Source organism: Equus caballus, chromosome 5 (assembly GCF_041296265.1).
Source record: "Equus caballus isolate H_3958 breed thoroughbred chromosome 5, TB-T2T, whole genome shotgun sequence".
In the NCBI taxonomy this organism is placed as follows: domain Eukaryota; kingdom Metazoa; phylum Chordata; class Mammalia; order Perissodactyla; family Equidae; genus Equus; species Equus caballus.
In genome coordinates this window covers 78,185,916-78,474,273 of record NC_091688.1, presented here as the reverse complement: position 1 = coordinate 78,474,273, position 288,358 = coordinate 78,185,916, and the positions used below count along the sequence as shown (strand labels likewise).

General features: G+C 42.7%; 1 protein-coding gene and 3 long non-coding RNA genes across 12 annotated transcripts; 1 reads left to right on the top strand and 3 right to left on the bottom strand.

Annotated features, from left to right (window-relative positions):
* Window positions 1-17,374: 17,374 nt before the first annotated feature.
* On the top strand, window positions 17,375-29,479 carry LOC106783211 (uncharacterized). The gene is made up of 3 exons (XR_011438817.1): window positions 17,375-17,484; window positions 26,124-26,229; window positions 28,168-29,479. It is a non-coding gene; the product is annotated as an uncharacterized lncRNA (long non-coding RNA).
* LOC138924124 (uncharacterized) lies at window positions 22,914-30,880 on the bottom strand. Of its 2 annotated transcripts, XR_011438815.1 has the most exons (3): window positions 30,594-30,880; window positions 26,448-26,617; window positions 22,914-24,090 (listed from the first exon to the last, which is right to left on the bottom strand). It is a non-coding gene; the product is annotated as an uncharacterized lncRNA (long non-coding RNA). The 2 variants fall into 2 exon arrangements; XR_011438816.1 differs by lacking the exon at window positions 30,594-30,880 and having other exon boundaries at window positions 23,406-24,090; window positions 26,448-27,581.
* Window positions 30,881-84,604: 53,724 nt separating this feature from the next.
* TGFBR3 (transforming growth factor beta receptor 3) lies at window positions 84,605-271,987 on the bottom strand. Of its 8 annotated transcripts, none has more exons than XM_070267306.1 (17): window positions 271,865-271,987; window positions 250,260-250,436; window positions 197,599-197,783; window positions 158,572-158,709; window positions 135,477-135,660; window positions 130,872-131,040; window positions 129,049-129,196; window positions 123,558-123,747; window positions 121,222-121,556; window positions 120,654-120,806; window positions 117,483-117,623; window positions 117,187-117,345; window positions 112,751-113,050; window positions 108,851-108,971; window positions 100,046-100,087; window positions 97,109-97,216; window positions 84,605-88,053 (listed from the first exon to the last, which is right to left on the bottom strand). In XM_070267306.1, exons 2-17 carry the CDS (start codon window positions 250,318-250,320, stop codon window positions 87,935-87,937), a joined length of 2,553 nt encoding a protein of 850 aa, XP_070123407.1. In that variant the 5' UTR covers window positions 250,321-250,436; window positions 271,865-271,987; the 3' UTR covers window positions 84,605-87,934. The 8 variants fall into 8 exon arrangements, with proteins under 8 accessions (XP_070123407.1, XP_023497438.1, XP_023497439.1 ...); XM_023641670.2 differs by lacking the exon at window positions 271,865-271,987 and adding an exon at window positions 271,040-271,428; XM_023641671.2 differs by lacking the exon at window positions 271,865-271,987 and adding an exon at window positions 271,040-271,178 and having other exon boundaries at window positions 100,046-100,081.
* LOC138924125 (uncharacterized) lies at window positions 170,068-172,630 on the bottom strand. The gene is made up of 2 exons (XR_011438818.1): window positions 172,548-172,630; window positions 170,068-170,325 (listed from the first exon to the last, which is right to left on the bottom strand). It is a non-coding gene; the product is annotated as an uncharacterized lncRNA (long non-coding RNA).
* Window positions 271,988-288,358: the final 16,371 nt, after the last annotated feature.

The window sequence follows — 288,358 nt, the reverse complement described above, 5'->3', positions numbered from 1 at the left end:
CATAAACGTCGAAACTGATTGATAGGTACCTTTTTATATGCCTGAAATCTTGTACATGCTGTCTATCTTTGTACATGCTTTGAATTTCCCATAATACAAAGTTAGAAAATAACACCTACTATGTACTAGGAACTAGGCTGGCATTGACACACCTAAGCCATGAATTGGCATGACAGAAAAACACAGTCAGAACTTTTCCTTCATGACTTGCACATATGGGAAGGGAGAAGAATTTGGTGGCAACGCCCTTAACTCTCCCCTTACTTGATGAGATGAATATGCAGTTTCCTTTGCCAAAGTGGAAATTGAGAGCAGAATGCAACCCTGTCTAAACTGCTCCTCCGCGGAGCTTGTTGAAGGCCGGAACCATTACTCAGGGTCCAGCTGCACAGCATTCTCATCCACCCAGAAACACATGCAGATATGTGGGAGATCAAAATACGTCCACATGTGGGTTTTAACAAAGAACAACCAGACAAAAGCCCCACAGATGCATCTGACCTCTCCCTTGGCCTCTGATCCTTCCATGGAAATGTGAACTTTCCTTTGACACTCATAGGACACCCTTTGGCCATTAACAACAGTCCTATGGAGAGTGGGCAGTGCCCTTTGGCTGCATCAGGGGCAGGGGCCCAACGCTCTAAATTGCTGGCATTCACACCACAGTCTTCTCTCATTACTGGGCCCCACCCTATGTGGAGTTTAGCTGCATGGTCCTTGAGGGTAAAAACATAAATTCAGCTGGGACATTCCCCTGGTCAGAGTGGTGACCGTTATTGTACATGCCTGGGATGTTTTCCCAAGGAATCTGAGAAAAAATGGCTTCATCGGAGAGAGACACATGGTATCACAGAAGTGCCTGAAAGAGGGCTGGGCCGGGCAGAGGTCTCCTTGGTCTTGTCCTTGACTTGCATTTGGCATGCAGTGAGGGAGCACTCCTGTCAGGATCCATATGGCTGTCTATTCATTCAAGCACTTACTGAGCCTGAACATTAGAAACTCTGGAAGATGTAAGGAAAAAAAAGACAGAAGAGCTGTCAAACAACTTCAATTCAGGCCAGGGTGTGATCAGACTGTGACCGAGGAGTTCAGAGCAGAGAGACAATTTCCAACTGCATTGGTGAAGTTGGAGGAGGTAAACTGGGAAGCAGACCTTAAAAGACAATAAAATTTCAATTTCAATAGTCAAGAGTCTGGAGGAGGAGGGTGGCACAGGTGCGCAATGCAAGGAAAACAGAGAATTCCAGGTGGAGGGACTGTCTTGAACAAAGTTATGCAAATAAGATTTGCTAAAATCTCCTGCGGGTGTAATGAGTTAAAACAATTGGCGGAAGGGGACCTCCATAAATGTAAGGAGTTCTGCAAACCTCCAGAACCAATACGGCCCGTGTCACTTCCTTTTGTTCTTCACTAGTCTTTCAGAATGCAGGTTATCTTCTCTGCAAAGAAAGAGAAAAAGCACAGGGGTCAAAGTTGTCAACTATTGCTTGATAATACATGCACAGATTAACCAATCCTGAAAGCAGAATTTGAGAATTGGTCAAATGATGGGGAGGGCAGCCCCACTTATCCATACCAAAGAGGTTGTTTGCTAACCTCTTGAATCCAGCTATTTCCAAACTCATGTTGAATCAATTATCTCACCAACTTCTTGGTAAACAATGGACGATCCACATGGTTTGGTTTTTATGAACCTTGGCACTGTTAACATTTTGAGCTGGGTGAGTCTTTTTTGCAGGGGGCTGTCCCGTGCTTTGTAGGATGTTTAGCAGCATCCCTGGCCTCTACCAACCACATGCCAGTAGCACTCGTCCCCCAGCTGTGACAACCAAAATTGTCTCCGGACATTTCCAAATGTCCAGTTGAGAACCACTATACTATATGAGGAAACCAAAATCATGTTAAAAGCTTACATTTATTGGGTATTTATTATGTGCTAGGCTCTCTATTAAGTGTTTCCATACGTTAACTCATTTAATCCTAATACTCTGATGAAGCATAGGTACATTTATTATTCACATTTGACAGATAAAAAATTGAGGATCAGAAGGGTTTATCAACTTACCCAAACTCACACTCCTCATGAGTAGCAGATTCAGGATCTGAACCAAGTACTCCAACATTGGCACCCCTCTCTTACCCCCAAGCTATATTACACTATACCCTGGAGTCCCCGGGCCTTTCTCCCCTGCTTGGGTAAACCAAATGGTGTGGGCACCACCAATATAGGAGCCCCTGCCAGCAGTCCTATCTTAATTGCTGGAAATCAGACTCAGCAGACCCCCAGGATGGCACACAGATTGCCTGGATAACTCTGGGAGCCCTCTTCACAGCCACGTGTCTTTACTCTCCTCCCTGCCATTCCCTGAGGACCAAGTGGCTTGCCTGTATCCCATATTGACACATCCTTTCTGGAACAGCTGCTACCCCTGTTTATGCCCCATGATCATATCCCTTTGCTTATCATCATGTTGACCTCTTCTTGATGGAGTACTAATTACCCTTCAGCTTCAACATGGAGATGGGGGAAATTCACCCAGAAGGGATAAAAAAATGTCCTTTAAGGCACAGGACATGAAGGTTGGTTACAGAGTCTGCTGTGGCCATCATGCTTGCCCCACTGACATCAGTTCCCCCTCCATTAGTAAGGACACTGGTTGTCATTCAGCATCCACACCATCCCCTTGCAGCCTTGGTTTTAGGCAATATGTAGGTGAATATTCCAAAAATATTCACAGACAAATCTGAGTTCGAATCCTGGTTCTACCATGCGCTAGAGTGTGACCTTGCCAACATTAATTGCCTGTTTGAGCCTGAATTTCCTTACCTATACAATAGTATAAAGAAAAAAACAACCATGCAGAATTATCACATGGATTAGAAATAATATATTCTGTAGAGTTCCTGGTACACAATAAGTCTTTTTAGTGTGAATACTCTTATTATCAGTCATTAATCCCTTCACAGGGATTGGTTTGCCAGGTTGCTTCTTAGTGTCATTTACAGTCAGCTGAGAGAAAATGGAATGCAGAGACGAACATTCTGATGGTAGATGAGGCTGGGGAAAGACACAGAGCACAAGTGCTGAGGGCAGCCGGGACTCAAGGGAGGCAAGTACCAAAACTTCAGGTGCTGATCATTTCACAATACACACAAATATTAAATCATTATGTTGTACACCTGAAACAAATACAAAGGTATGTGGCAATTATATCTCAACTAAAAAACAACTTTAGAGGGACTAAAAGGGTGCCTAGAAGTTTCTTGTTCAACATTTCTGAAGACATGGTGCCATGATCATGATGTAAGTACCTACTCCTGGAGAAATACTTTAGGGCAGGATAGGATTTTTAGTGTCCCTTAGGTTATATTGTACATACTCCAGTGACAGAACAATCTGGAACCCTGCTCCTGTACACTCAGCACCCACAAACCCAGAGGAGAATGAGACTCAGCTATCTGCGAGCCCAACCATTTCCTACTTCAATCCCAGTTAATTAATTTGACTCCCAATGAATGGCCTTCAGTGGGTTAGTCTTCAGTGGGTTGTAAGCCAAGAGCAGTCCAAAGTGGTCTCTGAGTTGAATCTCCCGTTACTTTGTGCCAATTTCTGAAATCCTGATTCACCTATTTCATACCATTCTGTATCCATCAGAAACCCAGATGTTATAACTCATTTCTGGGTATTTCCTTCTTAAAGCCTACAAGAATTATTGCGAACAGTTGTCCAAATCATACAAATAACAATGTGTACCACTTAGTGGGCACCTATTATGTAGCTTTGAATTCTTATATTGTCCTTGCAAGTTTCTCATCCCTATTATGCACCTGAGGAAGGAACAGAAGCTCAGAGAGGTTGAGTGACCTGCCCAAGGTCTCCCACCTAGTAAGTATCTAGGCCAGAATTCAAAGCTAGGACTGTCTGACTTCTTTTCTATGATTCTAAGCTACCTCCCCCTCCTTTACTCCTTTGGTATGTGTGTATGTGTGTGGAGGTGGGTGGTCCTCTGGGCCTGGAACAGCTGTCAGAATCCCCTTTGACTTTACATAGTGCTCATGGAGCCAATTAATGACTGAATGAGCAAAGTCAAGAGTAGGAAATGGGAGTAGACACTCAGAAAGGAGAGCCACAGGAAGGAAGGAAGGAAGGAAGGTGAGAAGGGAGGGAGAGAGAGAGGAAGAAAAAAAGAGAAGGAGGGAGGAAGGAAAGGAGAAAGCTGCTTTCTCCTGTCTTGGTAATAATGACTCAGAGGCATATTTCCAGCTGGCTTGTCCGGGAAGGGGGTGGAGACCATGAAGGCGGGTGGAGCTCATCACTATCACTCAGAAAGCATGTGCCTTCTAAGGAGGGGTGTTGACAGCACCATTTTCACCTCAGAGGGAGGGGCATTTCCTGCTCACATGGAAGGGCACATGTGAGGGGTATTTGACAAGGCATGAATTACAGACTCAATGAAGAAGCTGCATGCCCCACGAGAAGAGTCACTCCAAAGTGCTGTGGAGAAAATGGGATCAAGATGTTGTCTCAGACGCTCACAGGAGGCTGCCAGAGATGTCCCTGAGTCCCCAGTTCTGAATCACCCTCTGTGTGCCCCCAAGCTCTGCATCAGAAAGGCTGTATTTAGAAAGCAGAGAAGTTTTACAATTGGCACATTTCTGTAAACACGTAGATTTAATTCCAATTTTACAGCTCAGCTACTCCCTGTAACACACAGTCCATAAAGCATTTACAATGTTGTTCAAAATCTATTACTACTTACATTCCCTGCCTCCACACAGGTGAGATGGACCTCGGAACTTGGCCCGAGTCCCAGGGAAACAGCTAGGATTAAATAGAAACCACAAAAACTATAGCAGTAACAAGAATCCTGAATGGGACATGAAGAGAACAGGAAACCCCAAAGACAAGTCCCCCCGAGTGAAGAGGATCCACGTCACATGGAGGCAAGCTCAGAGAGACAGGAAGCCTTGGGAGACACCTTTAGGTGACCAGATGGAAGTTTAGTCCTACCTCAGAGCCAACATTTTATATAAATCTGTTTTTCCAACCCTCCATTCAAAAACACCTCCATTTGGTACAGCAATGGATGTAAATGTTCACTGCCTTTTGTCATACAAATTTCTCCAGCAGTCACCTGCACCCTGGGACCTTTCTCCCAACTCTGCCTTTGGTCAGTGCCCTGGGTTCTGTTGACTTGGAGACTGCATCCCACATGGTTTCACAGCTCAGCCCCTCTGACCTTTCAGGGCAGGCTGCCCAGAGGGAGCCCAGACATGACGGGATCCCTTGGCTGGCCCCAGAGTGAGCTCACTCCCCCCAAGGAGAGATTCAGGTTTGGTGAGGCCTCAAGCTCCTATAATTTCTTGCCCTCTAAAAGAAAAAGAATACAAAATTACAAATACAAAATCAGGTACAGAGCCTTGGGAGGGGCCCGTACAAGAAAAAGTCGCCAAAGCTTAAACCTACCTTTGCAGTAAACCCACTTCTGCCCCTCCCCGTGCTCTGACCGCCTGAGAAAATGGCTCCCGTCTCGTGGGAGGAATCAAGGCTTAACCTAATTTCTTTGCACACAGAGATGCCTAATTGTTGATTTTCAAGCTCTGGATAGGAATTAGAAAGACCAGAGTAAGAAGTAAAAAGAAACTCAGCAAGGCTGAGGACTATTAATAGATTGAAGCAATGGGTTAATCAATTCAAAAGTAATCATTTTAAAAGACTATTTTAGAAACTGTTACTATACAGAATATTTACTGTTTTAAATAAATTTACAAGATATTGCTTACCAGCATACAGCATTTTCCATTTATAGATTTTTGTTGTTGCTCCTATTATTCTTCAATCTCATAAATCCCTGGAGACACAGATCACCCATTGCCTTGGGACCCAATACCAAAGAAATTGATGTGTTACTGAGCTACATACCGAGCAATGTACTGAGTTCTGCCTTTTGCCTTTAGAGCTGGCCTGGCTGCCAATAGGGCAGGAAGTCTAAGGCAGGCAGCACATCCCATCTCCTGCTTAGATTTCATCCTTTGCTACTGAAGCTGCCACCATATGATGAGGAAAAGAAGGAAACATTTCAGGATCCATAATGAATTAGACCAATGAGCCAACTAGCCGTATCCAGCAGGGACAAATAGCCCCATGCCATCATAGCAGATGGACTCTATGCCTGCAAAAGTACAGGCAGCACCTCAGACCAGAGTAGGCCATGCAAACAAGGGCTTCAGCTCAGGTCCTCAAACAATGTTCATTTGAACTCAGCATCTCCAGGCCAAGTGGCTGTACTTCAGGCTCAGCTGGAAGGACCCCAACCCAGTAGCAAGACCAGGATCAAAGAGCATGTCCTCTGGATGCCATGGTCTTTGTTATTGGAAACCCCAGGCCAGAAAGGGAACTGAAACTGCTAATTAGGGACACAGCAGTATGTTAGGAAACCAAGTGTGACCCTGGGCGGGGTAGAGTAAGGTTCTGGTTGGGAGGAGACTCAGGCTGGTAGGGGAGGGCACTGGGGAAGGTGGACACACTCAAGAGAAGGAAGGGACCAAGATAGGGCCAGCCAGCTGCCCTTGGCTCCAGGTCTTGAGGAGTCGGTGTCTCTTCGGTGGCCAGAAACAGCTCTGCAAGGGCAGGAGCTGGGCTGCCATCCAGCTTCAACTGCCCAGGAGAGCAGGAGAGGCTGAGCCCATCCTTCTGACTCCTGTTGATGGGAAGGGAACAAAAGTGTTCTAAGGAGGTCTCTGCTCATATCAGATCTTCCCACTTTGGAAATGTCTTGCTGGCATTTCCTGGTTGTGTGTCTCCTCTCACCAGATTGGAAGGTCTCTAGGAGACAATGCCTTGTCTAAGTAATAATAGCATCCTCTTGTTGAGTTCTTAATGTGTGCTAGGAATTATTCCAGGTATTTTACCTTAATCTGTCTCACTTAACCTTCCCCACGCCATTTATACCTCAGGAACCCAAGGCTCAGACAATCAATCATTTGCTTTAAGATTGCTCATGTAGTTAGCATACAAGCTCAGGATGTCTGAGTCTAAAGCCACTTACCAAATGATTGTCAAATTCATTGAACTAGTTCCTACTGGATATGAAACTATGAATATAGTTGACTCCTGATTTTCATGATTAAAAACAACCATTTTTAATCCTAAAGCAATTAATCCAAAATTCACCAACATGTGAACCTAGAATATAGTTTTGTCCGTATGTTTGAACTGTTTAATTTAATATGGGTATGTTTGCTATTCTAGGAATTTACAACTCTAAACAAAGTAATAAAGATACTCAAAATTATGAGTTGTCCAACTCTGATTTTCCTACTGTAACTTCTCCCTATACGAGATCAGTCCTGGCCAAGCCTGCTTCTTCTCCTCTTCTTTCGAATCCTCTCCACTTCTTACTTCCAGCCCTGAGCTCCCTTGAGCTTCCAGATTCAAATATTCAACTGCGTATTTGACATCTCCACTTGGATGGTTAACAGGCATCTCAGACATCATCCACAGCAGAACCCTGCGTCCTACCACCTTCACAACCTCCTCTTCCAGTCTTCACCATCTCAGGAAGTGACATCACCACCCAACAAACTGCTCAAATCAAAAACTTAGAGGTCATCCCTGATTCCTTTTTCTCTCCCTCCACATCCCATCCATCGCCAATTTTTGTTAGTCCCTCCTCCAACATACATTCGGGGTCTCATCTAAGCTATTATCTGCTTAGTGGGTTCACAGAAGAAGCCTCACTTCTCCTACCCACAAAATGGCTAGCCAGGTTAGTTTACTTTGTTAATTTCTATTTTGGTTGTCAAACTAACAGAAATGCTAATGTTTTTCAGGGATAGCCCTTCTCAGAAGAGGAGGATGACCCTTTCCAGGTCTGTGATTCTGATATAAAATTTAAGATGCCGTACATTCCATTACCAAAATGTTTCCTGGTCTATCCACCAATTCAGTATGATAAAATTCCCGTCTCAGGAAAATCATTTACCTATTTTTAAGTGAGGGTTTTTTTGTTTTTTGTTTTGCCTGTCTGATGCCAAGTGTTTAAAAAAATAATAAAACTTTAAGAAGATTATATAGGTATATCATCTTTACATAAAAACAAAAGCTAAAGGTTAACTCATTTGACAAGAATGTATTTTTTTTTTTAACGACAAAGATGGTCTCAAAGTAAACTGGGCAATCACTAACTCCCTTAGCAGCATTAAATAAATTCCTCTTCTGTGAAGTATCAGGAACTGTTTATTTCTCCATGCCCTCAAAGGCAATCTGGATTTTCAGTTAGCCATCACAGAGGTGGACTGAAATGGGACCTGTAGTCGCTGGTAGATTAATTATAATTTTTTTCAAATATTTTTAGCACACTCTTCCAGTTGTGCAATCAACCTTAAAAAGTAGATCTTAAAATCTTGGAGTCTACAACACTTTGGGTCAGTTTATATGAGTGTGTGTGTGTGTGTGTGTGTGTGTGTGTGTGTGTTTAATCTTGCCCAGGATTCCTTAGCGATCTGCTGCTGGTCTGTGTGAACTGACAGGCCCCAAGCAATACTGCAGAAATATAGATAGCACTGCTGCAAGGCTGTGGGCTCCCATGTACATTCCTGGGAAATGTAATCCTTGTGGTTTCCAATCTCTTCTCTCTTAGAATACAGATAGGGGTGAGTTTTATTTTGGAAAGAACTCATGCACTTTGGTTTACATTAAGATTAATTTGAGACATGTAAAGAAAGTAGAGCCATTTGGGATCAATATTTACTAAATCTAAATCTCCATTATACTGCATCAGACTTAATTAGCACTTAAATTCTAACTTAACTGTGACAGGCTTCCTTCTGTTTACATTTCTGAGATTAAACAGACCATCACCTCCTCAGTGGTCCCTCTTGAAGAAGAAACACAGCTGGCTTGAAGTTAGTTTTGGTCCTTACTCCCTCCTTCCTCACCTTTTTTCCCCTCATAGACTAAACAAACAAACAAACAAACATAGTTCTGCTCCCAGCCCAGCTGTTAGGGAAATATAAACTCTTATCAACAACTAAATTAAACATATAAATATCTAAAATTAAATTTGATTCAAAATTTTCAGGAGTAGACTAGGGTCATAGAACAACTGATAATTTAATTTTACTGCATTAGCAATGGAGAATGCCTCCTGGTTGTTTTTCTCTCAGTTACACAAGAAGCTACCAATTAATAATTTAAGCTTTAAAATCAGCAGCGACTATTAACTCACGTTCTGTGCCTTTCCATTAGACAGCTCTTGGCTAACTAAGGCTACCTACAAAAATACTATAGAAAAAGTCCACCTCTTACTGGATGCTGGCCCGTCATTTGATATGTTAATGAGGCAGCATCTTCTTAGATTAGTGGGGTGCCCTGGTTTAGGGCTCTAATCAACTTCCTGCATAAGTGAGAAGGGTAATTCTGAGTAGAGAATTTAATTTCAGATCTCAGTGTGCTAAGTATGGGGATAATTCCCTAAAAAGAAAGACCCGTTTGAGTCGTGCTTAATAGAACAGGATGCAGCTGTGGTCAGATACAGCTAAGACGGGGAGAGAAGGCGGTCTGACATTGGAGGTGTAAATTGAATTCCCTGAGGTTAGGTAGCTTTTCAGGGCTGTGACTTTGGGTTTACATGACTCACCGTGAAATATGGAAGAAGGAGCTGACTAAATCACAAACTGGAGGTAATGAGGCTGAAATTTCAAGGTTCCCATATGTATGTGTTTGCTTCAGCTTTCCTCCACAGACCATGAATCCAGATGCCTTTTACTCTCTTTATTAAATCTTTGCTATTTTCACACTCAGTTTTACCGACAGAGGTGCTGTGAAGCTTAGTGGTTCCATCAGGGGAGGCAGTGGGGCATGTTGGTTAAAATCAGAAACCTAAGTTTGAAAACCTGTTTTCATCACTTTCCAAGCTGTATAAACTTTCTGAGCTTCGATTTCCTCATCTATAAAATAGAGGTGATGACCCTGCGCTTTAAAGCCTGACACATAGAAGACTCACGAATGACAGCTGTACAAGTGTGACTTGAAGGTGCTCTTGCTCCCTTCCATCGGCTCTTCATCTAACAGCCAGAGAACTGGCTGAGAACACCCACAGGGAAGATCGAGACAGAGGGAGAAGCGGCAGCGAGAAGAGCTCATTCAAACCGAGAAGCAGAGCCCGTCGCGTCCTGTTCAGACCCTCGGCGGCTTCCATTATACCCAGAGTAAATGCAAAGTCCTCAAAGGCCCTTCATGATCTGCACCCCTCCCCCGATCTCTCTGATCTCCTGTCTCCCCCACCCCACCCCCTGTCCCCCCGACTCCTTCTGCTCCAGCTACATTTTTCTCCTGACTGTTCCTCAAACATGCCAAGCATCCGTTCTGTCTTGAGGCCTTTGCACCTGCTGTTCCCTTTGCCTGGAACATCCTTCAGATATCTGCTGGCTTGCACCCTCACTGCCTTCAGGTCTCTGCTTAAATGCCCTTCCAGAAAGGGCTTCCCCTACCACCTTAGCTAAAAATAGCACCCTGTTTTCTTTTTCCCATAATGCTTATTATACCTGATATTAACATGTGCTTAAGTATTCATTTGTCTCCTCCTCTAGAAGTTAAGCTTCAATGGGCCAGTGTCTATTGTGTTTGCTGCTCTATCCCTGAGCCTAGAATCAAGCACGACACTAGTAGGTGCTCAATAAATATTTGTGACTCGACTGAGTGAAGACCAGACAAGGCAAATTCTCATCGCTCAGTCTAAGCTTTGGTGTGCACCAGTCAGCGTCACTTGGGATGCCCATTTCTGGGCCCATTCCAGAAACTTTGATTCACTGGGTCAGAGATGGGCCAGGGATCTGCATCTTAACAAGCATCTCAGGTGATTCTGAAGCAAACAGACCAGATTTTCAGAAACATTTCTGGAGACATAGAGTCTATTAAGTCCTACTAATGAAACACCATATCATAAGTATCCATTATTTTTAAATCACTCGAGTGGTCACTGGTCCCTCTTCCTTAAGTTTCTTAAGGCCTGCAGGCACTCGTTGCCCCGGGTGGCGGGAGGTAACAGAAATACTTTTTGAGGCTTGAAAGATGCTGCCCTCCCATGGGTGTGTCATGCAGACTTTCATGCTATGAGAGTTTCTCTGAGGGTAGAGGGTCCAAACCAAGGTCTCTTTTGGAAAAGGACACCATGGGGCTCCATGTGCAAACTCACAGGGAAGAAAGGGGGAGTCACATGGGGTTCTAGAACCCATCCCAGAGCCTGAGCTATCAAAGTGGGCACGGTAGATGTAGAGAGGGAAGACTTGACGTGAAGGCCCAAACAGTACCTCTCTACCCATCCCTCAGCCATGTTGGGTCCTTGGGAGCAACTAAGCATTGACTATGAAGAGTCAGAACTTTGGGAGCCTGAGTTGCGGCCCCCTAAGGAGTGTTGTCCTTCTTCAAGAATCACTTTTACCCTGTGCAGGAATTTGTGCTCATCCTTGTTTGTTTTCTTTTTTTTTTTGCAGAGAAGATTTCCTCTGAGCTAACATCTGCTGCCAATCTTCCTCTTTTTTTTTCCCCCCAAAGCCCCAGTGCATAGTTGTATATCCTAGTTACAAGTCCTTCTAGTTCTTCTATGTGAGCCGCTGCCACAGCATGACTACTGACAGATGGGTGGTGTGGTTCTGTGACCCAGAAGCAAACCCAGGCTGCTGAAGTTGTCAGAGCACCAAACTTTTAACCACTAGGCCATCAGGGCTGGCTCTCTTGTTTATTTTCTTTTTGTGTGGCACATCCTAGCAATTAGTTGCTCAATTTACCTTTAAAAAGGTTGGAGAGAGGACTCTGAATCTCTGAACTGCCCCCACCCACTGGGCCTTGGTTGGAGTGTTTATATGGCACATAGTAAACCATTCCTGAGTGAAATGTGCAGTTCATTGAACATGGTAATAAGAAAGTCTCCTCTGTGCTGGCTTTCTCATCTTGTTATCATTCCTGCCAAGGGATGTGAATATTGTAGTTCACTCTACTTTTTTGTGTCTTGTAGTATTTTTAAAAAGATGTAAATTTAAGAAATCTAACTACCAAATCATGTTGATGCCATCCTAGAATAATTAAGTATTTGAAATCAATAGTAGCCTTGTCTGTGTGTTGGTGTGTATTTTTCAAGAAAGCTGTGGCAGTTTCCAAATGTCACCACTTCCCTTTGCATTTTAATCTCCTTGGCTGGATGCTGGGTGAGTGTTAACCTGAAGGAAAAGCTGGCAAATTATACGAAAGTCCTTCACTCTCTTCTTCCTCCTTCCCCCCCCCCCCCCACACACATGTAGGGTACACACACACACACACACACACACACTGGAGAGCCCTGTGTTAAAACCAGAGGGCAGATAGGGTGGTTTTTCTGGGTTTTTGTGTCAAGCCCCCGTTGCCTTCATTTGGTGGGACAGGAAACTGGAGCTCACAGGACATCTTTGACTAACACAGTCAATAACAGATTGAAAAGCCACAGAAATGGAATTTGCACTCAAAGTTCTCAACCAAGGCTAGTTTTCCCTTTGTTTTTTAATAGCTATTATTCATTGAGGACTTGCTAAGTACTGTGCTTTGTGCTCTTCATGCATCAGTGCTTTCAGCCCCCAAGCCCCATGATGTATGTACTGTTATTTCTATTTTATAGATGGGAAAACCAAAGCAGAGCCCTGAGGCTTAGGAACTTTCTCAAGTTCAGGGAGTCAATAAGTAGCAGAGTTGGAATTTGAACCCAGATCTAATGTGCTCTTCACCATCATGTAATACTCCCCATGTGCTACCTCCTTCAAGACAAACGGTTTGATGGAGGAAGCACTGGATTTGGAGTAAGAAAGCTTTGCTCAAGTGCCAGCTCCGCCTCCAAATGTGAATTTGGACAAGTAATTTGAGCCTTCTGATTTCATCTCTGTTTTTCCCGTCTATAAAATCCCACTAGGATCATTGTGAGGTTCACATAAGATAACGTATGGAAAACCATTTTGTAAAGGGAGAGATGTGTTCTAGAAGCCATGATCATTCTCATCGAAGCCGACTGTCTCGGGATACTATGGCACTGTGTTACTTTCTCTTTGCTTGAATTGTAACAAATGCAGTGGATAAAGGCCTGTGTTAACATAATTCATGAGCCTTGTGGTTGGATTTCACATCAAAGGGAAAAGTCCCAAAGGTTGCGAATCTGGGATCGGCTGTTCATGTTACAAGGTGTAGTTTTTGAGTCTGTGCATCATACTGCCCAGAGTAATGTCCGCGAGGAAGGCACTGTACCTTTCCAGGAAGGAGGAGAAATAAAGACTCTCAGTGCCTCTATAACTTTACAGAGTAGTAATTCTTTCTAAACAGAGCTCACACCACACTGTTTATAGTCTTTGAAGAAAGTGGTGATGTGTGCCAAAATGTCAGCACAACCAGAGATATCCTTGCTGTTGTAAGGTTGCATCAACATAGAATTATAACCAACATTTGGTTTATGATTTATGAATTTTGTTCTTCAGCCAATAGATTCTCACAACCTCCACCCCAGTCGCCCACAAAACGTAGCCTCTATTTTATTTCTCTATTTCAATTATAATTTTGAGTGAATATAGGAGCAAAGGTCAGCATTCTAACATCTAGTGAAAAATATTTTCAAACTGAGTTTTGGTTGGGAATTACCCACCGTTTCTGCAACTTGTAACCTAAGTGCCAGGAGCCTGCGGAGTTAAGTCTTGCGCCTTTCCCTGTGAGAACTGGTAGCGCATTCGGTAACTACCTCCTGCAAGGGATTTGATGGAGAGTGATCACCCAGGTCTTTGTAGACGTAAGGAAACAGAAGACTGAGGCAATAAACCAAATAATTAAAGGTGAAAAATCCAACCTTTTCTTTCATCAGATAAGGGCAGAGAATGCATTTAGAATTCCCCTTGACTCTCTTTACGGCATTGTTTTGTTTTGGAATATTTGTATAAAGCCCTCTAATGAAGGTAATAAAGAGGAAAAAAAGGGAGAAAAAGAAATTCTGAGTATAAAATACAGAATATGTCTGGTATTTGTTATGTTAACCCCGACTCCATGCAGAAGATCAAATTTATGTTTGGTATAATGGGAAACCTGTCATTGGGATACATGCAAACAAAGCCAGAAACACTACCAGACCATACTCGAGAATTCTTAATTTTTACTTTTCACATGGGGCAAAGGAGTTTTCTCTACAACTTGAGCTTGAGATCCCAAATGGGAATTAGGACAATAGTCCTACGTATATATCTGTAGCTCAAGCTGCTCCTGAACCCTTGGCCAGAGGTTTGACTCCCAGGTGAACCAGTAAGATTTGCTGTTCCAGGCCTTTCACCGTCAGCTCTGACCTGCATCAGCTGTGTTGACATTCCCAGGGATTCATTACAAAGGGTATACATGAGGCAGGGTGAATGGATCCACTCAACCAGCCCTGGAAACACACTTACTATTGACTCAATCTTATCTTTATTGCAGAAAGCATCATTTAGGTTACCACTCGAGTCTGCCTATCTTGAGAACTGAAAATGAAATAAATTGCAATCAGTAGAGAATCACCATTAAGACTTATTATTTAACGTGAAACTTTATGTTACAGCATTTGGAGAAATTTTAAACTTTCAGAAGACTTTTGGCCACACGATGGGTCAGTCAGGTGAAGTTTTCAGGACAATGTAATGGAAAAGAGATAGCTGGTCTGCGTGTTGATTTGAAAGCTGTGGTAGATGGGTTTGGATGCTCTGGGTAGCAAATACTGCAAACACCAACCCAAACTGACTTAAACAATAAGGACGTTTATTATCTCTCACCACATAACGGCAAGTGGGTTCCAGATGGGACGTGTAAGGGCTCTGTTCCTTGTCTCACTGACTCTCTTTGCCTTGCCCAACCCCTATGTCAGCTTTACCCTTGCCCAAGAGCAAGACGGCTGCCACTTTGCAAGTACCACATCCAGACATGACAACATCCACAGGAAGGAGAATCTGTCTCTTCTTGCTTCTCTTTCTCGGGAGCAAGGAAATCTTTCCCCAAACCCCCTCGGCAGACTTCCCACCTTTCACTGGACAGAATTGGATGAGATGCCTGTTCCTAAACCAATCAATGGGACTTTCATGGTTGGCTTAAGCAGAATTTGCCCATGGAGCCCATCCCTTGAATCACATAAGGGACAGATGGATAACTGAGCAAAATCAGCATTCTATCAGGAAAAAGGGAGAAAGAAGGAGGGATGGGTTTTGAGTAAGCAGCCAAGTGAGTCTGCTGTAGAAACCTTGGTCTTCACTAACTCTGAGGACAGCATTACCACATGCTTTATCCTCTCAAGATAACATTACTCACAGTTTACTCTGCAGAGTTTTCTATCAGATTTTTATGTGAAACATCATTTTTCTCAGACCTTGTGCTGCAATCTTGTTCCTTTTTTCCTGAGCAAAGACCACAATGGAAATCCTACTATAAAAACACTCGAGTGCTATCAAAGGATCGGACCATATAAGGTGCTAGGGACCTTTTTATTTTAAATAAGAAACACAACTATTTATACTTTTACAAGGAGTCTGCCCTATTTTAGTAAATATTTGGCAAAGCTTCTTGATTAAAAGAGCAAACTGACCCTTGTTCTGCAGGGTTGTTTTGCCATAACTGAAATCGTTCATTAATTTTCTGAAAATAGAAGCAGCAAGTGTGTGTTCTTTTGCACTGTGACTAAAGTAGTCCTTACTTGTGATTTAAGCTGTATTTACTTAGGCATAATTGGTCAGGTGTCTTTCAAACCTTGGTCCTAATCAGACTCTGCTCTGAATCACAATCACCAAATGGTACAATTGGAAAATACTCTCCTATGGATGGAGCAATGATGCTTTAATCCCATCCTGGAGAGTATGGTGTGTTTGACAATACATTTCAAACTGGATTTCAGAGGTCCTGGATTTGGTAACAAGCCCCAACTGTTTTGAGAAACAGTGATTCTCTAGGCCATTAAACAGCACACATTCTGAGAGAAGCCTGTTGAGTACCATATGTTTCTGATTCATTGGCAGTTAACTGTGATATGGGGTTTGTAGGAAAAACTCCAGGCCCAACCAGCTTCGCATCTTTAAAGGTATCCTTTAAAGGGGTGCCGTTGCAAGAAGTGTTTTTAAGTCACTCTCAGAATCTTTTGTAGGACACCCATATTGAAATTACCCCAAGATGCCACACAGCAGATTGCAGGCTTGCCAACAGGCTGGGTGCAAAATTTGGACACAGGGCTTGCCATCTGTCCCTGTCACAGTAAAATGTGCCTCTGCCTCCTACCCCTGTCCCCATCCTCTGCTCTGGGCTGACAGTTTTTGATCCTAAATCAAAGCTGTTCGGAAGAAAAGTTATCAGTAGATACCCAGGAAAGGATTTAGAATCCTAAAACCTGAGGACTGGAAATTGCCTCAAAGATCATCTAGTCTAGCCTCATTTATTAGAAGAGCAATGTGAGGTGAGGTGACTCGTCCAGTGTCACACAGCTAGCTTCCTGTTTGTGTCTCATTCCCTTGTTTCTTGCTGCTTCCAGTGGCTACTGAGAAATCCAAAATCCAGCTTCCAGGTGGGTAACTCCAGCAGAGGCTGGAATACACTAGCTGCCTCTGGGGCTCCACCACTGAAGGAGCTGAGAAATGGAAAAATGAAGGTCCCCGTCTCATAGGTCCAGTGCGATTGAATAACTTCTCTCACTTAGAACAGTGCTTGGCATGTGGGGAGAGCTCAGGAAGAGTATCCATTGCTGCTATTAATCTCCCTTGACTGTTGCCAGAAGGCAAGTGATACATGGAAAGAGCTCTGAACTAGTAGAAGTTAAGAAATTTCTAGTTCCCGCCATGTGACTTGTGATAAGTCATTCACCTCAAATCCTCAGTTTCCTCAGATGAGGATTTTATGCAGCAGTGCTGGCTTAGCCATAAAACTACAGGAGAGCTTCTCAAAGAGTAATGTGCACACAAATCACCTGGGGATCTTGTCAAACTGCACAGACTCTTTCTGCAAATCAGGTGTGGAACCCGAGATCCGGCATTTCTAACACGCTCCCAGGTGATGCCAGTGCTGTTGGTCCAGGGCACCCCCAGCCCTTCTGATGTGCCATACAACGTAAGGAGAGCATTCTGGTCATCAGGCCGACAGCAGCCTCCAAGACCCTTAGGTTGTCTTCTTGACGCCAGCGGCAGCTTTCATAAGGCAGTGCGGAGAAGTGACATCTGCTCCTAAAGTTTCTGCAGAAAGGGGGTCTCTCTTCGTACCTAGTTTCAAGGTCTTACATGTTCATTAAGTTTAGCCTTCAGCCTCAGAGTAATCTCACACTTTGCTCAATACCGTTTTGCAGATCTGGTGACTGCGATGTCAGCATTCTAAAGCCCCTCCCCTAACAGCTGGTTCCACTTCCTGGGCAGTTACGCCATCAGGCTACGGTTGGGCCAGGTACCAGACGTTCCTCTTGGGAAGACAGGTGTGATATCAGGGGACAGGTGAGTGATAAATTCAGCTCTCAGGCTGGGAGCCAAATCATGTTTGAAACAGTTTCTGTCCACCTTACAAGCTTTGGTGTGGATGGGGCATGAGTGAAAGTAAGGGCAACAGCAAAATCTAGCATCACAGCCAGGAAAACCGTGAATAACAGGAAAGAGACTTGAAAGTGAAGTGTGTTTGTGTTCTAAGAGAATTGCAGAAACCTTAACAGGCCAACACAGCTGAGAGGACTTAACCGGCTCTAACTAAAAGTGGGCAGGTGATTGGGTGTTTGATACATTCCTTTGGGAATTTCTGGAGAGTCGGGAACTTAGAAGAGTTTGGTGTTTGAAAATGTTTCTTTACCCGGAGGTGGGGTCCAGGGATGGCCGTTAGGAAGCGTGACTTCAAGGTTTACTACCGGCTGCCGGGCTCCTCCTTTCTTCAGTCCAGTAGTGGGCAAAGGGTACAAAAAAAGGATGTTTGGGCAGAGAAATGAGAATTGAAAACAAAGGAGACCACCAGGTAACTCCTGCTTTCAAGACTCAGCTCACCTGACATCTCCCCACGCCCTGTGTCTGCCCCGCCGGACAGTGTTGTACTTATTGATTTGTCCCCTGAGGGCAGAGGCTCTGACTCCCAGGTACTCCCAGATCCCATCACAGGCCTGATCCCAGTAAATACTTGGTTAGGTGTTTGTGGAATGAGAAAGATGGACAGAAAAAGGAAAAGGCGGACGAAGGAAGAGGAAACCGAGGAGGAGGAAAGAAAAAGAAGGGATTGAGCGAAGCTTTGGGAAGCCAGCTTTTCACAGTTCCAAGAACAGTTTCCAAAATCCTTCTAACTCAGGTCCTATTAAGCAGTCCGGCTTTCCAGCTTCCTTGATTGCACATGTGTAGCAAAACTCAATGACATCTGAGTCTGACTAAAATGTAACCCTTTCCCGGGCATCGGCTGTGGCCACTGGAGCTTAAATACAGAAGACATAGCTGTCTAGTCTCTAGCTTGGCATTGATTCCTTTCGTGTTTGAAGCCAGCTGAAAGACGAAGCAGGCAGGGCACATGTCAGAACAGACGTTGTCCCCCCTCGCTCAGAACCAAGAGGCTGATTCCTCAGCTGGCCACCTCCGAGGAGAGGAACGGAAGCCACAGGGCGGGGGGCTGGCTGACGCTGCATTCCTCAAACCTACAGCCAGGGGATTGTGTTATTTCAGCCATGCTTCGTTAGATGGCAAATATGTGAGCGGCTTTATGAGGATCTGGGACATTGTCGAGTCTTCGAGTTCACAGCTGAGCTGCTCCCACCCGAATTAACCACTCCCGCCAGGCGCTGTTTGGGGTGCAGGCCGTGGGGGCACTCTGATCCCTCAGCACCGCTAGGTTCCGAGGGTTGTCGAGACAAGAAAAATCTCACTAAAGGCTACGCTTCTAAAAACCCTGGGCCAACTCTTACCCCAAACTTCTGGCTGCAATGACAGTTATACAACAGTTGCGCCAGGAGTGGCCTTGCCCCTCTGCCACCGCCAGCGGAGAGAGGGCGTCTCAGGTCTCACTCTCATGGAGGACCAAAAACCGAAGTTTTGAATGTCACTTTGCCAGTGGGAACACAAAATGCGACTTCGGTCCAAATAGTAACCTTTGGGCTAGCGTTTCTGCTCTTATAAATCTCAAACGTTGCTTGCTGTCTGCTTCGTGTCCCAGATTCCTGCATAAGTCTGTGGACTGCATCAAAACACTTTTGAACATAGAGACCGGGTGTGGTGACTTTGTAGGTTGTCTACTCAGCTGCATTGAACTAAGTTTCCCAGAATTCCCTTCCCTCCGTGGTTCCGGATGACATTTGGGAGGCCACTGTGAGGCAGCTGCTACTTTTATGCTCTGAAGGTCTTGTGTAGGCACCAGGCACCCTGGCAGCTCTCATCTCCTGTTAAGCAGCTGCTGGCCTACCTCTTGGCGTGGGGCTACAGCTCCTCCAGAACCTGGCACAGGTATATGGGCAACTCTGACAAAGGGCCCCAGCTGCTTCTGCAGGTCACTCACATCCTGAAGGCTGGAGACGGCGAGACATACAGGTACCAGTTGTCCTCATGAGTTCCAGTTTGTCTTTGCTCTCCCTCATTGCACATCCAGTTTTCAGTCCCTGCTGATCTATGTGACTTCAGTCCCGACACCAGCCGTGGAGGCAACAGCCTTGCACAGACTTCTTCACCAGGTCCCACAACTGCTTCAGCTCTAATCCACATTTTAAGTCTCATTATAAATCACACATAGTGGCTGGCTTTTCTGACTGAAACCTGGCTGATACAATGTATAGAGCCAGCTCATTGGCACAAACTTGAAAGGTTAATGTGCATAAATGACAGCTAATAAAGTCCAACCCTAATTTTAGTGGTTAGTGTTCCCCTTTCTCAGTGGGGACTTGCATTAAGAGGGTTGTTGACCAGTGGACCAAGCTGGCTGCTTTAAGTACACATCCCTTTTTCCCCCTCTTGTCCCTTTATAGTAGTTGTTCACATGGTTTCCACTGTCCTGACCCCACTCCCAGGAGCTGACCTGCTCCACTGAAAAGATCAGGGCCAGCCAATGCATCTCGAACACCTCGAACATTCCTTCACTTTCACCCATTCCCTCCCTCACATCTCTCTGAGCAGTTCTCCCTTGCCCATGCTGACCTTTCTTCCTGGGCGGTTGGCCCCATCCTCTCCCTCATCCTTGCTTGCTTCCTCTTTCTTTCTCTCGGTCTCTTACACCCTTCTCCCCCTTCCCGTGGAATCCCCACCCCCCCCCGCCTTCAAACATAACACGGTTCATCTACCCCATGGTTAAAAGCACCTTTCTTCGACCCTGCTGTCGAACTGCCTTCATATTTCTTTGCCTTCCATCAAATTCCCTAAAAGGGAAACTGTTGCCTCCACCTCCCCAACGTGCCTTTTTTTATTTGGCCCTCTAAAACAGACTTGGATCCCCACCTTCTATACCAGCGGTTCTCAGCCTCGGCTGCTGGTAGGAATCACTTGCGGCCCAGGATGCCCTTGAAGGAGGAAGGGGACAACCTTCTAAGTTTAAAGCAACTTAAGAAAACAGAGGAAGACGGACGTATTTGCTACCTAAAAATGTTAAAGCTTCCGAAAATTATTTTGCTATTTAATTAAGCAAGTTTTATGTTTTAATACCCAAAGCTGGTGAGAACATGCTTCTCGTTCTTCCTAATGACTGGGTAACTAGGTATAATCTCTTGGAAAAAATGATCTAGTCAACTGTATCCAGAGGCATAAAGATGTACATACTATTATATTGTATCTACTTCTAGAAATCTATCCTAAGGAAGTAACTCAAATACTGAAATAAGCTGAGGTCCTCAAAATGTTCTCTGGAGTATTATTTATAACAGAAATTAGAAATAACCTAAATAACCAAAAGGAGAATAAAGAATGTATTTATGGTGCATTCAGTGGTTGGAATATTAATATATAAATTAAGTGATAAGACTATGACATGGAAAAAATGCTTATGATATAATAAGTGGGGAAAAAACAGAAGATGTAAATATAATGTAGTGGGAAAGTCAGTAAAGTCGTATGAATCAAGCCTGGTTTAAATTAACGATGTGGCTTTTCAAATGTCAATTTCATATTTTAATAATTCTAACTATTGGAAATTTGAGCAAATAAGCTTTAAAACACTCTTTAAAAAAAAAAAACACTCTTTCTACTAGCTCTCTGTAAATGTTTAGTTCTGCTTTAGTTAACTTTTTCAAATGCATTTCGAAACAAGGCTAGCAAGCTGGTTTTGTCCCGATAAAATTGCGCTCGCCCTAAACTTGTCTTGTAAACATGGCTCAGGATGATAACACAATTCCCTTCAGCCTCATCCCTTTTTAGGGAAGCTGTCCTCATTTCCCCAGCTGGAAGATTTATGGGGGACATTTGACTTCATGCTCTTGCTTCAGTTTCATTGGCAACACGATTTCTCCAGTGAATTATTTTTCTCTTGTGGCAAAAGGAAGAAATATTCAGGCTTGTGGTTAAATGCTGATTCTAAAAAGTGATCCTAAGGGACATTATTCTCAGCTTTTCCTGAATTCCCTGGGATAGTTATTGACAATAATTGTGTTTTGGGGTCCCCATTTAGCCTGGGGGGGGGGACTTGGGGTAAAAGAGAAAAATAACAATTTCATACCTTCACTATTAATTTAGTCATAGAAATACATCCCACAGTGACACAGAACACATTAAGTGACTGATTGGAAATGCAAAGATGGCCTCTGAGGCTTTAAAGTCAAGATAAGGGGGAGGCTTATTGTACAACATGGGCTGGACCGCTCAGACTTCTGAAAGGCACACACGAGGGTGTTTCTCCCAGCTGGATTTCTGCCAGCTGTGGTCACCATTTGCCACCCTTACCCATGGACTGAGCTGATTGTGAGTTCTCTTGTAAGCACAGCCTTGTTCCAGGCTAGGTTTCATTTAGAGAGAAGGGGGATGTTGAGCTTGGAGAATAGGGGCCAGTTGGTGTCACGATGAAATACAGCACCGGCTGCACTGTTCAGGGCTTCATTCAGACCAAGGCAAATGTTGTATCCTGTTGCCTGTTGGGACAACACTCAGTTCACTAAGGGAAAATACAGGGACTGCCACCTCCCCCGACTCCTGTCTCTGCTTTCTGGCGAGGATGTTTTATGAGCCTGTCTCTGCAAACAGGTTTAAACATGCTTTTACTAACCTAACTGAAAATAGCTTACTCGTTGATGCTCCAAAAGTACAAACAGATTTCTATTTTCTATTTTTTTTGGAAAAGTCCTAACTTGCCTGCAGCTTGGTTCCTTTCAAGTCTGCTGTACTTTTCCCTGGATGCCTAGGGTTGCAGTAAAAGGCACTGTTCATTCCTCTTAGCCCAAAGTCCAATTTGAATCCAACAACATCCTGTTTAAAAAAGCTCAAACTTTGTTTACTTGTGTGACCTCAGGGTTTTCACCTGGGTTGTTGTGATTTTCCTCAGAGGACTAAAGGGTAGGTACACGAGAGATGGGCTAGAAGCAAAGGACTCGACTGCATGATGGAAAGAGCAAAGCCAGACAGAAACATGTGTGTGTCACTGGACAGTTTGGAAGCCTTTTGTATGAAGGACATTTATGTTGCCTTTGGGAATAGCATAGCTTGAGATCAATTAATTAAAGGGCTATATGGTATATCATTCTCTACTTCAAATGACAGAAATATTTACATGAAATCTGCAGTACACTATAAATGCAGCCTCATGAACATCCTGAACACACAGGTTCTTCCTGCCGGGCATGCTCTGGGGATAGAGGGCAGTGGGGCGGACCATGAAGCAGCCATCACAGCTCTGAGCCAGTTAGGACACTGCTGACATCCTCCTGGGTCTGAAGCCAATTCTCATAGTAAAGGAAGAGGTACACGGGAGATGTCAGAAGAGAAGGCAGTCAACATTGACTTCTCTATTCAACATTTGTTTACTCCTCACAGTTCCTAAGGAAGGTTTCTTTGGGGCCTCAGAGTCATGCTGGGCTCAAGGTCAACTTTGGTGGTGTTTACATTTATAATGCAGTGAAGGCACTGATGGGAAACTCACTGAGAAACATTGCCAATGCAAGACGGGTGACACAGAAGGAAACTGAGGCAGCGATCAGCAAAAGTCGAACGTGGGACCTCGACTCAGAGCCAAGTTTCCAAAGCTTGGGCATAATCTCTCTTCTTCTCAGTTGAAAGTGACTTTTTAGGAGGTAAGTGTGAGTGTGGGTGACTCGCAGCAGGATCCAGTTAGAGCACAATTCTGAGAATCCAGACCGTGAAATCCTCCCTGGTTGTGCCAAGAACCCACTGCACGAACTTGGGAAAGTTGCCTTACTCCTCCGTGCTCTGCTTCACATGGCGGGGAGAGGACAAATCAGGGCCTCATCAAAGGCTTAAGATAATAAAAGTTTTCCTTAACCTTTTATAGAGATCAAATCAAACATACACGGAGAAAAGCAAAGTCAGTGATTTAGGCTTGACTTGGAAAATATAGTACATTTAAGAAGAAAATTAGCCCATGTTTCCTTTATCTTAGCAAGGAGCTTATCCTCCACACAGCTGTGAAAGAAGTGTCTGAAACACCCATCATATCATTCCGCTTTCCTGCCTCAAGCCCGTGGCTGGCTGCCTGTTGCCTACAGGACGTAAGTCAGATTCCTGGGCTGTGCAGCCAAGATGCTCTGTGATCCCGGCCTGCCCACCTCTCTGGAGTCAGCTCCCACCCCCTAGTCCATGCACTCCTTCTCAGGGGCTCCCGAAGGCTGTACCCAGAGGCGTGGAAGGGGCCCCACTGCTGTGGTCATGGTGGAGATGCATCCGAAGACCAAGGTGATAAAAAGCCTCATCAGGCCATCCACTCAAGGCCAACTGCACAGAAACCCCGCAGACAGTGTCCTTGGCCACCCTGTGTCATATTTCCACCAAGAGCCTGAGTTTCTCCACTGATCTTCTGCAGCTGTTTGCTTCTTATCTCCTCCTCGTCCTTGTTCTTGCCCCACTTTGCTGGAAGCACTCTGATTTTGCACGTTGTCTGTCAGGTTTGCTGAGCACTCCAGTCCCAGCAGGAGCAAAGGGCTCTTGTCTGCACAGAGCCTGAAATACCGAGAGACAGGTAGTGAGCTACTGAGCTGTGACGGAGACCAGGCTCCCAGTCAACTGCCAAGGGCAGAGATGCACAGAGGCTCTGGGTAACCATGGCTTGGGGAGACCCAGCGTCCACCTGGTCCTCCCTCCCTCCTTTGCGGCCTTGCAGCTTCCGGTTTCCTGCTGTTTCCTTTCTGGGGTAGGGGTCGTTTTGCTATGGTCAGTCTGGCCTCCCCCTGAATTGGTCTGGTTAGTTCTGCCCTAGCAGTGCTAGGTTCTTTCTAGACAGCCCAGCTGCCCGGTTGCCCTCGACCTCCAATTGCTTCACCATTCTATCCTGGTTGGGGTGGAAGGCACCTTACCAGAGAACAGCCACGTCTCCCTACCCTCAGATCACGTGGACAAGTGAATCAAGAAACCAGGTGATTACAGCAGTCTTCCTTGGGGTAGGCGGTGGGCCAGCCCTTTACTGCTTTTAATCCTCTCCCTCATCCTCCGATGAAGGTATTATCATCCCCATTTGTCAGAAATGGGAGCTGTAATACAGGCTCACTAATTTGCTTGAGGTTATAGCTAGAAAGGGATGGAGCTGAGATTTCAACCCAGGTCTAATTCTAAAGACCGCTCCCTCCCATTATGCTTATTATCTCGTGCTTACTATGGGCTAGATACTTTTCTAGGCAGTTTACTTGTAACAACTCATTTAAACCTCACATCTCTAGGAGGGAGACTAGTATCTCAGTCTTACAGAGGAAAAACTAAGGCCCAGAGACATTAAGTTTCTTGCCTGATCTTACACAGCTAGGAAGTGGCAGAGACAGAAGTCAGCCTGGCAGCCTGGCTCCAGAGTCTGTGCCCCTCACTCCTATGAGCCACAGCCTCTCCGAGCTCCAGCCTCTTAGGGTTGTCAGCACAACCAACACTGCCCGAACACCTGTCTTGGGCCAGCACAACATGATGGCACCAAGAGGAGTGTAGAGATGTGTGTCCTTGCACTCAAGGAGTTTACAAGGTCCAACTAACAGGTCAAGGGGGCATGAGGCCTTTGCAAGGATATGCTGAGGGTCATGTCTACCCTGCATCTCCAGGTTTACTTTTAAAACTATAACAGAGTTCCTTTTTGGAAATCTTTACAATGCACAGATCTCTATGCTGTCAGGGGAGGCTGAGAAATAGCAAAAGCCTGTCTTTGGCTTTATCTCCTTAGATAGGGGAGAAATCCACAGTTATGTGGGATCCAAGGAGAGCCAAGCTTTTGATACTGTTCAGCTCTGCCTGCAGAGAAAGGCAGCAGCTGGAGCAGAGGATGACCATGGAAGCTTGACCAAGGGCAGCTCAGCAGCAAACAAGAAAGCCGGGTGTCTCCTGCCTGTGCCCGTCTCCCATAGGTGCTAGAAGGCTTTGTCTCGGCCACTGTTTAATGTCTTCAGTCCCTCTGGGCAAAGTTGGGGCTGGGGCAAGAGACTGCTGGGAGCTGCGTGGGCCAGGGGCGCTGGTTTCTGCATCTGTCCTCCCTAGGGTTCTTCTGGACAGCCCCTGGCTCACAGCACATGGTCAATTAAAAAGACAAACTTTGGAGCCAGACAGAGTGGGAATCAAGCTGTGAGACCTGGGGCAAGTTCCTGAATCCCCTGTGCCCATGGATCCATAAAATGGGGCTACCTCATAGCACCGTGAGGGTTAAACACAATAATCGTATGAAATACAGGGTCTGGCACATAGTCAGCGTTCTGTAAATGTTAGCTATTAATAATAAAATTCTAAAATCCAAGTCAGTTAACTCTTTTCTGAAGCCTCCTGCCCTTTCCCTACTTCGCCCACCTCACCCTCTGCCTTCTCTGGGCTTGTACAGTACTTTATGGATCTCTCTGCTACGACTCTTATGCTGAATGGCAAGCGTGTCTGTCTGTCTCCTTGACTAGACCATGTACTTTCATCTGAGGGCTGAGCCTTATCTCCGTGCCCACACACAGCACTGGCAGTCCTGGCTGCAGTAACTGATGAAACAGAATCCTATCCTGTTCTGCTTTGCTGACCTACAGGGTGTGACTGGAGGCCTGAACAGATGTGTCTGCTGTTCCAGGGGATGGTTTCCCCTGAAGACCCTCTCTGCTAACACACGAGCCTTCCTCCAGCAGTGGGCCCCAGGTAAGGAAGCAGACAGGAACTCCCACCCTGAGCCAGGTTTCCAGATCGGGGCGGCAGGAGATGTGTGGTCTTCCTTCCTTGGCCTTCTGACTGCTCAGCCTCTCTGAGTCCTCCCTGTTGCAACAGTTTCCTAAGTTAGCCCCTACGGGGTTTTTTTCTCTCCTCCCATTTTTCCAGTATACCAGAGCTTCTCAAAGTTTAACTTGCATATACAGTACCTGGAGATCTTGTTGGGATAAGGCCACGGTGCTGCATTTCTGAGAAGTTCCTGGGAGATGCAGGGGCTGCTGGTCTTCCTTCAACACCCTGAGCAGCCAGGCCATGCTCTGCTGCCAGGAAGATCTTCCTAAATGCATTCCTAAATGCATTTCAGTGGATCTGAAAAGATCTTTCACCCAAAGATGTATGAGAACAGCAAGTGAACACACCAAAAGGTGCTCAACAGCATTAGTCATCGGGGAAACACAGATTAAAACCACAATGAGATTCCACAACACACCTATTAGGACAGCTAAAAATAAAAAATATGATACCAAGTGCTGGTGAGGATGTGGAATAAGCAGAAGTTCCCTGGAAGTTCCCTATACTGCTGGGGAGAACGCAAAACACCACAGCTGCTTTAGAAAACAGTTTGGCAGGGTTTTTTAATTTTTATTTTTTTAATAAAGCTAAAATTTGACCTAGCAATCTTACTCTTATATGCTTAGATATTTGCCCAAGTGAATTGAAAACTTACGTTCACACACAAAACTGTACATGAAGGTAGTTAGTGGGTTTATTCATAATCACCAAAAACTGGAAATAACCCAAACGCCCTTCAGCCGATGACTGGATAAAGATCCACACAATAGAGTACCACTGAGCGAGAAAGGGACGGACTATTGACACTCACAGACACACGGATGAATCTCAAACATGTTGTGCTAAGTGGAAGAAATCAGACTCTAGAAGCTACTTGCCGTATGATTCCATTTTATAGAACATTCTGGAAAAGGCAAAACGATAGCGATAGAGAACAGTTATGAGGGGCTACTGTGGGGAAGGGCTGACTGCGAGGAGACGTAAGGAACTCGGTGGCGCGATGGGAACATTCTACACCTTGAGGTGGGGGTGTTTACACGTCTATATACATTTGCAAAACTCAGAATACTAAAAAGGATGGATTTTACTGCATGTCAATAATATCTCAAAAACAACGATGACAGCAACAAAAAATCTTCAGTGGCTTCCATTTGCCCAAGGAATTAAAATAGAATCCAAGCTCCAGACCCCCTACCCTTTCTAACTATTTCTACTATTCATTTTCTCCAAACACCAGCTAAACTTTGCTGTCACCAAAACACACTCTGGTTTTTCTTAGTCTGTCTCATCTCCTGGAATACCTTCTTCTTTTACAAAATAGGTGAATAATAAACACGAAATGAATGAATGAATTTTCCCGGTAATATGCCTTGATTCCCCATTGACCAAAAATGGTGCCATGGAGATAGAACCCTGCAGCCCTGCCCCTTTTCCTGAATAGGGAGCTCAGTCATTTGTAGGGGTTTTGTTTTACTCTGGTTGATACTTTGGACACGGGCGAATCTACTTAAACAAGCCCCGAGTGTGCTGGAGAGGCAGCAGGGCGAGATTGCAGCCTTGGCGAGGCACTGCCCTGGCACTCACCCCACCCGCCCAGGCCACGTCCGGACTTCCCTCTCCCGGCATAGGTGAGGAGAGGCCAGCCCCGCTGACAGGAGGAGCTGTGGTGGTGTCACCAGGCTGGCAGTGATTGATTCCCCTGTCCTCACTCGCTGCCTCGCTGGCAGAAGCGCTCCTCACGTCCCCGCATCCGCTGCCTGCCTCTGGGGGAGGTGGCCTCCCCCGCGGTCTGCTCTCCCAGCGCTCCTTCGCAGGGGCCTCTCACCAGTCCGTCAGTCCTCACCTCTCTCTCCGCAGCCCTGGCGCGTTGACAGACTCCAGGAGGGAGACGCACCGGGATGGATGCGGAGAGCTGACTCCGTCGTTGTTCACGCTGAGATCATACTTGGGGGTCCCAACCAAGAACCCCAAATCTTTGAGCAAGCCCCTACTATGAAGATAAACCCTGAGGGAGATGCACATAGATATACATGCAGGGGAATAAATTATACTCCTAATTGGGTCTTTGGCCGCAAGCCCCCGAATCGTCTTCTAGGAGGAGCCAGGTTTTTTACAGGCTATAGAAAGGTCTAGAGCCTTAGTGAAAACCTGGCTGAGGGTGGCCTGCACCTTCGTCTGAGCCCTCTAGACTTTATGATTCTTGAGGAGAGGAAAGATAAATCAAAGAAACAAAGGAGGGAGGCCGTTTGCCCCATTCAAGCTCCCTCTGACAACTTCGTCCTGCTGCATCTTTGCTCAGTCCACAGTCCAGGCATCTCCTTCTCACGATGGGGAGGTGGGCAGGGGTCCCAAGGCTCTCCTGGGGTCCAAGGATGGTGACATGGAAAAACTGTGAAAACCTACAACATGTACATAAACTCCCTGCCAGGGCCGGTTACATAATTTGTGGGGCCCTGTACAAAATGAAAATATGGAGTCTGCTGTTCAAACGCAGGGGGAAGAATATCTTTAAAAGTACTAAAATATAAAGCTTTTTCACTTCATCCATGGGCTCTCTCTATTTGCCATGGTGGTTGTTATTTGCTATATAATGTTCTAAGTAGAGAAAAATTAACATTTTAAATTATTAACATGAATTTTACCATTCATCTCTATATCACACAATACTTGTTTTAAATGCAAACATAAGAGCATTTAACTCATATGTAGAGTCACTGAAATTATGTAGTTCATATTTCATAGCTTGTACATGCCTGTGTATTTCATCCTTACCACACCCGAGGAGACACTGCACAGAACTTGTGCAATTGTTTTTATTTCGCATCTTGCTGTGCACACGTTCTACCGATACTCTCTGCCTTCAGCTTACTGAGGAATAGGAAGGACTGAAAGGAAAAGGAGCTATGATTTGACCTCTTTCCCTGTCCTTCTACGTCTTCCTCTCTCCTTCTTCCTTCCTTCTGGTAAGGACACTGTCTGGACCTTGGCTGCCCTCCTGGCTCTTCGGGTGGCTGTCCTGGGAGAAGGCTGATGTCTGCAGGCTCCAGACACTGCCCGTGCTGCAGGCCTTACAGATGCCCAGGAACCTCAGCCCTGAGCCATGTCTCTGTGGAATGTTCCCCCTTCCCAATTCTGTCTCCTGTTTTGTCATTAAAATAGTGGTAAAGTAGTTAGCGTGATGGAGCATTTATTACACTAGACACGTACATAACCGTGCACAGTTAGGACTGCTCACAGCCCTGTGTCTCTCGGAGTTCTCAGTGACAGAAGTTTCTCCTGCTTTGGTCTGCAGCCCCTCTCTCCAGAAAGCTCAAATGTGAGATCATCAGGCTGGGCTCTGAGGCAGGGGACAGGGAACCCCGGAGATTTCAAGTCAGATCCCTGTTATCTTCACCATCTACAGGGGACCCCGGTGCTTCTTTGAACTCCTTCCATTCTCTGACAGATCCACACGTAAATCAACCCCCCCGGGGCCTCCATACCATTCAGTGAGACAAGGCTCAGGAGGAGAAACAACTTAGGTTAACAGGGAGGGCCCCGGTACATGCACACATACACACACACACACAAAGGGGGCACACACGCGCGCACACACAAACAGGGCAGCCTAACTTGAATTTTAACACCCTTGACAGAGGGGCCCCTCATCCTTGACTGGGAATCATGCCCCTCCCCCTCATGGGCCCCTGCTGGACACCGTGGGCATTACGCAGGACCCAAGTACCCTGCACAATGCCCATGGCGTCTAGCGGGTACTCTCAGTACCTCAGGAGATTATAGTTTCACCATAACTCTTATCATTATCATCTAGTATTTGCCTCCTTATCAGGTCTCTCCCATCACCCTGGAACATCAGCCTTATGAGAAGAGGGTCCTTATCTGTCGTGTTCCCTGCTGTAACCCCAGAGCACAGGGTAAGCACTGAAAATGCATTAGGTGAGCAAATGAATGAATAAGTGATAGTTTTGTTGCTTTCAGTACCCTTACTTAGCACCTGCACTGCCCATGTGCCCTCTAGACTCTCCAAAGCCAAATTCCATACATCACCCTAAGAGTCAAATCGAGACCAGCATAGCCGGAAGGATTGGGCCCCGTGCTTTGTCTCTTTGGGAGGGCACAGGAGGAGGGTTTCCCTTTGGCCAACATCTGGGCAAGGGGTCAGAGGGGATTTTGGCTGATATGAGAGGTGCCTGGGACCCCATTAGTATAGCCAGTTGGAGCCCCTCTTGTCCCTACTACCACCAAGGCAAAGCCAGCTCCTTGCCATCCAACCTTTTCCATACCTTTCAGGCTGAGGGACGCCATCTTGTGACTCCTTTTCCCCTTCCAGCTCACCCTTGGGTCTATTTGGTTCGGGCATTAGGGTGAGGGTAAACAGGGCCCTTTTCCTCTAAGGGTATTAACGTGGGCAAGCAGACCCCGGCCACCGGCAGGTCTTGGCCCTCCTTAGCAGGTGCTGCCTGCTTGCCCCTGAAGGTGGACCAGCTGCAGCCCAGAGGGGCAGTGGGGCAGACCCTCGCAGGCCCGGATGCCCCATGGCGGGGATTAAGAATGTGAGTTATGCTGCCCTTATGAACAAAGTGTGTTGTTTTACTTTATCAGTTGATTCGAGGACTAACCAGCTCAGGGATATGAAGGGGAGGGTTGCAGCCGTGACCCTGGCAATTGTTGGCCTGCGCTCCCTGGGCCCAACCCACGTCATCAGCACTTGACTTCAGTGCACAGTTTGCGTATGTTGCTGGAAGGTCCAGGGTCTTAAGCCATGAGTTTCCAAAATAAACAATTTCTAAGTGTCCTTTTTAAAAAAACAATAATATTTTTTAAATTATAAAAGTAATTTATAGCCACTGTAGGAAGTCACAAAAAGGAAAGATAAATACATAAATATCAATATATATCAGTTTAGTATTTTTTCAATATATATACATATACATATAAATATATAAAACATTGCTTTTTCTTGGTTTTATAGGGGAAGGGGTTCAAAATTCAGTTCATATAAAATTTTAGTCTGCTTTGTTTCATTTTGGCTTTTTTTTTTTGGGTGAGGAAGATTGGCTCTGAGCTAACATCTATGCCAATCTTTCTCCACTTTATGCGGGAAGCCGCCACAACATGGCTGACGAGTGGTGCTAGGTCCATGCCTGGGAACTGAACCTGTGAACCCAGGGCCGCTGAAGCAGAGTGCACAGACTTAAACACCACACCACCAGGCTGGCCCCTAGTCTGCTTCTTTTACTTAGCAAAATATCATAAGTACTTCTCTATGTCATTAGTCTGATTTTTAATGACTACAGATTATCCTTTGTGGGTATACCACAGTTTACTTAATCATTCCCCTGTAAATTGACATTTACATTAACTGATGATTTATTAATATAAAAATACAAGGGCCAGCCCGGTGGTGCAGCAGTTAAGTGCACACGTTCTGCTTTGGTGGCCTGGGGTTCACCGGTTTGGATCCCGGGTGCGGACATGGCACTGCTTGGCAAGCCATGCTGTGGCAGGTGTCCCACATATAAAGTAGAGGAAGAAGATGGGCACGGATGTTAGCTCAGGGCCAGTCTTCCTCAGCAAAAAGAGAAGGATTGGCAGCAGATGTTAGCTCAGGGCTAATCTTCCTCAAAAAAATAAATAAATAAAAATACAGCAGTAAATATATATTGTGAGTCAAAGTAGGCACATGTATATGAAAGGTGAGACACTGCTTAAAAACTGTGTTTCCAAAACTTGTGCCCTGCAGGGTCTACCTCAGAACCTGCAGAATTTATAGGTAACTTATATATAAACATATATACAAGTAATGATAACTGTGGAAATCATCAAACTGTGGGGTCCTGCCAGGACTCAGCCTTTGCTCTTCCACTTGAGAAGGTCCAGCAGGACATGTCTGTGAATTTCTGTGTGTCCTCAGAACAGAGGGTCTTCCCGTGTCTGCATAACACTCTGGTTCTCAGAACACACAGCCTTTTCTCAGCTGAATCTAGAAGCAGGTCTTCCAAGACGCCGGTGGCTGAGGCTCTGAGTAGACTTTTGACTCAGGGCTTCAGAAGATCGTTGGTGCTAAATGCCCCTCCCTGAGCAGAGCTGTTTCACACTCAGGGGCTGTGTCACCTGTGGGCTGGAATAGGACTCAGCTACTCAGCCCAAAGGTCCGGAACTCAGTTGTATCAGAGCACAAGGGAGTGAGATCAGGAAAGACCCTCCACTGAGGATCAGCCAAGTGCACACACCTACAGCATGTGACAGAGCCGTGTCCACAGTCTCCTGCAGGTCAGCCTCCAGCTGTGTAGACACCATCCTCTACTCCAAATCCCGTGAACACCTCTACCCTTCTTCTCTCTATTTTGGTCAATAAATGAAAAATCAGCTCGGGGAGAGGGTGGTCAAGGACACCATGACCCACTGAGGAGTCTCCGCGGAACATGGCAACGTCACTATATTCTGGCTAAAACAGGGTAGCACAATGCCAGCTCCCGTCTCTAACCCCAGGATGAAAGTGAAAGCTGGTGTGGAAAGACCGAGAACTTGTTTCTGGCCCACAGGTGACACAGCCCTTAATATGAAACACCCTTTCCTCAGCGGGGTGAGTTAGCACTGAGGTATCTTCTGAAACCCTGAGTCACTCAGCTCTGGGAATTATGGGTGTGGACCAGACTGGGAACTTGCTGAATCCTTTTCAGTGTAATTTGGACCCACCCTAAGCATCTGGGGGACCTGGAAGAGGCCCATGTTATCTGGACTTAGCCCCAGTTGTAGGCAAATGGTAGACCAGCTTTAGACTCTCTGGGCTTGCTCAGCTCCTGAGGCCACAGGGGAATCCCAGCGACCCGAGAGATTCCAGCGTGACCCTGGACTTGCCCCACTTTCTGGCTCTGCCAAATAGGCGAGAAATCAGGATGAGGGAAGGAGCACACGAGCAAGTAAATCGCAGCCTCCCTTCCCCTACAAAAGCAGAACTTGGCCTGTCCCTCTGCCAGGGCAAGGGACAGCCTGAGGAGTTAGAGCGAGGGCCGAGGTGTCCCAGAGTCCTGAGGCCCTGCACAAGAGGGAGAGGATGGCCTGCCATCGGCATCCCAAACCAGGATTCGGGAGACGTGCTGGAGCTTGGACAAGCCACACCTCTGCTCCTCAGTTTCCCTATCTCTAGTGTGGGGAGAAAAGCCACAGCTTCCATACTGCATTTACAAGATAAGGAAGACTCCAACGATTTCACCGAACCCCATCACGTGTGCCCACACCTCGGGCCCTCCCTGCTGACGCTGGGGCTGGTGAGCGGCCTTTCCTGATGCAACTGTGGTTCTGGAATGTGGTTTGATTCATGTGATAAGAAAACCATATAATAAAACAAATGTTAAATGGAAATCCCATTTTAGTATTTTCGTGCAGGAGCTCAGGAGGAAGTCAAGGTGGGAAATGCGAGGAGTATGTTGACAGAAGAAAAGGAGAGAGCGGAGATCTTGAATGAGTCACGAGCCCTGGGCTCTTGCAGGAAGCACGGCAAGTATCGTAGATAAAACATCTGCAGGGGCTCTTAACAGAAATGGTTTGCCTCTGCTCTCATTAATTGCTGGGCTCACCATAAGTGTATTTAATATGCAGACGCTGCTGCTCTTGCTCGAGTGCTGGGAGAAGAGAAGCACAAAGCAGTGTTTTGGAGGACTTGGCCGTGGCCTTGAAGGCCTTACGTTAGAGAGGCAGAGAACCTGGTAAATGAGACAGTGCACAGAGGTGCCTGACCTCCTGGGCCCAAATCTGCCATTTACTAGCTCAGTGACACTGGGCAAGTTATTTACATCTCTGTGCTTTAGTTTTCTCATTTATAAAGTGGGAATAATGATAGCAATTCTTTCATTAGGCTGTTGTGGGGAATAAATGATTTAATGCATGAAAAGTACATAGAGCCTGACACATAGTCAGTGCTTAAGAATGTTAGCAATTATTATTTCCTAGAAAGGGAGTTTACAAGGAGGATGGGTGGTGTCATCATCCAATATTAGCAGACTATTCCATGCAGCACAAAGACATACTTAACCTTTTGCTTTTTCTTAACATACATAATGATGTTACTTGCTCCATGTCTAACATTTGTCACTTTCAGCCTCCTCTGCACCTGCAAACATGGACCCTGGCTTTCAGCTCTCTGGCCTTAAGATCTTCACCAACAAACAAAATTCTTCTGAAAAAAGGACAAAAAGGCAAGACTTTAAAATCTGACCCTAGAGCGACCTCCTCCCAGGCTCCAGGTTCCAGCGGATTAGGGCAGGAGGCTTGGCATTCCTGTCGTGTTTGGTGAAGGTGGATGGCAGGATGCGGGAGCATCTGTTGTGGGATTCCAGGGCCTCAGGAGTCACTCGGCTCTGACTCCCTGGGGCTTTGCTAGTGAGCTGGAGTGGTCCCCTACCTCACGGTCACTGCACATTACAAGACACCCCATCCCCCAGGGCAACCGCAGTCTCTTCCAAGGACGGTCATGTTGCCAGATTCTGGGAGTGTCTATGTTGGATCTGAAGAGACAAAGCAGATGAGTTTGGTTCAGGGTTCTGCCCAATGTCTCAGCATGCTGTTAGGGACCACTCATGTAGGGCGACCATTTCCCTGGGGGCTGCCTAGAAAGGCTCATAGACACAGCAGCCCAGGAGCTCTTGAAGTGAAGCTCCTCGTAAAGGCATTATCCTACATGGATGGGGGCAAGAAAGGGAGAGGATAAATGGAGCCAACGAAACTCCTTCCTTTGGAGATAAGTGAGGGCCTCTGTGTCAAGCTCCCCTCCTGCCCTCCTGGGCGTGCATCTCCTCCTCAATCCGAATCCCCATCCTCTCACTCTGCAGAAATGAAGATGAAGGTCACAGAGGAAAAGTGGAACAGTCAGACTCCCTCCGGAGCCCCAAGTAGCTGTTCCACAGGGTTCACAAAAGGGGCCAAGTTGACGTTCCTTTGGCTTGAGGGGCTGATCAGTAGCAACTAAGATGTCCCAACCTTGTGGTCCATGGTCAATGAATCAGATCATAGAGACATCCAGGCCGACTCTTCACAGAGCCAAACCTGTCTGGTGATGGCATCCCAGACCCAGTCTGAAGAAAAGATAAGCTTGAGTAAGAAGGGGTCTGAGTGCTTAAGAGAAGCCCAGCACTGTCAACCAGGCTCGCATGCAGACACCTCACAGGTAGGGCTCAACTCCGTCATGCGAGACCACCTGGGGGATGTTCCCACTCGAGCAACCTGGCCTGAAGCAAAGTCACCAAGACGGTGGAGGAAAACTTCCCTTATTTGAAAAACTCACAAATATTAAGACCCAGTCAGCTCATGCTCATGTTTTAGAACAATAATAAGAGCTATCATTTATGGAGGGCTTACTATCTGTCAGATACTAGCCATTTCACATGCATTGTCTCATTTAATCCTCACAAAAATTTTGAGATTTTTTAAAATCCTATTTTTGTCCCTTTTTTCAGATGACAAAATTGAGGATTCAAGAAATTAAGTAACTTGTCCAAGTTTACGTGTCTAGTAAATGGCACAGATAGGATTTTAAACCAGGTGTGCTTGATTCCAAAACTCACGCTGTCTGCTGCCCCCCTCCCCCCCAAACCCCGCATGCGCTGCACAGTGACCACGTTATTATCTTCTGATAAGGACTGAATTCTGGGAACAAAAAGGAAACAAGGAGAGGACCTGGATTCCTAAGATCTTGACTCAGTGACTCTAGTTCCCTTGTGGAAAGTTGAGGTAGGGAGGCCCAGTTGCCAAGACCTGGGTCTAAAATCTGTCCTTCTAAACACCACGGGCCTTCAGTCTGGTGCTGGTGAAAACGTGGGCCCTCAGATATAGATACAATGTAAAGTCTTTCATCCTCTCGCCTGGGTTTGGAGCCCCCTGCTGCTCTGTGGCCCTGAGACCAGCTTTCCAAGATGGGCAGCCATTGTTTAGAATGTGCCCCTCCTCTGGGGGTAGCTCGGTTCCCAAAGTCTCAGCAAAGACAGTGACCGCTGAGAGAAAACACGGCAATCACCTCTGTGGTGACTTCAACTCTCGCTCTCAGATGCTGGCTTCCCCTGCCTTGGAGGATTTGACTAAGCTGAGTGGAAAGAATAACAAATATTTTTAGAGTACTTTATTCAGTTTACAAAGGAAATTGCTGTTTTTTTGAAGGTCAAAAGCAGTCAAATATCAGCAACTTCACTTGGTCCAATCTTAGGCAAAACTTGTTGGCTGAACCAAACAATCTTCAATTAATCCAGCCAGCCAGGCAGTTCACTGGAGGAACAACACTAACCCGTGAAGCAATTACAGGAGTAAATTATGTAGTGATGGTATTTTACAAAGCAACGTTTACACGTGTTCCTGAGGTCCCTGAGCTCCCAAGTGGCAGAGCCAGGTGGGGGGCAATGTCCTTCTAAATGCCTTAAATCCTCCCAGGCTGGCTCCTGACGTACCTGGAGAGTTGGGGGGACATAGATGGGCGGAGAGGAGTGGGAGGGGGTTCTGGACAGGGGAGAGCATGGCACAGACACTGGGTGGGACTGCATTCGGCACATCTGGGACAGAGAGAAGACAACTTGAGGGAGCAGAGGAAGCATTTAGGAGGGTGTGGGTGACGAGGCTGGAGAGAGAGAGTGGGCTCAAATTATGGAGGGTCTTAAAAAATTAGACAGGGGAATTTGCACTTTTAAAATCATCAATCCTAGTGCTGGAAGGAACCCAAAGAGATAATCTGTCCTACTTCACAGATGTCAGATGGGAAAGATGCTATCTTCCTAATTGTACAAAACAAGAAACAGGCTCAGCGATTTGGTTAGAGATGGGGGTAAGCCAGAATTATGATTTCTTGCATCCTCCTCTGTTGCTTGTTATACCCCATCACACTGAACTCGACTTGCCCCTCAGATTAAAAAATAACTATTTTGCCTAACAAGCTGTCTTATTTATAGGCTGTTACTATTTAAAACTGTTTCACATTTCTGAAGTGGCGACAAGGAATCATAGGTTCTTAAGGAGAATTTCTTGGCAGGGGCATAAAATAAGTGTTTCAGAAAGATTAGCCTGTCAAAAGCATTCAAAATAGATCAGAAAAAAAGGGAGACTGGACTCAGGAAAAGGGACAAATCAGTGAGGCCTCAGAGATGCATTGGATCTGGGGCCCGGACGAGAGGCAAGAATTCCAGATGATGCCAGAAGAATGGTGATCCAATGACAGAACTGGGAGGGCCGGAACACGAGCCAGCTCTGGATGGGGAGAGATGTTAGGGTTAAGGGAGGGTGGCTGATGTTTAAGAGAAAGTTAGAGATACAAGACTAGACATCTAGGTGACGTTGATACTGGAAACAGAGATTTAGGAGTCATTAATGCTGAGGTAAAATGGAAAGTACAAGAATGGAGGAGTTCACCAAGGATGACAGTCTTGGGAGAAAACTTGAGGGCTGTGGCAGACATGGCTGATTGTATACCAAATCCATTTCCCCTGCCATAGAACAGAATTGCTTCCCAGCTTGGGGCCAGCCAGGTGGTACAGTGGTTAACTTGGCACACACTGCTTCGTCGGCCCGGGGTTCACGGGTTCAAATCCTGGACATGGACCTAGCACCACTTACCAAGCCATGCTGTGGCAGGCGTCCCACATATAAAGCAGAGGAAGATAGGCACGAATGTTAGCTCAGGGCCAATCTTCCTCAGCCAAAAAAGAGGAGGATTGGCAGTGGATCTTAGCTCACTAATCGTCCTCAAAAAAAAAAAAAAAAAAAGAATTGCTTCCCAGCCAAGAATTATATCTTCCCACTCCCTTGCATCTGGAGATGGCTGTGTGACTAGGCAGTTCCTATAGAGAATGAGCAGAGGTGATGAGAGTCACTTTCAGGCAAAAGTCTTAAAGCAGCTGTGCTTCCTCCATTCTCTTTTTCCCCTTTGGTTGGCTGGATACGGGTCACAGGTACGCCCTAGAGTCTAGGGGATGGTGGAGCCAGAGAATGGAAAGAGCCTGGGTTCCTGGGTAAAGGAAATCCACCTGCCAACAGGAAAAGCCACTGTGGACTAACACATGAGTGAGAAATCAACTTCTTCTGTGATTGGGCCATTATAATTTTTTGAATTATTTGTTATTGAAGTTTGGCCTAAAACAAGGGATCTGAAGGGATGCTAAGGTGAAGGTAAGTGGCAGGGCAAAGGGGATAGAGAAGCAGAATACTCCGCTAAGGGAAGCAGAGAGATGGTTAGAGAAATAGAAGGAGAACTCCGTAAGTGCAGCGTTACAGAAAGCAAGCGAGGGGCAGCCTCAAGCAGAAGAGACGTGGTCAGTGGTGGTAAATGTTCAAAGACAAGAGAGGAAGACTGATATGATGGGGAAACATTAGACCTAGCGTTAAGATCGTTCACAACCTTCAGACAGAAAATACAGATACGGGCAGGCATTTCGGAGAAGACCCAAGGCCACGTGGCCAGTGTTCTCTTTCTTTCCACTTGTTTTGCTGTTGGGCTTTCTCTCCTGGCTCTGAAGGAGCCTGAACTTCAGAACATCCCCAAAGGACTCTGCAGCAGAGTCCAAACCCAATGGAAAAGTGACGTGAACCCTGCCATTATGTAATGCAGTGGAAGAGCCCCTTGGTTGGGCTCCTTTACAGGAACCGACTCCTGACACATCTGGGACTACAAGCCCAATAGGACAAACAGGGAAGGCATTTTTGTTTGTAAGAGGAAAGGAAAAAAAAAGAGTTCTATACTTGACCCAGACTGACTGCGCGTCCCCCTGGGAAGCAGCAGGTGGGGATCCTCCGGCCTGTGTTGCAAGAAGCGGCAGCACCTGCGGGTCGGAGGAAGGGGCCAGCAAAGGGGCTGGAGCCAGGACGGAGCAGGAGCGAAGACGGGCCAGCCTCCAGGCCAGCCTTCTGTATTTGGGGAGTCTTCAGTAAAACAGGCTCAATCATGCAGTCTGCTTTCTCCTGCCTTATTTAGTTATATTAGTTTAAATTAAGTACCAAAACAAAACAAATCCCAGCAACATTTGAAGAGGTCTTTCCGCTCGCTATGAGGTCAGCCTGAATTTTGGAATTAGACCAGAGTCCAAACCTTGACTCGTCCCACATGATGCAAGGAGTGGCTGAGGGTGAGATGAAGGAGCTCTATGATCCCCATCTCCATCTGCCCCTCAAGCCACTCCCAAAACAAAATAAAAACAGCACGATTTATATAGGCAATGTGACTTAATGCATGGTTAGGAAATGCAAATGAAGCAGATGCAGCTTCGTGATGGTCTCCAGGTGCTCATTCCAACCCAACTGTTGCCCCTGAGCCCCTCTTCCATGGAAACTCTGGGGCCCCTGCTGGCTCCATGAAGGAAGGTCTTCTTGTTCTTGGCAAGCCCCCTGTGTCTCGGGTTCTCTGTCTGGGAAGCCGCCTCCCAGGGCTGTGTGAGGACTATGGGAGATGACGTGTAAACCCCCGTTTGCTCCTACCCCCTACTTTTCCTGACAGAAGCTTGGTCATGGGCTGCTTCTGAAGTAGCCTTTGCTTCCGTGTGAGTTGAGAAGTGAGAGCATAAGAGAAAGTAGAATTTGCCTCTCCTAGGTCCTCATTTGACTGGATGGAGCCTAACATTTGGAGCAGATGAGCTCTCACAGTTCCACGCTTTCCTTGCAGGGGAAGCCGAGTCACTCGGACAACCCAAAAGGCAGAATCCTTAAGGGCAAAACTCAAAACTGAGATCATTAAAATATGGATCAGTGGATCACCCAGCTTCCCACCCAATATCAGAATTTTTTCCATAGCTTCCTCGATGAGTGATCAGCCAGGATCTTCTTGACCAGGATTTTCTAGAAAGAGCCAGGCGGTTCATTGCCTTCTTTATGAGATGTCCACTCCATCGTTAATCAATCTATATTGAGCCAAATCCACCCATTTGTAACTTCCTCCAAGCATTCCTTCTTCTGCTCTCTGGAGCAAACCAGGATAAATAGAATCCCTTTCCACATGACCACTATTTGAATATTTTACCACGGTGATCAAGGTTCCCCCATTCCCTATCCTTGTCATCTTTCTTTCAAAGTTAACCACCTCCACTCCCTCAACATGATATATGGGCTTTTCGCATCCTGTTTATCTACCTTCGAACTTGTTCTTATTCATCAAAGAACCTTTTGAAATTTTGTTCATAATAGGGGCCCCAAAGTTCCCAGCTGTAGCTTAAACAAGGCAGAGTACAAGGAGAATACAGCCAAGCTTGATTTGTACATCAAGATCGCCTCTCTTTCTTTTTCTTTCTTTCTTTCTTTCTTTTTTTTTTTTTTCTTTGTTTTTTTGCAGCTGAGTGCATTATTGGCTCATATGCAGTTTGGTCAACTAAAACTATTGGTTTTTATCACAGCACCAGACTAACCGCCCAGGTAGAAATTTGCCTAAATTTCTTCTCAAGTACCTATGAAGCCACAGAAAGATAAAAAACCCACTTACCACCCAAAGCAAAACCAACAGAAAACCACTGCCAAAATCTAGACGGAATTGACACTTAAAATTTAAAAATGAGCAGGGAAAAACAACTGGCTATTGGTCTGGCCTTTTCCGCAAGAAACAGAGGATCTCTGACCACCTAAAGGGAGGCAGGAAGAGGTTTTGTTCCTCCTGGCTGCTCTATTCCCCTACTTAGAGACCTGGGGTCTATACCACAAGAAAGCTGATAGCTATCCCTTTACCATGCGGGTGTTACATTTTGAGTAAGATACATCTCTATCTTTCAACGTTCATTTAGAGACTAATTCTAGGAAGTGTATGAGACTGGGGATGTTGGATGCATTGCATTCTCAAAGGAATAATCACCAGAAATAAAATGCTATAGTTGGGGAATAAAAAAGAAGTGTCCTGGTAGCAATGCACAGTGAGGAGGGTCTCAGAGAACCAGACGTGGGGGTAGGAACACAGCAGAGCAGAGCCAACCCCTGGCAATGCTAGCTAAGTTATCAGAACCGGGCAGACACCCCTTCTTACTGGCCCATCAATCTGAGAAGATGCCATCATTAGCCACATGTCCAATCAGCAGAACCAGATAAAGTCTACACAGCCTGCATGTGAGCAAAGCTGAAACCGGCTCCTTCTCTTTTCATTCAAAAGTGAGCAATCAGAAAAAGAAAAACTGTCCTTGGAAACAAGAAAAACAATATGTGGAAGAAGACCAGATGAAGAATATTCTTCTGAAAATGACCTCCTGCAGGGGAACCAGAAAACACTTTTAGAATACTACAATATCCTCAGATAGATACAAGAAAACGTGGCTTCTAGGAAAGACGTGCAGACAGTCACAAAGAGAAGAGGACGGGATACAAAGACAACAGAGTGCGGTGAACAGCAATGAGAGATAGGTGAGGTAAACAAGAATATTAACAATACCAAAAATATAATGTTTTGTATTAAATAGCATAGCATGAAAGTATACATTCGAATGAATAAAGACCAGCACTGGCTCTGCGGAAAAGAAAGTTAGTATTCTGGAGCTCACGCTTGAGATATTCTATAAAACTGAGAAAATAAAAATGGTGGGTGAGGAGATGGTAGACACAGAGGACAGAAAACGTGATTCAACCAAATATGCGTGATAGGAACAAGAACAGGAGAAACTGAGACAAATCAAAGACATGATTGAAAATTACTTTCCTGTGATGAAAAATATTTGAGTATGCAGACTGATGAGACTCATTACGTTCTAGGTAAAATTAAAGAAAAATGACCCATATCCAGATGCATCGTGAGCACATTTTTAAATTGAAGGAATAAAAGAAAATCAGACACTTCAGTGACCTTCAGTCACTCAGGTTAAAAAATAATAATAACCTACTTACAAAAGAGCAGAAACTAGTCTAATCTCTGACTTCTCTGCAATGCTAACTGCCAGAAAACAATGCAACCACACCTACAAACTTTTGATGGAAAAGGATTGTGATCTATGAGTTTTCTGTCTGACCACGTTGTCATCGATTAATGATGGCAACAGCAAGACATGTTCAGATAGTCAAGGACTCAGAAAATAGATCAGCCCATGGTCTTTTCTTGGACGCTATTTGAAGACATACACTGAGCAACTAGTAAAAGAACCAAAATTAACAACACGCACACACACAACGGAGCAGGACTGCCCTTACACAGTATGGAACCATCTTCAGGAATTCAGTAGATTGTGTATGTTGTCCAGGACATTGTGTAGCTCAGAGACCACTTAGCCTATGTGAGAGACATTGTTGGTTGCTACCCAACATCCTTCTTCCTTCCTCCTTTCCAACACCACCCCAATTTTGTTCATATCCATCTCCTTACATAGCCATGACCTTTGGAGAAAGCTAGCCTCATACAAAGATGCAGGGTGTGGACTGTGATTGGGCTACCTCCAGTCTGTGATTGGTTTAGCTATGAACATGTGACATAATCCTGGCCAATCAGATATGAAGGAAGTCTGTAGGTGAAGACGTCCAGGAAAATCTTCCCCACCCTTAAACAGAGACACCTTGCAGAGGACAGGCCTGTCTTCTCTGGTCATTGCCGTATCTGGATGTGCCGTGCCTGGGAACTGCAGCAGTCACCTCACAGTCATGAGAGGAGCTGGCCTGAGGACCACACCAGTATGCCTAGGACTGCAAAGCGGGAAAATGAAAAGAACCTAGGTCCTTGCTGACATTATTGATTAGCTGAATGACCCAAACCTAGGCTGCAGTGCAATACTAGATGTATTTATTATTTAATACAAATGAGTCAGAATTTTCTGTCACTTATAGTCGAAATAGCATCCTAAGTGACACAGCCCTGAAGTGTTAACTTAGCTATTCTTCTGCTGTTTCCACTCTTCTCAGTAACAAAAGACATATTGCTTGAGCCATATCCTTTAACCTACAGTTCATATGGAATCACTTGCCTTATTTGATGATCACTTGTAACAATAACTGGTGCTGTTCTTGTCCAGATTTCTCTAACAATGGCTAAGCTTATTACATAGTGAAGACCCTGTGCCAAGAAAATTACTAAACAAAAGCTCTTTTCTCTCCCTCTTTACAAAAGCAGTATTGCATGGAATGACATAATAAAGTTTTTCATTGCTCAAGAACTTGAGAAATGATTTTTATGCAACTTTAAGCCTTGTGTTAAATGACTTAACTCATTGGAATTTTTTTTTTAAATGAGGAAAGACAATAAATCATCCAGAGACAGACATTATATATCATTAAATGCCTCTTCCTAAATTATATGATTTGTGAATATTCCTGAATTAAATGGCACTTAAAAATCAGCGTATATTACTATCTCAACTCTGTAAATGGATAGGAAAAAACTAAGAAAATAAACTAAATTGTTTATGGTGATTCTTTCTGCTTGGTGGGGCATGGTTGATACTTTCTTCTTTAAACTTATAGGTAACGTATATTCACTTTTGTCCTGTCTCTTCCTTGTTTTATGAGTACATGACCTTCTTTGACCTGGGAAGTACATGGCACAACCTCACTTTCCTGGAAGGAGCAAAGTGGGCCATTCTCCTTCCTTTCGGCTCTGAAGGGAAAATGTGTTTTCTTTCCCAATTCAGATTTCCGTGAATTAGATTTACCTCTTCTAGCTCTAGTAAAATCTCCCACACTGAGCCTGCAGAGTTGGCCCCTCTCCCTTTGGTGCCCTTGATGCATTCAGATAATCTCCACTTGTTGCCCAGAGGATCATCCTACCACAGGCACCAAGTACTGCCTATTCCACCTCTGCTCTAACTTCCTTCAATAGCTAGTCTCTTGATTCTCCCCTTTGGAATCCTTTTCCTGGCTCCTTTCCTGAATTCTTTCATTCTGCCTAGAAACCCTTTATTCTCTGTGGTAAATGGAAGGACAAAGGGGTAGTCCTCCAAGCCTTTCATCTTTATCCAAATGGGAGATTAACTTGCATTTGTAGCACTAAAACGGAAGACCCCTCAGGCAAGAAGATTGGCCTAGCACACAGAGCCTGTAGGTCAACTTGACTGTTCAGTGACCATATTGACTTCTTAGATAAACATGGTCCCCAGGAGACTGCAATGGCAAACTGCCTAGTAGTTCTGCCTGTTTACTATCAAGATCTCTTAGGAAAACTGCTTTTAATTCTCTCCTGGTGCCTTTCTACCTGGAGGGCAGGTTGAATTGGCTTTGATCACCTGACATTCTGGACAGGGTCTCTCCTAACCCTCCTCCATGAGGTGCTGAAAACCATTTGACCCCAAGATTGGTAGGGCCGCTCCACTTGGGCAGATCTGTCTGTAATAGATGCAAATAATTATTTATTTTGAAGATGACTATTTTTATGTGGCGGAACAGAGACTTGACTCAAGCTCACTCAAGAAAAGGGAATCAATTTTAACAGATAAACATGAGACCAAAAGCAATCAGGAACGGCGTAGGAACTCAAGGGCAGAAACTATAGTACAGCTGGGCCCCCTGAGAAAAGGAACCAGGAACTGGAAATCTAGAAGGTGCAGAGGCCAGAGTCCTTGGGCATCTACCTCTCTCTGGAAGACTGCTCCATCCTCCTAAGCTCCTCCTCCTAAGCTGACTAGCTTCCTCTGCTTACCCACACTTTCAAATCCCCCATAACTTTGGATACCTATAGCTTATCATGGCCACTCAGGACCTACTTAACGGCAACTCTTGATATAGATATTTGGTTTTTGCTTTCGCTGTTCATTAGCTTAGTTTTATACCAGCTACAATTTAAATAGCTAAGAACAGAGAGAGAATAGGTAGTGAAACCTCAAAAACCCACCATCCAGCTTTCGATTATGAACATTTTGCTAAACTTCTGTCTCTTTTTTTTGAGTGTTTTGAAGCAAATCTCAGAAACCATTCCATTTCTCTCCTAAATACTTTTATTGACTTTCCATATTTTAAGATCATAGGATCTTTTCCATCAAAAAGAAATCTAATTGGCCTATCTCATCATTTCAAATCTAGCCAAAGAAATGGTTACTGGACTGTCCATGCATTGGATGTCTTTGGGTCAGGTGACCAACCCAGTCCAATCACGAGTGACTAGGAAGAACTGTGGTCATTGACACAAAACAACTCTAATGACATTGCTTCCCCTCAAGGTCAAAAGTGGGACAGTTTTTTGTATAAGGGGATCAGGCATGATACACACTGTAAAATCTGATCCAGTCACCCCTGCATCATGGAGTTGCCCACCAGGGCCAGGATAGGGTGCAGCAAGTGAGCCACAAAATTTGGAGAGAGCTAAAACACTTGGTAATCAAGATAAATGATATTTTAACGCAATGTTTTGTTTTGTTTTGTTTTGTTTTGAGGAAGATTCGCCCTGAGCTAACATCTCCTCCCAATCCTCCTCTTTTTGCTGAGGAAGACTGGCCCTGAGCTAACATCCGTGCCCATCTTCCTCTACTTTATATGTGGGATGCCTACCACAGCATGGCTTGCCAAGTGGTGACATGTCTGCATCCGCAATCTGAACCGGGAAACCCGGGGCCGCTGAAGTGGAACATGTGCACTTAACTGCTGAGCCACTGGACCAGCCCCTGATGCAATGTTTTAAAGAATCAAAATTACTTCTAGAAAATCCATGATGAACAAAATATCAAAATGCTAAATAAGGACAGGATACAACCACAAGAAGAGTAATAAACTGCCAACATTGAATGATTGTCTTGCATATTTCAGATACTTTCAGATACTTTCATATCAGAGAATTTACTCCTCATAATAATCCCATGAAGAAAATATGATTAAATATCTTATTAAATTTATTGATATCAAATTATATATTAATCTACTTTTAATAAAAAGCTTTTATTCATAAAATCGAATGTAAGGCATCAGAAACTCAGTCAAGACACATTCAAAAAAGTGACCAGAGTTTCTGTTTTTAAAATGTCTTCTTTAATTTTCCTTTTCCCGGTATGCCCAGTTCAATGACCTAAGTTGCTTAGAAAAATAACAAGCCCTTTCCAAGAGAAACAACATTTAAATCAAAGAAAATCCTTACAACAACAGTGTTTTTAAACGTGATTGTTTTAAGACTCTGATATTTCCGACAGGCTGAGTTTTTGGAACCTTGAATTGGGGTGCTTCATCACTCAGGGGACTAATCCTTTAGGGGAGTTTTATAACTGCATTTTGGAAGTTGCTAAGAGGGTATTTTGCCTTTCAACTATGGTACCTCTTCAACAAAAACGAGGTTTCCATTATTATTATTTACACTGGAGCCTTAGTGACAGGCAGCTACTATTAATCATTTACTTATTCAACAACTATTCACTGGGCGCGTGTATGGTCCAAAGCAGTATGCTTGAGACACAACTATGAAATAAGACACCAAAATCCCTGCCCTCGTGGGACTAATTTTGATGTTCAGTACTCTGGCAGAGCTTGGAGTGGCATGTCTGATTTAGGACCTGCTTTTACTGTGTTTAAAAGAAATAGATAATTTTAATTTGTGCAATTATAAGAAAAATAGGAAAAACATTCAACCTCAACTGCGCTGGAATACCCCTAATCGGTAACAATGCTTACACCTATATTACCATTCTCCTAAATATTCCAGCTCACTTCCAAATAATGGCTTATTAATCCCTCAGCTAAACATTTAATAATTAACAGAATTGCTTCTGCTCTGTGGTTTGTGTGAACTGGGAAATCTTATGATCTTCCTTCTCTTCTGCTAAACTGTCTTTCTGAAAACAATTCAAGACAGCAATAAAGAGCTAGTGAATTCTGCCCTATATGACTTTATCATGGAAATGAATGGGTGGTTAATTTCATGACAATTTTAACCTCCTTTTCAAATTATTTCTGCTTGTAAAATGTTTCCATATGTTATCAGATAACTCCCAGCTGTTCTATGTGCTGAGACATGCCTTTTCTGGTAACACCATGAGACTCCAATGGTGGCAATCCGAAAATACAGAGATGCTCTCTCTGACTTTCCAGGTCTGCAAGACAATTCTTAGAAACTGAGGCCAGCAGTGCTGGAACAAATCTTCATTAAAGTAGGTGATCTTACTGGTTCCATATTTAAATTATTCACTTTGAAATCTTATTAATTTCCAAAGACACTTTTTTTCTTGAATAAAATTGTCTCAAGGCTCCATAATTATACAGTATCTTTGCATTAAAATGCAATTGCAACTACAATCAGAAATGAAAGCAGGGAAATCATCACTGATCTTAGAGAAACAAAAAGGATTCTAAAGGAATACTATGAATAGTTATATGACATACAGCTGTATGTCAACAAATTAGACAACTTAGAAGAAATAGACAAATTCCAAGAAAGACACAAACTATAGAAACTGACTCAAGAAGAAGATAAAATCTGAACAGACCTATAACAAGTAAAGAGATTAAATTAGTAATTTTAAAACTCCTAGGATGCTGGCCCTGAGGCCGAGTGGTTAAGTTCGCATGCCCTGCTTTGGTAGCCCAGGGTTTTACCAGTTCAGATCCTGGGTGCAGACCTAGCACAGCTCGTCAAGCCGTGCTAAGGCAGTGTCCCACAGAGGCCAACTAGGAGGACCTACAGTTAGAATATATGACTACATACTGGGGGACTCTGGGGAGAAGAAAAAAAATAAGAGGAAGATTGGTAACAGATGTTAGCTCAGGGCCAATCTTTAAAAACTAAAACAAAAACAAAAAACTTCTAAAGAAATGCCAGGCTTAGAAGATGAGAGAGAAAGGAATCAAAGCATACCACTACAAAAAATCATCAAATCACAAAGGAAGACAGCAAGAGAGGAAAAAAGGAACGAAAGAACTACAAAATGGCCAGAAAACAATTAACAAAATTGGCAATGGTAAATCCTTACCTTTCAATAATTACTTTAAGTGTAAATGGACTAAATTCTCCAGTCAAAAGACACAGAGAGCCAGAATGAATTAAAAAACAAGATCCAACAATATGCTGCCTACAATAGACTCACTTTAGCATTAAGAACACACGCAGACTGAGAGTGAAGAGATGGTAAAAGATATTCCATGCAAATGGTAACTAAAAGAGAGCAAGGGTGGCAATACTTAGAAAAATAGACTTTAAGTCAAAAACTGTCAAAAGAGAAGAAGGTGACTATCTGATAATAAAAGGGTCAGTCAATTCATCAAGCGGATATAACCACTGTAAATATATATGCACCCAACATCAGAGCACCTAAGTATATAAAGCAAATATTAACAGATCTGAAAGGAGAAATAGATAGCAACACAGTAATAGTAGGGGACTTCAATATCCCACTTTCAACTATGGATAGATCATCCAGACAGGAAATAAACAAGGAAATGTTGGACCCGAACTATACTTTAGACCAACTGGACCTAACAGGCATAACAGAACATTCCATCCAACATATTGTTTTCAAATGCACATGAAACATTCTCCAGGATAGATCACATGTTAGGCCACAAAACAAGTCTTAGAAAATTTAAGAAGATTGAAATTATACCAAGTATCTTCTCTGACCACAATGGTAGGAAACTAGAAGTCAAGAACAAAAAAAAATTGGAAAATTCATAATGATGTGGAAATTAAACAATACACCTCTGAACAACCAATGGATCAAAGAAGAAATCAAAAGAGAAATTTAAAAAATATCTCGAGAAAAATGAAAATGGAAAACAACATACCAAAACTTATGGGACGCAGCACAGTTCTAAGAGGAAAGTTTATAGTGATGAAAGTTTACATTAGGGGGAAAAAGATCTTAAATAAACAACCTAACTTCACACCTCAAGGAACTAGAAAAAGAAGAACAAACTAAACCTAAAGTTAGCATACAAAAGTAAATAATAAAGATCAGGGCCGAAATAAATGAGATAGAGACTAGAAAAACAATAGAAAAGATCAGTGAAACTAAGAGTTGGTTTTTTGAAAAGATAAAATAAGCAAACCGTTAGCTAGACTAACGAAGAAAAAAAATAGAGAAGACGTAAATGAATAAAACTATAAATGAAAGAGGAGACATTACAACCAATATCATCAAAATACAGAGGCTCATAAGAGACTATGATGAACATTTATACACCAAAAAATTGGACAACCTAGAAGAAATGGATAAATTTCTATAGTAGAATCATACAACTTCTCATTGAGGTTATGAAGAAACTGAATTATGAAGAAACAGAAAATCTGAGCAAACCAATAACTGGGAAGGAGATTGAATCAATAATCAAAAACCTCCCAACAAATAAAAGCCCAGGACCTGAAGGCTTCACTGGTGAATTCTACCAAACTTGTAAAGAAGTATTTACACCAATCCTTTTCAAACTCTTTAAAAAGATTGAAGAGGAGGGAATACTTCCAAACTCATTTTATGAGGCCAGCATACCCTGATACTAAAGCCAGTTAAGGTCACTACAAGAAAAGAAAACTACAGGCCAACATCCCTAATGAACATAGATGCAAAAGTCCTCAACAAAATCCTAGCAAACCAAATTCAACAGCACATTAAAAGGATCAGACGCCATGATCAAGTGGGATTTATCCCTGGTATGCAGATGGTTCAACATATGCAAAACAATAAATGTGATACACCACGTTAACAGAACGAAGGTTAAGAATCATATGATCATCTTTGGTGCAGAAAAAGCATTTGACAAAGTTCAACAACTTTTCAGGATAAAAACTCTCAACAAATTAGGTATAGAAGGAATGTACCTCAACATAGTAAAAGCCATATATGACAAGCCCACAGCCAAAATCATTCTCAATGGTGAAAAGCTGAAAGCTTTTCCTTTAAGGTCAGGAATAAGACAAGGATGCCCACTCTGGCCGCTTTTATTCAACATACTATTGGAAGTCCAAGTCTGAGCAATTAGGCAAGAAAGAGAAATAAAAGGCATACAAATCGGAAAGGAAGCAGTAAAATTGTCTCTGTTTGCAGATGATACAATTTTATTCATAGAAAATCCAAAAGACTCCACCAAAAAAACGGTTAGAACTAATAAATGAATTCAGTAAAGCTGCAGGATACAAAATCAATATACACAAATCAGTTGCATTTTTATACACTAACAGCAAACTATCAGAAAGAGAATTAAGAAACCAACGCCATTTACAATACCAGCAAAAAGAATAAAATACTTAGGAATAAATTTAACCACGGTGGTAAAAGATCTGTACACCAAAAACTAAAACACTGATGGAAGAAATTGAAGAAGGCACAAACAAATGGAAAGAGATACATCATGTTCGTGGATTGGAAGAATTAATATTGTTAAATGTCTATACCACTCAGAACTACCTACAGATTCAATGCAATCCCTATCAAAATCCCAATGGCATCTTTCACAGAAACAGAAAAACAATCCTAAAATTCATGTGGAACCACAAAGACCATGAATAGCCAAAGCAATCTTGAGCAAAAAGAACAAAGTTGGAGGCATCACACTACCTGATATCAAAATATACTACAAAGCTATAGTAATCAAAACTGCATGGTACCGGCGTTAAGACAGACATATAGATCAATGGAGCAGAATAGAGAGCCCAGAAATAAAGCCATGCATTTATGGCCAATTGATCTTTGACAAATGTACCAAGAACACACATGGGGAAAGGACAGTCTCTTCAATAAATGGGGTTGGGAAAACTGGCAGAGGAATGAAATTGGACCCTTATTTCACTCCACATATAAAAACTAACTCAAAATGGATTAAAGACTTAAATGTAAGGCCTAAAACCATAAAACTATTAGAGGAAAACACAGGGAAAAGTCTTGACATTGATCTGTGCAATGATGTTTTTGGATATGACAACAACAGCAAAAAACAGACAAATGGGATTGTATCCACCTAAAAAGCTTCTGCACAGCAAAGGAAACAATTAACAGTGTGAAGAAACAACCTACAGAATGGGAGCAAATATTTGCAAACCATATATCTGATAAAGGGTTAATATCCAAGATATATAAGGAATTAAAAAAAAAACCAATAGCAAGAAAACAACCCAATTAAAAAATGCGTAAATGACCTGAATAGACATTTTTCCAAAGAAGACATACAAATGGCCAACAGGTATATGAAAAAGTGTTCAACATCAATAATCATCAGGAAATTGCAAATCAAACCCACAATGAGATATCACCTCACACTTGTTAGAATGGCTATTATCAAAAGGACAAAAGAGGGCCAGCCCGGTGGTGTAGTGGTTAAGTTCATGCGCTCCCCTTCAGCAGGCCAGGGTTCACGGGTTCAGATCCCGGATGCAGACCTACTCACTGCTCATCAAGCCATGCTGTGGCAGTGTCCCACAAACAAAATAGAGGAATATTAGTAACAGATGTTAGCTCAGAGCCAATCTTCCTCACCAAAAAAAAAGGACAAAAGATAAAAAGTGTTGGTGAGGATGTGGAGAAAAAGGAACACTTGTACAAAGTTAGTAGAAATGTAAATTGGTGTGGCCATTATGGAAAACAGTATAAAGATTCTTCAAAAAATTCAAAATAGAACTACCATATGATTCAGCAATCCCACTTCTGGGTATATAGCCAAAAGAAGTGAAATCAGGATCTTGAAGAGATATCTATACTCCCGTGTTCATTGCAGCATTATTCACAGTAGCCAAGACTTGGAAACAACCCAAGTGTCCTTCAATGGAAGAATGAATAAAGAAGACACACACACACATACACACACACACACACACAATGAAATATTATTCAGCTCTGAGAAAGGAGGAAATGCTGCCATTTACAATAACACGGATGAACCTGGAGGATATTATGCTCAGTGAAATAAGCCAAACAGAGAAAGACAAATGCTGCATGATCTCATTATATATATGAAATCTTAAGGGAAAAAAATGAACTCATAGAAGCAGAGTAGAAAAATGGCTACCAGGGGCTGGAGGAGGGGCAAATGGGGAGGTGCTGGTGAAAGGGTACAGAGTTGCAATTATGTGGGGATGAATAAATCTAGAGATCTAATGTACAGGCATGAGAATACTTAACAATACTGTGTTGAACACGGGAAATACGCCAAGAGAGTACATTTCAGGAGTACTCATCACACAACCAAAAAATGTCAACTTTGTGAGGAGACGATATGTTAATTAGCTCGCCTGTAGTAATCATCTCACCGTGGCTCAGAGCATAAGGGGTTTTAGTGGGGTGCAAAGGAAGAGTGGGGCAGATCATGTAGAGCCTTATAGCTTGTTATAAGGAATTTGGCTTTTCTTTTGAGCAGGAAGGGGGGTCATAAGAAGGTTTTGAGCAGATTAGTAAAATTGTCTGATTTACATTTTAACACTCTGCTCTGTAGAAAAGAGACTGCAGGGGGACAGCAGCAGGAAGATCAATCGGGAGGCTGTTGCAGGGGCCCAGGCTCGAGAGAGGAAGGTGGCTTAGAGTGGAGGTGGAGGAGGAGGTGAGGAATGATTAGCATCTGAATATATCACGAAGGAGGAACTGACAGGATTTGCTGACAGATCCATTGGGACATGTGAGAGAAAGAGAGAAGTCAATATAGGAGAAATAAAGATGAGTTAATATATGTAAAATGCGTAACATGGTAGATAGAAACCAGTGAATCAGTTTCAGCTGTTATTATCCTTATTATTACTACTTCCTGTTATGAGAGTCATGGAAGGTAATGTACAGGATATGTAAGTAGCACCTACAATAAGGTGTTTATAAAACTACTAAACTCTGAGAGAGAGGTCCCCACAGGAGTTTGTGGCCTCTCCCCAAGGCTGGGTGATGGGCAGGTGAAGAAGCTTCAAGCCTCAGGGATGAAATAAATGACTTACCCAGGTCCTTGCTAGGGCTGTTGAATAAGACCAGCAAGTGGCCACACTCTTTCTCTCCCCCTACTTAGAACCTTAGTTACCTTCTTGAGTATTGTTTTTGTTACATTTACTGTGTGTGTATTTTTACTAAAAACAAATGCATATTCAATGCAGAGAATCTAGAAAACATAAAGAAATTTTAAACTACTCAGAAATAGTGTCACTTTAATATTTTTCTGAGACATATACATTTTTTTAATTAAAACTGGGGTTATACGACACATACTGTCTTGAAGCCTGCCTTATTCATTTAACGATACATTGTTTCTTGGACAACACTCTTTTACAACATTATTTTCAATGGTAAATAGTAGATGGATCACAATTATGTATTCCCTGTTGTTCAACATTTAGGCCATTTCTGATTTTTTTTACATGATAAGCCACCTTGTGATGAACATCATTAACTACATCTTTGCACAGCTCTAATGAATTTTCCAGAAGAGCTTCGTAGAAGTGGAGCTGCTGGGTCCAATTGCATTCTTAAAGCTTTTGTTACATGTTGCCACCGACCTAATATTGATAGTCTGGGACACACGTTTTATAATTGAAGACCCCTCAGGTCCCCAGGCCTCCTCCTTAAGGAACGTGGTGGGACAGAATTATAAACTTTGAAGAACTTCAAGTCCAATCTTTATTTCCTATTTGAAGCTGGGAAATGACTTTACGTCTATTTTTCAATGCTTCCATTTGCCAAATGAAGCTACAGCACTTTCCTCGATGCAGTGAAAAACCCCTTGAAAAGATTATGACTTCCCAAGGCACATATTACTTAAACCAAAGAATCCTTAGAGACCAGGCTCTCTCCTTAAAATTATCCTTCATCTGGAGAAGGGGGAACAAACCTCCTTTGTCTTCCAAACCATTTTCTCCTGTTGTATTTTTAATCACATCTGGAGCTTTACTGAATTGAGAACTGGGAACAAGGAACCAAAGGGCTCAAGAGCAAATTGTCGGGAACTGCAAACTTCACCCGCTGTCTGGTGCGAGTGGGCCTTTTCAGCCAGGAGGCCGTGGGCGGAGGCAGAGCGCCCTTTCCTCTCAGCTGGAGAACTCAGCCTGCTGTGGGTAACCCACGTGTTGAACCTGGGGATGGTAGGCTGGGCTGAGCCGGCTGACCCAGAGAGGACGCCCTCACCCGGGCAGGGCGAGGTGGTGTTGGGCTGCCTCCAAAGGGGTGCTAGGAGACAGGGGGGCCAGCAAAGGAGGAGAGCAGGGGCGGGGGTGCTCTCCCTAACTGTGGGAACAGCCCGTCCTCAGATCCTACTCCCTGGCCACTTTGGGCCTTAGACCTCAGTGAGTTGACGTCATTGGGCATCCAACTTTTCTGCATCTGGCGGATGGAGCAGTCTGTGCAGAGAAAGCAGAATTTCCTCATCATGGTTGAATTGAAGCCATTCACTTGGATGAAGCTGAATTGGAGTCCAGCACTGGACTTTTTCCTTGCCCAGGTCACAAGACCTCCAAGGACTTGCTGGATGGCAGTACTTTCCCAATAAACAGAGTCGCCCCAGGGCTCCTAGGCCATGAACTTGGCAAAACTCTGAGTGGATTATCTGAGGCACAGAAAGAAGGCTCCCTGACCACAACTCAGAGCTCTCCAGGAAATCTCAGCGCCCTTGGTCCATAAATTTGGGTTCCCCTAGAAAACCTCTAAGCTCCCGCAATGCGCATGGCTTTCACGGTTGCTTTTTTCTGGGGAGGCCATAAAGGCACCCGCTTGTAGGAGATCACCTCTCCCGAGGGAGGCAGCTGATTGGCTCCCTTGACTGCACAGGCACCATCCTTTCCTCAAAAGTGCCCACTGCCCTCCCTCTCAGGGTCTCACATGGACCGTGTTCCAAGATGGCGCTCCTCAAAGTGCAGCCAGTGGCCGGGCATGTGACCCAAGGTCCCGTGGAAGCCGCAGGGACTGCAGAGATCTGAGGAGCCGCAGGAATATGTGTCATCATGATCTCAGAGATCCGCCCCTCAGGCAGACTGGCTGGATGTCACAAAAATGAATTAAGTAATTTAAATTGACTGTCGGGGTGTTAACCCAGAGCAGGCACTGACATCCCTCAGGCTTTGCAGGGCAGCGAGAGCCAATCTGAGTCATTTTACCACGGGTCCCAGCGGAATCCAATTGTAAACAGGGAGGCGCAGGTCTGGCCCACTCCCCGCTGAGTCAGAGCAGGCCTCTCTCTGGGGGTCCCCCGGACCTGGACTGCCCCTGCTCCCCTGTGGGGGCTCACTCTCTGCAGCAGCTCACCCTCCTGCAGGAGAGGACAGAGTGATGCCAGCTCGAGAATCAGGGAGCTGGAGCGGGGGACAACAGGTTGGTCGTCCTTTGGCAGTTTTAATCCCACACATCCAGTTCTGAGTAGATGCACTTTTCTTCCTCCTTCTCCTTTCTCTCCTCTTTTCTTTGCTTTCTCTTTTCCCACATCCAACTTGGGAAGTAGGAGGTGGCAATACTCACTTACCCAGTAAGCAGATAAGCACGTGCTCACAGCCCAGCAAGGTCGGAACAACCCAAGAATTGTTCCAAAACATCTGCGATTATAGCATATATACAATCACATACATAGGTAGACACATCAGAAAAATCATACCTTTTTTTAACTGGCTGACACTTCTTTGTGGTTGAGTTTAGTTTTTCTTTTGAATTACAGGGGGATCCGTGGGAACAAACACTATCATCTTTTCATCTTTTCTGAGCTTAGACCTGCTGAAGTTCAGCGGGCAAGGGTGGTGAGTTCTGAGACGCTGTGGTCGGGTTAGGGTGCATGGGAGGGAGACAGGCTCTCCCACCTAAGGCCGCATCCAATCCCGCAATAATATTAGGGATTGTGGGTAGATGGTGAGTGATGTCGGCCACTTCGGGAGGCAGCAGTGTAGTGAGGGGTCAACGCACACACTTTGTGGTCACACAGGCTGAGAGCTCCAAACCCAGCGCTGACACTGACATCTGGAGTGATCTCAGTGAGTTATTCAACCTCTCTGAGGATCAGTTTTGTCATTCATGAAATAGGTGTTCCTGAGGACTGAGTGAGCTAACGTGAGTAAACCACTTGATACACATAGTAAGTATTCAGTAAATGATAGCTATTATTTTGCAACCTAAGTTTTAAAAGCAACTCTGCTGTTTGTATTGTTAAGACTTGCAACATGATCAATTACGTCTCCTTTAAAATGTTTTCCTGTAAGTAAACTATTAGGTTGTTTTTTTAAAAAAAAACTTTTGTTTTTGAACATAGAAAGGTCCTCTATGGAGGACTGTTAAATAAGCCAAAGAAGTTCTTTGATTAAGAACTTAAACTCCAATACAGGTATAATTTATTAATTTGCTCAGTTGATGGAATTATCACCATCATGGAAGCTAATTAAGTTAAGACATCGATTTCAGCTGTAATTGAAAAAAGAAAAAAGATCTAGAAAGAGCAGAAACACTTTCTTTATCTGGGCTCTGTTCATTATCAATTTAAGTTGACTTAGACCCAAGTTGGAAAGGATGGCGAGTGAAAGGTAGCTGACCCAAGGTGACAGAGGGGTAGGAAGCTGGGGGAAGGGTTTCCGTCTTGGAAAAGACCAAAACAAGAGCTTCCACGGAACTAAAGATTCACACAGGAAAGGCCTGGAAAACCGACAGCTAAGTGGAGGGCTACCGCCATGGTCCCGATCCCCCGATGGTGACTGATAATCCCCATTGTGTCCAGGCCTAGTGCTTCCGGGCAGGAAATCCCAGCCCCCAGCCCTGGGATAAGGCCAGCCTGGGAGCAGGTCCTGTGAGGGCATCTCACTGCCACTTCCCACTCTCCTGAGTGGCGTCAGGTTCAGGCTCCCTTTCCCAGGACCTCAGAGGTCTGGGAGGTCAGGGCTGGTGCAGGCTGATGTGAAACCCAGCCCCTTTAGTGTGGAGCCCAGTGGTTAAAGCCAGGCCGGGGGTGGGAGTGGGGTGCTGGCTGAGGGGAGGGGAGTGAGGAGGATGAGGGCTGAGGAATGAGAGAGAAGAAAATACAAACTTGAAGCTTCACAAGGTGGATTATGTTTGGAAGACACAGTGAGGTCAAAGGTCAGGGTAGAAGATTTGATTTGAGGGTTAAGATAGGAAGAATTCTCTCTCCCCTATATTTTAATTTTTTTTCTTTTAGTTTTTTCCCCTGGTTTTAACTTTATACTTTGGCTAATTTGCCTAATAAGTGAGGCCAAAATAAATCTGAGTTTTCACAAAATCTACTTACTTCAGGGATGGTGTTTTGACCCTGGGAGGCCCAGCTGGGGCTCTTCCTGGGGTCCTGCTGGCTTCTCCTCGTCACACATTTGGCCTAGAAGAGTCCCAAATATGTGGGCATTAAAATATCTGGCCTGGGTTTGCCTCTACCTGTGCATTTTTTAAGATGAGATAAGAGAATTTGAGAGAATTTTTAATGATAATAATAATGACAATAATAATAGCAAACTCATACAGCACTGTTCTAAATGCTTTAGATGTAATTCATTTAATCCTCAAAACAACTCTTTGAGGTAGGAAGTAATATATATGATATATCAACAGTAATATCATATACGATATACCTAAATTATTGATACTACTCTATATAGTATAATATACAACACAATATGAGTAATACATATTATATAATATATACAAAATATATAGTAACATCTTTATTTTACAGATACAGAAACGGAATCACAGATAAGTCTAGTAATTGAATCAGGGCCGCACAGACTGCAAATGGTGGAGCCGGATTTGAACACTGGCTGCCAGGCTCCACAGCCCACACTCTCACCAGCTACACTTTGTCATCTTTCGTCAAGTTGCAAATTCATATCTTAATTTTAAACACGAATCAAAATTTGATTATAACTGCTTCTAAAAAATCACATTATTACTTTTTTCTGATTATAAAATTTAGTTATTTTAGAAAATTTGAAAAAAATTTTAAAGCATCACAAGAAAATTAAAACCTATTCCTTTGCCACACAGAAATAACTACTCAACACTTTAATGTATTTTATTTCAGACTTTTTCTATGCATAAAGACATGTTCATTATTGGGGTAATACTCTGCCTGTTATTTTATAACCTGCTTTTCCCCCTGGACAATAGATCAAGAATGTGTCTTTAGGCCATGGGATGCTCTGCGACTTGATCTTTAGTGGCTGTTGAGTATTCCATCATTGTATTTTCATAATTTATTTAACCAGCCCCCTGCTATTGGACATTAAATAACTACCCTTTTTTTTTTCCAGTCTTAAAAATAAGTCTGGGATAAAAGCAATAATCACCACTCTTAAATACCTATTTTCATTCTGCTGAAACAAAGGAGGTACATTAATGTGACAACTATCCAAGAAGTTCTAAATTCGAGCAGAAAATTCTGAGGAGTTTGAAAGGCCGTCTAAATGCGGGTTTCAGGTCTCCCTAGCTTACAGAGAGCACAGACCCGGCCCCAGGCCAAGGCAGCATGGAGTAGGTATTCATTCAGCTGGCTAATACTTTTGGGACACCTGCTGTTTACCGAGCACTATTTCAGGAGCAAAGGACACAACCTCTAGAGCATTTGTGGAGCTTTTATAGAGCGAGGTTAAGAGCCTGGGTCTTGGAGTCCAGGAAACTCCAGATCCTGGAATCAGATTGCTTGCTCTCGCCGCAAGATGTCTAGCTCTGTGACTTTGGGCCAGTAACTTTACCACTCTGAACTTCAGTCTCTTCATCTGTTGTAAGGATAGTAGTACCTACCTCATGGATTTTTGCAAGAATTAAATGAGATAATTCTGTAAAGTTTTCCTAAAATTGTCTGGTACATACTAGTGCTTTACCTATTATTATTGGCTCTAACCCTGCCCTCCTGCTTTTACTGGTGAAGATTTGTTCATCTGAAGTTCTAGTCCCATCTCTCAATAATTCTAAACCTCTCTATTAGCTACCTTTAATTTTTCTACTCTCCTCCTTCCAGCAGCTTAATTGAGGCAACTGCCTGACCTGTTATCGCTCGAGTGGTGCACGCTGTCAAGGAAAAAGGAAACACCAAGTTAACAGATAAAAACACAGCCTTCAGCAGTTAGCCTTCCAAACTACAGTAGATACTCAATTATTCTTGAAACTTGGAGTCAACAAAACACAATCGCTTTCGTTTACTCTGGACAAAGAGATTTCCTCAGCGAGGGAAACTCCTGCCCAACGCCTCATGTTCCTTAGGGTTTGGTTTACATTTTGAAACTCTAAACCCTCCAGTTACTCTTCTACAAATTACATCTGCCGTGACACACACAATGACCGTTGAACTAATGCGAAGTGAGAACAGCGGGAGGAGCACGGACTGCTTCGTTCCAATTAGGGTATTTTCAAGCTCTATTGCTGTCAGGAGCTTCAAGAGAATCCAGGATTTCAGAGCAAAAAAGCGCTGGGGCCAACATTGCCATGGATGCTCCACCGTCTTCCTTCCCTTCCCTGCAAAAACATCAGCACGTGGTCACTGCATTTCATTCTCATTTGTTGACAGGGCTACAAGAATAATCTTTTTTTTTTTTTTTTTTTTTTTTTTTTTACTGTAACTTGTGTTCTTTAAATGGCAAAATCCAGTCCAATACCGTGCCAGCTGGAGGGGAGACTCGCAAGGCGCTGACGGGGAATGCCAAGATTACAGCATGAAATCAACAAGGGGCTTCGAATTAGCTTAAAACCTTCTCAGCTATTTGTCCTGTCTTTAAAAAATGCTGCAAACTGTGGGAAAATTAAGGTGGCTCTCTGTAATTCCTGAATATGGCGATTGGGCAGGAAACGTGACTTCGGGGGAAGCAAATTTAGGAGTAATTGAAGAGGCAGCCCAGTCTAACAGATGGAGGATCAAACCGGATTTTCTGTGCTGTCCTCCATGACCAGCAGGGTTCCAGAGCTGGCTCGAGGCTCACCTCAGTGCTTTGGTTTCTTCTTGGTAAAATGAGAGTCACGCTGCTAGATAACCTCTAAAGTCCTGCGCAAGGTTCTCTGAAATATTTTTTAAAACAAGTTTTTGCATGTTTATTAGAATTGGGAAGGCTGATAAATGTATTTATTAAAAATATGGGGTGGGCAAAGAGCATGAACAGACAATTCATAATAAAAATACAAATAACTAATGAACATTTTCAGAGAAGGTCAACTTTACTAACTTCACTAACAATCACAATTTTCTATTTATCCAAACAATAAATCTTTTTTAAAAGCAGTTTATCTAAAGAGGTTTAAAAAAGAGTCCCGCAGAGAGTTAAGATAATCTTGCTTGCTTGGAAGGCCATGGAGACACAGGTAAACCTCTAAGTCAGGTGGGCTCTAAGCAGGGTGGGGACCTGATGGCTCACAACCTGCCCCTCTCGTTGTGGACTCAGTTGGTCTTGTTGGCCCTGGAGTCCTAGCCCCCTTCTACTGTCAGCACTCCTCGGGCAGCCGCTCATCCCTGACTCTTGGGCCATTTGTTGTGGGGATGCGGACCAACCCCTGGTTAGTCCAGTGGAACTCAATCCTGGGACTTGTGTCAGAATTATCAGGAAAGTGAGGTTTCTTTCTGCTGTCACTAATAGCCAAAAGAAAACAGCAGAAAGTAGAATGGTGGTTGCCAGAAGCTGTGGGGAGGGGGAAATGAAGAGCTGTTGCTTAATGGATAGAGTTTCCATTTGCAGGGTGAAAAAGTTCTGGCGATCTGTTGCACAACAATGCGAATATACTTAACACTACTAAATTGTACAATTAAAAATGGTTAAGGTGACGAATTTCATGTGTTTTGTAACCACAATTAAAAATTTTTTTAATTATGAGAGAAAGAAAAAGAAAACATAGACCAGGAGGTCCTGTGCCCCGTGAAGAGGGGGTAGCTGCCAATGAAGCCAGCGCAGAGAAAGCAAAGTCCCGATAACGTTGGATGAGTTCCTGAATCCAGTCAAGCCGAAGCTGGTCCTATCCATGGACTTTTTGTTATAATTATTATTTTTTTTAAAGATTTTATTTTTTCCTTTTTCTCCCCAAAGCCCCCCGGTACATAGTTGTGTATTCTTCGTTGTGGGTTCTTCTAGCTGTGGCATGTGAGACGCCGCCTCAGCGTGGTCTGACGAGCAGTGCCATGTCCGCGCCCAGGATTCGAACCAACGAAACACTGGGCCACCTGCTGCGGAGTGCGCGAACTTAACCACTCGGCCACGGGGCCAGCCCCTTGTTATAATTATTTTTGAAGCAATAGATATACAAGGTTTTAAAAGTCAAAAAATACACAAAGTATATAAACTACCACAAAAGTCCCCTGCCTACTCCTTCCCGTCTCCTTTATCTTCGTCTTAAGTGTTTTCTGCTACTTTGTATGGAATTTATGTCCATATTTCTAACCAATAGGGTTATATTGCTGCTTCTCAGCTCAACACTTCCACATATTATCTATTGACTTTCCATAGGAAGCTCAGGATTCGGCATTATTGCTCCTCATTGTCCCTCAGCCTACTTCAACCTTCCAAAATAGATATTTTACAATTTTTGGTTAAATCACTATTTAGTTTTTCTCTTACTATGAAATGTAATGTGATTGCATCTCCTTCTTTCACTGTTTGTTCTTTCTCGAGGTAATAATTTCCTCCCTTTTATCATTTGCTCATTTTTCATTATCATAATTTCTTCATACACTCACAGAAGTATTGTAAAACCCTCTGAATTTAACTTTCTTTTTCAGTTAACCGTCTGATATTCTTTCAGTTCCATTTTTTCCTGCGGATTCCCTCCTGGAGGCTTCCGTCCGCCTTTCAGTCTGGACTAACTTCCAGGCCTGCTGTGAGATTCCCTGCCTTTATCTTCCGACACTTCTTGCAGCAGACGCTACAGTGTGTTCACCAAAACAGATCCTTCTTCTTCCTGAGCACAAAGCTAGACTGTGTTAGTTTTAGCTGATGGAAGGTGAGCAGAAATGATGCCTGTGACTTACAGACCTGATCCATAAAACCCTCTGGAGAGATCGTCTTTCCCTTCCTCCAGTGACGTGGGAAGTGCGCCCTCGATAACGTTGTGGGTCACAGTCCCACCCTACTCTGCCGTCTCTTATTCCTGACTGGACTTAGAGGAATGAGAAATAATTTTTCTTATTGTGTAATTGCTCCTTTTATAGCATCCAGTTCTTATTCCAATAATGCAACATTGTCTGTTATCTCTTTGAGGACATTGAAGGGTTTTTGTTGTTGTTCTTTTGTTTTCAGGGGTTTTTTTGCTTCCTTGCATTGTCTCTGTTTCCCCTGAGTTCTTTTTGCCATCTATCTGCTTTTGCAACTGTCTTTCACGTTGAGTGTTTCCCCAAGTATATGAGTATCATCACTGACTCTCTGACTGTATTTGAGAGTAAGGCACTAAAAACTGATTAAAAGCTATGTGACCATGGTGAGGTTTATTGCTCAGTAATCTTCATTAGGCTGATCAGATGACTGGCTGGCTTTTTTATTTGAGAACACCCAAATCTCAGTAGGGTAGGTCTTTTCTTTTGGGCTGGCCAATCTCCCTAGAGATGCATTCTCCGTCTAGACTTCTGCCTAGTCTCTATAAGCCTGACTCTGGAGTTCTGTGAGCTGAGTGGGGAAGGGGCTGGAGGTCTCACCGCTCAGACTGTGGAACTGCCTCTGTTTTCATAAGACTATCTCCACCTCTTCCATTTTCAGGTGCCTCCTTGCACACCTCTGCCATATTTAGTGTCTCTGGGTCTGGAACCTCTGGTTCCAGTTAAAGTTCCTCACACAGTAAGCCCTCAGGCCTCTGCCAGGGCTGGAGAGAGGCGGGCACCTCCTCATATACACTTTCACACGATGTCTCGTTTCAACCCCACACCTCCCCCTTGCTCTCAGAGACTCCTGCGTTTCCAGTTCCTGAGCCTTTCCAGCATTCCACGGTGTGAACGGGCTTGCTTCTCCCTTGAATCTCTTTGTAATGAGTGTTGGGATGCACCACCCAGACTCTCCCTTTTTGATGGAGCCTCTCATTTTTCAGCTGCTGGAATTATTGGCTGATGAAAGCTTACGACTGAGTTCTTTCCTAGGAATTGGCCCTAGATGAAGGGACGTGCCTCACCCAAAGTTTTCTCCCTTCCAGGGGCAGCCATACCCAATGGCTGGTAAGTGGAGGAGTACAACGGCCTGACCCCTTGCCTCAATCTGGGACCACTCTGAAGCGCTTCCTGTGAGGTCGGTTAAGACTCCTGTGATTGCAATGCGCTTCCACTTCTCTCTCTGCCCTGTCCTGCTTCCTCCACGGCCCTGCCGTGTGGTTCCCAAGAGCTCTGCCCGATAGACTTCCCGCATCAGGTCTCCATCTCTGGGTCTGTTTCACAGGGAACTCAGTCTAAGACAGCTCCCAGCTCTCTGCTTCTTTCATCTGATTTTCATATTCTGAAAATTTGTATGCCTTTCTCATTTGCTATTGTCTCCTCTTTTTGTTCATATCTATTTTTTTTCTCCTCTACTCTTGTTTCAGTGATATTTTTGCAAGGCATTTGGGATAAAAACATGTGTTCAATCTGTTGTATTTAACAAGAAGTGTGAAAGCATATTCACAACACATGAAATGTATAATGAATCCTTCCAGCTTCATATAGGTCATGTAAATATTATTAAAATTAACTCCATTTTTTGAGCACCATTTGAGATGGAATATTAAGGAATGAGAAACCATAACACAAAAATGACAGATCTAGATTATCAGTGGAAACGCTAGGGAATAGCTTCATGTTTTTCTGGCATACCACTACCCCCACCCTAGACTGTGCTCCCCTCCCCTTCCTGGAGGAGGCCACTGAACCCACACCAAGCTCTGAGCCTGCTCTCTTTCCTCCCCCGGCCTTTGCACATGCTGCCTTCTCGGCCAGGAATGTCCTTCCCTCATTTCACCTGGCCAAGTCCTCCTAATCTTCTAGAATCCAGCATAGAACACTATCAAGCCCTCACACCCAGCATCAGGTCGGGTACCTTCCTTGAATATCCAAAGCACCCCACACCGACCCTCATAACAGCATTAAACACACCAGGATTGTAATTGTCTGTGATGTTGAGCCCCTTGAGCACAGGAACTGAATATTTTTCATCTTTTTAGACCTAGTATTTCTCACAGTACCTGACAGATAGTAAATGCTCAAAAACGTGTGTGGAATAAATGCATAAATAAACGGATCAATGGATGGTTGATTCAAACAGGCTCCCCCCTGGGGGTCAGCCACAGAGGAAGGAGGCCTCAGGCTTAGGGAGAAAAGAAGAGCCCAAGTCATGAGTGGGTCTCTCCCCTCCAGCCCTTACCCAAACTTTGGTGAACCAGACCCAGAGACACTGGAGCAAGGAATCAGTCCATCAAGGGCAATTGACCCGGGGTGGCAGAAATGGAAAAAAGATGCCAGACTAGCTATTGTGGAGTACGGATCCAGAAAAGGCAGAAAAGGGAAGGCCACACATAAAAATCATTACCAGCCTGAAGTTGCAAAAAGGAACCTCCCTAAGAGCCGGTAACGTCAACAAGAGCACTACCACTAACACTTGTATAGGAAGGATTTTTAAAAAATCTGGACATGCGTTAACTCGTTTTATCTTCACAATAGTCTTATGAGTGGGTGCTTATTTATCTTTTAGAGATGAGGAAACTGAGGTACAGAAAACTTGCCCGAGGCCATTCAGCTAGGAAGCCAGGGTGCCAGGGTTGGAATCCAGGCAGTCTCTTAACCAGGAGACAAAAAGCTTCCTCTCCTCCCATTTCCCCTTCTCACCAACTCACCGCCCACCCCAAGTTACTAAAAAGGAAATTCACCAGTTTGGAGGGAATAGCAACAGTGTTGCCTTGGCAGGATTCCCAGCTGTGCTCAGTCTCATGGCCCAGGTATAAGAAAGTTAGGTGAAGAAGGAGCCAGGAGGCAGAAGGACTGAGCAGGATGATGCTTTTATCCCCATCCCTTGACAAATAAATTCTGAGAATCAGTGTAGAGGAAAAGAGGGGAAAAAGAACCATTGAAAAGGCAGAGCCAACTGCAGAGCTGTCCCCTGCAGGCCTGGTCACAGGAACTTGGTGGTCTGATCTCAGATGATGGGCTTTGGTTTGTGGACCCAGGAGAAAGGGGCCAATATGCAACAGGGATCAAGTCAGAGCCGGTGACTCACCCCACGCAGGGGCCCAGAGGTTCGGGAACACATCACAAGATGCTGAGACACGTCTCAAACACTTGCCAGCTGAGTCCATCTGGAACATGAGTTCTGAGCATGAAAGAGCGGGAGACGAGGGGAGGAGCCCTAAATGTGCGGGTCAGGGACAGCTGACTCAGAGAGGACTTCGAAGGCCAACCCGGGATGATCCCACCACGTCTCGGGCCAGTCCCAAATGCTGTGAGAGGTCAGGAGAGTTGCAAGACTGAACCCAGAGACTCATTTCCCAAGTCGGGAGGGAAAGCAGCGCCAGGGCCTCCCCAGCTCCTCCCCAGCCTTCCCCCTTAGGTCTCCTTACTTGAGTCAGTGCTGTCTCTTTTCTCAGGATGGCCCTTCCCTAAATGTGGGAGGTGGAAGGGCCGGCCATCAGAAATCTCTGGGGCAGTCTCGTTGCTGTTCCTCTGAATCCTTTCAAAAGATTCAGAAGGGAGCTTGTAAACTAGGCCATGAAATTGTTCCCACTTGACTAAGCAGAATTTTCACACTTAGAATTACTGAATTTGTGATGTGGAATTACTTATTCCATGTCTGTCTATCCCACTGGGCAGTAAATTTCACCAGGGGCGGTTTAGACTTTTCACCAGTGCCCGGGAGAGTGCCTGGTACACAGTCGGTGCTCAATACATATTTGGTGAGTGATAAACTGGGCGTGGACTTACGCCTTATTTCAGCCTTTAGGGATTAGTGTGAACGAAACCCTCCCTCTTTACATGGACCAGCCTTCCGATGCTTCGGATGCTGTTGTCCCCCCTCCCCCACTGACCAGGCCCTCGTTTTGCATTTGCAGAGCCGGCAATTAAAGCTCCCCCAGGAAAGACTCGGAGCCAGAGGCCGGGTCACGTGGCTCGGGCCCAGCTACAGCTCAGGTGTCAGGGGCTGGGGGTGGGGGCTGGACTGGGAGGGCAGGATCTCTGAGAATTATTTGGGGACTGAATGACTCGGATGAAGAATTTGAGAAGCTGGGGAATCAGCTTTTGAAAGGAAATGTCAGTAACTCGGGGAAAAACAACAAGGACGAAGGGCGAACTCCTCGGCTATGAGGAAGTGTGCTGGCTCCCAGTCAAATTGGCTGTCTACCAGATTTTTATTTCTGGTGTTTGGTGGTTAAATAAAAAAAGCTTATAAACTTAACTCCAGCTAGAAAAAAATACAACTATTTCAAATATTGATCCTGGATAATCCCTTCAAACCTAGCGGGGGGAGACCACCCGGTGTGAAGGGAGGGAAGGGGGGCCCAGTGGGTGGGAACCAAGGCAGGGTTGGGGCCAACCGCAGCCCTGCACCGGCTGGGTTGGAGCAGCGCGATCCCTACCTGGGCACGTGTGTTATTGGTCACCTATCCGCCTCCCTCCCGTTGGGCTTTAAGGACTAAGAGACAGAAAGTCAATTTGTAGGCATGTAGCCTCCAGCCAGTAATTCTCAACCTTTCTAGACTGCTCACGTGCTGGTATTTGCATTTGACATTTAGTGACTCTGTCTCTTGGCAGAAATAATGTATAAATATTTATTTTAAAAGTGGAAATGAATTTAAAATAATTTTATAGGATCAATAAAAACATGACAAATGCCAACTAGAAAAATTGGCAAGGGACACGAACTGGCAGTTCGCTAAAGAAAATCAAATGTCCAATAAACACCTGAAAAGATGTTCGCCCCCGATAGTCGTCAAAGAAATGCAATTAACACAATGGGAAACCATGTTGTGTGTTTCAGATTGGAAAGGATTAAAAGAAGTAAGGTTATGTGCAAATTTTAACTATTAGAAAACTAGAGAGACTCAATTGGTAGACTTCAGAACTGAGACCTCAGGCAAGTAACTGGTCACAATATTCTTATTAAAATGTGTATAATGACATATATCATATACTATATATTTTATATTATATATATTTCTTCCCAAATATCCACGATAACCAGCTATAAAATGTAACGGAAAAAAGACTCCATTCATAGTAGCAACAAGAACAACAACAAAATAAAAAATGCCCAAGAATTAATATAATAAGAAATGAGGGACCTATATAAAGAAAAATATTCTGCTTTATTGAGGGACAATGAAAATAAAAGAACCAGACATCTGAAAATATCCAGATGAACTGAAGATTTAAATGTAAAATATGAAGTCATAAAACTCCTAGAAAAAAAGATAATTATGTAATTCTGAGATAGGGAAGACTTTTTATGGATGATTCCAAAGGCAGAAACTAGTGAAAAGTTGGAAAAATATGACTATTTACAAAAAAAAAGGAATTTGCTTCAGTATATGGATAAATACCATAAACCAAGCTAAACAGCAAATAAACTAATAATTATAGATATTAAGTATTTTTCTCAATGATGAAAGGAAACATTGCTCTCATTGCTTTTTGTTATGGAGTATTCATTAATATCTGTTGTAAAGGAGCATTTTTGGGGAAAGTGTCAGTAAGACCGGTAAGTCCTTATTTCTCAGCAGTAAATAACTCTATGGGCTTTCTTTCTGTTTCCCAAAAGCTATCAAGATCTTTTGGTCCTTACGTCCTTCACACTTGTTGTTTTTGCTTAGAAAGTAAATATTCCTTCTCCCACCACTGTGGGCGGCCATGTCTCATTCTTCAGGCTTGAGAATAAATGATGTCTTCCCAGAGAGGCCTACTTTAACCAGGCTAATTCAAGACTCCTTACTCTTTACCCCACTAACATGTGCATTTCCTTTATAGCATTTATCAAAACCACACCTTGTAATTATAAATATATTTGTTCATTTGTGACTCTAATAGAGAGTAAGATCATCAGGGCAGCACAGGAAGACACCTACCTTGTACACTGGCATACAGCAGCACTTGGCACGAGGTACAGCAGAAGCCAGGCAGACAGCACACTTTGCGGGGTGAGTGAATAAGCACTCATCTAAGTGTTGGAGGTGTAAAAAAAAAAAATGAGACCATCCCAGCCTCCTGGAGTTGACAGTCTAGGGATTGAGTGATTGAAGGTGTGGATAGATTGAGTGAATGAATGAATGGGCTTGGATAAACCTTCATGATAGTATTCTGTAAGGATTGCCTACCTGGTTTTTACCTCTTCCAGGGACCAGAACCTTGACTTGAATCACAAGGTAGGGTCTAAGTATCTTTTTCTACCTTAAACCCTATGCTAGTCAATACCCACAAGCCCAGCCCCAGAGCACTGCTGCATTCAAGGAAGTTCGACAAAGAAATTATTGAGAAGGACTTTCATTTGTTCCTCATGTCTTGACATTCAAGGGAGTCCAATTCATAACCCCTGCAGGACTTCTCATGTTCTCTTTTCTCTAATTCCTTCCAGCCCCACAAGAATCTAGATCAATCTAGACCTTTTCTTTACCAACTCCCTCATTCCCCTTCTTTCCCAGCAACCCCATTCCCAATCCCACCCCAACACGTCCCCGTGTCCTCTCCCACCCCTGGCCATTTATTATGACTTAGCCTCTTTTTAAATTCTCTCCCTGCACCTTTTGGTCTGTGTCTCTCATGTCTTCAGAACTTCTTTCTTTACCAAAGTCCCGGAATAAGCCTGACTGAGGCATTCTCTTGGGAAGATGAGGGTAGGTGTAGAAGAGCAATGATTAGGAAATTACTGGCGTCTCTTTGGTGGCCTGACGAGGGGGCAGAGGGAGAGAGGAGGAACCTCACTATCCATCATCAGTAAAATCCATACATCCCCAACCTCTTCTCTGGTCTGTCCCTTCATGGCTTGTTGTGTCTGAACCCTGGCTGCGCCCTGAGCCCCCAGCTTCTCCTGCCATTGTTAGTCCTGCCACAGCCAGTACCAGAGAGCATCGTCTCTCGCTATTCTTTAAAACCTCCAGCTCTGAAGCTCATCACATCAGATGATACTAACAACTAGCTTTCCTTGTTACAACTTCATCCCTCTCTCTCATTCCTGGTAGATCTTTCATTCTTTCTCTTTCTCTGTGTCTCTGTCTTTCACTCATTATTACTGTGATGGACCCTGGCTTTCTCACCTCCTGGGTCTCTAAATGTTGTAATGCTCTGGGGCTCAGTTTCTCTGCCCCCTTGATCTAGCACTCTCAGGATCCAGTCTCACCACACTTTCCAGCTTCTGTCAGTACATGCTGGCCGGGTCCTGTAGCTCCTTTCTTCCTTAGTGGACCAGCACTTCCCCAGCTGGGATATATTGTGACTTGACCCTAGTTATTGGTTTAAACAATTGACTGTTACATTTTGCCAGAGGCTATGACTACTTCACCTACCACCAGTGATGGGGTCTTCATAGCCAACCTGCCAGTGAGTTATTCAGTTCAAAATCTCATTTTAGAGCCTGCTTCCTAAGACTACTTCCTGTACCAACTGCCGTAGCTCAGGTACCTTGAGAAATAGATTACAAGACTCTGAGATTTGCAGGCAGGAGGTTAATCAAGGAGCCCTCTCTGGACAAACATTTGGGAGGAGTGAGGGAGGCAAGATTGAACAGAGGGAGAAGCTGAACTGCAAAGTTGTTGCAACAAACATTTCAAGGGCTCCTACAGGGAACCACACCCAGATGGCCCTTTAGAGTTGTCTCAGGGGGCCAAGACTTTACACCCACTCCCAAGGAGGGGGCACACCCTGGGCAGGTGACTCTTCACTGAGGGAAATTCCCTAAGAGAAATTCAGCTGACAGCACAATTGCCAATACTCCCAGGGCTGAGAGGTGGGTGCCTGGATTCAAAAGCACGTCCCAGCACCCCCTAGATTCTCCCCAGTGGTCCCCCTTAACCTACTTCTACCCCACCTCACACTTCTTCAACCATCCCATACAAATACCAGCCTCTCACACCTTTAGGACAGATCTGTTGTTGGCCCTGTGAAATCGGGCTTGGGGTGTCCCCAGGAGCTGGCAAAACAACAGTCTCCCAGGGCCTTAGCCTAATCGTCACCATCTCAGAGCAGCTTGAGAAATGGCCCCATGGGGTTCCCTGAGGTTCGGTCCAGAAAACACAGGGGAAGAATCCACTGGGGGAAGAAAAAGACCCTTTCTCCTCTCCCCGAGTGGGCTGCACACTGCCATGGCAGTACTTTATCTCATTTAACATCACAGCAACCATGAGCTGAGCATTATTATCTCTGCTTTATAAGGAAGATCCTGGGAATTGAAGACAAGCAGAAACACGAGTGTCAGTCTCTCCGTAGTAACTGCTCTGTCTCAGTCTACTTTGCTGCATCCTCCACGTCCAGACCCTAAATGCTGGGATAGCTCACTTACTGGAGAGTCTCCTCTCGTTCTATGGCTTTAAATACCATCTTTATGCTGCTGATTCTAAATTTGTAGCTCCAGCTCAGACTGCTCCTCAGAACTCCAGGCCTGGAGATTCATTTGCCTTCTCAGCATCTCCACTTGGATATCTAGGAATGAACTTGATAGTTCAAAACAGAACTATTGATTTTCTCCACCAAATCTCACCACCTCTATTCCTACCTCCAGTTTCCATTCCTACCAAGAAATGGCGCTGCCTTTCTTCCAATCGTTCAGACCAAAAATCTTATGTCATTTTTGATTTTGCATTTTGTCTTCTATCCCACATCCAATGTATTTGCATATTTTGTCAGATTTTCCTTTGAAATGTGTGCAGAATCTGATGCTTTCCTACCAGCTTTGCTGCTACCATCCTGGCCTAACACACCGTCACTTCTCATCAGTGCTATTGCATGAGCCACTTCATTGGTCTTCTCACCTCAGTTTCTTCTCTATAGCTGAGTGACCCTTCTAAAATGTGAGGTTATATCCTGCTGCAGTTCAGCACTTTCCAACGGTTTCCTATCTCATCCAGAATAAAATCCAAAGCCCTTGCCATGGTCTGCAAGACTGCCTGTTCTGGCGCTCTCCAGACTCTCTCCTCATCTCCTTCCCTCCTCTCTGACCCTGACATCGCATCCTTTCTTTATTTCACTCTGGCCATTATGGCTTCCTTGCCAGTCCCTGACACCTCAAAAACTCTGCTCCCACCTCAGGCCTTTTGCATTCCTTGTTCCCTCACAGATATTTCACAGGCTCCACCTCCCCCTACTTTCTTTCCCTCTCTGCTCAAATGTGTTCTGTTTGAGTGTCCCCTCCTGATATTGAAAGGCATTTCTTACCAGCCTGGCCTATTCTCTAACACTCTTACCCTGATCTAGTTTTCTGCATATCATTTGTTTATTTGATAATTCCCCCCTAGAATGTAAGTTCTCTGGAGGTATGTCTGCTGTTCACTGCGCTGTCCCCAGCACCTAGCATAGTACCTGACACACTGTGAGCACTCAATAAGTATTTGTTGTGTGAATAAACAAATGAGTGAGTGAACTGATGTGGCAGAGATGTGACCTGGCAGGCTTCTTTCCAGGTTCTTAGAAAGTGTTCTGTGAAAACAGAGGAAGTAACAGATAGCAGCAGAAAGTGGTACATCAGCTGCCTCTTTTTTGCAGTCTAGGGATTTCCCATCTTGTATTTGTTACTGTCTTATCATCTCATTCAAAATACAATCCTAAAACCTCATGGCTTCTACCCAGACCAATAGGGTTTATGGCATGGCACAACCAAACCCCTTCTTCTTTACCCATTTCCCAAACACACATCCACATCCACACCCACACTTAGCCTTAGCAAACAGATTCCTCACAGAACACATTAAGCCAAACAAATATATATAGATCTATATTTACAAAAAGATTAGGAAGAGTTTATGCATTTCACAAAAGGATCTTTTGCTTTGGAAAAGGATTCACCACAGGAATCCTTTAAATAACTAGTTCTCTAGATGATTTTAAAATAGGTCTTGGCTTCAAGCATCTGCCCTAGAAAAAAGAAAGAAGGTTATATTTATCAAATACTTACTTATCTTCCAGTCACTGAGGCTGTACCATTGGCCATTATTTTATTTAATCCTGATGCTTTGTGACTTAGCAAGTTACACCAGGGATTTATTAATTATTACACCAGTTTATTTGTATCTTTCGAGTTTCTTTGAACATTACAAACCATCATATTTTTTCCCAGGAAAAATATAAAAATATTTAGCACTCTAAGGTCATTTAGTTTTGGGGCAAATAAATTTTACCCACCTCAAAAGTACCCAAGGAGGCAACTTCCATTTCTCGCCGTTGTGATACTAGACTAATCTCCTGTTGTAAACAACTCTCAAACTGGCAAAAAGGCATGAAATTATTGTTTTCAGACCCTAGACAGGACTGTGATCCTTGAGAGAAGGGAAGCAAGGGAGACGAAACTCTCAGTTGCTCTAGCTTTCTGCCTCGAGGCCCTTTACCCACTGTGGTACAGGGAGGGGGCGCTCAAACAGAGCATAGCCCTCTTACTGAACCAAGAACACAGAGATCAGAGTTCAGACTACTGAGGTGGTCGGAATTTGTGGGGCAAGGCACTGGAGAGGAGAGAACTCTGCAGAGAAAAACTCTAGACATCTGCCTAGGGGTCCCCATGAATCTTTGGCTGAATATTAAGCTGTGCTTGTGTGGGGCAAGAATCCACAGGCTGGGCAAAGAACAAGTACCAGGGAAAGAACACCACTGGGTGCTGTGAACTAAACGACTACTGAAACTCATACAGGACTGGTAAACATTCGAGTTCTGACCAGTCTGATGGAGAGATCTCACTGAACTCTCCAGGCAGTCAGGAGGTACCCCAGGAAGGCCACATCTCAGGAGAAGTGTTAATCTAACCTCCGAGTAAAGGCTACTCTATACCCAAGTTGATCCACAAGTAAATTAACTGCCTGCTAAAACAAAACTCAACCCTCTATTAAAGAAGATAACAAAATCCAGAATTCAACAATGTAGCATTCATAATGTCTAGCATCAAATCAAAGATTATTAGACATCTGAAGAAGGGGAAAATGCAACCTATAATGAGGAGAAATATCAGTCAATAGAAACTGACACTGCCAATGCTTTCCTTACAACATGGTACAATATTTGCTTTTAGTAATGAGACCTCTGAGTCAATAAGAAAGTAAATGATGTCCTGGTTATTTTGTTTAAAAGCTAGAAAATTATATGATATTTTTCACAAGGATTTATATTCACCCCAAATGGAAAAAATAGGACAAGATTTTGTACTTAGAGGGTAAGCTTCACCTCTTTGAAAATCACTCCTGAATGATATGAAAAATTTACAACTTTGTAGAATTATCATGCTGTAAGGGGCCACGGAAAGCATCTATTCCCTTACTTGAGAGATGAGAAAACCGAAGCTCAGTGACTTGCTACTGTAATAGCAGCTGAGTAATCACTGAGCCAGATTAGCTTCCTAAGCCTGTTTTTTTTTTTCCATGCTGCTGCCATCTTGTTATTTTTTCAATTCCACAGTATTTATTACAGATCTGCTATGGAGAGTACTATTATAGACACTAGACATAGAACCATGAACAAGTTGGATAAGGCCTTTCTCTCACAGAGCTCACATTCTAGTGGGAAAGGCATGCAACAAGCAAAAAACCCCACAAATGATTAAGAATTCCAAATTGTTAACCAGACTTATTGTGGTGATCATTTTGCAATATGTATAAATATCGATTTATTATGTTGTACATCTGAAACTAATATAATATTATGTGTTAATAATACCTCAATAATTAAAAAAAAATCCAGATTGGGAGAAGTACTCAGAAGAAAATAAAAGCAGGAAAACAAGATAGAGAGTGATTGGGGATGAGATAGGTGCCTAATTTGGTTTGTGCGATCAGAGAAGTCTTCTCTAAAGAGGTGATATCTGCCCTGAGGCCTGACAGATGACAAAGAGCTGGCCCTGTGAAGATCTAAAAGGAAATAATTCCAGGCAGAGGAATATGTCGACGAAAATAATCCATATCCAATCTATAAATGAAAATTTGGGTGAGTTTATTCTGAGCTTAAATCTGAGGATTATAACCCGGGAGAGTCTTTCCACAAAGGAACAGAGCACTCCAAAGAAGTCGGGGTATAAGGGTGGTTATATACCCTCAAAGAGGATGTTTCACATAGGATTGAAATGTCCCTTTTACAATAGTCGCGAGACTGCTCTGTCGGCACAGCGATTGATGGAAATAGCAGGTAGGTCTGCTGTCTCGGTGAACACAGCAGGGTGGCAGTCTGTTGTCTCCAGCTGGGTGGTCACAGGTGAGCTGGGAGGTGAGTGCAGCAATCAATTCCTAGCCTAAGGAAAAATGCTTATCCCTAAGGAAATGCTAATGTGGGGGAAAGTTGCACCTTTATCTCAAGGGCCTTTGTTCTGGCCATAGGAAATGTCTAAGTAGATATGCAATGCGTGCTCAATAGCCACAGTCAGGCCCTTTTGAAAAAAAGAATCAGGCCGAATTAGTTTTATACCAAATGGCTTCCTCATATACTCCAATATATCCTAATGCTTGCCATTTTTATTTGTCAAATAGCAAGTATAAAGGTCCTGAGGTTGGAATGAGCTTGGAATGACCAAGGTAACAGGGAGTGGGGAGGAGAATAGTGATGAAGAGTTCAGGATGGCAGATTTGTACCCTGGACCTACTGCTAATTTACTGTACCTCTTAGTTAAGTCTAGGTGACTACGAAGACCCCGTGGGGCCCTGAGACAGTATGGTTCTCTGATTTACTGAGCGTGAACAATGTGCCAGTAACAAGTAGGTTCCATGCAAAGATTCAAGAAGAGGTAAGATAACATCCTAGGTGTAGTGTAATAAGAGAGAATGGGCTTTGAAATCAGCTGGCCTCATCTGGATCCACACGTATAAACCATGTGTTCTTGGGCAACTTCTCTGAGGGCTTCTTAGAGTCTCAGCTTCTTTGTTGGTAATAATGGACATAATGTTAACTAGCTCAGAGTGACCAGAAGGATTGAATTAGATGTATAGTAAAACCTCGTCCAGCATTTGGTGCATATTGGCAGCTCAAAAAAAAGTTATTTTCAATCATCTTTCTAGGAACTATGACAGGTAAGGCTCATTGTCAAGTCATGTGAAAATGCCCAAGAAAAGGATGAAAGGATTCATCAGTGAGACGATCTGTATGACATGCCAGCCACGTGCCAGGCACTGTTTTAAGCTCTGGGGATAGTGTGGTAAAAAAGACAGACCCCATTTCTCTTGGAGCTTCCATTCTGGACAGGGAGAGTCTGACACCAAACAAACTAAAACAAATAAGAAAAAATAATTAGTGAGGCATAAGTGCTACACAAAGGACTAAACCTGAAAGATATGATGGAGAGGAACAGAATGTTTTATATAGACTGGATAATCTGGGAAAACCTTTCTCATGTGATACTTAAGCTGAGATCTGAATAATAAAGAGGAGCCAGCTGAGTGATGACCTGGGGAACAGCATTCCAGGCAGAGGGACAACTAACGTAAAGGCCTCAGCAAGAAAAAGATCACAGAATGTGGTGACTGGAGCATAACAGGTGTGCAGGAGATTTATATCAGCTGAGGCCAGAGGTGAGGAGCGGTCAGATCCTTAGGGCTTTAAATGCCAAGCTAATCACAGATAAAGGGCTAGTCTCCTTAATATATAAAGCGTTCTTAGAAATTGAGACGGTAAGGACAAAAACTCAATAGAGAAACAGGCAAATGACAGAATAGACAGTTCGCAGAAAAAGAATAATAAATGATCCTTATACATATAAAAAGATGCACAACTTCATTCATCATAAGAAAAGTGCGGATTAAAGTTACATTGAGATACTATTGTAATCTAGATTAGCAAAAATACCAGAGTTGAATAATGCACTCAGTTGGTGCAGATGTGAGAAAACAGGCATTGTTGATAGGAGCGTGAAATGGTGCAACTTCAATAGGATACAATCTGGTAATATTTATTAGAAATATAAATGCATTTACTCTTTGGCCAAGTAATCCTTTTCTGGGATTTTATTCTTGAGATATGCCTGCACACAAACCGAAAAACCTACGTGTGAGGCTGCCCACTGCAGCCTGTTTGTAATAGCAAGAGACAGAAACAAACTTAAGTGTTTACTGAAAGAGGCAGGTTAATAGATGATGGTACATTCCCACAGTAGAATCCTAAACGGCTATAAAAAAGGAATGAGGAAAGGCCTTATATTCTTATATGGAAACAAAATATATTAGGTAAAAAAAGCAAAATGCGAAACATGTATAGTGTGCTACCATTGTATAATAAAGGAGATAATAAGAAGAAATTCTTATTTGCTTGCATTTACTTTAAGAAACATGACAGACTTGTAAAGTGATTACCTGTGGGGAGAATAGGATGGGTAGACGCAGGAGCAGCACAAGACTTACTAACGTATACTTTTTTATATCATTTAAGTTTTCGAATCATGTGATTGGTATTTTTATTCAAAACTTAAAAAATAAAAAAGTTAAAGACAAAAATGAATAAACAAGAAAACCTACTGATTGAGCTCAGAACAAATAAAGGTCTGATAAAGAACTTGAAATTTATTTGAAGTATGATGGGAAGATGTTGTAAGTTTTAAACAGGGGATTGACAAGATCTGTCATACTTTGAAGAGAGTGCTCCATCAGCCCAGCGGGGAACAAAGTGTAGTGGGCCAAGGAGGATGTGGAGTCTGTTAGGTGTGTTGGTTTACATTAGAGATGAGAATGGCAGACTAGGATGAGGTGCTGCAGATGGAGAGAAGCAGAGTATGTTTTGGAGGTAAAGTCAAAAGGACTTGCTGATGGATTGGCTGTGGAGGCAGGGGGAGGGGGAGAAAATAACAGTTTTGTTCCTTGAGCACTGAAGTGGATGATGCTGCAACCAGAACTTAGAAAGCGGTAAAGTAACTTACAGATGGGGTGGTTCATAAGGTTTCATGGAGAAGGTTGTGTAACAGCACAATCGTGAAGGACATTGGGATCTGAGGAGATGGCGAGAGGGTGTTGCCGATGGAGAGGAGGGAATGGAGCAGGCAGGGGGCAGCAGGCAGGAGAGGGCTCTGTCTGCGGAGTGAGTGGGTCTTTCTCCTAACAGTTGCTGCCATTTTTCTTTGTTGTAGCTCACCTCAGACCCACAGGCATGAAATGACTTGAAGTCAAATCCTCCATTTCCATTACATGCTTCTTTTAACTGCTTTCTACACTTCCTGTGACTGTTTCCTTGTAGTAACTGAAGGGTTTCTAGCACACACGTTGGCACTCTGAGAAATATACTAAAAGAAAAAAATCAACCAGTCAAAATGGGGACTGTTTGGCTGGGTTAAAGATTTGTCGCTTTTTCCTCTGCTGGCACGATAAGGGAATGACCTTCTCTTGCAACTGTAATGGAATGGCGAAGAAGGGCAAATCTCCCCAGAGTCCAGCTTGGACGCTCCAACAGATGCTTCTACTTTTACAGCTAATTTTTAGGCTAAGAAGCTTTTTGTTTTCACCTCTCCTCTCCACTTCGGAAAATGATTTGATAACTAGACTCCTCAATGGAGAGACCCCTCTGCAGATGTTGTACTTTTCTTGAAAGAGTAGTGGCCCCAGAAGTTCGTGTTTCTGATAAAGAAGATACTTGAAGCTCTGGTTTCCACTTTTGGGGTAGATTGTTACTATCTGGGTTGGGTTTTAATACAACAATCCAGTTTTCTCCCTTCCTACCCTTTCCCTCCACCAAACAGAATCCATGTGTTTTTCCCCTTTTAAAATTCAGCATTATTTCAACACTCTTGTCAAGTGCACTATGTTTTTTGCAGGAACTATGTCATAGGCAGTTTATGAACCGAGACCAGTAACAGACTAGCAAAAGCTGTTCCACCCAAGTGGCTTTTGAAGACTTTCAGCTCTGGGCTTTAGATTGGTTAAGTGGAAAAAACCAAGCTGGGTTTTAAAATTGAGAAATTCTTGTTCGCCTTGCCCATCCTTCTTATAATGATGGTGTGCCATGCTCTATAAAGGGATCATCAGTGCTGGGGCTTCTGAGCTGAAAGAAATATTGAGAACATGTTAATAAAAAGAAAGAGGAAAATAGCTGAGATGTAAGCATGTGTGTGTGTGTGCGAGCACGTGTGTGCATGCGTGTGTACACATTTCTGACCCTCATTTCCTTTAAAGTCAAGGTGGGGTTCACTTCAGTCATGTGGTTCTATCTTAAAAGTTTTTTTTTTTTAAAGAAATCTCAGAGGCAGTAAATGGAGAAGATCATTAAAAATCAATTCAAGCTGTGACCTTTTGAAGAGGGGAGGTGATGTCATATGACCTTTATTTTAAGTGTGAAATCAAATCTACATAAAGTGCGGTATTTAGTTCCTCTGAAAAAGTTGAGATTGAAATTTAGACACAATGGCAGCAAATATGCCAAAATTCAAACTTTAGATTATCAATGATGCCTATAGAATTTAAACCAGTCACTTGCCTGTTTTCAAACACATTGTATTAGGGAGGAGCAATGCTGTGGGTTTGGCTTGCTTTGAAACAAAATGATGACCTTTTTTTGGAAAATGGCACTTGGTAATATTTCTTCACTTCACAGAATTATTATAACATTCACAAGTGGCTGGAAGAAACCAACACTTTGTAAAGGATGTTTTATTAGCTAATATTAATTTTTCTATAAACATTTGTGGGGAAGGAGGAAGAGGACGAAGAGAAGCAAATCGTCACTTGTGTCTTGGTCAGCTCGGGCTGCTATAACAAATACCAGAACGAGGGGCTTAAACAACAAACTTTTATTTTTCACAGTTTTGGAGGCTAGAAGTCCAAGGTCAAGTCACTGGGAGATCTGGTGTCTGGTGAGAGTGCACTTCCTGGCTTGTAGATGATTGTCTTCTCATTACAGTGTATCCTCACGTGAGGGAGAGAAAAAGTGAGCTCTCTCCTGTCTCTTATTATAAGGGTGCTTATTCCATCATGAGGGCTCCCAAAGGCCCATCTCCAAATAGCATCACTTAAAGTGAGTCCAAAGTCTCACTTAAATGTCATCTAAATCAGCTATGACTGAGAATCGGACTAGGGACAATTCATCCTGAGGCAAAATTCCTCTCCAGCTGTGAACCTGTGAAACCAAACAAGTTAAGCACTTCCAAACACAATGGTGAGACAGACACAGGACAGATGCTCTGAAGAGGAGCAGAATGTGCCATCCCAAAATATGACTGTCGGGGTTCAGGATGTACTACCCCCCAATATGCTGCTTTGGTATATTGATTGTTTTGAGCTGTAGGCACTTGAAAAGACAGCAAATGCAGGAAGGGGCTTTCTCTGAACTTCCCTCTTATCTGCCTAAAGACAGATCCTTCAAAAGGATCTCAGTTGTCATAAATCCCCTCCCCAGGAGTTTTATTAATCAGGGAAGGTTGACTCACCACACGAGAGACACCACTCTCAATAGACACCACACTCAAACTTTGTTACAAACTACCATACCTCCTATCTATTCTTCTAAGGGCCCATTCATCTTTTCTAAAAATCATTTACTTTCCCCTAAAAGACCTATATCCCTCCTCCCCTTTGCCTATTAAGATGGTATTTAATCCTGAATTCTAAAGCCACCTCCTTGAGTTACTCATTTTTCCCTGGGTATCTACCATGTACTCATGTTAATAAACGTCTGTCTGTTTTTCTCTTGTTAATCTGTCTTTTATTGCAGGGACTTCAGCCAAGAACTCAGAAAGGTAGAGGGAAAATTATTTTCCTCTCCTGTAATTCCCATTCCAAAAGGGAGGGATTGGAAAGAAGGAAGGGGTGACGGGTCCCAAGCAAGTCCAAAACCTAGCAAAACAAACTCCATGAGATCTTAAGGCTCCAGAACAATCCTCCTTGGTTCAAGGCTCTGCCCTCCAGGTCCACTGGTGTAGCAACATCACTCCCACAGCTCAGCCATGTTGAAACATGAAAAGTTTGGGAAAGACCTAACATTACCAAATTTTTTTCAGACAATTTTTCTCTAAGTTTTTTGAAATAGCAAGGAACAAAAAAATCAGATCTGTTTTTTACAATGTAGGTCAGACAACCTATATCTCTCATTATGGGTCATGGATTTATAACCATATTTGGGTCATGAAATCCTTTAAGAATCTAAAGAAAACTATGCCTAGTTGTCGTATGTTAGGTTCCCAATGAATTAGATCTATTTTTGGTCACTCTTCCTATCTATTTGAGGAATCTATTTAACGCTTCCTATTTTAATAGCGTAGTATTTTTATTATAAAATTTTACACTAAATTTTAATCTCTGCTAAGTCCTGACCACCCTCACCATTCTTTTTAAAAATCTGAATTCGATGGGAAATAGATGAACTTTTTAATAAATGCTTCCAGTCGAGTTGAATGATCATCTGGGAGAAAAAAAAAGATCCCTACCCTCATGCCGTCACAAAAATATAGAATAAAGATCTAAATTTTTAAAAGAAATTAATAGGAGTGTTAGTCTATATTTAGAGTTAGAGAGACCCTAAGCAGGAAAGGAAACCCAGAAACCAGGGGACAAAGATAGACATATTCAACTACATAAAATTACACATTTTATCTTGGCAATATCCATTATAAACAGAATGGATGAAAAGACCATCGTGGATTAGGAAAATATTTGTCACACATGACACGTCATATCACGAATATGGAAATTATTAAGAAAAATACAACTCAATAGAAAGATGGGCAAAGGAAATGGAAATGTACAGAAGGACCTGGAAAAGACCAATAGCTATATGATAATTTAAAACTCACTGTTTATGAGGATAATACAGATTCAAATAACGAGATACAATTTTTCAACCATCAGATTGGCAAAATTTAAAACATGCAATACTGGTAAAAATAATAGTAGATGATATTCATTAAGTGAGTAGTATGTGCTAAACACTTTATATGGATTATCTTATTTAATATTCATGATAATGCTAAGAAGTAGATTTTTTTTACATTAAGGAAATAGCTCAGCTAGCAAACGCCAGACCCAAGATTCAAACCCAGGCAGTGTGACGCCTGGTGGCCAAGCTCTGATTCAAAATGCCCCGTGCCCATGAGGCGGCCTGTGGCAGTGCAATTTGCTACAACCTTTAGCGAAAGTAATATGCTAATGAGACATTAATATTAAAAAACTCATTCCCTTTGACCTTGGCATCCCCAAAATAAAAGAACCACCATGATCCTGGCGTTACCTGTTCTTTGACTACTTAGTAGAACTTACCTGTAAAACCATCTGGGCTTGGTTGTGGTTTTTCGTTTGTTTTTAAATTTTGTGTTCTGTTTTGTTGTGAGTAGATTTTAAACCACTGACTTTCTTAATGGTTAAAGATGTATTTTCAATTTTCCGTTGCTTCTTGAATTGGTTTTGGGAAATTACATTTTTTCCAGGAAATCATCTGTGCCATTTACTAAGCTTTTGTCTCTCAATCTTCCTTTCCTATCAGCCTGGTAATGCTGGGGCTAGGGCTCTGCAAACCTCCCCAAACAAGTTGGACAATCCCCAGCTCAGGGACGCCATTCTTCCTACATCTCTGAATTCCATGTTACCTCAGCATCCTCTCTTCACCTTACAGTCCTCCAACACCTGCTTAACCAAGTCCTTACATTAATTTCTCTCTGTTGAAATACCCAGTGCAGGTTCTGTTCACCCAACAGGACCCTACCTGACATGTCACCCACGTCTGTTTTCAAATTTATTAGAATAAAATTATTTATGGTGATCCCATTTATTAAAATCTCTGCAGTATCTAGTGATTTCTCGTTTTTCATTCCTAATGCATGCATTGATTTTTACTTAATTTTTGTCTATCTCTAATAGTCTTTTTAAGTAATAATTAGTTTTTGGCATTTTTCCTAACTTGCTTTGTTGGACACACTTTCACTTTCAACCTTTGTTTCCCAATATAAGCATTTTACAGCTATGAATTTCTCATAAATTACTGTTTTAGCTGTATGTTTGAATTTACTATTTTCATTATTCTTCGTCTATATATAGTCTAATTTCTATTTGAGTATTTCTTTGAACCATGAATTATTTAGAAGTATCTTAAAATTCCCAAATGTCTTGAGTATTTCTAAATTATCCTTTTCTTATTAATTTCTAAACTGTTTGCATTGTGGTTAAAGAACTTAACCAGTATGATAAGTTCTATGATATTTGCTGAGAATTCCATAACGGTCTAGTAGCGGTCAATTTTTAGAAATATTCCATATGTACAAAATCCTCAAATTTGGGGGCACAGGATTCTATGCGTGCCCAGTAGAGCAAGCTTAGTTGTATTGTTCAAATCGTCCGTATCCAAATCTTTTTGATCTATCCACTTCTGAGAGTGACATGTTGAAGGCTTCTACTGTGATGATGAATTTGTCCATTTCTCTTTGTGACTCTGTCACTTTTTTTTGCTTTAAAGCACTAGAGTGCAAGGACATAAATATAAGGATATTAACTGCAGCAGAGCATCTTGGCAAAACTCTGAAAATATCATTTCTAAATGTCCATCACTAGTGAATTGGTTGAATTCATTATATGAAATATTATATAGCCATTAAAAAGGATAAATTTGTTCTATATCTACTAACTACAGGGAGGTCCATGTTAAGGGACATAGGTAAGTTTCAGAGTATGCATATAGCAATCCCATTTTTAGTAAACAAACCAAAAATTACTCTATTTGTGAACACATGTCAATACATTTGAATTAGAAAAAAGGCCGTTAACATCAGTTCCTCTAGAGAAGTGACTGGAGAGAGTAGAAAAGAACTTTGACAAATAACTTTGTTTTACCTCCTACAATGACCATGTTTTACTCTGACAATTTAAGGAAAGTATAGTAAAAAAGAGATGATCAGCACTCATGTTATCAAGCCTGATAGGAAGGTATGCCATGTGAAAACAGCAAGTCGCAAATGTCATAATACAATCTTCTTTAGTATAGTGACATGGACATGTTGATATGAACATAAAGAAATGTCTGAGAACACATCCACTAAGTCAGTATTATCTCTAAGTGGGAGGATTGTGGGGGCCTTTTCACTGCTACATTTATCTGTTTTGTTTGCATTCATTTTATACATATATATCAATTGTGTTTTCAAAAAAATAATCGTTTTAAATTAGAAGAGGTGACTACAAAAATGCTATGGACTGTCTCTCACATACACAAAAAACCTCCAAAACAACAGAAAAAGTCCAGACACTATGCAAAATTTTACATACAATTTCAGGTAGTTAATCCACTCTCTTAAGCCCTTTTTATGGATTGCCTAGGTTTCTGCTCCAGTAGAGCGTTTAATGGCAGAAAAATTAGTTGACTTGCCAATTCCTCGGTCTATCCTCTGAGAAAGGAGCCGGCTCCAGGGCATAGTCTTGGTACTGACAAATGGCTGGACTCTCATCTGTAAGGAGGACTCCACCCTTGATAGTGAGATGCTGCTTAAGCCCCTCACACTGCTCCTGCTGTGTCAGCACCTATGTGTGAGGTGTGAGGGGTGGGCTGCTGGCCTTGACATATTCTTAGGTATGGTTTCAATCATTAAAATCACTAATTGTCAGAAGTGGAAGAGAAGGTAGGGATATGAGTGTGCAGTTTGTAAAAACATTTAATGTTATAATTTAATCTTTGATAGTAAAAGAAAACTATTGTTTTCATAATATAAATTTGTGTCTGTGTTGGGGGGGCATGCCACATACAGTTTGAGGTCTAGAGAGGAGAGAGAAGTAGCTGGGAAGGTAGGCAGATTATTCTCTTAAAACCATGCTTAGGAGGTTGAACTTTATCGTGAATGCTAATGGGGGAATTACTTAAAGGCTTTAAGTTGGGAAGTCACAGGATTTGAGTCTTTAGGATTCCTTTGGCTGCATGGTGGAGAAAGAATTAGAGAGGAGCAAACTGAGAAGTCAGCATACTACTTAAGACTGTTGTAGTAATTCAGCTCAAGAGATAATGGGCCTTGGATTCTGGGTAACAGCAGTAGGAGTGGAAATATGTCAGTGGTTTGGAGAAATATTCCAAAGATAGCATAAACTTGGATTAACTAATTTGGGGGTGTGGGAGCCAAAGAGGAGTCAAGTTGATTCGCAGGTTTCTGGCTTGGGCAACTGGAAGATGGCGGTGCCATACTGATAGAGAAAGCTGGAAGCAGCACTGGGCTATTTGGAGGGGATGAAAATAGTAGAGCCAAAATACATATTATTTCTCTTTCCTTGCCTCTAGGAGATTGAGAGAGAGCCTAGAAATGGATTCCAGGGCTGCCACCCACTTCCAGGTCTCCTACCACCCACTTCCGGGTCTCCTGCCACATTTTTCTGAGAAGAGTGACAGCTCTGCTGTGCTCTCCTCTGGTCTGTCCACCCCATCCCGCTGGTCTAGTGAACCTGGAGCATTCTCTTGGCCTTCCTCCACCCTCCTCCTCCTCCACACAGTTGTAGCAGATGATACATTTAGGAGAAAGTCACAATGAAAAAGGGTTATATCACTTAAGGGTAGAATTTAATGATGACCAAACAAGATATATATTAATAACTGATATATATCTTTTTATTATGCACAGATAAAGGACTTAAAACTGTGGATATCAAAACCATACATCTAAGCATGTTCACAAAATTGCCGACACATTGAACAGAGAAAAGAATCCAACAAGGGTGTTCAAACTGGCCACAGGGATTTTAAGGGTACTCTTTTTACCCTCGTAGATGATGAAAAACAGCAACAAAATCAGGCTCATTCAGGAAAAACCAGAAGAGAGAAGTACTGTATTTGGAAACTGATAATAGTCCTTTTCAGAAAAACATCTGTCAGTTTCATGAACAACCCCCAGCTAAAACAAACAGAAAAAAAATCACACACACAATTCACCCAACAAAATGTGCTCTGTTAACACAACCAGCAGTACAACCAGCACGCAAACCATGAGGTAGTTATAGTACAAAAACGCTGGCACGCGTGTGCGCGCCACCACACACGCTCACACTCATGCCCACAACAGAGCACACGAAGGAAATGGGTTTACAATCTCATTACAGACAAGGAAAAGACCATTTTTTTTTGTTTGTTTAGAAAATGCTATAGAAACAGCTTAGACAGGAGGAATCTCTGACTTTCAAAATAGAGTAACAGCTGGTAAACAGCACACAGAGCGAAAAAGCTATAGGATCTTCCACAATCGGCCTTGGAGTTCAGAGCATTTCAACAACGGCTTTAGCATCAAACAACAAAATAAAACGGCCTCTGCAAATTAAGGGTGTAGCCTGCAGAAGTAACAAAAGACTCTGCGGATAGAAGAGTTTATCTGGAATATAATAGTAGTTTTAAAAACTTGGAGAACGTGTTATAAAGTAGAGCTTGTACTTTGTATTAAAACTGTGAAGTATGAAGCAACTGGAAATGCTGTAAGAAGAAGCTAAGGAGACTTTTTTCTTTAAATGTTCATTTTTCAGAAACATTTCAGAAATACTTAATGACATTCACTCTCCAATTAACATGGGATCAGGTTACGTCAACATGGATTTCTTGACTCGAATAATACTTCTGACAATAAGACCCAAACAAATAAAGGTTGACTTTTTTCTTCTCTTTTAAAATCTTTTGGTTTGCATCTATAAATTTGTAAATTAACTTTAAATTATTTATAAAATCATTGGTAATGTAGCATCTCTCTCGAAAATATACATTTAAATATATTACAAAAGGTTGTAACCCTGTCCATCTATGAATTCGATCTTTTAATATCTCTTAATAGCTAATTTTCTTTTTAGCAGGATGTAAAGGGTTTTTTTTTTAAAGCAAAGAACTGATCAAAAGAATTCACAGTAACTGAAATTAAACATTTCATATGGAGTAACTTAAATTTATCTAAAACACTTAAATATATCTTATACACAAATTTTTGTAGTAAAATATAGCTATAAGTGACTTAAAGACTCTAGTCTTCTTTGAAGACATCTTTAAACATTTTTATACATAGAATATGCTAATACAATACATTCTGCTGAAGGTTAGGCAAAGCGCATTATTTTCAAACACAGGTAGCGTAATCTAGGTCCTCCACTCTGATACCTTTATGTTAAAAAAAGTTAACTGAAGGAAAAAAATTCTGTAATCTCCTATCTTCATTTGTATGTGGAAAATTATCAATGTAGATAGCCTGGAGATCTTAGCTCTCAAGCAATCTGTTTTGGTTAAAATTTATCCTGATTGAATGTCTATACCTATATAATCAATCAGAGTATTATTACTCTATGATTAGATAACAATGATCATCAGTTGCCCCCTATTTGTGTCCCTGGTTGACACGGCCCTCAGATCTTGGGTGTCATCACCATTTCCTACTTGAGGTTCTATTCACAGAGAACCAGGCATGACTTCCTTATGTTAAGGGCAGTAAGATTTGCTTATGAATATTTTGGGGTAGAATCTAGCCTATGCTATCCGTAGAATTCTAAGTCGTTTGGGGGGAATTCTGGAAAACGAGTAATTATTTATTTGCAATGAAGCTGTCCTCAGTAGTGAATGATTTGGCACACAGATTTCCCTCTGGCATTCTTCTTTAACATAGAGGTATCAGTTGAGCTTATTTTAGCTGCAGAGTGGCATCATATTATTCCATTTTAATGAAATTCACCTCAAATCCTTTTTGAGTTGGGATATATTTAAGGCAAGAGAACTAAAGCAATCATGAGTGCCCTTTTCCCTATCTCAGCACTTTCTTGGCAGAATTGGTGATACTGTTAAGACAACCAATAAATCCAACAGGATCTGCCATGCATTTGCATCTTATAAGAGCTTGGTTTTTACAAAAGGAACTATTAAAAAGGCTGATATGTTTTCAGTGGAAACACTAATTCTCCCAAATATATTTAAGAATAAGTTCCAACTCTGAAGGCACAGGACATTATTAAAAGGGGAATGAATTTTCTCTTGTTCAACAGAGAAAATGAATGTGCCAGATGACATATTATATACTTGTACTGGTAATCACCGTTCAAATTCCTCCTCAACTTTACAACTCAATTTTGCCCCAGTTTAATATTAATTTATCAGAATATGATGTCATAAATGGGCACAAATCTGCAGTCCCAGATTTTGACCATTTTCAATTTCTATACGCCTACAAAGAAATACAAAATTTGCATTAAGACATTTTTGCAGTCAGTGTGCAAGTGTGGGGAGAAGGAAGAAGCTGATAAGGTAATCAGCATTGGTTTTGGCCCAGGGCACAAGAAAGGAATGTTGCCTTGATGTGTGTCAGGATGCAGTCCCTGAGGCCAGCACCCATCAAGCTGACACATCGGCCCCCACAGGCTGTGGCAGCAAGGTGAGAAGTGTGCATCCAGAAGGTGCAAATCAGACATGGAGGAACCCACTTAGAAAGTCTTGAAGCGTTTCTTTTGTTTCACTTCTTGGTTCAGTTATGAAAGAATCTTTGGCCACATTTCCTTACTGGTTCTACTATCTGGCTGTTCTCCGTTACTAACTCCTTGAGTCTGGGTAAAACTGAGGGCCCCAAATTATGAATGTTCTTACCTGGACAAAGCAGCATTTTAAAAACTGGCATGTGTTTCACATTGAAAACCCCCAAGCCTGGGAGGGGCTGGTGGAGAAGGCCACCATCTTAGCTTTCTCACATGAATCCTAGTGTGTTACAGAAGTCCAGGGGTCACATTTATATTAACCCTGGGTGTGGGGGTGAATACAATAGGTGATCTTTACATTGAAATTCACTCTCTCTTTACAAAGGAACCACAATCAAGCCTTCCGAGTCTGGAGTCTGGACACGTGGTGTCAGCCTGGTGTCAGCCGCGAGCCGTCAGGCCCTGCCCTTGGCAGTGGCTGGGCCGGGCTAGGCTGTGCTGCTGCTGGAGCAGGGCGTGCTCTGTGTGCTGCCAATGCTGTGGGCTGCACTGCTGTTTTCCGAGGCTGGCGGGGAGGTGGGGACTTGCTGCCTTCCTGCAGTCTCCCCTGTGGGTAATAAAGAAAAAGCGCAAAGAAAGATGCATGTTAGTGTGTGCATTCTTGAAAAGACCATTTCCTCCTCTGCCATCTTATCTGATTGATGTTCTTCTCAACGATGGGCAGAAGCAACTAGACCAGAAGGCCTCATGCCATAAGGTTGTTTTATTTGCTGGTGTTTTTTGTTTTTAAAGCCTCTTGCATGGGGAAAAAAAGAACTGCTTTCAAGCTGACCGACAGGCAGTTGTAGTGGCTAAGATTCCTGACAGTTGACAAGTATCCCCAGGGCTTCAGTGTCTACAACCTTTGAAGAAACCACCAGCATCTGTACTGTGTGATGCAGCTGACCAGCACCTGTATTCAGGAAACACTGTCCAGCTCCTCTCATAAAGATGTTGTTTGGAAGGTGAGACCTTTAAACCGTAATATAAGAGAACCTAGGCAGTATGGGGGCCTTTTTATGAAGGCACTTGTTCAAAATGGGGGTGGTGAAGCCTATATTTCACCGTAGCTACAACAGAGAGAACCACGTGCCCCAAGCACACAACTTACCTGAGAAATGGAGGTGGGAGGAGCCTGCTCTCAGAAAAACCTTTTGGGGAAGGGGTTTAGCTGTTTGCACAGGGGGACTGTGGTTGCCAGGGAACACCCCCTCCACCCTGAGGTTCACTGTGGGGTGCAGCACATCTCCTAACGCACTAAGCCTCCCGCTTTTCATTACACACCCCACTGCATTTTAGCTAAACTCACTCCTCGTGCCAAATGTGCAGTGCTCTGGCGAGCGAGGAAAGCTTGGGTCACACACATGGTTTGCATTTAGCACTGCGAAAGGCTCTGGAGCTGTCTTTTCTTCAGCGAAACTGGCCTCAGGGCGGCCCTCAAAAAATGGCTCTAGGTAGGGAAAAGTGATCAAGGCTCTCAATGACAACACTGCATTTTCTTTGAAAAGTCAGAGCATAAACTTCATAAAGGTCTGGTCAGCGGTGCCCCCCTCCAATGTGGGAGGCCCTAGAGGGCCAGGTCTGTTTATGAACGAGCCTCCTCTTTCCTGTCATGCTGAAATACACAGCTATCAGCCCAAGATAAGCAACCCTCCAGCAGCTTCATTAAAACAAAACACCCGAGCAAGCGAGCTCTGCCCTCCAAGAACAGGAACTTAGCCCGTTACTTCCATTCCCTTTCTGGGGCCCCTCAAAAGCCTCTGCCAAAAAAGCAGTTCTGCAAAACGTAGCCCCGGCCCCTGCCCCTGGGTCTGGTTACAGTGTTCTCAGTCACCCATTTTGCAAGCCATGCAGCTACAACACACATTTTTGCGTCAACCTCAGGGCGTTTATATTATGCTTGTTGCATATTTGGCCCTTGCTGTATTTCCTCTGATTATCTTTTTTCTGGGATTGGTGGCATAAAGAGGGGACGGGGGTCAATATTCCTCAGAGGCACAGACACACTGTATTTTCACTCTTCTTTTTTTGGCAATCTATTTTGGACCCTTCCCAACATTGCCCTCTACCCTTCATGTGTGTATGTAATTAAAGGTGGGGAAGTTTGCCTCAATGACAATGACTTTCCGCCAGAAATTCACTTTCCCCAGAGCGGGAGCTTCATTTCTAGAAGGAAATCAAATCTCTTAGCTATTCTGATGGCCACAAAAAAAGCCTCCAAAAACCAAAAACCTCAAGAGACCTGAATAAAAATTCAGCCCCCTTACAACCCACATGTTGGTCCACACCCAGCTGGATCCTCATGTTATCAATCAGAAGGACTAACGTGGCTGTACGTGAAGCATATTTTAAAAATGCCTTTTCCCTACTTAAATAAAGGATACATCAGAAAAGCAGGAGCTAAGTCAACACTCCATCTCCCCTTTTTGGCTCACCTGGGCTTCATTTGTTCAGCGTAACGGCAGCTCACGCAAGATGGCCGTGCCTCATCTACTGACAGTGGACAAGTCTGTCTCACCCAGAATTTGACATGCACTCGGTTATTCACGTTCAAGAAAAGTGCCAGTACCACTCCCTGCCCAGGAAGTCGGAGTATTTGCTTTCCGATGTCTATTTGCCAAATATTATCTGCTGCCATGTCAGTTTATTTTAATCAGTGCTTATTAGAAACGTCTTTCAACTTCCAGAGTTTTGGAAACTCTTGTGCTGCTAATGGAAAACACTGTCCAAAATGAAACCCCGAGCAAAACAAAACAAAGAAGCCCCCTGTACTCGAGACTGCAGGAGTCATTTCACCAAGGTGGACAAGTCCACTTAACCCAATCATCTATTGACTTTAAGCCAATAACGTGCCAAGGAGAATATTTGTTTGAGAATCTGCTCAGAAATGTTGAAAGTATCTTCTTTAGACTATCCCTTCTACCTCTGTGGCTATTTTCACAAGTAAATATGAGATTTCTCAATATAACCAGGTGGTTAAAAACTTTTCTCTTTTGAGAAATTAAGAGAAAGTTTTCCTTTGTCAGATGGAAGTGGCACTGCAGAAAAATTCACCATGACAAAGAAAGTTTAATGTGCAGATGTGTCTGCTTAAAAAGCCAACAGAGTCCCCTGGGTCTTCCAAGATGGCCCCCTTGGTTTTCTGCTCTCTATCACAGTGACCTCTGATGTCTTGGAGCACTGACTTTCTCTAAAATGTCTCTTGAGTGATGAGTACAATCAGCCTACTTCTGGAGAAGATGGACAGGGAAGACCTCAGGGCTAAGCAGAGCAGGCCCCTTAGCGAATGTACGGAGCTCCAGGAAGGTTCCCTGCTTAGAAACATCACATTGGGCCATCAGAAGAAATATGTTCAGTCTTCATGCTTTGCTCCTAAAATCTCAAAACTACATCAGGGAAGAGAGATTTGGGGAGGAGAGAGAGTGAGCAGGAGAAAGAGGCATTTGGAACATGAGATACTCATGAGACGGTTTTAGAAAACAGAAAAATATATTTTTTAAGGGATAATCTCTTTTATTACTTTAGCTGGGCATGGAGTTGTCCAGATCTGATTCCCTGCCACCTCTCTGGCGGTCTGCTTTACAACTGTATTCTTATCTGTAAGTCTCTCAGAATGGCATGTCCTGGGGAAGAAATTTTATCAAAGAAAGGAGTGACATGGAGAGGCTCTATGGAGAAACAGCAACAGAAAAATGCTAAAGAAAGGTGAGAGGAATCTTGAATATTTAGCAAAAAGAAGACTGTTTGCAAATATTGCCAATAGGGGATTATTGCAAAGTCGAGCAAACAGCTGTCCTTTATTTCCCTTGAGGGCAGAACATGAGGAAATGAGTTTAAATGGCAGCAACAGGGATTTAGGTCACACAGAAAAGAACTTGCTGATTATGAAGATTGGTTAGTTATAGGGGGAATTTACAGAATCTCTTTGGCGGGAGATATTTAAGCATTGGATTGAAAACCATATGCCTGGGGGTGATTTAGATTTAATATTACTTAAGGCTGGAAAAAAACAAGGATATTTTCGTTAGGCATTGGTTGCAATTTTGTACCAATTAATGTCTCATTCTCTTGATATCCTAATTGTAATTATTTCACAAGCTCACTCCTGTTAGCAAAGTGAACTATCATTAGTTTAGGGAAGTTTTCAATCACTATTTGTCATTTTCAAAAATTGTCCCTCCCCACTCTGTGAGCTAAGACTTCCCTTTTGCGGTCAAAACTTTGCAAGAGAGTTGGCTTAGATGTTGTTATAAGTTACGGGGAAAGGGAGAAATGTTCCAAGGCAGGAATTAAAATCCCTCAAAATGTCCTGCCTACCACTTTCTTCCCACCTTCCTGAAGGGGGTCTAACCTGCTTGTACCTGCACTTTGGTTTTCCGTGGGCATCTGACTCTCACTTAACCCGAGCACTTGGCTGAATGAGTGGATCCTGCCTTCTTTACAGTCACACCAAGTTCCCCATCTGCTCTAGCTGCGTTTTTCTGATCCATGGGACTCTTGTCACACCTTAGCCCATCTTCTTGCTATTTTTCTCTTCACCTGGACTATACTTGGGACTTGAAGAAACTTCAGACCTCTAACAACACATGAAGCCTCCAGAGATGCTCCTAATCAAAAGCTCTTACCTGACTCAGGTGGACCTGGGTATGTGCTTGACTTCTGCTTTAAGAACACACGGTGTGTTCAACTGAGAATTGTCGCACAGAAGCCCGAGGGATGGGGACAGGCACAGCTCATTCAAGACTTCAGCATTTTATTTTGCTCTGTGAAACACAATGTTCCTTCCACTCTTTGATATTTTTCTGCCTACACATCTGAGCACCCTTAAATATCTTACATTTTTGTAGGACTCTGGAGTTTAGAAAGCTTTTCACATGCATTTCTTGTTTAAGAACTCTTGCCTCCAATAACCCTGTGACGTAGAGATCATTTCTGTGTTCCCTAAAGGGAAACACGGTTAATATATCTATCTTGGGTAACAAGACTAGTACTTGAACAAACTAGAGCTTCAAGTCCAATTTCTGATGATAGCCCACACCTAAGCATTGTAGAGATACACAGGGAGGGTGGCCTCCCTCTGCCTTCTCTTACTATCATCAGACTTTGAGTGCATCCTGTTCATGGGCCACAGAGTAAAATATAGCATCTAACCCTCCCCTCCTGCACAGTTTTCCCTGTAATAAGAAGGTCTTTTCGCTTGGAAATGGGGAGGGATAACTCTTGAAATTGATAAAAAGTGATTGAAAACTTCTCTAAAGATATTCTAGTTCACTCACTACAGGAGTGAGCTTGCAAAATCATTAGTTAGGATATCAAGAAATCGAGACATGCATTGATGCAATCAACTCACAGGCCAAGGGGAAAAATCTTACCAAAATGACAATTTACAGATTTTTACAAGGCATAAACCTACAAGAGGAAAGCAAGCCAGAGTGGAGACAATAGTAATAAAATATTGGAAGCTGGAGAGGAATGGGTGAGTAGTAACTGACTTAGCAGATTTAAGAGAGCCAGAACCTAAGCCAACAGTAGGAAACGCTGACAAACAACCAAGTTATAACACAGAACCAACCCAGGAAAATGGTGGCATCGGGTACCCCTAGAAGAGAGGATGAACATGGGGCAATAAGCAGTTGGCTGCACTGCTGTATAAGAAGCAATAAGATTTCTCTAAATCCCCTTCTTTACTCCACAGGGCTGGGACCCTGCCCTTCCTCATCCGGGAGGAAGACAGGAAGTTTACTCTCTAAAGAGGATGAAACTGAGGGTTCTGGGAATGACCAACACCAGGCACAGCTGAGAGTAGAGAACCACTGAAAGAGGAGGATTAAGTGAGTGTCTACATGTTGAATGTTGGGACCCCCAGAAGGTTGGCAGCGAGACCTACACCCTCCAGGAAGGAAACAGGAAAGTCTGTTTAATTGCAAAAAAAACTCAATGTTGAAGGACATGAGTCTCTAGACTGAAAGGGCTTGATTAACGGCCAGCATAATGTGTGAAAATACACTTAGATCAAGGAGAATCACCATAAAATTTCTTCCAGAAAGAAAAAAAACAGGTGAGGAATCTGACTGGCTTTGAATTTCCCAAAAGCAACCTTCAGAACTAAAAGTCAATGAGGAGTGCTTTCAAAATTCTGGAGGAAAATTATTTATAATCTAAAATTCTATACCTTGCCAAACTATCTACCAAGTGTTTGTATGACATGACAATGTTTTCAGACATGCAAGGTGTGAAAAACATTTATCTCTTAGGTCCCCTTTAAACCACGAAGGAGGAAGACATGGGATATATGACACAGGACATCCACAACTCAGAAGTGCAGGGAATCCCCAGAACGGTGAGGAAAAACAGTAATATGTGATTAGCATTTAGGTAGTCAGAATAATGTAAACAGTAAATACTGATCTAACCAAAATTTCAGCATAATTCTATTAGGAGGATGGTGGCCACAGGGGGACAAGAAGGGCTTGAACATATAACTGGGGCACAGAGGTGAAAGAGAACTAAATTTTTATTGTCTGTAGTAGGAGGGGGACAGAAAAAGCCTAAAGCTGATAAGTCAAGAATTAGCAATTTACTCACGTTATTTAGAGATATGGATTAATGTCCAAGAGAATCCGCTAAGAGTCAAAAATGGTGCTCAGAGGAGCAAGGAAAGGGAGGTGGGGCAGGAGAGGGCTCATGTTTTTCATATCAAGTCTTGTAGAACTATTTCAGCCTTTAAACTACATGCATGTACTACTGTGATAAAGCTCAAGTTTTACTAAAAAATAAAAATGCTTTTGCCCCTCTCCTCAAAAAATACAACAGATAAAATTTTGCATATGACTTTTGGGACCTTCATAGACTAGAGGTTAAGGACCCCTGAACTAAGCTAGGCTTCCAGGAGAGTGAAGATTCTATAGTTCCATTCCAGCACCATTTCCACCCCGAGTGGCCCTCTTCTCTGTGCCATCTTAGTGGGGAATGTATGTCTTAGGAATGGAGTTTTCCAAACAGAGTTAATATAGCGCTAAGGAGTCTCTCTTATTGTGTCCAAAGCTGTCATGTGATAAAGTGAGAACCCAGCTTTTTTAGACTAACACACATTCCAGGTATGTAAGTAGATATCCACAATCCAAACATGTGACTTGGTTTTGTGTTCTGTACTGCAGAAGGAATAGAAAGCATTATCAAAGGGAAGTTGTCCAAATTAAGGATTCTTTCTGACATAGAGGCAGATGCCGCCTGAACCCCAAATAGACCATATAAGGTCTGAGTTCCATGGCTTATGGTATTGTGGACACTGAGTGGGCTGAGTCAGTGTTTGTATACACACCTCTCGCCACTGGCCTCTGCATTATTATCCTCTCTTTTTATCTAACCTTGCTGCTAGCTGACCCAGGTACGAAACTGAGGGGGTTCTGGACAGGAAACTCCCACTGGGTCCTGAAGTGAGCCTTTTTCACACTTGTGTGATGCTCATATCCCTTATGAGCAGTCTTTAAAATGAACCAGAGGCTACAGCTTTTAATAAAAAGTCATTCTGAAGCTGTATCACACGCGATACTAGCAGGTTTAGAGCCCAAATGACAGTGTCTATAAACCTTTCAGCTTCCAAGTCAGCATAATTTATTTTGCTGGAAACCATCATAGGAAGAGTTTTTGGTTTTGCTTTTCTTTAATCTACTCACAAACCTATTTCTGTATTAACAAAACTTTAAAACTGCACCTTAAGTCTCCAGTTTGGGGGAAAGGGGAGCAGTAACAACAAACTTCAGAATTTAATGAGCAGTCATATATGCCATAAAACCAGGCTTGACCTTTTATCAGGTTTGTGAGCTTGGCTGGGGAGAGGAGTCTGGGCTCATGGGAGGGAGTCTGGTGGGGTGTGCCAACAGCTAGTGCCATTTGGCTGCCCTATTCTGCTTGGACCTGGCTTCCTGGCCCTACCTGGCCTAAGATTAGCTTTCAGGGTTTGAGGGTGTAGCTCTATGACCAAGGCAAGTCATGGGTCAGCAGGCACACGTTAAGTGTCTGTGGGTGACTAGCCCATAGCAAATCCTCAGGGCCATGGAGTCTTCCTGGAGGACTTTCAAGTTCATTCCCAACGTACAGCATCAGCTGCCAACAGCCCTAGAACCTCACAGCCACGCAGGAGAGGGGAAAAGTTGCAAAGAACAGTAAGTCTGTGATCTGAACACGTCAGTATTCCTGTGACAAAATTATTTACTCTAAGACACTACTCTGCTAAAAGCTGTCCCTTCTGGTACTTGTATAAACCGTTCATGAGGAAGAATGTTCCTAAACTGATTCACAGATGTTTGTATATCCTCAGAATTATTATACTTAAGAGTCTTATTTTCTCTCTCTCACATGAAATATACTTCACTCAAAGGTTAGGACAATACTTTGAGGACTCAAAGCCCCTCTACTAAACTCTCCTAAACTTTTGCTCTGGATCTTGTGACTTTTCTGTGCTGGGCACCAAAGGGTTCACTCCTCTCCTTCTGCCATTGTCTAAAAGAACTCAGGCAGAGGATGCAGTATTTGAAGTGAAGATTCTGATAAGGATTCGCAGCGCCCTTCAGTGCTTCTCTCCCCTTTCAAGCAGTCATCCTCTCAGCTTGGAAGGCCCAGGGTAAGGCCCAAGATCATGGCATTCAGTGATTCAATGGAGAATTAGGAAAATTCTAAACAGAAAGCCTGGGCCTGCCACTGGTCTCTGAAGACCAATCCAACGACAGTTTACCTAGGTTCACAGTGTAAAGAACAAGAATCCAGGAAGAAACAAGAAAGCTAGCTCGCTAGACGTGCCTCAAGATGCACATCTTTCCTTCCCCTATTTGCAAGGAACCTAAGAAAGCAGCAGCAGAAGGGCAGTCCATTTGTTCCTTCCCCTCTGCACTCTAGACGCCCCTTGCCTGGCCTGCAGTCTGTATGGGGCTTAGAAGAGGTTCTCAGTTCAGGCCAGAATGTTTCAGCCTCAGGACTGGAGGAAGGGGCATTCGAGTTCTAGCGGGCGGAGGAGCATACCTCGAAAATAAACTGCTTTGTCTCACCATTTTTGTTTACAATTCATGAAAATATATTTTGAAAATTTAAATAACTTTATAGAAAGACATGAGTTTTATGTTTATCTAAGAGGACATGGAATGGGTTTAAAAAAGGTCAAGAAATTCTGGTTTAAGTCATTGATTAGGGATCTGGCGGACACTGCTCAGCACCCTTGGCAGATGTGGTAACAAAACCTTGGCTTCCTTCTTCTCTCCATGCCCATTTATATGTCTATTCTGAAGTCTTAAGCTTTGGGGGAATAGTTTCTATTTCCAGTTTGTCTATATTAACTTTCTTTAATTAAATCCTAACCACAAAATAGCTTTATTAGGAGCTAAACTTCACCAATATCTCAATTGCGATAACATAAATAGTTTAAACCTTCCTTTTCTAAAGCTGCTTAAAGCAAATTATATGTTTGCATAAAACCCAATTTATGCCAAATATGTAAATGTGGAAATAATGGGAATGAACTTTCTCTCGTTCGTTATTTCATCCATTCATCCTTGCAAGGAAACACTGAGTGTCTATTGTGTGGCAGACACACAGGATGTACAGCAACTAATATTCAAAGTCACACTAACCTGTGTGAGAATAGATGTACCACAAGGCCCCCGTCAGGAGAGCGCCAATCACGAACGCTGCAAACGCAATGCCCATCACAGTGAGGGTGTCCAGACCGTGGAAAATTGCTAAAAGGGAGGGAAGCCAAGACATACTTTAAGTTAGTCTGCATCACATGTTGCAATTTTATCTTTGTTTCACAAGCACTGTCAGAAAGGCTGAGCACTTACTAAGAGAAGTGAGGATGAAATGAGGATTCCAACAAAATACACTGTATTTGTGGCTTGCAAATTCTTTCCCCAAAGAAAAATGAAATTATCAGATTTCTAAGATATCCTCAGTTTGCAATTTATTTTGAGCAACAAACTTACCAAAAAATCAGGTTTGTAAACTTGGTAAAACCTTAAGTCTGTGGTTCATTGTGTCAGTCTGAGGACCTCCTATTTGAATGCTAAAGTGGCTCGAAAATTCAGAGGTTAAGGAAAAGGGGCTGGCCCTATGGCCAAGTGGTTAAGTTCACGTGCTCCACTTCTGCGGCCCAGGGTTTCGCCGGTTCAAATCCTGGGCATGGACATGGCACCGCTCGTCAAACCATGCTGAGGTGGCGTCCCACATGCCACACCTGGAAGGACCCACAACTAAAAATACACAACTGTGTACCAGGGGGTTTGGCAAGAAAAAGGAAAAAATAAAATCTTTAAAAAAAAAAAAAAGATGCTTTAGAAAAAAAGGTGAACTTCCATTATCAAAATCTGACTCGCTTCTTATTCACTGAACACTTCCAACAGTGAGATGCTACACAGAAAACACACTTCAAATACTTTACAAACATATTTTCAGGAACATTTAAAAGTATGAAAGCAAGAAGAAAGGGGGTGAGAAGGAGAAAACACAGAATAAGGATAAACAATTCCTGTGGATTATAACATTTCACTGATCTCCTCATATTGAATCCTCAATCTTAATCATTACATATTGTGTCATTTAAAACAACCTACTTTTTAACACTTTTCCAACCGTGATCTTTCCATGAGGGGAACGGAAATACTTCTCAGTGGGGAGTGATGTCACTTTTCTGGTCAGCAAAACATATAAATAGAACCAATTGTTCCTCCATTTGGCAAAGATTTTTATGTTTGAAATTAATTCCAGGCCACAGAAATAGAACATTTCCTTTCATTTAAGAGAACTACCTTCTTTGAATCACTTACAAAAAGTTAAAATCAGTTTCTAAGGGAGAGGGGTTTTTAGTAGAATAAAACTTCTAAGGTCTCTGGTTTTTTAACATAAATTGAAGGTACAGGATCTCTCCATTATTTCAGTACTGTTTCTATGTTCCTCCCCAGTCAGAAGCGACTCCAGCTGATCTCTATATCAATTAAATTTCTTTGCCTTTCAACTCACTTCAGTGTGAAAGATCCAGTTGGAGGCAGATGTGCCTCTTGAGCAGCCCCAGCACTGGAAATGGCTCAGGAAAAGGATGTTATGGTGGAGAAGATCCTAGAAGGATCCAAATTCCCAAGTTCTGGTCCCTTTGGTGTGTTTAGTTACTCAACTTCTGAAAAATGGGGCTATCACTACCTCACTCGCTAAAGGCAAGGGGTAAACAAAGTTTATAAAACTGCTGGGGATCCCCTAGAAGGAGTAAGAACTCCCTGGAGGTTAAGACAAACCAAGCCATCAACCTAATTTAACTTAATCTAGTCCGTAGGACAGATACTAAAAGATGACTTGCCTTTTAATGCTCACAGATGCAAAAGTGAGGCATGATTAAAAGTTTTTAGTGGGGGCTGGCCCGGTGGCACAGTGGTTAAGTGCATACATTCTGATCTGGTGGCCTGGGGTTTGCAGGTTCAGAACCCGGGTATGGACATGGCACCACTTAACAAGCCATGCTGTGGCAGGTGTCCCACATATAAAGTAGAGGAAGATGGGCCTGGATGTTAGCTCAGGGCCAGTCTTCCTCAGCAAAAAGAGGAAGACTGGCGGCAGATGTTAGCTCAGGGCTAATCTTCCTCAAAAAAAAAAAAAAGTTTTTAGTGAAAAAATTCTAAAGATGGAGATGTCATTTATGAAAATCACACTAGGTAAGTATGAGAGAACGTGTCCAAATGTGTCTTTTTTTGGGTTCGTGATACTGTTTCACAATATTGTTAAAACAATACATTTAACAGAATGGTTTATAAAGGAGAGTCCTTTAGAAAGGAACTCTCCAGTCTGACAGTTATGTGCATGTGATGGGGTCAGCCACAGAGACTAATCCCGAGAGTCTTAGGGAAGAAAAAAGCAGAGCTTCTCCTCACAAGGCAACATCATCTAGAAGAGCTCTGGGTACACAGCCAGAAAGCCCAGGTTCTGCCTCAATGCCAATTATAACCACGCACAAGACACTTAGATATTTCTTGGTCAGAGTTTTCTTCTGGATAACAAAGCGATGAAATTAGCCCAGACAATTTCCAACGCATCATTTTGCATTATTATTATTTTTTTTCTTACAAGGCCCTGCTCCCCCGCTCCTTTGGACTAGAAATTGTCTTGAAGACACAGCAACTAGTTCCCTTAGCACTGCTTCTCTGAGCAGGTAAATACTGTTGATGACCCGGAAAGCAAACCACTGCCATAGCTGTATGTTAACGCTTTCAGACCACAATGATATAAGTATGCAAATAATTAACTTTTCTCTCTTAAATGAAGAAAGTTACTACCTTCCCATTAAGGCAAGACATGTCAATGAGTCAACACATTCATATTTAAAAACGGCAAAGGTAGAGAGAAAAAAAGAAAGAAGAATGAAGGAAGGACAGAGGAAAGGAAAAAGAAAGTACAAGACAAAGCAGGGAGGGAGGAGAGCAGAAGTCTCCTTATCAAAACTCAAAGTTTGGCAAATGTTCCATAACCAGCTCATTCTTATATAAGCCCAGGAGGCTTTATTTCGAAATAGTTGCATAAAGACTTACGTGGAGAAATTGGACTTGGTTCCTTAATGCTTGGACCTGTTTCTGAAATAAAAACATAAATCACAATGCATTCCACAGAGAAATCAAGTTTGAAGCAAGGGTCACCAAGATCTCAGCAGAGACTGACACTTTTCTCTTTGTTAATAGATACGTACTTTGTGAAAGCTCTGGCACTTATCCTCTTTAGATATCAAAACCATAACATGGATGGATTACTCAGAAATTTTAAGCACTGTAGTTTGTTAATGATCAATCGTATAGGCTCTCCAATTTGAAGACTTGAAGGCAAATACTTAAAACTTAAGGAATCTGAGTCTGACAATTCGTGTGTGTGTGTTTGCCTTTATATTTATCTACAAAAGGATTCAATACCTTTCATACCGTGTTTCTCCAGTGTATTCATAGTATTATTCCACTTTCAAACATTCTTTCAATTTAACGTACACAGGTTTTGTAAAACCATCTTTATTCTTCTGTCCTTAATGTTATCCTCCTACAGCTCAGCTCCTCTTCACCACTCATCGGCATTACTACAGAGCTTCCCTAACTGGTCTCCCATCTCCACCACTGCCCCCGGCCCAAAGATCTTCTCCTCTTTATGTGCCCCCAGAGTGAATCTTCCAGAGCCTAGAGCTGATTATGTTATTGTCCTGATTAAACCGCTCAATGACTCCTTTTCTTTTATAGGGAAAAATTCCAAACTCTTTAGCATTATGCAGTAAATTCTGCCTACCTCCTCTCTCCAGCCTTCCTTCCTAATGGGCTCCTTCACCTATCCGGGCTCCTGACAGTCATTTAAGCTCCCCAAATTCTCCATGCTGTTCCACGTCATCACACTCTGCAAGCCGTCCCCCTGAAGTACCCACCTCCCCTAGACCTGCTTTGCTGGCATTTTCACTGGGAGGCCTTCTCTGACTCTCCTATCGCCCCGTCTCTACCCCAGCAGGGCTGGTCTCTCCCACCTTCGCTCATTCCATCCCTCTTTGGTTACACATATGCCACATCACATCGTAGTTCTCTAATTTTTTTTCTGCCCTGAGGGCAGGGTCTAGTTCTTACTCCTCTGCATATCCTCAGGGCTCAGCCTAGCATAGGATAGCCCTGTCAGAAAAGCTTGGTGAAGGGTGATTAGAATGTTGATGTACTTTTTGAAAATGGAGGCAGCACAGGAAACTTGGAATAAGACCATATGAAAATGCTTGTATGCTTCGACATTTCTGTAATGCTTTCGTGTTCAGAAAGTGCTACATGGCCATGATCTCATCTGAGGTTCACACCAGCCCTGAGAGGGAGGCAGAAAAAGAATTCTTATCACTAGTTTACAAACGAGCAGCCTAACACTGCTATCATGTGACTAGTCCAAGGTCACAGCTGGAAAGCATCAGGGCAGAGGTTGAAGCAGAATTGCAGATTCTGCCTAGTAGGCTGAATGATGGTGAGTGTGCTGTCCTTAGCTGGGGGAGCACTGATTAAGCAACTACGTGCGTATAGCTACTCGCTATCCTCAATGGTGAGAACAGCATGGATCGGGGGCTAGCATATAAGGGCCCAAGACTTATTTTTGTATGGCCCATGAGCTAAGGATCAATTTTATATTTTTAAGTGGTTAAAAAAAATCAAAAGAGTAATATTTTATGACGTGAAAATGATATGAAATTCAAATCTATTCTATAAATATGGTTCCACTTGAACATAACCATGCTCCTTCAAGGACGTATTGTCTCCGGCTGCTTTCATGCTGCAACGGCAGCGTTGACTAGTTGAGGCAGGGACTGTAGGAGCCACAAATCGAAGATATTCCCTATCTGGCCCTTTATCAAAAAATGTGTGCTGAGTCCTGGCACAGACTCTGCCCCTGCTCTTTAGAGTTTAAAAGTGATCAGTTTTTAGCGCCTCTCTTTTCATCTCCATTTTCATTCGGTAAAGATGGAAGACACACCTTATGTTGGAATTCACAGTGAAGTGAAAAGAACTTGTGAAAAATTGACCAAAACAAGCAGTATTTGAGTTGCTGTATATAAAAATAAAGCTAGACAGGACTGTGCATTCTCAGGATTAACCCTCTCAGCTGGACTGATGACATGCTTGCAGCATGAGGCATCACAGTCCAGCTCTAACGGAAAGAATATGCCCCTGGATGAACCAAAGCCACCACAAGTGAACGGTGCCCCCTGGAGCTGTGCAACACGGTGGCGCAGGGATAAGGATATATGCAAAAGCTATACTTAAAGAAAATTAAAATAATTCTGTTTTTAAGAAAATTGAGTTCCGTATGCAGAAAACACACCAACTACAAACTGCACACAAGAGACTGATCCCTGGGAGTTTGGTCTCATCAGCCTTAAAAGCAGCATAAAATAACAACGGTGATGCCTTCCATTTGCACATTTGTATAGTGTCTTACAACTGACAAAAAGCCTTCACTTACCTTTTTTCATTTTAAACTCCTAAGAACCCTATAAAATAGGGCTATCTAACCACAAAATTCTCCTACTTTCCAGAAGTAGTGGTTTGATTTGCTGAAATAAGTCCAAAGGCATTTAAAGGTCTCTATGGTGTGCATCATGCAAGAAATATACACACTTCTGGGAAGAGGTCCATCCAATCAACCGGCTGTGGTTTGACTTTGTCACTCAGAATCCCCATGAGGTTTTAAACAATGAGTCTCCCCTAAAGAGACCTCACATGTGAGAATTTACGTTTTAGAGCAAGGCCTGTGTGATGGATGGCATTGTTTTAAAATTCTTAATGGACTTACGTTATGATCTAATCCTCTTCCCCCACCCCAAATAGGGGCCTTCTTGCAGAGCTAAACAGAAACAGTTGTTGCTTATTTCCCTGAGGTGAAGTTCCTTCCCGATTTCTGCACATAAACAATAACACGCACAAGCTGCAGAACTGAGGTTAAAGGATTTTATCCTCTAACTTTTTTCTTCCAAAATCCCCAATAACCACTGAATATTACTAAAATAGTTTGATCTCCACCGGAACCCTATAATTGAGCTGGCATGTTGAAAGGAAAAGAGTGGATACAACAATATTTACTTTTGGTTTAAGGGTAAGATGGTAAGAAAGGAATCCTAGCTATCGCTGTAAAGAGAATTTTAACAATAAAGATTTCTTTACAGAAAGAAAAAACTATAATCAACATCCTGAATTAAATCTTTTCATATACTCTGAGCAAATTTTGGTCTGCCTCTTGAACCAGAATTTTCCTCCTCAGATTGTTAGGCATGGTTTTCATAAAAGGAATATTTCTGGGGTTATGCATGAGTAACTGACCACAGTTGTTGGCCTCCAGCTTTCAATTTGGTTCTTCTAAACACAGTGGGACAGAGCAGGCCCACAGGGAAACAAGGTGTCTAACCGGTACCCTCAGTGATCGTTATTTGGCAAAGAGGGGAGGAGGGGGAGATGAGGGAGCTGGTGCAGATCATTTAAGATGTAGTTTACTTTACTTCACTGTAAATGAACCCCTTCTCTAGGTTCTTTCAGTATTTATAGCATTCACTGCAATTACCTGTTTGCTTATCTGCATCCTTCTACAAGATCAGTGGTTCTCACCTACGGGTGATTTTTGCTCCTCCAGGAGACATTTGGAAATGCTTTGGATTATCAAAACTGGGGGTGGAGGGGTTTGTTACGGGCATCTAGTGAGTAGAAGCCAGGGATGCTGCTCGACATCCACATGCACAGGACAACCCCCCACAACAGAGTAACCCAGCTGAAAACGGCAATAGTGCCAAGGTTGTGAAACTCTGCACCAGACTGTAAAGGCCTTAAAGACAGGCTAATTTGTCTACTATATGCCAAGCATATAGCAGGTACTCAATAAACACTTTTTGGAATAAATGAGTGTAAACACCATGTATTTCTTCTTATTGTGCACATTCCCCAGCAACCCAACCTTCACGCTGCTTTCAGAGCACTCTTCCTAAATGATCCAATCAGCAGTTTCCCTACTCGAGAGCTTTTGATGGTTCTCACCTTTTAGAGGTGCACCCTGGAATATTTATGGATGAAATGAAATGTCTGAGTTTCCTTCAAAACAATCCAGGGAGAGGAAGTGATAAGACAAGACTGGCTATGAATTGGTAATTGTTGAAACCAGATGAAGGGTTCGTGGGAGTTCATTCTACTATTCTCCCTATTTCTGTATATATTTGAAATTTTCCAAAGGAAGAAGTTTTTAAAATGTGAAGCGCATTGAATAAGAAAATCCCAGTGACCGCCCCCCGCCCCCCACCCTTACTGGATAGAGACCGAATGCCTTGGCCTATCGATTAGGCATTTCTACCATCTTTCTACTCAGCTTCCCCTCATCTTTACCTCAGCCTGAGGTCAAAACCTGGCTGATGATGCTTTAGAGTATTTTTGTTCTGGAAAAATCAAATGTGTTCCAAAAAGTAACGCCTCTCTTGGATTAACTTCCAACTGACGTTCATGACTTTCCCTTCCACTCCCCCTGAAAAACCTAGGTTGGTTAAGATGTTAAGAGGAAGGAAAGGAAATTAACATTTACTGAGTACCATGATATGCCAGGTGCTGTTCTGAGCACACTTTTATTTTTAAAAAGTTATGTGGTGAAAATTCAGTATTTTAAACATCTAACTTGCTAAGATTTACATATTGTATATAAATTATGGCAAATTTGGATGATATTTATTATTCTTTTATGTCCATTTTCTTGTTTATGTGCCCTAAATTCAGAGAAATGATTACTCTTCCCTTTCATCATTTAAAAAAAATTATCACTGACGTGGTGTAACCATTTTTATCGTGTAAGCCCAAGTGTTCTCAAACGCTGTAAAAAGTGGTCACCGCATCCAAGGCAAACAGCACTAACATGCCTATACTTCAAAATATTTCAGAAAATATGGTAGGGTGGCACCACCTCAACTATTTTAATTGTTTTGCCATAAACCGTAAAATGCATAAACTATTCACATTTTCTGGGTTTTTCCGTGAGTTACATTTCGAAGTCACAGAACTTCTCCAAACCTCTAATACTTTCTTAAACAGTTTACATGTTTCCCAGCATCTTAACCCTTTGCGTGAACAGATCTTTTTCTAAAATTCTTTATCTTCTTTTTAGTTCATAATCATTAGAGTATGGGCTGTTAACTTGAATACCAATGTGACATACATGAACAGGGGAAGGGGGTGGGAAGAGGGGTGTGAAGAGATAGTTGCCTATGTTGCTTGCAGCGGTTTTTTTTTTTTTTTTGCTTGAGGAAGATTAGCCCTGAGCTAACATCTATACCAACCTTCCTCCACTTTATATATGGGATGCCACCATAACATGGCTGATGAGTGGTATAGGTCCACGCCCAGTTTCTGAACCTGTGAACCCAGGCCACCGAAGTGGAGCACACCAAGCTTAACCACTACACCATGGGGCCAGACCCGCTTGCAGTTTTGATTAAATACTAGAATCAGCTACCACCTAGGATAAGGCATAGGATCTGGAAATCAAAGTGCCCGGATTTCAATCCCAGATCCACCATTTATTTAGATGTGGTGTGACCTTGGCCAAGTCACTTAAGCTCACTCTTTACTTGCCTCACAGAGGGACTAAGAGAATTAAATACAAGTATCCACATAAAGCATTTAGCCCAGAGCCTTTTACTAAGTAAATGCTCAATAAATGTTAATCATCATCATCATCTCCATCACACTATCATTGCCACCAGCACCATCATCAATTACCGAAAGTTTAAGCAGCAAAACAATGCTAACCCAACACTGGTTCCCAAGGGGCTGAGAGAGCAAACGTAGCCAAAATATGCTGTGGAAGCTCAGGAAAGTTCCACTAAAAACAGTTGCCCAGAGGAGGACCTAGAATTATTTATTCAATCTTGATGGCTTATTCTCTCTGTCCAGAGATGGCAGAAACACTGCCTGAAATGTGTCCGTGCTATTGGCATCGGTAGCTACAGAGCAGTTCTCAGCTTGGCTGTGAAGGTGATAACCAGAGCCTTTAACTGCTGTCCCAGAAAACCCAAGTGTTGAGAAATAAGATGGACCAAATTACCAGAGAGAGCTGGGACTTTGGCACAGCCTTTGAAGAGTGCCTGTGTAGTTGAAAGGCCAGTGAAATGTCCCATTGGTTGGGAAATTTTTACCCAAAAAGTTAATCCTAATAAGAGATCTACCCACTTCTAGAGATACTATAGTATCTGTGCTTACTACAGTAACACACAAAGCTGTCTGGTAGGAAGAACATTTGTGACCCTGTTATTATTCAAATAAACCAATACTATTAAGCAAATGGTCATATTCCCCTTTCAATTGACTATTCCAATTCACTGAGAGTCAGAAGGAAAGCAGACTCCTCTGGCCCGCACTGAGGAGAAATGATTTTAGAATCAAGAGAAAATAAACAAAAAAGGTGAGAGGAGTCACTCACCGAGTTGAAAACTGCCGGGAAACCTCCCTTATCCAGGGCAGAGTTAGCAAGTATATTTGCATATAGCCCCTGGGAAGCTGGCCTACAGTAATCTCCTCAATTTGTTGAACAAACCGAAGCAATAAACTTTCTTCACCACATGCTTCTCCACTAAACTCTAATCTCAATTAGCAAATCTCATGAAATTGCTTTGATATTTGGTAAAACTTTCCTCTTGAACTTTTACGTAAAGAAAGCACTGAACTTTCAGGATAATTACACTATATTTAAATAAAGGTAATTACCTAATTTACAAGAGGAATTACTTAGAAAAATACCACTAGACTTAAAAGAAAAATGAATGAATTACTGGAAGTTATACTGCTGCAATATTAACGCCTAATTATTGTCTGGCATAGGAAAAAGCAAGCTGCCGCCTTCAATTACCAGCAGAATTACCTCCCCCAAAATAGGTAAGAGTAACAGATGGAGTATGAGGTAGCTGTTGCTATTGTTAAACCACTTTCACAGTACAAAACAGAGCCAGCTGCTGCCCAGTGTGATATACTTTGCAGCGCAATTCATTTATTCTTCTTTCTTTCCCCTGGACCCAATAAACAACAAACTATTTGGGCAATCCATTTATAGAAAGACTGTGGCGGTTATAACTGTTTCAAATCGTTGAAAACGAACCAATAAAACGAAAACAAACAACAACAAAAACGTTGTTGAGGAACCAATAAACATCTAATAGGCACATTTCACACCAACTTTAAATGGCCGGGAAATGAATGAAAAATTATTTTGCTTCTTCAAACAGTACAGCTGAGTGTTACAGCTGAAAGGCCTCTGGAAGTCGTCTAGTCCAAACTCCTCCTTTTTCACGGGAAGAAAATGAACCTAGGGACAAGGTCTCCCAAGTCCCACAGGGAGTCAGCAGGAAAAGCTAAGAGCTGTGCCCCAGGCTCCTGGTTCTAAGCCAGTGCCCTCCCCACTATGCTCTCCTGCCTTTCCAAAGTGAGCACATTCCTAGGAAAGGGGCAGATGCCACCCCAGATATGACAGTAGGAATGGCTCTGCTATTTTCACAAAGGCCACTCAACCAAAGAAGAAACTGGATGGCATCCGCATGCCTCTGTTCTGTTAGGTCCTATCCGCTCCAGGGCTGCCCCTGCTGCCTAGTCTTGCAAATCCCACAATGCTCAGTTCAGAAATGCCATCCCTGGGCTGCCCCAAGCCTAGATCTGGTGTCAGCACCACCCAGCAGGTCCCCCAATTAACGCCCAGCAGCTGGAGTCAGGCTGTTCATCGGCGTTTGTCAAGGCCCTTGGTGCCAGGCTCCTCTCTGCCCCTCAAGGTGGTGGAAGGCAGCCTGGGACATTAGTCCGGAAATATCTAACCCCAGAGGCTTGGAATCCACTTTCACTCCCCCCAGCCTTCTCTGAGTTTGACACCTTTCAACAGCAAGGATTCTGGAGTGGCACAGATTGTATCTAGACAGTGACAACTCCAACAGCCCAGATAGCCCATGCAACACTTGGTTCCACCCTCTCAGATGTTGACAGCTGCCTGGTGCGTTCTTGCTTGTTCACGCCCTTGGATGTGTGACGCTGGTCCCTGTCAGACACTCTCCACACAGTCCAGAGGGCCTCGTATCCATTCCTAATATCCCCATAGAGCCCAACTCTGCTTCTCTGCTGGTTTGGCTGGCTCGGCCTATGCCAGGCCTGGCTTTGCCCACCTGTCCTCCCAGTATTGATGCCACACCTTGTGGGACACAACCTTTCTTTCCTCCCAGAAGATGCACTTTGCTAAATGTTCCTGTGTGTGTAGGAAGAGGCACTCTTGGCTTCAAGAAACAAATGTGACTGTAAAATTCCAAAAACTAAATTATAAAAATGCATTTGGACAGTGGTTCTCAACCTTCTTTCTGCTCTGGCACCTAAGAAGGATGGTGTTCATAGACATAATACTCTCCCCAAAGGCACCTGCGATCTTGACAAAGCACCACAATAGGCTGTAGCCAGCACAACGTTTACCAGAAGATCACAGGAAGATGGGCTGTGGACTGGGTGCAAGGCCAGCATGCTAGGAGGAACTCTAACCCTTTCCTGCACACTCAAGGAGGCATATGTGAACGCAAGGCAGAGTGACACCGTGACAGGGACAATCTTGACTCTGATCTAATATTTAAGGAGGATCAATATTTAAGGATCACTTGCAAATGTATCACTAAACAGCCACAGGCAGCAGGAGAGCTAACTAAATAAAAGACTCCTCGGGCAAAGAATCCTAAAGCTACTAATTGGGCATTAATCTATCTTTTGAATAAAACTGGACTCTGATTTACAGTATGGGAGCTTCTTCCCAAGCAGCCCGCAGGCCCCTACTCTCTGACTGAGCCTCCCGAAACGCACCTTTAGATTCCACTTGGTGGTGGATCACAGCGAGAGGCTTGGTGAACGTCTTCTTATTCTGCATCATGGCCCAGATCATCGAGGCGTCCAGTGAGGTGCAGGCTTCGTCGGGAGGCACGCACTGCAGAGAGGAAGAGCAAAGCACAGAGCTGAGGGGTCACTCGAAAAGGGGCTTCACCAGCTCTGCCTGCAGTTGTCCTGTGTCCCTCATCACACAGCTCACAGTTGTTTACCACAGAAAAACAGGAAATTCGGGTATTTTTCAAAGAACCACAAATAATCTGGGAGATATAATGGCAGGCTCAGTGTATTCTCAGCTGCACTTAAAGATGCAAATATCGCTGGACAGCTTATAAATACTGTCTTTTTCTTCTCCTGTCTTCCCATGAAACAACTGGAGGTTTTAGTGTTATTTAGTCTGAAAAATAAAGAAACCATAAGACAAACGTTGGCCCCTCACCAAGCTGGCTTCACATAAATGGTTCATGTTTGTGATTTGTGACTGTGGGAAACTTCGTGTATTGAATTATGATGGTGACAGATTTTACATTTGTTGTCCAAAAAGATAATCATGTTGTTGAGTATGTTCGATTTTTTTTTAACCCTGGTATAGGCTCACACAAAATGAAGCTTTCCAGGGTCATCTGCTTTCAATGTCCCAAAATGAAGTCCTGGGGAGTTGTGCCCAGGTGTGGAGGCCATGCGATCAGCTGCTTCCAGCTATTTTAAGGCCCAACCTTAGAACTAGCATGCCCAAGCCCAGTGTATCCGTTTTTAAAAAGTATAATCACGTTCCATTGCCTTTTTCTTTAAAATAACTTTGGTTCCTGGTCTAAGCTCCGCAGTAGGTGAGACTCTAATGTAAATGACATCCATTCACTTTTGTTGTAAGAAGAAATTTATCAATCATTTTAAAAGTCTATAGCAAGGCACCCCAGAAAGTTAATCAACTTCCAGCTTTTCCAGGCACAAAAGAGCAAAGACTTTTTTTGGCTTTATTGTCACTGCTGCTCTAAGCAACATGCAAGTTAGACCCATATTACAAGAAGACAACTCCTTCTTCTCCCCCTCAAAAACAGAGAAAGTCTTTACAATAGCCCTCTTACAGAGTGAAACAATGGATTTTTCCGTGGAGAGGAACCATTATTGAGAGGATCCGTATTTTAGGAAAAGCCTTCTTACTTGCCAATTAGTTCTTTAGTTAAGTAAGTCGCTGCTTCTGTGACTAACCTACTGCATGACCTGGGCAAGACACCGAACTCTCTGGCCTCAGTTTCATCAGCAAAGGGCAGAATTGGACTCAAAGATCTTCGAGAACTCTTCCTAGAAGATTCTTTGGCTTTGTCTAGAAAGTACTCAGAAGTCAACAGAATATGGAAATATTAACCATAAGCAGTGAACAGAAGGAAAGTGGTAACAGCTCATCCCAGCTGCGCTCTACAAACGGTGGACTGTCATATCTATTGTCTCATTTGCTCCTCTACCCAGGAGGGAAGCTGGGTACTATTACTTCAGTGTTATAGATGAGGACATGCCGGTTCTGAGAGAGCAAGGGACTTCTTAAAGTCCTGTTAGGAAGCAGCAGGCCTTCCCTCACAGTCTCCATGCTCCTCCCATTGCATCTTGCCTTGACTGTAAATAGCTACTTTAGGTTTAGCGTCACATCCCAGGTCATCCTCTGAGACTTAGAGCTCTCCTTAGAATGCTCTGGAAGGAAATATTAGGACTAATTTTCACAGATATGAAGCTGGGCTGCTACAGGACAGGCTGGTAAAAGCTAACAGGTAAAGGCACCAGTAGGGGCTGGCCGGGTGGCGCAGCGGTTAAATTCGCACGTTCCGCTTCTCAGCGGCCCAGGGCTCGCCGGTTCGGATCCTGGGTGCAGACATGGCACCGCTTGGCAAGCCATGCTGTGGTAGGCGTCCCGCATATAAAGTAGAGGAAGATGGGCATGGAGGTCAGCTCAGGGCCAGGCTTCCTCAGCAAAAAGAGGAGGATTGGCAGTAGTTAGCTCAGGGCTAATCTTCCTCAAATAAATAAATAAATAAATAAATAAAAATAAAATATAAAATAAAATAAATAAATAAAGCCACCAGTAAAGACTCCTGGTAACTGCCAGGCCTCCCCCGCTAGATCTCTAACTCCTAAAAGTTCTCTCTGCCTGCAGGAAGCAGCTGGGTCCCACAGCCAAGCATTAAGTTCCCCAGGGCTTTCTACCACTGTCCACTGAGCCCCAACCTTGAGGGCCACTGGAAGGTCAATGTCCACAAGGCCAAGGCATTGTGCGGGCCTGGAATTGGCCACCCCAAGATATGTCTCTTTGGCATGAGGATTATTTGGGGCTAGTTTCTTTTAATAAACTGCAGACAGGAAAGCAACTGAGGGGTGGAACTTGCTTGCCCTTTGTTAGGAGACATTTACATTGTAAAGGAAATCTCCATCTGTAAAGGAGCCTCCCTCTCTGTACCAGGAAGAAGAGGGGGATGACCTTATCTCTCTATCTCTCGAAACTCTTAATCAATGCCAAAGGCAAGCACTTAAATCTGCATAATAATCTTACTCCTGTTTCTGGTAACCTCCTGTAACTGACTCTCCTCACCCCCAACATCCTGCTTTGTCTTTAGCTGAAGATGATGTTTAAGGTGGGGGCTTCACTCATTTTGGCGAGTTGCTCAGCTTGCCTGAGTCTCTCCCATGCATACATGTTATAAAGCTTTGTTTAATTTTCTCCTGCTATTTTGTCTCATGTGAATTTAATTCATTCTCCGGCCAGACGAACCCAGAGAGGGTAGAGGAAAGCTCTTCCTCCCCTACAGCATCAATGTTTCCAAAAGCAACCTAAAGAACACAATCTAAATCACCCTATACATATGTGCTCCCTGATGACTATAACCAGATTTGCTATATTTTCATACGTATTATAAAATTTTCTTTGGTGTTATTGAAGAAATGAATGCTCAAGGGAATATAACAGTGCCAAGGATTCAGGTCAATGGTAATCTATCTGATAATAATAATTTTTCTCTCTACCTCTACACCGATCTCTTACAATCTATGTATTAATTGAGAGAATTCCACACATACAATACATTATTGATACAGCTGGCTTATTACACTTTTAGACACTGACTGATATGTGACTACAAGAGGATCAGAAGTCAGCTTACATTGTGTGAGATATCTACAGAATAAATGCACATATGAAATTATACATAATTATGGCAGATCACAGAAACAAAACTAAGGCAAAGGACACCTTTCACACACAAGGCCAAACTAATGAGGTAATGAACCTTGCAGATTTCCCCCAGAGTAGCCATTTCAGCAAGGTCAAAGGGTTCTGATTTCTGTTGTGGCAACAGAATGTACTCGTTCAATATGGGGAGTGACGTGAGGCAAACAGGAACTGACATGAAACCGAGAAAAATTAAAATATTTGTTAGTTTCCCTTAGAAGTCCTCCTGAGACAAGTCAACCCTATAACTCACACAGAGAAGGTCAAAAGACAATTGCAATACAAGTCTTGGCGGGACCTGGAAAAATTAATCCTCACACTGAGCTTGTCCTTCGGCTCTCTGCACTTTTGGCACCGCACGCTATCTGAATAGCAAAGATAAAGCCAGACCTCTCCCTCAATGGAAAACAGTCTTGATTTATAATTTGTAAGATACTACTAAGTAGCATGCATGGAAAAAAAAAAAAATCATACTGTCAGGATTTATTCTCTAAGACTCCATAAAACTCACAGTTCCCTGCTAACACGGACTTTGTTACTACAATTGGGCAATTCCCAAACCCCAAACCTCAACCTGCCATAACTCGTGATGAAACTTCTCCATAGGCCACTGCCTCACCTACAAATGTCAAAATAACAGTACAAATGGACAAAGGTCCACGAACCTTAGGTAACTTCTGGGGGTCCTTTTCCTTCTTGGTACACAACGTGAGCTCACACTGCAGAAAGAGCAGTGAGCTGTTGAAGACAGATTTAAAAACAAAGCTGAATCGCTTCTTATCCATCTCGGCTTGTGGGATAGGAAAGTGCACTCTCTTGGGATTGTAGAATTTCACAGATTCGTCTTTAGGGCAAATGTTCTCAATGATGGTGTAATCAGACATCCCTTCGGAGTTCGAATATGGAGAGATAAAGCACGTTTGGATGGCAAATCCCAGTTCTTGGTCAGCCTTAGTAACAGATACCTACAAAAGAACAGAAAGATCGATTCAGAAACGAGTTAGCACCTCACTTTTACTTTAGGCACAAGGGTGACATACAACACGGTCCTTCTGATGAGAGACATTGCTTCAACTTTCACAACATACTTATACAGTCTTCTTTCTAATTACAAAAGTAACATAGACTCATTGAACAAAGAGATGTTTTCCATTCAAACTTGATACGGATGGTGACAGTGAATTATTTAGTTCAAGTGCCAGCCTGGAAGATTCCAATACAAGATGAATAAGTCTATTTAGCCTCCCATAAGTCCTCTGATAAAAATAAAAGCACATCATGCACCTAAAGTGAATTTTCCAAAATAAATAAAACACCAACAGGCAAAGCCCCTACTGTCACAATACCGTATCACTTGTTAAGCAAGCTCTTTTTAAAAATTGCTCCAAAAAAAAATACAGGGGCACCATCTCTTTAACCCAGGCAGGGAGGAATGAACTTCTAAATTGCAACAAGTCCAAGTGAGCCTAAAATATTGCAGTAAAGCTACTGATTCATTTAAAGTCCTGCTTTGCAGTGAGCAGGCAGAGCTGGCCTCTGGGGCTGGATGTCAGGGACGGTGCAATCTGGTGGCGATCACAGGCCTGGCCAAGTGTCCCAGCTGCTCACAGGTCCAACCAGACCTTGCCAAGTACTCTCCCTTCACTCTTTAAGCCCGAGGGTATTTTAAGGGAAATCTAATCTGGAAACGTTTCCAACTCATTTACACTTCCCTCTTACAAAACATTTGTATGGGTTATGTCCAAATCTTGTTAAGGTTCTTTTCTTTAGAAACAAGAAGTAGTGTTTGGCCAAGTGTAAACAGAATTCAAACCTCGAATATCTTGAACTCAGCTAAAATCCCCAGACCAGACTGGATTCTCCATTTGGTGACACATGGATCACTGTATGAACTGCCTCTTCCTTCTGTGTCTCATTCCTTGACTAAACGTAGGATCAAAATAAACTTAAACACTTTAGAAATAAAGTTAGTCCTTAACCATAGGCCAACAGCCCCAGAATCCTTTCAAAAAGCATGGAGATATGAACACACTTTCCATTCTGAGATACGGAGGGGAAATCCCTGACACCATATGGAGCCTTCTGTCCGCAGCACTATTTTGAAAGATCCCTATGTAGGAACTTCAAGACCCTCAACAATGAAGATGGTATAGTAATGTCACTTTGCTGTGCCTTAAAGCTTAAGCCTCAGAACAATCTTGGGGGATAAATACTTTCATCTCCATTTTATAAATGGAGGAAAACTGAACATATAGGATAGATGACTTAGTCAAAATCATATCTAGCAAATACTCGGTAATACCAAGGCTTAAACCCAGGTCTTCTGACCCTGAGTCCATTTTCTCTTTACTATTCCACTGCAGTCACAGGGTCAATTCAACCAGGCCCAAGATGTGGCTGTGGGAGAACACGTGGGAAGAAATTTTTCTGGGAAGCAGTGTTTGGTAGTCCGTAAACATTCACACTTCATTATTTTTAGAATATTTCTGAAAAATAAGATATTTCATCTTGGAAAGATGGCAAATTATATATATCTTATTACTCAAAAGCGCCCTTTAACATGAACTCAGGACTCTCCATGCAAAAATGTGACCGAAGAAATGCAAATCTTTTCTCTAATCTCAAAGAAAGTATGTAATGGCAGAAGGTTTGAGATATGCCAAAAAGTTGCTTTGGAGAAAAAAGTATTATCAATAATTGTTTTACTCTAAAATGGACTGGAAAGGAGTAGAAGGACTACAGGCTTTGGAGGGAGACGAGTCCCAGGAAATCGTGTGCTCTGTATTCATGCACTGTGAACTCGGAGCCTCAGTTTCCTCCCCTACAGAATGAGGGCACTAATACCGACTAGATACAGTTATTGTGAGGATTTGTAAAGTCAAAATTACATGTAAACAACACAGCTCCCAGCTGGTCAATAAATGCCAGCTATTATTAGTAGTACTAGACAGATTCAAATTCTGGGGGTTATAAACAGATTTTTTAATTCCCTAAGACAAGTGAACTAAAAAGAAAAGCTACCATTATGTGACCAACTATCACCCAGAGATGACCAAAGACCGGGCGGCAAAATTGATAATGTCTTGGATTAAAGGAAGGGACTGTAATCTACAGGGAACAGAGGATTCTGGGAGGGGATGTGACAAAGACGGTTGGGAGAAGAAACCTGGAAATAGTTCTTTAGACCAAGCCAATGATTTAGTAAATTTTACTTACTTACCCTAAGTAAAAAAATTTCTTATCAGTAGTGGAGCCCAAACTGGGAAACACAGATGAGGCATGGCTGCTATCCTATTTAGCAATAGACTGACGAATTCTCTCTCATATTTTAGGTAATTTAAAACAACTTTAAAATAAAGCAGTTTATAACATTTCCGTCCCTCCCCAAATTCTCCTCAGTGTACTTGATATTTAAAATGATAGCAGAGAGATTTGTTCCACTTCCTTTTTATCACTTGACAATGTCTTTGACTAAATTTAATTATGAAAAATACAGATGATAAATGAAAAGATATAAATGGGAAAATAAGAATTAAAAAAAAAAATGGATTTCAAGCCAGCCAGCACTGGGAAGATGGGGGAGAAAAACCAAAACACCCAGGGTGGGGAGGATACACAGGAAGATGGGTCCACTGATTAGCATAAAGCAGCAAAGCCATAAATTAGCAAAACCGGCACAACGGTTTGAAAAGAACAGCCTGCCATTAAGCAGCACCAATAAAATCCACAGCACAAAAAGGAGTCACTGACCAACTGCACATGGGGATTGTGCTGCCAGAAAAGCAAGAAGAAAACAACGATCTTGGATTAGACGACGTTTATCATTAGGAACAGCATGTAGAAAACCGTTCTATTCTCCCCAGTGGAGAAAGAAGGTGTACCCAAAGAAAGAGAAAACCGTTCAGAATAGGGAACCAAAGAGGAGAGATCCAGGAAAACGTCTAGAGCCAGTGGGCTCCGTCCCAGATTCAGTACAAATGTGAGAGTTATTTGTCTTTCTAAAATAAAAATATGTGCACTGAAGTCACTTTTAATATATGGAAGTATCCCATTTCCACCCCTTAAGCTTCTCACCCCTCCCACGGTGAAGTATAACACCAGCTTGCGGCTTAGCACCAAAACCAGCTCATCAGATGACGACTTCTCTGTAAGACCAGCATACAGCCCGGGGCCAGAAGGATATTTATCTTCTCTAGAATCCAATCTGTGAACCTGGATACTTGCACTGCTAAGAGGTCACATTTTCTCCCTTTCAAGTGGCACTTTGAGGATAAATGATAGCAGCATCCAGCGGTAACAGTGTGGGCTCTGAGACAGACAACCTGAGTGTGAACCTGGATTCTGAACTCTACTAGGAACTATCTGTGTGACCTTAGACAAGTAGATGCCTCAATTTCCTCATCCATAAACCAGAGAGATTAATAGTCCTGTCTCATAGGATGGCTTTGAAGAGTAAAATTACCACGATACTTACAGGTGAGTTTGGCACAAAATAAATCCGCAATAAATGTTGCTATGTTGTTACTACCACCACTACCTAATATTTTTGTAGTCATTCCACAGACTTATGCTATGCATGATTAGTACTGTTTTATATATAGGAAATAGTTTTAATAAATTTACAGATACATTTAGATAGTGATCTAGAAAAAAACAATTTTCATGAGATATGGTAGCATAGCATTTCACTAAAGTGTGTACAATTTAAAAGATAACGTGGGAGGTGGTTTGAAATACTCCACGGTTATTGGATAATTCCATGGTTAGTGCAATACTCTGATATTTGCAACTACTGAACTACTGTTCCAAAAACGCTAAGGACAAAGCAAAGACAGGGCTTTATTAGTAGAATTCACACTGCCGATTTTGTCAAAACATTTATCTATAAAATGTTCTCTCTATTTATCAAATCCTGAAATTTCCTGCTTTGGTCAGAAATCAACCTGGAAGTGTTTTTGGAGCCAAGCCCTCACCCAGAGCTGGTCAAGGGCCGTGAGGGAGAACAAGAAGAGGTCTGTTCCAGGATGCGTCAGCTCCTGCCCCAGGAGCTACGACGACCCAGCACTAACTTACAAGCCCAAGGCTAACGTTCCAGTCTCACCTCAACATAAATGTGTCCGTTCTCTGCCACAGAGAAGATCCCCTGGGAGGGCACCAGAAAGAGGTCAGTGTTGTACAGCTCCATGTTGAAGGTGATGTTTCTGTTGGGCGGGTCCTGGAAGCTACTGGGCTTCCCCACCTGCCGCAGGCTGCAGTTAAACTGGAAAAAAATCCAGACAGAGATAAATCACATGAGCTTTGGTCTTTAACATCCCATTTTTTCCCCCAGTAATTCCTAACTAAAGTCAACGAAGAAGACAACATTCTCCACAAACTACATACAAACACAACACATACCACCACAATTTCAGGTCGGCTGAAGAAGGAAGTCTCCCCCTCATCCGTATCTCCCGGAAATCCATTATCACCTGACTCCAAATCTTCATAACCATCTGGCCAACCACTACTATCCCCCAGGGATGGAACCTGTATCACAATCTAAAAGGCAAAGAAAGCACAATGTTACAAAAACACCAACTCACATGCATTTGGTTGTATCTCATATAAATACCCATGTAATAATTCAAATGCAAACTGAAAATCTGACTTAAAAAGAAACTTCAAGTTTTTTTTAGGATTTCATCTTCAAAGAGACAAAAAAGAAAGAGAAACCCAATGCATGTTCAAATTAAGACTTCAACTAAAATACGTATTTTCCCTTGTGAAAAAATACAAATTGTTTCAAACAGTGGAAAACACTAGGCACTGAAACAGGGTTCAATCGGGTTGTTAACAGGCCTGCCTATACTGTGGGGGAGAGGGACTTCTCCTTATATTGAAAATTCTAAATACTAAGAGTTGGCTAACGCAAGGAGCTTTTGTTATTAGTATCCATCGAGTTTTGTATAAAGTTTGGTGAGTTAGAAGCAAAGGACCCAGTGTTTACTATTGAACTATCTCTCCTCATTTCTTCTCTTGTACTCCTCTATCTTTTCTACATTTCTTCCCCAATATCTTCCTGTATGGCACAGAGATGTAGAGAAGAACACCATGTTTTATTCCATGACATTCTATCTTAACACTGGTTAAAATGATTATTTCTAGGTTAGTTCTAGATGAGATGAAAAACCACCCATTTATGGGGAATGAACCATGACTCCATAAATAAAATCCTAATTTCTCTACATACGTAAGATAGTTCTGCTTTTTTTTTGTTTGATTTTTTGTTTCACATGCTTAGATTTTGAATAAGTTGCAAAACAAAAATATATAGTAAGTTGAAAATTGCTACAAACAATTATAACTGGAATAAACAGCTAAAATATTCACTGAAGGGAGTAGAATGCTAAGAGAATGTAGGATAATTGCCTCTCTATTCTTTACCAGGTCCTCAAAAGTATTGATGCAATTGAAGCAAAGACCTAGGGTATTGCTTACCCCAGGTATCGTCGTCGTCGTCGTCGTCGTCATCATCATCATCATCATCAACACATATATATATATATATATATATATACATACATACATACGAGAAGGAAGGGATTTTTTTTTGAAGATTAGCCCTGAGCTAACATCTGCTGCCAATCCTCCTTTTTTTTGCTAAGGAAGACTGGCCCTAAGCTGACATCTGTGCCCTTCTTCCTCTACTTTATATGTGGGACGCCTACCACAGCATGGCTTGCCAAGCGGTGCCATGTCCACACCCGGGATCTGAATTGGTGAACACCAGGCCGCCGAAGCGGTACATGTGCACTTAACTGCTGCGCCACCGGGTTGGCTCCAGGATTTTTTTTTTTAAAGATTTTTATTTTTCCTTTTTCTCCCCAAAGCCCCCCAGTACATAGTTGTATATTTCAGTTGTGGGTCCTTCTGGTTGTGGCATGTGGGACATCGCCTCAGCATGGCCTGACGAGCAGTGCCATGTCCGCGCCCAGGATCCAAAATGGCTAAATCCTGGGCTGCTGAACTGGAGCGCGTGAACCCAACCATTTGGCCCTGGGGCTGGCCCCGAGAAGGAAGGGATCTTAAGGGCTCATGATATACCATTCTCTTCTGAGGCAAATGACAGTTTTTTACTTAATAGACACATTACCATAGCCTCTTATTGGTGTTAATTTAGACACAAGTTTGAAATTCCAAAATCAAGTATATCAGTAATATATGACATTCATTCTATCTGGAAAAATTGGATAACTGCAAGAAAACTCGTGTTGGAATTGGCAGGAGGGTGTTCATCATAGAGTCAAAAATTATTCCAGAGACAAAGGGAGATTAGCTGGGTCAGCCTGGTGTCGGGGAAAGATTAGTGGACGAGAGGTCAGGAAGCTGGATTCAGTCCTGGCTCTGCCGTTAACTAGTCCCTCAAATCTAAGCAAGTCTTTTAACTCCCCGGAGTTCAATTTCCTCACCTGTGAAATGAGGAAGTTGAATGAGATCATCTTAGAGTTCTTTCCAGCTCAAACATTCTAAGATTGTCTGAGGAACAGTAAACTTGGGCTCACAGGAGAGTCAGTCTCCACATGAGCCACACCAACTGGAGCACTTGACTGCCAGTCTTTTCTCTGGATGAGTCAAGCGTATCTATCAACCGGCAGTGCAATGAACAAGGAGGAGCAGTTGCACCCCTCCCCAGCCCATGCCAAAGCTGGAGTAGGGGCTACGAGCACAGACACACACCATGTCAAAGCTCGATGCGGGGATCTTTGAGCCTTGTTTTTACCACTAAAAGTACAACTTGAACTGCCAAATTAACATTATAAAGTTCTTTTGGGATTTCATGTTTCAAGTTCTTTCAGTATTCACTGCCTACTGTCTATCTCTGCAAAAACAGATTTAATAGGAAGAGAAAAGATTTAGATGAACTGACAAGAAGGATTTCTCAAAAGTGTTAGCTATTGCAATGGATTATCATTGGGAGAATCTGAAATCTCCCTTTGGGTAGCTCCAAAAGTAGATTTTCTTCAATTTAGGGTCTTTCTTAGAGGTGGAGAGTGACTTGATAATAATCTCTTGAAGGCCCTTTTCAGATTTTTCTTTTTTTTTGGTTCTTTTGTTCACGAGGGAGAGAGAAGTCCTCCCACTTCTGGACAAGACTCAAATGAGGCCAGAGACCATGGTTCTGGTTGGCTCAGTTGTGTAGATGTTCTCACTCTTAGCTCAAGGGCTTGGATGTTACCCTCCTAAGAACCAGGCCATTTGATCCTGCAGCTTGGCCAGAGAGAAAAATCATAATCACCTTGCCAGTGAACCCTTTGTCACCAGGTGATGGAAGGACGGCTGGAAGAGATGACCACAAATGCTCCAACCAAGAAAACAGGGTCTCGCAACTCCCACAGATTCACCAATAAAGCAAATAAAACAAGTTCAGGGTCAAAGTACATCCCACTTTGTTAAGAACTGACAAGTGACTTTGTTCAGGTCTGGGGTATATGCCCCTCCTCATTGTTATAGAAATGTTAAGACTAATTTTAAGGTAACACCCAGCAAGACTCTGGCAAAGGGCCAACCTTTGTTCTGGAGAACACTCACAGAGTTATAGTAAACCACACCATCAGGGGCTGACCGTCGGTGCCGAGTACCACAGCCATTCAGGGGAGACTCCAAAATGAAGTGGGTGCCATTCATCTTGGCCTTGCAGGTAGGATCCAAGAGGGTGAGCTCCATCCCTGAGTAGCTGTTGGCCTGAAACAACCATCAAAGACATAAGACATAAAGGGGGGCCCACGGGTAGCACTGCAGCACAGTTACCACATTTTGCCTGTCTTCCAAGTAAAGGCTGCTGGAGGCCTGATGCCCCCTCCCCCCTTACCTCTTCCCAGCTACCACCTCTCAACAGCCCAAGGATTGTGTTTGTTGGCTTTGGAAATTCAATAGCAAAATATTGACACACAAGGATCTGGAACCCCCTTACTGAGAACAACAGGAACTGGGTGAGAATCACAGCCAAGGGGAAGTGAGCCCATCCAACTGAGAAAACAGTATCAAGTCGCCGGAGTTCAAAAGTGAAAGAGCTGGAGGGAAATAACTAACACGTACTGGGGGGCAAGCTGGGGAGGGAGGTGGCCTTCTCTTCTCTCCTTTAAGAAATTGCACTGACCTGAAAAGAGTCTTTTTCTACAGCCACAGTCATCTTTTCATTGTCACATTTAACTGACAGGGCAACATCCATGCTCCCTTGCACCTCCTCAGGCTCTCTGGGACCAGGAAACAGCCGTATGCTGGGGATGACGGGGTCCTTTGGCCGAGGGATGCCATCTTCTCCCCCTTCCTTCTGGCCCCTCCTGGAGATATCAGGGAAGGGAAAGGGGAAACCTCCATTTCGGCCTCCCCCACCCCGGATGGGTGGGTTGTCCAGGGCAGGAAGGATGCCAGGGTCCAGCAGGATCCGTAGCTCAGGAGGGATGGTATGGATTTCCTCATCTCTCATCTCCTCTGGCAGTGACAGAAGAGGACAAAAAAAAAAATCATCAGTGTTTGATGCCAGGTTATAATCATCATCATCAGAGGCAAGAACAGGAGGAATTAGCACAGAATGAGCATGGGTAAAATCACTTTTAACAAGCAATAGATAAAAGAGATAAGGAGGGGCCGGCCCCATGACCAAGTGGTTGGGTTCATGCGCTCCACTTCAGTGGGCCAGGGTTTCGCTGGTTCGGATGCTGGGTGTGGACGTGGCACCACTCATTGGGCCATGTTGAGGCGGCGTCCCACATGCCACAGCGAGAAGGATCCACAACTAAGATATACAACTATGTACTGGGGGGATTTGGGGAGAAAAAGCAGAAAAGGGGGGGGGGAAATGATCGGCAACCATTGTTAGCTGAGGTGCCAATCTTTAAAAAAAAAAAGAGACGAGGAGTTTGGAGCCTGAATTCCAGTCCTGGTGTTCTTTCTAACTGACTGAGTGGCTTGTGGCCAGTGGCTTATTTCTCTGTGCCTAGGTTTTCTAATTTTTAAAATTAAAAGGTTGGATTATATCAGTGGTTCTCAAATTTGTACATTAAAAGCACTTTGGGAGTTTAAAAAAAAATCCTTATACCAAGGCTATACCCGAGGGTGGTTAAAAATCAGACTCTCTAGAGTGGTATCTAGTCACTAATATGTTTTAAAGCTCTCCGTATGATTCCATCATATAGCCAAGGTTGGGAACCATTGGCTTAGATGATTTCTAAGGCCCTACAAGCTATAAAAAATCTGTAACTTGAATAAGTTGTGTGGGACAATGTGATTCCATTCAAATGCCACTGAAATACTTCCTTGAATCTAGAGATTCTTTAGAATAGTTTCTCTGTAAAGATTTCTTAAAATAATATTGGTATTTTAAAATTATTTGCTACCTCCTTTTTGACTGCTAAATTCTAAAAGGTATCTGGGCAACTTAGCCTTTTAGAACTTAGTCCTGAAGGAAAAAAGAAACAGTTGCTTAGGCACACTTATTCCTTCAAAGGGGAAGACGTATTTCCATACAATCAATACTTGGTGTTTTGTCATATTTTCAACAATTTAGAGGAAAAAAAATTTCCCCAGTCTTCTTGACATCCACTCTCCAAAGACAATGGACGTATGCTTGAGGTCAATCCATCTCAGTGGGAGCTGGAAGTGAAGAGGACCAGGGGACAAAACTCTCCTTCAATACTATCTTCTTGAAAAAGATGGCACAGCTGCGTGGGTCGAAAAGCAATCAGAGCTTTGGAGGGTTTTTCATTTGTATTTGACAATATCCTTCACAACAACCCTGTGAGGGAGGGCCTAGTGCTTCCCCGACATTACTGAGGAGGAACAACCTGAGGCTCAGAGGCTAAGCAACTCCCGCCACCAGTGAATAATGGCGGAAATAGGACTTGAGCCTGTACTCCTAACCTGCATTCTATCGGCACTGCACTCAGGGGCAGTACTATGGGGTTAGAAAACTTAGGATTTGAGTCTTGCTAGCAATGAGACTCTGGAAAACCCCAAGAACTTGTTAAACCTCTGCTTTCTGCTCCATCAAACTGGGGTAATAACTCCTGCATTCCCTCTATGGTGAGAATGAGAAAGCACATAGATGAGTCCTTGTGACTATTTTCCTATAAGACACAGCCTGACCTAGGACTTCTCTCCTGCAGTCCCAACTGCCCTGGCTCTCAGCTGTAAGTGATTATTAGGTACCACTGCAAGAAGCAGCCAGGCCAATCTATCCTTAATGCAATCACAGTGAAGGTGATCTATAATATCAACTGTGTGTGACTGAAACATCTGTATTAAACATAGTTTCCTCAAAATAATCACAATTCCAGATAACTTTAAGCTTTTCAGTAAAAAGTAGTCAAATAAATCATAAAATTTGCAATAGAAAAACAGCACCATATAAGCTGCAAGAAGAGTTCCTCATTGGAAAGCTTCATTTGGGGGACATTTTTAATACAGTAAAAAAAAAAAAAAAATCGCACTTACCATTGTTTTCAAGCCGAAGATGAAATCTATTAGCCACAGGAGCCACTGTGTATGATGTTACTGGACTATAGCCATTGTCCAAAGCCCACTTGACCAGATTCTCTTGTGTTGAAGGAATGTCATCTCTTATTGATTTGGTCATTATCATGGATCTTTCACTCTCTTTCCCAAAGCCAATACTGTTAGGAGCCTGAAGATAACAGCAAAATTTCACTAATGAATCTAAAATTAAACAGTGCTTTAAATAAGAATAACTATCTGAAACCAATAGATTCTATATTGTTTATGAGGGAATTATTTATTCTTTTGATTCCTATTTTCCTTGGGCTAAGAACACTGATGCTAAAATCTTTAAGAGCAGATTAAAAGAAAACTATTCATGCTATTTGATCATATCATTTGGGTTGCTTACGTTGATAAAAGTAATCCAATGACAGCTAAGTAGTTACATATTAAGCATATCCAGTATGTTACTGCAGAGTTAGTTTAACGTTTAAATTATTAACACACACATACCAAACATGTATACACGACTTTCCCGTATTTTTACTTACTCTTTTACATGTTTCTCTTTTTTTTTAGGTCCTAGTGGTTTATAACATTGTATAATTTCAGGTGTACATTACTCTTTATCAGTTTCTGTATAGGCCGAGTCATGCTTACCATCGATAGTCTAATTTTCTTTTTTTGGTGAGGAAGATTGGCCCTGAGCTAACATCTGTTGCTGATCTTCCTCTTTTTGCTTGAGGAAGATTGTCCCTGAGCTAACATCTGTGCCAGTCTTCCTCTGTTTTTCTCTATGTGCAACGCTGCTACAGCATAGCTCGGTGAACAGTGTGTAGGTCGTGCCCGGGATGTGAACCTGCAACTCCTGGGCCACCGAAGCGGAGCATATGAACTTAACCACTACGCCACCAGGCCAGCTCCACCAATAGTCTAATTTTTATCTGTCATCATACACATGTGCCCCTTTATCCCTTTCGCCCACCCTTATTTTTATTTAAAATTATGCATAAAGTATACAGGTGTGCATTTTATATTGCCAAAAAAAAAAAAGCTGTGCTTCTACTCCCTATACCCTAGATTTACATGAAAGAAGGGACACCTTAGTTACTTCAGTATGGAGACCATCTCAACTTTGTAAACTATTAAATTCCATATGGTGAAACAACCGATGTTTATATTTCATTTACAGTTTATGATCAATTTGGCAAGCCTGTAATTATATTCATTTGCCAATTTTATTAACTGAATATGCTTAGATTTTATGTTCTAAATATTAATTAGTGAATTTAGGTTACTGTCCCTTAAAGTACCAATATTTTACCCAGCAATACAAGTAAGTCTTAACATTGGCTTTCCCTTGGTAATCAGTTACAAAATTTAAATTGAATGATAGAAATCTTTCCGAGAAAGGATATAAAAGGACCCTGAGTACCCAGGATATGGAAGGTAAATTTCCACACCATCTCCTGACTCCTATAGCAGATCTTGTCAGGTGGTGAAGGAGCTGAATACTGCAGGGGGGACCCCAAAGAGAAGGCCCCACATTTTCAACCACTGCTCGACCAGGCCTGGCAAGCCCTTCCAGCACGCAGATTATGCCGTTTTCATGCCGTATAAAAATCACTTTAATTTCCATGCCCAATTATTTTCTCCTGCATACATGCAGCATTTTTCCTAAATTCCCCATTTGTTTCTCATTCTGTTTGCCCTTAACATGACTAAATATTAATCCTTTCCCACTGTAAAACCATAGAAGATTCACAGGCTCTAAGTTCTCTTGGCCTCTTCAGTTGTGGGATATTGGCTGAGGACACATATTTTCAAGTCAAAGCTTAAAGGGTCTCACGCAGTCTCATTTTCTGTTACCCAAAGTGTTTATCTGAGGAAAAACTGCCAGAGCAGCAGTCAGGCACACAGTGCAGGGTAAGTTAACCAGATGGAGTTTTAACCAAGTTCGGTAGCCATCGGCAAAAGAACTCAGTTTCATAGGTTGGAATATTCTAGTTCTTCCTCTGATTCAGAGAAAACTCCTTAGGGGAAGGAAGAGTTAAAAACCAAAAAGAAAGAAGACTAAAATGAGGTAAAGAAGGATTCAATTTGTTCTTAGAACTTTTTATTCATTGAGTCAACAGCAGTTTCTTAGGCTCAGCCTCTTCCAGGCTTTCAAAGCAGCACGTCGTTTGGATTGGCTGGAGTTGCAACACTGGCCTAAACGATACTGCTTGGCCTCATCTGCCCTAGTCTTTCATGTTGCTGGACAGCTGAGAAAATACTGTATTTCCAGGATACTACCATCATAACTGCCACCTGTCCTTTTTGTACCGATATGGAATAACTTGTTCACACCTTTCCACATTAACTCTAGGAGCTGTCAGTACAACTCATATTGATTACGTTTCGGGACTTACATGGCTAGAAATCTATCTATATGATTGTAAAGCATGGCAGGCAAGTTGGTTCCCAGCAATGAGTGAATTCCTCATTCTGTATTTCTAGGAGTCCCAGGCTTTCCCAAGGCCTCAGTGTAGCTACTCCAATTGAGTGTTCAAGGGACTCTCCAAATGCCTCAGCCATCTTTCCCAGCCACATCCTTGTGAAGGATGGTGAGCCAGGTAGAGTCTGAGGGCCTCCCCCTTCCCCCACACCGCCCAACAGACATTTGCATCAGAGCTGTTGGTGTAGAGGACAGAGGCCTGGGGGAGGGGCTGGTCAGAGAGTGTAGCGAATATTGCCACTGGGATTAAAATCACCTTCTAAGAACAAGCTGGCTGCCGCCAACCTTGAAGTCTGGAGGCTATATGAAATACCACAACAGGAAATTTTAACAAGTTTCCCCCATCTATTCTTTTACGTTTTGGAGGTTCTTCCAAAATGTGATTATGCATGGTCCCTAAGGGACCTGAAGAAAAGCTAGAGCTGGGCGTGGCAATGTGGACACTTCTAGTATTCCCATTCTTGCCCACAGTATAGCTCTTTGCATCTCGTTGGACCATTCTGTCATTTGGAGGATGCATTCTGCCCATGTCCCACCCCGGACACACACATACACACACATATATACGTCAGCCATGTTTAATGTGGCTCTTCTTTAAACTCACCCCATCAAGTTCCTTACTATTCCTTTAGTAGGCATTTTTCTTTGTTTTTACCTTGTTTAAAGAAGTTAATTGCTCCTATAGACAAACTTTTAAAGAGCTGCTTACGGAAGAAAGATGAATTCCCTTTTTACAGCAGGCCCTGTGCTGGGAGCTTTACATTTGTTATCTTATTTAATTCTCCTCCAAAATATAAGGAGATAGGCATTACTATTCCTTTGTTAGAGAAGGGGAAGCTGAGGCTCAGAGAAGTAGCACATGTAGCTGAGTATTCAACTTGTCAGGCAGTGCGCCAAGTGCTTCAAATGAAAGACCCACTAGGCACCTACAACTACTTGTTGAATGAATAAATGCATTAATCAATAATGAACTCTGCCAAACCTCACAATAACTCTCAAGGTGAGCACCATCATTGTACCTATTTCACAGGTAAGGAAACAGACTCAAGAGTCCAATTGGCTTGCCCAATAACTACTGGGAGTAATGACAATTGGAGATGTGATTCAAATCCAGCCTGGCCTGGCACCAAAGCCAGGGTTCTTTCTACTCTACCATGCTGTCCCTGAAGGGACTAATAGAAACAAGGTCACTATAAACCATTTCCCCCTTTCTAAGCGCAAATGTATGCCTTTTATTAGCAGGTACCTGGCCCCCACAGCATAGTCAGAATTCACATCTGAGACAGGGAGTTAGGAAATCTCAAAGCATGAAACTGATTGGGGGAATAGAAAAGAACATCGTGAAACATTACCTAATTGTTTAGTAATGTTGTCATGCATTGTCCAAAATTGGCCTGGAACAGGAGTACAGCCAAGGAGAGGAATATAAACAGATCTTGCACTGGGATGAGCAGTCTAATTTCTAGCCTTTCTGATTCATACAAGAAGTGGGGACACTCAAAGCAAACTCCAGGACTGCCATGGACCAGGCACACATACTCAGGGAGAGAAAGAGCCATTGAATGGTTAGGGCCACAAGAGCATTTACACAAGAACTCCAGCAGGGAATTAAAATGTACTGTATGTTTTTGCCTTTCAAAGCATGATTCCCTTTCCTGTTTTTGTTATTCTGAAATTAAAAACATTTGGTTGGTGTGCCAGGCAGCAAAGGCTGCAGACACCCCAGGTCACCAACACCCCTCATGCCAGGGAAGGCAATCAAAACAGCTCTGACTTCAGAAAATCGCAGCTGGGCTTTGTGCTCAACGCCAAATTAATGTCTCACCATTACACATGATGGCTTATTGGGATCCTCTCAAAGTTAAAAAAAAAAAATAAACCAAAAACCGACAGGAACCAGAAACGATTACTTTAAAATTAAGATTTGTGTGTGCGTGGCTTTTGCCTGCTGCCTCTGGTGAGCCTCGTACATGACGTTGCCTAGGGGACTGCTGGCTCTGTTCACTGCTGCATCACACAGAAGGTGCCATGAATGAGTAAATACCAAAACCAAAGGCATCCCTCTCCCAAAATATTGAACACACAAAACCACTCCGATTGATTCAGTGCAAGACAAACCAGCCACAATTTTTTAAAAAGACAATGCACAAAAATTGGAGTCTACAAGAGATGCTAAGGTAATTATCTTCTTAAAAATGAGGAGAGGGCTTTTTCTTTAACTTTCAATGTAACTCACACCAATATTCTGTCAAACAGTTATCTCTCTAAACATATTTGAAAAAAGTTATTTTACCAAATGTCAACATTCAACTTTTCGGGAAACTAGCTGCTGTGTGCCTATCACGCCAACCAGCTAAGCCTCTAAGGTGTATTTCCCTCATGAAATATAATGCTTAGGAAACAGGCTGGGAGATATTTTTCTTGCATTATCTCACTAACCTCTCCAACACTGTGATTCTTTAATCAGTGTTTTACCTTTAAAAGGTAGAAGGAAGCGAAAAGACAAGCCAATACCACATATTGATCTCAAAAAGAAAAGTCAACAGTAGGAGCTGGAGTCAGTCTAATTTCCCACACCTTCCTTAAATACCTAACCCCAAAGTGAGAGCTGATACTCAGGACCATGATACTGAGGCCCTCACAGGACTCTCAACCACGAAAGGCATAATTGTGTTCATTGTTTTACACTTACGAGGACTGGAAAGTACAGTAATACATTTTAGGAATTTCACAAATGGGGCAACTGAGGTTAAAGGACATGGCAGTCTGGACTCAAATCGAGTCTGCCTTGACCCCAGAGGCCATGCTTTTAACCACCACACTGTCCACCCTTGTCAAGAGAAACCAAGGAACAGCCTATTTTACAAAGTGAAAAATAACTGAGAGAGCACAGAGAGTCCAAAGAGGCAGAAACTTTACATAAATAACACGTATAAGCACAGCTTGAATTATTGCCATTCAACAAAACGAAGAGATGCTCAACCAACTTACAATAACTTTCAGGTTTCCCTTAACATCAAAAGACTTGATCACCCAGTTGACAGACTTTTTGCACTTCAAGATCAGGATGAGATTTTTGACCACCTCAGGATCCTTTCGAGAAGGTCTTATGTCAATTACTATATCCACCTGGAAAGCACTGGGAATGGAAAACAAGAGCAGAGTTAGGACCCAAATGGCAGAAAGTTGCAACTATCTCTTCTCTTCCAAGTCTTCGTGTTTCCAGTGTCTGGCCAGTTGATTAAAAAGCTGGAGTCGATCCCAGGCAAATGACATGTGCAAAACAGATTGTAAGTGCACACATAACAAAATGGTTTTATATAACAATAGAAAAATACGCCTGCTGATAATTAGCCACTAAAATTTTTCTCTTCTTTTCGGGGGGGTGAGGAGGAGGTTACTTAAGGCAGCCACTGTTTGAAATGGACTTGAACAAACCAGAAGAGTTTACTTTTGAAGCAGAATTGTTGCTTTTTCTACCTTCAACACCTTCAATGTGTAACTTTCCAATTTGCAGTATGTTCAAAATCCTTCAAAGCCAGAAGTGGGCAGCAGTTTGGTGGTGGTGGTGGGGGGGGGGTGGCAGGGAGGAGGAAAAAAATTAGGAAACTTTAGAATAAAATGAGAGGCAAAAAACTGGAGAATTTCTTGACTTATGCAAGGTTTGCTTAAGACATTAACATTTGCTACAGAATATCTGCATTTACTTTCCCAAACTTCTGGATATATAGTTATTAAAATAAAGAAACAGATGGTCAACCAAGTGATTACTGGAAAATTGATGAACCCAACCCAAACTTCTAAGAATTCAGCATAAAAGAGAATTTTTCCCAAACAATAATGTCTGTCATTCCGAATTTAAAGGAAAGTCTTTCTTTCCATCTCGGTTTTACACACTAGTAAAGCATAGAATGAATGATATACTCCAGTGAAGCCATAGGCTCGATATCTAAGCACTTTTGCCAGACCGCTTCTATTCCTATTCCCTTTTAATTTTCCACAAAATTCTTCACGTGGCACAAAATGGAATCTGACTAAAACTGATCTGTAGTTTATTCACTTTTAAAATCAAAATTTGATTAGAATTTTAACTTTTAAATCCCTCTCTAATATAAACTTACATTTTAAGTCACTAGTCCACACGAAATGCAGGCTAAAGGGGAGAAGGGCCTACTTCCTCCCCCTTTTTTAATTCCCTAATTATTCTTGACAGGGAGGGCTAAATTTCCAGTCCTGGGGCGGAAGCTGAGGGTGGGAGGGGGCGAACAAGAACACAGGGAGAGGCAAGTTGTGTCCAATGGCTCTTTGGTGTGTCATCATGAAGGGCCACACCCCCAACACACACAAAAAAACACACACACAGAATTAAACAGTCATGAATGCAAAAGTGTTCTGAGGACACTATGAACAGAACCTTATTAAAAACAGAATGTTATTAAAATGATAATTGTTAATAAGGTACATTCTGTAATTTTCTTATCAGGGATAACCTCAGTCAAAGGAGATGATGATGGAGCAAGAGTGACTGTGTCTATAATTAGTACCCAAAAGTTCAGAATAGGCTTCAGGAGTTCATCTGCAATGTTGGGGATCTGGAGACAGATGCAAAAATAAAGTACATCACTGATGCCTTTACTCCTTTCTTCACAGCTTCTGTGAATCTCACCCAAAGCATCGATGGCTCCCTGTCTCCCTCCCTCCTGCACAGGGAGGGCTGAGCCTCTCCCTGCCTCAAATCAGGGAAGATCTTTATTTTCATCTCTTCTCGGTTTAGACACCCACCCACCCACACATACACACACACACTCACTCACCTGTAGGGGTTAGAGTTTGGGGTGATTAACTCGATGATGTGAACCTCCTTATCCTGGGGCTGGCTGGATATCACACACCCTTCTGCGGCTTTGGGCTGAAGGTATTCGGCAAGGTAATTGAGTGAGAGAAAATTCTTCCCTATGTTGCAGGTGGGAGGGAACACTTGATCTGAAAGTAAAGCAGCACAGGACAATCTGTCAGATCACTGAGCTATGTGGCACCCAGATTCAAAGGAAAGAAGGTGACAGTGACACCCAGCAAGTGCAGGACACAGGGAACCAAAGCCTAAGGAAGGGCCTTAGAATGAATGCCTCAACCACTGCCCTGAAATGCTATCCCTATGGTCACCAGCGACCTCCTACTGACAACTCTAGTGGCTTGTTTTGGTCTAAACCCTCCCTTTCTTGTTCTCTGTGACACTTCTTTGTCCTCATCCATTTCCTCTATCTTTCAGTCTCTTTCACTGGCTTCTCATCCTCTGCTCATCCTTTAAATACCAGTGGTCCTCAATCTTCAGAGCACATCACAATCCACCTGTTTGGACCGCATCCCAGAGTCTGATTCCAAAGATCTAGGTGGAGCCTAGGAAGCTTTCTTTTTGAAAAGCTCCATAGTTGATCCTGATACAAACCAAGGCTAAGAAGCTCAGTTCCTTCCTGAATCCTCTTTTTGTGTCATATTCTTCCTAGATGATCTCAATCACTCCCACAGCTTCAACTGGTACCCAGATCATGACTCCTTTTCTGAGCTGCACACCTGTATTGTCATCTGTTTATCAAGCACCTCCCGCCTAAAAATCCAATAGATATTTCAGTCAGCATACTTAACACTGAATCCAATTATCCCTCCTATCCCCAAACATGCTCCTCTGTGGATATTTGCTACTCCAGTTAATAGGAGAACCAGTCACCTAACTAATTCTATGGCCCACCATGTAGAATTAATCACTCCCTCAAATGTCTTCCTCAGAGCATGCATACTCTAAAGCCTGAAGTTTTAGGGGAAGCAGTGGGGGCAGACTTTCACTTTCTCACAATCTTGACACAGACCACTAATGTTTGTATGGCGCTTTACAGTTAACAAGCTGCTTTTATAAACATTATCTCATTGTGCTGAGGGCTGCTTGTCACCTCCACCAGGGAAAGTGATGCAAGTACCAAGAGTCTGAAGATACTCCCCCAACGGCACATGCCGTTGACACAGCACTGTGGTTGATGGGATTTCCATCCAGTGGTTTAAATGTTTAAACAGAACTTGAAACTGCTGGCAGTGTGACAGCTGGGACCAATGTCAAGGAAGTTCTAGGTGTAGCAAACTTTTTTTTCAGAAGGGGTAATTAATCAGAGCCCTGGCGCTTTAATGAAACAGATTTCTGCCTTTTTCATTTAACGGATAGGATGCTAGGGTTCAAATCCACATGCAAGTCTCTCTCAGGAGAGAGGAATCAGCCCAGGAGCTCTCAAGACTGGGTTGATACTGCCCTCCCCCACCCCCATGTAATTTGTGCGACTTCCCTTGTGCTGAAGTCCACAGCACACACTGTGGCATCGTGGCTCTGCATACCATGGTGCCCCCAGCACCACCCCTAGAGCAGAGGGGACCAGAGGAGCTCTGAAGGCCCCTGCCTATAGGTTCATTGCAAAGGCGTCCTGGCTCTGCACTCTGCATTGTTCCCTAAAGATCCCCTCAGAAGAGGCCAGGGCTCCGCCGACTCAGGCTGCTGGAGCAGACTCCCCTCCACATCTGCTGAGGGTTTCGCCAGATGAGCAGATGAAGAACGCACACCCTGCAGCTGCAGCCCTGCGGACGCCTCCCCCAGATCACAGGACAGAAGATGATCTTGGGGTGACAAGGCTGAAATTTAATCAAGAATCAGAGGGTGTGTGCATGGGCCAGGGACAGGCCAGTTTGGAACTCAAGAGACTAGGACCCTCCTGGGACTCTGGCCTATATATCTAGTTCCTAGGTGTGTCTGGTTTGCAGCTGGCATATAGTAGGCACATGGTATAGGTTTCCTGAATTAACAAATGTTGATGTGAGATTTGAGACAAATAATGAAAAACTTACCCATACTGTGACCCTCCTAAGCCACTAGGAAAAGTCTGTTTAAAAGTTGCTGTAATTAAGGGCTCAAGTCCTAGAGGCCACTGTCACTAAGCTGAACAAGCTGATCACTTTTTGTTGTGTGTGCAAGTGTGTGCGTGGTTTTCTTCCCCCCTAAATGACCTCCCGCATGCCTGGCATCAAAACTTACAGCAACTGCCAAGTAGAAAGGAAACCACAATGGGGAATCCCCGGATAGAAACCTGGCAAGTTTGGGGGGGAATAAGTCACATGCTTATTTGTATTTTAGGAAAGGATTGACAAATGCCTTTGAGAGCTAGAATAATACACTTGGAGAGCCTGGGAGGTAATGCAAATTCCTCGTTTTACTGCGGTGGAAACTGAGGCTCTGGTGGCAAATGAGTGTTGATTGAAGCCTCACAGTTAACGAGACCAGTTGGGATAAGAACCAAAACTCCTCACTTCTTCTGCTCTAGGTACACAGGTTAGAGCAGTAGTTCTCAGATGTCAGCAAGCATCAGAATCACCTGGAGGGCTTGTTAAACACAGATGTTTGGATTCCAGCCCCAGTATTTCTGATTCACTTGGTCTGGGGTGGCCCAAGAACTGGCATTTCTAACAAGTTCCCAGGTGATGAGGATGCTGCTGGGGTGGGTACTACACTTTGAGAACTACTGGGAATAGAGCAAGAGGAGGCTCACAGCCTGGGATATCTGGGTACAAGTCGGGTAGAGACAGGTCAGGTTCTGGGAAGCTAGCGGATGAGGCTTACTCAGTGGAGTCAGATCAATGGTGATAAACGACATCACCTTGTGATTCACCAACCTAACCAAGCACCCTCGCTTCTCCTAACTGTTCCTCTCCACAGTGTGGGCCAGGGACTTATTCCCAACTGGTGGCTGGAGTCAAGTCTCAGAGGCTCCAAAGCTGTTATCAAGGAGTTAACCAATTTTTACTAGACTGGACACCAGGTCCTTTAAGTTCTTCCCAACCCAGTGTGTGGCCTTGGGGAAGTCACTTAACCCTTCTCTCAGGGCAGGCTACAGCTGTTCATAGAAGCTCATGTGCTGTCAAGAGAACAGAGCCCAACATTCTAAATGTAACTATAACATTTTCTTATTCTAACAAATTCCAAGGGGGTAATCAACATTCTTTCACGCTACTAGAATTCTGCTTCAGAAATGCAGACCATTGGCCAGGGCTTAGATCCTTTGTTAAAAGGGATTTTTCATTTTGCTCCAATGAGACTTGACCTCTATTATTAGCTACCTGACTACCACGAGAGTTAAGTAACAAACTTCAACTTTTTGAACCCAACTCTCATCTAAAACTCCTCTTTTCTCTACTCGGCTAAACAAGTCTTTCCATCCAGGTGGCCCACTTTCATGTTTAGGTTATGCTTCTTTGGCTAAGACTTAAAATACAGCATCAGGCATTAGCCTCAAGAGCCAGGAAACCTGGGTTTGAGTTCTGGCTTTGCCACTTGCTAGTAATCTGGATTTAAGTAAGTTAGCTTAACCTTCCACTAACCCCTCTGTAAAATGGTGGAAATGATGGTTTCCTCCTAGGATTACTGGCGGGGTTACGTAGGGTACATGTGAAAGCACCTGATGTGGCCTCTGCATGCAGCACACACTCAGTAGCAGTGTCTACTTTTCCTGCATCTGACCAGCAGCCCAGATCCGAACAAGGGCTGCAAGGAGCCTTCGACAACCCACCCTGCAGTGCCACGCTGTCTGTGGAGGAGGTGACAACTGCTGTAGAATCCAGCAGAAAGCAGACGGACGCTGAACACCTGAAATGCAGTTTCCACACAATCATCTGACTATAATAAAGATCGATTCACAAGAGTTGTTATTTCTAGCAACTTATGGGGCCTCCAAATGCATTCAACTAAAATAATGATAAAGAAGTTATTAAGAAAGTTATATGCTTTCAAAATTGAGTCACTGGTATTTATATCCCTCTGCAAGGCAAGGAAATTAAAATGGGCAATCTCTTATCAAGGTGACACAGTTCCTTTCTCCAATAATTTGTCTTTGTAACAGGCATCGGTATTAAAAATATATTCAAACACTTTTCCTTTGCTACTGTCCAAAATTTAACTGATGTCATGAGACCATAAACTGACATTGGCTTCCAATGTTTGCAGAATAAGAGGTAAGAGGAAGCCCTAACTGTTGACCCATCCTGCAACGGTCTCTCTCATCCCATCAGTTGCCATCTCCTTTCCCACACCCTCAGCTTCCTGCCTTCCACTCACTTCTGACTTCTGTGCACCGACGTCTTCTAAATCCTACACCACAACCTCTCTCAACCATGCTACTCCCCATTTCTCACTTGGCCATTACCAGGTCTGTTTCCTCAGAAGGAAAAAAGGGAAGGGGGAATGTGGTAGGAGCAGGCCCCAGAGATGCCTCAGGTCCCTGCCAGCTCCAACATTTTGTGATTCTATGATTCCTCCCTAACTGCCTAGTCTCAGAAAAGAAAACAACCGACTGTCGTAAATCAGTCATTAATTGAAACCACATAAAATTTACCTTCCCCGACTTTAATATAAATGTTTCTTGCTATCTTGAGTTCAGTGAATGAAGTAACCGCTCCATACTCCTTTCGGGCCCAATTTAACAGATGTTCATTTCCATGGGGGAAGCTCCTTTCTTCTGTTTCTGCTGACAAGGAGAAGTTTCCTGATGAAAAGTGGACCACAGAACCCTCAGACACCTAGAAGAAATAAAATCATATATTTAACACGGTGTAGTCACCCAGAGCTAAATTATAGAGACAGCATTTATTGGACAACTAATGGATATTTGTCAATCCAACCCTCTTCCCTTTGTTATACAGGCAGATCATCTTTTTCCAGCACTGATTCAAGAAATAATCCCAACGCTACTTCTCCCAGGTAATGACAAAACTACCAACAGTGCAGGATGTCCCTTTGAACTCTTTTTTTTTTTTAAAGACTTTATTTTTTCCTTTTTCTCCCCAAAGCCCCCTGGTACATAGTTGTATATTCTTCGTTGTGGGTCCTTCTAGTTGTGGTATGTGGGACGCTGCCTCAGCGTGGTTTGATGAGCAGTGCCATGTCTGCGCCCAGGATTCAAACCAACAAAACACTGGGCCACCTGCAGCAGAGCGTGCAAACTTAACCACTTGGCCACGGGGCCAGCCCCTGTCCCTTTGACTCTTAAAGAGCATTGTGATGATGGGGCCGGCTCTGTGGCTGAGTGGTTAAGTTCACGCGCTCCGCTGTGGCAGCCCAGGGTTCGGATCCTGGGCGCGGACATGGCACGGCTCGTTAGGCCACGTTGAGGCGGCGTCCCACATACCACAACTAGAAGGATGTGCAACTAAGATATACAACTATGTCCAGGGGGGGTTTGGGGAGATAAAAGCAGGAAAAAAAAAAAAAAGAGCATTGTGATGAGAGACTGCATACTGCATTGTGAGTAATCATAAGAATTATCACTGCTATTTTCCAGATATCTAATTGAAGGGCAACCTTTCAAATAAAGTGCTTCAAGTAAGTGGGACATCCTGGTGAGTGTTATCGTGGGCTTGTAATGGGCTTCGGGATCAGGGCAAGTGATCCCAAAGTCCTACTAGCAAGTGAACTTGACTTCCAGGTCCTCCACAGCTGCAGAAGCACCACCACAGGGACACAGCCAGAGTCCCCTGGGTTTAGGTTCTCCTGAGCTCTGAGATAAAAGGAACGGCCAGATCACACTGCCGCCCAGCACTGAGATGAATGTGTACTGCAGTTTATTTTGTAAGACCCCCAAATTCCCATAGACAATGAAGTCAAGAGGCTGTGAGGCTGATCGTAATAAAGCTTTCAGGATGATTTACGCAAGTCCCACATTCTTGTTGGAGGTATCTAGAGACCCTCACTGACCTAGCAAATCATGGTATGTATAATTAACACACAACGGGGGAAAATTATCATCTTCTCGCTGTACTATAATCAAATTTAGTTGCTGGTGAAAACAAGTGTGTCATCTTTATTGGCTCACATTTATAAAATAAAGATTTTTATCAATGTTAGGGTGAAACCTCAAAATATGAGCAAAATGGCTCACAAATACCCAAGTCATCGAACTATAAATGTCTTGTATTAAGTTTCACATTAATTTATCATTAACAAAAAGCAAACCATTTCTGAAGAGGTTATAAACAGCTAGAGTACAAACAGGCTGAGGGCAGGGATTTTGCTTATGGTTCTATCGCTTACAGCAGCATTTTCAACCATAACACACATAGAAAATAGTACTTACCCCAACTATCGTGCTAGGCATTAATATTTTCTATTTAATTATATATTTATTTATTTATTTATTTTTTAGGAGGAGGATTAGCCCTGAGCTAACATATGCTGCCAATCCTCCTCTTTTCACTGAGGAAGACTGGCCCTGAGCTAACATCCATGCCCATCTTCCTCTACTTTATATGTGGGACGCCTACCACAGCATGGCTTGCCAAGCAGCGCCATGTCCGCACCTGGGATCTGAACCAGTGAACCCTGGGCCCCTGAAGCGGAATGTGAGAACTTAACCGCTGCGCCACCAGGCCAGCCCCTACATATATATATATATCTATATATATCTATACATATTTTTATGCTAGCAAAGAAGTACCTCACTTAATTGATTCCATGACCTACTAATGCTGTGGTCTCCCTCTTGGCTGAAAACCAGAAGCACCTAAGAGCTTCTGAATATCCTGAGGACCAGGCCACATCCCAGACCAACTGGAATCTTTGGGGTGAGACGCAGACATCGAAATATTTTAAAGCTTCCTGGATGATTAGATTTGAAAAACACTGTTCTAGGTCAGGCCTCTTGTGGGCATTTTGCAGCTTCCTTTACACGAGTGGTTCTTAACCAGGGGCACTTTTGTCCCCCAGGGGACTTTTGGCAATGTCTGGAAACATTTTTGATTGTCACAACTGCGAGGTTTGAGCTACTGGCATCCAGCAAGTAGGGCCAGGGATGCTGCTAAACATCTTACAATGCACAGGGCAGCCCCACAGTAAAGAACTATCCAAAATGTCAATAGTACTGTGACTAAGAAATCTTGGTCTACACCTTGGACCGACTGAATGTTACTATCACTCCTTTCCATGCTGGAAATCGGGCTGTTTAGAACTTAATAAAGAATAAGAGAAGCTTTTTGGTTTGCATTGGCTTGGAAAGCCCAGAACTAATCATTAATAGGCTGGGCATAAACTAGGACCATTAACAATAGTTACCATTTACTGCACACCTATTAGCTATCAGGCACCACAAAGTGCTATCAAGTGTGCTAACGACATTTGCTAAATGTCCTGATGCCAGTTACAAACAAACCAGCAGGGACCGTTTCGCTTCGACCTTGCTTTGACATCACCTGCATAAGAAAAAGCTCCTGTGCCCTTTACCTGCCAAACCACAACCACATGGCCCTGGGGATAAATCTTCTGAGGTTCAGCTACTCAGCAACACTGAACTTCAAACAAAGTTTATCTGATCTTCTGATAAGCACTGTAGTAAAAACCTTCTTTTCATTGAAAAGCACTTGTGCAAAAAAGTCATTTTTATCAAGCCTGCCACCGAAAAAACCCGTAACAGTCCAAAGGCCTCTGTCCCACTGCCAGCACAGTTCTGAATGTTAGGGCAAGCACCCCGGGATGTCTGATCCTTTTGTCCTCATTCATGTTACAGCCATAAAGTAAAACAAGCAGGTTTAAAATACGTTATACATAGAGTACGCTTCTGCAGAGTGGAAGGTGGGATCTATTACCCTGGTACGTTCCAGAGGCAAGAATGTGAACAGCGCAAATAAGAGAAGAAATAGCGAGAGACTTCAGAATGTATCCTGAAGAAACTGAAAAGTGCTACTGGAGTCTAGCTGATTCTTCAGGAAGGGGCAGCTCCTGGCTGATGCCTCCACGTACCATCAGCCCTGCTCCAGTCTGTCTTCTCCCGGGCCAGCAGCAACAAGGTTCACACACTCAGGGCTGAGGAATTTGGACAAGGAGTTAACCGCCACTCCTCAGGCGCATTCCAATAAGAGGAGAGCAAAGCTGCCAGGCCCGGTGAAGTGTCCCTGACTGTAGGTCAGTGGAAATTTTCTGCTGCAAGAGGTTAGTCAGCACTCCTCTGACCACCAGTTCTCCAGGCTCTGACGAGGCTGGGTGCTGACAAAGGCCCCCCAACCCCCCCTGAGTTTTAGAAGGTATTGTTATTTCCATCTGACCCTCAGGATGACCTGTGAGGTAGGCTACTATGATTTCCACAGTAGAGAGGAGGAACCCTCAGAGAAGCTAACGGCCTACCCAAGGTCAGGGAATCAGACCAGGACAAGACCAGAACAGGAGACTCCTGACTTCTGGTCACAGATGGCCTCTGCTTGAACCCTTTCAGAAAGAAGACCTTGCCAGCTCCCAAGGCAGAAGATTTCCGTTCTTACTTTCTATCCACTTGTCTGAGCTGTGCCTTCCAGACCAAAGAATTCCCTCCTCTTCCCTCCGTGAGACAAGCCTTTCAAAGGTCTGAAGATGTCACTCCACCCTGATCATGACTTCACTTCTTTAGGGCAATTCCCCCAGCCTCCTCAACTCCTCCCCAGACACTATGGTCGTCAGATCTTCATCAGCACAGTCTCTGAAATATGGTGCCCGGGATAAGACTTGGGGTTTTGGATGTAGTCTAACAAATGTACTGTGATGGTTAATTTTATGTGTCAACTTGACTGGACCATGGGGTGCCCAGATATTTGGTCAAACGCTATTCTGAGTGTTCCTGTGAGGGTGTTTTGGGATGAGATTAACATTTAAATTGAGAGACTAGGTAAAACAGAGTGCCCTTCCTAACTTGTGCGGGCCTCCTCCTATCACTTAAAGGCCTGACTATAAGAAAAGGCTGACCCTCCCCCGAGGAAGAGAGAGTTCTCCTGCCTGACGGGACATCAGCTCTTCCTTGCTCTACAGCAGCCTGCTGGCCGTGGGACTCAAACTGGACATCAGCTCTGCAGATTTTGGACTTGATAGTCTCCATAATCATGTGAGCCAATTCCTGACAATAAATCTCTTTCTTTCTTTATATATGTAGACACCGCATGAGGCCAAGATTGCAGGAGGTCCAAGATCACATTAGCTTTTTAGATCAGCTGAACTCTGCTCTTATCTCATATTCATTAATTTATGCTTTAAACATACATCCAACAAATACTTATTGAGTGCCCGCTGACTCTGAGCCGGACACTGCTCTAGGTGTGGGGGATCTAGCAGAGAAGGCAAAAGGCAAAATTCCCCATCCACGTGGAGCTTACAGTCTAGTAAGGGAGCCAGAGGAGCAAAACAAATAAATAAAACGTATAATAGGGCAATCAGTGCTATGGAACCAAACCAACTGAGAGAAGAGGAGAGGGTACCATACTTTTAAATGCTGTGATGGGGAAAGTCTGAGAAAGTTCCTGAGCAGTTAAAGTCCTGAAGGAGACAAAGAGCAAGCCATGAGCACGTCAGGGGGAAGAGCGCTCATGGCTGAGATGCAGCAAGTGGAGGAGGAGCAGGGAGGCCAGGCTGGCTGTGGCACAGGGGTGAGGGAAGATGGGTAGCAGAATAGGTGAGAGAGCTCAGAGGACACCAGTAGGTCCAACAGGACCTTGCGGACCATTGTTAGGAACCATGGTGTTTAGTGTGGGTGAGATGGGCCACCACTGAAAATTCATTACAACACCTACCAAATGCTTTCACAGGATCACTGGCTGCTACGTCCAGTCTAGACTAAAGGGAGAGAAGGAGCAGGAAACCAGTAGACTTCTGGAATTATCCAGAGAAGAAAGAGTGGCAGCTCACACCAGGGACGTAGGTGGTGGTAGAGATGACGATACCTAAATCCTCAGGTCTTTATCTTAAATAATCAGGTCGAGGCTCTTCGCATCCTTCCCTTACACAGTGATTCTTTTCACATAGAGTCTTATATTTATTCTTCAGATCCATATTTCAAGTCTATAGAGACCAATAAAGATCCTTATTCTGTTAGTTGCCAGTATCTCTAAATTTCATATGCGTGCCTTTTACATGTTCATATAAATCCCTAAGAAGCTGAACAAGACCAAGACCAGACTGAGGTCTGTGACTTACAGGTACACTCCTACGCTGACCCAAGCACAATAAACAGCGCTTACTGGGGTCCCAGGTTGTTCACCAACTACAAAGTGATCCCACAGAACTGTCCTCATCTTGTTTGTAAGGACATCATGCTAGAGCTGTCAAGAGCCCTGCTGAAATAAAGACATGATATACCAATGTCATTCCTCTATTCTACCAGTCTGCTGTAGGCCCTGGGTAATCCTCATGGTGTGGTACCCTTACTACAGTCTGGCTTGGATTAAAGTCTGTGGAAGAACGCAGATGTAAAGAGATTAGCAAAAAACAAGAAAAAGGGAAAATATTTTTCTAATATGGTTACAATCACTATTGCAGGGAAAATAACTACATGTGTGAATTTGGAATTGTTTTTAAAAAATGTTAAGAGTAGGGTTGGCCTGGTGGCATAGTGGTTAAGTGTGCAGGCTCTCCTTTGACGGTCTGGGGTTTGCAGGTTCAGATCCCAAGTGCAGACCTATATACTGCTCATCAAGCCAGGCTGTGACGGCGTCCCACATACAAGATGGGGGAAGACTGGCACAGATGGTAGCTCAGGGACAATCTTCCTCAAGCAAAAAGAGGAAGACTGGCAACAGATGGTAGCTCAGGGCAAATCTTCCTCACCAAAAAAAGAAAAAAAAGAAAGAAAGTTAAAAGCAAGGATTTTATATTTGGATAAAATGGCAGAAACTTTTCAAGGCTATTTATTCCATCCCCACCTTCTACCTTAGTTGTAGGTTCTTACCATGCTACCACCCCATTTCTGGCCCTTATAGCTCCACCAACCTGGTATCTCAACCATTACAGTAATCTCCTTCCTACCTTCCAAGTAGCCAATCCTATCTCCCTCTACCCCTCTTCCACACTGTCACTTGCGAGATCTTTCTGAAAAGTAAACACATGATGATGCAGGACAGCATCTAAGCATCTTAACTGGCACATGACCAGTGAGGGCCTCTGCCCGCCTGAATTCCCAGCGCCCCCCCCCACACACTCGCCATATGGCACCACTCACGGTGGCAGAATACATCATGCAGCTTCAGGCTGCCAGGTCTTTTGACGTCCTGCTCCCCCCCTGGACCCCTCTTCTCTGCCTTGCTCACCTGGTAACGGCTCCTTGTCCTCCCCCAGGGATCACTTTCTCTGTGAAACCTCCCAGGCTCCCTTTCTCTCCTCAGGATGGAGCTGCCCACCGCGCCTTGTGCGTAGCTCTAGTCCAGCCCCTCTCGCACACTAACTGCTACCTATTTCTCAGCAAACCTGCCACCCCTACTTGACAAAGAACAACCCCTCGAGGGCCAAGAAAGTGCTTGTTCGTGCTGAATCTTGTGGGCCTGGCAGAGCGCTAGGCACAAAGCAGAGACTCAGTAATCGCTTTTTGCATGAAAGCTCAATGCTGCTATTTACAGGAAAGGATGGGCCATAATTTCTTCATTCCTCAGCCCTTACTTCCCTCACTGCCCAGGAAATGATCTTTCCTCCAGGCCATAAAGTTAATGATTTGATTTTTCACCCAATAACTCCACCTAAACCCCAATTATTAAATCATTTAGTAGTTCCACCTCTCCCCCCAGACCCCCAGAATACACTGAACTTTCCTCCTGCTTGCTAATTAAAATCCAATCCTCTGACATTCCCTGACATGACAAACGTCTTCCTGTGGGAATGAACAGAGCAGGGAGCTCCAGAATCCCGATTCTTAGCAAGCATCTGCTGAAAGGGCAAACGTGAAGCACTTTACTGTCTAACAAATCCCGGGCTGCCGAGACGCATGCTGGGCCCCCTCCTCTCCTGAATGCTCTTCCCTACTTAAATCGCGCACGGCATTTGTATTTTAAATTCTGGTTATGCTACCAGACTTTTTTAAAGAGCAGAACATTACTCTATCTGCCAGTGCTGGGAGTTTTATTACAAGAACTTACGGCTAGGCAATAAGAGCCAAGTTTATTATTTTTTCTGGACCAGATTCAACAACCTTGTCCAAAAGAGCAAGAAAAAAGCAAAAGAGGCAACCAGCCCTTTTGTTTCCACACCTGCATTTAAGCTTTAACTCTTGAAGTCCTCAGCAGATGCACGGAAGCCTCGACTGAGCCTGAGCAGAGTGAACAAATCTTGGCTAACGGGCACAGTCACCATTTTCCTGGAACTGAGGCTTTTCGTTTTAGCACTTATCTCAGCACATCACTGACTCAGAGGCCTGGCGGTTGCATCACAGTCTCTCTCTGGGCCTCCCCCAAGTCGGTTTGGTCTTCAGCGAGGAGGGAGATGAGAGTTTTGCTGAGGATGGTGCCACACTGTCAGGCTTCATCTAGTCCCAGTCCCTCTGCCCGCTTCCTTGACCCCTACCCCAAAAAGAATGCTCTCAGATGTAAGGTTCTGATGAAAATGCAGGCCACACTAGATCATGGGTAGCAGTGAAGTCTCCTCTGAAGCTTTATCCCAACTTCTTCATGTCTACTCACCTGTCACTTCTCACTGGGGCAGATTTAAAACTACAATCCGGCAACTAGCAGCCCCCTATCTAGCAATTCTGGTTCCTCTCAACCCTGCTTTACACGCTCTTATTTCTAAGGTATAGTAGAGTCACCTCCTAAGCTATCATATAATTTACTTATGTATGATGCTTACTGTCCACCTCCTCCCACTAGAATGTAAGCTCCTTCAAAGGCTAGGGTCTTAGTCTGCTTTGTTCATGGGTATATCTCAAGCACCTAGAATAGTGTTGAGTACAGAAAAGACACTCATAAGTATTTGTTTAATGAATGAATGCATCCTGATGCAGTGCCTGCCTAAAGTTCTGTGCTGAGAAGGATTCTGATCTCATCTTCAGGAACAGTGGAGAAATGGGAACAAGTGCCATGATTAGTCCTGTGCCGGTCAGGGGCTCAGGCAGGCCACCCTTGCTCTACACCTGTCCAGTTCAGTACCACTAGCCACATGCCGCCATCGAGTGATGAAAGGCTGCTAGTTAAACTGACTTGTGCTGTAAATGTAAATACATACCAGACTTTGAAGACACAGCACAAGAAAAAACTTAAAAGTCTCAATAATTTTTTATTGATTTCATGTTAAATGATATTATTTTGGATATATTGGGTTAAATAACATAGGTCGTTACAATTAATTTCACTTATTTCCTTTACTTTTTAAATGCACTAATAGAAGCTTTAAAATTACCCATGTGGTTCGCATTTTACTTCCATTGGACAGCACTGTTCTAGACCCTCTCCAACACGACCATAAGGAAGGAATATGTTTATGAACTGATAATGTCCATCCATCCATCTGCTTCTTGGTCTGGTCTTAGAACAAAAATCAATGTGAAGAAGCTATGTCAAGACAGTGCTTCCCAAAGTGTGGTCCTCAAACCAATGTGTCACAGACAGAAGTATGTTAAAATGCAGATTCCGGGGGGGCGGGGGCGTGGGAATGTAGGGTCCAGGAAACTGCATTATACTCCTCCCACCACCACCCCATGATTCTGATGCATACTTGAGGATCACTGTCCCAGGCCACAGATATAAATACTATTTAAACTCCAAATTATCTTTGTAAAGTGTGAACAGGATTGTGTGGACAACAAGGAGGAATCTTCTCCCCTGCACCGGTGGAAAAAAAAAAATCAAGGGGGAGAGAGTAAAGCCAAGTCATGGATGGAGTCATCCTCTTGCACATCTGAAAAGAAAGAGATGGGCCGAGTGAAATAAGAGAAGCCATAGCTCCCCAGTGATAAAGAACAACTTGCTGAGATCTCAGAAGAAGATCTGTTCCAGGAATTATACACACACACACACACACACACACGCACGCCTCCTATAGCTCAGTGGTGGTCCATTTGGAGCTGTAGTTATCGGCTGGGCGAGGACCTACTATTCAGGTTACAGCTCCTTGGGGCTGCTCTAACTCACAGCCCCAACTTCACACACTTGCACGACTTTGGCATTGGTGAAAGTTCAGCACTTGCACAATCAGGATCAGCTCCCCTCCCTCTTCTGTCCTGCCCTACACCTAACTTTTACTATTTCTCTTCCTTTTTCCTGACTCCTGCACAGACAAATCTCTTTTTGGAATTGCCAGCTTAGGGAAATAGAAAGAGCAAAACAAGGAAAACAAAGCAAAGAAAAACACACTGACATTTCAGAAACACCTGCTGTGACAAGAATTTGCTAGTTCAATTCTGGGTGGAAAAAAGACACATGGTACGGTAGAATGGGCATGTCTCTAGAACTTAGGTTTATGTGTAAGTAGGATCTATGCAGATTGGCCTAGAACTTGTAACAGTGCCCACACACAGAAAGGCACTAAGGAGACTAAGCTCTGATACGTTTTGTGCACAAAGTCCAGCAGAAACAAACTTACGTAAAGTCCTGGAACAGTATTGAAATATTTACCTCCCAAAAGAGGACTGAACTCTACATTCTGAAAGAGGAAAATCACACGTTCTCCCTACCCAATTCCTGGGAGGACTGTGCTTGCCTAGTTCCTCCAAAGTCACGTGATGTGAAATGTGATCTGAAACATGTTTTCTATTAACCATATAACATGACTCAATTTTTTCACAAGTTTGTTTTAAATAAATAATAACTTCCATGCCCATGAACCTACAGTCATAATTTGCAGAGCTACAGATTCATGAGCCTTGTGATGATGGTATCTGCCAATCGTGGATGCAAGAAACACAAATCCATGCAACCATTTAAAAATTCTTGGATGTTTTTATTTAGTATCCACAACCAGATTACCTTCTTCCAATAAAATGACTTAAAACATATTCGACAATTTTTCTCAAAGCGTTGACTATGATCATCCTCTGCTTTTAATTTTCATTTCTGCTGAAGGGACTTATTTCGAACTAAAGGACTGAAACTGCCCTCTGTTCTGCACGCCCTACATGTTTACACATGTCCAAGAGGAAAGCTCTGAGATGCTGCCCTCTGAACATAAACATGCACAAACTTGAACGGGAGCCAGAGCAAAAGCAATACTCTAATCTCCCACGGAAACGTTACAAAAAACAATAGTATATGTGAACATGTATATATACAAAGAGAAGCAAAATAACTCACTCCAACTGAAAGACAGACTCAGTTCCCACAGGTTACCAAATTAACGATGTGTGAGCCACTTTATAACGTAGAGTTTTCCAAAGCACAGTCCCAGGCCACACAAGGATCCTCCATGGCCTTACAAAATGATCTCTCCAGGCTCCTAAATTTACCCTTTCTCATCTTGCAACGTTAGCATGATGTTAGGAGGAGCTCGACCCCAAATTTAAAGTACATTTGCATTCTAAAGGGTGATTTTCAGGGAAAAAAATAAAATGTTGGCATCATGACTATTACTTGCCATGATCCTCAATCTATTTTTGCCTCCAAATGTGCTTTCGGGAAATCCCTCACTGGGGAGGATTCTTTCTTTCATTTGTCTTTTCTGTTACATCCATTTGCAAACCCAGTTTCAAGGGCACAAGCTGAATTTTACAAACACTTGGCTCCAAATAGGTTCCTAGAATTCTCTTTAGAGTTCCTCTTTGTCAAGACTGAGAATCTAATTCCATTTTACAGATAAGGAAATTGAGATTCCCAGAAGCTAAAGGATCTGCCGGAGGCACAGAGCTGGTAGAAAGCAGGGTTGACAAAGACCTCATTTCTCATCCTAGAGCTCTTTCTACTCCACCACCACGGAAGCTCTAGAAATCAGTAGCTACCACAGAAATCACCACTACCAAGTTCAAGAAATCAGTAGAGCAGGGTAGACAGAACCCCCCTCGCCCACCTGTTAATAGAATACTGGGACATAATAACCATAAAGGTTCTTACTGATCATTTATTAAGTGCACGTTTCATCGATTCTGAATCCTCACATCTGAGAACTGAAGAAACTGGGGCTCTGAGAGGTTGGGTAAAGCCCCAGATTACATAGTTTGAGCAAGGGACAAGTGCAGATTCAAACTACATCGGTTGGCCTCCAAACAACGGTGCAACACAAATCCAGGCTTTTAGGAGAGTGAAAAGAGAAAGAAGTCAGACAAAGCAAGCCGTTGTGCCTTTCCTGCCTCTTGCACAGAGATGCTCCCCATTGGGTTGCTTCCTTCTCTTTCTCCTCTTCCCCAGTGGCCTGAGAAGCTGTGCTGGTGAGAGCAGAAAAAGGGAATGGAAGGGGCAGACAGAAATAGGAATGACTGTTATGGAAACAAAATAACTGCTTGGCTGGAAGAAGAGAGATCCGTTATAGTAAACAACAACAAAAGAGCCGAAGGATCTGAAAATGATTGAATAGAAACTACAGTGGATACAGCATGGTGAGAATATCGGGCTGTATAAATTTAAGATGTAAATGCTTCTGCGATGGTCAGTTTAATAGGTCAACTTGGCTTGGCTCTCATCTCCAGTTATTTAATCAAACACTAATCTAGATGTTGCTGTGAAGGTATCTTGTAGATGCAATTAAAGTCCATCATCAGGTGGCTCTAAGTGAGGGCGATCATCCTAAGTAATCTGTGTGGGTCTGATTTCATCAGCTGGAGGGCCTAACAGCAGAGCTGAGGCCCCCCTGAAGAAGAACAAACGTCCCCTGTGGACAGCAGCTTCAGCTCGTGCCGGGGAGTTCCAGCTGCCCTTCCTGACTGCCGGCCCTGCGGATTTCTGACTTGCCTTGCCTGTGCCCACAATGGCGTAAGCCAATTCCTTGCAATAAATCTCTTCATGTATATTCCCTACTGGTTCTCTTTCTCTGGATAACCCCTGACTGATACAGCTTCTGTGAATGGCTGATGCGAGCCCCAAGAGGAATGGAGCTGCATATTCTGGCTTAGCAACCACAGACCTAAAAACAGTTAGGGGAAAAAAGGTTCTAAAGGACATTTCCCTGGGCAGGTAGGGGCATGGGGCAGCAGGACGGAGGTGGGGCCTTCAGCTCCAAAAATGGCTGGCGTCCTCTTGCAGTTCCTAACATCAGCTCTCAGCCAAAGGCAGACCATGTTCCGGTGCTCACCCTCATTTTCCCGTCTACAGTTAACGGTCTCTGAAGAAGACCAAGGTGGTCTCCCACAGCAAAGCCAAGAGGGCTGAACTGAACACCTTTAACGTCGATGAAGAAGGAAGGGATCCCAGAGGCCTAAGGACAGATGTCGATACTAAGCAGGGCATCTGGTGGAGCTGATCCATTCACCTTCCTGGAAAGTGTGGGGAACCTGGATTACAGACGTCCCTCAGGGGGTCACCCAACTACTTTCCTTGCACTATCTGTGACTGAGGGATAATGGCAGGGCTCCAAGCAAATGGGAAAAAAATCGGGAAAAACAAGCTCAAAACACCCGTGGGGGTTAGTCACTTTTAGAATGCTATTTTTAAGGTGGCAGCCATGGTGGCTAACTTCCAGCCAGTGGTAGGGTAGCTGCCGACACTATTTCAGAAGCTTCACATGGTGTCTAGGAATACTACTGTTATATATAGTCAGATGTGATCACGACCACCTCCCACATCTAGATCTTGGGGAAAGTCATTTAACCTCAGTATCTTCCTCCGCAAAAGGAGAACCCAGGGCCACGTGACAGTGGACAATTAAAATCCAAGATCCCTGGCCATACTTCCTTCCTTCCACTCAAAGAATAACTTCATTAATCCCAGGATCAAAATCGGCGATATGTGGTGTAAAGGGAGAAAGCAGGGGGACATCTAGCCCAAACTACTGATCCTCACCATTAAAAAATATTTATTGTTATTAGTGCCAAAATTTATCGAGCATTTATTATGTGCCACACACTACAGTATGCACTCTACATGGGTTATAGCCACCAGTTACTCGCTGTGTGAACAGTTAACAACCTCTCTTTGTGTCAGTTCGTTCGTCTTCAAATGAGGATATTAATAGTACCTACTTCATAGTCCTGCTATGAACATTAAATATGTAAAGTGCTTAAACGTGGTGCATGCTATAGTGTTTGTTAAATATACACATACACGTATACCCATCCTCACAACAGGCCACAAGGCTTGTTTGACAGATCTTGAGGTTGACAGGCCATGATTCATTCCTCACTGTGACAGGACCAGAGTCTTCTTGTCCAAACTGCTAGAAAAGGATATACAGACTCTGTTTTCAAGGGTTGGAGCAGTATGGGCTCCAAACAGCACCTCTGAACATCACCCAGCAGCCTGCATCACCTAGAAACTACAGTATCTACAGAACAGGATCTCTGTGTTAAAGATGGCAGGGCTAGAGAGCACATGGGCAGTGACCTCTGTGGGCTTTTGCCAGACATGGCGGATGGATTAGCCCCTGACTTCCAGGTACACCCTGGGTCCTAGTCTCACAGCTGTGTCATTCACCACCCAAACGGGACAAGGCAGGAGCAGACCAATGATGACTCCCCGGCCCAGCGGCATCAAGACCCCAAGTTTGCAACAAAGACCCCAGGTCATCTGGGCACAGGTGTTAGAACTAAGGGGAAAAGCAGATTTGGGAGTACAAATTCTACAAGGAATTCTGGACAAGGAAACAAAAAGGGCTAAAGGGAGCCCTTCTTCCCCTCCAGAAATCAGCTTCCCAGCCAAAGAGTTAGACGATAGAGGCTTGGAATGCCAGAACTGGGTTGCCTCAAATAAACACAATGACTCTGTGCCCTGGAGGGAGTTAGGGCCATCCGGTGGTCCCTTTCAGAGATGAGGAATGTAGGCCACCTGTGGGGAACACTTACCAAGGGCCTCACTGTCTTCAATTTATGAGAGGACCAAGGCGCAGCCACAAGCTTTCAAGTCAGCCTCACTGGAATCTCCCAGGAGACAGGTTTTTACCCCCTCCCGTGACATGAAAAAATATTCTGCAACCTTCTGTAACAAAAAACTTGCTTTTTCTACCAAACAGCCCTCTGGAGGCTGCGCAACACATTAACCACGGGCATCTGAGATGTAATATTGGATACAATTGCCCAACACTTAGAAAGGGCAGATTCATCAGATTACCAGATTAGCCTTAGAGAGTAATGCCTTGAAGGACGTCATGGAATTCTACACGAAAAAACACCAACCTTCCCCCCTCAGTGAAAGCGAGTTTACTTAACCTCAATTTGTTGAATGAAAGCAAAGCCTTTACAGGGCTGGGGCCCATGCCTGCATACAGACATGACACAGCAAGCCCAGTGGAGCCAGGAAAAGTCTACGCTTTCGTGAACCCTCCAGGACAGGATGTCTCGATCAGGAAGAATACACCCAGGCAAATCTCCTAAGGCCAAGGGGCCACTCACTGGCAGCATTCACCACCTTAACCCAGCGAGTCAGGATAACTCCTAGGACGTCTTTCGAAAACTCTTTCTGGACCAAGATTACCAGCTGAAACTGGACTCTTTCCACGCTCTAATTACCACAGTGACATTTAGGAAGAGCTCTTTCACCACAAAAGGGCCAGAAACCTGTTCCTAGGAAATACGGTAGTTATCTGACCCTAGCTCATGAGAGGATCCAGACCCTTATAATTAGGACTCTTATGGACAAGCCACAAAACCAATAGATAAGCAGCCTCTGGAACAAAAATGCATGGTACACAACCACTCGGAATATCCCACAGGACACTGTGAGTCATTCCACAAGAGACATTTAAAAAAAAGAAAAAAGAACCAATCTTGAAATGTTTAGCTATTTAATTTTCCTTTAAGAGGGAATTTATTTGGAGAAAGACCTCACAGAAGATCCAAACTGGTATGTCCAGACCTCTAGTAGATAGCTGAGCAAAAAGCTGTGCTTGTGTCCACACTCCTGCCCCACGTGCCACATGCTGCTCCTCAGTCAGCCTCACCAAGGTGGCCACCTTAACTGCATCTGGAAGAAGATCCTCATTTTCTCCAATTTTCAAGATCCAACAATGGTACTTATTACCCTGAACTGCATTTCCCGATCTCTTAACCATCTCTCCTTCATAATGGGAAGCTCCTCCAGGGCAGGCAATCCACTTCATGTCTCTCTGGATCCCCCCCACGTAGCACACTTCCCAGCATCCTGCGGGCACTAAGAATGGGATGTCGGATGAATGAACAAGTTGATACATAAACCATCACGCCGGGGATGCTAATGTCATGTTTTTCTAAACGTGGGGAAAACTGCCAAACGAGGGAAAGGAAGAAATTAGAAGAGAAAAAAAATAATTTCCAGATTTTTAAAATGCAACATAGGCGCGAACACTTTTTTTTTAAAGTTCCCTCCTCCACAAGCAAACCTGCATATCTGAGTTGTTCACAGGGCATTTTTGGACACTGCAACCCTCAGTTGCACACCACTTGGAGTCACGAAAAGGAAGACCAAACACGTGCTGTGGTCCAGGCAGTGCATGTCCCTTCCTAGAGCAGCGCTGAGCACACATCTGGGCTGATTTAACAACCGATTGGAAATTTCGCCTTCTGATTTCCAGTTAAATACTGGGCACAGGAAAACAAACAGCACTTGTTTTTCACTGAGCCTTGTCAGTCATCCAAACTGCAGTGTAGCCCAGAGAACTGCCTGTGGTTTGGTGGCAGAGGCCCAAAATATTTGGACCTTTTTTTCTTCCCCCAAGTAAAAGGAATAAACCAGATTTTGGCAACCCCAGCTTCTTTACCCGCCCCTCCCCCTCTTCTCAGAAACACAAAACTAGGCTTTAAATATTAAGCATGTTCCTGGTATTAATTTACATTTTTCATTAGGATTAAATTTTGATTTGTTTTTAATCCAAAGCCAACAGCACAGAGTTTGGTTTCTCTCATTTATTTCAACTGCCCTGCCCTGATATTTACTTGGATTTGCTGAGAAGGCAACGTTCAGATTACTATTTTCTGTTTCCAATTAAACTGGGATATAATATCTAGCAGTTATATTATCAAAGAATCAGAGAGTTTGAAAGCTGGGAGGAACTTTAGAGATGGGGTAGCACAACCCCTTCATTTCAGAGCTGAGGACACTGAGGCCTCAGCAGTTAAGTGATTTTGACCAACGATGTCTAACTAAATACAGGACATCCAGATAAATAATGAACAATTTTTTAGTGTAAGTACATCCCCAAATTTTGAGTGGGCATACTAAAAAACTTTTTTGTTGTTTATCTGAAATTCAAATTTAACTGGACATCCTGTATCTTTGTTAATTCTAGAAACTCTACCTCAGAGACCAATATTCCTTCTACTCCACACCTCCACTCAAACATGCATACATTTACACACCCTTCTTTCCTGATTTTAACAATAATTATGGCTGGAAAAAACAGTCACAGCACAGTAATCCCAAGAGTGAATGAGGCTGGAGGAAGCTGCTACTCATTTCTTGAGATTTTTCTAATCTTAGATACCTTTTTTCCTTACAAGCATGCAAAGAAACTAAGCGTGACATAAAAAGTCTATCCAAGCTTCTGGACCACACATTCTATGTTATTAGAAGCCAGGAACTGGGGTATCATCTTGAGAATTTCTGCTTGTACCGGGGCTCCAACTCTGTAGACCTTACAGGAGAGAGCACTCAGGTTTGGCATACAAATAAAGCAAGATTAAAAACAAAAAATATCAGAGAGGGACATGGAATAAAGTAAAGAGAGACATTTTTAAACCTAGTTCGTTGATTTGACACCATCATTTTTTTAAAGATTTTATTTTTCCTTTTTCTCCCCAAAGCTCCTGGTAGATAATTGTATATTTTTAGTTGTGGTTCCTTCTAGTTGTGGCGTATGGGATGCCGCCTCAGCGTGGCCTGATGAGTGGTGCCATGTCCGCGCCCAGGATCCTAACTAGCGAAACCCTGGGGTGCCGAAGCGGAGCGCGCGAACTTAACCACTCGGCCACGGGGCTGGCCCCCACCATCATTTTTAAAAAGAGTAATGTGGTAGGGGCCGGCCCCGTGGCCGAGTGGTTAAGTTCGCGCGCTCCGCTGCAGGTGGCCCACCCAGTGTTTTGTTGGTTCGAATCCTGGGCGCAGACATGGCACTCCTCATCAGACCACACTGAGGCGGCATCCCATATGCCACAACTAGAAGGACCCACAACGAAGAATACACAACTATGTACTGGGGGGCTTTGGGGAGAAGAAGGAAAATAAAATCTTAAAAAATAATAATAAATAAAAAAAATAAAAAGAGTACTGTGTCCCACAACTAGAAGGACCTGCAACTAAGATATACAACTATGTACAGGGGGGGTTTGGGAAGATAAAGCAGAAGAAAAAAAGAGTACTGTGGCAAGTTTTTTTGTAACAGCCTTATTGAGATATAATTCACCATTATTATAATTATTATATAATTATAATTCACCCTTAAAATTCACTTTATTAAAATAATAGTCACCCTTTTAAACTGTACAATTCAGTGTTTTTAGTATATTCACAATTGTGGTATATTCACCACTATCTAATTCCAGAACATTTTTATCACCTCCAAAAGAAACTCCATACTAGTCATTCCCCATTCTCCCCTCCCACTAGCCCTTGGCAACTATCAATCTACTTTCTGTCTCTACAGATTTACCTGTTTCGGACGTTTCACATAAATGGAATCATACAATATGTGGCCTTTTGTGGCTGGCTTCTTTCATTTAACAATGTTTTCAAGCTTCGTCCATGTTGTGGTATATATCAGTCCTTCATTCCTTTTAATGGCCAAATAATATTCCATTGTATGGATATACCATTTTTTAAAAATCCATTCATCAGTTGATGGACATCTGGGCTTTTTGCACTCTTTGGTTAGTATGAATAACATGGCTATGAACATTTGTGGACAAGTTTTTCTGTGGACATATGTTCTGCCCAATTGTTTTCCAAAGCACCATTTTACATTCCCACCAGCAATATGTGAGGGTTGCAATTTCCCCACATCTTCAACAACACTTGTTATTATCTTTTTATTACACCCTAGTGGGTATGAAGTGGCATCTCACTGCAGTTTTAAATTTGGAAGTTCCTAATGACTAATGATATTGAGCATCTTTTCATGTGTTTATTGGCCATTTGTGTTTTTTCTTTGGAGAAATGTCTATTCAAATTGTAGCATGTTTAAAAGACAATTTAGTATTGTGGCTCTTTGCAATCGTTTTTAGCAAACTCAGGTTGAAAGTTCAGACATCTATTGCCCAGTTGAACTACCTTAATTTTTCTTCAGTGTGGAAAATAACTACATAAATAAAAATAAGCTTAGATGATTCTTCTATGAGAGTTTTACTTCTAGCTATAACATGACAGACTGAGAGGGTGAGATTATTTTTATTTCCGATTGCACTGAGAGACAACTCTAACCTACCCAATATTCCACACACCCTGCAAAAGAAAAACTATAAAGCTGCAACAGCTCCATTGTGCGTGCGTGCATGTGTGTGTGTGTGTGTGTGTGTGTGACTCATATTCAAAGGTCCACTACTTGACACTCAGCCTAAAACAATCATCTTCACCCCACTCCCATTTCCTAGAGCAGAACAACCAGATAAAGGAGCTGTACTTGCAGAGGAAACTCAACCCCACTTTCTCCCTGCCTGACACGCCCCCTCCTGCCTGTGCTGCAGAATCATGAGAAGGACTGGAATGACTTGACAGGAAAAACCAGATACCTTTATTAGACAGTAATGAAGTATAATGTTTTTAGTCACCCTCGTGGGTGGCTGAGACGTTTTGAGTAACACAAGGCCCTGCTAACTAATTATGAAAGGTTTCCTTTTTTAAATTTGGGCAGTTATAATAATGCAGAGACCTGTCAACTGAAATTAAAAGGTCACCCTGATAGATGAGTAGATGCCATTACTTGAACTTTTCTCCCCACCGTACTTAAAAAAACAAAAAGAAACAAAAGAAACAACTGTTGAAGTATTAAATCTCTACCTAGAAAGTTAAGACAGCTCTAAGACAGTAACGCAAATCGCTCAGCAGCATATCAGGGAGGAAGCAAGGACACACACATCTTAGACTGAGAGTCAAGAGCCCCACCCTCTCCTCTAAGCTCTCTGGGTAACCTTGAAGACACTGATAGAAGTGGCTGAGCCTGTTTCCAAAGATTCCATGGGCCTTCTGAAGGGTTTAGATGAAACACTTAATGTAAAATAATTTAGTTATCCCCAAACTTTAACTCTTAACTACAATAAAGGGATAAAAAGAATGCACCGCTGGTTTTCTATCCAGCAGCAGATCCCTCTGCATCCCGTGGATGAGCAGACCGCGAAATTCATTTCAGGCTAGAGAACAAGGGAAGAGCTTGCCTCGCCTTCTTCACTTCAGAACACTCTGTTAGGGGGAGCTGCCCAGCTTGTGAGAGAACTTGCTTCATTCATTGTCTCCTGATCTGAGAACAACAGATCTTCCAACATCTCTCCCAGCCCACGAAGAAATGTACAGATGAGAGAAAACCATTTTCCCTAAGAAAGCCTGCGGAACAACAAAGCCGAGTTCGGGTGCCCCAGAATTTAAATCCTTGACTTCTCCCAATGCTGCCTCCCCAATGTTGGTAATTTTAGATTCATCACTTGATCTGCAATCTCCTTACATGGGATTAACTCCAAATAGGGTTAATGTTAAATTGTTTACTAAAACTGTCTCCTTTTTTTCATTGTCAGTACATCTTAAACTGATGGCCAAAAAGCAGTTCTTACAGATCTTAAACCAAATTAAAGAAAATAAATAATAACTAGGAGTAAGATACTTCCCCTTAAAACCCATGGAGTGGTAAGTTGAAGAAGGAATCCAGAAAGTGACCAGAACGACTGTGATATATGTGGCCCAGAGAAATAAGAACTCTTTTCAAACTAGACATTTCACAATTAGAAACGTAAATTCAACATCCTTCCCAAAAGTGTTCTTTACAATGACTTACAACAAACAACAATGTTATAGCAGGTAATACCTATGAGTTATCAGTACCAGGCCGTTTACTAAACGTTTTACATGTAATCTCATTTAATCAAATAACAACCCCACAATGTGGGGACTATTATTATTCCCATATTACAACTGAAGAGAAACAGGCTCAGAGAAATTAAATAATTTGCCCCAGCTTACTGCTTGAATTCAAACCAGCGGAGGTAAAGCCTTGGCTCATAACTTCTCCGTAACCTGTCCAATGTGGTAGCCACTAGCCTCATGTAGCTACTGAGCACAACTGAAATGTGGCTAATGCACCTAAGGAACTGTATTTCTGATTTTAGTTAATTTAAATTTAAAGAGCCACACATATCTAGTGCCTACAGGATTGAACAGTACATCTCTGCACTGTAAGGGCTAAATGTGCCTACAACTTTACCATCACGGCCATTAGACTCACTATCACAAAAACCCGTAATTACAGGAGATTGACAATGATCATGAATATGAAGGGAGACAGTCTAGCATAAGAGCTTGTAAACTAAGTCCTATCTGGGTCTGAGTCCCAGCTCTGCCAGTAATTGGCAGTACGATTTGGGTCACTAGTTAACCTCTCTAAGTCTTACTTCCTCATCTGTAAATACATCTGTAAGATGAGGTAAGTAGCCCCATCATCACAGGGTTATTGTGAGAGCTGAATGAGCTGAGGTATTGGAGCACTGAGTGCAATACCTGGAATATACTAAGAGCCCAATAAATGCACGAGGAAAAGAACAGCAACTGATTCTGACTTTTGGCCTTTTTAATTTAGAAGTAATGAGAGTTTCAAGTCTCAGAAAAGGCTACAATTTAAGTTTCTAATAACTGCTACCTTGTAAAATGTACTTCCAAGTTTAAAAAATTTTTCTTTTGAAATTAATCCAAATTTATGGCAAAGTTGCAAACATAGATAAAGAACTCCTGTATAGCCTTTAACTCGATTTACCAGTCTTGCCATATTTGCTTTATTATTCTATCTATACTCATATTTTTTTTCTGAATTATTTGGACCTTTATCCCTTAATACTTAAGTGTATTATGTTTCCTAAGAAGAAGGATATTCTCTTGTATACAGTACATTTACAATTCAAGAAATAATACATTGATGCAATACTTTAATCTATAGGTTCAATTCCAATTCCGTCTATTGTCCCCATGATGTCCTTTATAGCAACGGCCCCACTCCCTACCCAATAGGATCCAGTTCAGGATCACATGTGCCTTGAGTCTCCTTTAATATGGAATGGCTCCTTAGCCCTTGTCTTTCATGACTCAAATTTTTGAAGAGCATGGGCCAGTTATGTTATAGAATGTCACTCAGTATGGTTTTGTCCAATGTTTCCTGATGATGAGATTCAGGCCATGAGCATTTTTGGCTAGAACACTGCATAAGTGATGCTGTGTTCTTTCTCAGGCTACCACATTTAGAGGCACACAACATCCATCTGCACCTCACTGGGGATGCTAATTTTGATCACTCGGTTAAGGTATTGCTGGGTAGCTCCACTGTATATAGTCACTGTTTGTCTTTTGTTGTTAGTAAGTAACTTGAGACTATCTAAATATACTGTTCCTCAAACTCCCTCTGTTCCTCTGCTAGATTTAGCATCTATTATGACTCTTCCTTAATCAACTTTCACTATGATGGTTGCAAAATGATGATTTTTCAAATGCCACCATCCCTTCTACATTTGATTGGCATTCTACTACAAAGGGGAGCTCTCTCTTCTCGCCTTTTTACTCATTTATTTATCTATTCATTAATTGCATTGACTATGGATTCTTACTTTAGTCATTGGGTACCGTGAGTTTTTAAAAGAACTCTTCAAATATAAGGGACAAGAAACTATAGATATCGATTAAGAGTCATTAACTAGGCAGAATTTATTCATCATGCAAGAGGACGACTATTAACTGAGGCATCTTCTTGTTCCGGATGCTGTGGGCAAGAGAGGTTGAAAAGCCTAAACTCTGCCTTTAAGGACACGAGCGTGCAGCTCGAGCAATAGACAATGTGAGTTATCACTGTGAAGTGCAGAGTTGCTCATCATCAGACATGATATCATACCCCAAAAATTCCATCCAAACAACCCATCAATTTCTCCACAACTAGCAAACTTGAATGTTCTGGCAAACTCAAAAGGACATGATTTACAAATAGTAGGTAATATTTGGATCTTTCCACAAGAGCTGGGTTCCAACTTTTTTATAAAATACAAATGTTTTCATTTTGGAGCTCCCTGTGTCACTTTCTCAACAAACAGATCCTCATATCAGAAATTAGGCCCGTGTTATATACAAATAGAATGAGTTTGTGTATATTTGTTTTGTGGTCAGAGACCACACACCTAGTGGCTATTTACAATATTTACATTGCTCCTGGTGCCACAAGGGAAGGCTCAGAGCCGAGATCAAAGCTCAGGCCACACAGCCTATGACCACAAGCCCTGCTCCAACGTGCAAACCAGACCCAACTCTCCATCCACAGAAGACATGCGAGTGGTGTTTGTTTTCTGTGCCATCCAAATATCACTAAGAGCATATACCAAGTTGAATACACTGTGGACTTGGGTATTATTTCAATGAAATAAGCCTTTTGAAAAGCCTTGCAAAGTCCTAGGGTTATTGTATCTTTGTGTTAAGGATCACTTTGAGATGGTTTTGAACACTTACCAAGAAAAGTCTGGAGACTCCAATCGCAAGCCTCTCTGTCTTCAGATGCCAGACCAGTGGCTGTGGAGAGTTGAGCAGGAACACGACCGGCTTGTGGTGAATGTGGACTGAGGAGATGGGATTCAGGTGCAGAGTGACCTAGGAAGCAACAGAAAGAGGAGAGAAATCTTAGCACTGGCTTCCATTAAATTCACTTAGCATAACATCTGGAATACTTTTTCACAGCTCACCGTTAAGAGAAACAAGCTATAAGCTAGTTCAGATGCCATGGATAAGATTTATTAGGTTGAACCAGATGATGTTGCCAATATTTGACTATTTTTTACTACAAAGATGACTATATCATATGGTTCAACCCACACCAATCTCAATCAGAACATGATTCAGCTCCTAGTAATAGTAGAACACAATTTTTTCAGAATTGGCAAAGGCAGAATAAAAGTTATCTTCCCTCAGGACTGCCTCATCCTTCAAGTCAAATGACTAAGCTGAAAATTGGAGTACAGAATCCCCCGGGGGCGGGTCATCCCTCGGGATCACCGGAGAAAGGACTTTCTTCTCTTCCAGGTAAGCTCCAACCTCCATAAAGTTAAGTGAGTTCTGCCAAAGAAAAGTGCCGAAAGCTGAGGGAGAGGGGCTGCCAAGGGGAGCTGCCAGTGCTTTCATCATCCCAGCCATTAGCTTGAAGGGGTTTTCCAAAGAAATGAAGCACAGAGAACACACAGAATAAAAACTGATTGTATATAGCCCGGGTCCAAAAAAGGAAAGAACAGGGAAGAAAACCATGAGCCTGGATCGGAAAATTGTGGCCAGTTTTGATAGTGGATCAAGGACTATTGTAGGTTACCACTGTCACCATTAACATCATCAAAAAGCACCTGTGACACAGAGTGTTCAACGTCCTCCTGGAGCACATGAGCCAAGGTTGGTCAACGTGGACTTGAAAAAGCAAAAGGGTGGATAAAGAAATCTGAACAGATGATTTCATATAAGCACGTCTCACACCGGCTTTCTGTACAGCAGGGTGAGGCAAGATCGGAGAATCACGTATTTAAACAAGCTGAACTCACCAAAGAGCAACATCAAGTGATAAGGAAGGGAAAGGACAAAAAAGGACCTTCGCTGGAAAGACACAGACTGCATGATACGCTGGGAATAATAGTACCCGTAAGCCATAATCCTTATGAGGACTAAATGGTCTAGATCTATGACCTGAGTCTATGTAATCATCAGGGATAGAGCTGGACTCAAAGCTGGAAGACTACAACTTCTCAGTGGCTGCTGGCCCACTCTGATCTCCATATATCCCTACCTTTTATTGTAAGGCCCACCTACGACACCAGTGTCACTTATTGCAGTATATTCTCAGGTCATTAGTAAGGCACTAAAGTTTACTTAACTTTCAATACGCATGCCTTAGCACATGGTAGGCACTCAGTAACTGCCAAGTGGATGTTTAATTCTCTACTTTTCAATGCCATGAAAGTACTTTATTCTATGAATAATTTGCACTATAATACATAATACCATCTCGTTCCTTAATTGTTGAGTGTGCATACCTTATTTTCCAAAATAGACCATAAATACTCAATAGGCAAAGATATGTCTTATGTTTGATTCTGTGCTTAGTATAGAGTAGATACTTTTTAAATGATGGGTTTATCACAGCAAATTCATAACTTTACGCTACCTAAAAGGTTTAACATAGGCTGAATATATGAATAGGTTCTGGGATTTAGCTAATTTACAGATAAGTAAAAACGAACAAATGAACAAACAAAAGAACATGAGCAAGACCCAAACTGTCGTGAGCTCTTTCTGCAACACAGCTAGGATCATTTTTATATTGACGAAGCGTAGGACTAAAAGCAGAGTACTAATGAACAGAGATGTGGAGTACAGCTACAGCAAAATAACATGTTCCTTGGTGGTACAGATTCCACCACACAGCATTTTGGAGATGCTGTCCACATCTAGAAATAAACAGACGGATTGCCACTGTAAACAAGAGAGGCTGCAGAAACCGAGCAGGAGCCAAGATTCAAATCACAGCATGAACTAAACAGAGATGCACACTACAGAGAGCACACACTACAGAGAGTGAAGAGAGGAGAGATGAAATCCCTGCTTGTTCAAGAGGACCTGAAAATTGCAAAGAAACACTTTGTCACCAATACTATGTGTCAGTAAAAAGTTTCCAGATTTAGTCATCCCAAAACTGTTTTTTGAGCACCATAACGGCCCAAAGAATAGCCATGTGTATCCACAGAGGGTACCTCAACTCTTTCTCTGATTTTCTTTGCAGCCCTCAAGCATACACTTCTTCTTGGAGCTTGTAGATAAAATAGTAATAAATACATATCTCAAATGAACAAAAATTTTTAAGAAAACCTTAGGAAGTGAAAAGAAAAATATGTATGAGACAGATACTGCTGTTCGGGTCCAAAATTTTCCAGATGGTCAAAAGTGTTGAGGCCTGGCTCATACAATCAAGGAAAGATTTCTAGGAGCCACAGCCCTCTGAGCTTTCCTGGAAACGGCTCTCTTCAATATGTGGCAGTGTCTGGCCAAGATGAATCCCCAGCCGTGGCACACAGGGCCCAGGCAAAGCCCCAAAAAGCATTTTGCAATGAGGAATTTACACTATGAGGGAGAAATTAAAATAAAAACACAACTCAATACTTTTTTTGAAAGATCATTTGGCAGGAACAGAGTCCCCCCAAGCACCCACTCACCTAATCCCTCAGCAACCTTCCTCTACTTGTATAAATCTTGCTGAAGGGAAGACAGAGGACAACCAAAAACAACCAACAAAAGAATGAAGGTATAAGCTCCCAGAAACGTGGGGAGAACATACCCGGAATATCTCCCAAAGAATTCCTGGCTAAGGTGCCTAATTTCTCTCAGGCTGAAAAAAGAGACGAAAACGAAAATCTTCTTTAGAACTAATTACAGCTCAGGATAGACTATAGTTACAAAGATAAGAACATCCCGCTGAAATTTTTCATGGGTAGATTGTCCAGTGATCACGGTCTAAAGACCAGAGCTGAGACAGACAGCAGCAAAGACCAGCCCAAGGAGAAATGATACAAATGGTATCCAACAATCTCCAGCTTGGGAATCCAAACAGTAGTTTACAGTTGAGCTGACTCTCAATCCTATGTCAAATTTACATAAAAATAAGAGTTGTCATTTAGCGCATGGGCTTCCTAAGTAATAATGAACTGCACCTAGAGGCCACGTGACTGTGAAGACGAATGAGGGAACAGTGATTAGTCTCTAAATTAGTGGATTCTTTCTTAGTCTTTGGAAGTCATAGAGATTTGAGAACTTAATGCCATTATGAACACTCTCCCCACAAAACAAAACAAAACAAAAAACCCATATGCTCACAAAACTTCACAGACAATGTCAGGGAAATACATCCATTGCAGGGCCCATGAAAGCCAGGTTAAGTACCTATTGACCTAGGTTAAGGAATCCATTGCAGAAGAGCAGAAAAATTCTAATGGCAGAAGTGGTTGCAAAATGACTCCATCTAATAATTAAACTAGAAACTACACCTCTGGTCTTAAGACGTCACCCTCTCAGGGAAAGAACTTAATAGATGACAACTCAGAACTAAAAAACCTTCACATGCAGCTTCTGGGGTTTCAGGGACCTCTTGAAACCATACTTTGACCACAGAGTGGTTCATAACGCCTAGTCCAAGGGTTCCTGCTCTAATGGTGTTTGTCTCAAACAGTGTAGAAGGTTCAGTCTTCCTAATGGCATGAGAAACTGCTGATGTGTCACACCCCACATGTAGACACTGTCCCTCCTACATTGCTGATCCCTCCCCTAAATGGAGGGAAGCTGATTGGTCTAATCTGTTCTCCAGCATCTATTTATCCTAGGTCTTCTGAGGTTATCTGTGCACTTCAACAAAATACTAGATGTAATTAATGTAGTTCTCCTATTTTATAAAGAAATACAAAGTAAATCTTTTCTAAGTACTTTTCTGGGAATCTGAACACAATTTTGACCAAAGTCAAGGCCAGCTCAGAGGAGCATAAAGCCTCAGAGAGGAAAGACAACCCTCCTATCTTCCGTTTGGGAAGCATGTCCTTGCCCACGTTATCAACAGAAAACAAGGACCATTTCCTCTGGACCTCGTTAGAGTGAAGACCTCTGAGTTCACCAAAGATTATCTTTGATAAGCAAAAAGTACACATTGCATCAAACTCCTTAAGTCACTTTATATAAATGAATTGTGTACTTTCTTACAGGAAAGAAAAAAACAACCCTAATTTCTTGATGGAAAGATGCCATATGAAAACTGTTCTGAATTTCCCAGGATTCATAGTAGACATGCAAGATATTTCTAACCATGGTGACTTGAAAAATTTCTTGTAGTTAGACCCCCTAGTCCTGGGGGTTGCTAAAACAAACAAAAGCAAAACAAACAAAACAACTGATATGAGAGTCTAATAGCCGTCCAATTTTGCTAATGTGTCAATGAGGTTCCATTTCAACATTTCTCATTCTTCTAACAGCTCCTATGGACCCATGAAACAACGAAGTCATCCCAAACATGACCAGAGAGACTCCTGTTCTCTAAAACCAGACCAAATAACGCTCTGAAATGGATGATCCAATAATCAGTTTACACGAAGACAGATAAGAACTCCAGCGGTGTGTCTACAACAAAGACCCATAAAATCACACCCTGGTCTGTATATAGCTATCATCTATCCCCTCTTCAGAGGTAAAGAGACATTCACTTAGCAACAGTGTTGGTAGTAATTGAAAACATCCTGAATCTGGGTCTCGTAGCACCCATAATTTACAAAAACAGACAGTGAGACATGAACCTATTTTAGGACACTAGGGTACCACAGCTGAACTCAAATTCTACTTACATTTGGGCAAAATGGCTTTTAGGAACTCAAATCTGGCCCCAGATGTATCTGAAATGTGCAACCAACTGCTGGGAGTGGGAGCGAGTTAGCTGCTGCTACGGTGCTTGAAAGTGTATTCCGGTCTGAGGAACCCCTATAACTGACATTTTAATTTGCCATTAGTTGTCTTTTGTCATTTGGGAATTGATATAAAAAGATTCCCTTAAAATATTCTTGGAGGGGTGGATTTGGAGCCTTAACCAACTTTCCTTATTATTTTATTTTTACATTTCCCTGAATTTCTAGAGAAACATCAATCTGTTGGTGCTGAATTCAAGGAATCTCCCTTGACCCCCTAAGTGTCTCTACCCTCACCCAGGGAGTCAGCTGACCATCCTCCCTGGTCTCAGCAGCTCTGGGGTCAAAGGTTTCACACTGCTATGGCAAATGATATCAAGCTCCTTCTCAATGGTTTTGTCATGAAACCACTTAACATGACGAGAGGGACAGGGACACAGCCGGTCAATTCCAAAACTAATTCCTCCTCCTCACAACAAGGACAGGATTCAGGATTCCCCTGGAGCCTCTGAAAAATAATCTAATATGACCACAAAACGGGGTGGTAGGGGAAGGCTGGCCCGGTGGTGCCGCGGTTAAGTTCGTGATGGTTAAGTTCGCACGTTCCACTTCTCAGCAGCTGGGGGTCACCAGTTCGGATCCTGGGTGTGGACATTGCACCGCTTGGCAAAAGCCATGCTGTGGTAGGCATCCCACGTATAAAGTGGAGGAAGATGGGAAGGGATGTTAGCTCAGGGCTGGTCTTCCTCAGCAAAAAGAGGAGGATTGGCAGTAGTTAGCTCAGGGCTAATCTTCCTCAAAAAAACCAAAAAACAAAATAAACCAGGGGGCAAAAAACCCCTAAAACGAAAGTCTCAAATTTGATGCAGAAATAAGTCTGCCCTCTCTGCTCTATATTTTGAATGCCCTGGAAAAATACTCGGAACTAAATTTGGGTTGGGGGTTGAGGGGCAAGAATGAGTATAAACAGAAGAATATTTCTGAAACTACAGGTCATAACCCTCTAAAGGGGTCCTGGGAGAGCTGCAAGGGGATTCTAGGGACCCTGGCCCTTCCTTCCCAGAGTAGTTCACAAGCTGAGTCACTACGGAGAAGAGAGGCAAGGAAAGGGGAGACCCTGGATGTGGGTATGTTCTGGGGTAGGAACACTGCTGCAGCCCTCAGCAGGCCACTCCTGTTGGCAAGTCTGAGAACGTGGACAGCACTTGTCCACTGTCCTTCAGTATTAAGCATCTGCTATCTCTATATATGTCAGTAACACACCACGGCCTTTCAGGATTCTGGCCTGCAGCTCCCTCTCACCAGCCCCTGGATGGACATGTGTGTCCAGCTCAAAATGCAATATCCAGTGAAACTGTTCTCATGCCCCAGGTAGAGCTGGCACAAGGTGCTGCCACCAGAGCCCACGCTCATGTTTCTACCTCCGCAAGGCACTGTCATGATCTGTTTAGACGCTTGTCCTTTACCCCCTCCCCCTTACACTGTGAAATCCTCAGGGCATTCTTCAAGGGCAGAAACTGAGTCATATGCATTTCTGCATCCCTGGGCCTAGCACAGGGCTGGACATCTAGTAAGCAGTCAACAAGTTTTCTGAAGAATGAATAAAAGGAAGAATCAATAAAAGTTATTAATGAAATGTAATTCAAGTAATGGGTACAGTCATATTGTCATGTGTTTCTAGCTAAAGGCGGGTTGGGGTGCATCTAGTAAAGAGAACGTTAACCTCACTACCAAGTTCAACCTTAACTTTAAAACAGTCAAGAAAAGCAAACAGATTCTAATTCACGCTACCAAAGTGAATGGCAGGCGCTGCCTGGAACATATGCTGGAGAGGATTCCGAGGCCACACCCAGGCTTCGTGGGAATAACCACCCTGATTATCACCCTCTGCTGTGTGTACAGGACAGTAGAGCAGCACCTATGATATGCCACGTCCAGGGATCACACTAGGCAAAAAAGGGAAACAGAATTTTCTGATTATCTTTAACAGATATGCAAATACAAATAGGTGAAAACTTTTGGAGAATGTTTTCCTTTTCGAGGATAGATAACAAAGATCAAAAAAGAATAAATGTCTCTCATTGTCTGTCTGCCTCTCTCTCTCTCTTTTGTTTCCCCCGATCTTCCCACCCCACCCTTAATCTTGGGTGTTGGCCTTGGGGCAGAGAGGAGGATGGGGAACTGCTCCACAGGAGTAAGAGGCAGGAACTATTTCACTTCTGGGAAAGAGGGACAGATAAGGAAGAAAGGAAGGGGAGTGAGTTGTGAGCAAGTCTACAGGAAGCTAGCACAGGCTGAGGGGTCACTGAAACTCCATAGGGATGGGGGCAACAAGTATCTTTATGAACAGTGATGTCTACAGTGCCAGCTCAAGTTGTGTGAGTTGCTTTGATGGAAATCGTCCTCTATCTCCTCTACGAAAGCTTTAATAATGCTTACGGCTCTCATGAACGAATGCACCGTGGAACTGAAAATGGTGTTGGTTACGTTTCAAATCCAAGTGAACCAAGTGTATCTCAGACCCATCACGTGCAGAAGTAGAAACCCAGGAAGTGGTGAGGGCCGTGAGAACTCTGAGGCTCTGGCAAACTGCAGAAACATACCCTCCTCTGGATTTCTACAGAGGTGCAAGCCCATCATTCCTTGAGCTCCAGGGGCTCCCAAATTGATATGTGGATTAGACCAAATTACTCCCGAAGGAAAGTAAATTCTGGTCAGGGTAGGAAAACCTTGGGAATTCTGTGAAGTCTGGTTTCGTCTGAAAGCTCGAAGAAAAACAACTCCTGAAGCTCAAAGTGCCAGCCCCCTAAGGGAATTCTGGTCTCAACCAGCCAGGTTATGATTTTAGAGGAACTTTAGCTTCAATGTTACATGGCCTATCTTGAGAGAGAGAGAGAGAGAGAAGAAATAACCTAGATGTTAAAGGTGGGAGAACATGTTATCAGTCTGTGTTTGGGGAGCATTTTTCCTGAAAAACCATTATTTTCTTTGATCAAATGTTCCACTATCTTTCAGAGGTATAGAATTGGAAATGCTTTTAATTCAGGCAATGAACTGTGTCAGAAGAGCCTAACGCACGACAGAGCAAACACAGTTTGCAGTACTGACACGATACTTCAGTACTTTTGCCTGTTTTCCTCCTCAGAATCCATTTCCTTGAGCCCTGCAATGAGTCTTCAGGGTAAGACCTATGATCACAGAGAGCAGAGGGAAAGTTGCAAAAATATGCACACAGAATTCGGCATGCTGTCGTTGATAAGTGTCTGAGATGGGATAATATCTTCCTCAAGCCACCACTAAAGTGTTTAAATTTCCTATTTTCTTGAGGCATTAAAAGTAGTTCAATACATTCGTTCTAACGGGAAAGGGACAAAGCCACAATAAAGAGTAGGACACCTGGCAGCACATTTACTCTAGTTACTCTATATCCTTAAAAATCCTTTAAGCACTTATTAGTAACCTGAAGGAAAAAGGAAAATAAAAAGTCAAAGGAAGAAAGAAGCAAATGACTTAAGATGTAGGAAGTCTGAACAATGTTCCTGATTTAGATCAAGAATGATCCTGTTGGTATTTATTTACAGCTGAGCCAGAATTGAGTGTCATGGCAGTGACTAGGAATGGATTTTACCTCAGAACGAAACTAGTGCAAATTCTAACACAAACCATTTGCTTTTCAAGTTATATGACTAATAACAACTAATCAGTCACTCATTTCCCAATAATGAAGATACTATAATCCCGTCAAAACCACACACAGTCAGCAAATTTAAACCCTGATAAATCAATTCATATTACTGGGAATTAGTGAATGTACAGAGCAACAGAAAAAAAAGGGACACTATCAGTTCATTTCCAAGTGAATAATTAAAATTGTTTCCCCTATTTGACATTGGGAAATACGAGGTTCTGCCTTAATATTTGGAAATACTGATTGTGTCTTAACTTTTTATGCATAGTCTCATTTTTTTAAACTTAAACTGAGAAAAAAAAAATAAGCTTCTAATCTCTGAATTTTACTGCGTGTATGAAACATAGAGGGCACAGCTGGAGTGCCTGTACTTAGAGTTTGAAAGTGTTACAAAGGCTTCGTTTCCCATGCAAATGAAGGTACAAGCTACTCTCTCATAATATATCTCTAAAGAAAGAAGGTCCCTAAAAGATATCAAGATCAAACAGCTTCAGTCAAGTCCCAAATGCCTATTAAGTCAACAGCTGCTCATCTTCGACTTCTCATTTTCAGTAAAGCTCCCATAGTCTACCATTCTGCCTCTGACTCATCCTCTGAAAATACCCCTAATAAGCAGTAAGTAGAGCCAAAATGGGAAAAGTAGAAGCAGGGGTGGGAGGGGCACATTACAAAATATTCAAGCTTAGATATAAATTTAAATATTCCCAAATTACCAGGATCTTGTAGAAATAACTAAGATTCTCTGTCATTCATGATATTTGGGCAGAAATAGGAAATTTGACTCATAACGACAAATCTCTCTATAAAAATGTGATTTGAAACAAGCAAAATGTGGTATATCCATACAATGGAATATTATTCAGCCATAAATAAGGAAGTACTGGTACATACTACAACATGGATGAACCTTGAAAACATTATGTGAAGTGAAAAAAGCCAGACATAGAAGGCCACATGTTGTATGATGACATTTATAAGTAAGGTCCAGAGCAGGTAAATCTATAGAGACAGAAAGCAGATGCGTGGTTGCCGGGGTCAAGCGGTAGGAGAGAATGGGAGTGACTGTTAATTGGTATGGAGTTTCTTTTATAGGGTGACAAAAATGTTCTGGAACAAGATAGTGGTGATGGTTGCACTACACTGTGAATGTACAAATATCACTGAACTGTACACATTAAAATGGCTAAAATGGTAAATTTTATGTGATGTGTTTTTTACCACACACCAAAAAAATATGATTTGAACTTTTATACGGGATGAACCAGACCAAGCCTTGCGTTTCAAATCTTGACTGGAAAGACCTTCATATGATACTACAGGGAACTCAGTTTATCTTAGAAGGCTGAAAGGTCACGTTAGTCATCAGGACTTCAGATCCAAGGCAGTCAAATCTACGCCACACTCTAAGCTAACTTCAGACAGTAACTTGTGTTTCCTACGCATTTTTTTTTCATTTATTCAAACAGCATTAGTTAAATACCTATGATATGCCAGGCACCATGCCAATTACTGGCAACAGAAAGATGAGTAAGACGCAGCCTTTATTTCCCCAATTTGCTCACAGTGCAGAGGGAAGGCAGACACAGGAGGAGATGATCATAATGCGACACTAAGACTGAGATATGTCCAGAGTATGTGGGGACAGGAGAGGATGTCAAAGGTTAGGAGAGGCAACAAGTAGCTTGGGCTGGGCTGGGCCCCCAGGCGGGCAAATCAGACCCAAACTTCTCTGTAAGAAACAGACAATATTAGTCAACATGACAAATTTTCTTATTTCTCCCACTCCTTCCCAATTTTCTGAACTACTTAGATTGGATGGGTGACCACTTGTCAGAGAGATTTTAGAAACAAAATTCACAAACCAAGTATAAGCTGGACTGGATGACCGCTAAGACCCCTTCTGACCCTAGAATCTAGGCAATCCGTGACTTCATTATTAAATACCTTCCTTAGGACTTTCAGAATCACTTTACCCACTTCCTATTTCATTTCTCCTCTAAAGAAGTTAGCTAAATTGGCTTTTAAAAATCCATATACTGGTGGGGCTGGCCCCGTGGCCGAGTGGTTAAGTTCGCGCGCTCCGCTGCAGGCGGCCCAGTGTTTCATTGGTTCGAATCCTGGGCGCGGACATAGCACTGCTCATCAGACCACGCTGAGGCAGCGTCCCACATGCCACAACTAGAAGGACCCACAACGAAGACTACACAACTATGTACTGGGGGGCTTTGGGGAGAAAAAGGAAAAAAATAAAATCTTTAAAAAAAAAAAATAATAATCCATATACTGGGGCCCAGCCCCGTGGCCGAGTGGTTAAGTTCGCGCGCTCTGCTTCAGCGGCCCAGGGTTTCATCAGTTCGAATCCTGGGTGTGGACATGGCACCGCTCATAAGGCCATGTTGAGGTGGCATCCCACATACCACAACTAGAAGGACACACAACTACAATATACAGCTATGTACTTCGGAGATTTGGGGAGAAAAAGCAGAAAGGAAAAAATAAAAAGAAGATTGGCAACAGTTGTTAGCTCAGGTGCCAATCTTTAAAAAAAAAAAAAAATCCATATACTTAGGGGCCGGCCTGGTGGCGTAGCAGTTCTGCTTCTCAGCGGCCTGGGGTTCACCGGTGCGGATCCTGGGTGTGGACACGGCACCGCTTGGCACGCCATGCTGTGGCAGGCGTCCCACATATAAAGTAGAGGACGATGGGCACGGATGTTAGCTCAGGGCCAGCCTTTCTCAGCAAAAAGAAAAAAAAAAGAGGAGGACTGGCAGTAGTTAGCTCACGGCTAATCTTCCTCAAAAAAAAAAAAATCCATACACTTAGAAAGCAATACACTACAGTCCTTGAAAATGTTTCTCAATAGTAATTATTTCAAAAGAAAATGATACTAGGGTACAGCAAATGCATTAGGGAAGGGATGACAGTTCTTCAGTATTTCAGAGTTCGGAACACTGCTGTGGTAGGTCAGGCCACATCTCTCCGTGTCTTGGTATAAGTGAGCTTGTGGGAGCTTCTTGTCTCTTGCTTAGAAGCCCAGAGTCTAAAATTAGAACCAGCTTTGAAACAGCCATTTTCTTCATAAAATATTAAATGAAATCTCCCTTCACCCTAAAAGAGATCAGAGCAATCACACAGGACTGTTGAGAAGGTTAATTAATTTATACTTATTATAAATATAATTCTTTGTAAACTCTGACATATGAGGAAAATTTTACTATTCTCTCAAAGAAAGATGATGAAAAGTTCAACTTTTCAGACCATTACAGATGGATAATATTCTGAAATACCCTAGTTCTTAGACCAGAGAGAGAAACCTGATAAAGTCAAGGCATCACCAGATTCCACATCCTTAAGCAAACTCTTCAACCAGAGTTAACAAGTAGCAAAACTGCATGATTTTTGTTTCTTCTTGTATTAATGTTCCACTCACCAGGGGAGGTTCCCAGTTAGCTCTGAGAAATAAAGCGTGGGTGATGCACAAAATGGATATCCTCCCTCTTGGGACAGTCAGGGACCAATGTTCCATGGGGAGAGGCGATCTTATACTAGCTTCAATCTACACTAAGAATGCCTTAGCGTCTAAGAGACTGCCTTTTAATACTTTATGGCCTAAAATGGAACCCATAAAGTGAAATATGACTAATCAGCATAGCATAATGATTGAGAGCATGGACACTTGCACCAGACTCCCTGTGTTCAACTCCAGCTCCATTAATTCCTTAGCTGCGTGACCTTAGGCAAACTGCCTGACCTCTCTGTGCTGTTGTTTCTTCATCTAAAAAACAAAGTAATAGTACCTACCCTTGAGAGTTATTATGAGGAATAAATAAGTTAATTCTTGTAAAGTACGCATAATATGCTTGGCCCATAGTTAAAAAATTATGTATTAGCTACAGACAGGCCCTCAACACATTTCAGGAACTTTGCACAGTCATCATCTGGGGCCTCAAAAGAACTTTCTTCTATAGAGATGGATCTACTAGGCCTTATCAAACGCTTTTCCTTCTTGTGAAGTGCTCTCCATTCGCTACTCTGGCACCCACTCCCATCAGAGCTATTTGTAGAGTGGACATACTGCTCTACTGTGGTTGGAAAGTCTCAAGGACACACTATATGCAAACTCAGCAAATCAGACCTCCCAATTCTGTCTAGAATGAGTGGACATATGTATTAACACACTTAATTTAATTACAGTTTCATATTTTCACATGGGATCAACTTTGTTTACCTCAGAGAAAAAGTACCATGCTCTTTAAGAAGGTTTCATGTCATCGGTGTCCCCAGAAGGAAGAAGGAAGCTCTTCCCTGTGGAGGCTCCTGACCCATGTCCAGTCGACCCTCCCCTTAGAGCATCGAGCACCTGCTGCCTTGTATTAAGTGAACTGTACATATCAACTATCTGAGAGGAGGGGCTGGGACTTGTCTTTGTGTCACCTCAGAGCCTAGTCTAATACCTGGGGCTTAGTAGGTACTACCTATGTATTTAATAATGAATGATGAATGAGCAAACTGATAAACATAATTCAAACCATAATTTAATCTCTTCCAAGATCTGCATTTTGGCCGATGACCCCTGTAAGCCAATCCTTTGGGTCACCCTGCCTTCCTTTCTAAATCACAGGCAGTTTGACCTAGCGGTCAAGAGCAGTGACTCAGAGCCGGATGAAATCTCAGCTCTCCACCTCCCAGGCTTTGGGCCTTGAGCATGTGAAGACCATGGGCATCAGTTTCGTCAACTGTAACACGGGGATAATACTCGTGCCTATTCCATCAGACGTCAAAGGATTAAACATGTCCTACGTGTAAAGCACTCAGGACAGTGCCAGGCACACAGTAAGTGCTCTTTAAGTGTTAGCTATTATTACTTCTACTCTTTAAAACCATGGTTATTTTTCTCCATTCCCTTGGTTCCTGTGGAAGGAAAGTCTTGTCTATACTGTCTTCCACTGAGGTTTAAAGTCAAAACAGCTTTCCTCACAGCTCTCCAAACACCAAACCAGACCTAGTCCACACTCTCTTCCTAATCCAACTTCTCTGCTCTGGGCACACACAAGCCCCATTAAGCTTCTCCTTTGCCGTTACTCTCTTTCTTCCCCACCTGGCAACTCTACGAACGTCATCAGTCATTCTCTCAAAGCTCTTACTCATATCATTATCATGACCCACAACATCTCCATAGCTCACTCTACTCTGGCTTCAGCCAGACTTGGAGATACTTCAAAGTTCCCATATGATTTGGGAGAAGGATAAGGCAGCTGTTTGTTTGGAAACCCATGTCCTGAACGAGACGCCCTGTTTCCACGCTTTTGTTTACCCTGACACAGACTGACCACTTTCAGGCTTGCTACGAGCTCAGTGAAGACCTCCACCAGATACGACACCAAAGGGGTAGAGACAGCTGCAGAGGTTTCTGTTTCCCTGGAGATGGAGTTTCATGGAAGGCTAAGAATCACCACAGCAACCAGACTACAAAAACAGTCCACCGGCTTCAGCCCTCTAACTCTGGTAAAGCAATTTGTACTCCGTGAAAAGGCTGGGGCACAGAAGTTGAAAAATGATCAAAGTAAACACTGCTCTTCAAGCACCATTTTGTTGTGCTGATTTCAAGGCATCAAGTCACAGCATCAAAGTTCTGGTATGAAAGATGCACATCAAGTGCCAAGGATTTGCTAGGCTGAACTAACTGCTCTGGTGCGAAGGTCTAGAGATGAATTCATAACACATTTTCCAAAACAACCATTTCAAGCTTGCTCTAAGAGCAGACCAAGGTAAAAACGTATGCCATTATATCAAGTTACCCTGCCCGTGCCAGAACAGCTGTTGATCCCAACCCTGGATTTGAAAAGAGAGAGAGAGGAGGTGATTTTTCCGGTAAAACCTTAAAAAGACTTTATCCCATACTGACCTTACATGGACGAATTCCTAAAAATTTAAGAAAAAAATTATCTAAACCTTATTTAACACTAAATGAGAAAACAACCTGTTCTCGGGTCTCTGATCTACTACCATTAATCTACTCTATACTTTAAAGAACAAACAAGAAAATACAGCGTATTATTTCCACACTATATAGAAGCAGCAACTATAAAGTATAAAACAAAGAAATTTCTTAACGCATTTAAAAAAGCCTTCCATTTTTATTAACCTGATTAAAGTTAACTATTAACTACACTAACTATAGCTTGAATATACAAAATATTTTTATTTTATTTTATGGCACTCAAAATGGTACACCTGAGTAGAATTATAATATCCTCAAAAGTAAAAAAAATACACAATTCCCATTAGCAAGAATTTATAGGAAAAAAATCCTCAGAACCTCAATGATACTAGCAGTACACAACGCCTTCACAAAAAACACTTAGAGGTAGGAAGGAATCTGTAACTCAAATTACCCTGAACAGAACATTTACAAATTTGATTAGGGGCCGGCCCCAAGGCCGAGTGGTTAAGCTCGCGCGCTCTGCTTCAGCAGCCCAGGGTTTCGCTGGTTCGAATCCTGGGCGCGGACAAGGCACCGCTCATCAAGTCATGCTGAGGCAGCGTCCCACATGCCACAAGTGGAAGGACCCACAACCAAAAATACACAACTATGTACCGGGGGCTTTGGGGAGAAAAAGGAAAAATAAAAATCTAAAATAAATAAATTAATTAAATAAATAAAAATTTGATTAGAACCATGCGATGCATACACACATTTATCACATTCCTCTTCTCTAGCTGCATCCCATGGATAGTGCTGCTTCCTGAATCGATCGTGGAGTAGGGGTTTGCTTCCACCATTTCTGGGGTTTCAGCAAGATGCTAAGCAAATCAGTAGGGAATCTGCTATCCAGAGAACTAACTGTTCCACAGGCCCCACTGGCCCAGCAGTTTGCAACATACAAGGTCTACCACCTAAATGCTTCACAGGCAGGAATGAACGGCTCCACCCAAAGACGTGCTCAGTCTTTTCTAGCTGATCCCTGTTTTATCGCCAGGTTAACAACCATGAAGTTACTAAGCTAACAGGGAAAAGATGTTCTTATTTTATATGTTTTGTGTAGTCATTTATTCATCCTGCAGATACCAAATGGCTATCATGTATAAGGCACTTTACTAAGTCAATCTTTTCCAAAGTGTGGGGGCACCTAACAAAGTTTTAAAATATAGTTTATGTATTTTTTTATGGATATTATAAAACATCATTTCATGTTGAGGATGTTTAGGGTGAAGCTAGCTTTTTTTAGATTTAAAGAAAAATATTAGATAAATACTAATACAGGTAGTATATGAATACTGCAAACACTGTGATGACAGAACACAGAAACTTAAATTTGGGAAGCACTAGTAAGCAATGGAAGGACTTCAAATGCCAATCAGATACAAAACTTGCCCTCAAGAGGTTCACAGCTTCAAAACATACAGATGCAAATGTGCCTGCTGGGGCCTGAAGGTGAACAGGACAGGACAGGCAGAACCAAGGGGACCGGGCAGGGAGAGCCTCCAGAGAGAAACGTCAAAGCAGGGGAGGTGGCATGGGTAAGTTGGGGGAACATTTCATTCACACGGAGCTGAAGAAATATACGAGAGATTATGGAGAAATAAAAGTTGGAAAGGGAAACTGGGGCCAGATCTCAATGGGCCGTGAAAGCCAAGCTTAACTAATCAGCGAAGGCAATGGAAAGAATAGCCTGTAATATAATTCACTGAGATGTGACCATGGCTTGCCTCCTGATAAATAATGGGTACATTAACTTCTGGCATATCAAGTATCGCTTAGTTAATCACATTAACAAGTTAATTTATTAAATGCACTTCAATTGCCTCACTTATTTGCCTAAAAGAAAATATAACAGTACCAGAGCTAAAAAAATCCCATTATGTATAGGATCCTGTTCCAAGTCTTCCACAGTGTCGTTGTTACTGAATTACCATGGAATATTTCAGAGGAGAGAAATGAAATCTTCGTCCTCAACCCCAAGTCTCCCAGACCTGAGAGTTTGTTCCCTGGCTTCATCGCCAGCTCATAGGCCCTCAATAAACACTTGTTGAGTTTGGGGTATATTTTAACCATAAACAATCAATGAATCAGGCAACTACTATGAGTTACTAGCCTTGAGTATTTTTACAAGAAACAACTCATGGGGCCTGGTAATTCCAGTCCTGGTTATACTATTCTATGCAAAAATCCTTAAATCCTACCCTTAGTTCTCTACCGTGTAAGAAATAAGCCAGATCAAGTCTTTTCTCTCTCCATTTTACCATCCCTAAGAGAAAGCAGGTCGCCATTCTCCACCCGACAGAATGTCTTCTTGAGAGTCCCTCCTAACTCTCGGCAAGACCTAACAATAAATTTCCATTATTTTGAGTATATACCTGAAACAATTTTGAGTCATAATCTCTCTTATTCTTTTTCAAAAAAGAAAGCAAGTAAACTGTTGGTAAGCAACTGGAGAATGAAAATAGGATTGTCGGATTTCCAGAAAATAATTTATTGTTTGCCCTCAGGGAGAAGTTGTTAATTACCCTTGCCTGAGAAACAAAGTAAGTTTCACTATCAACCACAAATACCCGTGGCTTCTCAATCTTGTCTTCCTCCTAGTGTAAGATTCTAAACATATCATTAAAAAAAAAAAATCCTCTGTCAAATTATCTTACTTTGGGATTCAGTTTCCCCATAAATGAAGAAGCTAGACCAAAGCCTACAGGTCTTTGAGCAACTGACAGTCTGTAACAGTCTTCGATAGATCCCTAGGAATACATGCAGCCGACAAGAAAGGATGGGCTGACGTGACTGAATCATCAGTTCATAAACGCCAGGTCACATTAAATGATTTGTATACTCAAACAAAAGGAAAGATTGACAAAAGTTTACTTTAACCTGCCAAAGTGAATACAAAAGAACAAAATAGATTTTTCTTCTTTCAAGAACTGAAAATATTCCAAAATTAATTTATTGAACTTTTCAGACCAGGGTAAGTATGTTTTAGAGGATTTCTTTCCTTTCCTTTCTTTTACTTCTACTCTGGGTCACTGTGTGCCCTGTAGCCTTTTATGCCTGGTAGAAGCAAAGCAAATCATGAAACACTTGAAGCTAATCCTACGGCTCAATCAAGATTTACAGTGTCTTTCAAAATAGGTAGTGTTGACAAGATAATAGTCTTAAAACAAGTTAATTTATGTGGTTTTGCTAATTTCCTTTAGATATACTTTTCAATGAGAGCGCTGCATGATTTATATGAAATTTCAAGAAGACTGGCAGATTTTTGTATTTTCTATTGAACTACAGAGCTTCCAATAAATCAAAATATGATTTAAAAACAAGAGTCAATGCAAACAACATTATGACACGATCAGGTTCTAAAAACACTATTTTGATGGGATAATCCTCCTTAATAAATTGGACAATGGCTGCTCTTGGTTAAACCTTAAATCATTAGGCTGAGAACGAATCTCAATAACTACCACCAACTCACTGGTGACTGGGAACTCTTTCAGGCCAATGGGCAATGTGCTAGATGGGCATCGCTAGGCACACTGGCCAGCACACAAGGTGCGAAGTAATGAAGTTCTCTCATTTTTCCCCACCGTTTACTTCTTCCTGCCACCTTTTTCAATTACTTCACTAGCCGTTCCAGAAGCAAAGGAATAGGGAAAGGGGTGAAATTAGAACCAGTGGATTTGGTTACTATAAGCGGTGCTGATAAAAGTCTGAAAGAACTAAGAGGATAAAACACAAAAGGAAATTTGTGTGTAATAAAGTTATTGACTTTTTATGATAGAGGAGATTTTAGGGATACTCTACTCCAAATATTTGTTGTAGATAAGAAAATCAAAGACCAAAGAGGTAATGGCATGCCCAAGTTCCATGGCAGGTTACAGCATCACTGGGACTAGAACCCAAACATCCATTCCAGCTATCCAGCTTCTACTTATCCTGCTACTGGAACTACCCATGTCGCTCCTTATAGAACCAATTTTCTGTTACTGGAAAAGATGGGCTCCCCAAATCTTCTGAATTCAGGGCCAGCCTTTTCAACCACTGGATAAGAACACGAAAACATAAGAAATGCCAAGAAACAATTTGTCCTTCTGCAAAGCACCACACGACCTGACCCTTGACTAACTAATCTCATCTCCCATCACTTTCCTCCTGGCTCCCTCTACTCCAGCCACACTGGCCTTCTCATTCACCTCCAACAAGCTGCTTCCAAGCTTAGGGCCTTGACATCAGCAGATCCTTTATCAGGCTTGTTCTTCCCCTGGATCTCTGCATGATTCGCTCCTTTTCATCATTAAGGTCTCTGTTCAACTGCGCCTCCTCAAAGAAGCCTTTCCTAACCACCCTAACAACCACCCCTTCCTGTCATTTGAATATCCGCTTATCCTGTGTTCAAAACCATATAAGCATCCCGTGGGCTGAAACTCTGCCTTATTTACTGCTGTATCTCCAGTCCCAGAACAAGGTTTGAACATGATAGACACACATTTTTAGAATGAATGGATGAATGAATGTATGAAAGACAAAGGAAAGATGAACCAACATAAGAGGTGATTCCACAACATGGTGCTGGAAAATCCTTCCATTTATGCTTTTATTTGAAACTGAAGGAAAACGAAGGTACCTGTCGATATAGAAAGTGACCAGAAGGCCTGTTGACTTCTATCTAAGGCCTATCTCCCAGGCATTTCTGATAAAAGGTCATTGTCAATAAAACAAAAATAACCAACTTTCAGACTAGTTGAGATATGCAAGAATTCAAGATCAAGTTATAACATATCTCAAAGTTCACCTGATCCTGCCAGCAGGAGCCCTGCAGTGAATTTTTGGGCATGTGAATGATATACTGTTTTATTGAAACGTTTTCCAAGATTCCTTTCCAAATTCAACTCCATGGTCTTCTTTTCCCTAAAGGGCAAAACACTAACCTGTTTCCAAGCTATTTGGCAATATTTTGGCACACGTCACCCAGTCAAGAAAGTTGTTTGTACAGAACAGAGCCATTGTTAGTAACAAGACGCCCCAACCTGCCCCCCTTTCTAAGCTCTTAACCTATAGATGACAACCCAGCTTATATTCACATGTAATTCTTACCAGATGGCTATTTCATTGCAGCTCAAAGACTTACCTCCAATGTGACTAAAGTTAACAAACAACAGGAGCAATATTTAAGCTCATGTTAGGAGAGCAAAGAGGCTGCAATCATCTAAGTGGGAGGAGGAGCAGGGGGAAAATTCGCTATCCACTCTCTTTGCTAACTTTGGCAAATTCTCAAGGTTAGGGGCATCACACTGCCAGTTCCTGGCACTGTGCCTGACAAATAACAGGTGCTTAGTAAACATCGATTTAATGATTGAACAATTGTCTAAACCCTGGGCAAGCCCACCTTGCCCACAGCCACTGACTGCACATCGACCCCATCTACAGGAGGTGCGTGCTGCGGATTCAAAGCTGGGGCTCTACCGATGACTTCCGAGCTTACGACCTTGGGTAGAATATTTAACCTCTCTCATCCTCAATTTCCATGCCTATAAACCACAACGAATAACAACTCCCTTGCAGGGTTTTGAGAAGACTGACCAAAATGCCGGCTTTTGTAATCCTCTGAGAAGCAGCTTACCACTGTTTGGCTGCAGCTCTGATCAATGTGGCACCATTACCTCCTGCCTACAGGTCCCTGGATTTTGAAGCAGGATGACAAACTGCTGACTGCTGCATACATGACCCTCAGTCAAGTCTTGCTCTCCACATTTCAGTGCAATTTTGGGGACTTCGGAATCCAACAAAGAACCTTCCTAAGGATACCATATGCATTCCACATCTGACCCCAACACCATATCTGCTCTGAGGGGACCCCAAATTTCTGAGCAGAAACTCAATCACCTGCCTTTCCATCCTGAGTATGCCCTCTAGAGAAATAGGAACATGGAAGTACTAAACCCATGACTCCTTCCAAGGCCGCTGAAGTCACTGGATGAGGTAAAGCTGGAGGTTTCTCCCAATCTGTGGCTGGGAAGTTTGGGGACAAACATTTATCTTTAGAGGTCTACCTAAATTGCCCCTTCCAGCGTTAAGGCTTATACCAATTCATCTGGCTTTGAAGACCTGCAGTAGTAAGGCTGAACACCCATCCTCTAACCATAAACACCAACAGGCAAGGCCATCAGACACAAGCTTTCACGGCTGCCAAGGTACTTGCTGTCCTCAACACATTTCATACTCCTCAATTTGGCTTTATTTTATTTACCAGCAACCTCCCCTAGTCTTGGAAAATTCTCCCTCCAGCCCTCAGCCAAACCACATCCCTATTTCAAACCCTTCCAAATTCTCACCTCCAAAAAGCATTGCCAGGCTAGCACACCTGGCTCCAATTACTCCAGCAACAAGCCTCCCCCAGCCCCAGCCCCACAGCCTACAACAGGCCTGATTCCTTAGCACTATGTGTTTATCTCTGCCCAGCTGTAGCTGATTAAGTCTATTTGGTCAAGTTTCTATCATGTGTGTTTAGGATAATAATATGTTTCTATGTCTCTGTCCTTTCTGTTTACAGGTGTTCTGCACATCGGAGCACGAGCTCTGCAGGCTGCTGCCTTCCTCACTCCCACAATGCTTTGCATTGATGCACAGTCCACGAAGGCTGCTGCTCATGATGACTGTCCAGCTGCCTGGTTCTAATTACGTGGGGAGGGGGCCTTCGCTCAGGCAAACTGAAATGATTAGTTCCTCCACTCTCCTGTATTTCAATAAATAAAAGGGAGAGGGAGAAAGATTCTTTGTGTGTTCTCTGTCCTGAGGAAACAGTAGAGCTGTTTGGAAAAGCATGAAGTTTCTACTGTGCAAGGCAGTAAGATGTAAGCAATGAAACTCAAAAGCATTTTCCCAAGTATTTGGAGGCCAGATTTGCCCCCAGATCTGTAAATCCTACTTAATCCAGGTTTTTTAAAAAACACATAAGAAGACATCAGATACCCTTAGTTTACATTTCAGCTCCTTGGTGGTTCCTTACCCTGTATGCTGAGGTCTGCTTTAAGGACATCTTCTAGTTTAACAATTTCAGAAACACTTTCAGTTGGTATTTGTTACTAAATGCAAGTTACGCTGTTTTTCATACGGGAGGCCTGGACTAACTGTGTTAAAAGATATGCCCTTAATTCCCAGTGTCGACTCAAAACAACAATAGCGCTGAAAGAAACATGAAATCTCAATCTTCCCAACCTCCTTTTAGTGACAAATGAAGAAACCGAGACTCACATGGGTCTACAGATTTGCTCGTTTAAACAAAAAAGATCTCAATAAATGGAGGACCAAGTCCTCTCTTAAGACTCACAAGCCAGCGCTCTGTTTTCTACACCCTGAAACCTAGATTAAGAAACATGACTTTATGACCGAACCCTACATATCAATAGCAAAAACCAGATTTTCCAGAAAATATAAGAAATTTCCAAATAAAAAATTTCTAACTCAGTCGATCTAAGAAAGCTAAACTGTTACAATCAACATAGTCCCTTGTTCAGTGAAGCATTTATTACATATATATTTATTAAGTGCTTACTATGTTCTAAGTGTGTTCTAATTACTGGAGCTATCGGGGCACAAAATAAAACTTTTCATGGATAGTCTAGTGGACGGGACACTTTGTAAATATCAGGTGGTGATAGGAATTATTTTAAAAAACTAAAACAGGGTTTAGAGTTGGGGGGTGGCTATTTTAAATGAGGTCATCAACGAAGGCCTCTTTAAAATGGGCGATCAATGAAGGGCTCTCTGCCGAGGTAAGGCCTGGGCAGGCACGGGAGGAAGGGAGAGAACCAGGTATGTGAATAACCGGGAGAGGAGCTCCAGGCAAAGGATGGGAAGCAGGAGTGGGCTCCGCACCTCTGAAGGACGTCAGCGCCAACAGGTGCAGTACTGAGAAAACGGTGAGAGATGGCAGGGAACGTCCTGCTGGGGACTGGGGACTTCACTCTAAATGTAACAAGATGCCACTGCAGGAAGGTGAGCTGGTGAATTCTATGATTGGACATAAGTTTTAAAGGGATCATTCATTCCATCTATCTGGAGAATAGATCTTATTTAACTAATAATGATAGAAGCTAACATTTTGGAGTGTTTATTATATCCCAAGCACTATTCTAAGCACTGGTCATGTTTTAACTATTTAATTTTCACAGCAACCTATGAAGTAAACACTATTATTATCCCCATACGAGGAAAATGAGGCACAGAGAAGTTAAATAATTTGCCCAGAGTCACACAGCTCATAAACAGTGGAGCCAGACTTCCAACATGGGCATTCTAGCTCCAGATCCTGCCCTCTGAAGGGACCTGGGTGAGAGTCCACTGCGTCTCAAGTAAGGATGTGATGGTGGCTCAGACCAAAGGTGGTGGTGGGGATGGTAGGGGCAGGGGGGTCAAAGGTGGGTGGATTCAGAATATATTTTTATAGTAGAATAAACAGGATTGGATGTGACATCTGAGAAAATATAGGAAGTCATACATAATACTAAGGTCTTTGGCCTTGGCAAATGGGTGGTAGTATCCTTTACAGAGATGAACACGAGGAGTGAACAAAACGGGACAGGAGAGCTGCACGGAACTCAAGATAATCTCCCAAGCTAATGTGAGACAGGGACCATGTGAGTTTCCTGTGGCTGCTGTAACAAAATACTAAAAACCTGGTGGGTTAAAGCAACAGAAATTTATTTTCTCATAGTTCTGGAGGCCAGGCATCCAAAATCAGTATTACTGAGCCAAGGTTAAGGTGTCGGCAGAATTGTGATCCCTTCCAGATTCTTCCAGAGGACAGAACCCACTCCTCGCCTCTTCCAGCTTCTCACAGCTGTTGGTGTTCCTTGGCTTGTGGCCCCATCACTGCAACCCCTGCCTCCATGCCAGGGCACCTTCTCCTGCTCTGTCTACATCAGATCTCTGTCTTATAAGGACACATGTGATTGCATCTAGAGGCCACCTGGATAATCCAGGAGACTCTTCTCACCTCAGTATCCTTCAATTAATCACTTTCTGCAAAGATCTTGTCTATTGAATATTCCTACTGTAACATTCACAAGTTTGGGAGATCAGAATGTGGGCACAACTTTGGGAGCCATTATTTAGCCTACCACAGTCAGGAATACAAAGAAGAAGAAGAAGAAAATCCACAAGTGTGGACCAAGAGCAAAATTTATTCCTCTCTTACATGAGAATTTGATCTTCCATTAACTCTCTTAACTGTGTAACCCTGGTAATCTAAAACAATATGTCAACTATAACAAAAGGCAACTTGCTTGTAGTAAAAACTACCCCTGATTGGTAAATTGTATTAGGATTGGAAAAACATCTGATAGGAAGAGATATCTGGGGGCTTCCCCAAGAGCAGTGATTCTTGTGAACTGAGCATGGCCTTTGTGGGCACCATGCAAACTATTCCTACAGATCATAGCTGCCTATCAGCTCCTGGGAAGCATAAGGCTTCTAAACCAGGACAACACACACACACACTCACTCTGTCTCTCTCTCGCTCTCTTTCTCTCTCTCCATGTAGATCTCATGGCATTTGAGCCACCACTGGAGAGTTCCAGATGGCTGTATAACTAATGTGTAGACAGCCACAAGGTATCCAAAAAAAGAGGAACGCCATGCTGCCTACTGTAAGCTATGGTCCTTATCCCATATTCTTTTGAGTAAGCTAAAGCCACCTATGGCCTGTGATAGTCTCTTGGGTCTGAATGTTAATGTGAACACAAGAAGACCCCCTGGGTATTTGTTGCCACATATAATACAGATATCATTTGAGTTAATTATTTCCATTTCTTCCTCCACCAAACCCTTTAACTCTGTTACCAGCAGGGAAAAGGAGTAGAGCATCTGTTGCATCTAGTCACCCTCTGGTGGTCTCATTCATAAGCAGCAAAATGGCTAAAAGGGGCAAAGGGCAAGGAAAACCTAAACTAATAAATTTACAAGAACTGAGTTGACTGTTTCCTCAGGGAGAGGGGAGTAGTACCTGCAGATGAATTTGTCATGCTTCCTGCACTACGGCTTCAAGAGGCCTATCCTGCAGGATTAAACGCAAAATTCCCAACCCACATCTCTGCTGGAAATGTACAAGTGAGCTCATTACTCACAGCCAAGATAAAGGATAAATCTTTATGAGTACCGTAAGTATGAGTCATAAAAAATAGGAAACACATGTAGGATATACACACAGTAATAGTACCAAGCCAGGGAAAGTGTTTAGGAAATGTATATAAGAACACACGGCAAAAACAGGACTAAAAACTACCCTTGTATGCTGCTCCAAAACACATCCAAAAGCCCCAGAGCAAGTCAGGGCTCCCTATCACTTTGGTTCTAATAAACATAGGTCATTTCCCTATTTGGAAATTGGCTGGGTTTTTTAAAAAATGTAAATAAGAGGAGAACTGAATCAAGAAAAAGTGACTCGGAATAGGCTCTGAAAGATTTTATGATTTGGGAAATTTGAACACCTTCCAACTAAAACGCTGGGAATTAGATCTTAACAGCATTAAAAATGAACAAGAAAGATCCTTTCAGAGAAATACTTGTTCACAATGGTAATATTATCATCATTTAGATTCTATCTTAACAACCAGCAGTGATAAGGGAAAAAACAGTGGAATCTTCAACCCTCACGAAAGCAGGAAACAAAAATAAATAGCAACAGATGCACTAACAACACACAAAGAGCAAGACAGGGACAGCACTAAAGCCTCTAAGGGGGCCAGGCTCCGCCCAAAGATCTCATGGTGGGGAACAGGCAGAGCCCTGTGGCCAACTGCACCAGATGAAAATCTGGGGTATTCAGAATACAAGGGAGGTTGATTGGCCCTGAAAGTCCCCTGGGGCCAGATGATGGACGCAAAATGCCCAAGCACTACTCACCATGGGAAATTAAGCTCTTCAGTCGCCTTTGATTTTGGAAGACCCCCAAATTTGAGATTCAGCATGGCAAGCAAAGGAGACACCTTAAATGCCCATATGTCTCACATCAAAGCATGCATGTCCATGTCCAGATTGACCTATGGCTCCCTCAGACTTCAGCTTCCTCCTTTATCTTCAGAAGCTACTGATCCCCAAGGAAAGCACTGCCTGCACATCTATCTACTTGAGGTTGAGATGAGTAGGAGCAGAATGTGTATTGTTTTCAACTTTACTATAAAGTGTTAAATTTATCTAAGACTTCAAGAAAGTCAATGCTCTTTAGGAGCTATTCTGAGGCAGAAATCTCAACATAACTTCCACTTGATAAAAATCCAACTGCAGCCCACTAAAAGACACACTGCCCAGGAGCGTGGCTAAGGCTGAGAAGTGGGATACCTCATTTTCTCACTACCCTTCCCCTCTCAGTCCTCTCAGCAGCTGCCATATCTCTTTATTCGTCTCTCCCAAGGCACCTGCATATGTGCTCATACCACTAGGAGTGAGGTCACACTTGTGGGGCGCTCACCTCTTAAGATATGAATGCAGCTTCCATTTAAATCAATGCACAGGTATTGAGTGACCTACCCTGTGGCAAGCCCAGTGTGAAACCTACAGCCACATCATCAACTTGCTGTAGCAAATTCAAAAAGAATTGGGGGAGTGTACACATATCAACAAAGAGAAACGAAACTTTGATGTGCAAGACGTGGTGCTTGGGCTCCAGGCAAGATTGAGGCTATTGCAGTGATTCTGGATCCTACAGCTGGCTCTCCCTGGCTCATAGTTAGATCCGGCAACATCTAATCTAGCCTATCTTCAAAAGAAGCCAAATCATACCTGCAATTTGTCTCTCTTCCTCCAAGGGATGTTAAAAGTCTAGATTCAGCCAAAGGACTCTGTGGTTCAGGTGAAAAAGGCCATAAATATAAAGCACTATTGTAGGGCATCTTGGACTAGAACCCAGATAATGCCAGATGACTGTGGGCAAAGAACCATACCCAGGAGTCAAAATATAGCCGTTTCAACTTAGTTTTAGCATTCTAAATCAGGAGGGCACTCAGAGCAAAATCCTACCAGAATATCAGAAAATGGTGATAAATAAACTTATAAAAGACAATTCATAAAAAAAAAATTAATCCCATTCTTATGAGCTTAAAAGGGCTAGCCAGTGTCTGGGCATTGACATTTTAGCAGTTCCGACAAGGCCAAGGATCTCAGGGAAAGGACTATTTCAATTAACGAACAGTCTAGCTGAGGTGCCCCGGCAGTCTGGAAAGGAAAGCACAGAGCACATAAACCACAATGGAAGCCAAAGCAGCAGGTCTTCCAAACACAGATTCAGATTCCTGTGTCTTTAAGACCAGACCCTCATAAATGCATTGCTTCTGCTGGACACCATGCTCTAAATAAACAGACTCTTCTGGCCGACACACAACTTCCTGTAGGGTTCTGGTGGGTAAAGCTTGAAAAGGCTGCCAAATCCAATGACCAGCAACTTTTGAGCTGACTTAGAAAACAAGCTACAAAGACTTGAGTCCAGAGTAAACAAAGGAAAAAGCCACATTAAACAGGGAACAAATTACTATACAGGCAGGGATATTTAAAGTGCTCACTGAGCAAAAAAAAAGTCAAGTTATTAGGTATCTAACAATACAGAGTAGAGTAAAACGCCCTTTCAATTGGAGGAATCAAGGTTAATTAATTCCAGCAGTGGTAAGAATTGGCTAGGAATCAGCCCCCTACATCAGGAGGACAGATCATTCTGGATGGCCCAACTTCAAACCCAGCTCAGATCAAATGAGCTAACCAAAGGAGCAGCGTGGAGTCAAAAACCATTTATAGCTTTTTATCCAACTGAGGAAAAGTACTAATTAGTTTACTAGCAGACGACTAAAATACGTAAGAGTAAAGAAAAATGTAACAAAAACTCAGAAATGGGCTGGGGAAAGAGTGACACACAGATCTGCAGAATTTGGAGTAAACTGTAGTACCATGAAACTTAATTAGGAAAAAATAAATCAAAGCAGTAATACAAAAGGGAGGCGACCTGCTCAGCCAGAGCAGTTAGGAGGGGCCTGAGGAGGAAGCATCAAGTCCAGCGATATAATGCAAACCAAATAATGGTACGCTGTGGAAAAGGGGAGTAGTTTAAGACGACTTACAGTGATACTTTAAATAACATCCTCGGCACCATGCAAGGATCCAACATGCACAAGGCAAAACAGGTTCAAGACTTGGTTCCTGCTTGTAAGAAGTCCACTCACTAGCTGTGTGTGCAAGATTAACACTCATGATTCAGCAGCAAATATGTAAGAAAACATACACGGCCATGCATCGTTTAACAACGGGGATGCATTCTGAGAAATGTGTCAATTTCAATGTTGTGCGAACATCACAGAGCGTACTTACACAAACCCAGATGGCATAGCCTACTACACATCTAGGCTACATGCTACTAATCTTATGCAACCACCATTGTATATGTGGTCAATCAGTGACCAAAACCCATTCTAGGGAGGCGCAGACTGTAGCAGGGAGAAGGAGAGGACTCAGAACAACATTTAGAAAAGAGGAAGGTGGAGGAAGGTAAAGGAATCAGGAAAGGGTTTGTTGAAGAGTTAAGACTGACTTACGCATGGGCTTCTAACATGGCAAGGATTGAGTTAAGAAAGAAGTTCAGGTGGAATTACGAAAAAGGGTGTGGGGCAATGAATCAGCTGACAGGTCAAGGGTGGAGGCTCAGGAACCTGCACTTAAACATCTCCAAGGGATTCAGATGCAGGGGTTTCACATATCACACACACTTGGAAAAACACTGACCCACAGGATTAAGTCCAAATCCTTACTCCTGCAGCCTTTCCAATCTCATCCTCCACTTCTGGGCCCCAGCCCACCCCACCATTACCCCCTAACCTTTGTTCCAGGGGTTGGCAAGTTTTTTTCTGCAAATGACCAGATTATAAATATTTTAGGCTTTGCAGACCATGCAGGTCTCTGTCATACTACTCTACTCTGTCACTATAGTGAGAAAGCAGCCACAGACAATTTATAAATGAATGGGTGGGGCTATGTTCCAATAAAACTTTATTTACAAAAACAGGCATCAGCGTGATGAATGGATAAACAAAATGTGGTATAGCCATACAATGAGATGCTATTCAGGAATATAAGGAAATGAAATAATTAATGCATGCTACAACATGGATGAACCTCAAATGCACTATGCTAAGTGAAAGAAGACAGTCACGAAAGTCACATATATTGTATGATTCCATTTATGGAAAATGTCCAGAATAGGCAAATCTATAAAGAAGAAAGTAGCTTAGTGGTTGCCTAGAACAGGGGATGCAGGCACGGGGAATGGGGCGTGACTGCTAATGGGTACAAAGTTTCCTTTTGAGGTGCTGAAAATGTTCTAAAATTAGATTGTGGTGATGGTTGTATAACTCAATAAATATATTAAAAATCATTGACTGGTATACTCCAAACAGAACTTTACAATATGTAAATTATATACATATAAAAATAGGCAGCAGGCAGGATTTGGCCTAAAGGCCATAGTTTGCCACTCCTTGATCTGTACACTAGCCACACCGTGTACATGGAAGAACTTTCCTCCACACGTGATTTCTGCTCTTCCCTCCGTATATGTTGAGGCCTCCCTTCTCGTCTGCCCAGCAACTTCTACTTGACTTTTCAAGCCTCAACATCAAACGCTCTCTTCTGGGAATCCTTCCCTCACCTGCAGGTAGAATTACCACTCTCTTTGTTGGGCTCCTGCAAAACTTTATTAATTTTACAACAAATAATGGTCATATTATTTGCCACATTGTATTAAACTTATCGTCCCTCGACCTCCAGTAAGTGCTGAAGACATAAAGATGAATAAGAATCTAGCAGAGTGTCTACCTAGCACAGAGTAGGTTCTCAATGAATAACTCATTGAATGAGTCTGTAAATTAATGAACAAATTAATGAATTATGGGAGTATTACTTAGAGAAAACTGGTTTTAAGAAGTGGTCCAGGGGGCTGGCCCCGTGGCCAAGTGGTTAAGTTCATGTGCTCCACTTTGGCAGCCCAGGGTTTCACCGGTTCGGATCCTGGGCACGGACATGGCACTGCTCATCAAGCCATGCTGAGGTGGCATGCCACATGCCACAACTAGAAGGACCCACAACTAAAAATATACAGCTATGTACCAGGCAGCTTTGTGGAGAAAAAGGAAAAATAAAATCTTAAAAAAAAAAAAAAGAAGAAGAAGTGGTCCACAAGGTAGCCTGAAAGAATCAGGGCCTAAAGCTGAAGATGCTAGTCCCAGAAGACTGCTGAAGGAAGCTGCAGGGTAAGTGGAGAGGAACACAGAAATTCAAGAGAAATTGCATAGGAAATGTCAATAAAACTTGGTGACTGGCCAAATAGAGGGTTTGAAGGGAATGGTTCCAAGATGGTTCAAAAGTCCCAAGACAGTAGCAGTGACATTGATGGGTCAAGGAACTTGGATTGATAAACCAGCACTGGAGTAAGAAGACGGGCTTAGGAAGGTTCTTACATTCAACTTTAGAGATAATAAAAAGAGCAGCCATTTGATTGTTTCCTGTGTGCCAGGCACACATGCCAGCCCTAAGCACCATAGAAACATCTCTCCATCCACAGCGAACCTCTAAATAACTGCTACTGTCATCTCCCTTTTACAGAGGAGGAAACCGAGGCTCAGAGAATTAAGTAACCCAACCAGAGACACACACTTGGGAAGCGACAGAGCTGAGACGACTCCTCTATTTGACACCAGACAGAACCACATTGATAGGCACTCCTCCAGAGCCACCTCAAGGGGCCGGCCCAATGGTGTAGCAGTTAAATTTGCACACTCTGCTTCAGCGGCCCAGGGTTTGCTGGTTCGGATCCCTGGCACAGACCTACACACTGTTTATCAAGCCATGCTGTGGCAGGCACCCCACATACAAAATAGAGGATGATGGGCACGGACGTTAGCTCAGGGCTAATCTTCCTCAAAAAAATATAAATAAATAAAAAAGCAGAGCCATCTGGGGCCCCTGGGAGCTTGAGGTAGGACCCAAGAGGTGGGGCACTATAGAGAGCTGACAGGAGCACCACGTGAGAAGGCTGGAGAGAGTTCTGTTGAGTCACTGGCATGCAGCTGACAACCCACATCCTCCAAGCAGACAAGTCACCTCAGGGAGAGTAGACAGGGAAAAACAGAGGGCCCAGGACCATACTTCAGTCAAGAACGCTGGAGAAGGAAAGAAGAGCAGCTGGGAAAGAAACAGAAACAGATGGAAAGATAGAAGAACCAGGGTGAGGTAAAATTTCTGAAACCCAGAGAGAAAGCCAGAAAATGGGGTGCTTAACCAACCTTGAAGGAGCTGAGGAGGAGTATAGGTGGGGAAAGGTGGTATGGTAGAAGGACCTCTGCAAGAGAATCAGGGTCCCTGGGTTCCAGTCCAGCACTGACACCAATTTCTTGTTTGACAGTGACTAAGCCATCACTTCACTCCCTGGCCCTGGTCTCCTCCGTAAGGGGGTTAGGACTAGACTGTCTCCAGGGCACCTCTCCAGTCCCAGCATCCCATGAATTGGTCCAAGAGGACATCATCAGTGACTCCCCAGAGATAAGCTCAGGAGAGCTGAAGTCAGGCTGCAGAGAGAGAAGACAAGGCAGGACACACAGACGTTCACTCACTCAAGAAGTGAGACGGAAAAGGAAAAGAGAAATAGGAGGGTGCCGAGAGGCGGTCAGCAGGACCAAGTTCATACATGGCCTCTTCACTGGGGGAGAAAGAATCACAAAATAATTAAACATGTATCTAATTTTCACAGAAATATTTAGAAGACACAGTAGGGGAAATGATTGAAATTAATACTTCTGCAGAATTTAAATATTTAAATGAGATATGAGCAGTAAATTTCCTTTTATTCTCAAACAAAATGTCAACATAGCAGATAAGCAATGGAAATGAGGAAGTACAAGTTGAATATTTGGATACTCCACACACACACAAACCGGGCATCTGCCCAAGTGGCACATCTGGGTCTCAGATTTGTAGACCTGCTCCTTACTTTGGTCTATTGCTTTTTTAAATACTCTCCAAAAAGTTCTAAGAGCAAAGAGTCACGTTTTCAAATGTGGAAGCTGCTCTTGTAGAATCATTTTCTAACAACATTTTCAGGAAATTATACAATTTTTTAAAAGTCAAGAGACGTTCCCATGGCAACCATAGTACGGCTCAGGGTTGTAACCCTAACTTCCATAGAGACAATCTCCGCACTGGTTGGAAAATGCTGCTGCTGGACAAATTTTAGAAGGGGTCAAGGGCAGTCTCTTCTCCACGGAGCCTGGGGAAGAGGCAGCAACAAGAGGCTTTTTCAGTCTGTCAGCTCTCAACCAGCACAGAAAATAACCCGGTTGTTACCTCATGCTAAACTGGCAGAGTCCAACCGGGCTGAATCCCTCTGGTGGGGCAGGGGGCCCGCTTTCCTAGGGCAATTTTACAGCATCTGAACAGTGCCATGATAAATGACAGGGCTTAGGTGATGTGGCCAGCCAGCGTCTTGGTAGGAATGTTGTAACTTTTTTGCTGAGCTTATATCCTGATTTGTTTGCTAATCTCTGGTGTTTACTATTATTGCTCTGATTTCTGCTTTCACTTTTTCTAAAATTCCCAGACTGGGTTTTTGGAGAAATCTTCTTTGAGAGTTAGCTGTAGTTTCAGATTGCATATCTTGCCCCAACATGTTAGAAACCATCCTTGACTAGTTTGGTCAGTTGTACCTGGCCTGTGCTGTCCTCTGTTGAGACAGCAGCCGGAGCTCTAGCTGCTTTGCTGTTCCCAACCCTGCTCCTCTGTCCAGTCCTGGCCTGGCACCTTCACACTGCCCAGTGGGGTGTCATCATTTAAAGTGCACTGAATATCTTCAAGTGAAGGGGCAACTCATTTTAAATGAGGTGAGTGTCCCATTCATTTAGACTCTCCAATCCTATGTAAGAGTCAGATTCAGTTGTCTCTCAAGTTAATGAAATTTCCACAGCAAAGCTCAAATGAATGAGGGGAAGAAGGGGGGAGAGGGAAAGGAGGAGGAAGAGGAGATGAGAGGGAGATGGGGAGAGGGAGAAAAGGGAGGAGAGAAGGAGAGAGGGAAAGAGAAAGAGAAAGAGATGAATGCCCTTTGAGAAGTGAGACCCTTGTTGTCAGTCTAACTTTCTGATTTATCTGCTGTAGGTCTCCAAGAAAATGGCCAGTTCCAAGGTCGTCTTACCTGTCAGGCTGGGGTGCTTTCCAAAGCAACCTCCATTTAAACAAACACCGGGCACTGTTTATACATGGAATGTATTTATTTAGTAACTGAATTTCACCAACATACAGTGTCTGTGGGTAAGAGGTTTACTTTGACACGTGCTTAGCACGTACTACACATTAAGACGTCTCACACACAGCCCTGAGTTTGTTTTGGGGTTTTTTCTTGCATATACACAGGACTAGCATTGGGAAGTCATTCATGAAAAACAGCAGAGGAAAAAATGCCCCAGATAGAGAAGGAATGTAGCTAGTGTGCTGGTTTCCTTTTGATATTTCTGCTCTCACATATGCACTCTCCAAAAAGCAAGTGTTGAAATTGTGTATGAGTTTTTCTAGCAGCAGTGGGGCAAAGGTAAAATACAAACCCACTCTCCCACACCTGCACTGCTCTGTCTGTATTTTAATAACTGAGGGGGGGGGGGGGGGAAGAAAGTGCCATTGTGGAAATGGCAAAGATTACACATAGATAGGTAGGTAAGTAGGAAGGTAGTAGGGATCCCCAAAATGTTTAATCCCTGAACTGCCAAACTCCTCAAAATAAGCAAAAATGATGTCAAATCACATGCCCAAGTCCACACACTGAAGCTCTTGCATTTCATTCCTAGCAGGAAGTCCCTTAATGCGTGTGCTCTCCCTTATCACGCAGTTCAAGCAAGCTTGGTTACAAGATGTCGTGGGTCACAAGCAGAGGGCAGGTGAGCTGCTTTTGTGAAGGCAGCTGAAAGGCTCCTGGGGGGTCTGTCTGGGGAATGAGCAACTAGGAACAGCAGATGAGCGGGGGGGGGGGGGGGGGGGGGGGGGGGGGGGGGGGCATTCAGCGTGAGGATTAACAGCGCAGAGAGTTCAAGGCTCCTGAGCTCAGATCTGCCTCTGATAACTGCTGACCTTTGATATGATAATCTCCTAAACCAGAAAGGAAGAAAGAGACCTGCCACACACAGACCAACCCTCCTGCGGCCCCAAAGCCGCCAGGATGCAAACGAAGAAGGGAATGAAGAGGGACTCCGAGGAGGACAAGAAAGAGTTATCCCAAGCCTGTGCAGGGAACCCAAACCCTGAGACCTGCTGGTTCGCCTAACAGCTAGATTGGTTAGCAGGTTTTGTAGCCAGAAACAAGGTAAGAGCTAAAAGTAAAGGAGAAATGGAGTGGAAGTGGACAGTAGAGTCTAACTAACCCTGCTCAGCATCGAGCTCCACAACCCAGGATCTGTTGTAGAACCTCCCTAGCCCCGTCCCTTTCTGGCTGACAGTGACGACAGGCAGAGATAACACAGGTGGGCTGGCCACTATTATTACTCTTACTGTTATTTGGGGGATAAGGGAGCTGTTAAGAGGCAAGCAGAACAGTGAGCATTTTAGATGTGTTCACTTCTTTCCTTTCCTCCCAACTGCAGTCTTTCTTGCTTTCAAAAAAACCCAGGAGGGGCCGGCCTGGTCGTGTAGTGGTTAAGTTCATGCACTCTGCTTCGGCAGTCCCAGGTTCGCAGGTTCGGATCCCTGATCTGAAGATCTAGCACCGCTCATCAAGCCATGCTGTGGCAGCATCCTTCATAAAATGGAGGAAGACTGGCACAGATGTTAGCTCAGTGACAATCTTCTTCAAGCAAAAAGAGGAAGCTTGGCAACAGATGGTAACTCAGCAACATCTTCCTCACAAAAAAAAAAATCAGGAAAGGTCCAACTTTATGCCATAGTCCTCAGAGAAGGTAAAAAATAAAAGTGACTTGGAGTCACATGTGTGATTAATCACACATCCCATTTGGCCCTGCCTGCCAAGAAACTCGAAGCCAAATTTCACACTCAGAGATACCAACCACATTAACCCATACAACCAAGTGACTACCCTTTTCTTTTTTCTCTCGTCTTCATTTTGCATTTCTGCTTACAAGGTTGGTGTGTCTATTGTTGTAAGCCCACCCCAAATCCTTTTTTGTAATGAGGCAGAGAATAAGCAAATACATAAAAGTTTGGAAGGTTCTGAGCTTTCTGACTGGTGAAGCTACGAAACCTGGCCCCTTTCCCATGACAATGGAGCCTCCCAGATCCCCACTCCACCCCTAGAGCCAGGGGCTGGCACATGCATTAACATTTGCTCCTTTAACGTCAAAACAAACACACAAATTTAAACGACCATATCTTTTATACACATATGTAATGCTAACAAGGGGCCTACCCTCAGCAACTTTTCATAATAAGCAAGGAATCAGACAGGTTGGAAATAGAAAAGACACACTGCCACATAAAAGCAGGTCACAATAAAAATTAGATGACAGGAAACAACATTGTTGCCATTCCAGCAACTAATGAAAGTCTGTTACTGTAAACAAGCCTCTCGTGGCACTATAACCCTTCTAACCCTTCTCAGGAATCAGGAAACACCCTGATGGGACCAAACTCTAACGGGGGAGGAGGGCGGTGGGGGTGGGGGTGGGACGACATTGTACTTTGAGGTCAAAGGGCACAAGGAGCTGGTTTTCATAGGATGCAAACGATGACACTAGTCCCTGCTTATTCTAAAAGACAAAGCTGAGCTCTCAGGGCTGTTTACCCTCTTCTGCCCTCCTCTGTCGCCAGTGTGTCTTTTTCCAGTTTCCTGTTCGCTTCCAGGGCTGTTGTTTCTAAAACCAATGATTACAAATGAGAGGTGTGGTCTCAGATGAAAAATATAACTATAGGTCTGTGCTGTCCTGATGAGAACCCAGCAGGGAGGCCAATGGCAAAACAGTGCTTTCCTACAGAGGGCTTTGTACACATTATTGTAACAAGTGTGTTTCTGATACAAATTCTCTGCTAGCCTATAAAATTGTTTATCTAACTTAAGTGTAACTGTTTCCCCAAATCTTGTCAAACTGCTGCGGTTATTACTTCCAGGTGTAGGCTCTGTCACCTCCTCCACACAGGAAAAACAGCAGCCTCTCCTCCACTGAAGAACCCTAAGGCGCCCCGGAGGTAGGAATTTAGCAAAATGTTGAGAAGGGATGATTTATAATAGATGTTAATGCTGATCCTGCACCAATGACACGCCAAGGGGAAATAGGGTTGATTTAGTAATTCCGTCACATTTAAGGAGGACATCATGAAAAACAACCACCTCAGTGATCAGAGTTAAAGTCAATTATGGCTTGGAGCCAGTATGGCATTCTTTTTGCTAATTTATAAGCAACATCATTTATCATTTCATCTTGAAAAATATTTGCCTTTAATACTCAGTAAAGACACGCACAAAGGCTGCCTCTGGTCCTCCCACTACTACCCTAAAAATACATCAGCTGTGATTTTTAGCAGAGACCATATAATAGCATATCTATAAAAAGCCAGTTATCCATCGAGAATAACAAAGAGTTGGGTGAGTTTAGGTTGGAGGAGGAAGTGATCTTGGTAAAAAAAGTGAATACAGTTAAGATAAACTTTATGGGCTAATTAGAACATTGGCAGGTCGATTTATGGTTTTTTAAACAGCTTTGCCAAAATAAAATTCATATACCATAAAATTCACACACTTAAAGTACAATTCGATGGTTGTTAGTGTATTCACATTTATTGATATTTATTAATGATGTTTAGTATATTCATATTCAATTACGGAACCATCACAATTTTAGAACTCTTCTGTTCCCCCAAAAGAAACCCTGTATATATTAGCAATCCACTCCCATTTCTCTCTTTGTCCTTCAGCCCTAAGCAACCATAAATTTAGTTTGTCTCTATACATTTATCTATTCTGGACATTTCATAGAAATGGACTCATACAATACGTAGTCTTTTGTGTCTATCTTCTCTCACTTAGCATAATGTTTTCAAGGTTCATCTGTGTTACTGCAAATATCAGTACTTCCGTCCTTTTTATTGCTGAATAACACTCCATTGTGTGGATATACCACATTTTATTTATCCATTCATCAGATGATGGACGTTCAGCTTGTTTCCACTTTTCAACTATTATGAATAATGCTGTCATGAGGATTCATGGACAAGTTTTTGTGCGGACGCATGTTTTCATTTCTCTTGGGTATATACTTGGGAGTAGAACTGCTGGGTCACACAGTTCAAATGATTTTTTAAAAACTGTTTGCACAACTGCAGTAATGCATCTCCACAGTCATCTCTGCAGAACGTGAGAGATCGTATTTCTCCACCCCCATCTGACCACCCTTCAACGAACTCTCTCTCATTCTCTCTGTCATGGCCCTGCTGCTCGGTCGTCACCCTCTACACTCACTCTGAATACATAAAGCAGCCCGAGGTCTATTCCGCGAGAGCGTTCAGAGCCGGACAGAATTCTCAAAGATCACTTATCCCAACATCTTCTTTTCAAACAGGATAGCACTACAACCATCTATTCTTAAAAGTTCCCAAAGAAGGCAAGAAGGCAATTTCCCTCAGTTGCCTAGTCTCAGAAATATCTTCAAATCACTAACCCAAAATCATACATATACTATACAAATACCGAAGGGAGAAGAATAACGTTCAGGTTTTTAAACAAGTTTTAGAGACGATCCCCTACAGGCCTCCTTTCTTTATTTCCTCACTGAACACACTATGTCCCTTGATGCCAGCCAATCTGATGTATCTTCAGCACTGCCGTGTCCTAAAACGAATTCCATTTTGAACTAACATAGTAAAGACAAGTGTGGGAGACAGCTCTGCTGCCATTCCTTGAGGCATTTTTCTTTTGCTTCAATAGTCTTATTTGAACCTATTGTCAGAGTCAAAAACAGTACTGCACAATTTAACATCCAGAATTTTCTGCTGTTGCTGCTTCTGCAATAGCTCAGACTTTCTTTTCTTTCTCGGTTCCTCTGAGAGAAGCATATATAAAATGAGTAATTATTGCTGCTAAAGAATTGCTGGAGTCAGCAATGCTTCATAGGAACTGCATTTCCTCCTCCCCGCCCTTCCCTCCCACCACAAAGTCTCCCCCATAAGTCAAGAATTAAAGATGTATTACTGGGATAAAGAAATCGGACCTGAAATATGTGGTGCGGCTCCAATGGCAAGCAACCAAGGGTACTAACAATAATTTCCAATATAGCTGGAAAAGTTAGATGATTTGTTTTTGAAATGAGCCAACTCTGCACACTTTCATGAGATTAAAATCAGTTTGCTTTTCCTTCTGGACACCTCGCCTCTCCGATTCCTACTCCCACAAAAAGGCAGCGTGGTTGAGGCACATAAACAAACGGTTCTGGAAATTAACTTTCTTGACCAGAAGAAAGCTCAAAGATAAATTCTACTCTGCATTCATTTTCCCACACTTCACTGTGACCAGAATTTATTGTGGTTTCTCTTTCCCTGGAGAGATAATACCTGAGTGATAACATTTCTGACACACAGAAGCTTAAAAACAGAACGAATGATAACTGTGTGTTATCGTAAATGAAGTATGATGACAATCTGCCCACAATCTAGGTCATTTCTGAGCCACAGGAAAGCGGAGGCCATTTCTCTCTTAAGGTGATGACTCTGGGCAAGTGAGTTGTCTCTACACCTGTCCATTACCTGTAAGATGAGGATATGAGAGGCCTTCATAGGGGAAACGCATGAGTGCTTCAAACAGTGCTGAGGACAGAGTAAACACTGAGTCACTATGAGCCTGGCTCACTATCATCACCACTAAGATCACCACCATCTTCGAGAAGCTGCCTGGATAGCATAAGGCGCTCCCTCCAGGACTTTTCATGTAAGTACAAAGTACTGCCATCTTTATTCCAGTGTTCCCATTTCCCCTGACTCATCCTGCAGGAGCAATGGGTTCATAAGACAAAGCAAAGAAAGAAGACAGACAGGGCAGAGGAAGAGATGAGAAAGACATTTTATAGTTACAGAGAAAGGGCACCTTATTTTGTTTTTCACAGCCATGTTTGAAAGATGAAATTCTTAAGAACATTCCTTCCACTATGGGGGGCTAGGAAAGTTGAAAAGCTGAGAAATCTCTAGAGAGAGAAGTTCTAGAGTTGGCCAGTCCAGAGAGTAATGCATAATTTGAAATCCTTCTCTCTTCTTCATGTCCTCCTCCCCTCTTATGTTCATACGTGAGCATCCTTGTTAAACCCAGAATAGAAGAAAAGGACTCTCCCTGCAGAAAAGTGCCTTTACAAACTAAGTGGGGCAATGGGTAGACAGCTAGCACCTGTGCCTACCTCTCTCTGTGGCTGGCCGGGCCCCGGGTCGGCGGCACGGAGGTTCAGGACATGCACCTCCTGCGGCAGCCCTGTCGTGCCTCTGCTGGCGCAGCCCGACAAGACGGTGAAGCTCTCCATCAGGGCCTGGACCGGATGGGAGGCGTTGACAGGCGACAGCTCACACTGGGTGCTGGGCTCTGGACCTGCAGAGGCAATCACAAACATGAACCCCTCAGAAACGGCAATTAATTGTGCCACAATTAAATTAATTGTTCTGGATGATCAACCCACTAGAATAATCTTTCAAGGTAAGTTGTTTCCAGAACTAAATGGCAAAAAAAAGCTAGCCTCTTCTTCTAAAATCCCAATCTCTTAAATTCCTTTTGGATGATTTTGATGTGTATTTGATTATTTAAATTCCCTTTTAGACATACAAGTCATGAATGTATTCCTCTGGATGGAGGAAATCTCCCATTTGACATTTGTGTTCAATTCTTTCTTCCTCTTTTTAGAAGAAAACCAGAGATAAATGGAACAAATTGCCTAAAGACCCAATAATATTATGCATAAATAATATTAAACATCTAAAATTGCACCCAAAGAAGTATAAGATGTAGTCCCTACCTTTCAAGCACTTCCCCTTCTTAGGGAAAGCAAACCAAAATTTAAAACAATACAGAGCAAGATAGAATGCGTGGAGGCAACTGGAGCCAGAGTTGTACAGCAAAGTTTGAGCCAGAGGTCAAAAAATCCTCCCAAGAGAGGTAGGTAGGATATGAGCAGAACCTAAACAGAAAACCTAAAGAGAAAAAGTATAACCCTGGTCATACTTGACTCCTGCTTCCTCTTCCTCTTTCCTCTGATCAATCAGACCTTAAATCCTAAATCCGTCCATTCCTGCCCATCTTTACTTGCTGTAGCTCAGTGTCTCTGTCCCTAGACACTTCTTCCTAAAAGAAACTTCAGGTCTCAAGCTCTCCCAGCCACCTTCCATACAAGCATTGTCCTTCTAAGCCAGGGGTGCACAACTGAACGGTTAATCCAAATGCCAGACCTGCCCTTCCCATCTATGCAAGCATGTCCTGTCCCTCGAGAACTGCTGGCCTTGTGAATAAAGCCTGAGCACCTTAATCTGGCACACAAGGCCTTTCTTGATCTAGCCCCTTCCCGTCTCTCCAGCCTCACCCCGCCCCACTCCAGCAACACCAATTGGCTTAAAGGTCTCCACACAGATCATGATGTTTCTCAACTGCAGGTCTTTATTCACACTTGTTCCTTTTACCCTCTTGTGCTCCAACTCCACCTCCACAGCAAACATCACAAACTGAGGGAAGTACTCTTCCTCCGTCCTCGCACAATTTCTCTGCCTGTCTCTGCTGTTTCATTTCCCATACGGGAACCACCAGTGTATACATCTGTCTTCACCCGTCCAGTATGACCTCTCGATGACTGTGGGTTACGCATCTTTGCAGCCTCAGCACCCATCACTGTGCCTAGCTCAAAAAGTATTTGTTAAATGAATCACTGAGCTTAAAAAAAAAAAAAAAACTGCCCAGTCTCTGACCAGTGATTAGGGTACCATTCTGGTGACTTAGATTTGGCTCTAAGGAACTAATATGGGAAACAGCTTGCTATGGTGATGTGAGGTGCAACCCCACTACATTTCAGCCTCATTTCACATGGCTGGATTGACAGAGGGACATCCAGAAGGAGGAACCTCTAATACTTAAACCTCCCACACCTCTGTGAGCTTGGTGTTGTCCCCACTCGATAGCTGGGGAGACAGGGGCTTGAACATATAGCACCCACTACACCACAACCTTCCAAATGGAACCCACTAAAAAGCCTGGACGCACTCAAGTTAGTTCTTCCTGACTTCTACATAATACAGATACTCTCCGGGATTCCAGTTCTGGTCTGAAACGCAAACACAGTTCACAACAGGCAGTCCTGCACCCCCACTGCTATACCATAAGCAGACACCCTGCCTGGTGTGCCAAGTCTATTTCAGAACTCACGGAAATTATCTAGGCTGATAAGAGCTATCTGGTCTGAAACGAAGTATGTCCCTTCTCAAATAATCACTGCTGCCCTCTGTGCTGCTGTACTGTGGCCAGCTGACTTCTGAGGAAGAAGTAGTAAAGGGAGACGTCATGGCAGCAAAGGCAGGCGGTACTGAACGCCCGCGTCCCTGACGTCCCCGGCATCCGGCAAACAGTATAAGCAGATGCTCCCCTCCCGCCCTCACCAGCCGTAGTAGGGCCTTTGGTGTACTTTATGTTCCAGAGCTCCATATAAAGATTCCTACTCCAGCACAGTTCTGGGGTCACTATCCACACCGCAAACCCTTCTGAACTGGTTTCAGTGCCTCCTGTCACGAATTTGCCATTATCACAAATTAAGCACAAAATGAAAATACTTTTCAGTTGCGTTTTTGTATGTATGTGCCAAGTTCCAACCCAAAACACATTTGCAAAAAGGCTTGCCATCTGCCTGACTTGCCCTCCTCCTTCCAATGCCACCATCCCCCACCAGGGTTTTCCTTAAATCACCACACTGCCCATCTCCACACTAGGGTGGGAGCAAAAATTCCCTGGAAACAAATCAGAGGATAAAGCGTTACCCAAAGAGGGGGCACCAGAGGGGACGCCCCCAGTGCTGAGGATGAGCCCTCCTCACCTTCGAGTCTACGTTCTCTGCCCTGCCACAGCCCAGGACAGGGCAGACCCCCACTTTATGGGCTGCAGCTCCAGCCATGAGTTATACAAGTCATTCCAAGGTCAAAGGAAAGAGAAAGCAATGCACAGGGCGCTCTCTGATCAAGTGACAGGATAGCTGCTCTCTACAGACACCCACGGCGCTCCATTTTTAAACACACTCAGTATAGGGGATCCCTGACCATCGGACACACTGAGTAGTATTTGGATTTGGAGGTTCCTTGTTGAATTTTTTTTCCTCCAAGTTTAAAAAAGAAAAAAGTTACAACATATGATTAAGCTTATCCTTATGCCTTTAGTCCAAAAAAGAAATCAGGAATTATCTACTCCCATCCCCAAGGGTATATAAGAAATGGTGAGTTCAACAGTTCAACACACAATGTCAGTCTGCTGCAGGAAAAAATAATAAAATAAGTTGCTGTCATTTATTAAGTGCTCACTGTGGGCCGGGCAGTGCTGGGTGCCGTGTATCCTTCCAACACCACTATAAGGAGGTGGTATTGTCCTCATTTTAAAGAAAAGGAAAATAAGCTCAATGAACTTAAGAAACTGTTCCAAGATTGCTCCAATCACCCAAAACCCTGGACTTGAACTTGCCTCCAGGGCCAACATCTCTGTATGGTAAAATTTTTCACTAAAAAATGTTGGGCCCAGATGGGTTCACTGGTGAAGTCTACAAACATTTAAGGAATAAATTATACCACTTCTCTACAATCGCTTTCAGAAGACAGACGCAGAGGGAATACTTCCTAACCCATTCTATGAGGCCAGCATGACCCTACTACCAAAATCGGACAAAGAAAATACAAGAAAAGAAAACTACACACCAATATCTCTCATGAACATAAATGCAAAAATCCTCAACAAAATATTAGAAAATCAAATCCAATAATGTATAAAAAGAGTTACACCCACGACCAAGTGGGATTATCCCAGGTATGCAAGATGCATTCGATATTCAAAAATCAATTAATGCAATCCATCACATCAACAGGCTAAAGAAGAAAAACCACATGATCATATCAGTAGATGCAGAAAAAAGCATTTGACAAAATCTAACAGTCAATCATGATTAAAAAAAACCTCTCAGCAAACTAGGAATAGATGAGAACTTCCTCAATCAGATAAAGAACATGTACAAAAACCCTACAGCTAACATCATACTTATTGATGAGAAACTAGAAATATTCTCACTAAGATCAGTTCCAAAGCAAGGATATCCCCTCTCACCACTCCTTTTCAACATTATACTGGAAGTCCCAGCTAATGCTTACAGATAGGGATAGCCATGTGACCACATTTTGGCTAATAAGATACAACTAGAAGTGATATCTATGCAATTTCCAGGAAGTTTCTTATGAAGGGAAGGAGATGTGTTCTTCTGCCCTTTCCTCCTTTCTGTTGGCTGGAATATACATGTGATGGGTAGAACCAGAGCAGCCATCTTGGGCCATAAGATGGAAGCAACATGCTGAGTGGAGCAAAGCAATAAGACAGAGTTGCCTTGGTCCTTGATGAACCTGGACCTGTTGGATCAGCTCTGGGCTGCTTATTTTATATGAAACACATGTATACTTTTCTCTAATTCAAGACTATATCATTTTTGGTTTTCTGACACTTGCAGCTTAACCTACCTCAGTTAACATACTGGCTTTATTTTACTTCATCGAAAATGCCAACCTTCTTCCCACTGGAGCCTCCACATACAAGGTTTTCTCCACGAACACTTTCCCCACCCTTCCTGTTCCTCTCCCCTGCCTTGGTGTGGGAACTCCTACTCATTCTTCAGATCTCTCAAGGAAGCTTCTCTTACCTCTCCTACTACATTAGATACATAATTTTTGATACTCTCATGGTATTATTTTTCTTCACTGCACTTCATGTGGTTATATTTATATAATTAGCTGTGCAATTATTTGCTTAATGTCTGCACACACCCAAGACTGAAACCACCACGAAAGACCGGAACTCAGTCACTCCGTTTATTGTAGACCCCACAGCCCAGCATAATGTCTGGCACACAGTACACATTCAAATATCAATGAAGGAAGGGTGGTGGGAGGGGAGTGGGAACAGAACCATGAGGTGATCACACTCAAAGGATTTCATACCAATAGGAGAGACTATCCTAGAGTTCTTCCTTTCACTCTTTACCTAGTAGCCAAAGTTTCAATTTTGTATACTAAAGGGAAAAAAATCATGAGATAAAGGAGGTGGCATTTTTGGTTGCTACAAATCAAGTCCCAGTTGGGGCTTCCCCACCCTCAAATGTCACAGAAGGCAGGAAACACAAACCTGTTTTTGTCCTCGTCCTCTTGTCCCAAACACTCTTCTGGCAAGGCCCTTCTCTCCAGATGGCACAACAATCGCTGTCTCTCCCATCAGCACATCACGCGCCCAGTCTCATCCTGCCCTCCCGGGTCAGCCCAGGCCTTCCTGGCCCTCTCCCGCAGCCACAGCCCGCCTCCACGAACCTGTCTCCCATCCTTCCCCATTGGCCTCATAGTGGTTTCTTCTGCAGTCTGCCGGCACAACGCCAGGCCCATCTCCAGTCAGAAAAGCTTCCACCTGGGAACAGGGTGATCCACCCCACCCCACCCCACCCCGCCACTGCCCTGGCTCTCCCACACAGGCCTCAGGTAATCATGATTCTCACTTGACCACCATGGGGCCCAAGTGCAGCACCTCACAGCCACAAGGGCTAGGAAACCAGGAAAACATGCTCCGAAACCCTGTCTGACTCATCTGCTCACTTTTGTGGTGACCTGTGAGCTCTAGAGCTGCTAGTGTAGGCTCTCACTGACAGCCTCAGAAGGCTGGGAGTTTCTCTTGCGGCCTCTGCTGGAAACCCACAGCCCTTCCTTCCCTGAGCAATCTCTTCCCCACAATCAAGAAGCGACTGAGCAGCTACTCTGGGGATGACGCTACTCAGCACAGCAAAAGCTACTCTGCCCCAGAAAGGATCAACCAGGGCACAAAGGATATGGAAAGAAATGCTGGCAGAAAGCAACAGTGTCATAAACACACACTCCTCTTTAGCTCCTGTTCACCTCGCACCCTGCTTTATAATTGAAAGGTATTTTAGAGATACTTTATTATCTGAAGCCTCACAGAAACTCAGTAAAGTGGACAGAATAGATACTATTTCTTCTATAAGTAAATTGTTGCAAGTTACAGAGCTTCCTGACAGTAACGCACACACAGGCGCACCTCCAGAGACATTCCTCACGGTAGCCTCCCATCTGGATATCTCCTTATTCCGGGCATCTAGGACATGCCCTGACCAGGATGCTTCCGGGGTAATTCCCAAAGAAGTCTAACTTTCCCTTGGTATCAAAGTGTGAGCTGGTTTATCCTTCTCCACTGGCCACTCAAGCAATCTGATCTCCTCAAAATCGAGCAGGTGCTATTTTGTTTGACCTGTCCTCTTTCCTCCCAACCTGAAGTCAGATTCTGTTTTTCCCCGCTCAGTACATCTTCCTCGGCTCCCAGGACAGACACACAGCCACTATTCACCCACAAAGTGCTACTCCTATTGACTACAAATATTTACTGACCTGAAGACAGCACAGATTCAAGTAAACCCTATAGTGAGAAACACTCCAGGTGGCCCAGACCAGGCGACCTCCTTCACAAATCAGAGCCCTCGGTTCAGCTGCTGGGCCCCTGGGACAACACAACACGGAAGCACATGGTGGTACCCTAGGCCTCCATCTCCTGTGATAAGCCACGGTTTAATTCCTCATGCCTACAGTTATCTGGCACCTTCTCTGGGCAACACACTCTGCACACATTGTTTAGAATACTCATAACACCACTGTAAAGACAGTGTTAAAACCCCCATTTTAGAGTGGTAGAAAATGGGGCTCAGAGAGGTTAAGTAACTTGCCAAAGGTCACACACCACCAGTAAGTGGCAGGGTGGGATTTGAACCTGGGTCTCCCAGACTCCAGGTCCAAGCTCTTCCCATGACAAGGCACTGCCTGCTTCTACCCTGCATTTTCCAGTCCTTCACCTCAGAACCTGGTGAATAGACTTATTGGCCAAGCATAAACATTAACTCAAGTCTGACAAAATAAAATAAAATAAACTGCTTGGTTCACACTTGCAACCTTTTGGTTGACTTAAAGACTTCATAAACTCAATGAGAAAGCACAAGCTCATTTCTCATTTTACTAAATGTCTTCTTCCTCTTTTTCACTAATGCTTGCTTATCTGCACACATGGGAAATGTTCCTAAGATCTGGCTATAACATCGATGTCTAAATTCCCAGTTCCACTTAAAGAAAAAATGCAAATGGACTCAGCCTTTCATTATGTCATTTAGCTACAACACGGCATTCCAAAATCTCAGTTACAGAACCCCCACGTCCACGCTGGCTGCAGGCCAACCCGAAGACTTGACAGAATGCAGACAAAGCATTGGGAACAGATGCATTTGCTGCACACATTTTAAATTTAATCTGTCCCAAAAGAAATTAATATCACACCTCATGCAACACGGAGTAAAATACTTGGGGTGGGGGGGGAGTTATTATTTGGGGGAAAGTATTGTAAGTAATTTTCACATTTAATAAATGCAATCCTCAAGCATTCTAAATACCAATGCATACCAAGTTGACACACACATCTGGTACCTATTCCACATAATTTCCAGCATGCTGATTCCCCATATCACCCAGGGTACTAATGAGGAGCGTGTGTTCAGCTGTAATAAAAGTGGTAAAGATGCGGAGGGAATCGAGGGGTAACATTATAGCCTGGGACCAAGACACTGCAGTGGGGAGATTTTATTCCAACAACACCATTGGCTAATAAGGGTTTCTGTTATTGTCCCACCGGGAATTCTGCAATGCTGTCAGCTGCGAAGAGAGAGAAACTCCCACAGATTGTTGGACTGGGCACTGCAGGATCTACTCTGCCCCTGAGCAGAAAATGCCTTCTACCCCCATGGGATGCAAGAATCTGTAAGAAGGGGCACCCAAGATATTTCTCAGCCAATGCCACAGTCTGGCTCTAATAGAGCTTTATGAGAGGGAATGTGACAAACACCAGGATATGATGCAAAAACAAAGCTCCAAGAAGAAAGACCTGGAAGGCCCTGAGCTCAAGAGCGCCTGCAGTGTACACAACATACGCTCATGTTTATACCATCTCAGATTACAACTCATTGGAGTTACAGCCCCTTGAGAAATGGAGCTGCAGAATGTACCACCACTAAAATCCAAAGGGGGCGCCTCTACCGAAGTCCCCACCTGGGTTTCTCAACAATAAAACTTGGCTCAAGGCTGAAGCTTATCCTTGGTTGGAAAAAGACAGGCAGAAGATGTATAGTGTCCTAAAACCTGTAATATGGATTTCTCAGGAAAAAACAGCCAGATTTTTCTATAGCACAACTCCTTAGGCATATCTTATCATCGTTTCTTTCATCTTCCAAATGAATCATCTAAATCCAAACCTTCCTCTTGACAAACCAACCCTCTTCCAAGAAGTCAACCGCCAACTTCTTGGGCCAAAAGCCAGTGCATATTTGTATACTGTTGTGTTGAAATCATGGTGCAACCACGTTGAAGAATTTCCTGTGTTCAAGCAGTGTTTTTAAATGTTCAAAAGGATCTAAATTCTCAAAGTGTTGGGAAGTGCCAAGCTATAAAGGGCACTCACTCTTCCATCTAAGCAAGATACAAGAAATACATAAGGTAACAAGACACACTATATAATCAAGAAGTATCAGAGGGATTTATGCAGCTCTGTGAGGAAGTGGTGCTGTTTCCTTTCGTCTTTTTATAACCTGAAGAGAAAAGGTAACAGATGGAGCATAGCCCAGAAATTACCACTAGGCATAGCAAGAGAAGAGTCCCAGTGTTAGAGGCACAGTGGTACAGGAGGAGCACTGCACCAGGAGATGCAAGAGCTGTGTTTTAAATCCAGATCTGCCACTAACTAGCTGTTTGACCTTGTCTTGAAACTTCCCATCATCTCTCCCTCTTACTTGACGACAGGCTCGACTGGCAAACCAAATGAGACACTATCCATGCAAATGCTTTACAAAGTTCAAGTACTATAGAGACATAAAGAGGAGAAATAAATGAATGAAAACATTTTCTCCAATTGAAAAAATGTTTTCTTTATGAGCTTTTAGAACGATTAATAAAATACCTAAGATAAGATGTTCTTATACACTGCCTAGCCATTACTCCCCCAAAATTATTTCTAAGAATTGCACTGGGAAGATTTAAAATAAAACTATGTACAGTATTAGAGTAAAAATTCCTGTTCTCTGAGCACATTCTGGAAGGACAACTCCCAAAGGTGAGAACAGTCCATTTTTCTGCCTCCAGAGAATTCCCACAATCCAGAAAGAGAGTAATTGGCACTACCTTGGCTGACTTTCTTGTTGTTTACTTTCAATCTATAAGATGGTGCACCTGTTCCTGTTCTCCGACAGGATCTAAAGGAAGCTGAGAATGAAGGGGACACTGGCTACAGTATTCGTTTATGGGGAGATTAGAATTTATGGAGTGTTATTGCCTAAATGGCTCAGCACAGAGAACAAGAAGAAATCTGAAGATTTGGAGGATGGGAGAAAATGGAATCTGTGCTCTCCTACCATGTGAGTTTGAGACACACAAAGTAATTAAAAGAAAGTCTACTTCTTTATTAAAAAGAAAATACTTAATTGATCTGGATTCAAAATACTAAACACAATTTAGGCATGAAGCCAATAAAAATTACAATTTAATTCCTACTAATGCAATATCTTATGGCAAAGTGAGACTTGCACACTGAAAAGCTGGCCCTTGTTAACCCCGAGGGATGACATCACCAAATCTGTTCATCTCTCATCTTGACTTGTACCTAAGATAGTTGCTAAACTAATTTTCCCTTTTTTACCCCTAGCAAACTTGTGTCTGATAAGAAAGAAAAAGATGGGAGAAACAGAGGTAAAAAAAACATGCACAGAAACACAGAGGTATAACACACTGCACTGGGCATTCTCTGGGCCTGGTGAGCCCTCAGGCCTGGGGTGCAGGGTCTGCGTAAGTGGCAAAGCAAGAAGCGGTAGGTGGGGGATGGTGATGAAGGACGGAAGGGGGAAACCACAACTGCTGGGGGGTTGAACCGTAGCCTGTAACCACTAGTCCTGGTTACAGATAGGAGACAAGACATTTAAAAAGGCAAATCCACCAACTTTTGCTTTGGCCACACAAAATATTACTAATTACAGCCAGGTGCACAAACTAGGCCATGAACTGAAATGTTTACTTTAAGGATTTTTATATATAATCAGGGCACTCAACAATTGGTTGTCAAAGGAATGAAGGAAATGCTTAACATGAATGCCAAACTACCAAGCATCAATGTATATGTCAAATCCAATTACAACACTAAACTATATTCCTTCCTCTTCAAGCTGGCTCGCTGCTCAGGTGCTTCTGTGAAGAGGGAAACAGAGCTGATGGTTTGCAGAGAAATCTGTGAACAACTTGTGTGCTCTTGCTCCTTAAAAGGCTCAGGAGAATCTATGGAGCTGGTATTCCCAGAGTTCACAGCAGTTATGGGCCAATCAAGCAGCGCCATGAACGGGACTTCTCAGTGTAGACCAAGGAACACTGGGCCTTAGAAAGATAGAAGGATTGTGCCCAGCTAAGTAGCCCTGGTCCAGGCCCACATTTTTGTACGTAATTAAATTCAGAGACTCTATAACCTCTTTCACCCATTATACTTCCCTTTATACCCAATATCAGCTTTTAGTTCTAAATCTCTTGTTTCCTTTTTTCGGGCCTGTGTTTGTGTGTCGTCTACTTAGCTGGAAACCGCATGAGGGCAAGGACCACGTTTCTTCTGCTTGTCCTCTATCTATCCTGGGGCCTGGCACAACGCCTGGCACATGGCAGGTGTCCACAAACACCTGTTGAGTGATGAATTCCAAAACCCTAATTCTCTATGGACCATGGAGCCAGTCTCCTGGGTTTATATCTCAGCCCTGCCATGTTTTAGCTTTGTAACCTGGGCATTTACTTAACTGCTCTGTGTCTCTGATTCTCTATCTAGACAACGGGGATAATAATTGTTTATGCCCCATAAGGCTGTTCTTAGGATTAACTCATTTTTATTATCATATAATAATTATTATTACTCTCTCTCCAACTATGGGATGTGTTCTGAAAAAATTACTCTTTAACCTGTCTCAAACTCCTTTTGCAGTAAGAATCATAGAATATTAGAGCTTAAAGGAACCTTGGTTCTGTGTAGTTCAATGCTCTCACTGTCACTCAGAGGGTTCAGGAAACCTCTACAAACTAGTTGGTAAAAAGTCCTTCTCTGACCCACAACTAAAAAAACATATATATGCAACTATATACTGAGAGTATTTGGGGAGAAAAAGCAGGGGGAAAAAAAAAGTTTGGCCACAGTTGTTAGCTCAGGTGCCAATCTTTAAAAAAAACAAAGGGCGGAGGGGCGGGGGCGTAGCTGAGTGGTTAAGTTCGCACGCTCAGCTTCAGCAGCCCAAGGTTTCACCAGTTCAAATCCTGGGCACAGACATGGCACCACTCATCAGGCCATGCTGAGGTGGCGTCCCACATGCCACAACTAGAAGGACCCACAACTAAAAATACACAACTTTGTACCGGGGGGCTTTGGGAGAAAAAGGAAAAATAAAATCTTTAAAAAAAAAAAGTCCTTCTCTTCCAATCCGTCCTAGTTGTCAGACAAGTTCTGCCATGGCTTCTGACCCTAAAGATGCAAAACTAATGTACCAAGGGAGGTCTGACCAAGGTCCCCAGTTTTAGTGGGCTCTACTCCTAGAAAACTCCTGATCCAACCAAAATGTCATGCTATCGATTCCTTTACTATCTATATACTCAACTACTTCTAGAAAGGAAAATGAGGGGATTGTAATAAAAAATAAACAGAAAACCCACTTTACTGCCAATCAATTTTTCTAAAAGTGGCTATGGCAAAAAAGAAATCTTATCCAAAAACTTAGCTAAAGGGAACTACTTCATTTGAGCACCAAAACCAGTTTTGAGCTTCCTAGCAGCCAAGGTAAAAGAGAAAAGGTGATGCTTACAAGACGTCATAAAAAGAAAACAAATCAACTCTTTGCATAAGAAAATATTTTTCCTAAGTCTGAATTTAAGAGGCTTATAATAATGCAAGGATCAGTAATTTCAAGAGTCATTTTACAAAAACATATGTACATAAATTTGTTTATACGGCCTCATTAAAAATAGAGGAGATAGGAGCTGGCCTGGTGGCATAGTGGTTAAGTTTGTGTGCTCCGCTTTGGTGGCCCAGGATTCACAGGTTCAGATCCTGGGCACAGACCTACACACCACTCATCAAGACATGCTATGGCAGCATCCCACATACAAAATAGAGGGAGACTGCACAGACGTTAGCCCAGCAACAATCTTTCTCAAGCAAAAAGAGTAAGACTGGCAATAGATGTTAGCTCAGGGCAAATCTTCCTTACCAAAAGAAAAATAAAATGTACTCTATAGTGAATTTCATTGAGAGTTCCAGGCAATTCTCTCTAGTACGTACAAAAACTCCTTTTGTAGAACTGGGAGTTTTTTTTTTAACATCTTAAACCATTTATTTACATTAATGTAAATATGAAGGCAAAAAACAAAGTAGCATTAGTTTGCTAAAGGCATTTGGGGCATTCTGTGATCTCCATTTTTAAAAACATGCCATGTCATAAATTAAAAGTTCTGGATTTTGGGGCTGGCCCCGTGGCCGAGTGGTTAAGTTCGCACGCTCCGCTGCAGGCGACCCAGTGTTTCGTTGGTTCGAATCCTGGGCGCGGACATGGCACTGCTCATCAAACCACGCTGAGGCAGCGTCCCACATGCCACAACTAGAAGGACCTACAACAAAGAAGATACAACTATGTACCGGGGGGCTTTGGGGAGAAAAAGGAAAAAATAAAATCTTTAAAAAAAAAAAAAAAAAAAAATTCTGGATTTTGCTGTGCTGAGTCAACAAGCAACTTCCAAAAGGACAAATTCCAAACAGAGGCATCCATTTAATAAAAGGAAGGGATTTGAGTCAGTCAAATTGTATTTAACCTAAAGACAAATTCTCATTCTTTAATAAACTACCCCCCCCCCCCCCCCCCGCCAAATTTAAAACTGGGATAAATGAGATACCTGTTCAGAAAAGCATCTCCTGAGCACTGTCACGGCCACACCTCACACACCACAGTGCTGTAAGACACATCTGCATCTGACATGGAAACCTTTCAAAACGGACGTGTCATATGATGTTGCCAAGCTCAACTTTTTTTTTAAGTTTGTCACATTCAATCAAAGCAATTTCTGTCTTTCTGAAATCCGCATGTTATCTGGGGAAAACTCTCTTCGGTGTGTTTCCACTCTGGATCAACTAGCTCCTCTCTTTTCCTCCCAAGTGAACAGTCAGAAACCACTCTGCCAGAGGGAATTCACCTTTTCTCACCTGGAGACAAGCTGGAATACTTTCAAATGGCCAATTTGAAAATGAAATCCCTTGCATACCAATTCCTAAAACAAAAGGGCTTTGTTTCAAGATTTGCACAAAAAAAATACCAGAACTACACTAATCTATTTAAAGTAATAATTAATTCCTTCTCTCAGTATTTTATATCATACTCCCTTCTCCCCTCCTTGCTTCATCCAGCCCAAAGAACCATCTTACCACCATACACAAAATGCCCCTTTTCTTCAGCATTGACTGGTTATGAGATATCCCACGTAAACAAATCTTCCAAATAACTAAGGCTTTACTCCTTTCAAGAAAGAAAGTGCCGTTAGTCATTTTTAAAGGAAATCTACCTAAAACGTACTACATACATCATTATTTCCTGGCCATTAAATATTTTGGGCATCCTGCATATCACTTATTAAAATTTTCTGAGCACTCAGGGTCATCATGAATAGGAATTACAGTTTACTAAACTTGGTATGGTATTTCCGTTTTTATCTCTACACCTAATGGTCCCACATTTCTAAGCTTTACAGTTCCGTTTATACTCTCTATACTTCTGTTTTTCTCAACTCTGGTTGCAGGCCTGTGTCTCTGCCTCCAGCCCCCCGACATGCCATCTTTTACACTCAATTGTAAGCCAACAAGCTCGGGATGAGGGCCATCCCACCTCCAGACTAACCTGTGTGGGCTTTTGACAGCTATCTTCCCTTGTAACTCACCAAACGTTTTAGCTTCCTTCACGTGCTCCAGATGCGTGAACCTGCTGTAAAACGGACACCGTCTAATAATACTAGTGACAATATTAGCGACACTGTCCACACTAATCTAATTTGATTGGCAAGCCATCAAAGAAAGTGAAGCTTGTACACTAAGGGTGAACTGTGGAGAATTTAGTTCACACAAAAACTACGCTAAAAGTTCTACTCTCCTACTGCTGTAAGGCTTCAGGCATTTTAGAAATTTTATCTTTTCAAGAAGAGGAGAAAGCAAATATATGACTAGGTCTTGTGTGTGTGTATATATAAAGGTCTCACGGTGTCTCCTCCTCTCATGTTTCAGAAAAAGAGATATTTAATTGGCACATCACAGATGAATTACAATTACAGCATCATTTTCACATTCTCCCACTGTAGTTCCTCAATGGAACTTGTAAGCACCATTCCTTTCTGTCTTCACTCTCCCATCAGTGCTGGCAGGCACTGTCATGGAGATCAGGCCCTCCCACCAGTGGTCCCTGCTCTGGTTCAGTACAAATGATCCATTGTGTACAATATAGTGCAGGGCAGGCTGCATGCTGGACAGTGCCATTTCACAAAGAAAACATACAGTGAGGCCGCTCCAAAAGCCCGTCTACAGTACAATGATGTCATCCACAGCTTTCTACAGTCAAGTCATGACACGGAATCTCCCCTGCCTCTCAGGTTGGTTAGAAGTACAGGTCAGATTGCACTCTTTGCAAACCAGGATTGTGTAAGGAGAGGCACACAGTGAGGCCTACTGCATTTCACAGACTCAGGGAGCCTCATCTTTTTAAGCGCTTTTCCGAAACCAAATAGTCTCTTTGCCCCCAGAGATAACTCATAATTTATCCTTGATTTCAACCTTTTTTACTGTAAAAAGTATAGGAAGTTGCATGGAAACAATGAATGGAAGTGCACTTTTTTATCAAACAAGAACAGGAAACTTTCAGTAGTTTATGGTAAAACTACATATTTGCGCCAAAGAGAAAAAGTAAATTAGGCTCTTTTAACTCCTAACTTTTCACCCTCTCCCATCCAAAATTTACAAGAACAAGCAGAACTGACCCCCGTGAAACAAATCTCCAGACCAAGAACAAAATCGACATTTACAGGCTTCAAAAATATATTTCCCCCAAATTACTTAATGAGCCTCTTCAAACAGGCCTACCCCAACTTCTTCCATTATTGTATGGCCAAAAGGAATCATAATAAAACTCTGGAATATTAAAGATAATAAGTGAGGAAATTCCAGAAAATATACAAACTATTTCAGGGAGCCAAAACAGGACTATATATTTATTTTTCTATTCTAATGCATAGGAATGAATAAACCAGCAAATAAAACAGGCATTCACCAAAGTAAACACACAGCTGGCTGCAGTTCTGTAACATGGTCTCCCACATCCACCACCGCCTCCACACCACAGCAACGGTTTCCCGAACCAGGGGTACCCCAAACGCCGAGAACCTCTGCTATATACCGTGACCAATTTAAGAGCAGATTTTTTGAATCCACGACATCTAACACAGCAACTGACACACAGGAGGGGCTCCACGTATATAACAGAAAGGAAAAGCCCAAATTCAGTTCTCATTCACTTCAGTCTTAGTCCAACCCTGTCCGGGCTATGGCTCCTCTTCCACTAACAACATATCTCCTCCCTGAACCTCAGTTTTCTCATCTTTAGAATAAGGATAATACTTGTCCTAGCTCATCCCCAGGATGGTGAGGAAAACAAAGGAGATCATGCATTGAAAGGTTTTTTAAATTAAATTGGGAAGCTCTATACCAACAGAAAGATATTACCAAGAAATATATGAAAAGTCAATAGAAAAAAACCCTCCTTTCTCTTCATCATCCTACCATCCCCCTCCAAAAAAGAAGCTCACAACATATAATATGGACCTTAGGAACACGGAGCAAAGAAGGCCGAACCCGGAGGTAAAGAGCTGGGTTCTAGTCCCAGCTCCACCACTAACAAGCTGTGTGACCTGGGCCACCTCGGGCTCCTCCCCTGTGAACTAGGGCTAACACTATCTATCTGGCCAAAATGAGCTAAAGTAATGGACAGCAAAGAATTCTATAAACTTAAAAGTGAGATACGCATATAAGAGATTAATGAATTGTATTGGCCTAATAAAAAGTTTGGACCTAAATGGCTTTGTTATAAAATGGGTTGACAAAGAAACAAACTGGTTGTGATCAGACTTTTTCCAAAAACCTGAAGGAAGATGACTCAGCAAAGAGAGAGGAGCGGAGACGCACCCACACCGGGAACTCACTAATTTATTATGCAAAGAAATGGGGGCTTTAGAGATTGGAATTTAGAGCAAAGAACTGTGGATTAGAATCCCTTTGAGTCCACTTAAACTTGTGAACTGGAATATCAGGTCAGATCTTCTCCATTCCTGGTGAAGACAGAGGCAGGCAAACCCTAATTCTACATGGGGATGCCCCGCATTCCAGAATAAACAGCAGCTTATGCAGAGAGCAATAGAAGGAGAATAAGAGAGAAAATAGATCAACAAACTACAACAGATTGGTCACTCAGTAATTAAGAAGAAAAAAAGAAATGAAAAGAACCTATCTCAAAGTTCAACTCAAGGCTGAATTCCTATCAGAAAACTACTGGAGGCCAAAGCCTGCATCTGCGTAAGACTTTAAATCCGAGGCTGGTCTTTGAGAAAACATTTGACAAAGATTGCCAAAACATCAATTTTTCTTTCTTTCCACTCATTTATCTCAATCATTTTTCATATCTAATCCATGAGCTTCACCTTTCACTCCTGCTTTCTCAACTGCAGTGAGCAAATACATACAAATTTGGACTGAACAGACACGGTATAACATATTCTTTTATATCTATTCTTTTTTTAATTGAATATTTTTCTTTTGCAATTGAGTGAAAACTAAACAGCCAACAAAGTGGGCTGGTGCACAGCGATGGTGCTGGAATCACTCCTGATGGCCATTAGACGGCGTCCGACTCTTCCTGGACTCCCAAATGTTCACTTAAATGGAGCACACCCCCTCTTTCAGTTGGGGGGTCTCTTCATCTTTATGGGATTGTATTTTGAAAATCACTAGAGATTGGGGTTCCCATCTACTGGCCTCAACTGAAACCTGAGATCCATGTTATAAGCGTTAATACGCAAGCACAAGCTTACCTAGTGGGAGCACATCAAAAACAAAATGCAGCATTAAGAAATGTAGTTACATGCATTGTTTTATAACCCTTTACATATGCAGGATAAAAAAGTACTTATTTTACTTTTTTCCCCCTAAATTAAGACAGTATTTCAACTATATTAGGACATGATTATTTTCAATTACTCCCATATAATGGATATTCTTATTAAAGAAAACATCTTCATGTCACCCCATACAAATTCATCTAATCCCTGAGATACCTTATCATTTGTCATCCCTGCAGCCACTCATTGGACAGAGTCAAATTGCGGCCTGAGGAGTGAGAAGTACTGGCCTCCCTTAAGAACTCAAGAACCCAGAAGACAAGAACTCCAGTTATGTATTTGCCTTAAAATAAGAACAATAACTTTTAACTCTACCTTAAGCTATGGATTCTGCCTCTGCTCTGATCAAAAAAAGCTACCATGAGGCCTAACTCCAGTTAGCATTAGTACATTAATGCAAATCCCTAGCAATCTGACAATATTTTTACAAAGCATCATAAAGAACATACTGCTCAAAAGACATGGAAATTGTGCTTTCCAAGGTCCATATTTGACAATCTTCAGAAAAGGATTGCGTATCATAGCACAGGGTAATAAATGAGATGTAATTCCCTCTTCATGACAAGGTCGCTTGCAAAAGAACACTCTGACCTTGGCAAAGTTCTCAAAGATTCAGACAAATAGGAACTACAAGAAATGTCTTTTTGTTTGTTTTCCAATACTGCCTGTTTTAAATCACCCTCGGGAAAGGATGCAAATATCTAGGTTCCTATAGTCACCTTCCTCCCACTGCTTTTAACTGCCTATTATAAAGCAGTCCCTGTGGACACCAACCTTCAACTGCTCTGGCCTTGCCGGGACAAATGCTGGCCCCTGTATTCCAGCAAGGCCATGAATATTGTGAAGGTCAAACAAAATACAGATTATTTCCAATCAGAAAGGAAGTCTGTGCTTTCTGGAAGGTGGCCTCCAGCTCAGCCTTGACTTGGTATTTCTATGAGGCAAGTACCAAGAGCTGGAAATGGCCTTCATTTCCAACCAGCAGCTTCTGAAGGATGCTACTGATAACAGAGAACGATAAACATACTTAATGCTCACATCTCTCTCTGTCTTGGCTTTTCTCCTTTTACAGATGTTTCAAATAACACTTCACTAAAAAGGCTTTCACTTTAAACTACAGTACGTAATTTGGATTCCTGCACCATTCATGAAAAAGGCGTGACATATCACTTAGGCTGTTTTTCCTATTTACCAAACAAGTTTCCACAAGTCCTTCCTGTATTAAATAGTATCGTAGTGACAATGGTGCTAAAATGGGAAAATAAGAAAAAAGGAAAGCTTTCTTTTTAAGAGAGAGTTTATTTTTTTAAAGATTGGCACCTGAGCTAACAACTGTTGCCAATCTTCTTCTTTTTTTTTTTCGCTTTTTCTCCCCAAATCCCCCCAGTACATAGTTGTATATTTTAGCTGTGGGTCCTTCTAGTTGTAGCATGTGGGATGCCGCCTCAACATGGCCTGACGAGTGGTGTCATGTCCACCCCCAGGATCCGAACGGGCGAAACCCCAGGCTGCTGAAGCAGAGCCCAAGAACTTAACCACTCGGCCCTGTGGCCCCAGGAAAGCTTTTTAACATCTACTTTACAGAAAGGGCTAAAAACCTAATTGTTTTCAAGGCCTAAGGCCTAAGACCAGTGGCAATCTGCATGCCTATACTACATAAAAGTCTCTTTCTTTCTTTGGCACAATGACACAAAAAGAAATCTCAACTCTCTTTTTTGCAGGTGCGTTAACCGAGGCCCAGAGAAATTAAGGGGCAGTTTAGCCTGATGGTCAGCACCTACCACAACAGTGCCCCACTTCCCTCTGGGACCTGATCGTCCAGAAAGGCCTCGTGCTTCCCCAGCTCCGGCACCTAATTTTTACTCCCTGTCTCTAACAGGCTGAAAGCCCACCCCGCCTTTAAAGCCCACCTCAATGTTCTTCACTACCTCTGTAAAGCCTCTCCCAGCTAGATATAACCTTGCCCTTTCCTCCAAATTCCTGCAGCAGGCTGGTTGCATGTTCCCCAGCTTCTACGCATATTAAAGTCAGAGCAAGTGTTTTCGGATTACTCCTCCATGGTCCCTAAACAGGGCCTCATACATAATAAGCATTCAATAAATATTTTGTTAAATGGAATTATTTGATTGATTAATAAATAAAGTGACATTTCCAAGGTTCCACAGCAAGCAGACAGCATAGGCAAAAAAAAAAACCAAAAAAAACGACCCATCTTTCAGGGCCCCATGGCCGAGTGGTTAAGATCGTGCACTCTGCTTTGGCGGCCCAGAATTTCGCCAGTTCAGATCCTGGGCACAGACCTAGCACCGCTCATCACGCCATGCTGAGACAGCATCCCACACAGCAGAGCCAGAAGGATCTACAACTAGAATATACAACTATGTACTGGAGGGCTTTGGGGAGAAGAAAAAAAGAAGAACAAGAAGATTGGCAACAGATATTAGCTTAGGTGCCAATCTTAAAAAAATAATAATTAAAAAGAACTTTATTTTTTTATTGAGCACTTTATTGAGTATGTGTCATATAATCCCTGTGACAGCCTTATAAAGTTCACGATGACCACATACGGCTCATACCATACGACCATGAAAAGCCAGTTTGCATCTATGTGTGTGGTGAGGTGGGTACTGTGTTGTGCGTGCACACATGTTAAGTCCTCACAACCAAGCAAAGAACAGAGAGATTTCTCAGCATTAACTCAGTTTTGATTTTTTAATGTGGCCCCACAGCCCTCACTGGTATTTCATATTTTCACTCTTCACTATTAAAATTTTTAAAAATTGGATCATTTCCTTTTTCCCCAGCCTTTTTTTTTTAAGGAAAGTTTCGGACAGCAGGAAAACTGCTGAGCTGAGACACACAGAAAAGCTGACTCTGCACATGCTTCGTTGTTTTCTAGTTCATTCCAGTGCAGTGTGGCTGGAAACCAGCCTTTAGGACTCCCGGTGGACCTGCGTCCCTGGTCTTTCAAAACGTTACACTTCATACACTTCTCAGAGACGTGTGAGTCAACTGGGTCCTTTCCCCCATACATATCATGTATCTTTAGGGAAGTAACCAAAATACATGTTTGGGGAAAGGAGGGGGGAAAAGAGACCAAGGGAGTATTCAGAGATGCAATTACACATACACAGTGGGACCTTTGGTGTGTGTGTTTTGGAGGTGGGAGGTTAACGTAAACATTGACTACATTTGTGCTTTTGACTTTTATATACATACTGTGTCGCCACACACTTGGGTTGACATCTGTTAAAAATGCTGACACATTCACTCTAAGAATGTCATTTACTCTATTATGGGTTTGTGTTCTGTTGTGTTTTGTTTTCAGATTTTTGATGACATTTTTAAATTTTTGATTATTTTACTGCCAACAGGATCCTCCTACGATCCATGGACACAGGTCATTTTGCCAGAGAGTAGAAGTGATTCCTCTTTCCAAACTGCTCAAATTCTGCCTCTGGGAGGAAAGGCTGCTCATACCTACTTCGGGGGACCTCAGACACGGGGCCCAGGAAGAGCTCGAAACAACCCTTAAATCTTGACCCTCACCCACTCCATTGTGCCTATAAAAGAGGGAACTTCTCGACAGCTAAGCTATCCCACAGGCTGAAAATAACCCTTTGACCCATACAGAAATTAAAACTCAAAGGAAGCTGAGACAATTCACCCACGGAGGGTCGCTCTCCTGTTGGCAGAGGGCTTCCAGGAGTCGGCTGCATCTAAACACACAGCCTTCCTGGTGGTGATTTATCTTTCTTAGCACGATACTAAATCCACAACTTACAATAGCAGGACATTGCTGTCAGGCACCAAGGCCTCTCAGTGTAGCCACTGTCACAGCCTCCCGAAGTCATGAATCACACCTCCAAGCCCGATGACGGGGGCAGAGGATTCACCACCGTCCTGACCCCCCATCTAGAGGATGCCGGCTCTCCCCTTCTCTACTCATGCTATGCTTCCATTATTTCAAAGACATTTTACCTTCTGTAATTTTTCTCCTTAAAATCTTTAAGAAAAGAATGGAGCAGCTTCAGAACAATGGGGAAAGTGACACGAAATTGGTAACAAGAAGATGAGGGTTCAAATTTTGAAATGACTTCTTAAAAGCCATGTCACTTTATGCAAGTCACAATCTTTCTGAGTCTTAGTTGCAAAAAAAGATGAATAGTAGAACACTTTTCACGGGATTGTTAAAAGATTTAAATGAGATAATACACAAGAAAGTACCTAGTGGATATTTAGCACTTACCAACCTTTTACCTATAAAGCAATCATAATGTTCAATTAATACTTTTCGGAGGGTATGACGTTTCAATAATTAAGGCCAATAGGAACATTTTGAACCTTTTGCAATCTTCTCAGCTAGGTTTGGGTAGCAATTAAAGTGCCCAACATCGCTGTAAAGGTATTACACCATAACTGTAATCATACCATATTATAATTGGTATAATTGTAAATACACCAACTGTATTACACCATAACTTTACAACATAACTGTAAAGGTATTACAGTGTTACATGCATAGGTGTTAACTGCCATAGTATTTACAACAGAGAAATACTAGAAATAACCTACACGTTCATGTAGGTATGTCTGTACCATGAAATATGTATGCCGCAGTAAAATAGTACTATTTTGTACTAATAGAAATATCTTAATGAGATATCAAGCTTTTTAAAAAAATCGCAGAATATGCAACAATGATACAATTTATTAACTCCCCCAGAACTACGTGTATATATTGATATACACACATATAAGTGCATAGAAAAAGGATTGAATACATAATTCTAACCGTAAATAGTTCTTACCTAAGGTGGGGGTAGTCCTAGAGTGGGACAGAGAGATGAATGGAAACCGTGACATCGCTCTCTGCCTTTCTACAATATGTAACTCTTTTACCATGCAAAAGTATTTTAAGCGTTATTTGTATAATGAAAACAGTTTTATTTGTATAATTAAAAACTAAAAAATATACCCTACTTTATCATACAAATAATTCTGGTTAACGCCAATGCTGGTTGATTCATTTTCTCTACTCTGGATGTCTTACTTGAGGACACCGTCACATGTGGTTCAAAAGAACAACCCGCCCAGTGCCTCTCTGGGCAGCAGAGAACCCTGGTCCACTCTACTGGCATGACAACAGCCTCCCCTCTACTTGAGGACTTGGCCCAACTTCCTCGTTCTCTGTGGTCAGTGACTCCGTGGACCTGGGGTCGTGCCGGGCCTTGGTAGGAGGCTGCAGCACAAAGACGTGGCTTTGACTCCTGACTCTGCCATGTACCGTCTGAGATTTTGCCTCAGTTTTCTCTTGTAAAATGGGGACATATCTAAACTTTATAAGGCTGTCACAGGGATTATATGACACATACTCAATAAAGTGCTCAATAAATGGTAGCTTGATCATTATTATTATTATTAACCAGGCAACTCCCTGGGTCTCAAGATCAATTCTCAGCTGTAAAATGAGGGCCTATCATTTAAGTATTTTGAAAGCTTCCAATTCTCACATTCTATGCACATGTGCTAGAGAAGAAAAGTGGATAGTGAACGCTGAATAGTGTAGGCAGGTGGCTGGGACCAAAGAGCCCAGACGACCTCCTAGGCAGGGCCGTGGCAATGGTGTGACTTGTGTGACTGTTGCCACGTCATGGAGTAAGAGGAAAAGAGGGTAAGAGAAGCCTTCTATCTTCAGTCTAGAAGACTTGGAATTTGAAGAGATAATAGATAAACAAACAGACATATTCATATTCTTCTACTGCCAAACAGAAAACTTTTCCAATATCCCCTAGCGCCTGCTGCAGGCTGGGAATACCAAAGCATCACAAACAGTGTGACCTTCCCAAACACAGCCTTCATTTTCTACCCTCCTCCACGTTTTGGGACAGAAGTTCAAGTCAAATCCCTTTAGAACCAATGTATGTAACACTTCTGCACGTCTCAATCTATTTTAGGGGCTCAGTTGAAATCCCACCTCCTCTATTAACCTCCCCAAATCCTCCCATTAAGGCCCTCTCTCTCTTTGAATTCCCACAGACTTTTTGTTCTTCAACTCTATCAATTTCTACTTTACATTACAGCTATTTGCATGCTTCTTTTACTTTCCTTACAGGGCCATAAACTCCCTTATAAGCTGAATAATGTCCATCTCAGTCACCCATTCACAAACATTCATTGAGCACGTACCTAGATGATAAGTACCATGCAAGGACCTGGAGATACAGAAATAATAACACATTCTCCATCTTCAAGGAGCTCACAATCTAACAGGAAAGCTGGGCAAGTGAACAATTTCAAGAACCAAGGTGCTATGGAAGCATGGAGGAGGAGCTCTCTCATCCACTTCAAGGAAGGGAAAGACGAAAGGGTCAGAAAAGCCTTCCTAGACATGCAATGTCTGGGGTAATTCAGAAGAATTAGTTGAAGTTACCCAAGCAAAAAGGATAAGAAAGGACAAATATGTATTAAAATCAATATAGCTACTTCTCCTTTGGAGAACTCAGTGGAAATTTCTTAATAAAGTATCATTCTTTCATATTCTTCTGCAATTTTTTAGAAAGCTTAACAATATGTCATTAAGATATTTCTATTAGTAGAAATAGTACTATTTTAACTACAGCATATATATTTCATGGTACAGCTGTATCTTCATGAACATTTAGATTATTTCTAGTACGTCTCTATTTTAAATACTATGGTAGTTAACACCCATACATGTAATACTGTATTTACCCAAGAAAATTGAGAACATATGTCCCCTAAAAAGACACGTCTTCAAATGTTCATAAGCACTTTTTTCATAATATTCAAAGGAAACGACCCAAATGTCCATCAACAGGTGAATGAATAAACAAATTGTGATACATTCATACAACAGACATACTCCGCATGGAAAAGGAACAAACTTCTGATACATGCAACAACCTTGTTGTTGACTCTGAAAAACATTTTGCTGAAAAAAGAAGCCAGACACAAAAGAGCACATGGAATTCTGGAACAGGCAAAACTAATCTATAGTGACAGAAAGTAGATCAATAAGTGCCTTGGACCAGGGATAATGATTACAAAGGGCACAAGAGAAGGGGGGGAGGGTAGAAAAATATCTTTATCGTTTATATCTTCTACATCTTGATTACAGTAGTGGTTACAATGGTATACACATTCATCAAAACTCATCAAACTGCACCCCTTAAAATATGTGCATTTTAATCTCTGTAAATTATACATCAATAAAGCAATATATACATATATATCCCACAGTGTTTAAGAACATAGACTCTGGACCTGGATGCCAGCTCTATGATTTATTGGCTGTGTAAGACTTAACTAGTAGTATTATTAGTATTAGCATTAGCATTAGCATTCATACTCCAGGCAGAAAGAAGAACACAAGCAAAAACCTAGAGGTAGGAAACAACATGGTAGTGTGGGGACTACAAAACAAATTAGTGTTTTGGGAACATATTATTAAGAGGAAAGATGCAAAAGAGATGAGGCCAAAGAAGTGGAGCAGGTCAAAAGTTACTTACCTCTATGTCGTCATACCTAACAGAGAGCTTCTGACATATCCAATTAAATGTTTATTTTTTTAAAAAATTGATGAACACAAAATGAGATACCACTTGACACTCACTAGGATGGCTAATCAAAATGACAGATAATAACAAGGGTGGGTAAGGATGTAGAGAAACTAGAACCCTCATATATTGCTGCTAGGAAGGTAAAATGGTGCAATCACTTTGGAAAACAGTTTGGCAGTTCTTCAAAAGGTTAAACAAAGAGTTACCATATGATCCAGCTATTCTACTCCTAGGTGTATATATGCCCAACAGAAATAAAAACATGCCCATACAAAAGCTTATATGTAAATATTCATAGCAGCATTATTTGTAATAGCCAAAAACTGGAAAAAAACACAAATGTCCATCAACTGATAATGGATTAATAAAATGTGGTATATACATAAAAGGGAATATTATTTAGCCATAAAAAGGAATAAAGTACTGATACATGCTACAACATGGATGAACAATGAAAACAAAAGAAAGTAAAAGAAACCAGACACAAAAAGTTGCATACTGTATGATTCCATTTATATGAGACATCCAGAATAGGGAAATCCATAGAAACAGAAATTACATTAGTGGTTGTCGGGGCTGGGGGAAGGGGAAAGTAGGCAATGACTGCTAATGGGTACGCAGTTTCTTTTTGGTGTGACAAACCATGTTCTACAGTTGATTGTGGTGGTGGTTGCACAACTCTGTGAACACAGTAAAAACCACTGAACCATTGAACCACTTTAAATGAGTGACTTGTATGGTACGTGAATTATATCTCAATTAAGCTGTTATAAAATATTTAATGGGGGCCAGCTCCGTGGCCGAGTGGTTAAGTTCCCGTGCTCTGCTGTGGCGGCCCAGGGTTCGGATCCTGGGCACGGACATGGCACCACTCGTCAGGCCACGTTGAGGTGGCGTCCCACATCCCACAACTAGATGGACCTGCAACTAAGATATACAACTGTGTACAGGGGGGTTTTGGGGAGATAAAGCAGAAAAAAAAAAAAAAAGATTGGCAACAGTTGTTAGCCAGGGTGCCAATCTTAAAAAAAAATAAAATAAAATAAAAAATAAAATATTTAATGAACAATAGGATGTCAATGGTCCACTTATTTCAAGGAATATTTGCTAAAAGTTAAACACAAAGAAATCTGAAGCAACGCTTTTCATTCAATTTGTTCAAAGCCATATTAAGTCCCTATTATGTGCCAGGTATGGTGGGCACAAATACTTAGTAAGACAGAGTGCCCTAGCCTTAAGAAGCTATACTCTAGGAGTGGGGATAGAGGCAAGCAGGCAGTGTAGCACCACATTAGAGAGCCCCATGGAAGGGTGTCAAGCGAACTACCGGAACACAAACAAGGGCCGGCGCCTCTTTGACCTCTTATCTCTACGTCATGGTTCTACTGGATGTGAATTTCTTCCATTATAAGGTCTGCTCTCATTTATCTTGGTAAGAAGCCCCGTGGTGAGCAGTGTGATTGATTTTCCAGCTGATCAGCCTAAGCCAGTCATGGCAACTCCACTGCTCTTTGCCAATGATTTGCCAAGGATGGGCGGGGGCTAAGTCAATTCAGCCAATGAATGCAAAGAGAGGCATACCAGGAGTTTTGGGAAAAAAGCTCTCTCACTCTTAAGAAAGCTGAGGGCAGCATGACTCTTCCTTTGACTATGAACAAACACACAGCCCTGATACCTACTGACAGCCATTCCTACAACCACCAGCAGACCCGTCTTCCATTAAGATGACCCTATGGCTGGTAAAGTGAAGAGACAAAAGAAGCTGAGAATTGAATGAAATTAATCAAGGTGCCATTTTCTCCTGTCCACTATTAAGTTTAAAAAGCTCCTGACAATGCCACCTGATGTTTTCTCTCCCCTCACTAGTCAGGAAGCACCTAGAGAGCAGAGACTAGAGGCTACACCTCTGTTCCATTTCCTCCCTTGGAGTTTAGTACGTAGTCAACCATTGCAAGTCACATACTCTGAAAAAACAGAGAACAATGAACAGAGGTGTTAGTCTGTTCTTGTTACACTCAACTCTAAATATCTTAAAAAGCAGAATTTGATAGACCTAAATACCTAAATAAAGGTCTTCCCTAATAAAACAAACACAGTTCCCTTCATTGATTCAAGCAAGGGCCACATTTTACCAAGGGCAGGTTCCTGTCCCTTCCGCTCCACCACTTCCTGTGGTGCCAATGTGGGAAAGGTCCTGGGCTTCTAGGGAAGGTAAGCTGCTTAGGGTAGAGACTCTGTAGGTGTGATATAAAGTGCCAGGCAAATGGCTGGCATTTGATGTTAAGCATCGTAGCAACAATCACAACAACAGAGCCAGTGGGGCGTGTATGGGCTGGTGATTACAACATGGAATGGTACTGGTTTCTATTCTCAGCATGTGTCACTGACTTACTGACAAGACAGTTAAACATAAAAAGGGTCCATTATCAGTGGTAACTGGGACAGAGTCCCTGGGCTAGTACGAACAAGAAAACTCCAGCAGTTAATTCCCAAACTTCCTATTTCTCAATCGCTTCAATTTCCTTCTCCAAACCTTTTTAAAAACTGCTATTACCAAAGTAAACTAATTTAAGTTGACTTCCACTTCCTTTGCCCGGTGGGAAGGCACCAAAAGGTGTGCAGGAAGAGACACAAGGGCCCCAATTATCCTCCCCTTCTTAAGGCTTCTTTGTACACCTGCAGCATGAGATCATTTATTAACCAAGAATGAGTTACTGGTTAAGATAACACAGTCCTGACACACAGTAGGCACTTGATAAATGTTTACTGAATGACTACAGGAAACTAGGAGAAAACGTCTGAGTGTTGCAGAGAGGAGCAAAGCCTGACTCTCCCAGGTTCACTTTTTAGCCGACCTGTTAACAACAATAACAGCGCATGTCATCAAAAAGCTGAAAAGAGCTGGTTTTGCAACGAAGGCTGCAGTTACTCATGGCTCACTGAATGAATAAATCTATTCAGTTTCTCTGACCCCCATCCAGAATACAAGTGAGTTATGGCCAGTGCATGCACTAACTCCCAGTTATTAACCTCACTGGCTAACTGTCAACAGATACTGGAGGAACCTGTTCAGGGCAGGCTGGCCAGGACATCATCTCCGTTAAGGGCTTCATCTAGCCATTTATCTAGAGTGCCGGCTTTTCGGATCACCCTGGTCTGCTTTGCAAACCCTAACAGCACCAGCGCAGGACATGCTCTAACAGACCTGTCCCTTATCCCTTCCCCACGAGAACCTGAATGTCGTGATAACTGGAGACTAAACCCGGAACAGTTTACTTCTTCCCCTGATTACACTTACTCAGTGAAGCACGAGAGTCACCTGTACCAATACTCCCTCCCGTGATGGACTCTCAAACATAACCCATCAACCCCGGCGATATTTTGGCTTCATTAACCAGCCAGAGGAAAAAGTTTGCCAAATGGCAAACTCACATTTCACACAGGTATCTCAGCCAAGAGAGGATGGAAACATCAGAGGCATAGCCCACTGTACAAATGTCCTTCCCTGAAATGAATGGAAACCAAGTGGACGCTTGTGGTTAAAATTTAACTTAAATCCTCAGTTAAAGGAAAACTACTGCTGATTTGGTTTGGTTTATCAACAGGAGAGTTCATAAGGAATTATCATGAGCAAACAGCGGCAGCCACCCCCGTAAACGCATGGGCCTTAGTACTGATGGAGGAACAAGTGAACTTAGCTTCATCCCCTCCCCTGCAATGAAGGGTCCCCCTGGATGGGTCACCTTCATGCGGGGGAGCAGCTGTTCCAACCCCAGGACATAGGGCTGAAGTTAGGGAGTCCGGGGCTGCTGGGGCAGAGGCAGCCCTGAATTCTTCTAGGAAGGAACTCTGGTTTAAACCCAAGTTCCAGTCAGTAGCACCCCCACCCCAGGTCCCTCCCTCTTTGTCCCCCAACTCCTTGACATCTGATCAGATCAAGAAGGTGGGGGAACTCAAGGCCTCCTCAATGCAATGAGGGGCGTTTTAAGCTTTAAAGCTAAGGCTGACTTACATGGATACGAAGCAGTCCCTCTTTCTCTGGTTCACGGTCCTGAGCGTCTCTTTTTTGTTGGCAAATCACCAATGCCACCAGGACACCTGGACACAGTCCAAGCAGACTATCACAGTGACGAGGCACGGTGTGTGGAAGGGAGCTCTGGAATGGCATCTGAAGACATGCTCTGGCTCTGACAAACGAGCCAAGTGACTTTAGCCTTGGCTTACATATCTTTAAAATGAGGGAGTGTGTCTGTTTATTTCTACGGGCCCTTCCAGCTCTAAAATTCTAGGAACATTCAACGCAGATTATAGTTTTATCTATCTGTAGCCCAGTGAAGTACCCCAGTGAGCATCTAAGTGAGGCCAAAGGACAGATATGCCAGAAGGATCCAGCCATAGAATCAGAAACCTAAGAACGCTAGAAGTACCCAGAACACAGCAATCCCCTCAAAGGAAGCTCTGGGTTTCAAAGTGTGCTCAAAGGCGTCCATGGTTCACCACTTGCCATGGGGAGTTATAACCACCAAGGTGGTTTGGATACAAAGGACCATCACTGTGATACCAAAGACTCAAAGAGGACAAACTCCAAACTCAGTTGTTCCAGACAAGAGTCCATTCTAAAGGTGCAGACCCAAAAATAGCTTTACGGTTTACATAAAGGCAGGACCTAAAATAAGATTTTCAAAAAGTCAGATCCTTGGTACTAAGCTCTGCTTCCATCTGAACCCACAGCTGGAGGCCAGGCCTGTGCAATGCAAGGGTGTGCTCTGAAAACTGCCCATCCAACTACCAGGGTCTTTCCTCGTCTTTCTCTGGCATAGCCAAGATAAGCTCACCCTTGCATGGTTCTGCCTGGTAAGGAGGATACTCAGGCAATTAGGCCATGGTGCACGTCCCCCAAGGACAGAACACTTACTTCCCGGCTACTTTTGTTTGGTATGTCTTTGTTTTGGTTTAGCCCTGGCAATCTGGCAGGCAATGTATTTCCAGGGGGAGCTCTGTCCATGGTGTGTATGCCCCAGGCTTGAGGTCTAAATTCATTTTCATAAACAGAGCCCAGTTGCCACAGTGACTGGTGCTAGGAGCAGCTGCTAAATAGCAGAGGTCACCCAGAGCTTTCTTTGGGTTCTACAGTCTGAGGCTCTCTGTTCTTACATCTCTGTGAACATTGGGTCAATAGGAGGGAGCTGCAGTCCCGTAAGCCAGTACTTCACGTAGGAGTCCGGGCCCTGAGGAGGAACTGTCAAGCAAGCTCCTAGAGAACAAGTGTGATTTTAGGTGGGGCCCAGACCCACCTGACAGATCTCAGCCTGGGGGCACAGGAAGAGTAATTGAACAGAAGGCGTGGCAACTTCCTCCCTGTGGTTTCCAGTCCCCAGAGCAGTGAGGGGGGGCAGGGCCAGAGCTCAGTGCAAAGGGAAGGATCTTGGAAAAGTGAATGTGGAGATAGCCTGTGAAGCTTCTGAATCGTGTGCCAATCAGATGCTTTCTCCCTTCCCTGTGAAGGGAAGACACCATTCTGCCCACCCCGTGAAGGCAGGACACCATTCTCCCTACCCCCACAGCAGGCAACACATCGTACTTCCCACCTGGCACATCCAAGTGAAAAAAAAACCTTCTGGACTGTAGTCCCAGAGGTCTTTCTAAGTTAGAAACCGTCACTATTGTGTTTTCACCTTCCCAAGGCAACCCCGCCCAAGGCCACAAGATCTGCCTGACTGGTGTTAGACGCTGAGCAGGTGTGAGGCAAAACTGGTACCTGGAAACACGTGTGCCCCTGCCCATCTCCCTGGTGGCTGTCCATTTGTTAAGATGAGTAATAGTTGCCTTTTACTCTGAAAGTAGAGCTTCTGTCCTCAAGATAGATGCTTTCAGACAAATACAGCTATAAAAAAAGAGATTACTCTATAAGGCAGATCCTCTTGGCCCTTACAAAACCAACTCACCTTGGCTGGGGCCCAAGAAAGCTACAGAATATAAACGAGCCTAAACCTCACTTAACATCTTTCAGACCCATTCCCATGTTAACAACATGGAAGTAATAAACATTCTTTGGCCCCAGTGCCAGTTCCAGAGACAAGTGATCATTTAAAACTTAAATAAAATTATGGTTTACCTTCCCAGAAACATATGCTTCTGTCTTTACCAACCATGAGCCAATTAGACTGCTACAAGGAGAGGAAAATGGGATGAAAGTTTCCTAATTCGGCAGCGTTAACTCAAAGGTAAAGCTGAAAAATTTGGATCAAACATGCTTTGCAAACAGGACCCAAATGTTTTACACATTGGATGCTTTTATGTTATTCCCACCACTGTAGTTTATCACGGGCCAGAGGGAATCCAAACAGTGAAGAAGTTTGTCCTTAGGCAAATAGTTTAATAATTTAGACTTCAAAGACTCCATATTAACCTCTGTTTTTACAAAGTAATGCATTATTTTTGCCTGCTGAACATCAAAAAATACCTCACAATTTTTAAAAAAACTAAATCCTGTTAAAATGTAACAGCCAATATATTTTAAGAAAAAAAGAAGCATGTTCAAAATCTGCTTCATTCTCTACAGAGAAAAAGTGATAATAAAGACAACATCCACGGAATTTGGTTAATGTACACAATTACTAAAAAAACTTTTCCCCTCAAAACCGTAATTTTCATCTATTTTTTCCTTTTTTTTTTTTGCTGAGGAAGATTCACCCTGAGCTAACAACATTTATTGCCAGTCTTCCTCTATTTTCTATGTGGGTTGCCACCACAGCATGGCTGCCAGCAAGTGGTATAGGTCCGAGCCTAGGAACCACACCCAGGTGGCTGAAGCAGAATGTGACAACTTAACCTCTAGGCCACAGGGCTGGCCCCTATTATTTTCCATTTTGCCCATGAACATTGTGAATCTAAAAATGGAATAAAGTAGTTTTTTACCCCCTTACTTAGAAATTCAACAAAATTAAAATTCCAAGTAAAAGTATAGCTTAGAAAATTCAAAGTGATTTCCTTATCTAACTAGTCAGTACTTAAACTTCTTTTCCTCAGAGCAGTTCTAGTTCATGATTAATGGAGCACCCTAGAAATTAAGTCCACACCCCACACAGGGAAGTGTAAATGGAAGCACAGCCAGTGGTCCTAAATGGGAAAGAAATTTGCAGATACTAAAGTCATCATGGAGATAAATAATCAATATTGCTTTGAATTTGTATAGGGACTTAAATTTGCAAAGTTCTTTTATCTATTTTCCACTGTATTACTCTCAAAATATCCACATTTGACAATAATATTACTAACTGTGCAGTGCTTACTATGTGCCAGGCTCTCTTCTAAGCACTTTATTTGTATTTATGTATTTATTCCTCAAAACAGCCATAAGATATACCACTATTGTCTCCATTTTACAAATGAAAAAACTGAGATACAATGATGTTAAGTAACTCACCCAAAGTCACAAAGTTATTGACTTCATAAGTTATTGACTTAATGACTTAGTCAAACGATTAAGCCAAGGCCAGCCTGCAGAGAGGGTGGAACCTGGACTAGAAGGCAGGAACTAGCCTTCTGGTTACAAAATCCAAGGGTGATTCTGCCCAGAGAAAATGCTGAATCAAGATATCCCAAGCAACATGCCGATGGGTTCTGACCTAAATGTGTGTCTTCGTTCTATAGAAAACTCAGCTACTGGCACATTAAAGAGAGATACACACACCAAAGAAAAAAGGAGGCTCAGATTTCCTTCATTATCTGTTCAAAGTTCTCCACCAATGTCATTTTAATTGTACATACGTTTTCTACAACCTCAGATAGTCTTCGCAAATTACCTAAGAAAAACGTTTAAAGCCTTCAAAAAAAGGAACTATTTGGACATTATACGTTGGAATTTTCACTACATTTTTCTCCTAGATTATAATGTTTTGATGGCTTTTTACAACTCATGTTTCTGGCAAACTTGTTTCATTAGGGCTCATAGTAGAGCTAAGCTCATGTAACATCACCCGGGCTACAGTGTGAAGCTGCTATCCAGCTGGGCTGATTTAAAAACCCAATTCTGATGGCGTGGTATCCCTCTCCCTGCCTTTGATAAAATTAGAAACCTTTCCTTCCTTTCTCAAAAATCCTCACATAGCAAAACAAAAAAGATTACTTTTTTCTGAATGCATCTGAAAGTTGCAAATAATAACAGATACTTTTCCTGAGATCTCATTTCCTGTCCTCTGATAGGTTCTCCTTTGACTCAGGCCCAAAGAATGGGCTGTGACATACGAGTGAAAGTGACATTTATTTTCCTGCACTAAACTGAAAATTTATTCCAATTCGAGTGTTCGCTCTTTAATCCCATCATTTGAATATTGAGCATCTACTAGACCCCAAGTTCTTGTAGCTGCTAGAGATTCATCACTGAACAAGATAAGAAGTTTCGCCTCTATGTAGGAGAAACAGACAATAAAAAAATACAGGAGATCAGGCCTTTAAAACCCAAAGGAGTTCCACCTCCAGGAAAGGACATGTACAACAATGCGTGGGGGTGTCTTATAAGAGTGGGGCCCAGGGACCCAGGCACTGCCTCTCCCCTCGCTGGCTCACAGCCCTACCACAGGCTCACGGGGACAAATCTTTGCACCAAAGGTGTTCCCAACTAGTTCAGGGAAACTCTATCTACAAACAAGAGCCTTTCTTCCTTTACCAAAAGGGAGCAAAGTCCTTTGAGACCCCTCAACTTTGACATACACTATCTGGTCACTTTTAGACAACCCTGAATTGTCCAGAATCCATCTTGCTTCATTGTCTCCATTCAGATGGGTTATTTGTTGGCCAAATTCTATGTAGCTCCACGGGGCAGAACTAGGGGCTGAGAGTAGAGGTTACAGCCAGGTGGATTACACAACCCCAGGAAGAATTTTCCAAGAGTCAGAGATATTTTAAACTCGAGCAAAGGCTGAGGGCTCAGTCAACAGGATATTAGAAAGGTGATTTATGTATCAGGCTGAGTTGAACCAAATAATCTCTAAGGATCTTTAAAATACCAGCAACATACCACAAATCTAGAACTCTAGTTTGCTCTATGAATGCAAAATCTTCCCAGATGTAACTTTTCCTAAAACATTACTTGAGACTAATGTTGCTAATGAGATAAAAATTCAGATGTCATGAAGAAATAAGCAACCTAAAATATACCACATCTTAACTACGCAATAATTTTAAAAGCACACGAATACTGATAGCCACCTTTTAGCAGTGCTTATAAAGTGCCAGGCAGGGCTTAGAGCACTTGAAGCATGGTATCTCATTAAATCTTCAGAACAACCCAGTGAGATGGACACTATGATTATTAGCTCCACTTTACAGACGAGGATACTGCAGCAAACATCAGTTACACAGCTCCTTAATGGCAGACCTGCATTTGCACCCAAAAAGCTGGCCTCAAGTCTGTGCTCTGTCACACTATCTCAGTAGGGATTGGAGAGCATTTTCCTCTTAGACTGGGTTACGTGAACATCCTAAAATAGTTAACTACTTAAAGGAATCTTTGAAATCAATGACCAATGCAACTTTTTTGATGTAAAATAATCATAAATTTCTGTTCTAGATATAATACACACTAAATTTGCCTTACTATAACTTCCTAAATTGTAGAAGTGCTCAGAAAGTTAACTCAGGTTCCAAATTTTATTTCCAAGTAGTAGCTTAAACGCTACAAGAATCTGGCTCAAAATCAGTTACAACATTTTCCTATGACAGTATAACAAACACACACTGCATTAGATATTTATATTTCTGCTAAATATCAGAGATGCCCAAATTGGTGATTATGACAGAGCTGGCCCTCAACTGTGGCAGTTTCCATTACAAAACCCACTTTACAGGAATGCAGGATCTTGTTTAAAAACTGATTTAGACTGATACTTAACATGACAATACATATTGGCTTCCCCTCTTCTTTTGTTTCCTCATTTTTAAAAACTTAGCTTCAAGTCTCCTTCCATTTAAACTAAAAAAGGAAAATGTCAGTTCCAAAGTTTAGGATTCCTAATACATTCCAGCTGGTCTTTTTTCTTAAGTCTGTATTTGTAAATATTAATAATGTATAGAGTCTTAGTAATCAATTTTTTTAAAACCAAAGTACCAAAATAAATAATTAATTATTTTCATAAGATTATAAGTAAGTATATAATGTACATACAACCTAAGCTTGCTTCAATATAGACATCGGTGGTGTATTAAGTGGTATATTTATTTTAACAAATAAAAATGATTTATGGAAATATTTATAAATATTCACACAAAATAAGATTACACGTACACACATACAGAGAACATAAGACAGGAGAAAAAATCTAGGATATCATGCACTTTTTAAATTGTGATACATGTAAACCAACAAACATATTCAGCAATAATTTAAAATCGGGGTTTTTTTGCTCTTTATAGTAAAATCCAATCATAATTAAAACTACAGTTTTTTGAAGGGGACAATGAAAGAAATAATTTCACAGGCCCAAAAAAATCAGAACAATGCTCGCAAATCCCTGCCTCACAACCATTACCATGTCATCCCTCTAGACATGACCTTCTTCACCGTTACCCTTGCAAATATCACCCTCTACAAATTACCTGTCCTGCTCCATAATGCTTGTGCTGCCAAGATGGCATCTTTGATAGCAACAGTGATTTGGAATCATAGAATTTGGGAACTGATAGAAACCTGAAGATCCTTAGGCCCATCTCCCTCATCTGCCAGGTGAGAAAACTGAAAGGAGATGCTGAGTGAGCGAGTGACCTCCCCCAGGGCAAGTCTCCTAGATAAAAGCCCCTCAGTGACTGTTCATCTGGGCCAGAAGACAAGATCCAGCACCACCCCCCCCCAAAGATATCTCTTCTTTTATTCAGAAAACAGAAAGTTCTGAAACTTTCTGGTCTTTGGATCCCTTTAGGCTTTATAATTACTGAGGACTCCAAAAAGATTTTGTTGATATGAGTTATAGCAACCAACGTTTACCACAACAGAAACAAAAACTGAGAAACTTTTAAAATCATTCATTCATTTAAAATCAACAAGAATAAACCTACTGCGTGTTAATGTAAATAGTATCTTTTATGAAAAATAACTATTTTCTGAAATAAAACATAATTTAGTGAGAATACCATTGTTTTACATTTTACAAATCTCTTTAATGTCTGGCTTAATAGAAGACAGCTGGGTTTTCAGATCTACTTCTGCATTCAATTTGCTGTGATACAGTGTTCTGGTTGAAGGAGATGAAGAAATCTGGCCTCACACAGATGCAGTTGGAAAGGAGAGGCAAATCTCGATAGTCTTTTCATAGACTTAGGGCTATTTCTCCTTTGATACTATACCTAAACTCAGTAAATAAATAGCTATTTCTTAATGGTTAGTTGCAAAGTGGAATCTAACTCACATAATAAGCTTTTCATAGCTTGTCACATTAAAATCCTTTGCTCTCCCCAAATTATGGAGTAATTACAAAAGGAACAATAGTAACTTGATAGCAGAGAATTCTGGTAGACACCACTTTAACCAAGCGATCAAGGTTTACGTCACCAGTAATAAGACACATCAACATAGTGTAATCCCGATTTGATACCCTAGGAAGGGCACAATACCCCTGCAGTAACCTTCCAAATAATGCACAACCTCAATGCAATCAGAAGAAAACATCAGATAAACCCAAATTGAGGGACATTTTCCAAAACTAACCAGTACTCTTCAAATGTGTCAAGGTCACTAAAAGACAGAGAACTGTCATAGATCAGAGGAGACTAAGGAGACATGACAAATAAACGCAACGTGAGATTTTGAGTTGGTGCTGGAACAGAAAAAAAACATTAGTGGAAAAATCAGTGAAAACTAAGTGAAATCTAAATAAATTCTATACTTTAGTTAATAATATTGTACCAAGATTAATTTCTTGGTTTTGATCATTGTTCTATGGATATGGAAGATGTCACCATAAAGCAAAGCTGTGTGAAGGGTACATGGGAACTCTGTACTATTTATGCAACTCTTTTATAAGCCTAAAATTATCTCAAAATATAAAGTTTTTAAAAATCAACTGCTCTGAGGCCAGCTCTGTGGCATAGTGGTTAAGTTCGGTGTGCTCCACTTTGGCAGCCTGGGTTCACAGGCTCAGATCCCAGATGTGAATCTACACCACTCATCAGCCATGCTGTGGCAGTGACCCACATATAAAGTAGAGGAAGACTGGCACAGATGTTAGCTCAGGGCCAATCTTCCTCAAGAAAAAAAAAGAAGAAAGAAAGAAAAGGAAAAAAGTGGAAAAAAAATCAATTGCTCTATCTTGCACTATTAAGATGTGAGATCTTTTACCCACAAATGCTTTTGTAACATCATGGCTTGGTCATCTGGAAAATAATGGTTCACTGAGTTATGCAAATATGCCAAATGTTGACATATTTCTTATTCAATATTTTTAAAAATCACATTTGTTAATATCTCCATTAATCTCATCAATAAAGTATTTAACTATTGAGAAACTGCCATGGTCATTGTGATGGATATAAGTTTTCCAAATTTTTAATTTTTGCTTGAAAAATAAAATTTTATCACTGGCAACAAATACTGTCAGTTGTTTTCCTTGAAATAACAGGCTCACTTTGTTCATTTTTGAAAAATGTCTGCCAAATACTGAAGTCTGGATAACCATCGTTTGTCTGTCAGTTGCTCTTTCAAGTAAAACCGTATTCCATGAAAAACAGACCCGTCCAGCTCGCAATTAAAACAATCGCACAAGTGCATTTCCTCAAGACACCCATTGTTCTCTGGAAAATACAAGTGCTACGTGCATACTTCCCACTTCATCCTACAGAACAGATATGTATCTGAGGGTTTTTACTGCTTCATCGAGAACATTCTTAAATGAAACGTGTGGCGGAGAAGCACTGCCTCCATCCTTGCTAAGGCACCAGCTGTTTTACCCACTGTTGCTTTTACACCATCATCAGTGCAACGTTCACTCAGTGAAAAAGACAAAATCTTAGAATTATTATAAAAATAGTTCTAACCTCACAGATCTCCTGAAAGGTCTCAGATCCATGACCACTTGAGAACCACTGGTTTAAAAGTTAACTTTCAGGGCTGCCCCACACTGTCATGGTTAAGTTTGGTGCGCTCTGCTTCAGCCACCCAGGGTTCATGGGTTCGGATTCTGGGCATGGACCTACACCACTCGTCAGCCATGCTGAGGCGCTCACCCATATACAAAATAGAGGAAGACTGGTACGGATGCTAGCTCAGGAACAATCTTCCTCAAAAAAAAAAAAGTTAACCTTCAGCTCCTGAATGAAATATACCACGACTGCTTTAGCCAACATAGCGTTCTAAAAAGAGTCTTATGCTGAGCTTCACAGAATTTTTCCCAAGAAGCAATAGCCTCCTGCTGTCAAAGACTGCTAGCAATCTATAGACAGATCACGTACCTGTCTTCAAATCAACCACCACGGTCACTCAGACACTGCTTTATCCAAGAATCTAAAAAGAGAGACCCCTCACCCAATCTTCATGGAGTAGCCTTCACCCCAACACTGCCTCTTTCCCCAAAAAGAAAATGCATTAAGATTCAGATTTATTATTTTAGCAAGACTGTTTCTCATTATTGCACTCTATGAATGAGACAGAGACATAATTATCGATTTATTCAATAAATGTTAAGCACCCACTATGTGCTGGGGACTGGGGATCTACCAGTGGACGGTCCCTGTCCTCTCCCTCAAAGGTCACAATTAAGGAGGGACAAAGAAGACATGGACACTCCTCTACTTGGGAATTGTCCTGCATATGGAAAAGATGCACCAGAGCAAAGGCAAACTGCCTTGACTTTTGTGGAGCTTACACTTTAGTGGGGGAAGATAAATAATAAACATAATAAGTAAATTATAAACGTGTTTTAATGTGATAAGTGCCATGAGGAAAAAAACAGAGCAAGATAAGGAGTGGGAATACAGAGCAAGATAAGGAGAAGTGGGAATACCAGAGTTGAGAGGGATTATATAATTATTATATAAACAGGGTGGTGAGGGTGGGACTGAGCCCAGAGGTACCACACAGAGGAGGAAAAGCAGGATAGGCTCTCACTTCGCTGTTTCTGGGTTCTCCTGTTTCCCCTGAGCCCTGACCCTCAGGGCCACCACTACCTTCCTTGAGGATTCATGCTTACCCTCCAACTTCCAACTAAAGGCCAAGTCACTTCCTCAAGAGGAGCAAGGTCCTTTCCATCCAGGCTCCAGTAGCCCTTCAGCCTCAGGTCCAGCTGCTCATGTCAAAGCCGCCTGAGGCCTGGCTCAGCCAACAGCTCCTCCACCACGTCCCAAAGAAACATCCCGCCGGCCTTTTCCGTGCTGGGAGCACACAGCTAAGCAGAGAACTCCCGCTGCCCCTCATAAGTTTGTTCTAGCTCTCTTTCTTTTCCTAAACATACAGATCCTCTAAATAAAGACTAACTTTTTGAAGACCTACTCTGTGCCATAAACTGCTGGCTGCTTTACATGGACTTCATCCTCCTAACAAGCAAAGGAATAAGTATAATTAGCAGTATTCTATAGATAAAGCAAGAGACGCTCTGAAAGTCATAAACTTGGGACTTAAATTCAAATCTTCAAAACAAGAAAAAAAGAAGAGTTCTTTATTCACAACCTCCTCCCAAGCCCAGCAGTCCCACTGTACCACTTTGGTACTTCTATGGTTCCACTCTGAGCAGAACACATGCAGAATAAAGAAACCACGTGTTGACAGAGTCTGACTTATCTGCAACGCTGTATTCCAACACCAGATCTGACTTTTGCACCAAAAATATGCCTGAGTAATAGATTTGCAACTTAAAAGTCTGGGTAAATATGCTCACCATGCTAACATTTTCAAAGAATACTATTTTCAATAATTTAAAATAAACATGACTCTCTGACTTACATATATTATCTCATTTATAATCCTCACAAGAACACAGTGAGGTAGGTACTGTTGATACCTCCATTTTACACACGAGGATGCTGAGGCTGTGGTCATGTAGCCTGTAAACAACAAAGCCTGGGCCTGAACCTGTGTGTTTGAATCCAAAGCCCGAGGTCACAACCACCATACAACCCTGACTCTCTGACTTTAATACGTCTCTGTCAAGACTGGACATTGTGGTGGAAAATTACTTTTCCTAAATAAAAGTGCAAGAGTCCGACAGAGTCACTGTCCACCTTGATAAAGTCCTCAGGCACTCCTTACATTTGGAGGGTAAAATCTCTACAAAATCCTCTAGTTACAAGTTCCAAATAAAGCTTCACTAGATTGTGCAGCAGCAAAAGTCTGCCGGGAAAACCCAAGGACCTGGCAAAAGGGCACAACATTCAATCTCTGGGTTCTGAGACTGCCCCTAACTCTGACCTTCAGTCCAAAGGAACAAAGATGGTCATTTTACCACAGAGAAGAGAGGCTATGGCTATCCCCTGCTCAGCAACACCAGTGTGAACCTCAGCTAAAGAGCATATTTCTTCTATTACACACTGAGCTTGGAGTTCCTACAACTTAGAGCAAAGCCAGCCAGGCCAATAACTCACTTTAGCAAGTGGCCTTAGCTATCTGTGACTGAGCTCACTCACCAGAGGGCCAGAGGGAGTATTCGTTTTCATCATTATTAATGAAGAGTAGTTTGATGAAGAAAGAATTACAGCTCTAAAACAGAGGTCTCCAACCTAACTCTAATGAAACAGACATGACAAATATTGTTCACATTTGGACACACTATAGTCTTCAAAACAAATTATTGAAAACTGCAAAAGCAGTGCTGAAGGAAATTAAAGAAAATCTAAACAAATGGAGGGGCATACCATGTTCATGGATGGCAAAACAGATATGACACACCACAGATACTGTGCACTTTTCATCCTATCAATGGCGATCCTAACCTCTCTTTCTCCCACTCAAATATATTTAAATGCAAATAAACATGGTTATTTTAGGATAACCTTAAATTTTGCTTTTACCTTTTTAAAGAAAATCACTCCTTAAAGTCATCAATTTAACTATTAGTTGCAACATTGTTCATGATAGCTTACAACTTAACTGGGATATATCAGTAAATCTTGACATTGTGGCACAAAGTTACTTTCTGAAATAAAAGTGCAATGAGACTGAAAAAAATAAAGCAGCAAAGAAAAATCACAGTCATTTATTGGTGCAAAGGTTTTATTCCCAACTTTAAAAATATCTTTTAGGATCTCTCACAGCTCTGAGATCTGCATTCCTATCAACTATCAAGTTGCCTGAGCACTGTCTACAGAAAGGGTTAAAAGCCCAAAGCTGCTACTCCAGGCCTGCTGGCCGAGGAGGGGGCAGGTTGCCCAGGGCCTCAGGACAGCCAGCCTCACACAGAGTTAACAGAGACCGCTCTGCACTCAGGAATAAATTCCTCAACCAGCACATACTCTCCTGAGGTTTTCACGTAAGCTTTTTCCAATAGATTCCAAGCTGAGTAATAAACATAAATAACAGACTTTGTTGGGCCTTCCTTGAGTTCAGGAAGATCTGACAATATCACGAAATAGTTCAGCACAGTCCTCTGAAATTTTTCATTAGAATTCTTTTCTCCTGAATCATGTTAATAAAGCACAATTTGGCCTGGGATTCGTACGTAACTCCTTACTCACAGGCGGCTCGAGCCCAGAGGGACGGGAAAAGACTCTGAGGTCTGCCAGTAGGAGGCAGGGCCAGGCCCAGGAACTGGAAGATTTCTGGATGGATATTTTCAAACAGAGCTATATACTGCTTAGAAAACAGCTCCCTTACATAACACCTGATCAGCTCTGAGATATGTCTGAAATACTCTTCCCTACTTTCATCTTCAACTATCTACACTGCTCTGAGTCACCAGAACAGGCAGTTGGTTCAACAAGCCTCAAATCCCTCTCATCTTTAAGGGGCAGGGACTTCTATTATTTTTCTACAATTTATCAGATTGAGCTAATTCTAGGTATTATGACTTTATAAGATATGTCAAAGGTAGCAAAATAATGCAAGCCTATTTTTCCCATTCATACATACAGTATACCCTAAACTTAAATTGGCATGCACTTGATTTCAAATTGAGACTTTCGAACACCATTTTCCAAATGCAGTAGCAGTTGGCTGCCCTGGGCCAGCTAAACAGAGGAAATGAGGAATCTGATTTGTTTTAAGAAAAAAAAAAAAAAAAAACACTTTAAGGCCTGATCCTGGTGCCTTTGAACATTTAACACTTAAAACCTGAATTGTTTCATAACAAACTAGAGCTCCCTTTCCTCTCTCTAAGAAGAGGCCCTTGGGAAGTATTTATTTAGTTAATGAACGTTAAGTAATTGTGTTTCTCTCACAAAACAAAAAACAAACAAAACTAGAAGATGTTCTTTGGGCTCCCTAGCTCGGCAAGGTCCATATGAGCTCCATCAGCCAAGAGCCTGGAGCAGTAAAAGGGGAATTTAGGGAACAGTATGGCCACAAGCACTTCTCCAAAAAGAAAAACAACTCCCCTCTTGGCCCAACTCCAAAAGGCAATTGAGCCTTCCAGGCTAATCTCTGAACAGCCTCTCTGCCAACTTTCTCCTACAGGCATTAGGTTTTTCAGCACAGGCTTTGCAAACCATCTAAAACAATTAATTAGTGCTTTTGAATTCACCCCGTACTATTAATGAAACATTGCCAGAGGGCCTTTGATAGCGTATTTCCAGAGCTAATTAATGGCAAAACAGAGGACACAGACTCCCCAGGCACCAGAGAGGGCCAGGATGGGACCTGGCTAGTGACAGTGACGCCATCCTTGCAGACATCCTGGGGTGACAAAGGTGGGGGGGCTGCTGAGGTCAGGCCCTCTGAGTCCTCCCTAATATGCCAGACCCTGCCTTCAAATTATATAATTAGCAAGCTCTTGAAGTTTAAACTATTCTTTCCCCCAAAGACATTTTTTTCTTCCAATGAGTGGAAACTCTTGATTTGATTGATTCTTAAAAAGTTTGGCATTGCTTCTAATCCAAACCTCCATTCCCCAAAAGACTGGTTTAAAAGAAAAAAAAAGATGCACAGTAGTTTTAAAAACTAAATACTAAAATAAATCTCATCCCCAATTTCCCTTCTTTCAATCAGGGTCCTGTATAATCCAAGGTTTCCCACTCCCATAACCTCAGTCATGTGGGAAATCTTTCTATTTTTTTCACTATCTAATGCCACACAAAATTCCAGACTGCTCCACATGCATGGCCAGCAAGATAAACACATTTTTGGGAGGCCCAGGAAAAAAGCTATCGGGGGGACGAGAAGTAAAAATGTTGCTGCATTCCTCTGGACTTTTCTGGTCCAATTTCAAAAACAGAACCACCACCACCTGGGGCGTGTGGCAAGCTCCAGGGCTCTGCTTAGGTTGCTAACTGTCCACCCGCCCTGCGGCCCCATGACAGTGATGAGATCTGAGAAAGCAAATCAGAAAACCTTATAAACTACTCAGTGGCAAAATAATTAATAAAGGTTATTTGAAAAGATAACTTTTCAGGCACAGAGGTTAAATCTACTCAGTGTCTTATCTTGATTTTTAGCAAATACAGTGTCGGGGTGCTTAAAAGAATACCAATAACAATTTAGTGAATTTTTTTCAACTTCTGAATAACTGTTAATTTTTTTTTAAAGTTCTAGCCTAAAGTTCTAATTTTAAAGTTCTAATTTTTAAAGTGTTTTAAAAGAAGTCTGATTATAAGAATGAAGTGGGAATCAGCAAGTAAAACAGAGTTAAAAACCAGGACAGCTCCAGGAGAAATGAGGTGTGCCCTCCTTAACATTAACCTTTTTTTAACCCTTTGTTAACCTACCTCAACTCTGCCTTTTATCCAGTCAGCTGGCACCATCCCTCATTATCTAGAGTCTCCCCAGCCACAGTTGCCTGTACCAATGGCCCCACGCTCACTGAATCAATACAAGTCTACTATCTCGGTCTGTTAAGTCCCAAGGCAAGAAATGGGAAAAAGCAAGAGGCACATAAAGGAAAAACTGGAGGGAAATTCCTTCTTTAACAACTATGAGGACTGTGTCAAGGTACAGCCCCAGCTAATAAATAACAAAGATGCACCTGGGCGCTGCAGGTGCGCCGCACTCACAGCTGAGAGCTAAGGGTGTCTGTGGAACTCACTCCCTCAAACCAATTTCCTCTCCAGCACATGGATCCCTCTGGCCCAATGGAGTTTACTGGAAGGTTTTCAAGGTAGCTGTTTCAAGGGCATGCTAAAACCAAGCTCTTTTATGACAGTAAGAATTTTCTAGAAGGTGTTTGCAGGTTCTGTGTTACAAACGGTGCAGTGAGAAAACAGATGATCTATGCTGTCAAACGTGGTCCTCAGACCAGCACCATCAACATCACAGGGACCTGTTTAACAAGGTATAATCTGTGACCCATCAAGACCTTCTAAAATAGAATCTGCATGTTAACATGACCCCTGGTGATTCGCACGCACACTGAAGTTTAGAAAGCACCGGTGTAATATCTGTCTGTTTATAACTTCCAACTCCAAAAGCAGGTTGGGTACAACCCATCCTCAGGCAAAATCAATATGAACGTTCCTATTATAAAACATATTTTAAAGCGATTATTTTCTTTACAGAAAAAAACTGCTATAAGTATCAGGCTCCTTGCTCACATTTAACATGTAGTCTAATAAAAACGAGTTTAAACACAACACATTTATTTATGATGGAAAGCTGGATGCAACTGTATTTCTCTGAAATTCTTGCTTTGCTATGAGAAGCACTTTCGCAAAAGGTGGTAAGACCCTCAAAATCCATAACCCTGAGAACAGACCACCGGGGGAAGGGAAACGATGAGACCTGGACATCAGGAGAGTAAGTCACTGGAGAGAGAGGCTCCAGGCTTTAAGACTGATTTTTCCTTCACAGTGCAAAGAGGTTTTCTCTAGATGGTGTATGGGGTTGTTCTGTGTTTTAAGATACAAAATAGGGTTTTCAGATACAAGCGGTAACTATCTTTACTATTAGGTTATGGCACAGTATTCCACTGATATGATATATGTCTTTATCCCCTTTCCTCCCCAAAAGGAATAAATTGAAAGAAAAATCACAAAATCATTCTTAACTTCATAAGCTTATCTCTCCCAAGGGTCCTGCCTTCTAAACTCTGATCCTGGCCACCAACATCTCTTGCCTCAACGATTACAGTAGCCACCAACCAGTATTCCCAACTGCACCCTTGCCCAGCAGTCTGTTCTCAACACAGCAGCCAGAGTGATCCTTTTACAACACCCTTCAGATCATATCATTCTGGTGCTCAAACCCTCCAATGGCGCCATCTCACTCCGAGTAAAAGGCTTACTACTTAAAACGGCCTACAAGGCTCTATGCACACATGCTCCCCAATTAACTCTGTGACTCTCCACTCTAGCAGCCACCTGGCCCACTTCCTATTGCTTCAGCAGCTTAGCAAACTGTCACCTCAGGACCTTTGCAATTGCTTTTCCTTCTGCCTGGAATGCCGGATCCCTCAGATATCCACTTTGAAGGAGGTGGACTCCTTCAAATCTTTGCTCAAATGTCATTTTCCCAGTGAGGACTTCCATAATCACCTAACTTTAAATTGTACTCCCCACTCACAAGCCCTAGGCCCTTTGCTTTTTCTCCATTGAACCTGCTAAAACACGCCTAATTTTTTTGTTTCTAGTCTGCGTCTCCCCACTCGAAGGTAAGCTTCATGAGGACAAAGATTTTTGTCTGTTTCGTTAACTGCTATGTCTCCAACACCTGGAATAATGTCTAGAATGCTCAATAGTGCTTATTGAATCCATCAATCAATTAACACTTTGGGAAACTCAACCACGTTAGAGGGTGGAAAAAAACTCATTGTTCTCACGAACTCCAAAGTCTCCCCTTTCTGTGCCTCAGAAGCTTGGCAACGGACCTGAGACTTGGTGGGCACTCAAAGCTTTCTGACCTCATCTAAACATAGCAGTTATTTAAAAGTTGAAAGAAAAGGTGCAATGATAAATGGCTCTTTCCTCAAACTCAAAAGGAAGGGGAGGGTGGGAGCTATATGGCATTCTGCTTCACCATGCGGCAACGAAACAACAGCGCTGGCACACACAGATGCCACTGGAAAAGTTCAAGAAAGTGCTACAGCAGCGCCCTGGCGGCACTGACAGAAACTACAGAGCCGGGGCCGCTCCAGAGGCTGACGCTCCGCTCTCCCCTCTCCTGAGGCCTATGCTACCTGAGCATCCTTTTGGATGGGGCAGAAGGGTAGGAGGGAAGAGAGGCGTTACTCCTGGTGCCTCTAATCCATCATCGAGACCAGGACTAAGTCATTCACGCACGTGAGGGGCATGTGTGAGGACAAAGGGAAGCAACACACGGGACTTAACACAGTTTTAATAGAACTTTCTCCTTTTGCCATAACTACCACTTCTCACTGGGTGGTTCCCTTCATTACCAACAGAAAGAATAACTTTAAAAAAAAAAAAAAAAATCAAGGGGCCGGCCCAGCGGTGTAGTGGTTAAGTTCAGCACATTCCACTTCAGCGGCCCAGGGTTCACAGGTTCAGATCCCAGGCGTGGACCTGCGCCACTCATCAAGAAAAAGAGGAAGATTACCTCAGATGTTAGCTGAAGGCCAGTCTTCTTCAAGCAAAAAGAGGATTGGTGACAGATGTTAGCTCAGGGCCAATCTTCCTCACCCCCTCCCCCCACCAAAAAATCAACATTTTCCTTTGAAGGTGGTAAGATTGCCCACATTCCACTCCAGCTTTTTTTTTTTTTTTAAGATTGCTAAGAGTTGGCAGGATAGGGCAGGAGAATAGCTGGGCCCCAGTCCCTAGAGCACCTGCTGCCTCATCCTTGGAAGGAATATTCTGAGAGCAAGTGTGTTTTTAAGCTCTCTAGAATTCCTCCTGATTTATAGTGTCCTCTCAGGGAACAAAAATATGGCTATACGGGACTTCAGGATAAATCTTTTTTAGGCTACTCTGGCAGAAAACATTTTAAAGAAAATGAAAGCCAGAGGCTCACACGGATGCAGTGCAAGCTGGGCCAATCTTCCGAGAGGGACAGGTGCCTCAAGGCCTGGATGACTGCGCACAGGCCCGTCCTGAGGGAAGGCCTGGTGCTGGAACCCTTCCCAGCACACTCCCTCCTCCTGCAACGCTTCCAAAACCAGCACTCGGAGCTCGGAGCGCTATCCAGGATCCAAGGGGGCCCCGGCGTAAAAGGGATTAGTTATCAAAGCAAACAAGCTAAGAAAGCCTAATTTCCTACATACATAAGGTGTGAAAGTACACGCCATGAGCCATTCGAGAGCTGTGTGGGCACACACACAGCTCTGTCCTGATGGAAATGTTGATCAGTGTTTATAAAAAAGACCATCACTGGTGTCCTGAAAGAATCCAAACAAATCAGGAATCCAGAAAGCAGGGTGACAATTAGACAGTTTAGGCCAAGGCTGCAAAGCAAAGAGAAACCTGGGTTCTGCTGACTTATCTGGCATGAAATCTGCGTATAATCTTACTCACATTCTTTCTTACACTATATGCACATCTGGTTATTCAACTATCTATTAGTAAACTCTCCTCGCAAACGAAAAAAAAAGGCCTCTTATTAGATATCATATTCCACCCCACATACACCCAATCCAGGTCCATGCAGAGCAGGGGGATGTTCGAAAAACAAACACCTTTTTTCTTGACTACTGCTAACTGGCCCACCTGTGTATGTGTGTGTTTACTGCTTCTGTGCAAAAACATAAAGCGGGAAGGACTTCATAATGCTTGAGTGTGCATGGTATCTCCAAAGGGAACACACCTAAAACGCAGGCCACTCTATCCACTCTGGGTCTTTTAATATGGTTCTTTGCTCTTTCAAATAAACAGAAAGTTGGCACTGTGTGATAGCTGGCATCACAATCAAATATCTTTTCACTATGTATCCAAAAGTGGAATTAACACAAAGTGGTTATAATAACCACCTAAAAACAATAATCATCACAGACCAAACCAACTAGCTGTGTCCAGAGATTTAGGGGTTGGCAAGAGAAGGCCTGTTGAATTTGCTTTGAACCTTCAAGTCCATCCCTCCTCTATCCTTTACATTCCCGGGGGGCAGCCCCCCGCTCCCGGCACTCTCCCTGCCTTCCTGCCATTATGAGTAACAGCCTCTGATCACTCACTTGGCAGATAGGAGAAAATGATGGCAGAACCACCTCTGTGGTCCTCAGGCCATTCATCTCCAGCCCAAGAGAAAGAGTGCCAGCTCCTTTTGGGCACATAACAGAAACAGCATGAACCCTGAACTTGCTGCCACTCTGCAAGTTACTAGCTGTATGACTGCACATACATGGCCATTTTAACTTTTCTAAAAATTGATCTGTGTCTTATTAGATACTACACCTTTCTTCCCTAAGCCTCAGTTTCCTCACTGGTAAAATGAGTATAATAATAATAGTAGGACGGGTGGCAGTAGTAATAATTACAAAAAAACAGTAATAATGAGAAATACCTACTCACTGGGTTTCTGTAAGGATTAAACGAACTGATACGCAGAGAGCACCCAGTCGAGTGCCTGGCGGGCACTGTTTTCAGAGGTGCTAACAGGTGCACTGGAGCAAAAAGACCGTAAGACTTGTCAGTGCATCTCGTCTGCAGAAGTGTGTTGACTTTTGGTTTCAACGAGAGTTGAAGCATCTTTCTAAATTACTTTTTCTAAGTTCCATTACTCTCATTCTAGAAATGAAGAAAACAACACTTGCCTACCCCAGGGACTGCTATGAGAACCAAATGAAATATTAAATATAAGAGCATTTTGAAAACTATAAATATAAAATGATATTATTATTCGTTTAGCTTCTCCCCAAGGCTGCCAGCCTGTCCTGTTCCAAACCAAGTATTATCCAGTTGGTATCTCTGCTTGCTGTCCCATGGACAGAGTTCAGAGCTTACTTAGCAGGAAAATAGCTCCAGCTAAAAATATCTCTATTTTTCCTTGCTGTGGATTATACCCAGGTACATCCAGTAGAGATGAAAAGAAATGTGTTTGCTCAACAGAAATGTGTGTGCGGGTCGTGGGCAAGCCTCCAAGAGGATGATCAGGCCCCAAATGGAAAGAGTGGACCATCCCACGAACAGCTCGTGGGCATGGAGGCCAGCAATCTCGCTGCAGAATGCACCCCAGCAGTACCGCTCTGACCTGACACAAGGGGCCAGTGCCTGCAGACAAGTCCATCACTTCCAACCAAGCAAATTTCCCTGAATTCTGTCTGTGTGCTCTTTTTCCCGTTATTAGGGCTCCTGGGAACACAGCCCTACCTAACTCTGGTGAGCCTCAGAGGCAGCAGTTAATATTTTTTAAAGATGTGTAGCGGAACAGTTTTCAAAGTGAAAACTTACGGAGCCTTAAACCCACAGGAGCAAGTATTTATTTTTTAAACTTCCTACTTTTCTGAGAGAGATTACAGGATCTAAGATAAGGTGCCAGAAACCTAGGGTAATTTCTAATCGGGAGGCATTTAGGGTCCCTACACAGCTCTTGTTCACCAAGAGCATGGCCCCTCCCTCCCCACAATGCTGTACAATTTCCAAGGAACGAGGGAGGGAAGGAAAACGCATGAGTTTTGTCAAAGCATCCGCTAACCCTGGGCCGTGGCTGGCTGCCCCTTGCCTACTTCCCCCTCAGCCACAAGCAGAGAAGGAAAGGCTTTCACTGAAGGCCCAGCCAAACCCATGGGCTGGAACAAGCAGTCTCCTACTATTCTAACTTGGGCTCATTTCATGTGCTGCGCTGTGCTCTGCCCCTCGCTGGCTGGGTATCTAAGGCAGGCCTTTTCCAGCCTTCGTCCCTTCTGCTGCCAAGAACTCCACAACAGAACCTCACGGCCACGTCAGTGAAGTCAGAAAGCAAATCAATAAGGCCCATTACTTGAGGGTCCTTCCACTCTGACAACTTACGTACATCTCTTCTGAGGCCAAAGGGGTTTAATCTGGTTCCAGGGTGTCTCATGGGTGGCTCCTCAATCAAGCGAAGAGGCTCATTCATTCCACACTGAGGGTCTCCTACACAGAGGCTCCAGTGGGGTGGTGCACGGGCTGGACTCTAGAGCCAAATTGCCTGGGTTCAAGTCCCAGCTCCTCACTTAGTTACAAGACTTGATGCAAATTATTAACCAAACTGAGTTTCAGTTTCCTTGTTTGTAAAATGCAGATGATGATGATAATACTAAGACCCACTTCATAGGCTTGTCTCATAAAGACAAAACAAATCAGCTGGCAGAGAGCAAGGCATTGACAGAGGTCAGCCGATGTGCCAGGCACGGTCGTCTTTGAAGGCCATACTCTCAGCCTCACTTTTCGAGGCCACCGTTTGAATTTTAAGCATAAACAGCATATGACTTTGGCTACAGGGGAATGGAAGAGGAGAGAATCCAAACCTCAAAATGAAATCCGCAGGCCTCGTTCTGACATTCAAGTTCCTCCACAACCTGCTTGCTTCTTTCCTTCCAAACAGCCCTCCTGCCACGCTCCCGGACCAGTTTTCCAGGGCCTCCATTCGCCACAAAAACAGCAAGCGCCCAGGTGCCATGTACTGTGCTAGACACACTCCTCCCACACTGTCAACCCAACACCTTCCCCTTCCTAGATTCTGCCCAGCCTTCGGAACCGAGCTCGGGCCGGGCGCTCCCACAAAGCCCTGCCCGGATGCTCTAACCCACCTGGCGGCCCCTTCCAAACGCTCTGAGGTCTTCGTGCTTTTACTGGGCACTCACCACACACTGATTATTTTGTTATATAGTTATATTTTATTTGCCTAACTAAGGTACAAGCGACTCAGAGGAAGGGATGAATCTTGGATTTCTTTGTATTTTCCTAAGTGACTAGTACTTTGCTTTAGCAGGGACTCAGAGAATAAGTGATTTACTTGATGTTTCAAGAGGGCACAGCTAGCACACAGCAAACCTATTATCATTTTTTCTAAACAAATACCCTTGCGATCAGTACTCCCTCAGCATGTAGAGACTTAAAGGCTCAATCTGCAGACCCAGACAAAGTAGGTTTAGGATTAAATCTGCCACTTATTAGCTGTATGACCTTGAGGAAGTTACTTAACCTCTCTGTGCTTCAATTTCCTCATCTATCTATAAAACTAAGGATAGGGCTGGCCTGGTGGCAGTTAAGTTCCCATGTTCTGCTTCAGCAGCCCGGGGTTGGCCAGTTCAGATCCCGAGGGCAGACATGGCGCTGCTTGTCAGGCCATGCTGTGGCAGGCATCCTGCATATAAAATAGAGGAAGATGGGCACGGATGTTAGCTCAGGGCCAGTCTTCCTCAGCAAAAAGAGGAGGACTGGCAGCAGATGTTAGCTCAGGGCTAATCTTCCTCAAAAAAAAAAAAAAAAAACCTTTGTTTTCCAGTTTGACCCAGGCATCAATGAAAGCAGAAAATTCTGCCTCAAACCCATCAGGTATGATTATACATCTTGTCATCAAAACAGCACATTTTCCATCAAGTCGTTTCTCTTTTTTTTTTTTTTTATTACTTTTCAATGAGATTTTAATTAAGATCAGTTTTAACGCACAGGCTAAAAGGCAAATAACTCTTCAATCATGAGACAAAATGAAACTGCTGACAGAGAGAATGGGCAGTTCAAATTCATACATGGCATTCAAAAAACAAAAAGTGTAGTAACTTTCTCTCAAGATATTTGCAACAAGGGGGACATTCTGCTTTCCAATCTTATAAACCAAGTTCTGCAAACTGGCTTTCACTCAGTCACTCAGGGCCTACATAGGACTCCTGGTCTGAGTCTACTGGAGCCGTCACTGTGGTCTGGCTTCCTCAGCAGAGCACAGAGGTTAAGAGCATAGATGTAAACCTGGCTCCTCCACCTCCTAGCTACATGACGCTGTGCAACTTCTCTCTGTATCTCACTTCATCATCCGTAAAATGGGAAAAATAATCACACCTATCTCAGAGTTGTGAAAAGAGCTCACGAAATAAGGACATATTCACTCCTTGTTATACTCTATAACTGTTTAGCCAATGCCTGGCTGTACTGCACACTCAATAAATGGTAATTATCATCTCTATCATCTCATCTGTATGTGAATTCAATAGCCAAAACCAAGAAGCTAATCATTTTTCAAGTCAATGCATTTCTTGTTGAGACCAGCCAGATTCTAGAACTGGTCCAACAAATTAGTATTATGTAACTCATCACAGAAGAGACATAAAGCAAATTACAATAAAACAGAGCAAATTAAGCTTCCAAACGTGTTAAGTAAGCCTGAGTGTGAACACTAAGCTGTTGACCTAGGGGACCTGATACTCTTACTTAAGCAACAATGTTCCAACCGAGTCATTTGCTGCTTCTCATCTCCAACCTCACACTCAGATGGCCTCCAGGAAGCACAGTGTATTTCTGTACTTTTTTTTAAAAGTTACATATTAAAATATCTGAAAGGGGCAAAATTAAAAACCTCCTAAGCAGCTTATGCCAAGAGCGTCTCCTCTATCTAGAAAATCTATTTATTTCGGAATAAAGAACAAAAAGGCTTTCTTGTAATTCTTATTTAGAACAAGAAATTAAATGTAATCTATGCATGTAACAAAATTAAGCTGGATGAAACATTAGCATATTTGGTCTCTACCCATCTGAACACTGAAGGGTGGTTAGGTATCTATGTCATTGACATTAGAATGTCTAGCACCATCTGGTAAAATATAACACAGGCAAACATACTATGTATCTGCATAGTAATCAAACATTTTATTTCTCTGAAGAACATAGATACGTAAGTTTTACATAAACATCACGTCCTAAATTTTTCTAAACTGAAGAGACTGAGGGAAAATATATCCAAAAGAATATAACGAACGTGCAGTTTGTATTACGCAGCTTACCTGCAGTGGCTAGACAGGAACTCATCAGGGCAAACATGGCCACCACATAATGAGAAGCCATTTTTATTTCTCCAAAAGTGGGTCCTGTTCAGTCACCTCAGTCTGCAGTTCTTCAGATCGTAGTCACGATTTGCAAATCAGAAGTGACCTTAAAATCCTTTCCAATTTCCAAATTGCCTGTAAAAATAAACATATTTCAAGAAGAAAACTTAATGCAGAAACTTCTTTTGATAGACACACATTAAAGTGAAATGAAGAATTTCCAAAAAGTATAAGATAAATTTATCTCAACAGCTGCCAAGACAGCACTCAAACAAACTGAGGTGGGGGTGGTAATCACCCAAGAAAGATTTTTATGGCAAATACTTTTGCAAAGACATCTTATTTTTGACATTTTAAATCTTTGGTTTTATTTAAAATTTTGAGAATACAGAAGAAAATCAAGGTGCACCTATAAAATAGCATCACCAGTTATGCTGTCGCACTATAGGAATCCATGCCACCCGACACATGAATTCCCCAGTGCCAACAAGAAAACACAAACAACGCTGATTAGAGACTCAATCTGATGTTACAATGACAGAGTTAACACAAGGATCAAATTAAAATACATTTAGAATCTATCTGAAAAATAAAGAACCATTAAAAGGCAAATTCTTATTTCAACCCATTTGCCAAGCTTTTAAGAGGAGAAAACTCTTCCGTGTTTCTTAGCCCCCTCTGAGACCACCTGGTTACCGGCAGAGAGCAACCAAAGGTCCTTTCTAAACTTATCCCATCCAGAGCCTTGAATGATGTGTTTCGTGGTGATTTGTTTACCTTGAATCTCCCTCCTATGGCCCTAAAGATTACCTCATTTAGACCCTCCAAAGTATATCTTCCAGCCCTATATCCCCGAGCCTGGCACAACCCACAGAAGTTGGTCAACAAACATTTATTAAGCACCCACTATGTTCCAGGCATTGTGTAGGGAGATGATTCCTTCTCCTCAGGAATAAAAGTCATCCCACAACTGGATAAAGGCACAGAGACGCTGCCTGATCTCAGGCCTGGGAGAGGCAGGATCACGGAGTCTCCAGGAACCATCTCAAACTGCTGGGGACTGCAGCCTTGTGCCCCTCACCCAGGAACTACCAGCCACAGAACCAGCTCGCTGCCTTCAGAAATGAAGCCAGTTCGGGCACTTGTAGATACAGTACAAAACTATAAAAACAATGGCAAAAGGAGTTTCTAATTAAATGGTCCTAGTTTACCTCATCAAGTGTTAAGAGAAAGACATTTAAAATGGCTCTTCGCAGTAGTAACACTAATTGCCTATCAGAAGGAGGGAAATAGGGCGACTGAGGGATACCGGTGGGAGGGAGGGAGCAGAAGCCTTTTCACTGAATTCTCAGTTGGGTTTTGCAAATATCACCTATCCAGACATAATAACATAAAGCTCTAACTTCAAAAATAATTTTTAGACGTGCTTTAAAACTAAATTATTATACATGCAGGAGGCACTGTGGTTCAATCTCGGTATATGACAGTGATTAAAAGCCTACTATGAATAAAATATGGATTATAACGGCAGCTCAAAGCCTGCCTCTGTGTGAATCCACTCTGCCACCTACAAATGGGTGACATGGGGCAGATTACCCTTCGTGCATGAACCTATCGTATGGGCTATTAGGAGGATTAAATGAATTAATATACATACAGTGCTTAGATCAGTGCCTAGCACATTATAAGTGATGAATAAATGTTAGCTATTATCATCACTACTTGTCCATTCCCTCTGAGGTATGTTTATACCAATAAAGCGGAGAAATTAGGGTGTGGTTATTTACGTAATTCTTAGCTACTGTAAAACCAGTTCAATCTTCTGTTTACTGCAAAATAAACATTACAAAAGATGCAAAAAGGAGATACGCTAAAGAGCGGAATCACTAAAAGAACAAAATTGCCAGTCAAGTTGAGGCACAAGTCATTGGGGGCACAATGGTCTTGTCTCAAAAACTAATTACGGAGAGAATTTTGGAAGCTATGAAACTGACTTCAGTCATCCCATGAGGTCCAACCTTTCTGTGACCATAATTCCACATCACCTCAGATGAAATGGAAGTGTCCTCTGTTAACTAAAAAGTCACTGACAGCAAAGAGAATTTGGCTCTATTTTTTTCCCTTCAAAAAATTAGATTTCCTGAATGGACTGATACGGAAAACCCTCTTGAAAGAACACACTATTTCAGCAAGAGCCAAACCCTGCAAGGAAATCTCAGAAGAAGATGGCTTCCCAGAGGATTTTTATGGGGCACGCAAACTATAACCAGCACGAGGCTTGTGAGACTATTTAATGAACTTGTGTCACCCTCTGCCCGCAGCTGCAGAGGGTCTGTGTGACTGTGTGTTAATCCTGGGGCTTAAACCAGGTCTGAAGGAACCTGTGGAAAAGAAAAGCAAACGGTTCTATTAAAAATATAGACTGCAAATTGCTGACAAGAATATTGGGCAATTATAAAAATGCAGCAATTACAGATATAATAGAGCCAAGCTAAACAGTTTGATACCCAAAGGCAAACCACAGCAAGTTTACACCGGATCTTCAAACATCTCCGAGGAAGTCCAAGGCAAGTTGAAACTACACACTGCTGCTTCTAACAAAGAGGGAGCTTTTCTTCTTTTAGCTTAAAAGTCCCTCCACAATGTAACTTGTTCAAAAAGAAAATAAACTGCAGAGAGTTTTCTGTCTAATCTTCCCAATGTGGTGACAGGATCCGAAGGCGGAGGAGAATAAAAAGGGAAGCATGTTGTTCCCATTCAGTGGAACTCGTATTTTGGCCAAAACTTGCAAACATCAGCACCTTACCACACGACTTAGGGATCAGTTCTCCAACTGGAAGAATGCTGGACAAGCAAAGGCTTCTGAAAAGTGGTAGATCTAAAATAAAACTAGAGAAATACCAACTCTTCTTCCTTCTCCGAAGTTATATCACACTCAGTTTGCAAAGACCAGGGACGCCTCACCCTGGTTTTCTGACCTCACTGAATCTCTCTGGACTTTAAGAACTAAATGCTCCCTTTAGAAATATAAATAAGGGTACTCGGAGATCTTGAAAGAACAATTTGGGGTCTACTGCGTAACAGTCATTTTGCCCACAGTTCAAAGTAATGTGTTCCATTCAAAGGGCATCATAACTTTTAGTATCCACAAATGAACAGAAAAAAACTAAGTGAGAGCTTAATGGATTAAAGAAAAACAATGAATGTGCTACTAACTCTTCTAATTTCAGAGTTCCTCTATGTGTATTTCTGAAGCCATTCATCTGAGCGTGCTGCCCCACCTGCCCCAGTGATCCAACCGAGTACATAGGTAATGACCAAGACTAGCCAAAAACCCCTACCCAAAGGAGTTCTGAAATCCATCATGAGTTAAACCAATGTTCAAAAGGAATTGGTTGGGAATGGTATCCCTTGGGTTGAACAGGACGTTTTTTTAAAGAGCAAATCTATCTTAGGACAAAATGCGGCAAAATGATGTCTGGCAGTAGGCTAAAAGCCAGCAAAAAAAATTACTAAATTCCCCTTTCTTGGCTAACAAAACCAGCTATATAAGATTATCAAAATAAGAATTAACATACAATTAACTTGTAGTCAATCAATTTCTCAATTAAAAGAATTAACATGCTAAAGAGATATGAATGGCCCTTAAAGTTGGAAGAGGTCAACATGACGTCATTGATGAAGGGGAGCTCAATCCCCAAGACCAGCACTTGCCAAAATAACACGGCAGAGTCAAGACTAGAAAGCAGATCTTTCCATGACCAGCACTCTACCTCCCAGCTGAAGGTCTGTCATCAAAAACTAGGAACCATTTTCTATTTTCTCCCCCTCAATATTCAATCTCTGAAAACAGAACGTTTTTTCCAAGAAAGGGGAAAGACTGTCACGGCTGCCATCAGACATTGGTACTTCCATCTTGCCATATGCACTCTGCACCAATCATTACTGATCACAAACTGTGATTTGACTTCAGGACTGTGGGTGGCAGCTATAATAAACAAACAATCCTTGGTAATACTGTCTGACTCCAAGTTCTCTGAAAAGGCAAAGGGCAAGATGAAGCACAAACCTACGCATTGTCATATCTTAATGCTGAGACTGTTCAGTCCCCAATCAGGAAAACATTCAACAAATTTGAAGATCTTAAGAACAGAGAAATATTGAGTGAAATAAAAAAATTACCATTCCCTAAACTCAAATAGTAAATAACACCATAGTTGCTGATACCTTAAACATGAAATGGGTTTTCTGACAGATCATTAAAATGTTTCTAGTCTGCCATTTAAGTGAATTTTTTGGAGAAAAATATACTGTTAAGTCTGCAAATGGTTAAACAAAAACTGGTAGAGAAATTGTTCTGATGGCTATCAACATGTTATTCAGGGGATTTAGAAGAGGCAGGATGGATGACATCAATATCTAGCTTGGCAGCCTGTAGAAAGGGGTGTACAGGATGTAGAACAGATACTGTTGTTTGTCTGATGACATTTGGATGCCCTTTGAGACCTGTACACAGAGAAAGCAAAGCCACCTTACTGAGTCACAACACAACTCTCAGATTTCTCTACTACACAGAGAAACTGGCTAATTCCAAATCCCCATTTTCAGAAAGATTTGGCACAAAGAGGGGAAAAGTCTTGGATTTGGATAAGAAATCTTTGGAACTGCATCCAAGCACAACCAATATTCAACAAATATTTACTACCATGTGCCAGGCACTGTTGAAGATGCCAAAGATATAGCAGTGGAAACAGGAGCCCCAATTCTGCCCTCATGGAGCTTATATTCTAGTAAAGTCATGCCATTTACTACTTTAGGCAAGATATTTCATTTCCTGACCTTCATCTGTTCCTTCAAGAAATCTATATTCATTGCTTACTCCACGCCAGGCAATGGGGATATACGGGCCAAGCAAAGAGACATGTTTTCTGCCTTCATGGGCTTAAAGTCTGGTGAGATAAACAAATAATCACAAATATACAACTACACACTATGATAAGAGCTCTAAAGGAAAAGTATCTACAACCTGAAGGATAAGCAGAGGTTGAAGAGGCCAGGTGAGGAGGTAGAGGAGCCCCTACAGATCCCCGACACAGGAGGGAGCATGGCTGCAAAGCTAAACAAACGGGAAAGGACAGGAATGAGGTTCAAGAGGAAGTGGTGTGATCCGACTGGGTTTTTAAAGATTTCTCTGAGTACTGTGTGGAGAACAGACTGAAGGGAGCTCAGAGTCACGGAAGATCAGTTAAGCTTCTTACAGCAGCAGGTCAGACAAGAAAGGTGGTTTAGATCAGAACGGAGTCTCAGTTTCTTCATTGTAAGAAGATAATAACAAATTTAGCTTACCTACATCATAAGGTTGTTGTAAGAATCAAATGAGATTGTACGTGTACAGTATAAAAGTTATTATTTACCATTAGCAGGCTGCCTCTCCTAAAGGGGATTATTATCCTGAGGCCTAACAGTAAAGTGCCAACATTCTGTGGCTGCCAGTGGCAGGAGAAAAAGGAGGATCGCTCTTGAAATACCTACACTTATGGGCAGAAATTCCACACAAAGACTCAGTGCGAAGAGAGGCAGGAGGCACAAAAGAAACAGGATGTGCAGAGAAGCTGGACTCCACTCTCCCCTGTACCTCTAGGGCCTGGCCCACCCTCGCTCCTGGGCTGAGAGTGTGACCAACACATCTCTGGCCTCAGCATGCTTGGCTTCCTTGGGGCTGACCTTCAGTCAGTCCTTAAAAGTCCTTCTGTCTGTCCCAAACACAACAGACCTTACCACCCAAGCAAAATCCAGTAAAAAGGGGAGGGTGGGAATGAAGACATTTCACAAGGTTGTAAAAGACCATGTTTCGTTCCAGTTCACAAAATAGGATGGACTTTTTACCCACTCTTGCAATATTCCAGGAACCACCTTTCACCTTTGATATTTGTGTATCTAAAGATCTCTGTTGCTTATGATTCTAAGCTACAATTAATAGAGAACTCTACCTGGGGGATTCCAAACCGGGCTTACCCAGCCAGATGTGTTACACTGGACAAGTCATGTAACCTCCACCACCCCTCATCTGTAACATGGTGATGATATTCTGATTGTAATGTATGAGACAGAATATGGGCATTGTACCTAAAACAATACCTGGCCCACACAGTACATTTTTTTAAAATAATAGTCATTGGAGTTTTGATGGGTAAAATGCAACTAGACTTTCAGAAAACCAAGCAAACTACCAGCAGCGAGATAATATAAACAGCAGTTTAGATCAGTTTGTATTAATTTGGGGATTAGACTTTATCATCTAGAATTTCAAAAATTCCCTCCATCACCAAAAAGCAATGATTCCTAACTCAATACAAGAGATATGAGTCCAAAAGATAAATCATAACATTGTAAAGCTTTTCCCAAAGGGTGGCAAAGCTACCACTTCAACATCTCTGGTATAAGTTACAGGGATCTGGCTGCGTGGCCCTCCTCAGTTCCACCTCATGATTCCAAATTAGCATCAGGGGGGGTAGCCAGGGGGCTGCGGAACTCAGCCTGGCACTGCCACCAAACCAACCAGGCTACCTGCAGTGAGGAATCAGCTACCACCGAAAGGGCTTATTAAATCATGACGCTGCAATTATTCCAGCAAAATTCAGCACATCTGAATAGTCTCAGGAGGCCGGCCAGCCAGCAAGTACCAGGCCATTGAAAAAATCTTCTACGGAGCTACATCTACCCGACCTCTAGCAGACTATTTGCTACGATATACAGTAATTTACTAAAACTTTTGATTTACATGTTTGTTTATATTCACAGGGATTCTGCAAATACATGAATTCAGAATAAACCCTCCAGCAACAGACTATTGTGTTAATTACACTTAAGCCCATTTTTTTACTCCTTTCACTGACTTCCAATAGAAAATTATTTCTCTGGTGGCATGGGGGGAGTCCCTCAAAAGATACATTTCAATTATTCAACTCATATTATTTGGTAAGGAAAGGGCTCAGCAGCCCAAGCAGCTCATCTCTTGGCATAAATCAGCATCCAATGGAGGTACCACAATGTGGGACAGCAAGTCTAAGAAAATGATTCAACAGCCCAGCCATGTGAAACACGAGGAATTAAAACCCTTCAATGGCTGCCCACTAGACGTTGCCTACTTAGTCCGACCTCATCCTCTGCATGCTCCACCACACTCCCCTCAATTCAGTCCCACAAAAGGAAGAAGCCTTAGCTTCCAGAAGTGATGTTCACTGTGTTACAATTCAGTGACGCTCCACTGTCCCCCTAACATAGCCACTTTCCAACATCTTAGGTCTCAGCGTAAGCATTACTCCTTTAAGCAAGCTTTCTATGATTCCCTTGGACAAAGTTAAAAACTTGGACACCTGGAATGTAGTGCAATTCAACCCTGCAGGTAAATCTTCATGTAACTATTTCCTTCCAGGTATGGCTCTCGCACTCATCTGTTCACTCTAGAGAGATGAGTGTACCTAGCTCACGACTTGGCACATAGTAAGGATCCGATACAGGCACCATAATGGATAGCAAGTATAAAATTCTATTGTATACATTACAATTAAAAGTAGTGTGGAAGGCTGGTGAATTATCATAACATTTCTCAATAAGAAATGATAAACCAACAAATAAGAGTTGTATATCTGAAAGAACCTGTACCCCAGGGCAGTCTCAAAGTAAGAGGAGAGGCTGGAGTTCTGGCATTAACATGTTTTATAAGCTCAGACAAGTCACACTTCATTCTGGGCTTTAATTTCTTCATCTCTAATATGAGGAGATTGAAGAGAAAATCTTTTATTCTATACCTTAATTATAACTGTCATTATATGGACCAATAACTAATCCTGACTCCCTCCCATGAGACTTAAACACACTTGTGGAAATTTGAAATATATGATCATACAATGGCTAGCAGGAATGACTTAAAACTGGAAAGTATTATCTAAAAAAACACTCAACTTGACAACATAAGTGCAAATAAAATACTAACGCTATATTCGCCATTTTTAATATAACTTATATAAACAAAAAATATAAGTGAATTATCTTCCAAGCAATGTAAGCATATACATAACCTGAATTTTATCAGATCTGCCCATGTTATCAAAACTGCCGTTTTTATTCTATTCTTCAAACTCCATGAACTCTACTCAGTCCCCTCACCTCATTCCAAAAGCCCCTTCTGATTGATCCCATCCCACTGTGAACACTCCGTCTCCTCAAAATGCGTGTATAATTTGTTCCATGTTATCTTCCACTCAGAGCCAACTCAGAATGTTAGAAATAGATAACATCTACTCCAACCCTTTAATTTTACAGATTAACAAACCAAGAATTAGAAAGGCTCAATGAGTGGCCCACGGTTACATAGCTAGTTAGCAGCACAGCCAAGACTTGTCCGCATGCTGCTTTGTAATTACTCTGTGCTCGTTCATGTGTTTACACTTCATTCCCCTTCCTATTACAGGCTAACATCCTGCTTTCTTCTGACCCCACAAAACATCTCAGCTACCATCTATTGAGCGCTTACTGTGTTTTTCACAAGTTCTCATTTCAGCCTCTCAACAACCCAAGGAGATGGATGTCCTTTACTCCACTCTACAGTGAGAAAAGTGAAGCTTCACAATGCTAGACAAGCCCAAGATGGCCGGCTAATAAGTCCTGGCACCAGGATACGAGCCCTGGTCTGTCTGCCTCCACGGCCCATGCTCTAAACACTACCAACAGGAGCCCCTCCACTGCAGAGTCACCTGCTGGTAGTGGGTGGGCTGATTAGATCTGACATTAGGGATAAGTTATTTTGTTTTGAAACCAGGGAAGCAAGGCTCAATCAGCAGTCTCATTTTACTTCATTCATTCACTCAGCAAACATTTACTAGCACCTACCATGCACCTTGTACTGTGTAGGGAGCTGGGGACACAGCAGTGAACTAAACATGACACTGTTTGCAAGGAGTTTACCTCCTAATGGGAGAGACAGACAACAAATAGATAATGCGTCAAGCGGTGGTTTAAATCCTATGAGAGAAAAATAAAGCAGATTAAGCAGAGAGAGTGATGAGAGGAAGGAAGTTATTTAAGATGGGATGGTCACAGAAGGTGTGATATTGTGATTTATAGTAAGAAATACATATTTGGTGTTCATCCCCATTTCTGGTACAGAGCTCCTAAAACCCGTGGAATTTCTTCAGTGATGAGAGATCAATGTGTCTTTTGTTATGTTAGTAAAGTGACTTGTGGACCCCACCCAAGGATGGGGCTGGTGGCCAGGAGAGCTCACCATGTGACTAGAGGTTGGAACTTTCAGTCCCACCTCGCCCATCTCTAAGGGGCTAGAGGGTGAATCAATCTCCAAGGGCCAGTGATTTAATCAACCACGTGTATGCAATGAAGCCTCCATAACAATGCGAAAGGCTGGCGTTCAGAGAGCTTCCAGGTTGAACAGGTGGAGATGTGGGGAGAGTGGCATCCTGGCAGCAGGCAAGGAGGCTCCACAGCCTTCCCCCACACCTTGCCCTACGCATCTCTTCCATCCCGCTGTTCCTGACTTATACGCTTTTACAATAAACCGCGAAGCTAATAAATAAACTGTTTCTTTGAGTTCTGTGAGCCTCTCTAGCAAGATAATTGAACCCAAGGCAGGGGGTGTTGGAACCTCCAATCTGTAGCTGGTCGGTCAGAAGCACAGGTGACAACCTGGGCTTGCAACTGGCATCTGAAGTAGAGGGAAGTCTTGTGGGACTGAGCCCTGAAACTGTGGAATCTAATGCGCTCTCTCTGGGGAGACAGTAAATAGTGTCAGAATTGATTTGAATTCTCATATACCCTGCGGGTGCCCGAGAATTGCTTGGTGGTGTGAGGGGAAGACCATCTCACACACACAGTGGAATCAGTGAAGGCCTCTTAGATGAAGTAACATTTGAGAACAGAGGTGAGAGACAGATCTATGACAGTATCTGAAGGAAAAGCATCCCCAAGGCAGTAAGGCGAGCAAGTGCAAAGGCCCTGCGGTGAAAGCACACTTGGTGTGCTGTAGGAGTATAGTAGAGTGGAAAGTGTGGGAACTCCTCCAATTTACCTGAGTTCAAATCCCTGCCCGGCCTCTTCCTAGAGGTGTAACTGTGAGTAATGTACTAAACACCTCCATGCCTCATCTGTAAGGTAGAGATAATCATTCCATTTCCCTAACGTGGTTGTTATGAGGATTAAGTCAATTAATAACATGTAAAGCACTTTATATCTACTATGTTCTTAGAGTTCAGGAAATGGTAGCTACGATTTTCAGCTAGGTCATTGATAACAGCTCCATTTAAGACAATCTATTTTCAGTTGGATAGTTTTAAACCCCAAGGTTAAATTATGCTGCTGGCTTTGCACACGGCCAATAACTTCCACGTAAGCCTTTGACTTCCATGGCTGGGCTTCCTGTCCTGACCAGGAGTGCTCTGGAGGAACCACACTGATGTTATCACAAAAAGAGCAGGAGGCAAATCACTCTAACATCACTGCTAAGCTAATATAAATTAGCTCTTCGTTCAACATAACCCTGACCCCCAAGAAGCAGAAGCTTCTTCAGAAGTGTAATTTACTGCCCTGTGGATTTAAGTCATTGGTTTCCTAGGACCAGATTCCAGTCTTGACGCCTCACTGACAGAAGCAAGTGGTAATTTCAATTGCAACCCTCTGTCTTGAGAAGAGTTAAAAGCTCTCTTCAAAATTAGGACTGTAATTTAATTTTAAAAAATCCTTTCTCCAATGTCCTTTTTATCTAAACTTAACATTTCTTTTCAAAGAGATTAGAACATCAAAGCAAAACTCAAGAGTCATCTGACCCGGCCATCTCCACACTGTTCCTTAGAACACAGCCCCAAAGCAACTCTAGAAGATACAGTGAGCAGCACTCCAGATGGGCCCGGAGCCAAGGGAAGATGTCAGGGTGACAAGAAAATTCTGCTCCTCTGCCCCATACCCTCTCCCCCAGCTCTTTTCTTTAACGCTGTGTTTGCTTTTCATCTTTGTAGCCCAATGGGTTAAAGGGTAAACCGCAAGCAGAGAGAAACCACAGCAAGCCCAAGCCTGTCAGAGGTAAAATGGGAGCCTTCCCAAACCACTTGTAAGGCTGGGGAGAGCCCACGGTTGCTGCTTCGAGTCAGACAATTAAAAAGAGGTCAGTGTTCCAGTCTGACAGGTCTTGAATGAGGATTTTTAAAAATCAGATTCTCCTTCCTCCAGACGGACCTGACGGTGTTCCCTTTTTAATGCCCTAAGTGTACATTCAACTGGAGTTATAAGAAATCCACAAAGTCTTGTTTCTTTTCAGTTATTTATTCATCCAACAAATATTTATCAAGTGCCTGTTCAGCGCTAGGACTGTTCTAGGTGTGAGGATTCAACAGGGAATAAAACAAAAAAAATCCCTGCCCTCGTGGAGCTTACATTCTAGTCAGGGGACACAGGCTATAAACAAGATGCATAATTCTACGAGATAGAGATAAATACTAAGAAAACAAAGCAGAGAAGAGGAAAAGGACGTATTTGGGGGTCTTTGGTTTGGTGTGTTTCTTTGAGTAAGAACCTACAGGAAGTGAATTCTGTAGATATTTGGGAGAAAAACATTCTAAGAAAAGACAACAGCACGTGCAAAGGCCCTGAGACAGAGCACGTGTGGCAGGCTCAAGGAACAGCAAGCAGGTCAAGCAGCTGGAGCACAGTGAGCAAGCCAAAGAGTCGAGGAGTGAGGTCAAAGAGGTAACAGGCAAGAGAGTCAGCGGCTGGTTGTACGGCTTCACAGATCATTGTCAGGAGTTTGGTTTTTACTCTGAAAAAGACAGGAACAGTAGAGTGTTTTAAGCAGAGGAATGACAGGATCTGACTTAGGTTTTATCAAGGGCATTCTGGCTACGGGGTGGAGAATATCGCAAAGGGGCAGACGGAAGAACTACTCTCTGCCGTGTGATCTTGGACAGGTCACCTAACCTCTCTGTACCGAGTTATTCTCATCATTAGAAGGACTTAAAGAGGATCACTTCTAAGCCCCACTCTAGCCCTAAACTCTATGATTCTGAATTGATTTCCTTTGTCCTTTCTACAGGTATAATTTATATCAACTGTAAGCTTGATTTTTTCTCAAAACTTTCACTGAAGTGGAACTGAGTTGAAGAATTTAACTTGACAAGAGATATTTCATGCCAACTCCATGCCGCACACCCAGAACACAAAGATGATAAGACACAATCCCGCTCTAGGGAAGTCCACAATCTGGCAGAGAAAGAAAATAAGTTCTCACGAGGCAGCAGGAGAAGTGCCGTAAGAGAAATTAAGGGAAGAAGCAATCTGACAGGAGAAGCCTCACCAGAGAAGCTGACAATGGAGACAGGCTGGACAAGTAAGGAGAAGACCACCAGAGAAGAGGAGGAGGGGCAAGTACAAAAGGAACAGGGTATGAGAGCACAGGCGTGATTGGGAAACCTCAGGAGTCTGGTATAGTGTGGTTCATGGAGGAAACAGAGGGAAAATAGCTGAAAAAGCAGGCTGAGCTACACTGCTGATAACCGGACACCCCATGCCAAGGATAATGGAACAGCAGAGACTTTGAAAATGCAAGAAATGAAAACACAGATCTATGTTCTACAAGGTACCAACCAAAATTAATGACTAAGTGGAGACAGATGCTGAAGCCAGGAGAACCAACTAGATAGAAGATGCCTGCAATAGTCCAGGTGAGATGATGATTTGGAAATGGAGAAGAAAATGCCAATTGAGAGCTGCTAACAGTAAGCCACAGTGGGATCTGTGTGATTCAGCTCGAGGAAAAAACCAGAAGGAAGTTAAGCATGCCTGAGGCTCCTCGCTTGATAACTGGTGCCATTTACTGACATGGGAAATAAAGGAGTTGAGACTGGGGACCAGAGAAATAGTATGTTGGGTTTTGGACTTAGTCTTCACAGAAATACCTACAGAACAACCAGGTGGCCACTGGAAATAAGGGTATGAAATATAAAACTGGGAGTTACTGCCATAGACGAGACCACTGAGGCACGGAAATACGAGTAACTAAACTTGGACTGAGACGAGAAGGGAAAATGGGACCTGGGAGAATGCCAGCACATGCACTGAAGAGAGATCCAGAAGGTAAGGGGAAAACCAGAAGTAGTTCCAGGGAAACCAAGATGATAACACGTGGGAAAAGAGGAGAGTGAAGCAGCAAACATATCAGAGAGGTCAGCAAAGATGCTGACTTTTGAACAGGAGCCCGGAATTTTGCACTTTGCACCTTTTCTAGCACCCTGTCACGGTGTGGTGGGCGTGGGAGCCCACCAGCCACAGGGCAAGAAGTTAATGGGAGGTGAGAAAAAAAAGAGCCAAGAGCTAAAAACCACTCGCCCTGACAGGCTCTGTGTTATCAAAGATTCTGTACCATCAGGAAAGTTTTATTCAACACACTGTGGAGGTGTAAGGTGTGAGAAACAGGAACTAATCTGCTGGTGGTGATCTGCTGATGGTGGAAAGGAGATTTCTTAGTTAACACCTGGGTCTCGTGGGACCACTAATCCTGAAACTAGCAGCCGGCATTCAGAAAAGGCCAGTTGCTTCTGCTAAGTGCTGAGGACAATAGTCACACGCACTCATCCAACTTCCAGTTAGGCTTCTCACCTCCATATTCTTCTCACACTAGCATCCCTAGTCTTTCTCTCTTAGCAGAATAACGCTAAGCAGCAGGGACTACATTTCTGCTCAAAGCATGGTAAAAAGTATAACAAAAAAACATAGCACCAACAACCTGGCCTGACCCTGGGAGCCCATAACGCGGCACCTTCACACAGGAAAAGGCTTTACCAAAAACACCAGCCGGGACCCAGAACACTGGGACCAAACTCCTTAGTGTCAGCAGAAGCTGCCTGTTCTTCTGTCTGCTTTCTGAGAAGCAAAAAACGAGCTGAAGGAGGAGAGTCTTTAATCCCAAAATTATTCTTAATTTCCAATATAGAACGCTTAGAAAAATTTGAAAGCCAACAGAAAAACTAACAGACTTTTAAAAATGTGCATCTACAGTCCTTTCTCCTTTACCCTCTACAAAAAACAATCCAACCCCCAAATGATCATTTTTCTTGGCTTAATTTCCCTATTTTTGTGATATATAATTGGAAACAGATTGCTTTTTCCTGGCTTCAGAGAACAGGATCTTCAGGGTTCTAAGAGCTGCCAACTACAGAATCTCAACCTTAGCAAAATTTCTTTTGCAAACCTCTTACCTATATACCTACTTGAAATGTAATGCCAAGGAAAATATTTAAATCCATTATTATGCAAAAGTGAATTTTCCCCTAACACATTAGACACTCCCCTCCCCTTTCCCAACCTCCCTAACCAGTTAAACTAAGTGGATTCCTGCTTTGTGTTCAGCTCTCTCCCATTCGAACATTATCAAAAGCCCTACCCAGCAAGGTATCTATATGGGATACTTTCTGGAACTATTTTTAAGAATCTAGTAGAACTGGTTCTATAGGAAACCTCCTTATTAGCCCAGACACTGGATGAAATTAAAACCTGGAATATCTCAGAAAGCAACCACTCTAATAATAAAAATGCCACAAACTGAAAAAGGCATAAATACGAAAAAATGTGAAATCTATCAAGTAGGTCATCCTTCCCCTGGTTCCTGCGTCAAAAACATGTTGCATCCAGCGGCTGGGCAGCAACGGGAATGGAGAATGTGATGGATTCAAAACAAAAAGACAGGTGTGTCTTCACAAAATTTGTTGTTAGCCTAAGTATTTTTCATGATTCAGATGGTGTATCATGAATACAAGTAAAATCTCTAGAAAAACAGAAAAATAAGAAAACTAAGAGGAATGTCGGCTCAGAAAGGCTTTTTTCTCTAAAAAAGAGAGAGACCAGCAATAGTAAACATAGCCATTTAGAAGATCAGAAACTTCTCCCACACACATAGGGGAGACCTTACACTGCAATGATGCAAAATGTATGTAATGAGTCAGGGGTACTTTCCCTCAAAGTTAGATGCAATTTGACAACCAATTGCACAAAGTTTAATATAACAAAATGAGACATTTATTCTTTACGGACAGTCAGAAGAGAATTTTGTGTTGAATATGTTTTGTTTTAAAGAAAAAACCAGAAAAGAGATAACTCATAACAACACAGGGTGTATCACACAAAAGTACTTCAGGGACCACACAAACACAAGGCTTTGAGATTAGAGTCTAAGTATTTGACCTCAAATAACCTTCCAAGGATGAAAAAAAAAAAGCCACATTCTGCTCCAGCAATCATCATAGTTAATTATGAAATGAAATTTGCAAATAGCCACCCGTGTATTTTTGCATCTAATGACCAATTTCATACTGTCAAAACACATAAATCACTAAAAACGCTAACAGAATGATACTCCCAAAAAGGAATCTTTTCCCACACCAAACTGAATTAAGTACTCATCAAGTTTCCACTAATAAGAGTATAATAAGAATAAAAAAAGAAATCCACAGCTCTGCTAAAAACCACAGACCTTCTCCCAGGGCAATCTGATCAACAGGGGAGCTCGGGGACTATTATCTGTAAAAACTGTTTTCTGAAGATCATTTTTTCAAGGACTAATCAACTTAAATGTGTTTTTACAAATGGCCCATCTGCAATTTCACACAAAAACCTGACCTTCAGGCTGTACCATGGAAATGGATTATGTGCTCAGAAGGATGGATGGACAGGTGCTTCTTCTGCAAACAGCACCCAACTCTGACCTCCTTTCCTCCAGAGCCCAGTATCTAAGAGTCAGGGAGAGTATATGCTTCTGCATTTCCATCCTTTTTCTTAAAGTGAAGATAGAGCTAACATTTCAGACTTAATTCCAAATTATTACTGTGGCAACAATTTAACATTAAACGCTAAAAATGAACTTTGCCAGGCTCTACTATCACTCAGTCCTCCTCCCAGACTTGAAGAAGCCTTCAGCACAAACACCAGACAAAAACTTTTTTCCTACAATTATCTTTTTCTTTTTTCTTTTTTTTTTTTGAGGAAGGTTAGCCCTGAGCTAACTACTGCCAATCCTCCTATTTTTGCTGAGGAAGACTGGCCCTGAGCTAACATCCATGCCCATCTTCCTCTACTTTATACGTGGGACACCTGCCACAGCATGGCTTTTGCCAAGTGGTGCCATGTCGGCACCAGAGAAGCGGAACATGTGAACTTAACCCCAGTGCCACTGGGCCAGCCCCCTACAATTATCTTACAGCAGGAGAGATCAGGAAGGCCTGAGGGCATGGGTGCAGACCTTCAGGAATCATCTCGATTTTAAATACGGTCTCCACCCCTTGTGAGTATACCCATAGTTGCAGCCTGTTACATCTTGATGTTTGGCTCGGAAAACTGAAAAATAAAAAACGTAGAACAAGATCCAAATGAGAGTGGCCTCAAGCAGAATTTTTATGAATGTTGCTTCAAATACTAAATATTGCACACATCTTGGTTAAGAGATAAAAATCATTATTCTCTAAGAGAAGGAAGAATGCTCAGAAATCTGTGCTAAATCTTAAGCAAAGACTTTGCACGAGAGGAAAATCAAGCTCAATGTCAGTTAACAAGCAAATGTGTTATTTCAAAAAATAGAAAACAAGAAATCTAGAAATGGACAGAGCCCAGGAAATGGACCCAAATCCTTTTTTGTAAAGCCCTTCCAAGCAGTGTTGATGTATTTCAGCTTAACTAGAAACCAAACAAATTAGCAATAGCTTGTCTTTTACGAAATGCTACAAAAAGACAATACTATCATTCTAAGTGTTACTCTGAAGATACAGAACCAGAGAAATCACTGCCATGGATCTTGGTGCGGTCATTTTCTCCCAAAGCCACCAACGCCCTGGATTCACTCTTTTATATTCCAAACTGTCCATGTTCCTAGAGGCAACAGGAGATTGCCTTTAAGTTAAAGACCCCTAAAAACATTTATCTAACTTGAGTAACGCAAGGGTCAAAAAGTAGTTAACATTTTTTAAGTTTCAAAATTTCAAAAGAAGTTTAAAAACACAAGAAAAATGCTCCAGTGGACAGACTGAAACAGCAATAAAATCATTATAAAAATAACTGTTAAGAGTAAAGAAAAAGAAAAAAATAGAAACTGTCCTCATTAACTAATGAATCTGACAATTATAATTAGTTTCTGTCTAACAGCAATGAAAAAAGAAAAAAATACATTTCAAAATGGATTATCAAGAACAGGGGTAATTCAAAATGACCACACAGCAAATATTCCAGGAAAAATACTGTAGCAATATAATACTTACCAGTCCTCCTCTAAATTTCAACTGTTCTGTTAAGCTTAAAAGGTAAAGTCACAATTTTCCACAGATTGATGATCCCAGGAAATGGGTCATCAGTTAGGTACTAAAGAAGTAATCATCTTCTTTGTAGTCAAAGGACAGTTGAGTTCCCTGGATGTTTAGACCCTCAGAAAAGAAAGAGTCACCTGACTTTTACAAGATACAACCAAGTCTGCATGCAAAAAGGAAAGATTAATTCCTTTGAGTCTTAAAAAAGAATGGAACAATACTTTCCTTTAAGCAAACCAATTTTGTCAATCTATAAAGGCTTTCCATGACAAAGCCCTAGGAAGCCTTAAGGCATCTTGGCCCCCTGCTATCAGAGGGCTGAGGGAGGACAGCGAATTTGCCAAACTCCAAGACCAGGAACGTAAGCCTATTAGGGAGTTGGGGGTTGATAAATATTTGCTGAATGAGTAAACTAGATGAAAGCATGGAAGACTAAATTAAATGCTAAAGAGCCTAAATGAAATGCTACTCTGAAGTGTAAATGCAATGCTGAGATTTAGAAAGATAGGACTGAATGTGAGGGTTATTTTAAAATAGGATCCACTGGACCCTAACTTGGTAAATGAAATAAAGTTAAGTCCATACTTTCTGACACACAAGAAAGGAAACTGGCCTACAAAACTGCAAAGATTGAAACCTTTTTTAAAAGTCAGTTTAACTGTTTTTCCAAGCGTGTTAATTCTTAAATATTGTTCACATTACATTTACAGGTATGAGTGTCCATAGACACATCACACCTATACCAGACAAACAGACTTCTGAACCATTAATAAGCTAAAATATAAGCCTCTGAAGAACACACGGGAATAGAAATGCTGTTACTCAGGATAACAATCCCTTATTGTCTTGCACTTGGAAGATGTTAATGAAAAATGATAATGACAGGATTGTGAGTGCATCAACGTCCCTGAGAACAAAGTCACTATATCCAGTTTTCTATAAAAGACAAATGATGGTCATTACAATAGGATTCACAGTGCATCTCTCTGGACTCCCAGTTCTCCTAGATAATTTGAAATATTACTCAAAGTACACAAAATCATTTTACATACACTTCTTAAGGAAAATAAATGGAAAAACCCCACATATGTGTGCATTTAATATCTGTCCAGCCACCAGAGAGTTCTTGACATACATCCAACATACAGGCCCAGTCCTCAAGTTCATTCTTAATCAGTTGAAACTAAACCCAGTTCTCTACTGTAAATTCAAAAAGCAACCTGATTATTTTGCTAGATAAAGCCACATTTTCCATTTCTGAAATGTATGTTTAATACCCTAAAAACTGGCTTACTTGCCTCACAGACATCAACAGTGTTCTGCTCCCCCTATTGGCTAATATTCAAAATAACAATGAATTCCCCAGGGGCCGCCTTTTGAAGTGCAGGGGTTCAAAAGTAAGTTGGTGATTTTTATATCTAAAAAACATGAGCTGGATCAACAGTTGTTAAGCAAAGCTGCCATGTAATGGTCAGATTCCATCAAAACAGGAAAAATTAAAGTGGACGGATGACAAAGACAAACTGAAGGGCTGAAAATATGCTGAAGCCTTGAAACACTAAACAATGCAGAATTAAAGCCAAAAGCAGAGAACACTGAGAAACAGAGCAACATCCTTTAACTGACACAATGGCATGAAATCAATTTCACTTTAATAGCCCTTAAGGGGGTAAGAATTATTTCCCTGCCTCCTGTGCCAACCCCAAGCTGTTTCCTAAGGAAGCCAAGTAATGCTGACCAGCAATGTCTGGAGAATTCATCAAAGAAATTAAGAATTAAGATCTGAATTAATTAATACAAACCACAGTTCTACTTATAATTACTTGGAGCCAGTTTCAGAGGTGCTGCAATTTGGCACTCCAGAAAGGATATCACCTAAATTAACCACAGGTACCTTATCCCTGTTTCAAGAGAGATGTGTTCAACTCACATGGGAAGCTGAACCATGGGAGAAAACACTCGGAATCTGATGCACTTGCTGCTCTCTGCTGAGTGCCTAAACCAGCTCTGGAGAGAGACGGAACCAACAGAAAGTTCTATGTACAACCTGGGCAAGGAACTAACCTCTAGGATCTTATCTGTACAATGGGGCTATTAAACTGTTTTTACCGCAGAGTTGGTGTGAGGATTCAGTATCCCTAAGGCATTTAGGAGAGTGTCTGGCACGCAGTTTGGGTTCAATAAACGTTAGCTATTATTATTATTATTACCAGAAAGAAATGGTTAATTCCACACTGAAGTAACTGTTAGCAGCCTAAAGTACCACTTCAGGAAAAATAAAAGGTCTGGACACGTGCTTTGCTACTTGTACAGACTTCTCTTCCTCCCAAACCGCTCACTTACCTTTCTTGGAAGGGAGAAGGAGCTCAGAAAAAAACCTGATTCCCCGTGTCAGTCTGACCCTCCTACCGTCCCTGGCCTCGCCGCTCCTCCCCGGTCGCCGCTGGGCTCCCAACAAGCAGCGCTAAGGGCCGCGCAGCTGCTCGGCGCCAGGCACTGTTCTAGTGCTTTACATAAACTCAATCATTCTATCCTCACAGCAACCTTACGAGGCATGCACTATTATTCCCATTTCGCAACTAAGGAAATGGAGCGATTTTCTTCTGTCAGCTCTTTTTGTAGACACTAAACCCGTAAATTCTACTCTGTCAAGGTAATTCATACTTGACAAGCCGGCTCCCTACTCTATGTCACTCTGGAAAGTGGGGCAAATGCCCTAATAAGAAGAAGGCTGCAACCAGATTCTCTAGCAACAGTCCACGACTTCGAAGCTTGTTTTAACTACGTGAACATGCTAAGAGAGGCCTTCAGAATAAACTGGGTGAGGCGGCTAGCAAGCTCAGGGGGTCGCGCCTGGCGGGGACCCCACGCTGCAGCGCCCGGCGCCGCCCGCACAGCCCCCGAGGGCGCGGCCGGCCGGGAGCGCAGCGCACGCTGGTGCGCGAGCGCCGGGGCCGCAGCCTCTGCAGCGGCAACTGTGCAAACCCACAACAAACCTTTCCCACCGCCGCTGTCACGCGCCCCGTGGGAAGGGGGCGACGCGCCCCGCTGGGGTCAGGAGAAACTGCGGAGAGGAAGAGTGAGGGCAGGCGCGGAGGAGACGTCTTCCCCCGCCCAGCTCATCGCCCCGAGGCTGCCCCCCGGGGGCGGCCACTCCCCACGCACCGCGGGTCCCGGCTGCTTGGAGCGTAAACACTGTCGGACCGAAGCCGCCCCCGCAAGCCCGGGGGTCCGGGAGGCTGGAGCGACCCCGGCCTTGCAACAGGCACGGAGTCCCGCGCAGCGCCGACAGGCACCGCGCAGCCTGCAGAGCCCGCGCCGGGACGGGTGCTGGGCTCGTAGGGGCGTCCGGGCACGGGCTGCAGCGCCGCAGGGTCGGCCGGCACGTACCTCGGAGGCGGTGTGTCAAGCGGAGATCCACCCGCCGCCCGCTGGAGGAAAGCGGAGGAAAGTTTCCCCGCCCAGCGCTCGGCGGCGGCGAGCTCAGGCAGCTGCTGCGCCGCGGCGCAACTACGCCATCCGGACCCGCCGGGGACTTTCACCTCCTGCAGGGAGCTCCGGGAATCGCGCAGGGAAAGTGGCTGGGCACGGGAGCCGCCGACTTCCCTCCCTCACTCACTGGGAAGAGGAAAGCGCCGCTCCGCGTCCCCGAAACCCTCGATTACCCCCATCGGGCCGACCCAGCGCACCCGCTCTGCCTCACACGCGGGCGGGGACGGGCAGGGCGCCACAGCAATCAGCGCGCGGGGGGAAGGGCGCTCCTCCTCCGCGTCCCCACCGAGGGCTCCGGGCCGCCGAGAAACTCCTCCTCCCGCCGCCCGCCTCCTCTCTCCTCCCCCTTTTCCTCCCGGGCCGATGGATGAGCCCCGAGCGCTGCTTGAGCCAGCGTTTCCCTTCGGACCGAGGAGGGAGGAAGAGAAGGAGCGCGCGGAACCGCCGGGCTGCTGCGCGCCCGGGTTGGGGCGGCGGATGGGGGTCCCAGTCCTCGGAGAAGAGCGCGGGGGTCGCAGGCGCGGGCTGTAGGGATTCGCTCCTTCAAACGAGGTCCTCTGAACTTTCCAGGGCTCTCTGGAGGAGTGGGATTTTTATTTGGTTCCCTCTGTCTTGCTACAAAAGTTCTAAAACCTTCAGTAATCTGATCACCCCCCTCATGCCCACTCCCTAGCAAAGCCCCCCCACGCACACATTTATTCTTTCCCTGGTTGTTTTTCCCACCTCCAGTCCTGCCTGTTATCTCAAGATGCGCTCTGCTGGTGGGCTCCCGCGGGGTCTTGCCTCCTCCTCTTTAACAGCTGAGCGTGCATTACCCAGCCGTTCGTCCTGCTCGCTAAATACGTTAATACAAATAAAGGAGCTAGGTCAGCATGACTGGCGTTACCCTACGGTAACGCCTACGGTTGGCGCGATATAAACGAAGGTGTTGGTGGCCGTGCGACTTCCTGCATACAGGTGCGTGGGAACCTGTAAGAGTTGCTAGAGTTGACGGCTACAGTAATCAGAACACCACTTTGATACTCCTGTTTACACCTCGTTTTTGTAGTAAAAGATATGCTTAAATCACAGGATACTGTTTTACCAACAGGCTGGTGAAATGACCATGGGCTGACAGGTTTCAGAGACCAGACTTCAGTCCTAACTCTGCCCTTAGACTGGCTCTGGGACCCTGGACAAACGGCTTAAACTCTCCAAGTCCGTTTTCTTCTCTAGAAAATGAGGAGCTTGGCCTAGGAGACCTCTTCCGGTTCTGAAGTGTTAAGGTCCTAGGCCTTTACTATGTTGGAGAGTGGAATGGGGGGGTTCTTATATTATTACATATTATTATTACTTGGAAAGTTATTGGATTTTCTTTCTTTGAGAGAAGAGGCAGTATTTCTCATCCTTTTTCTCTTGTACCTATACATAGAGAATGCACCCAATTGGAGATTCTTTCTTTTTTGAGGAAGATTAGCCCTGAGCTAATGTCTGCCGCCAATCCTCTTTTTGCTGAGGAAAAGTGGCCCTGAGCTGACATCTGTGCCCATCTTCCTGTACTTTATATGTGGGACCACAGCATGGCTTGACAAGCGGTGCCATGTCCTCACCTGGGATCTGAACCAGCGAACCCTGGGCCACGAATGTGCAAACTTTGCTGCGCCACTGGGCGGGCCCCAATGGAGATACTTTCACAAAGGTCAAATTGTCATTGATCTCCTGGATTACTGCAGAAACTTCCTCAATGAACCATTCATTCCTTACCAGTATTTATGGAGCACCCACTGTGTGAGAGGCTTGGCCCAGCTTGGAGATGCACACAGGCTCAGAGGCTGAAGGAACGAGCAGTCTGGGTGGAGTAAGCCTCAGCTATGATGTAGTTGATTTCTCATAGACTCAGATTACATAATATTCATGCCTTAAATTGTCAAGTTTTAGCTTCAAGTGCAGACGTGAACACTTGAATTGGGTGTGAATATTTAATCCTCCATTTAAATGTATCATGTTAAGGCTTTCTCATTTCTCAATAAAATGGCATGGTAGAAGAAGAGAGAGAAAAACCAAGTCCTAGATAATTTAGGAGTGTTTTGTTTTTAAAGAGTGATGAAGTGACTGTTCACAATGAAGCCGCATTCTCAACAGTGGAACGGTCAACATCTATTGAACAATTACTCTGTGCCAGGCAGAGCCCTAAACATTCCACACATACAAACACATTTACTTCTCACAGCCCTTCAAGGCTATACATAAACTGAGCTCTATGTACAAACCCAAGTATTTAGTGAGGCCTTATAACTTGCCAAGATAGTAGAGCTAACATGCGGGAGGGCCAGGATTCAAACCCACCTCCATCTAGCTTTGAGGCCAGGTCAACCGCAGGGACATACTACCTGTCACCAAAAGCCTTACAAATTGGCAAAATGAAAGGTTTGGGGGAGTTTCGTTTGGTTGGTTGATTGGGCTTTTTTTTTTTTTTTTTTTGCAAAATGTCTTTAAAATTCAGGGCTATTTAATTAGTTTCAGTAGAAGATATGGAAAAACACAAGAAATTACATCAGTATTTACCAAACTAACAATGTCTACAGAGGTGTTTTCTCTTTAAATCTTTATGCTAATAATGTGATATTGCTTGCAGAAATCCAGACACCTAAACAAAGGTTTAAAATACAATTTTTGGTCCCCCTGCAAAGCTCTAGAAAAAGAATTCCCTTGCCTTTTAAAATTAATGGCAATATTAACTGATTCCTAGGGGGATGAATCCTCTCCTTTCATTGGTTTCTTATGAATTAGGACTGTGTTCAAGTTATAGTATTTGTCACCGTAAGATACAAGCTTCCTTTGGTCCAAGATGGCATTTTGGTTATTTGTTCTGAATTCTTTCCAAAAAAACTGTAAGCAGGGGATGAAACAAAGAGGTGCACTTTATCTCACTTTCGTGAAAACATTTGACAGCAGAGTCTCAGGGATTTACTGAAGCTGTTTCTCACAAGGAGTCACCCCTCCTATAGATGCAAGAACCACTCATTTATAACCACTCATATTTCGTGGCATGTCTCCAGATTCTGTTGATTAGCAGACAACCGAACAAATTCATAATAACCTGTTTATGTTCCTTACCGAAGCAAACACCTCAAATTTCTGAAAGCCTCTACTATTAGAAAGTCATTTGATGTTTTTCTTTTTTAACAAGTCCTCATACAGTACTTAGCACGTGCTTTGCACATTACTAATTCTAACTCATTTAATCCTTGTAACAGCTCTATTTCCCTCATTTTGCAGATTAGAAAATGACGTACAGAGAGGTTAAATAATTTGCCCAAAGTCGCACCCCCAGCACGTGGCCGAGCCAGGTGCTCAGCTCCGGCGTCTGCTCGGAACCTCCATCTCGCGCTGCAGCAGGTGACAGTGAGCCCCTTTCTACTCATAGAGTCTTATTTTTTTAAAGCTCAATTCTTTAAAAGTTTCAAAAGATAAAAACAAAAGTTTGTTTAGGGGAAATATTACCCCCCCCCCGCCACACACACACCCACATAAAAATAGATTGCTTTTGCCCAGTAAAGAGGGGAAGAGGGACACTAACTTTAAAGTTTGGCTGAAACAGCCAACATCTTGGAGGCAATTGCATAACTACTCTGAAGAATGTGTGACAGAACATGAACCAAATGTTGTTCCAAAATTGTTGTGACAGGATGCCAGTCTACAAACTACAGTAATACTCCTATTTTCTGCTCTGTTGACCTATTATTACAGATAGATTTACTATTTATTTCTAAAATTCACCCATAAACATTCCAATTCATACCTGTAGGTGTCTTATATTCACCATAATCTAAGGCCAGAATCTAAAGCCACATTTTCTACATCTATATCCAAGATTTGAATTTGGTTTTCACTGATAAAATCTGCAGCTGGCAAATTTCAAATGAAAGTGGAAAAAGTACTATCAGATGAACCTGGATGCAGAGCAGAACCCAAAACAGACACCTGATTCAGGCCTGGGAGATTCCTCAGAGAATTTGGAAATACCAGTCCAAAGCAAATTCCCTTACAGTAACCACGAGTTCCTGTGAACTTGTCATTTCCTGTACCTATGAGGAGCTTCCAGTGGAGATTTCCACAGGGCACCTTCAATTTCCCCCTCAGCAGGGCTGCTGACAAAGCAGGAAACCTCCTTCCATTTCAAAGTAACTGCAACGCCCCCTGAGATCTTGTGGTTCAGCTCCGTGGGGGATGTGGCAGAGCCTCGGAGCTCCCTGCCTCAGTGGGGATTCCAGAGGGAAGCCTTCGCCCCGGCCCCCACCACCAGGGCTGCCCTACAGAGGACTTATGTTTCGGCCTGAAGAAGAAAAAAGAATCAGGAACCATGATGTTATTTTGTGTCCAGGAGGACCAAAAATAGATGAGGAGCACCCAGGACACGTATTAATATCTGTGAATGTTACAAATCTCATTGCCTTCATTTTAACAAATACAAGAAATGCTGGAACTCTGCTTCTAAAAACACCCAAATTTAAAAATTATTATTGCTATTGTTATTGACCCTCTGTTATTGTTGTTGTTATTATATTACCCTTTATTGAGCACTTACTATGTGCAAGGCCTTGTGTAAGTTTGGCTTATAAAATTTATTTCGTAACATATTTTGAAAAAGGGTGTTTCCATGAATTTGTTATAAAATTAGCTGCTATAACATTTCTTTAGGTCACCCGCTATTCTTTTAACATATAACCTAAGGAGAAGGAGAATTTCTCAACTGGATCCTGGAGACATACTCTTTAGAATTCACTAGTGAGTTCAATAAGAAATGTGTTTTCATTTTGTATTTTTGTTTCAATGATGATCTTAAAAAGCAATCTTTTACCCTCCTTTATTTGGGAGGAGGGGGCAGGTATAGTTAAAAACCGACAGACTTTCTCATAATAAAAGACTTCAGTTTCTTAAGTCAGTGTTTTTCAAAGTGGGAAACTTATTCCCAGGGGCCTCTAAAATTTCTTTAAAAATAGTCCTTAAATTAACATTTGAGAAATGTGCATAAAATTTTTAATTAAGATTTCCTTTAAAGTTTCCCCAGTTTACTCATACAATTTAGGCTGCTTTCTGGAAAATGTAGTTTCTTTCATGTTCTAAAAACTAATGAATATTTATTGAAATTTGCTAAGCCATATTAAGAGGTAAAAGATACATATAGAGGTGACAGGAAATATAACAAAAAGATAATTAAGGAATAGAAAAGTATTATATGTTAACTACCAAATGTTACTGTAAGTGCTAGAAGAATTGAGGTGATCCTTGGTCTAGGATGATCAGAACAGGGCAAGATGTGAGCTGAGGGTTCAGTGGATGCAGAGAATGGAAAGAACATTCTGAACAAAGTGATGCTAAGGCTGTAATGCAGGAGTGCCTGAGAGACTGGTCCCAAGAAAGAAGCTAGAATAAGAACAGATTAGTCACCTCCCCGTAAGAGACTAGGAGGACCTCACAGTTCTGTTTCCATCAGTCTCCACAGGAAATCCAGGCCTTCTCAGTCATTGCCCATCCACCTAGATTCTTATCGCCAAATGGCTCTGAACATCCCCTAAGTTAATTCAATCTTTCTCCCTTTCTCAACCTTCCAAACCCTTCCAGTTTGCCCTCTGGAATTCATAACAAGTTAACAGTAAAATCCCTGTATCTTTCACCTCTGGAAAACTCTGGTCTCTCAATTCTTTGACTTTCTCCCCTTCAGCGACCAGTTCTTCCACCCTACTTCAGTTGCCTAGTGCCGTGATCATGTCTAGGTTGTTTTCATTAAAAATCACCGCTCTACCCCCCAAATCTCAATTTCAAGCGTTCCTCTCTGACCACCAACCTCTACTGTTCCAACTCAATGCCTCTGGTATGTTGGTTCCAACAATTCTTGACCCCACCAGGATCTCTAAATCCATTGTCCCTACCACTTCTTCACCATCCACAACCATGACTGGTCTCACTAAATTTATGACCATAATCCTCAAGGGGCTCTTAGCACCGCTCAGCAGTCCTACTATATTTTCCTTATCAGCTCACTCTCTTATTCCCCAAGAGGTTTATTTTACTTCTCCTCTTTCCTCAAATCTTCAATACCTTCTACCTCGTACTCACAAACTGATGGCCTTGCTTCTTATTTTACTAAGAATATTGAAGCCCTCAGAAGAAAATATCCTCACATTCCCACCGCCACACCTGCCAGTTTATCTATCTCTGTTCTCTGCTCTGATTTCTCCCTTCTTACCCTGGATGAATTGGCCCTGCTTCTTACGTCTGTGCCCTGGATTCCATTCCTTCAACTCCTCAAGGACTTTTGTCCTGTAGTCATCCCTCTTTCACTTGTGTCCTCAGATTTATCTGTCTTTTAGATCATTCCCATCAACTTACAAACAGTATATTTCTCATTTTAGAAAATCTTACCTGACCCTACATACCCGTCTCACTCCCATTTCTCTACTCCCTTTGTAGTAAAACTCCTCGAAAGGGGTATCTACATTTCTTGCCCATGTTTCTTCACCCGCATTTCCTCCTCAACCAAATCCAGTCAGACCATGATTTTCCAGGTCACTTTGTGGCCCAGGCCAGTGGCCAGTTCTCACTTTTCATCTTACTTAACCACTCAATAGCTTATGACCCAGGAGCTCACTCTCTCCTCCGTGAACACTTTTCCTTGGCTACAGGGATAAGGAACACTAGTGATTTCCCTCCTACCTCACTGGCTGGTCCTTCTAAGTCCCCTGTGCTGCCTCTTCTTCCTGCTCCCAGGATCTAAATGTTGGCTTGTCCCAGGGCAGTGACTTTGGTCCTCTTTTCTTCTCTATTGAGAATCTCTCTCAAAGTGTTATCATCCAGACTCATCTCTTTAAATGTATCTAGACGTTGATGATTGTCGTAATTTTATCTCCAGCCTGGATCTTTCCCTGAAGTTCAAACTTATGTATGTAGCTGACATCTCAACATCTCCACTTGATTCATTCAATAGGAAAATCAAGTGTTATGTGTCAAACACTGAACTCTTGATTCCTGCACACACATCTCCCCTTTCCTCATCTCAGTAAATAGCTCCCATTCATCCAGTAGCTCAGGTCCAAAATGTATGGGTCTTCATTGTTTTTTCTGTGGCTCTCACACCCCCTAACAAATCTATCAGCCAGTCCTGTTTGCTCTGCCTTCAGATTATCACTTCTCACTATTTCCATTACAGTCAAAATGCCATAATCTCTAACCTATACAACACAAATACAATATACAATATCTATACAATACAAATCTAGTCTCCCTACTTTAATCTTACTTCCCACCCACCAACATACACACATGCATGCACACCTACTTATTCAGTACTTTCTAGGTGCAGTTCACATTAGTGAATAAAACCTGGCCGCTCTGGGCCGGCCTGGTGGCATAGTGGTTAAGTTCGCATGCTCTGCTTCAGCGGCCCAGGGGTTGGCAGGTTTGGATCCCAGAGGCGGATCTAGCACCACTTGTCAGGCCACACTCTGGCAGCATCCCACATAAAATAGAGGAAGATTGGCATAGACGTTAGCTCAGTGACAATCTTCCTCACAAAAAAACCCGCACATCTAGCCCCTTGTTAGAGCAGGCTTCCTTTGTAAGTCCACATTAGACTATAAGCACCATGAGGGCAGGGACCATGTCTATCTTAATCGACATTGTATTCCCAGCTCCTAGTGGAATGTCTTGCATCTGACAGGTATCCAATAAACATTATCAAGTTAATGGACGGCTTCATTCCAGAGATAGATATCCACAGATGAGAGGCTAAGGAGAAAGTGAAGTTCTGCAACAACCATCGAGAGAGATGATGAGCCTCTAGAGGCTCAACAAGAGACTGGCCCAAAGGTTTTGGTGTTATGCAGGCCGGGACTTAGGAGGCAGAAGGTAAATCTGACTTGGAAGAATGGGCACCAATCTGTCCAGGCAGGAAGAAAGTATATGGTATGAACAGCATGAATGAAGCTTAACATAGAAGCCAGAAGTTCTAGCATGAGGAAGGGGCATCCTGATCTCAGCCAGACCTTTTAACGTAGAATAGATAAACCAAGCTCCAAGGCTGGAGTGAAAAAGCCTGCTGACTAAAGTTAGCTCAAAGAAGAGAAAGAATCAGATGCCACCATGAGTGGAAATAATGTGTAATGAGTTAGCATGTCACTCTTGTTTTACTAGGTTGACAAACATAAAATCATATCTGCACTGCTATTATCATTGCTAGAAAATGCTGGCATCTTGAAATACTGAAGGCACTGACACTAAAGGAGAAAGAAACAGGTCTTAAAGGCCTTTGGCTACTCCTCAAGTGTGAGAGAAAGGAAGGAAGCCCTCATTAACTTAAACAGTCTCCTCCCTTCCCACTCACCTTTTCCCTTTGAGAAAGGACAACATGCTTCCTTCTTAACTTCCGGTCCCCTCGCTGCACAGACCCACCAGTATCCCTTTCAGTTTTCTCTGTAGAATGTTAAAACTCCTTCAACTCTGTTTTAAAAATCAAGGAAACCAACTCTCTCATCCACCTCTGTACTGATTATGATGATTGCTCTTTGCTCCTTTGCTAAACTCAGAGGAAGACATGTTGGCACGAAAAGCGCCTGTTTCACTCGGCTTGCTTACCCACCATTTCACTTAAGCCCCCGGAAATCCTGTCTTGGCTGATTTGTTGAGAAAAGCTCTCCCTTGGAAAGGTAAATGCTTTTTGTGATGGGTTTTGAAAATCATAGTACTTAATAGCTGGGAAGAGACCCTCAGAGATGATCTAGTCCAAACCCCAGCTTATCTAATTCATATATTCATTCAACAAATATTTTCCAAGCTCCTTCCACATGCCAGGCACCATTCAACATGATGGGAAATACTGGGAACAAAACAGACAAGGCTCCTCTTTAGTGGAGCAAGTAAACAAATAGAAGGATTGGAGAAGTGGTTCTTTTGAAAGGGAGACCCTGAGAGGAAGCAATATTGGAGCTGAGACTAAGGGATAAGAAGCTAGCCAAGCAAAGATCTTTGGGAAGGCAGACGAGGAAGGGACAGGAGCTAAGCCTTTGAGACAGAACAAGTCTCACACACCGGAGGACAGAAAGCTGGCCGTGAGCTGGAGCTTCCAAGGTGACGTTGGAGAGGAGCAGGGACGAGGTCATGTAGGGCCCTGGGGACTATGCTGAGGAGTTTAAAGGAAAAAAAAGCGCTGACTTGGTCAAGAGGTTAAACTGATCTTGAGAATAAAGACAAGACAAAACTGAAATGCCAGACAATTGAAGGACAACAGATATGACAGGAAGTAGAAGAACCGTGAGAAGACTATAGAAGAAAGTATTAAAGAACAAGTTTGATGAAAATCTTTGTGTTCTACACATCTACTATGTGGGCAAGGATAGATTTTATACAAATACTTAGAGGTGAACTTAATCTTTTAATTTAAATGGTATATGTGATCTTATAGGCATTTTCATGGCCTGGAGCTTTTAGAGTAATGACATATCACATTATTGGAAGGATTCACTTTCCTCAAAAGAAACTGCTATGATAGAGGTGACGGGACTAACTGTATTTGATAACAAAGATGAGATGGAAATCCACAAATCTGATAGTAGGAGCTCTATATACATGTCTTTAAGAAACAAAAGGTGAAACAGTAGGAGGTTGAAGAAGTGGGACATAGAGGAATGGCTTCTGAACTTGACTAGACTTAGGGGAACTTAAAAAAGCACTGATTTCTGGGCCTCACCCAAGGACCTGCCAGATGACACCTAGTGCCTAGAACTCAGGAATCTATATGTATAACTTAAGCCACCACCCTTGGACTATTCTTCCTGAAACTGACATTTGGGGACTACTACTACAGACATTTAGTGAGAGGGATGGTAATAATGACACTTTCCAAATGTGGGTCACAAAACCCGCACAGAGAGAAAATCTAGCAGCACTGGGAAGCAGGATCCACCTGCCCGTCATCTGCATGCTTCATTCTGATGAAGCAGAGCACCTGATACCTTCTGGACTTACCTTGAGACCTTGATGGGAATGCCACCTCCTTGAATGTTGAGGAAGAGATGGGGAAAATGTGCGCCTGGACTCAATGCCAAAGAACAAGCAGAGCTAGACAGCAGTGGAGAGGAGCTGAGAACCTGTGTGCCTTTGAGACACTCACAGACCTGCAACAGCACAGCTTTCCCACTCCCGGGCCACAGGAAACAAGAGCAGGGATAAGTTACCACATCGGGAAGGGTAGAGTCCTGTAAAGAGGATGACCTTACTAGGAGCAGGGTCCTTCCAACTAAGACACAGCCAGCACCTGAGCCCTCAAAGGAAGGTGCCAGAGGCATAAATACCTGGACCTCACCTTCCTGCCTCCTTCCAACCTATCCAGGCTCCTATCATTGGCTGAATCTAAAGGGGGTCAGAGGACTCAGTAGCCTGTGATATGACCCATCCAGCTCAGCCTCTGGAGAGAAGAACAGGGTGAGGGTGGAGCTGGAGGGGCACAAGATTTCAGGGCCACTGAATGAGCAGGAATGAGCCCAGTCCCAACACTACAAATTTTTGTGACCATTCTTCATACCACAATCAAAACTGTCCCCTACTCCCCAACCCACCCCCCAAAAACCTCTTACTGAAGATTCATCACCAAAGATGGAGCTGGTCTGGCTAAAGAAAAAAAGAAGAAACTACAAAAAGAAAATGGAAATGCTGAGGCAGGAAATAGGACTACCTGCTACTGTGAACACGTTGATTTAAAACGGATCCCTTACCCATTCCTTCCTTCAGTGATCTCTCTAACCGGTTAGCTCCATTTTGGCTAGCAGGTCACACTCAGTGTATTCTGGGGGAGAAAAAGGTGAACCTTCATCCCAAGGAATAAACGATGGTTGGAATGGATGGAGGGTACAGGCGTCTAGATTAGGCTCCTTTATTCCCCTGAGATTCAACCTTACTTTTGACATCTAGGCATTAATCTCACACAGAAAGGAGCAGAAAGAGTTTACAGCTACGTCTTAGGCTGTAACATATTTCTAAAAGCTTCAGCAAGACCAATGAGGAGTCCAGGAGCCAGAGGCACCTGTCAGAAGAGTTCTGTCTTGCAGGAATGGGCCTACCTTACGTCCCTGTCCCAGTCACTGGCAGGGAGGAAAAAAATTCAAGCAAACCTATTGTTCAGGTCCCATTAAAAAATTGAGATCTTTGTAGGGTTTTGTGCATTCTGTATGGCTTTTTGTTCCTCACTCTTCTTTTTCTTCACCAGATTTTCTCCTGCTTTTCCTTAAATGTAATTTTACTAAATTTAAATGCATAAGCAAGGCATATACATTTGTAGAGTTCGTGCACATTTATATATAAAGATGAATGTATAAAATAGTTGATTTTATAGATTTTTTTCCTCATATGAATTATTTTCCAGTCTTTCATTGTGCCAAATATCTTCAAAGCTTCACTAGATCGTCTTTCAACTTTTCTCAAGGCCTGAAATTTTTCAAAGTACAGAGTTTTGAGGGAGGGGCCGGCCCCGTGGCTGAATGGTTAAATTCGCGTGCTCTGCTTTGGTGGCCCAGGGTTTCACCAGTTCGGATCCTGGGCGCAGACATGGTGCCGCTCATCAGGCCACGCTGAGGTGGCGTCCCACATAGCACAACCAGAGGCACTCACAACTAGAATATACAACTATGTGCTGGGGGGCTTTGGGGGGAAAGAAGAAGGGGAGAAAAAAAAGAAGATTGGCAACAGTTGTTAGCTCAGGTGCCAATCTGGACAAAAACAAACATAATTCAGAGTTTTGAGGGAAGAAAGCTTCACTGGGAATGCAGAACTATAACTGCATTTGACCTGGGGTAGTCTCAGATTTCATTCTGTCGGATAGAAATCCCTTTCAACTTTTTTTTCCCAGAGAGCTAAGAAGTATGTACCTTAAAAAAAAAGACAGACTGAGGCTCCCAAACTGGTTCTTCCGATATTTGACTTTTCTTGACTGTGTTCAGCTCAGCTGGAATCTGGAGTGCCGCTTGAGTGCTCTCGTACACTTGCCTAGTTGCTTTTCTCTTTCCTGTATTTTTTACTCACTGGTATTTCAGCTTATGAGAGTCTGTTTCAGAGAGGAGGATAGAATGTCTTTTCAGCAGAATTCCACAGCTCTACCGCTTTTACAGGTATTGCACTGTTAACCTGCCGCCCACTGGGGCTCAGTGGGCATTTGGAGATTTATGTCGTGGAGCTGCAGCATCAGCGTATTTTGGGAAATGACAACTTGCGTTGGGGAAGAGGTGCATTAGTTGGGAAGGGTGATATGCCTGAAAAGCATAAAAAGGCTTTAGGAAAACCTCATGTAGAAGCACTAGAAAAGCATCATGTCCCCAGGGCTTCGATGTGGCACAGTGCTGGTTACAGCGTATTTTCTTTGCATACATTGGTTCATTAAGCTCAGGCCAAGCTCATAATTATGTGATTGTGACAAGATTAACCGAATGGACAATCTGAAAGTCCTGAAGGTCAACTGAGGGGCCCTCTGTCCAATAATACTTTTACTCTTCAGTTATTTTTAGGCTGGCTTGGTGGGAATGTGCCGTGCAGCTATGCAGAAGATTATGCGTGTTTTGTTCCAAGACTCATTTATTACTATTGTGTGGGCTGAAATGTGCACAACTTACCAAACCTAGGCACAAAGTAGAAGATTGGTCTCCAAAAGAAAGAACAGATCTTATTTATAAGAATTTTTCAAAACACAGAAAAATGCAAAGTATGTAACAAACACCCATGTGTCAACACCCAGAATTGATCGTTGTTACCATTTTGACAAATTCTTCATCTTTCTATATGAGAAATAAAACACTACGGATAAAATTAAAGCCCCTTTGGGGCCGGCCCGGTGGCACAGCGGTTAAGTTTGCACGTTCCGCTTCGGTGGCCCGGGGTTTGCTAGTTCAGATCCCAGGTGTGGACATGGCACTGCGTGGCAAGCCATGCTGTGGCAGGTGTCCCACATATAAAGTAGAGGAAGATGGACATGGATGTTAGCTCTGGGCCAGTCTTCCTCAGCAAAAAGAGGAGGGCTGGCAGCAGTTAGCTCAGGGCTTATCTTCCTCAAAAAAAAAAAAAAAATTAAGGCCCCTTTGACCTCCCTCCCCCCCCAACTCCAGTCCAGACCAATTACCCTCTCAATCTCTTCCCAGGAAACTGCTTTCATGAATTTAGTGCATATCTTTCCAGTGTGTTTTGTTATATTTTTACATATACCTACATATGTATGTGTATTTATATATACATATCTTCATATATAGAGAGAGGGCAATGCTTTATAATATGACATATGTGTGCATTTTAAAGATTTTATTTTTTTCTTTTTTTCCCCAAAGACCCCCGGTACATAGTTGTATATATTTTAGTTGTGGGTCCTTCTACTTGTGATACGTGGGACGCCGCCTCAGCACGGCCTGATGAGCGGTGCCATGTCCACGCCCAGGATTCCAGCAGGTGAAACTCTGGGCTGCCGAAGCAGAGTGCAAGAACTTAACCACTCCACCACAGGGCCAGCCCCATTTAAAAATGTTACATAAGTAGTGTGTAATCTACAACTTGCTTTTTCATTCACCATTATTTTTAAATCCATCTGTGTCGTATATGCGGACTTAGTTTATTACTCTTAGCCTCTAGATACTATTCCACAGTATTAGTATACCATTTTAAATTTATACCATCTTAAAGATGGTGATTTAAATTGTTTCTACTTTCTATTATTATAAACAATGTTTCAATGAACAAGAGATTCTTGTACCTATCTCCCACTTCCCACGGGCAACAACTTCTCCAGTCTCTGATGTATAACTAGAAGTGAAATTATTGGGTTGAAGGGTATAAACAATTTAAATGTTATAGGTATTATCAACATGTCCTCCACAGGGACGGTATTAATTTAGCTTCCCTCTGATGGAATCAGCCGTTCTATTGGTCCACAATCTCACCAACTGTTGATACTGTCAGACTTTCCAATTGTTTTAATCTCAAGAGTGATTTGCTCTACCTTGACTCCTAATGAAGCCAAACATGGTATCATATGTTTGTTAACCACTCAGTTTTCCTCCTCTGACACGTGTTCAATTCCTAGACAGAGCAAATCTTAAAAGAAATTTAAAAACCAGTTTCTCAAAAAGCAATCATACTAAAATTTTGGCATATAAGTAGTTAATGTTTCAACTGGTATCTTAATTTTTTTTTTTCATTTTTGCACATCAAGGAGAATAAACTTTTAATTTTTCTTGATGAAAATAAAAATATGCTTCTCTGCTATGATAGCAAAATAATATCTTTGGTGCTCAACCTGATATTTGGCAAATAGTAGCTGCTCAATAAATACCTGCTGAATGAATAAATAAAAGGAGTAGGTCATTTCAGAAGGAGCATTTCAGAAATTGTGCTTTGCTAAAGATAAAACTATACACTAAAAAAAGAATTAAAAAATGCATAGTCAATACTTCTTTCTACTAATCACATTATCTCTTTGTAATGACTTATATTGACGGTTTCACTTTCCAGGTTCAAAATCAAGTGCTTCTAATGCTAACGTCTTAACCAAAGTGACTTTTATCAGGGACTCGCTATCAAAGGTCTACACACAAGGCTTACCTGCTCTCCCTCTGATGTTGTGTCCTGGCTTTGACTACAAACAGAACAAAGAACATTAATTGAGTGTAGTTGTAGCAGTCCTCAGTTTTCAGCTGAAAAAGCAACATAAAGATTCTTAAAATATCAAGAAACTGCTTTGACTCTCTTCTTGCTCAGTTGACTTGAATTTTGTGTGCTTGTAATAGTTGCCTTCCTTTTAGGATTCTGAAATACATTCCTCCTAGAGACCATTCTCTGTTCATATTAAGCTTAATTATTTAAATCTAATCTGTTAGCTGTTAAATGGGCTATTTCTAAGCTAACTATCACAATTTTAGTAACAGTAACATTTCAAATCTCTAGTAATGAGAATTCAAAATATGCCAGGTGTAATTTCCTAAGGCAGTTTTTTCTTACTAAACAAAACAGAAAAGCATCCCATATAAGTAACTCCACAGCTTGACCGTTTTCACCTTGCAATGTGTATTCTTGACTCACTCTTTTCTGCTTAGATCCTTGCAAAATCAGCAAGGTGGTCCAATATCAAGGCTCTCTGTTTGGAAAATAGTTGGAGTCACAGCAAATCTAAATTGTCTACTGTATAGCTTTACGGTATCTCAAAATAACAAACACTAAAACCACTACTGCGCTCCTTTCTGGATATTTCCCCTGTGATGCTCATGGTGAAAGAGATGAGCTTCACTGCAAACTCAGGAGAAACGAAAGAAAGTTACTGTCGTAGGGAAAGCAGCTGGCAAAAATATTACGGTTTTTCATGATCTAGGGCAGCATTTCCATACTGGTGTGCCAAGGACTGCTTCCTTGGTCCAATGTGACTAGGAAAAAGATGTTAATATATTAACATGGGTATTAGTACGTCAACATTAATGTCAGCATATTAAACATTACATACTCACATCTAATATTTAATATTGGCATTGTAACATCAATATTAATATTAACATAATGAAGCCTTTGAGATATTCTAGAGTTAAAAAAATGCCATTTTCAACTCTTTTTAATCCCATGTTTTCCAAACTTTTTGACCCCAGAACCCTTTTTTTTTAAATGTAATACCCATAGAACTAATGTTTTACAGAACACAGTTTGGGAAATTCTGATATAGGATAACAAGCATGATTTATTATTTGATTTAAACAATGCATTTCATCAGTGTATTTCATCAACAAATATTTCCAGGGCTGGCCCGGTGGTGCAGAGGTTAAGTGCACACGTTCCAGTCTGCGGCCCGGGGTTCACCGGTTCGGATCCCGGGTGCAGACATGGCACCACTTGGCAAGCCATGCTGTGGTAGGTGTCCCACGTATAAAGTAGAGGAAGATGGTCATGGATGTCAGCTCGGGGCCAGTCTTCCTCAGCAAAAAGAGGAAGATTGGCAGCAGATGTTAGTTCAGGGCTAATCTTCGCCAAAAAAACCCAAAAACAAATATTTCCTTTGCTGGTGACTGACAGTTACTAGAATGGGAGGTTCCAGAATGCTGTCTTTGGCTTCCATGCTTCAGAGAAAGAGCTCTGGCCTAAAATTCAGGTGCTCTCCTCCCCGTGTCTCCCTTTCCTTCTACAAACGGCCTTGGATTTAATCCTCACAAAATGGTAAGAAACTCTCTGGCCTGAGACCCCACCCTCAACTCTACTTTGAATTAGGCACTGGGTTTGGGTACCAAAGTGCCTTTGTCCCTTGTAATCTGAGTCAAATATCCAAGCTGCTTCTCCTGAGCGCCAGTGTGAAGATGAATTACTATCGGGCCTTAAAAGATAATAAAGGAGCATTCTGAATCATCCCCCAAATTAAAATGTGTTCATATATAGTTTTTTATACATTGTAAAAAATACCTAGCATAAAATTTACCATCTTAATCCTTTTTTAAGTTTACAGTTCAGTTAAGTGCATTCACATTGTTGTACAACAGATCTCCCAAACTTTTTCATCTTGCAAAACTGAAATCCTATACCCATTGAATAACAACTCCTCATTTCTCCCTCTGCTCAGCCCCTGACAACCACCATTCTCTTTTGTTTCTATGAATTTGACTACTTTAGATTCCTCATATAAGTGGAATCATGCAGCATTTGTCTTTTTCTGACTTATTTCACTTAGCCTAATGTCCTCAGGTCTGTCCACGTTGGTAGTTTGTGACAGGATTTCCTTTCTTTTTTATGACCAAATAATATTCCATTGTACGTACACCACATTTTGTTTTTTCATTCCTCCATTGATGGACATTGAGTTGCTTCCCCCTCTTGGCTATCGTGAATAATGCTGCAATGAACACGGAAGTTCAATGATCTCTTTGAGATCCTGCTTTCAATTATTTTGGATATTTACCCAGAAGCGGGATTGCTGGATCACATGGTAATTCTATTTCTTATTTTCTGAGGAACCCCTATACTGTTTTCCACAGTGGCGGCACCACTTTACATTTCCACCAGCAGTGCACAAGCATTCTAATTTCTCCACATCCTCACAACACTTGTTTCTGGGTTTTTTGGATAGTCATATACAGTTTTTATTAGGTTATTTTTATTGTTTCTAATTCTATGAAAAGTACATAACAAATCTTCATTAATCCAAATATTTGATTGCCTGGAACACATACAAGTGGTCTCCAA

Excerpts from the sequence above, each read along its gene's own strand:
- TGFBR3 (XM_070267306.1), bottom strand. The coding sequence starts at position 250,320 with ATGGCTTCTCATTATGTGGTGGCCATGTTTGCCCTGATGAGTTCCTGT. Across the intron at positions 158,710-197,598 it reads CCGGCCAGCCACAGAGAGAG|GTCACTCTGCACCTGAATCC; the intron begins GTAGGCACAGGT and ends GTTGCTTCCTAG. Across the intron at positions 117,346-117,482 it reads GCCGACCTGAAATTGTGGTG|TTTAACTGCAGCCTGCGGCA; the intron begins GTATGTGTTGTG and ends ATTTTTTTCCAG.